Source organism: Panthera tigris, chromosome B3 (assembly GCF_018350195.1).
Source record: "Panthera tigris isolate Pti1 chromosome B3, P.tigris_Pti1_mat1.1, whole genome shotgun sequence".
NCBI lineage: Eukaryota > Metazoa > Chordata > Mammalia > Carnivora > Felidae > Panthera > Panthera tigris.
In genome coordinates, this window is record NC_056665.1 from 38,656,151 (window position 1) to 38,942,073 (window position 285,923).

Genomic DNA, 285,923 nt, shown 5'->3' on the forward strand with positions numbered 1-285,923 from the left:
CGTGGGTGCACTTTTACACAGCTTTTTTTTCAATTAAATATGTTGGCAAGTTTTTGGAGCTTTGTGGCAATTTGAGAAAAACCCAGATGAACCGGGTAGCCTAGAAATAACAAAAAAATTAAGAAAAAATTAGGTATGTCCTGAATGCACAAAGCAGATGTGGGTGCTAGTCCACGATAGAATGCACATGAATCTGTTATGAAGTTAAGATTTATTAAAACTTACACACAAACATAGATCATACATTATCTTTGCATTTTTTCTTAATTAAAAAAAATTTTTTAATGTGTATTTGTTTTTGAGAGAAAGAGACAGAGCATGAGCAGGAGAAAGGCAGAGAGAGAGGGAGACACAGAATCTGAAGCAGGCTCCAGGCTCTGAGCTGTCAGCACAGAGCCCGACGTGGGGTTTGAACTCACAAAAGTTGAGATTGTGACCTGAGCTAAAGTCGGACGCTTCACCAACTAAGCCACTCAGCCCCTATCTTTTCACTTTTAACGCCTAGTGTTATTAATACAGTGTTGATGTGGCTACTGATTCATCTTGTAAACAAATGACATTAATTTACAGTATCAGTAAGTACAGTACAGCACTGAAATGTATTTTCTCTTCCGTATGATTTTCCTAATAACTTTTTTCCCTCTAGCTTATTTTATTGTAAGCATGGAGTATATATAATACATGTAACATACAAGATACGGGTTGATTGACTATTTATGTCATTGGTAAGGCTTCCAGTCAACAGCAGGCTATTAAGTTTTGGTTGAGTCAAAAGTTATACATGGATATTCAACTGTTGGGGAGGGAGGGTCAGTGTCCCTAACCCTCACGCTGTTCATGGGTCAGCTGTATGCACCAAAAAAACAAATGGGGTCTGCTTGATAAAGTACCTTTAGAAGTTAGGCCTCTTATGAAGAACCTGGGTGGCTCAGTTGGTTGAGCGTCGGACTTTGGCTAAGGTCATGATCTCACAGATCGTGGGTTCGAGTCCCATATTGGGCTCTGTGCTGACAGCTCAGAGGCTGGAGCCTGCTTTGGATTCTGTCTCTCCCTCTATCTTTGCCCCTCCCCCACTCACGCTGTCTCTTTCTCACAAGTAAATAAACATTTAAAATTTTTTTTCAATGAACAAATTAGGTCTTTTGCTTGAGGCGCCTGGTGGCTCAGTCTATTAAGCATCCAACTCTTGGTTTTGGCTCAGGTCACGATCTCATAGTTTTGTGAGTTCGAGCCCCACATCAGGCTCTGCACTGACCCTACAGAGCCTGCTTAGGATTCCCTCTCTCTCTCTCTCTCATTCTCTGCCCCTCCTCTGCTTGAGCTCTCTCAGTCTCTCTCAAAATTAAGAAATAAACTTAGAAAAATTATTTAAAAAATAAATTGGGTTTTTTGCTTTTCTACACATGTGTTAATTTATGCACCTCCCCCCCCACCCCAATTATTTATTCTTCAAACTTAAGTAACAACATTTCTGGCACTGGGGGTGAAGGGGCTGGGTAGAAGGAGTCTTGTTTCTACCATCTGTCCTTGAGCCTGTCCCAGCAATAAGAATCTATAAATTCCCACACTGGGACAGCCTCAGGGCGGGGGGTATTTCAGGCAAATCCTGACCACCTCTAATCTCATGACATATTCCTGGGTTTACTGCGGCCTGAGGAGCTGGCTTGGGGGGTCATCCTAAGAGCAGATTATTTGGGGAGGATTTGGTGTGGAGGGGGTGGGGAGGAGTGGAGAGACACAGAAAGTGACCCAGAGAGAAAGGGGAGAGTAGCTGGACACAGTGGGAAAATATCTGCAAGTTGGAGTCTCAGGCCCTGAGCATGTTGGTCATTTGAGTGCGATTCTTTCAAGCCTCAGTTTCCTCATCCACAGAGTGGTATGAATATAGGTAATACTGCCCTTCCTCACTCCATAGGCTTACGAGAGGTTGATCACACACAGAAATACACTCTATAAACCGTAAAGCCCTGGAGCAGTGATGGTTTCTTCAGGGATGAGAGCAAATACACCTGTGTCTTGCCTCTGAGCTCCCCACAGGGGCCAAGCCCTTCCCCAGCCTCCAGCCTCAGGCCTTGTTGGCTCCCTCTTTCTTATCTCTCTCCAGTTGCAATGGTTAAATGTTGACACCGAATATGCTTTGGTTAAAAAGAATCAGGTTACCTCTCACGAAGGATGATTTGGTAACATCCATCAAAATCACAACGGACTCAGCAACTCCACTCTTAGGAACAGATGTGCACACACAGGGATGAAGTTACACGTACGGGCATCTTCGCTGCGGCGTTCTGCGTGAGAGCAAAGCACTGTGGGAAAAAACGCCCAACCACAGGGGACTGGTTAGATCAGTTATGGAACATCCATCCAATGGAACGCTGTGAAGGCATTAAAACAAATGAGGTGGCTTTGGGTGCATTGATCTCCAACATATGCTAGAAAAAGAAAAAGAGCAAGTTGCCTAACAATATTACCTATCTACCTCCACTGACATAAAAAATCAAAACTACCTATATGTACCTAATTTTTATGAAAACACAGAGGAAATGCAGGGAGGGATGTGGGTCGTTGTCCAAAGTGGTCACCTCAGGGAGGGAAGGTGGGAGAAGGGGACAAAGAGAAGGGAACTTACCCCTTTTTGTTTCATTTACTTCAGGGATGGTTACCGTTGCTTTATATACCGTTGTATATTATTATACATGGAATATATCCATGTATTTTCTGTGTAATTTTTTAAAGTTTATTTGTTTTGAGAAAGAGAGAGCATGAGCAGGGGCAGAGAGAGAGGGAGAGAGAGACTCCCAAGCAAGCTCCACACTGTCAGCACAGAGTTCAATGCGGGGCTTGAACCCAGGAACTGTGAGATCATGACATGAGCCGAGATCAAGAGTCGGACGCTAAACTGAGCCATTCAGGTGCCCCTGTGTAATTTTTTAAACTTAAAATTTACGTATATATATATTTTTTACATACAATTTTTATACTATATATACACCTATAAACACACATACATATGACTTAGAATCTTTCACTATCTTTAAAATTTTGGATCCCTGGCTATCGTTTCCGAGACTTTCTGAGATCATCATTGGGCCTCATGGCCCCTTAGGAGGGAGTCATCAGCATGGTTCCTTGAAATCCTCTCTGCAGAAGGACCCAGGCTCCCTCTTCCAAGGTGGCACCTCTTCCCAGTAATGAGGCACTCTATGCAGCCCTGAGGTCGGTCTGACGAGGACACCAGCCCCCACCCCGGGCCTAGCCCCAGCCCAGGGGTGATCCCTTGAGCTTGTTCTCACACCCTCTGTGCAGGGAGGAAGGCAAAAACCAAACGAAACCTTCTTGCATTTACTCCTTAAACAAACAGTATTCAGTCGTGAATAAAAACAGATGAGATTGGAGTCCAGTGAAGAGAGACTCTAATCAAATAGCCTCCTGAGTAAACATGAGATGGGACCTGTCACGGATGCTCTGGAAGACAGACCCAGACAACGTTCAGAAGAAAGAAAAGTTAGGGAGGCTTTTCTCCCATTTTCACTGAGAGCCTTCGCCTCTCCCCACCGAGGTCCTTGCCTTTTCCACCCTCCATGAACTGGAACCTCCTTGGCTGGGGTCTTCAGCGGCTGACCTGGGAGTGCTTCTCACCAGTGGAGATGAAGGAGAAAATGCAAGGCAGGACCCTGGAAGTGACCAGCAGATGAGCTCGGACCAAAGAGCTCCAGTGGGGAAGCGCTGGCCACCGGGGCAGGCTGATTCCAGGACAGTCGCCATCATCGGTGCTGGTCGTGGGCGCTGGCCACCAGCCATCCAAGGCCATCCCCTCCCCAACTTCTGTCCGGCAAGGGGCCTGGGCTGCAAGGTCACTGCTGAGTGGGCTCTTTGGGTTTAGCATTGATGGGTTCACAGCTCGTGCCAGTGTCTGGACCAAGAAAAGCATTCTTGTGTGTGTGTGTGTGTGTGTGTGTGTGTGTGTGTGTACAGATGCACACCATACACATAGGTCTGTGCTCTGTGGATAAGGTGTCAACTCATTCCAGATGTACTGGAACAGCCCCAATTTCACATATTTGGACACGACAAACCATTGAAATATCCTGAAGACTCCAACATGATTATTTATGCAGCACTCCTTTGGTCTTGTTCCAAAAAAAGGATTTGAGAACCAGCTTGTAGAGCTGTATATACTTCAGGATTGAAAAATAACAGGCAGGTCGGGACGCCTGGGTGACTCTGTTGGTTAAGCGTCCGACTCTTGATTTCAGCTCAGGTCACGATCTCACGGTTTGTGAGACTGATCCCCGTGTTGGGCTCTGCACTGACAGCTCGGAACCTGCTTGGGATTCTCTCTCTCCCTCTCCCTCTGCCCCTCCCTGTGCTCGCTCTCTCTCTCTCTCTCTCTCTCTCAAAAGTAAAAAAAAAAAAAAAAATGAAAAAGTAAAAGAAAACAAGAGGCAGGGCAATCAGGGGGCACGGAGAGTGAGAAGTCAAGTCCGGGGCACACGCTGGACAGGGGCCACAGATGGAGCCACCATTTCCAAGCGGTCAGAGCCCCCCCAGAAACGAGACATGGATTCCTGCTCTTCAGACCTGCAGGAATTTGCCCCCAAAGCTCTCAGAAGGATGCAGTGTGACCCAGAGTCAGGAAAGAACAAGCTCATATTCTATATCTATGTGCTGGTTTGCTTCTACGTGACTTCTTTTGTCAAATCTCGCAGAAGAGGGCACTTGAGATGTGTGCATTTCGCTGTCAGCCAATCTCACCTCGAAAAGAAAAGAACCGTCAACAGATCTAGTTACTGATACACCTGCGAAGTGTTTAGGGGTGCAGGGGACCGGCACTGGCGTGAAACGCATGGAAAAAGATGAACAGCTGGCTGGCGAGAGGAGGGTCATTGATGCGTGATAAAGCAGGTCCAGGAAAATACAGTCTCAGCGGACATACGGTGGACGCCTGGTCCGGACTATGCGACTCTTTCAACTTTCCTGTGTGTTTGACGATTCTTTTTATTTTCTTGTTTCATTTTTTGAAGTTTATTTGTTTATTTGGAGAGAGATACGAGAGTTTATTTGGAGAGAGTTTTATTGGAGAGTTTATTTGTTTATTTGGAGAGAGAGGGCGAGTGGGGGAGGGGCAGGGAGAGAGGGAGACAGAGAATCCCAGGCAGGCTCCGCACCGTTAGCACAGAGCCCGGTGCGGGGCTCAAAGTCACCAAACGCAAGATCATGACCTGAGCCCAAACCAGAAGCCAGACACTTAATCGACTGAGCCACCCAGGTGCCCTATTTTTATAAGAAGAGGTGGGGCACTCTGAGAAACCAAGCGGACTATGGAAGTTACCATCCACACCCAGAAGGCTAAGACCCTACGTTTGTGCACACAGCCAGAGCCAGCAGCAGCCCTCCAAATCCACTGAACCCCTGGGCGCCTTGCCCACAGGCAGTGACAGGGGTTCTAGGACGCAGAGCTCCGCTTCAGCAGGGACAGAGAGGCCTGGCTCCTGGGGGCAGAGCCCACAGTGTGGCGGGATTTGGGCATCCCCCAAACAAAGCTCTCAGATCATGGAAACCCCTCATCAGACCATGAGGGAGCACCTACCCTCGCAGGGCCTGTGCCTCACCCAGAGCACCCTGAGAAGTGGGTTTCAGCCGTGACAATATGATGGTATTGATGACAGGGATCATTTACTGGGGACTTTCTCTCTGCCGGGCACTGCAGTAAGCGTTTATACCTATCGTGTCATTTAATGTTTACATGACCCCAGGGAGTGGGTATATGATTGTCAGCCCCATTTATTAAAAAACCTTTAATGTTTATTTATTTTTGAGAGAGAGAGAGAGAGCACAAGCAGGAGAGGGGCAGAGAGAGAGGGAGACACAGAATCTGAAGCGGGCTTCAGGCTCTGAGCTGTCAGCACAGAGCCCGACATGGGGCTCGAACTCACGAACCGCGAGATCATGACCTGAGCCAAAGTCGGATGCTGAACCGACCGAGCCACCCAGGTGCCTCTTGTCAGCCCCATTTATGCATGAGAAACGGTTCAGAGAAGTTCAGGAACTTGGATGTAACACTCAGCTGGCAGATGCTGAGCTGGGATGCAAAGTTATACTTGACTCCAGACCCTTCGATCCTAACCACTGCCCCTTCCTGCTCCACCTGCCACCCACCCCATCCCTTCCACCCCACCCCCACCCCCTCTCCCAAAGGCCTGTCACAGACAACTTGTCTCTGCTCCATCGTCAGAAGAAAGTCTGACTCAGGGGGCACCTGGGTGGCTCAATCGGTTGAGCGCCCGACTCTTGATTTCGGCTCAGGTCATGATCTCATGGTTTGTGAGATCGAGCCCCACGTTGGGCTCTGTGATGACAGTGCAGAGCCTGCTTGGGATTCTCTCTCTCCCTCTCTCTCTGCCCCTCCCCCGCCCGCTTGCTTGCTCCCTCTCTTTCAAATTAAATAAATTAACTGAAAGGAAGGAAGGAAGGAAGGAAGGAAGGAAGGAAGGAAGTCTAACTTGGGCCCAGAGTGCTCCTTATAAACCAAGCACCCCACTCCTGTCCTTGTGTTCCTGCTCCCCAGGATGACTCTGCACCGCGGAATGGGCTCCTCTCCCCAACACTCCCTGGAGACACACACACACACACACACACACACACACACCACAACCTCCTGACCAGCTCCTGTGATGCAGCCCCACTGTCACCCCAGCAAACCCCCTACCTTCCCCCCAGCATCTTCAGTGCTGCTCAAAACCACAACAACCTGAAAACAGCCTATCGCCTCTTTCATGGAACCCCAGAGCTCAGGAAGACCAGAGAGCTGGTAGCCAGCCTCCTATTTTTTTACAGAGGAGGAAACAAAGGCCCAGAGGGGGGCAATGGGTAGCCCAATGTCACACAGCATGCCAAGATTAAACTTTGTCTCCTGGGACTTGTCCCCTTAGCTCAGGTCTGGACAAGGCCGAGTTGGGTTGCAGGGCTGGGGGTAGCGGTGGATGGAGCCTAGAGAACCCTCTGGAGCAAAAGAGACTAGCGCCTAGGGCTAGAGGATCACTGGGCCCCGGGACCCGGAGAGAGCCGCTCTCATTTTACAGATAGGGAGTCTCAGTCCCACAGAGAGAAAGCCACCATCACTGGATCCCACAGCTACTTGGCTACATGGAGGCAGGAATCTGTTTTCCTGAATCCTAAGCGGCTTTCCCACTCCAGCCCTTCAGGTGGCTCTGAAGGGTCCTGAGCCACAGAGCAGGCAGAGCTCAGCCCCTCCCATATCCATACCCAAATACCTGGCACCCACCAGCGCTCCCCGGACTTCTGCCTTTACCAAGTCACTTCCTAAAAGTCACAGGGCTTGGGTTATGTGCTGGGTCCAGCAGGGGCTACTGGAAGAGGGGTCCCCAACTCTGAAGCCCCTTGCAGGGAGGGGAGAGGAGGAGCTACAAGGGCCCAAAACTCCGGTCCCTCACAACACACCTGCTCTTCAGCCAGGCCTGGCCCCCCAGGGACTTCAGACCCACCCCCTCCTCAAAGGAAGGGTCTGCCCTCGTTGCTGCAGGCCTCAGGCTGGACCCAAGCAGCCCCTGGACTGAGGGGGAGAAGTAGTAGAAAGGTCAGTCACCCTGCCATGAGACCCAGGTCCTTCCAGCCAGAGCCAGGCTTGGAGCTCGTGGAAAGGAGAACAGGAATGGGACAGTGGAGACAGACGGCCCCAAGCAGCTCCGGCCATGCCAAGTTGACCATCCCCTCCAACACAAACACTGGGCCCCTGGCTCTGCAGGAAGGGGGCATTTTTCAGAGATGACATCAGCTCTTAACGTTTCACGTTTCTTACCTACCTCAGCCCAGAGAGCAGAGTCCCCAGAGCCCCCAGCTTGCTGAGGCAGGCACCAGCCCTGGTGCAAACAGCAGAGCACTGACCTCAGACACCACAGCAGTCCACGCCCAGCAGAGAGGGCCGCTCCGGTGGCTGTCCACGCGGCCTGCTCACCCCGAGGACATGGCCCTACCTGGGCACTGCACGACAGATGCAAGAGAAGATATCAAACTCCCAGTTCCCCAAACACACCTCGGGGCCTTCGCTCAGGCTGTTCTCTCTGTCCGTTCCCATGCCTTCCCTGTTCCATGCCACCTAGCCAACACCTCTGCAGCCTTCAAGTGTCATGTCCAATGTCTCCTCTCCTGTGAAGCCAGCCCCACCTCCGTGAGCCTCCACAGTGTCCTATCCTTCCATCAGAGCCCTGAGCCCTCAGTACAGTATTTAGAACCACCTCACTTTCCCTCTCCTTCTCGGCCTTTCTCCCCAGACATGGAGCCCGTGGAGGGCACAGGCCAAGTCCTGTGCCACTCAGCCAGAAAGAGGTTCATCAACCACAGAGGGCTACGAGGCAGCCAGCTGAGAGAGCCCCACAGAGGCTCAGTTAAAGTCGGGGGAGCTGGAAGTGAATGAGGTGAAGGGAATCACACTGGGGGACCTGGGCAGCCGGGATGGGAAGCCACAGGGGCTGGGCCTCCAGGGTTTTCCAGCAACAGTTCTGGTTGAGTGAGCGAGGGAGTGAAGGTTCCAGACAGAGGAGGCGAGGTAGAAAAACCAACTTCACCTTCTGCCATGAGTTCTCTCTGGCAGCAGGGAGAGGTGGACACAGATGCCTGCAAATGCTGATTCCCACCACGCCACCCCCACCGGGAGCTTCGCAGGCGAAAGGTGTGTGGAACTTGGTGCATCAGGCCCAGAAGGGGCCAGAGGGCACGGGTCTCTGCCCCTCTGCCTGAGAGGGGGCTGACTCGCTGCCCCAGGGCCAAGCTGCCCCTGCTGCTGACTCAGGCCCCACTGGCCAGCTCAGCATTCCTGCCCTCCCCACTGAATGGGGCTATTGAAGCTCTTTGTAGAGGGAGGTGAGGCCACTGACCACACCCCCAACCAGAGCCTTCGCTATGCTCTGGGCTCTGCTCTCAGGGGCAATACGGGCCCTGGGTTCAGTCCGAGAGCACTCTGGCTGCCGCTGCTACTCTGGGGGTGTCTGGCACCCACGACGATCCCAGGTAACCTGGCCGGGCTGCACCAGAGCGGAGATCCCAGTGGGAGGGCATCGTCCTGATCCTCAGGACTGGAGGCCCTGGGACGGCAACCCTGCTCGTGATCCCCAGCGTGGGGAGAGGTCTGTGCCTCTGCACACGCCACGGTATATAGGTGGGGGTGCTGCAGGGGCTCTGGGGGCTGTCTCGCCTCCCCCACTGAGTGGAGCTTCCCTAAGGCAGCAGTGGTCTTCCCATGCAATCAGGGCCTCTCACAGGGTATGGGCTGGGTATCCCCCCGTCAGACGGGGAGCAGGGGTGGTTTGGAGCCTTGCGCATCACACCCGGAGCCCCCCAAGCCCAGTGTCCATCTCCTCCTTTATCAGACCTGGTGTTCAGCCTCAGCCTCTGCTGGTGGCTCCCAGCAGGGCAAGGGCCCAGCTCTCAAGAGAGAGCCAACGCCTCTCTAGATAGAGCAGCCCCGCCTCGTCCCATCTTCCTCCCCTCCTGACCTTTGCCCCCCCAAGCTGGGACCTGCCCCCCCCAGCCCTGGCTGCTTTTTCAGGAATGGGGGAGGGCCGGGTGCCATGAAGCCAGTGCGGGCTGTCCCACTTTGGTGGGTGCTACTGCTGGTGTCCAGGCTGGGGGCCACCAGGAAGGGATCCCCAGAAGAGGCCTCCTTCTACTATGGAACCTTCCCACTTGGTATGTCCAATCCTCTGTTGGTCTGTCCGTCTGTCTGTCAGCCTGCCCACCTTGGGCTGGCTTGCCAGAGAGTTTGGTGTTTTCGTTTCCCAACAGGTAGGATGGGAAAAGTAACTCCGTATCGTTGTTCTAAAATAAATGAATCTCCGAACAGATTTCTTTAAGCTTACTATACAGGCAGTTAACGTTAATCACAGCTAAAACTGTGCAAATTAAGTGTTTTAAATGTATTATGTCTGCCCTCACCCGGACCCATAGGTTCCCACTCGTAGGGAGCCGGGGGCAGGCGGCTGGGGAGGGGGCCTGCCCCGTGGCTGAGGACAAACAGCCCAGAGTCCAGGTGCTGGGTGGGGAGTGGGAAGGGGCCCAGGGCCCAGTGTGAGGTCTCTACTTGCAGGCTTCTCGTGGGGCGCGGGCAGTTCTGCCTTCCAGACAGAGGGAGCCTGGGACCAGGATGGGAAAGGGCCCAGCATTTGGGATGCCTTCACTCACAGTGGGAAGGGAAAGGTGCTTGGGGATGAGACAGCAGATGTGGCTTGTGATGGTTACTACAAAGTGCAGGTGAGTGATGAGTGTGTGTGCAGGTGAGTACGCACCTGAGAGGTGGACAGTGACACACTGGGGAGCCCGGAGGACAATGTCAATCTAGTGTTCTGCTAAACACCCCCTAGTCCACTGCAGGAAAAAGAGGTGGGGCTGTTGGTGGCTGGGGATTGGGGGGCAGGGGATGTGCAAGAGGTGGGAGGGTAGACGTTGGAGGAAAGGATAGCAGGGCCCCACCTGAGCCAGGGCCTTAGTCCAAGTGATGGACAGCTGAAAGGCTGGTGCCATGACCCTGGGGTCTACAGGCCACAGTAGCCTGAGCCCTTGGTCTCTGCTTGTGAATTGGCCCCCTGGAGGGGGTCCCTCTGCTCAGGACCCACTTTTCCTCTCTGGGCCGACTTCATCACCCAAGTTTATTAGGAACACCCCAGTTGACATCTCACAGCATCCCCATATCCTGCATTTAGTTGACTCTTAGCATATCCCTAGGAGAAAGGGGGCAGGTGCTTTCACACCCATTGTATGAATGAGAAGGAGTGAGCATGGGGTGGGGGGCAGCGTGAGCCCCGCCCCAGAGTCCTAGGTGACCATTCCCCACCTGGCACCCCTGTCTGCACAGGAGGACGTCGTTCTGCTGAGGGAGCTGCATGTGAACCACTATCGATTCTCCCTGTCTTGGCCTCGGCTCCTGCCCACAGGCATCCGAGGTGAGACAGGGCAGCCCCTCCCAAGCCCAAGTGCGGGTCCTTTTGGCCATGTCGGCTTTGAGGGGACACTATAGAGTGCTGGGGAGGGAGAGCAGCCTGGAACATGGCTTCTCTGGCAGCAGCCATTACAGGTTCTGCAGGCAGCTGGGCTCCCGTGTCGTATCAGACCCGGAATCGGGCCGCCTGGGGGTGATTTCGGGCCCAAGAAAGGCCACAGGGCCCAGGAGCACTGTGCTTCAGAAGGCCAACGCCCCCTTATTTCACCTTCAGCTGACAAGGTGAACAAGAGGGGAATCAAGTTTTACAGCGACTTCATCGATGCCCTCCTCAAGAGCAACATCACCCCCGTCGTGACCTTGCACCACTGGGATCTCCCGCAGGTGAGGCTAATGCAGCCCAGACGGAGGCCCGGGGGGCTCCGCTCAGCACGGGGAGCCTGATTTGGGGACTGGGGTTGGCAAGGCAGGGGCAGAGGCTGGGGTCTGGACTGGGAGATGGGAAGGAGTGAAGAAGTCTGACCCACCCATGGAGGACGTCGGGCTGGTTTAACTGATGTTTGTAACAGGTGATGAGAGCAGATTTCGATGTTTTCCAAAAACATTTGGCCTAAAAACAACAAACCAAACTAAAAACAAACCTCTTTTGAGTAAGATTTGATGACGTGGCATAATTAATGTACTTGTCTGAGCTGGTATCATAGGAGTACAGCCCCCCAAGCCATTTCTGTTGAGTCTCAACCTCACTGCCAGACCTGACTCTTCAAGCAATTCTTTCCTTCATTCCACAAGGCCCCCTGGGAGAGGAGCCGTGTGTGTCACTCTCTGTGACACAGGTCATAGGAGGTCAGAGAACAGAGATGTGGTCTCAGGGTCACATCTTGAATGTTGGAAAGAGGCAGGGGTCCCATCACTGCTTCACAGTGCTGGGCGTGGGGTGGAAGGGGTGCTCTGGTTTGAGGGGGCTTGGCAAGTGATGGGATTAAGAGTTTGGGGAGCAAGCAGGAGGAGGAGGTTTGGAGGCGTAGCTTGGGACCAGGCCCCAGAGGCCTTGACTGCCGAGCTAAGGCGACTGGGATCATTCTGCAGGAAGGGGAGCCACCGGAGACCTCTATGCTGGGACTGGGGCCATGGAGCAGACTTCAGGGAGACAAACCGGAAGCCTCATGCCAGCTTCTTCCCCCGCTTTCACTAACCTAGCCCTTTAGCATCCCCTCAAACCCACCAGGCAATCTCAGTGGAATGATGCATCTTGGGAAAACCCCACCTTCACAAGCAGATGCCTTTGGTTGGAAGAGAGTCCTCCACTGAAGAAGGCAGAGCCCCCCCCCCCCCTCACAATAGAGCTTCTGAGGTTCCTGACGTCCGCACGGCCCTCAAAATCCTAATCAGAGGTTCCATGTCCTGCATCATCTCTTATTTCTTCTGAATGTGTATTCGAGGTTCTTTTCCCAGGATCAGACCTCTCCCCCTCGGCCAGTGTCCTTAAATACTCAATCTATCACGTTCCTTCCAAGCGGGAGAGTCTCACAGCTTCTCTGTCCCTTCCCTCTTGTTTGTATAAGGTGTGACATGTCCCCACACTGATGTTGCCTCATGGTTCATTGCTGGCCACCATCCTCAAGTTGTCACATCCAAGGCCCCCCATCTTTGCTCTCCGTTGCTCTAAACAGCCTCTGTGGTTGTCATCACCCTTGTTTCTCCCACGAGCGTGGCCTATCGACTCCAAAAGTCTTTTCCGGAGACAGATCCTTGGGGCACCTGCTTCTCTCTCCACCAGCTGCTCCAGGTCAAGTACGGCGGGTGGCAGAATGTGAGCATGGCCAACTACTTCCGTGATTATGCCGATCTGTGCTTTGAGGCCTTTGGGGACCGGGTGAAGCACTGGATCACTTTCAGTGACCCTCGGGTAAGCAGGGCCCTTCTCCAGGGGGGAAGCCCCCCTTCCCGGACCACGGCGCTCCTGCTCCTTCTCACAGGCCCTGTGGGCCCCGCTTGCCACCCCTGTAGACGATGGCAGAAAAAGGCTATGAGACGGGCCACCACGCTCCCGGCTTGCAACTCCATGGCACGGGCCTGTACAAGGCGGCACACCATATCATTAAGGTGAGGTGGGTCCTTGTGGGAGTGAAGGTGGGGTTCAAGGCAGAGGGAACAACCCTCAGTGTCGGCTCAGCCTGCCCAAGGGGTCTGAGCCTGAGCTTCGTCATCTGCGGTTCCAGCATATTCCACCACACCTTCGCACCACTGACTTGCATCCCACGAGGATTTATGGAGGGAGTGCCCGGTCATCCAGTGCTGGGCACTTGCCGAGACAATAGAGTGGCTGCTCCCTAGAGCTTACAATCCAGTCAAGGGGATGGAGCGCATGCATGTGAAAACTTGTCACCTGCATGTCTAAACAGCCTTGTGAGGACTGGTGACAGGAAGAAGGGGCGGGACGCCAGTGAACCAGGGGCTAAAGTCTTCAATGAATGAGCGGCAGTAACTGGAGGTTGAAGGACAACGGTAAGGAGTTAGGAGTGTTTGTCTCAGAGCATGGACTTCAAAGGACCTGGGATTTTGGAAGGAGAAATAGTTTGGAAGCAGCAGGAAGGAGCAAGGCAGACACTACCCTAAGGTATGCGAGGTGTGAGGGGAAAGCTGGCGTCTTCTTGGAAGAGCTGCGTTGGGGATGTTCTTTGGGGCAGCCAAGCTCAGTAAGGGCACGGGACTGAAGGAGACAGAGGAGACGCTGGGGTGACTCAGGTATTACAAGGCTGCTGGAGAGGCTTTAGAAGGGGGAGGGACTGGGTCACACTGCAGGACACATAGGAGGGTACAGGCGATGTCGCCTAGGAAACAGGGATGTGAGGCATGACAGGATGGTCCCAGTGGACTCTCAGTGGAAGGGGACAATCTGATCAAGCAGGAAGCCAAGGGGCCCCTCAGTGACATACTAGACTCTCAAATTCCTGTCAGGGAGAGAACTTTCTCATTCCTTCTACGCTTGGCATAGGAGTCCTTAAACTGTGGATACTCGAAGGGCAGAGCTCTGAAGGCATCAGTGGGTCACCGGCAAGAGAGTATGGAGAGAAGGCATGTCAGCACATTTTCAATTCTAGTCTTAAGACTGTTCCAGATGCTTGGTATTTTCCTAACTTCCTGAGCAACTCTGGGAAAGGTATTGCCTAGTTAACCACCTAGAGAACGAGTAGGAACAACACAAGGAGCCTTAGCAAAAATCTTAGAAACAAGAAATATCACAAAGAGGTGGTTTGTGTGTTTGTGCCAGAGTGAGACAAGTTTCTCTACAGAACAAATGAAACACGTGCGTCTGGAGGTCAGAAGAAGGGAGACAAGGGATTGGGATAATCAAGGCTGGACCCAGGGAAAACCTGGGACTCTCAGTCAAATCAGATCCCTGGTCAGGACAGAGGGAGACGTGCGCCAGCCAGGCACCTCTGATGCACCCCTCTGTTTTCAGGCCCACGCCCAAGCCTGGCATTCCTACAACAGCACGTGGCGTGGCAAGCAGCGAGGTGAGCCTCACCACCCACATGCTAGGAACATACCCCCGGCAGGCTGATACCCTTCACCCCTGCCACCACCTGCCCTTTTTTTTTTTTTGAGAGAGCGCGAGAGTGAGGGAGAGGGGCATAGGGAAAGAGAGAGAGAGAGAGAAAGAGAGAGAGAGAGTGTCTTAAACAGGCTCCATATTCCCAGTGCGGAGCCCAACGTGAGGCTCGATCCCACAACCCCGGGACAATGACCTGAGCCAAAATCGAAGGGTCGGAAGCTCAACAAACTGAGCCACCCAGGCGCCCCTCCCCTGTTTTTTCTTTTAAGGTCTGGTGGGGATCTCATTAAACTGTGATTGGGGGGAGCCCATGGACATCAGTAGCCCCAAGGACATAGAAGCTGCCGAGAGATACCTACAGTTCTGCCTGGGCTGGTTTGCCAACCCCATCTATGCCGGCGACTACCCCCAAGTCATGAAGGACCGGATCGGTGAGCCACGTCACACTTTAGTTCCAGGCACCACAGCAACAGTACTGAGCCCAGGTGAAGGGGTGGAGAGGCGGGAGACAGGGGTGGAGGAACACGCTGGGCTTGGGTGAGGCACTCAAGGGATAGCCCAGCCCCCAAGGAACTGAGAACTGGTTTTTTGAGTTGGGGCGAGGGGAGGAAGGACACATCCCCAGACGTGGAGATTGGGAGTTTCAGAACCCAGGGGGAAACACAGCAATTTTCTGGGCTGCTTTCTTTTGCGTTCTGCCGTCCTGCCTCTCTCTCCCCACTCCACTCCATCTCATTTTAAGTGAAGTAAGAGAGAGAGGTCAAAGACACGGTCATGGGCAGTGTCAGTTCTATTGTTGGTTCTATTACTTGAGGAATGCTTTCCAAGCTCTGGTTTCCACAGTGTCTGAGAAGAGAATAAAGACACATAGAGCTCCCAAGGCTGAATCAAGTTGGGTGCGTTTAAGTGCCATATAACAGAAAATGCCAACTAAAATGGCTTGAAAAGTAGGGGATTTATCATCCCAGGTACTGAGTCCAGAAGAGGTGATCCAGGGCCGGGTAATCCAGCCTTCAGGGATGTCTTTGTGGACCAAGGCTCATTCCATCTTTGACTCTGGCACCTTAGCCAGCCCATCAATGCTCCTATCAGCCACAAAATGGCTGCAGAAGCTTCAGGCATCATGTCTTCCCACATCACATCTTTCCAGAAAAACGGAAAGAGCTCCAGCATAACCATTTTTTAAGAACAAGGAAAATCTCCCCAGAAAACAACCTCCACTCACAACCAACTTCCCTACAAGGGATGTCCTCAAGGGATGGAACTGTCACATGCCCCAGAAAATGCCTTAGACCACCAGGACCTCAGAGGCTGGGGAAGCCAGGACTCTCATCAAGGATATGGCCCCTTGGAAGAGGATGTGGAAGAGGATAAGAAAGAAGACAGGCCTGGCGTTACTGACTTGGGGGGCAGCCAATCGTGTCTGGCCACACGAATCTAAAAGTATTATCTCTGTTTATTTAGAGGTATCGGTCTGCGTGCCCCTAAAAAAAGAGACAAGGTTAAGATTGTAAATAGGTTACAATCTCACACGGCAAGGCTATTTTGGATGTTTGACTAAGAACTGTCGACATTTCAAAATTGTCTCTTTCTAAGGCACCACTTATCAGACTTACCTGGAATCTTCTGACTCTGCCGCTAACCGGTGAGCGGTTCTGGGCACGGTGTCTCACCTCTTCGGCTGTCATTTTTATCATCTGAAAAGGAAGGATTACACAAATAATCTCTAAAAATCCCTTGGCAATAACTAGGTCCGTGACACATCTATCTATGCACATGTGTTCAAAATCCCGAGAAGGATTTCCTCAAGGTGCACAAGGAAAAGCCCTCAGGACGGGGCCGGCACCCCGCTCTGCAGGCACAGCCCGTCATTCACACGGCACATTCACTCTCGGGACCCTCGGAGGCCGTAGCGGGAGCCACAGCAGGATGGCACTAAAGGAGCCGAATTATTGCTCATAGGACAGTTCTTGGGCTTAAGGCCAGTAATTCCAGACTCCGTCCGCTCCAATTTTGTGGCAACTCTAATGGAAACCGGGCTGAGTTTTTCCTTATATGATGTGTACGGAAGGATTCTCTGAGCAGTTCATGTTTTCTTTAGTGAAAGCATTCTGCCAGAAATCTTGTACACAAATTACTTCCAGGCATCTTATAAGCGCAATAAATATGTGAACAAAAGTACTTCTAGGCCCGTGCTGTCCAACAGAACTTCCAGTGATGATGGAGAGAAGTTCTGTATCTGTGACTTCTGATATGAGAGTCTGGAGTCATTTGTGTCTATTTAAATTTAAGTTTTTTAAAAATTAAAAACGTGGTCCTTCAGTGTGACTGACCCAGAGATACAGTCACACTGGCCATAGTCCAATGGCCACATGTAGCCAGTGGCTACTGTATTAGACGGTCCAGAGACAATGCCTGGTGGTTTTTCTCAAGTTACTGAATGTAACTGAAAAAAACACACTAAGATCATAAAGGTATTTGATAATACAAGCTTTTCACCCATTTAAAAACCAATAGCCTCTTTGGAAACATTTTTATGGTTCTATTTTACAACTCATACCAATGTTAGTCTTCTTTATTCATTTAAAACCCCTTTCTTTCTTTTTTTTGCATACGTTCTACAAAGACACGCAGGTTTCAAATTTTTTAAAGTACAAGAGAGTACAGGCAGACAGCCTCTCCTCTGCTGTCCTGCCCACCACTCCCCTCCAGTGTATTCGATAAACTTCTATCACCTAAAAAAAAAAAAAAAAGAGAGAGAGAGACAGAGAGTAAAAAGTGAGAAGTCAAGCTTCCCTCCCTCCCTCTCCTCATTGCTTCCAGCCCCTGGGAGGAAGCATACTTCCAGAGATGGATTGTGCCCATGTGGGCAAAAACACTGCTGCTCCTTGTGTGTAGTTGTTAAACGCAATTCTTTGCATCTTCCACTTAAAACATGTGTCCTGGCATTCTTTCCATGTTGGCAATAGTGCTGGTATATAGTCATCATTCTGATGACTTCACAGAGCTGTACGGACATACAGATCTATTTAAACAGTCTCTCGAGAGACATTTGTTTGCAATCTTTTGCTACTCAATCTACAATGAAGATCCCTGTATACATCCTTTTACACGTGCAAGTAAAAGGTAGGATGAACAGATATGGAAATGATCAGGGAAAGGACCTACCTTCAATTTAAAAAAAAATTTTTTTTAACACTTATTCATTTTTTGAGAGGCAGAGAGACAGGGAGACAGAGAATCCGAAGCAGGCTCCAGGCTCTGAGCTGTCAGCACAAGGCCCGATGCAGGGCTCGAACTCATGAACTGCGAGATCATGACCTGAACCAAAGTCAGACGCTTAACCGACTGAGCCACCCAGGCGCCCCTCCTTTTACAGTTTTAAATGCTAGGACAAAATTTCCCGACACAGAGGTCGTACCAGCCTACACTACAACAGTACGTGAATGTGACCGTATGTCCCCACCCATGGCCCGCACCACCAATGACCTTCCACATCTCTTCCCAGAGGCAAGCAAAATTACCAATTTTGTATTTAAGCATATAGGCATCTAAGGCCACATTTTTCCATATAGCCACAATGTTGCCTGCATACCACTTACTGAGTAATCTATGGAACATATCACTTTAAATTTTTTTAAATTTATTTTGAGAGACAGAGAAAGAGAAACCATGAATGACGGAGGGGCAGAGGGAGAGAATTCCAAGCGAGCTCTGTGCTGACACAGTGCAGACGCAGGGCTCTAACCCACAAACTGAGATCATGAGCCAAAATCAAGAGTCAGACGCTTAACCAACTGAGCCACCCAGGCGTCCCTGAAAATATAGTTTTTGCGCAATATAAACTTTAAAAATTTTGAATAGTATTCAAATGTTAAAATTCCAGCTTAAAAGGCTAAGGTTATATTTTCCATACAAACGAATCCCAAAGGCCGGGATCTGGACGGCAGCTTTTATGTCAATGTGCCACTACGATCGTGGTAGGAACAGCAAAAGAATCGTGAGAAAGTAAAACTTGGTGAAATTCTGTTTTTCTCTCTCAATAGGGAAAAAGAGTGCAGAGCAAGGCCTGGACATGTCAAGGTTACCGGTGTTCTCGCTCCAGGAGAAGAGCTACATCAAAGGCACATCTGATTTCTTGGGATTAGGTCACTTTACCACTCGGTACATCACAGAAAGGAACTACCCCTCCCGCCAGGGGCCCAGCTACCACAATGACCGTGACTTAGTAGAGCTGGTTGACCCGAACTGGCCTGACCTGGGGTCGACGTGGCCACAGTCTGTGCCGTGGGGGTTTAGGAGGCTTCTCCACTTCGCTCAGGTGATTATCACATTCGGCTATTTCACGGGCACTTTTTACCCCAATTCATGATCTTACAGCTTAGGCCCAGGGGCCTACATTTTAGTTTAAGTTTTTATTTGAATTCCAATCAGTCAGAGTGCCTACATCTTCAAGTTAATAAAACAAGCTCGGTTAGTTGTTCTTCAGAGGCCACCAGATACGGGCTTTACAGGCCAACGCTGACTATGAGGAACCGCTTCAACGTATGTACCTGTGGCTACAAATTCTCATCCCACGTTTATTTCGCTCTTCTCACTTGAAATATGTGAGAAAGAACACAGCCTGAGGTATATTTTCTCTACAATGATGCTGATTGAGAAATGTAGTCTTTCATATGAACTTTGTCCTGTCTACACTCACCTCCAGGTAAATGTGTAAACTGGCATCCACTAAATGCTAAACACACTCGATTAGAATAGAGCAGGCTTGACTCAGTGCTCGCATGTGCCTCAGACTCGGAAACCCAATTGGAGGTCGGAATTTTTAAGATATTCCTTACTATGACTCACTTTCAGACTCAATACGGCAACCCTCCCATCTATGTGACAGAAAATGGAGCATCTCAAAAACTACACTGTACTCAATTATGTGACGAGTGGAGAATTCAGTACCTTAAAGGCTACATAAACGAAATGCTAAAAGGTGAGCTATAGACCAACACTGTCTTCACAAATTTTGTTTAACTTGGACAGAATTTGATAACACACGTGACCGGCTGAAGCTTGTTTCTGAATCTCATAAATGAATGCATTTAAAATTATCTTCACAGTATTATGTTTCCAAGTAAATGAAATATATTAAAAATGGAACAAAATGTCTTTGCAGCTATAAAAGATGGTGTTAATATCAAAGGGTATACTTCCTGGTCTTTGTTGGATAAGTTTGAATGGGAGAAAGGATATTCAGACAGATACGGATTCTACTATGTCGAATTTAACAACAGAAATAAGCCACGCTATCCAAAGGCGTCAGTTCAATATTACAAGAAGATTATCACCGCCAATGGGTTTCCCAATCGAAGAGAGGTAGGACAAATTATTGAGGTTGCTTGTTCTAGACTGCATTTTTAAATAATCTCTACAGCCAGGGTGGGGTTCAAACTCACAACCCCAAGATCATGAGTCGGAGGCTCTTCCGACTGAGCCAGCCAGGTGCCCCTCACTTGTTCTAGATTTTGAAAGAGCTAAGCAGCTTGGGTGAGGAGGGTGGTGAGACTCCCTCCTCCCTTCTCCATGGAGAACAGGGTTTTGTGGGCCTTTGTCTCTTCCCCTAACTTGTGCCACCTCTTTGCTCATTTGCTTAGAATGGAGTAAACCTGCCTTAAAATTAAATCCTAACTTTAAAATTTGTTTTTGTAACATTTATTCATTTTTGTGAGAGAGACAGAGCATGAGCGGGGAAGGGGCAGAGAGAGAGAGGGAGACACAGAATCCGAAGCAGGCTCCAGGTTCTGAGCCCCATGCGGGACTTGAACTCACAGAGTACGAGATCATGAACTGAGCTGAAGTCGGACACCCAACTGACTGAGCCACCCAGACACCCCAAATCCTAACTTTTAAAATTCAGTCCTAACTCACAGAGCGTGAAGGGCAAACTAGTTATGTACGAATCCTGAATGTTTTAGGTTATGACAGTCAGTAGAGACTTCTAGTTAAATGTTCTAAATGTTATATTTTAATGCAAATAAATACTGCCTATTTACTCTTCAACATATGTGAAAACAGTTACAGTAAATAACAGTAAAATAAATGTATAATGACCACACAACTTTCACTTCTTTTCCCACTAGTTCCAAAGTGAGATTAAAAATAATTCATCTTAATATTAATAATCCTTTAAAACCTACCAAACATTTTCAGTAACCTACAAATGTTTCTACCAGCTAAGTTGCTATCGATGACAGGCAATTAAAATTGTAATTTAGAATGTCTTCATAAAGAAAATTTCTAAAAAGAAATCTCACTTGTTTACCAACATTCTTTTAGGGTGAGCCCCCTGGCACCATAAAGAAGCAGTGACTGATAGGCATTCACTAGTCTGGCGTTTCTAGAAAAGCGCTAGATTGTAAGCTCCTCAAGAATAAAGACTTCTTTTTTTTTTTTTTTTTTTTTAAACTCCCTCACAAAGATGCACATAGGTATTCAATAAATATTAACTAAACTTCAGGCAGATTTAAATTTGTCTTAATCCTACATTATTTTAAAACTGATTTCAGGGGCATATGGGTGGCCCAGTCAGTTAAGTGTCTGACTCTTAATTTCAGCTCAGGTCAAGATCTCATGGTCTTGAGATGGAGCCCACGTTGGGATCTTCGGCTGGGCACGAAGCCTGCTTAAGATTCTCTCCCTCTCCCTCTGCTCCTCCCTCATTCATGGGCTCTCTCTCAAAAAAAAAAAACAAAAACAAAAACAAGATTTCAAACTGCAAAAAATTAGTCTAAGATGACATTACTTATCTAGTGGATTTTTATTAGGTGGAAAGTTGGTATCTCAAAGCCTTGGAAACTTGTGCAATCAACAATCAGATGCTTGCTGCAGGTGAGTGTATTTTAATTCTTCCCTTTGACAACTAAGGCACATAATTATACATATAATGATGTTACCAAAACCTCAAAATGTGGATCTACGTGAAGTCAATCTTTCCAAAACACACAATTAAAAATGAATTTTTTCCTTCACTTTGAAGCAATGTCAAATTTCTATTTTATAAGAATTTCAAATATTTTAAAAATCTACCAGAAAAGAGAAATATTGTATCCACTCTAGTTTTATTTTTCTGAATCATACTGTCAACTTATAAACTTATTTTTGTTATAGTGGGCTTTGTGGAAGGAGGGAAAAATGGAACCATATTCAAATAGAATAAACATCGAAAAGTCAAAGAACACTCCAGATTTTATATTCACTCATTCAGCAAGTAATTAGTAAGCACTCACTATTAGCTAGGGGGTGTTGTAACTAGAATACAGCAATAAATAAAACAAGGTCCCTGACTTCATGGAAGGCACGGTTCCCAAGGTTCAGAGATGTGGAATAACAAAGACGCATCTACACATCAACAAGGCCAGCACAGATCATTTGTTTCTTTGAATTCGGTCTTTCTCTATGAGGGCAATCAGAGAAATATACTTCCTGTTTTAACAAACCCATCTTTAATGTGGTATCGGAGGTGGAAAGTGCTAGACCAAACAAATCCTACCAATTCAGCTATTTTCATAGCTGTTTTATACCACTGTGCCCTGCTCCCATCTGAATAACCAGGTAATATTAAGGATGTATATTCCTTTAAACCAAAATAAACTTATTTAATCACCTAGACATATGATGTAGAATTTACTGCTGAGCCTATGAAATCTGTGGGAGCAGGGTCTGTGCCTTATTTATCTCTGTAGCCAGGGTGCCTGGCACAAAACCTGCAGTAGGAATTACATACATGTTCATTAATATAATCACGTATGTGAAATACACTTACTATTCAACTCTTCAAGATACTTACTTAACAGTGCAAGAATTCCCACAAAAATATGGCAACTCCTCCACCTCTTAAGATACATCTTTGAATAACATCTTTGAAAGGTTGGGAGACGTTGGCCAAGGATTTTCCTTTCATAAATCCCCCCAGTGAAAATTACAGAAACCAGGGAACATGGCTGTCAATATTCTCACATTAATTTATGGTAAGTGAAAGTATAACACGCATTTAGACTTTATTCCAGTACCTACGGAAGAACCAAATGTAGGCAATCTTTATTCCATATTTTCTGAAGGATATTACAAAGCCCTCACATAATTGTTTTTACATAACATTTTATAATGTTAAGAGAACCACGTTCTCTTTTATAGCAAGTGAGATTAATTACAAAGCTGGATGATGCCATTTTCCAAGTTTTCCCCAATGCAGGGGAATCTTTCCAGATGAAGCTATATTCACTAAAATGACGACACTCTCATTTGTGGTGTTCTCTCTCCCGTTTCAGAGCCGTTACTAAGTCACATGCAGATGGTGACAGAGATCGTGGTACCTACAGTCTGCACGCTTTGCATACTAATCTCCGCAGTTCTCCTGATGCTCCTCCTTCAGAGCCAGAGCTGAGACCGGGTTACCCATTTTATAGATCCATCTTTCGTAAAGAATCCTCTGGACATTCCTCCTTTTTCTGCCTTGAAGGTTTATATACATTTCTGGTTTCAGGCTCTGTGATAATGGGTTTTTTTTGGTGTTGTTTTGTTTGTTTTGGCTTGTGCTACGATTTAAAAATTAGAAAATAAAAATAAGCATGAATGAAGTAAAAATCACCTGTCAGAGTCAATGTTAATATTTTGCTATTATGCATCTACTTTCACTTTACAAAAAAGGAATCACAGTGCACAAATTATTTTGTTACTTTTTTTCCTTTTAAAAATCTGTCCAGTAATATTACTTTCATGTGGAAATAACTGCCATCTTAGCACTGTCCTACACAGGATGGACAGGATGGACAGTCAATCATCTGCACATAATAACAATCCCTTCAGGTTCTGAATTCTATCAAGCAACCAGGGAAACGCATTAGGTGGGTACCAAGTAAATGAGCACGTACACTTTTCTGAGATAAACTTTCTTCCACTAAACGTAATTAACTTCATTAAAGTACCTTAAAGAAATACGTCTAATATCTTCTCTGTGCCTAGATATTCTGTTTTGTTTTGTTTTTTTAATAAAGGTCCATTTTACTCTTAACTATGCTAAATTGATAGAATTAAACAATATCTATTTATTTGGAGACAAAACATGACTTAAGAAAGAATAAGAGACATTTTATTCATTACCTGATTCTATTGTTTCTAAAACACAAAAACAGTAAGACAGCAGAAACTGCTATTGCATTAATTTTCTTGGTTAATATTATCTTAAACATTTTAAAAGGGTGTTTACATCTGGGGCTTAGTCCTACAACTGGGCTGGGGTAGATTTGTTTTTAATAGAACTCTGCTTTCAACATCAATCGATAGGCTCCTTCGGGGTTTTTCTCTCACATCAATGTTTTTGAAATCAAACTCTCTACTATACATAGAGATTTAAAATGCAAAGACATTACCACTCAAAAATATGTTTTCGTTTCTCTGGCTTCAAGATTAATCTGGCTTACTGAGAAGGTAAAAAGGAAATTAAAGACGTGCATTGCTCAATAACATCTGATAAGCCTTTTACAGGATTACTGAAAAATTATCCATATTCCAAATGTATTAAATCAATACTTCTGTTGTAGAAAACACTAGAACATAAGATACTTAATACACTACAAAGTATCTGGAGAACAAAAAGCGGACATACTACCTTACAGAGGACTCCATCGGCACACTTCACTTGAAATGCACCTGGCTGCAGGTGACCATGTTAGTATAGAACGTCCTTTCTTCCAGGCTACCGTTTAACGTTAATTCAGAAACATCTGTAACCAGATAGAGATCAGAATTGCTTACCAGCCTGCTGGCTTTTCTACCACATACACTGCTGACTTTTATAATAGTCAAGAGGTAATATGAATGGCATGTGTCTTCTATTTTGAATTTAGGGGACAAAAACCAGCGTGGACAATTCTTTTAAATGGTAAACTTTGATGCATTGAAAACATGACTAAAGAAAATACAAAGCAGATTTGTTTTAATTCTATATTTTTCAATTAGCAATAATAGCGCCTCAGATAAATCTCACTGGCTACGATACTGCCACTTCACAAAGCTTAATTCTCTTTTTAATTGGGGAACATACTGCTCTATTTTTGTGCCTCATCCACTATAGTTCAACTCTTTTTTCCAATCTTAACATATATTTTGGAAAACAATTTCTACTTGAGATTTCTAGTCTTAGGGCTAGGCAAATATGCACTTTTTTTCTCTGCTGAAGACTGCTGTATTTCAAAAACAAATGCAATTAACATTTAGATGAGCTTATGTTCACTTTCTTGTGGGTCAACATTTTGGTTTCCATATTCCCACCATGATCAACAATCACCTGCAGAGTACCCACAGGGCGAGCAGCACTCTCCCAGACGCTGTTGTTCGCTCCCGTTCACCCCAAATCATTATTTTCTTCCCGACATTTCTTCTCTCTTAGGTCTTCCTGATTTTGATCTCAATGTTTTACAACAGTATCACAATATTAGATATCTTGAAAAGCTAGTATTGGACCTAAGTGCTCAGTTCAGTCCAATGAAGCAGAAAGCCTAACCTCTTAAATGCATATAATCTTTGGCAAAAAATAAATCATGACTGAGCTTTAACATTTACAACTGGGGCTTTGTAGGAATAGCCCATGACTTACAAATGAGGGCGTCCTTCACCAGTGGGTCTTGCTTTGGGCTGGAGGTGACAGAATAATTTCTAGACAAACACATCAGGAATATACAATGGGTAGAAGAGGTTATAAAATTCTAGCCAAAATGGAGTATGTGAGTGGTTTTCCAAGCACGCAAATATAGGATTTCATAAGAATTCTTTATTTTCATAGGAGTCACTGGACCAAGTATTTATTCATAAATTGTTTTAACTCAAACATTCAAAATAACTTTCACTCCTTTTTGAAGTAATCTGCATCAAAAAGACTCTAGAAGATACGTTCACTCTACTGCACTTATCCAGCATCATTGAAAAAAGGTGTTAATCTTGCATGAATTTCCTCATAAAACACGTTTAATCTTTATGTAATAAAATTTATTTAAAACAGCATTTTCCAAAACGTATCACATATGTTCACAGCTTTAAAACTTTCTTTTTAATCATAAAATATAGATCTTTTTAAACAACATTTGCAGTTAAAACAAAATGCTTCCATTGGTGGTTCTCAAACTAGTTGCACAATGGAATCACCCGGAGAATTTTTTAACAAGTCACTGCTGTCCAGGCGGTAGCTCCAAAGATTCTGACTTACTTGGTCTTGTTATTAAGACTTTAAAAGCTCCTTAAGTGATTTTAATGTTCACCTAAAGCTAGGAACCACCCCTGCCCTCACCATGCCACACCTCAGGGTTAAAATTTTATTGTATCCTTCCAGACCTTTTCTTATGCCTCTGTCTCCATATTTTTTCCAGGCTTTTAATACTGTAAACAATACCACACTTAATAAGCTTGTGCATAGGTCTTCTTGCACATGTCTGGTTTTATGTATGGAATAAATCCCTACTAAAAAAACTGCTGGGCCAAAAATTGTATTTTAAAATATCGGTGGATATCGCCCTCCACAGAAGCTATGCAAACTTATACTTCAATCGGTAACGTGTGAGGTTGACCGCCTGCCTGTTCACATCCTCGCCAGTACCGTGATAACAAATTTTTTGATCTTTGCTTATCTGACAGGCAAAAGATGGTATCTCTATAATATAAATATGCATTTCTCTTATCATAAGTGGGCCTGGGCAGCTTTCATTCTCAAGATGACATCTGAATTTCCTCTTTGGCAAACTGTTCATCTTACTTGCATTTTTCTATTGAGTTATTAACATATTTTTCTTACTGATTTGCAAGTTCTTTATGTAGTAGGCAATGTAGCCTCTTTTCCGAACATGAGCTGCAAATTACTCTTCCTTGTTTATCATTTGCTTTGCCTCTGGTATTTTTTTGTCATGCTGCAACTTTTCTAATTTTATATGGTTGATTTTTCAAGCTTTATACCCTCCAGGTTTCATATCACACTTAGAAAAGACAGGATGATTTTAACTGATGGTTCTCAGGAAAATTTTTCCATTTCTTTAGGGCTTTTACTATTCAGCCATATGAATAGAGAAGTTTCCATCATGCTTGAATCAAAAAATATTTGGGGGAGAATAAACCTTTCATGGAAACAATTTTGCAAGGTATCAATCTAGAACTATTTGTAGAGTTCTGTAGTTCAATAACCAGCACTGGTTGACTACAGGCTTCTGAAATCTTTTCAGATGGTCTTAAAACTATTAGATATGAGGAGCGCCTGGGTGGCTCAGTCAGTTAAGCGTCCGACTTCAGCTCAGGTCACGATCTCACAGTCTGTGAGTTCGAGCCCCGCGTCGGGCTCTGTGCTGACTGCTCAGAGCCTGGAGCCTATTTCAGATTCTGTGTCTCCCTCTCTCTCTGCCCCTCCCCTGCTCATTCTCTGCCTCTGTCTCAAAAATAAATAAACATTTAAAAAATTAAAAAAAAAAAAACAAAAAACGATTAGATATGATTTTAGATAATCACTGCAATATCTGAATGAAGCCTTTTAAATCTACACAAAGAGAGGACAGAATCTTGCAATCCACATACTTGAAAATAAAAGTTTTACAGGTGCTTACTAAAGGAGGAATACTTGGAGCTGGCTTATTACACCAAGGGCTCAAACGCATTCTCTGACTGATGTGGACCATCTGTGACAGAACATTAGAAAGCTCGGGGCACCTAGGAACCTTGGTGGCTCAGTCAGTTAAGTATCCGACTCTGGATTTCGGCACAGGTCATGATCTCACAGCTCGCGAGATGGAGCCCTGCATCTGGCACTGCGCTGACCTCACGGAGCCTGCTTGAGATTCATTCTCTCTCTCTCTCTCTCTCTCTCTCTCTGCCCCTCCCATGCTCACACGTGCTTGCCCCCCTCTCAAAAATAAATACACATTAAAAAAAAAATCTCAGGGCACCTGGGTAGCTCAGTCAGTTAAACGTTCAACTCTTGGTTTTGACTGAGATCTGATCTCATGGTTTCACGAGTTCGAGCCTCGCGCCGGGGCTCTGCACTGGCAGCACAGAGCCTGCTTGGGATTCTCTCTCTCTGCCCCTCCCCTGCTTGTGCTCTCTCTCAAAAATAAATAAATAAACAAAAAAATCTCAACCTTTTCCCAGCACTCCCGGAAAAGACATCAGGGTAGAAATATCATCACTGAAAGAGTGCACAGAAGTGTGAAGTATGAGCTAGCATTTCAACCTTCTAATCTATTTTTGCTCCTTGTATCCCTATTGCTTGACCTCTTTTAATAAAAGTTCCTCTATCCAGGATGAGAAACAGCACTCTCCCGTGATTTTTTCCCCCAGAAAAAATACGTTTTACACCTAGAGTTCAGGAAAATTATTTAAAACTGGGCACAAGAGCTACCATAATGTGCCAGTAAAGATTCAGTTTATTTTCTACTGGAATTTATCTGAATAGATTACAAACCATCTTTACCAGGTTTGTGGAAACTCAGATGGTCTACAGGTGCACTGTCACTCAGCTGCCAAACCGTTTTCACCTTCTTCTGACCACCACTGATTTCCACTTTCCATTTCTGTGGCTTCTCACTAAGGAAAGAAGAAACATCAAAGGGGAAAAAAAAGCCCCAGTTATTCCCTTCCTTCCTTTTATACTCATAATTAGCGAAGTCCTCACGTGAGAGGCACTGAGAAAGAAGAGATGAACAGGTCGCAACTCTAAATTTCGGGGTTTGAGTCTGAACTACCTACAGGACACTGAAGTTGGGGATTTACACCTAATTTAGAAACATGAATCTGAAGCTCAGGAGAAGCTAGCGATGGGAGTTATGAATTCTCATTAGCCCAGAGGAATTGAGGCTTTGAGTGTGAGTCCAATCACCCAGGGAAGACGGAAAGCAAGAAGAAAAGAAGGCAGAAGGTGGAGTTCTGGTGAAAAGCCACACAAGAAGCAGGCAGAGGAAGACCCTGAAGAGAGAACTCCTCTCGGCCTTGGAGGAGGACCAGAGAGGTGGAATTAACATTAACACAGAACGCTGTGTCACAGAAATGAAGAAAAGGGACGGAGATCCAAGAAAGGAATAGTGTTAAATACCAAAGAGCCTTCTAAGTGCCTACTCATCAGGAGAAAGAATTGGGGGGGCCAGCTGATTACACCAGGGGTTAAAGCACACTCTTTTACTGGCAAGTTGTCCACTGGATTTGGTAATTAGAAGGCCACCAGTGATCTCGGCCGGAGCAGTTTCAAGGAATGACAGGGTTTGGCTACGAGGGAACAAAATAGAGGGAGGGTAAAAACAGAGTGGCTTCGGTATGAGAGAAATTTCAAGCACATTACCTGTTGAGGGAAGAGCCGAGGAACCTATCATTTGACACAGCCTGAGTCCATGTGGATGGCCAATCTGTCACCTTAGCCTCATAGTCCCATACCTCCCCAATCCCAAACCCTCTCATTCCTCACAGGCATATCCTCGACTTGTCGTCATTACCCCGATCACTTTCTTCCCAATCTGTCATTTCCCTTCTGCCTACACTTTCTGCCCTATACTGTGAAGGAATTACAAGTGGAGAGAAAAATGAAAGACTAGAGGCCCAGTGGTAGAAAAAGAGAAGACAAAAGGTCTGGGAGAGGAGAGAGGGTGAACTCTACCAGATGGCAGTCAAAGAGCAGGACAGAGATGATTAAGGTTTCAGAGGTGGAGCACAGCTCTTGGTCACGAGACCCCCAGGGAAAGGACAGAGGAGTTGCCCAGGAATTATGGCCAGACTTAAAGTATAATTTAATTATTAAGTTGCTGACCTTTGATATAAGCTTTTTACAGCAGTTGGTCTGACTGGCAGCTGAAAAATGTGTTGCTCATCAAGAGGATTTTGTTTGTAGTATTTTATGCAGGATCTAAAACAAACAGAAAACAACAAAAAAAGAACTTCTTCTGGAAAAAAAAATGTCCCTTGGAGATAAAGGCTTTCTGGTAATCTAAAGCTCATAAGAGAAACATTTCACCCAGTACCACTAACCAAAACAACAGCAGAAGAATAATTTCAGGGGCACAACAGTAAACAAAAAAACAATGCCTCCTCCCCCCCCAACAAAAAAGTTAGGTTGTTTTTTATTTTGAAAGGATATCTCAATTTTTTTTTCAATTTGTAAAAATTAATAGAAGGTCTATTAAGTTAAGCCAAAGTAAAGGCCTAACTAAGTGGGGGAGGAAGTGATATCAGAAAAAGAAAACCAGTAAGAATCAAAAGAGAGACAAAGATACAGCCTCCATGGTTTTCAGATTCTGGGGAATTAAAGAGTTAACTCAATTACACTATTCATCTTTAATGAAAATAAATGTTACATTCTGTAAACAATAATAATTTCAAATATTTCCCTTTACAACTGAGGCAAATTCTAAATTCGGGAAAGGCAATGGTACATTTCCTTCCACAGGGAAAAAGAAACCCAGTCCTTCCACTGGATGGCTCACTCATTTCAACCGTGAGGCTTCAAATACACATAAGACACCGGCAACCCATGTAGGAGGCTCATTCCAAACTGTTTCTAGCCAAACTGATCGGCAGAATCTCTAAAATTACAGCAGTGCTATTGGCAGAAGTCGGATAATAATATTTGGTTTCGTTCAATTACCACTGGAGGTCTAGCAATGATTACTTTGGCCCAAATGTATAAGGCTATAAAGAAAAGAAGAAGGAAATATTCATGAAGCACCCATTAGGTGTCAGGTACTTTAGACACATTACATCATTTCATCCTGACGACAAACACGTCAAGTTATTAGTTCCTGTTTACAGATAAGAAAATAAGATGCAGCGAAAGGAAACTTCCTCAGAAAGTCCCAAAATGCTAGAGCCAAGTATCAAACCTGAGTCCTTCTGAATCCAAAGCCTTTCCTTCCTCTGACAGGGGCTCAGAACCATTCTGCTACTGTGAAGACAGGGTGTACAGATTCTACCCAAACTGATAATAAAAACTGCACACATTTTGGCCCCGCCTATTTCATAAGAGACTACATTTTTATGTGGAAGGAACAAGAGCAATACTTACTGTGTTAAAGCAAAGAGGAGTTCATGTTGGGGTTTAATGAAAAGCATGCAACTGACTAATATTTCTAGAATATGGTGGAGTTTTTGAACACGACACACCTGTTCTTGTATATCTACTGATGGAGTTATGAAATATTCCTGGAACAGAAAACAGCAAAATAAGGAGTTAAAGAGCACGAGCAATCTTGGGGCACTTGGGTGGCTCAGTCAGTTAAGTGTCCAACTCTTGGTTTCGGCTCAGGTCATTGTCTCACACTCCTGGGTTCTAGCCCTGCAGTGACGGTACGGAGCCTGCTTGGGATTCTGTCTCCCTCCCTCTCTGCCCCTCCCCTGCTCACACTCTCTGTCTTAAAAATAAATAAACATTAAAAAAAAAAAAAAAGAAGAAGAAGAAAAGCAATCTTTAGGAAGAATATGGCTATGCTTGCTAAGCCTAAACTATGCTTAATTAATAGGGGGGTAAAAAATGGAGGCAGCCAGACAGAATTTACCACCTTTCAATACTACTGCTCAAACTAAACTATAAGCAAAATTGTCACTGAGAACATGCTCAGCAAACTGTTACATTATCTGGTTAACACAAATTCGAGAACTGCCTCACCAAGGAGGCCCAAGTGGGTAACTAATACTACCCACCAAGCTCTCCAGATGGAATGACTGGCAAATCCACAAGATAATTCTTAACTTCAATACCCTTGCCAGGTTGATGGGAGTGTCCACCTCTAAAAACAGGTAACAAGTACCAAGAAATTAATCAAGTGTATTGATAAGCTTCCAGTCACATCTGAAACTGGTAAATAGGTACCACCCTTTGAAAAAAGAAATTTGGCAATGTATGTCAAGCATCATAGAATACTCAGACCTCATCCTATTTCTGACAAAACATCCAAAGGAAATAATCCACGGTAAATAACGGTAGGCAGAATTCTATGATGGCCCCCAAGATTCCCACCACCTGAAATACACATCTTGTAATAATCCCTTCTCCTTCATAGGCCAGAACTTGACAGATGGTGCTTCCATGATTAGGTTACTAAGTGACTGACTTTGAATTGATCAAAAGGGAGACTGTCACTATGACCTACCTAATCAGGTGAGCCTTTTAAAAGAAGGTGAAGCATTAGAGATGCTCTCCTCCTGACTCTGAAAAAACAAACTGCCCGCGCTGTGGAGAAGGCCACATGGCAAGGACCCAAAAACAATCCCTAAGATCTGAGACTGGCCCTGGACCAAAAAACTAGCAAGGAAATGGGAACTTTGGTCATAAGGCCACAAGGAAATGAATTCTGCCAACAACAAATGGGGGAACTTAGAAGTAGATCTTTCCCTAGTCAAGCAGATGGCAGACACCTTGATTTCAGCCTTGTGAAACTCTTAGCAGACTACCCAGCTAAAATGTGCCCAATTCCCAAACCCAGGAAACTGTGAGGCAGTAAGTCTGTGTTCATTTAGGCTTTTAAGTTTGTAGTACGGTGGTCCCCCCTTTATCCAAGGTTTCACCTTCCATGGTTTCAGACCTCTTGGAAGGTCGACAGTAGCCAAACGCTAGGTCACAACACTTACATCTTTCACCTCACTTGATCTCACTGGCATTTTATCATCTTGTAATATCACAAGGGTGAGTACAATACAGTAAGATTTTAAGACAGAGACCACATCCACATAACTTTTATTATAGTTTATTATAATTGTTCTATTTTTAGTTACTGCTGTTAATCTCTGTGCCTAACTTATAATCTCTGTGCATAACTTTATGATAGGTAAGTGTGTATAGGGAAAGACATAGTATACACAGGATTCAGTACTACCATACTTTCAAGCGTCTACTGGGGGTCTTGGAATATACCCCCCAGAGATGGGAACTACTATAATTTGTTATGTTGTAACAGGAAACTAACACTAAGGGAAAAGCATTTGAATTATTTGAAGTAGGAGATGACTTGTTTTAAAAGACATCTTCCTGTGCCTTAGGCCTACAGAGTCACTGGGGCCCAGGAATTAGCAATTCAACTAGCCTTCTAGGAGGTTCTCCAAATTTAAGGACTATTGTGTCAAAAGCCTGGAGTCAAACCATATTAAAAGAAAAAAACAGGCATATGAAATGACTGGGGTGGGGGGTGGGGGGGTGGGGAATGCATGAAAATAAAGAATACCTTTTCTCTGTTATATATTTGTCTATCTATGTTTCCTAGGTCCTAGGACAAGGGCTGGCACAGAACAGGTATTTAGTATCTGCAGGTAGGATGACTGAATTAAAAGAAAAGCCAACTTTACAATAAAAGAACAGGGGCATTCAACAGTCAGTCGGTCGAGTGTCCAACTTCGGCTCAGGTCATGATATAGTGGTTCGTGGGTTGGAGACTCACATCAGGTTCGCTGCTGTCAGCACAGAGCTGGCTTCGGATCCCTGTCCCCCTCTGTATGCCCCTCCCCTGCTTGCACACACTCTCTCTCTCTCAAAACTAAATAAGCATTTAAAAAAAAAAAAAAAACAACAAAACAAAACAGGGGCACCTGGGTGGATCAGTTGGTTGAGTTACCTCCACCTTACTCAGCTTCAACCTAAGACTTTGGCTCAGGTCATGATCTTGCCATTCCTGAGTTCGAGCCCCTCATCAGGCTCTGTGCTGACAGCTCAGAGCCTGGAGCCTGTTTTAGATTCTGTGTCTCCCTCTCTCTCTATGCCTCTTCCCCACTTGTGCTCGGTCTCTCTCTCTCTCTCAAAAATAAACATTAAAAAAAAAAAGAATAAAAGGACAAACTCACCAAGTGATTCAAAGATGCAAGTTCCTGACCTAGTAAGAAAACACACAGATAATACAAATAAGCTTTAGGTATCGCCTATTACTTGTTAAGGAACCTTAGTAAAATTTTGCAGAGCTCCTATATAAAAGAGATGCTCCAGCCAAATAGTTCCCCAGAAATAGCCAAATTTTCTGGCACATTACACCATGAATATATATTAATACTATTCTAAAAGTGATCACAGCTTGCCTCTAATAAAAACAACCAAGTGTTGGGTATTAAAACAGCATCTCACAGAAAGGTTTCTTTTTATTTAATACACTAACCTCACAGAATCTCAAAATGTTTGAACTAAAAACACAAACCAAAACTAGAGTTAAATTTAATCTCTTTATCAAGGAGGAAAGTAAGTCCCAGCGAAGAGAAGTGCTGGTCTCACAGAGAACCAGGGGTGAAGCCAGGGCTATAAATGACTAGGGCCAAGTAGAAAGATAAAATCTGAGAATACTTATGGCTGATGATTGTGACACGCTTTTTCATTTTTTGAGCAGGGAAAGGGACTCACCTATGAAAAAACTGATATAATCTTTTTTTAGTTTGTCCAGACCAATTTCCAAAAGCATCTTAACTGGAACAGTCCCACTGAGAGAAATTGTATCCATGGTTCCGTGATAAGACTGATGAATAAGCTTACTTAGTAAACTGTTACTCCCACTATGGAGCTAGAAATCAAAACAAATTTATAAAACCATAAATAAAAATATAAACATATCAATAAACAAAAGAAAAACAAACTGCATGAGCTACGAGCTAAGAATGTATAAGCTTGTATTTTTAGTCTCCTGATACTATAAATAGTGTGAATAAAAAACCCTGATTTACAAACGTGTCAGCTCCTGAAGGGTCATTCCTATACGATTCGCTTGAGTCCAAAGCAACTATGAAGAGTTTCAACTTATCACCCCCAGATACGGTTCCACCAAAGAGAAGACAGAGTTGGTTCTCTGAAGCTCTGCAACCAGCAATTCTTTTCTCCTAGCTGATTAAGTGCTCCTGGGTGTCTTTCCTAAACTGAACGTCTTCATCTGCACGGAAAACCTGCTGCGGTGGGAAAACTCCCTCCCTCGGTGGTCTATTCACTGGTCAGGAGGAACTCCCTGGCTACAGATTCTGACATCCTAACTAGATCATTTGCAAATTAAGATGTGTGAACTTACAGACCTAACAGATGTTCCAAATGTTAAGCACTTTGTTTTAGAGATACCTGAAATATTGGCCATTTTGTCACTAATATCTAGTATCTCTAATCTTCATCATCACCTTTTGCATTTCCCTTTGTTTAATAAAAACGATTTTCGTGTTGTTTGCACTCACTGCACAGGGCAGGGATATACTTGCAAACGCCTCACACAGAGACTCGGATGAGAGAAACTCTATGGCCATGGTTAAAACACCTACAGCCACCACTGCCCAGTTAGGGGCAGAGCTCACACGCCTTTGCTTTGCAGTTGATCTTTGTTCCCACCCATGGAAGTTTCTAAGTTTTAGAGTCGTGAACTGGCAGATACACTATTTCAAAGAATTCCTACAAAATGAGGAATGTTTCTAGTTTTTTACTTAGCTTTCTCTTGATTGTAAAAGCACGAGTTCATTGTGGAAAATCCATAAAGTATAGAAATGTATAATGCAGTTGGAAAACCTCATTTGTAACCCTAGCACCAGAGGTGACTGCTGTTAACGTTTTGATTTATTTGTATCCAGGTTTTTCCCTTCAAAATTTACTTTTTTAATGCAATAGTGTATAATCCTTTCTTTTGTCTGCAGATTGTAAGCGTTTCTCCACCGATCATCTGTCAGCACCATTTTTAGCAAAGATGTGGCTGTATCATTCTTTACTTATGGTCCATTAATGAGAAGTTTATGTCATTTATAATTTTTTGCTACCAGAAATGAGGTTGTGATAACTATTCTAATACATAAAATCTTGATACATATTCCTGTGTAGAGCTCAGGGTGGATCCGAAGAAAAAAATTAATGATTTAAAGGGCGTGCATGATACATTTGGAGAATATTTAACCCTAAAACAACACCACGAGGTAGATACTCTTCCTCCTCCTACTTTACAGATGAGGAAACCGGGGCGCAGAGACCTAAAGACACCTGCCCAAGTTTACACAGCTAAGAAAGCAGCAGGGCTGGAATTAAACTCAGGCAGTCTGTTCCCAAGCCTATGCCTTAACCTTCATGCTCAGCTGCTGAAAAAGGGTTCTAACGCACACTACTAAACCTACCCATGGTTGTATATCACCACGTTGTAGACTCTGGATGATCAGCGTGAAACATTTCACCAAGTCTTGATAAGAAATCACACCTTGGAAAACAAGTCAGTCCAACATTACTTTCATGGTATTTCTGCAGATCAAATATATCATTAATCTTAAGGATACACAAGTAAGTAGAGGACAAGTATCTGTACTTTATGGATGGGGGAAAGGGAAAGAAAATAAAGACGAACAGGAAGATTTAACACATTTCTAAAGTAAACTCAGTGTCACAAAATAACACAGTGAAACATTAAGGAACATCTTTTCCTTTTTCTAATAATTATAATTCCACTAAGGTGTATGTTTTGGTTCATATAAACATAACATTAAAACCACCTACGTCTTATGCTCAAGGCAGGAGAAAAATGGACTCTATAAATTACCTTGTCTTAGTACAATTCTTGAGTAGAATGTGCCAATACATTATTAGAAATGAATCTGATAAAATAGGAACCAGACTTCCACACAAGACTAATAGTACACATTGTATGATTTTCAAAGACTTAAAAAGTAAGCCTAACAAATAACAGGAAACATTTTATTTTACAATCATGGTAGACACGTACTACTGCTCATTTTGAACCACAGCTGCTCAGCAAAATCGAGATCGCCCCGCACTGTGAAAAGACACTCGATGGTACGGTCAACTGCAGCACTGTCATGCTTCACTGTCTGAGAAAGAAGCGTTAGAGAAGACTCAGTTTATTAAAAAAGAAAAGAGGGGCGCCTGGGTGGTTCAGTTGGTTAAGCGTCCAAGTCTTGATGTCAGCTCAGGTCATGATCTCATGGTCTGTGGGATCAAAGCCCGAGTCGGGACCTGTGCTGACAGCATGGAGCCTGCTTGAAATTCTCTCTATCCCCCAACTCAAAATAAATAAATACACTTAAAAAAAAAAAAAAAAAGAAACAAAAAGAAAAATAGTTTAAGGACAGCGACCTTTTAAATCATGCTCTGAGAAAATGTGGATCCACAGATGTGAGTGAATTTTCTAGAACTTCATTCACTAATGAGGAGATACAAATCAACTGACCGTGAAAAACTGGACCCTTAAATTGTTTTAAAAGTGTGATGCCTAAAGCAAGCATTCAACTTTCCTTCTATGCAAAAATACTTAATTAAATGAATTTGTCTCCATTTTCCTGTTCATCAAATGACAACCTATTTAACTTAACTTAATGATACCAAGAAAGGCATTACCATCTTATAGCATATTAACATAGAGTCATTTCTGCTTCTCTGCAGTTGATCAACTAATAATATGTACTTATTAGTTCTCATCAAAAGCTTTTATTAGTTCTTAAGGAAAACAATCACCAGTGCTGACTTTAAAGACCAAGAAAAAAACTACCCTCAAAACACTGCCTTTGCTGTACCAGATCCATTTGAAATGGTAGGACATGAAGGGTAACAGTACAACCAAATCGTAAAAGCTGTTTCAGTGTATGTTGCTAACTGATAAGGATTGCTTACCTCTGTGTCTTTTTTTGTAGAATCACCAAATCCATCCAGCTTATTTAAGTCTAGAAAAGTAGCAAAAGCTTATTAACTCTAGATTTTATCTTTCTGCTTTCCAAATTATTTCCATCCTAATCCTACTTTCAAATGGTAAATGAGGACAGCAGAAATACAACCAGGGATTTTAGCAAATTACTTAACTCTCTAATGGAGGTTACGATAGATACCCAACTGGTAGGGGTGTGGGGATGTTCTGAGACACAGTGAAAGCCCCTGACACACATTGCTGGGCATATGGTAGGTGCTCAAAGGTTTCTCTTCCATCCCTCTTTTCCTACAATCTCGAATACAGCTGCGATATATAAAATTTCAATTCAATATTACTTCTTAAAATTACTTAGACCTCTACTACTAGTAATTCAGAACAAATCTGTCCCTCTGACCATGACAGACCTCACAGCTTCATATATATCCCAACCAAAAGGAATACCACGCCTAAAAAGACAACTTATTTTTGAATTTAGAAAGTATAAATTCGCAACTAAGAAAAATAAACAGTATAAAGAGAGCATGAGTTAGGAAAACAAAGACCATTCAGAAATTCCTGCACAAGATCAACAGCAGACTTTACTTCCAGAGGCTCAGGCCATTCGCTTACACCCGTCCTCAAACCATCAGCCAAGACCTATGGGAGATTAAAAAAAAAAAAGAAACCCAAAATTTTTTAGCAAAAAACATAATTTAATCAGTGGGAATATATTTCATAATATTGGTCATCATAAAATTTTTTGAATGACTAACCACAAGCCAGGAATAGTTCTAAGTGTTTTATATGTAGTATGGTACGTAATCCTCACAAAAATCCCATCAGGCAGATATTACCATCATCCCTTTTCCTGAGACCAGAGGTGAAGTAACTTGCTCAAGGTCACACATTACTGACAGTGCAAGGACATACACCCAGTAATCCGATACCAAACACGGTGTTCTAACGATGATGCCACGTGCATAGGTGCTGAGGATTCCAGAGTAATGAGCCTACCCTGAAGATGCTTTTAACTTTGATTAAAAAGGACCAACAGGGCACCTGGGTGGCTCAGTCGGTTAAGTGTCCGACTTAGGTTCAGGTCGTGATTTCACGGTTCGTGAGTTTGAGCCCTGCGTCAGGCTCTGTGCTGACAGCTCAGGGGCTGGAGCCTGCCTCGGATTCTGGGTCTCCCTCTCTCTCTGCCCCTCCCTCGCTTGCTCTCTCTCTGTCTCAAAAATAAACATTAAAAAAAAAAAAAAAAAAAGGACCGATAATCCTGGTGCAATAATCAGGGAACAACAAATGTGAAACTGAATGGAAGTTTATATAAAAATAATATAAATGTCTATGCCTATACATACATTATCTAAACCAAAGGAAAGGGGGTCAACATAGGCTGGAATCACCACGGGAACAATATGAAACATCAGCTGAACTCAAATGTGGGAACTGTGAGCTGTAGAGAAGGGAAGGAGCACGGAAGAAGATGAAGAGGGTGGGGTGGAGTCCGGTTGTGGTGGAGAAAACATGCAGGGAACGGTGGGAAATGAGATCAGAAGGAACAGGGGCTATACAGAAATACAGATCTTAAAACCTGGAAAGATTTTTGGGGGCACCTGTCTGGCTCAGCCAGAAGAACATGTGACCCTTGATCTCAGGGTCTTGAGTTCAAGCCCCACATTGGTTACAGAGATTACTTAAAAATAAAATCTTTAAAAAAAGGAAACAAAAACATAAAAAGATTTATTTCATATGAAAGACAACAGCCATTGTTGATTGTTTGGTAGGAAAATGACATGACCAAGTAGTTAAGAATTCATGTCAGAAATACCCAAGATGGATTCTAAAGAAAAAAGGAAGTACAAGGTTTCTCAACCGAAGTGATATCATTTTCCACCCCCAGGGGATCTTTGGAAAAATTTGCAGATAATTTTTGGTGTCACAGTGACTGGAGGTACCGGGGCACTTTGAGCATTTAGTCTGGTAGGGGCCAAGGTTGTCAGCATCCTTGTGTTCCCAAACCACGAAGAATGATTCTGCCTAAAACACCACCAGTGTCCCTGTTGAGAAACAATGAATGACCTTTAGACTGGTCCAGGAAGGAGGTGATAAGGGCCTTAACTAAGATGGGCAGTGACAAAAAGCTTAAAGGCGAAAAAAGAACAGTTTATTAGAGAGGGAGGGAGGGAGAGAGGGAAGGAGATGAGGAAAAAATAAAAGAAAAAATCCTATCTATTTACAAAAATACAAGGCATCGAACTTGGAGAGACTGCGGTCATGTGCACATCTAAGATCCTGCGAAGTTATAAGGGAGGTTATAACAAAACATGGACTTGCAAGTCAGACAGACAGACAGACATGTCTTTGAATCAGGTCTTTCACAAACCAACTACTGATGTCTCAAGCAAAGTAACTGAACCATCTAGCACCACCTGGATGGCACACAGTGGCAGCTTCTAATTGTGGTAGTTAAGCGGTAGCAGTAAAAACAGCTCTCACTAAACTAAAATATAAGGTTTCTAGCCTGGAAAATTGAAGGAATGGTAGAACCACAGCCAGAAATGGGGGGTTCTCTGAGGGAGATCTAGTCTGGAGAAGATCTCAAGTTTCCTTTTGGAAATACTGAGTTTGAGAGCAACAGCAGCAGACCAGTATCAGCTTAAAGAAGAGAGTCTGGGGGCATCTGGGTGGCTCAGTCAGTTAAGCGTCCGACTTCAGCTCAGGTCATGATCTCACGGCTTATGGGTTCGAGCCCTGCGTCGGGCTCTGTGCTGACAGCCTGATTCGAATTCTTGGGCTCCCTCTCCCTCTACTCCTCCCCCGCTTGTGCTCTCTTTGCCTCTCAAAAATAAATAAACGTTAAAAAAAATAATTGAAAAACAAAAAGAGAGTCTGGAGTTCCCTCATAAAGGTATTATCAAACCAGTGAATGGACGAGCTCTCTGCCAGTGTGTGGGGAGAGGAGGGCAGAGACATGTGGAGAGAAATATGATGGAAGGTCACAGGAAGGATGCTGAGAAAGGATTCTTTCCAGAAAGAAAGGTACCAAGTTTTGTACAAAAAGGGAAATAATAATCAGAGGTAAAGGTATTAGAAATGCTTGGTACCACGCCAGATGTCGAGGACACAGAGTACCTGGCACTCAAGTGTAGGAGGGGAGACAGAGAAGTAAACAGACTACCGGGGTTGATAAACACCCGACAAGCGGTGTGTGTGAAGTGCTCTGGCAGCACAAAGCAGAGGCAACACACGCCATTCTGAGGGAGCAGTGCGATCATCCTGGTGACGATGTCACAGACAGCTCGCCCGGCACACGGGTGGGAGAAGGGCACACTACACAGGTCAAGACACGCTCACCTCAAAGTGACAGAGTGACAGGACCAAGGTACTGTAACGGGCCAGGGTTGGGGGTGGGGGGGGGGGGGTGGTCAGTGGGAAAAGTAGGGTGTGAGGTTAAACTAAAAAAGAGCCAAAAAGAACAGGAAAAGATTCTTCAAAGCCAGTAGCCATCAGGGAAATGCAAATCAAAACCATAATGAGATACCATTTCATCCCCACTAGGATGGCTCTGATAATGATAAGACCACACGAAGCATTGGCAAGGATACGGAAAAACTGGAACGGATGCTGCCGGTAGGAATGTAACACTGTACAGCCACTTTGGAAAACGGTTGTGGTTTGACAGCTCCTCCAAAGCTTAAACATAGTTACCACAATGACCTGGCAACTCCATTCAGAAGATATGAAAACATATGTCCCATAAAACTTGCTCTAGACTGCTCATGGCAGTATTCGTAATAGTCAAAAAGTAACAACAATCGAAATGCCTATCAGCTGATGAATAGATTAACAAAATGTGGTATATCTATATAATAGAATGCTATTTGGCAATGAAAAGAACAGAGTACTACAAAGGAGTTGATTACTGGCTGCTAGGGGCTGGTGAGGGTGGGAGGTGACTGCTAATCAGCAAAGGGTTTCTTTTTAGGGTAATAAAAATGCTCTAAAATTATATATGGCCACGGCTGTACAACTCTGTAAGTATACTAAAAACCACTGAATTGTATACTTAAAACAAGTGGATTTTATGGGATATAACTTATATCTCAATAAAGCTTAAAAAGAAAAGAAGTAGGCAGGACACCTTCTTGAGATTCAATTTGTAGAATGGAGTAAAACTCAACAAAACATCAAGTTCTTGAAACACATGCTCGTTAATCTTTAGCATGAATCAAAATCCCAGTTATTAACAAGCAGATTATACACGCATTTGGCATAAATTGGCAGCTGATCCACCTAAAAGAGGGGAATCCATTGTAAGAATAGAAACCAAATACTCTCGTAAAAAGGTTGAAGAAGAGCAGCTATAAACTAACAAAGGATACCGATAAAGGACAACTACCACACAGTAAAATCAGACAGCCCAAATTGCCGAGCATATCTAATGAATACATAACAACTGCAACAAATTTTGAACACAAACTAAATAATAATGATACTAGCAAACACTTTTATGAAAATGTAAAATTTAATGCAAGTTACGAATTCCAGTAGGATACTCACAAGGAGAAATTTCACTTCTCTCTGGAGATGATTCAAAGGACCTCTGGGCTCTCCCGATTCCACTTTAATATTCTAAAAAGTTCCCAAAGTCAGTTTTCACTGGAAATCCCATCTTTTCTGCATAAGGGTCACAGTTACTTGCGTTTCAAATTCCCCACACATTAAAACATGTATTTCTTAAAGCACTAATGAACGTAAGTAGGGTAATACTGCACTTAGAGTATCATACCCAGAGACACCATAGATCCTGTCCATCCCGATACAGTAACCTAAACTCATGCCACCACCCCTCTCGACTCCGCCATCCTACCTACGTGGAACATCTGCTCTCCTGCCCTTTCCCACTGAATTTCCAAAAGACACGTGGGAGAAATGTAAACAAATACATCTTAAGACCCAATGACAAACTTAGCATTCATTTCCACATACCAAAAGTAACGGCCCCCTAATAAATATGTTCAGTAGATTCCTAACTAAACCAACAGTGTGCTGTCTTAGCCAGAAGAGAAAAGCATTAAGAACGTAATTATCCATAATCCCGCCACCCTGGGGGAATAACAATTAACCCCGTCCAGGCTTCCGTGTACACAGTTTTTTAAAACATAGTCGAGATCCTACTGTATACACTGTTTTGTACATCTTCCTTTTTTCTGCTTAATAAGAATTTCCTGTTATTATTAAAGACATTTTACATCATGATTTTTAAAGAATATACAATATTTCATTAGGGAAATCTACTTTAATCATTTCCCTATTGAACATTCAGGTTTGTTTTTAATATTTTAGAAACACGGTTATTATCACGATATGAAACTATCTTTGTACATAAATTTTTTGCCAGCAATTCCGATTCACTTCTTAAGTCAGATGCCTGGAAATATAAATACAAAGCAAAAAGGCCTAACAGCCCAAATTGCTAAGCGTATCTAATGGATACATAACAACTGGAATAAATTTTGAACACAAACTAAATAATAATGATACTAGCAAACACTTTTATGAAAATACAAAATTTAATGCAAGTTACTGTATTGCCAGTATCTGCAATCTTTTAAGAACAGGAGAGATAAGTCATTTTGATCATTTCACTTGGGTCCCAACTCAAGAGACTTTATTAATCACTAGAAAATTCTTAAGTTACATAACTGCAGCACTGTGGGCAACTGACAGATCAGATCGCCCGGCAAAACCTCCACCCACTGCCCTGGTGAGACCTCAGGGGTGAGCTGGGCCTCAGAGATGTCCGGCGAGGGCTAGGGCTGGCGCTGGCAGCATGCAGCACCAGCAACAAGCAAGCAAAGAGTAAATCCACACTGAATAAACTCAACATAAAATAAAGTTTGCTCCTACCAGGGTTGCGGTTGAGGAAAGCGGAGGGGTTTGAAGAATCTCATCCACAGGACTCCAGGAAATATCCAAAGTGATCGTAGTCTGTGATGCGGCAAGTGTGTCGTCCAAGGCCGTGGACTTAAACAGCTCATACTGGGCAAAGCCCCTGGCTGTTACCTGAAAAAAGCATATCCAGCCAACCCAACCCACTGTTAGCCACGCTTTCACATGGCCAGAGGCCCATTATCAAAACTACCTTGGTTCTTTTCCCAGCAAAAGAAAAAGCACTACAATTTTATCCCAAATGGAAAAATAAAACCATTCTTTTTCATCACAGAGACTGGCTAAAAAGCAAGAAGGCATCTACTTTTAGTCACTAGCCAATATGAAAATAAACACAAACATTTTGATACTATAAAAAAAAACACATCTAGTCCTATTAGGAGTGAAAAAAGCATTAAACAAGGGAGGCACATCCATAACAGTTTGAAGAAAATAACGTGAGCAGAAGAGAAATACTTACAGTAGACAAGTGATGTCTTTTCTTATGTGAACTTTTTAGGTCTTCAAGATTTACAGAATAATTTTTATCAGCTATAAGACATAAAAGGAAACATCATTTTAAAGGTACAATTCAAAATTCTATGGTTAGAGCTAAAAAAAACTAGGATCCCTCAAATTCTAAGGGCACCACAACCTAACACTAGTAATTGTTAAAATTAAATAAATCCTCAGATGAAATGTTGACAGAAGGAGGAAAGTTGCCGGCGATGGGGGGGGGGGGGGGGGGGTGCCTGCGTGGCTCTGTCGGTTAAGCATCCAACTCGATTTTGGCTCAGGTCATGATCTCATGGTCCAGTTCGTGAAATGGAGCCCCGAGTCAAGTTGGGCTCTATGCTGACAGCAGGAAGCCTGCTTGGGATTCTCTCTCCCTCTCTCTCTGTCCACCTGTCCCCCACTTGTGCGCACGATCTTCTCTCTCTAAATAAATAAATAAATATTTAAAAAAAGGGAGGGGGAAGAAAAGTGGAGTAAAGGCCAATACTGAAACCATGCCCCATACAGTAAATGAAGTTGAAACAGCAGAAAATTTAAAGCTTGTTTTTCAGAGACCTGTTTCTCTCTAATCAGCTATTGTGTCTTTTCAGATCCCACTAATAAATCTACTAGATGTCTCTTTAGAAACCTGGACTCGGGGTCAACGGAAACGGCTCCAGCCAATGAAAAAGCAAGGCTCTGCACCCCTTACCCAAGGTAACGAGCCCCAGACGCCATTATCCAACTTGTACAGGCTCTTGAAGCATACCCATAGCTTCTTCTCCTTGTCCTAAGATAACCTCCTGGCATCAGTGACTGAATCATGCCTTGTTCTGGGGTTAATCTCCACTCCAAAGGGAACGTGGGATAGACATTACATACGTTTGCTCAATGTGCACGCTCCATCTTTCCCCAAGCATAGTCACAAGCTTCCCCCATCCTTTTCCTCAGTAAGTATGCGATCTCAACTCCTATGATTATAAAAAACTTGCTCTAATCTCAGTCAGGAAGGCAGTTTGGGGATTACTCCCCAGCCCTCTCAATGGGCTGCCCTTCTGAGAATAAAACTTTCTCAGCCTCAAACCCAGTGACTCAGGGATTAGGTTTACTGCAGAGTGAACACACAAATCTGATTTTAGGGTTCAGTAACAATGCTTCTACCAAAAGTATAATTAAACATCTACTATGAGATCGGAATTATATTGTCATTACATTCAATTTTTTATCTTCCAATGAAAATTCCCAAAAATACACACATATAAATCAAATGAAACCCAAATAAAACTAGTAAACAAAACCATAAACTTCTGTTCAGAGTTTTGGAGATCTGTTTCTGGAGTATCTCCTGTATGCCCCAAGTTACACACCAGAGTAGGTCCATGGTGGTTGACAAGTTCCATCGTGTGCACTTCCCCTCTTAACAATTTCAGTTTTCAGTACAAATCACAGCACAATAAGGACACAAATAAATACTCACACCCCCACAAAAGTAAGAAGAGTGAGCTCTCACCTTTACAACTGACCGTATATAAGACAATTCCTGTAATGTTGTCATTTGTGGTGACAAGCTCAGCTCCCAGCCAACAGGTCCCTTCAGGATCTGAACTGTCACACCTCACCCACAGGGCAGGAAGGGCAGTAACTGGATGATTAGTCTTCAAGTGGGTCATATTAGGATTGTGAGCCATAGTGTAAAGTCCAATTAACTGCCTTGAAAACAAGAGTACAAAGAATAAATTATAAATAGTGACTGCCAACCAGTCAACTTTTCTTTTTCAAAGATACTACGAAGGGTATCTACAATTGTGACACTGATCCTACTTCTGATCACCAGGATTCTGCAACAACTGTATTATGTGGGAGTTTTCCTCATACCAAGTAATTCTAACACCAGCCAGGTATCCTACAATTCAACTCAATTCTGACACTATCTACCCAGAGACAGCATCAGATCCCACAGATTAAGGCTCAGTTCTACAAGACTGGCTCCACCCCCTACTTTTAGATGCCAAATGCAAGTCCAGGTTGACACCTGTGCTTCTGAAGGGCCAGCTGTGAACCAGACGTTCTAACAACCTCCTCTTTGGGCTCGATTAATTTGCTAGAGCAGCTCACAGAACTCAGAAAAACATTTTACTTGCTAGATCACTGGTTTATTATAAAAGGATAGAGCTCAGGAGCAGACAGATGGGAGAGGCACAGGGCAAGGTATGCGGAAAGGTGTGGAGAGCCCATGCCCTCTCTCAGTGAGCCACTCTCCCCAAATCTCTACCTGTTCACCAACCCAGAGGCTCACCACACACTCTCCTTTTGGGTTTTTATGGAGCCTTCATCATACAGACATGAACTAATCAATCACCAGCCACTGGTGACTGAACTCAACCTCCAGCCTTTCTCCCTTCCCTGAAGGTAGGGGTGGGGCTAAATGTTCTAACCCTCAAAATCACTGGGTTGGTTCCCCTAGCAACCCCCAAACCAGTTACTTAGGGACTTTCCAAAAGCCATCTCATTAACATCACAGAAGACACCTCTCTTTCTCCCCACTTAAGAAATTACAAGGGCTTTAGGGACTCCTTGCCAGGAACCGTGGACAAAGACCAGATATGTTTCTGATTATAAATTCCAATACCCCAGTATCCCAGAAACAAAAACCCGGAAATTAAGTGGCAAAATACATAAACAATTCACCCAGTGAAAAAGTGGGAGAAGGGCACACCAGGCAGATCAAGATGCACACAGCAGGAAGTGACAAGAATGTGACAGGATCATAACTTCTACCAATGGGGAATCCAATTTGGTAAGGGTAGAGGTTCAGTAGGAGTGAAAGCAGGCTGTGAGATTAAACAAAAGAAATAGACGAAATAGGTAGGCTATGTTAATTACACCTCAATAAAGCTGGGGCTTTAGGAGTCAATCAGCACATGAAAAGATGCTTGAGGTCATTGGTCACTGAACACTTAAGGAAAATTGAATAGACTGTGAATTAGGTAACAGCACCCTAACAGTGTTAAACTTCCAGATTTTGATCATTGTTCTGTGGTTACATAAGAGAATATAATTGTTGTTAGCAAATACCTAGTGAAGTATTTATTTATTTAAAAGTTTATTTTGAGAGAGAGAGAAAGAGAAAGAAGAAACACATGCACAAGCAGGGGAGGGGCAGAGAGAGGGAGAGAGAATCCCACAGAACCTGACTCGGGACTCAATCTCACCAACTCATGAGATCACGATCTGAGCCAAAATCAAGAGAAAGACACTTAACTGACTGAGCCACCCAGGCGCCCCTACACACATTTTTTAATGAAATATCGACAGTATGTTGGAGACAGTGTTCCTTTACCTCTAAATACTTCACTATAGATAGGGGTGCCTGGGTGGCTCAGTCAGTCAAGCGTCTGACTTTTGATTCTGGCTCAGGTCATGAGCTCACAGTTTCGTGAGATCGAGTCCAAGTCTGGCTCTGTGCTGACAGTGCGGGATTCTCTCTCCCCTTCTCTCTGCTCCTCCCCCGCTGATGCAGGCACACGCTCTCTCTCTCTCAAAATAAATGTTTTTAAAAATGTGTGTGGGTGATATGAGTACCTTGTAAAGGTGGCAGAGTGGGGGAAGAATAGGAGGTGGAATAAGAGAGAGAAAGACAAAGCAGATGCAGCAAAGTGTAAATAACTGGTGAATCGGAGTTAAGGGTATAGAGAAGCTCCTGCGCTACTCTTTCAACATTTCTCTAAATTTGAAAGTGTATCAAAATTAAAAGGTACCAAAAAACATGGCTTAAAATTTTCAAAGAGATGAAAGCTTAATTTATTACCAACAGATGTTCAACAATGGAATTTCTAAGGGACTGTACTTCAAAAAGCAAATACAGTAATTCCAAAAGGAAGGTCTGTAATGCAAAGCAAAGCAATGATAAGCATATGGATAAATCCAAACAAACACCGGATAAACAAAAACAATACAAATAAATAATGTTTAAGTTGTAGGGGGGAGAAGAGAAAAAAGGCCAAATATGACTTAAAATCCAGAAGCCATAAAGGACTGATCGATTTAACCACATAAAAATGTTAAAAGCTTTAACATAGCAAAACAAAAAACCACCATGAAAAAGAGTCACTTTGTGAATATTGTTATAGTCCTTACTGTCTAATGTTATTATTTACATGACTCTATCCTCCAGAACTCCTTCCTGGCAAACACTTTGGTTCTGGAGGTGAGAGAGGCCAGCCAGGGAGAGCTGCACAGTGGGGAGGCAGAAAGTGAGGCTGGCAAGGCAGACAGGGGTAGCAGGGGTACTACTGGCATCTGGGTGGGAGGATTCCTCCTTATGCAGGAGAACCCCATGCACTGCAGGACGTTTACTGAACATTGCCCAGGCCAATTGCTCGCCTTAGTCACTGTAACAACCAAAAAGTGCCCCTGCATATTTCCAAATGCCCACTGAATATGGCAGCCGGGAAGAGGGCCACCGGACTAGACAATGAAGGCTTCTATTCATAAGAAATCTGGATCTCATCATGAGGCAAGGAGAACCACTGAAGGATTTTTAAGCTAGGAAACAACATGATCAGGCCTTCAGGGATTTATAGAGATCACTCTGGGGGCGCCTGGGTGGCTCAGTCGATTAAGCGTCCAGCTTCGGCTCAGGTCACGATCTCACGGTCCGTGGGTTCAGGACCCATGTCTGACAGCTCAGAGCCTGGAGCCTGTTTCAAATTCTGTGTCTCCCTCTCTTTCTCTGCCCACCCACCCCCCCCCCCCCGCCCCGCCCCGCTCACACTCTGCCTCTCTCAAAAAAAAATAAACATCAAAAAGAATTAAAAAAAAAATCACTCTGGCAGCAGCAAGGAAAAAAGACTGTAGGGGTACCAAATACAAAGAAATTGAGAAACAACAACAATAAACGGTATATGGGAGTGAAGAAGTGGATGACAACACAGTCTTCTTGGTCACGCTTGGGATACCTATGAGATACTCAACTAAAGCTATCCATGCAGAGTTGGGTACACACGTCTAGAAGGAGAGGGTGGGGGAGAGGGAGAGGGAGAGGGAGAGGGAGAGGGAGAGGGAGAGGGAGAGGGAGAGGGAGAGGGAGAGGGAGAGGGAGAGGGAGAGGGAGAGGGAGAGGGAGAGGGAGAGGGAGAGGGAGAGGGAGAGGGAGAGGGAGAGGGAGAGGGAGAGGGAGAGGGAGACGGAGAGGGAGACGGAGAGGGAGACGGAGAGGGAGGAGGAGAGGGAGACGGAGAGGGAGACGGAGAGGGAGGAGGAGAGGGAGACGGAGAGGGAGACGGAGAGGGAGGAGGAGAGGGAGGAGGAGGGATCTGGATTAGATATAGACTTTTTTTTCTGCAATGTTTGTAAGAACACTTTAAATCCCAGCCTCCAGCCCTCCTCCCAGCTGACACTAAGAAAAACTTACCTTGCTCTCCCAACTGGTAAAGCAAGTGGTCCAACATTCTCCCCAGTAGAGAAATCAGAAATAGCAGTTTCTTCAGACTGTAGTTCTTCAACATGACTTGTTTCTTCCTTCTCTAAAGGCTTTAGAAATATTTTTTTAATTATTTAGCCAGGTAAAAGAACACTCACCAGTCAGTTCTTTACTATGCTAGAACACAACGTACTGGTTTCTAAACCCTTAAGCACAAATGATTGGGTTATGCCAAGAAGCATAGCTACAAAGCAGTCTGGTAGCAATAAATTTTGCCATTACAAGCATTTCAACTGCTCTATAAAAAGATAATGATGTAAGTTGCTACTGACAGCAGAAGCATCTGATGCCATTAGAAAAGGAAGTGCTCGGACACATATAAAAAGATGAATGAAAGACAAAGCACCCCATGGGGAAACCCATGGGAGACTCTCAATTTCACACTCCCCAAACTCAAAGGTCCACAGCCCTTACTCCTCAAATCTGCTCCTCTTAGGATTAGCAGCTCTCATTTGTGTTACAGGGTTCTGAAATAAATCTATGTTTCTAATATCTACACATTTAAGTAAACAGCTCAGCCTTGCCAATAAAAACAATAAGCACAAGAGTTAACATTTCCTGAGCATTACAATATACCAACTACTGTTCTCAGTTTTCTTTTACTTTTCATAAAAACCCTGAAATAGATACTATTAACAACCCTGTTTTTAGATGGGAAAACTGAGGTAGCAAATGGCTAAATAACTCACCTAAAATAACAGCCAGTGAGTGGCAAAGGCAACCTTTGAATCTAGGCAGTCTGACTTCAAAACTCAGGTTCTTATCCCTGAAGCTCTTTGGGCAGTAAATCCTCTGCCCACTTAACAGGTATCAGATCTGAGTATTTCCTCGACTTTGAACTTCTTTTGCCAGACTGCAGACCTCTTTCCCTTCCAGGCCCAGCTCTCTAAATAGTTCCTAGAACTGGTGGTACCCAAAATATTATTTTTTTTTCTAATACTCATCTACTTAAAATTTGTGCCTTAAGCACTACCGATCTTTGCAGAGACAATAGTCTTTTTAATTGTTCCTCATCCAAAAATGCCAGGGTCCCAATGAATTCCAGGAACCTTCTCCCAACTGCAAGCTGCATCCCCACTAGTCTCCTAACCCAGATCTCCACATCCCCCTTGGCTCATCCTTATCTTTTCCTAGGTAACTCACCTTCATCTGACCGTCTTTGTTTATTCCACTTTTGCTCTATATACATTTTCCCTTCTCCCCAGAGCAAAAGTCTAAACTCAACCATTTAATCCACCTATAATTATTTTCCAAACATCTGTCTACCATAGATAAGCAGTAATGACACCATTTTATTAATATAACAGACAAATAAGTTACCCCCCTCTTCAAAAGGAGTTTTTGTATGCATTAAAATAAAAAGCTCCCTGTTCATTTGCCATAATGCCCATCCAGACAACATGAGGGTCCTAGAGCAGAGGTGTTCCTTCTAAAAGTACATCCACTTTTTGGGGCAGCTGGGTGGCTCAGTCAGTTAAGTGTCTGACTCATGGTTTCGGCTCAAGTCATGATCTCACGGTTTGTGGGTTTGAGCCCCACGTCAGGCTCTGCACTGACAATGTGGAGCCTGCTTGGGATTCCCTCTCTCCCTCTCTCTCTGCCCCTGCCCCGCTTGTGCGTACTCTTTCTCAAAAACTAAAAAAAAATTTTTAAAAAGAAAAAAAAAAGTACTTCCACCTTCCCCCATTAGAGTCTGTTCCAATCCGCTTCAGAAAACCATGTAGTCAAAGGAATGGGTTCTGGCCCCAAAGCAACTGTGTAGCATGACAACATTATCACCACTTAATAAAAATTACTATAACTGCTCTGCCAAAATAATTACCGTAACTAAAACACAAAGGTTTAAGGTTGGAATTATAAAGTGATGCAAAAGATAAGAAGTTTTCTCTGTTACATTTAATAAACAAAAATTAAAGTAGAACTTCGTGAGTAATACCTACATACACTGTGCTGTTCAGTACGACAGCCACTAGCCACATGTGGCTATTGAGTAATGGCAACACGGCCAGACCAAATGAAGATATAAGTGTAAAATACACACCAGGTTTTGAAGATGCAGTATGGAAAAAACAAACAAACAAACAAACAAACAACTCAGGAAGCCTGGGTGGCTCAGTCGGTTAAGCGTCCAACTTCAGCTCAGGTCATAATCTCACAGTTCATGGGTTCGAGCCCCAAGTCGGGCTCTGTGCTGACAGCTCAGAGCATGAAGCCTGCTTCAGATTCTGTGTCTCCGTCTCTCTCTACCCCTCCCCTGTTTGTGCTCTGTCTCTCTCTCTCTCTCTCTGCCCCTCCCCTGCTCATGCTCCGACTCTCTCAAAAATAAATAAACATTAAAAAAAAAACTCAAAATATCTCAAAGATTTTTATCTTAACTAGGCATTGAAATATTATTAAATATACAGGAGTAAATAAAAAGCATTATTAAACTTAATTTCAGACAATTCCACACTTCAGTATTTAGCATCAAGAAAAAACTTATGCTCACACAAAAAGCTGTACAAAAATGATTATAGCAGCTCTATCCATGATCACTGAGGACTGAAAACAGCCCAAACGTCCTTCAAAGGTGACTCGGTAAATAAACAGGGGTACAGCCACGGAATATACTCAGCAATTACAAGAAATGAACCACTGATATACTTACAACTTGGATTAATCTCAAAGGCATACAGAGTGAAAGAAGCCAAACTCAAAATGTTACAAACTGTATGATTCCATTCGTGACAGAAGACAAAACTACACCAAGGGAAAAGAGATCAGCAGTTGCCAGGGGGTAGAGGTTAGAAAAAAGTAGGATTTTAAAGGGTTAGTGTGAGAGTTGTTTAGGGTGATGGAACTATTTTGTGCCCCGATTGTGGTGGTAATTACCAGAATCTATCTGTACATGTGCTAAAACTTACAGAAGTGGACAAAAGAGAAAAAAGGTCAATTTTACAATATATGATAATTTCACTTTTTTTTAGTTTATTTATTTTGAGATAGAACCAGCAGGGAAGGAGCAGAGCGAGAGGGGGACAGAGGCTCTGAGGTCGTCTCTGTGCTAGCAGCACACTGATGCGGGGCTCCAACCACAAACTGTGGGATCATGACGTGAGCCAAAGTCAGACACTTAAGCAACTGAGCCCCTTAGGTGGCCCTATTTCACTGTTTAAAAATCAGGCTACTACAAAATTTTAAATTACCTATGCAATTCTCATTGTATTTCTAAAGGAGAAATTTAGAAATTCTATTCCTAAAAGAATTAGAATCTGCTTTCACTAATATGCTGATAAAAAAATGGGCACATCTGAGATTATTCCCAATAAACTGAATTTGGCTGTTAGTTATCAACTAGCACAGGGGCTCCTGGCTGGCTCAGTTGATGGAGCATGTGACTCTTGATCTCAGGGTTGTAAGTTTGAGCCCCACTCGAATTTTTAATCTTATTAAAAATAAAATTAATTTATTAAATAAATTTATTAAAAATAAAATAAAAAAAAGAATTAAACAAGCACAAAGCCCAAACACTACTTACCAATTTCTCTACAATGAATATCATATCATTTTCATTTAGAATATTTTTCAAAGGGTTTGGTTGGCCTTTCCCGATCAACTGCCCTTGAACGTCAGTCTGTTAAAAAAAGTTGTCAGGCAATGTTATATATACACACATATATTAGTACAAATAATTTAAACACGTAAAGACCAGTTGTAGACAAGTGACTGAAAAAGAAAATTTGAACAAAACATAATGTTCTAAAGATAAGATTTCATTTATTCTTTGCCAGGTTGTTTTTTCATGCTTAGATAAATCTAGCTCTTATGTTCACGTCTACAAATGCTTGAAGTCTCACCTAAAGTGCACCCTGCCTTGTCGAGCCTTCTTTTGATTAGGATCACATGGACATTCTTTCCCTCCACTCATAATATATTTACAATCACGTCCCATATAATTAGTACTTTACTAAATATGCTCTTTTCTTCTGATTGTACTATGGAGTTTAGAACTTTTTTTTTTTTTAACGTTTTATTTATTTTTGAGACAGGGAGAGACAGAGCATGAACAGGGGAGGGTCAGAGAAAGGGAGACACAGAATCCCAAGTAGGCTCCAGGCTCCGAGCTGTCAGTACAGAGCCCAACACGGGGCTCGAACTCACGGACCGCAAGATCATGACCTGAGCTGAAGTTGGCCGCTTAACCGACTGAGCCACCCAGGCGCCCCTGGAGTTTAGAACTTTTATCAATTTATAGGAACTGCTTATTTTTCCATTCCTATTGCTAACATGTTTATTGCAGAAAAATCTGAAAAAAGCTAACAGATTTTTTAAAACTCACATATAATTCTACTAGCTAAAACGATCATCACTGTAATTAGCCTGGTTGGCCTATATCTTGCCAGAACTTTTTGCAGACACATAAATTAATCTACTTAAGTAGAAATGTATTCAGTATTTAAATATCTACATAGGCTTTTGCTTAAAAAAATACAACAGACTAAATCATAAGCTTCTTGTCGTGCCACTAAACGTTCTTTGGCTCTACCATCATATAACTAATTCCATTTTCTTCAACATTTGGATAGTTTTAAGTTATGTGCTATAATAAACAGCTAATAATCAACATCCTTGAATTCCTCTCTTAGGATAAGTAACCAGAATCACACCGATATTTTCAAATTGCCTTGCAAATATGCCATGCCCACATACTCGCATTCCAATCGCTTACCACAACAGAGTATTTTCACTGTTTACTTTTATCATCTCACAGCAAAAACTTTCATATGCTTATTAATGACAAATATGTCTCATTATTTGAATCTGTTTAATTTCTCAGTTTGGATACTGAAAGCATTTAGATACCAAGTTCAAAGAGCAAAGGATGATGTGTTTATTCTAATCTACTAGGTTCTTGAGTTTCAAGTCCCATTGTGGATTGAATATACCCCAAATGACATGGGGAAGTCCTAACCCTTGGTTCCTCTGAATGTGACCTTCTTTTTTTTTTTTTTTTAATTTTTTTTTTTTTTTCAACGTTTGTTTTTTTTTTTTTAATTTATTTTTGGGACAGAGAGAGACAGAGCATGAACGGGGGAGGGGCAGAGAGAGAGGGAGACACAGAATTGGAAACAGGCTCCAGGCTCTGAGCCATCAGCCCAGAGCCCGACGCGGGGCTCGAACTCACGGACCGCGAGATCGTGACCTGGCTGAAGTCGGACGCTTAACCGACTACGCCACCCAGGCGCCCCTGAATGTGACCTTCTTTAGAAAGAGGGTCTTTAATGAGGCACCTGGGTAGCTCAGTTGGTTATGCATGCAACTTTGGCTCAGGTCATGATCTCGCAGTTCATGGGTTCCAGCCCCATGTAGAGCTCTGTGCTGACAGCTCAGAGCCTGCAGCCTGCTTCGGATTCTGTCTCCCTCTCTTCTGTCCCTCCCCAACTCACGCCGCACGTGCGTGTGTCTGTGTGTCTCAAAAATAAATAAACATTTTAAAAAAAGTTTCTGCAAATGTAATCAAGTTGAGGATTAATTTGGATTAGGGGGCCCTAAATCCAATGACTGATGTACTTGTAAGGCGTGAAAGATTTAGACACATAGACACACACAGGAATACTATGTATTAACAGAGGCAGAAATTAGAGTAATGTGTCTAGAAGCCAAGAAACTCCAAGGACTGTTGGAAACCACCAGAAACCAGAAGGAGCCAAGAAAGGATCCCTTCCTGGAGCCTTCAGTAGGAGCATGGCCCTTCTGACACCTCCACTTCAGAGTCGTAGTCTCCAGAACTGCGATAGAATAAATTTCTGTTTTAAGCAAACCAATTTGTAGTTACAGCAGCCCTAGGAAACTACCACACACATCAAGCAAGAACTCAGATAGGTGGGATTAATACATTTACCCGGATATACTTAGTTCCTGGGTTTGGTTAATGAAAATTCAAACAGTAAGAAACAACGCTATTTGTATTTTTCTTTCTGGAATTACTTATTTTTGTTCTTTGCCTATTCTTCTGTCATGATTGTCATTTTTCTTGTTGATTTTTATGAGTTTTTTATGTATTTCATACATATGAGTAAATAACCTTTATCTTATAGGACTATCTCCAGCTTATTTGTCTTTTAGCATACAATTAATTTTAGTTCGCTAATTATTTTATGGATCAAACTTTATGGGGACTTTACCTAAGGAACACTTGGCATATGTTAGATGCTTAATAAATCCATGAATATTTATAGCAGCTTTATTTATAACTATCAAAAACTGGAAACAATCCAAGTGTCTATCAACTGGTAAGTGGGTAACTGTCACACACTCAGTGAGGTGGTATTTAACAATAAAAAGGAATGAACTACTGATACACACAAAACAAAGATGAATCTCAAATGCATCCACTCACTGACAGAAACCAGACCCAGAAGACTACACAGTGTATAGGCCTTACAGAGGCTGCCACCCCGGGGCTGACCACACTGCCCACCCACGGTCAACTCCACCGTTTTCTTCGACATCACCATGGACAACGAGTCCTTGGACCGCATCTCCTTCCAGCTGTTTGCAAAGTTTCAAAAATGGCAGAAAACTTTCATGCTCTGAGCACTGGGGAGAAAGGATTTGGTTATAAAGGTTCCTGCTTTCACAGAATTATTCCAGGATTTACGTGCCAGGGTGGTGACTTCACATGCCATGACGGCACTAGTGGCAAGTCCATCTATGGGGAGAAATTGATGATGAGAATTTCATCCTGAAACTCACAGGTCCTGGCATCTTGTCCATGGCAAATGTTGGACCAACACAAATGGTTTCCAACTTTTCATCTGCACTGGCAAGATGGAGTAGCTGGATGGCAAGCACATGGTCTTTGGCAAAGCGAAGGAGGGAATGAATATTGTGGAAGCCACAGAGCGCTTTGGGTCCAGGAATGGCAAGACCAGCAAGAAGACCACCACTGCTGACCGTGGACGAATCTAATGAATCTCACCTGTGTTTTATGTTAACTACCAGACCATTGTTTTTGTAGCTTGGGAGAGGACCCCCTCACCTCCATCTGCTCGAAATCTCCTATAATCTTTGTGCTCTCCTTGCAGTTCTACGGGCTCCACGTTTTCCTTACTCCCCTCCAAGTCTAGCTGGATTGCAGAGTAAAGTTTATGATCATGAAATAAAAACTAAACAACGCTAAAAAAATAAATAAATAAAAAAGACTACATAGTGTATGATCTTATTTATATGACACTCTGGAAAAGGCCAGAGACAAAGGGATGACGACAAAGGGACATGAGATTTTTGGAGGTGACAGAAATATTCTAGATATTGATTATGTCAGTGGCCATATGACTGAATGCATTTGTAAAAGCTCATAGAACTGTACTCTAAGAGGGTGGAATTTACTCTAACCTCCCTTCAATGAACCCAACTTTTGAAAACAGAATGTTAGGATTAATGAGTTGTGTTTAAAGACGAAATAAATTGTTCATACCTCATAGATAAATGGGTCTTTATGGATTCCTTTCTTTTCTTCATCAAACTCCCTGAAATGCAGAACCACATGTAAAAAATAGAGCTACAGTATTCTGACATTTAAATTCAGAAGTTGTCATCACTTTATCTCTGCATGACACCAGTGAGAAAAGTAAACACAAACCAGCCTTAATGCATGATTGGGAAGAGGGAAAAAAGCAGAAAAAGAGTATAAGTTAGGAACAGAAAAAGGAAATGTGGTAGAGATTAATAGACTACTATTCACAACTCCTTCTCGGAGGCAGCAGGATCAGGTTACCCAGCTCTACTCTCCTATCTTCTGAAACACATACTCAGTTACTATTCAAATGTAATTTACAGCCTGACTTAAGAAGTAAAAAAAATCACTGGATTCTGATCTGCCACTGAATCAGTGGGTAACCACAGAAAAGTTACTTAAGGTTCCCAGCCCTAGATTTCTATGGCTAAAACAGAAACATCTATTCTCCCTCTCTTTATGAGCGGTCACTAAAAACTTAGTAAATTTCATGTTAAACAATTCCCTATAAAAATGTAAACACAGAACTCTCAGATATCATTTAATAATTATGGTTTCATTCAAGAAAGTTTTAAAATAGTCATCCCGAAGCATGTTAACTATAAACCATTAAATATACCAAAACGTCTATCAGTCTGATCTATACCCTGAAAGAGAATAAATCTTTGGAGTCCTAAAAGAACCCATCGGAATTGTTTCAGGATACCATTTATTATTTGATCTACTCTTACTGAAATAAAAACAGGAGAACCAGCCCTGTGAATGATTGGCTTTTGCCATTTTGGATGAGATTTTGATTTATTCTTAAAGATATTTTGTCTTTTATGTATCACTGAGAGATGTTATTTGATTATTCAACAATCATGTATATCTTGGCAAGAACTCTTCTTAGACGTCCAGGATATAAAAACAAAAAACATAGTCCCTGGTTCATACTCTTGACTGAAGTCTAAAGAGTAAACCAACAGTTACAACACAGGGTGCTGGGTGCTCCGACAGAGGTGAATGCAGGGTGCTGTGGTAGCACAATGGAAGACATTTTGCTAACACTAGAACTTTATCCTGAAAGCCAAGAGGAACTCACTACAAGATTTTAAATGGGAAACACCTTTCTGACCATGACATGGAGGGTATAAACTTGGAGGCCAGGAAAACAGCTGCGAATAAGAAGTGACGATGGCCTGAACAGAAGCAATAGAGACAGAGGGCAAAGTGCTCCAAGTGACTGACTAGACAGGATGGGGGTGGGGGGTGGTGGAAAAGAGAAGTGACGATCTTGGATCTGAGGAGCTCTTAATTCATAGGCTTAATTCAAGAATTAATTAATTCAAGAATTCAAGAATTCAGGAGCAAAAAAGTCAGGTTGTGGGGAAAAGATGAATTCAGTTTTGCAAATATGGAGTTTGAGGTTCTCATGGAAACTTCCAGTAGGCAACTGGATACAGAGGCATATTGTGCTTACAAGTAGAAAAAAAGACTAACATCCATGAAATAATTGGGAACTATAAAGGGTCTAAATAAAACAGTATCAATGGGGGACTGGTTAAATAAGCATTACACAGGCACAGAATGAAATATTATACAGCAGTGAAAAACAATGAGCTAGATCTATAGGGTGTCATACTAGAAACCATTCAAGACATTATTAGTTAAAAAAAAAAAAAAAGCCTAGAGCTCTTTCTATAATGTTCAAAAAATTGGCAAGCATTACTACTTTTGCAAGAAGAAGAAAAGCGATAAAGATAAATAATGAGGAGCGCCTGGGTGTCCAACTCTTGGTTTCAGCTCAAGTCATGTCAAGTTCGTATCTCAAGGTTTGTGAGATACAGTCCAGCATCAGGCTCTGTGCTGATGGTGCAGAGCCTGCTTGGGATTCTCTCTCCTCCTCTCTCTGCCCTTCACTCGTTCTCTCTCACTCTCAAAATAAATAAATACATAAATAAACTTGTTTTTAAAAAGCCAAATTTTTTTTTTTTACAGAATAATGAAAAAGTATGGCACTTAGAAAATAGGAGGTTAGATTACATCAGTGGTTCTCAAAGTTGTGGTGTCAGGCCAGCAGCATGTTTCACCCGGGATTTGATAGAAAGGAAAATTCTTTGGCGCCACCCAGACTTACTAAATCAGAAACCCTGGAGGTGGGGCCCAGCCATCTGTGTTTTGACAAATCTCCAGGTGATTCTGAAGCAAGTTCAAGTTTGAGAACTACGGATTCGACTTTAAAGTTGGATGCAGAACTAGATGGACTCTCCTTTTGTACTAGCAATTCACTATAATAAAGTCTCAGAGCACAGTGAAATAACGGTATGTAACAAAAACACACTATTACGTTATTGTAACTGTAGCTCGTGTAACGAACCGGAACAAATACATGTCACACCAGAAAGGCTTTAAACCGATGAAGGATGCCAACATCTAGTTTTCCGTATTCTGAGAAGTGCCTCTAACATATCCTAAGTTCTGTGCATTAGAACGAATAAAGGGCCTCTTGAAAAACTTGTCACCTTCCACCTCCATTGATAACGTACACTTGTTATACGAGACTATACGAGACTACAAGCAAGCCCCCACAGGGTCAACCCCACACTCGAGCAGATAACCAACCGGCCATTCCCCAACTCCAAGATCCCAGGAAAGCTGCCTTAGTCTGTAACGTAGGCGCCACTGAGAAGCGACAGAGCGCTTATCCTAAAGCAGGGGCAAGAGAATTGGGGAGGAGTCGAAAATGACGCCCAGGGACAAGTGCTGTCCTCGCACCCAAGGCAACAGCAAAGGCTACAACTCACTGCAGGAGACGAGAGTAAAACTCCTCAGATGCTCGGTTCATTCGGGACCACATCACGCCCCAATTCGACTGCTGATCCGAAACCGCCAAACTGAACTGCGCGCCGGACGCTGACGTCCTGGGTCATGACCCCATCGCCGGGACTACTTTTACACCCCACCCACTCCCGACAGGCCCCGTTTGTCCACCAAATTAATCTTTTGTTTTAGAGCACACCGCAGTTTTTCCTCTACCAACAATCTTCCATTCCTGTAAGAAAAAGTTAAAATAAGTTGCAGCGGCTGAGAGGGGGGGAAAAAAAAAAAAAAAAAAAAAAAAAAAAAAAAAGACACTTCGTCTCGCGAGAGTTGCCACGCCTCTTTATGGATTATTCCGCGGAAAGGAGTCCCTTATTTCTAAGCGATATTGTTGGCTTTGAAAGTGGGTAGATACCATAATTTGATGCATGTGAAAAAATAATACGCTATTTGTTATTTTTATAGAGTGGTAGAGAGATATTTTATGTTTCTGGATTGGTTCCGAGGCGGGGAAGGTTGGCGGACGAGTTGAATGCTACAAATAGAGCGGAAGTGCTAGGCACTTCCTTTTCCTATAGGAGCCACCGGGTTGAGAGGAGCGTGGCCCTCTCCTCTCCCCGCGATGGTGAGTGGAGGTCCTTTCTGGCGAACTCTTTCTTGCGCTCGGGTACCGGCAGAAATGTATTAGGGGTTTAGGACCCAAGAGCTGTAGGGGAGAAAGCGAGGGTAAAGGGGATGAGATCAGAGGCATTATCTGTTCGGGGGTTGGAGCTGGGTAGTGCGGCTAATTTACGGCAGCCATTTTAGAGGCAACGTGGGCGTCCCAGCAATGGGCGACACGGTCGCTCTCAGGTGCGGAGGAATCTCTGGGATTCTAGTTTCCTTGCATCGTAGAAGGCGTGAGTTCTACCGAAAATAGGGAAGCTCTTGGGGCCTAAGACTGAATCGGGGCCATACTCAGTTTCGGGCTTTGTATTTTCAGGTGTTGTTCAGGAAGGAACATTTTCATTTTTGCCGAGGCAGATTTTATTAAAGACCCGCATATCCACATTTTTCTGAATACTCCTAGGTGTTCATCTTAACACGTGCCTCTACAAAAACTTCGTCATCTCCTTAACTTAAAAGTTGCTCTATTTGGTGTTCTCTAAATCTGTGAATTTTTTAGCCAGGTGTAGTTAAGTGGAAAAAAAAAAGACCCTATACTTGTGATGCTTGGATGATAATTTGGACAAAATAGCACTAGAATGTTCGATGGTAGTGTTGTGGACATGGGGAATGGAAGACGAGGCAGTAGTTGGGCTTTAAAGTAATAAGAGAAATTTCAGAGAAGGTGATCTGAAGGAGGGTGAGGAAGCATGCAGATTGTTTTTAAGATGAAGACTTACCTCTGAGGGAGAAGGGGTATGTCCCTGGGTGTAGGTACAGACAGTAGCATCTGGAAAAGTGTGGGAGATGAAATCCAACAGATTCTGTAGGCTATCCTCAGAAATTTAGTTTTGCTGTCAGGTGTAAGCCTTTGGAGAAGGTTGAGCAAAAAGAAACATGGCTTGTACTGGTAAGTTGTATGATACGTGTTTGAGATGAAGGGGGCCAAGGGCAGAAATTGGAAGGAGAACTGTAGGAGACAAGATACGCTGACATTTGGGGTTGAAGAGTTTATCTAGATGGTAGTATTAAATAGCGTTTTCGAATCTCACAGTATGCCTTGAATCGTTTTTGCCGTGTAAGGCCTGGTTTGAAAAGTTAATGATCAATTTTGTGCTTGAACTTGAGATTCTAAATGTTACAGTTAAGAATGTTTTGAAATTAATAAACGTAATGTGTTGGTAATAGCCTCTGTTTCAGCTCTGAGTGTTGTCTACCTCCCCAAACTCCAGTCTCCTGTAATTGAAGTTTTAATGGTATTGTTGATGCGTGACCATAGTGCCTTTGGCTTTGTCAATATGAGTATCTTTTCCTTTTTCCCAGGCGTGTGCTCGTCCATTGATATCCGTGTACTCCGAAAAGGGGGAGTCATCTGGCAAAAATGTTACCCTGCCTGCTGTATTCAAGGCTCCCATTCGACCAGATATCGTGAACTTTGTTCACACCAACTTGCGCAAAAACAATAGACAGCCATATGCTGTCAGTGAATTAGCAGGTATGGATTTTTCGAGGATTGATGTTTTAAGACCTGCTTAACAGCAGTGATGAAATAACACTCCATTGGTCCGTGTTTCTGAAGCACATGATTTTCCTGGATGTTCTGATGCTGTTGTTACCATGCATAATAGTCCTATATTAGTATGATTGGGTAGCTAAAACTTGTATTTCTTCCTAATTTCAGGTCATCAAACCAGTGCTGAGTCTTGGGGTACTGGCAGAGCCGTGGCTCGAATTCCCAGAGTTCGAGGTGGTGGAACTCATCGTTCTGGCCAGGGTGCTTTTGGAAATGTATCCTTTGTTCCACTATGTAGATGGGTCAGCTCTTCGGGAATTTATCAAATTGAACCTGGCTTGTACATAGTTGAAAATATTTCAAACATACTGATAGTGTCCAGGTTAAATATTGTTCTAGGCAGACAGGGGCTTGGCATTAGGAAATTTTGCTTGCAATGATGTCGTAATTTGCGTCTTACTCTGTTCTCGGCGACAGTTGCCTGCTGTCAGTAAGCTGGTTCAGAAGGGTGACGAAAATTCTTACTGAGCAAGACATGATCTTTTTTTTTTAATTGCCAAAATTTTGAGAAATGAGATTCTTAACTGGGAAAATAGATGTGTCGTGGGGGCCGCATGTTCGCACCAACCAAAACCTGGCGCCGTTGGCACCGCAGAGTGAACACAACACAGAAGCGATATGCCATCTGCTCTGCCCTGGCTGCCTCAGCCTTACCAGCACTGGTCATGTCTAAAGGTTTGTAGATTTTGTTTTACAGGACTGGTACAAAGTACCCTCACCCCCCCCCCCCAACCATTTCAATCATGCTAATGATCTGTGTCAATTCTGTTCATCCCAGAGAGCCTGACTAGATTTCTCTCTTCTAAATAATAGTTCTGACCACTTAGGTCGATAGTAAGTCATCTGTGAAGACTATGTAACTGGGAAACTAATAGAAATACAGGGATTTCATATATTGGCAAACTTTTCCACTCAGTTCATCACGTTCCCTACTCTAACTGTCAAAATGATGAGATTCCACTTAATTGGTCCGTGTTTCTGAAACACATGATATTTGTGGATATTCTGACTTGGCACATTGTGTTCCATTTTGCTTTTGTGGATTATATGAAATGTTTCTCAATTTTTCAAAAGGTTCGGGGTAACTAGGCTTTTGTTTTTTTTTTGTTTTTTTTTTTGTTTTTTTTTTTTTTTTTTTATTTTTGGGACAGAGAGAGACAGAGCATGAACGGGGGAGGGGCAGAGAGAGAGGGAGACACAGAATCGGAAACAGGCTCCAGGCTCCGAGCCATCAGCCCAGAGCCTGACGCGGGGCTCGAACTCACGGACCGCGAGATCATGACCTGGCTGAAGTCGGACGCTTAACCGACTGCGCCACCCAGGCGCCCCAACTAGGCTTTTGTTAATTGGCTCTGTCAGGTCATCGTATTGAGGAAGTTCCGGAACTTCCTTTGGTGGTTGAAGATAAAGTTGAAGGCTACAAGAAGACCAAGGAGGCTGTTTTGCTTCTTAAGAAACTTAAAGCCTGGAATGATATCAAAAAGGTAGGTTTAATGAACAAATTTCCCGTTTGGTGGTCCTTAACTTCATCAGATTTTAAATTTCAAAAGATGACTGGAGGACAGTGTAACTTGAGGGGCTATGAGAACGAGGACTCTAAAACCTTATAAAACTTAGGTTTGAATCTTGCCTGGCATTTACGGTTGCATGTGAATGTTGGGCAATTCATCGTGGCTCCTTTCTTTACAGTGGAGACTAATTGCTTGAAATCACGTTTGAAGATGAATTACTAAGGTCATATTTTAATGAGAGTAATAAATGTTCTCGCTTTTTAGGTCTATGCCTCTCAACGAATGAGAGCTGGCAAGGGCAAAATGAGAAACCGTCGTCGTATCCAGCGCAGGGGACCCTGCATCATCTATAATGAGGACAATGGTATCATCAAGGCCTTCAGAAACATCCCCGGTAATTGTACTGCTTACGCATGTTTTGCTTGTCCATACGATGCAAGTTTACTCAGCTTTTACTATGATGAGATTCCACTGTATGGTCCGTGTTTCTGAAACACATGATTTGGTGGAACTTCTGATTCTCAGCTGAATGAGTACGCCAGTGAAAGTTGGAACTGCCTGATTAGTAACATAGATCTCAGGTACCTTACATAGCACAAAAGTAGTACAGGAGATTTGTGTTTTTGTGTTGAGATACAGGCTCCCTAATTTTCTTTTTCCTTTAAAAGGAATTACTTTGCTTAATGTAAGCAAACTGAACATTTTGAAACTTGCTCCTGGTGGGCATGTGGGACGTTTCTGCATCTGGACTGAAAGTGCTTTCCGCAAGTTGGATGATCTGTATGGCACTTGGCGTAAGGCTGCCTCCCTCAAGAGTAACTACAAGTGAGTATTGTTGGCCTTCATGTATCAAACACAGGTGTTGATGCTGCACATACTTAAATTTGCTATTGGTTTGCATGTTTTGCGAATAATGAATGTGGTTTTGCCATGCGCCCTCATGTACAGATAGGATATGCCAAAATGGTGAGATACTCTGAGAAGTTGATAGTGTAGTTGAAATTAACTCAGGAGAGCTTCGATTGTCAGTGAGAATTGGGAATTGAGCATCTTATTGTCAGCATTTTTTTTTTCTCAGCCTTCCCATGCATAAGATGCTTAATACAGACCTTAGCAGAATCTTGAAGAGCCCTGAGATCCAGAGAGCCCTCCGAGCACCACGGTAAACTTGTGATACTTCGTCTCATTCCAATCTCTTACTATTCGTTATTTGAGAAACATGAATAATGTGAATGAAGTTCTTAATATTGTAACATCTATTCTACAGCAAGAAGATTCATCGCAGAGTCCTCAAGAAGAATCCACTGAAAAACCTGAGAATCATGTTGAAGCTGAACCCGTATGCAAAGACAATGCGCCGGAACACCATTCTTCGCCAGGCCAAGAATGTAAGTGATAATTTGGTTTTTGCTGACATGTTAAGTTTTTAGAAAGGTTTGATTCTTAGGTTTTCTTCTTAATTTGTTGCAGCACAAACTCCGGATGGATAAGGCCGCAGCAGCCTTAGAAGCCAAATCCGAGGAGAAGGGTGTTCCAGGCAAGAAGCCTGTGGTAGGGAAGAAAGGAAAGAAGGCTGTCGGTGTTAAGAAGCAGAAAAAACCCTTGGCAGGAAAAAAGCCTGCAGCGACCAAGAAACCAGTAGCTGAGAAGAAGCCTGCAGAGAAGAAACCCACCACGGAAGAAAAGAAACCTGCATAAAACTTAGATTTGTTTATTCCATAAAAGTTAAATCATTTTGGACAGCTAATTATGAATAAAGGCCTAATCAAAGACCGTGAGAAACCTGACTTGTTGGATGTGTTTGTGAATCTTGGTTAGAATTTTATTTTGTTGCCCATAATTCCTGTCTTTTGCTTCCATTTTTTTTTTTTTTTTTTTTTTTTTGGGTCTGGTATAAAACTGGACTTTGCATTGTAAATCCATGCAGGTGAATGGAAACAATGCTGCATAAATCCAGTTTGTAGATAACAAGCAGATAGCTAAAAGACTGGTCTCAGATATGAAGCTATTAGGATTTAGCAATCCTTCCTCAAAAAAAAAAACTACACCTTCAAAAATAGGTAAAATTCCATAAAGGTTTGGCTTTTACAGTACCACAAGAGGGCAGAATATATATACATTTAGGGGTACTGCGTTAAGAAATTGATGGTTCTTCCAGAGGTTCCTGTTAGAACCTGCTGCGTTAGAGTATAGTTATTGCAGGAGATGCTACCCCCAATAAATTGACCTATGTTATGAAGGTGTCCAAAGCGTTTCTCAGAACTACTTGATACTTGCAGTTTTACTAAGGGATGAACAGAGGAGCACCTGGGTGGCTCAGTTGGTTAAGCGTCTGACTTGCACTCAGGTTATGGTTTTGCGGTTTGTGGGTTCGGACCCTACATCGGGCTCTGTGCTGACAGCTCGGAACCTGGAGCCTGCTTCGGATTCTGTGTCTCTGTGCCCCTCCGCACTTGTGCTCGGTCTCTATCAAAAATAAGTAAAAAAAAACACGCAGGTTCTGCACTGTCAATGCAGAACCTTGTGTGGTGCTCCCAACTCCTGAAGCATGAGTTCATGGCCAGAGCCAAAGTCCCATCCTTTTTTTTTTTTTTTTTTTTTTTTAAACGTTTATTTATTTTTGAGACAGAGACAGAGCATGAATGGGGGAGGGTCAGAGAGAGGGAGACAATCCGAAACAGGCTCCGGGCTCTGAGCTGTCAGCACAGGGGCCCGATGCGGGGCTGGAACTCACCGACCGCAAGATCGTGACCTGAGCCGAAGTCGGCGCTCAACCGACTGAGCCACCCAGGCGCCCCCAAAGTCCCATCCTTAAACCCAGAGCATCTGGCTTGTTTCAAGCTGCGGTCATGATCCCAGGGTCGCGGAATGAAGCCCTCTGTTGTGTTCCACGCCGAGCTTGCACCCTGCTTAGCGTTTTAACTCTGCCCCTTTCCTGCTCACATGCTCTGCTCTAAAAAAAAAAAAAACGCAGAGAAGTCTGCGCCAAAGAACGTTGGTTGTTTTCCTACCCTGTTCTGTCCCAGCATGACTTCCCACCTTAAGAGTTAAATTGTCCTATTTTTGTCTCCTGTCGGGATCTTGTTTGCAACAGGTTTGTTTCCATTGGCAACCTACTTAAAAATCCACATCAAGGTGATGGATCTTCCACTTGGCAGATTCAGGGCAATCTAGCCCTTAGCATACAAAGGCACCACGTCCCAACAGAATGATAGCCCTGCTCTATCTTCCTGTTCCAATTTGCACACCCTCCTAGGAACCACTTTCACATGAGGAGGAATCCTTGCCTGCAAAAATAACAGGGCTTGTGCACCTGTGTGCTAGATACTGTGGTTTTGGTCTCTGCCCTCAAATGCGTCTGCAGGTCTTGTGGCGCTAAAATAGCCACTTGCTGCAGCACATTGAAAGTGCGATGCAGGGGGACGCCTGGGTGGCTCAAGTCGGTTGAGCGTCTCTTGGTTTCAACTCCGGTCGTCAACTCAGTTTGTGGGTTCCAGCCCCACACGGAGCCTGCCTGGGGTTCTTTTCTCTCTCTGCCTCTACCTTGCTTGCTCGCTGTCGCTATCTCAGAATAAATAAATATTAATATATATATAATAAAAGGAAAGACAAAAGGGGTCTCTCCTAGGAAAAGCACGCTCCCGCCAAGGAGCCAGCGAGAGTTCAGAGACGGGCCGGAAGCGTCGCTGCCCGCGTGCTGCCAGCCCCGCCCAGCCTGCTGTTTGGTTTCCGGGAACGAGGTCGCTGACGTCATTACCGGGCGCCGGGCCTGTCGGCCGGCGGGAGGAGGCGCCATGCTGAGCCGGCTCCAGGAGCTGCGCAAGGAGGAGGAGACGCTGCTCAGGTTGAAGGCGGCCCTGCACGACCAGCTGAACCGGCTCAAGGTGACCCCGCGACGCCCCTCGAGCCGGGCCGCCCCGCGAACCCCAGGCGCGGGCGGCGCCCACTTTGGTTGACAAGTACCCGGGGGGCAGGACTGAGGTTGCAGGCCCACTCCTCTTAGAATCTAGGTCCTGCGGGTCTACGCTGAGGCCCAGAGATCTGTACGTGCGGCAAGACCACCGCCGCACCCGTAAACGCAGATGGACCGCACACGCGCTGAGGAAGTGAGACCTCCCTAAGGCTCGCCTAGGTTCTCCCTGCCCCCGGACCCCTTCCCCCCGACCCCCTACAGCTGTGCTAGCCACCATTTACTAGTTTCTGTTGACGCTCGAAACAGCGCTGGTATCGTTAAGCTAGAAGAGATGGGTGGATCCGTTGTGCAAAGAAAGAGAGCGAGGCCCGGAGAGAAGAGACTTGTCCCAGAGTTCCCAGTAGCTTTTCTTCTGGCAGCTCTTAGTGACTCCACAGCCTGGACGAGATTTAGGCGCACCAGGGCCATTTCCCACATTTCCCACCAATCCATCCTCGTTAGCCCCAGTGAGATTGATCCTGATAAGCGCTGCTTTGCACCCTTCTTCAGGATCTTTACGTCCAGACGAGATGCGGGTTATGAAAGCCTTTTGTGAACTGAAAAGCATTGTACACCTGTGACATTACAATAATACGCTTTTCCTCGGGACGGTTGCTGGCCAGTGCTCATTTATGTTCTCCTATCACTAGTACCTATACAAGTATCCAGTAGGTGGGTGTTGTGTATGAGGATGATGACCTCTAAGCCTAGGTTCCTTTATGCTCCAGGAAACACTTCCACTTCCCATCCTTCCTGCCTTCCCTTTCTCAATCCTGGGTAGAAAGCTACAGGCTAGCGAATCGGCCCCCTGTGGAATCAGAAGACATCTGGCTTTTTTTTTAAATAGCACACTTGTGTTTTCTACCCAGATCTGCTGTACCTAGGGGAATGAAAGTCTTGGCTCAACTGAAAACACCTGTACACCCCAGGGGGCAAGGGGCTGGAGGGTTTTGGGCTCCTTTGCTAAAATATGGGGAAATATTAAGGGCCCCATCTTTTGCTCTAGAGCTGCACAGAGCTGCATTGTTTTCACTTCTCAGTACGCCAGCCTTTGAGCCTTTGACAGCGTGATCCGTAAACTTTACCCAGGTCAGTAGCCCGGTGAAATAGTAAGCAGAGTGTCCTCGACTCCTCTTTTCTAGGTTGAAGAACTAGCCCTCCAATCAATGATTAGTTCTAGAAGAGGGGATGAAGTGCTCCCTTCTCAGCCTGCATCTGAACAGCCACATGATGTAAGTTTAATCAAGTGTGGGCCTGGGGAAAGAATGCAAAGTCCATCCTGCTCTCAGGCTGCTTGGAGGCCAAAAGTTTTTGTAAATTACATGATCAAGCCCAAAGAACTCAGGGAATTAAGTTATTCTGATTTAATACGCTGGCTACTACATAAGACTCTGTTAGGCAAGGAACAGCCTGCCTCTCTAGCAGCTAGGTACTCTTTATTATTCATGTGTCGTTATATTGCCTGCAGCATCCTAGTTATCCGTCCCCTCTAGTTACTCCAGTGAGCCGAGGGAGAATTGGAGATCTTTGCAGGCATATGTCAAAACTTCCGCTGCTTTATAAGTAAGCCTGGGATGTGAGAACAAGAGTGTAGCTTTGACTACAAAACATAGTGCTAGGGGCGCCTGGGTGGCTCAGTCGGTTGAGCGTCCGACTTCAGCCCAGGTCACGATCTCGCGGTCCGTGAGTTCGAGCCCCGCGTCAGGCTCTGGGCTGATGGCTCAGAGCCTGGAGCCTGCTTCCGATTTTGTCTCCCTCTCTCTCTGCCCCTCCCCCGTTCATGCTCTGTCTCTCTCTGTCTCAAAAATAAACGTTAAAAAAAAACAAAAACATAGTGCTAAAAAGTGGGTTCCAGTCCTCATCGTATCCTTCTCTTACCAATGCCCTTAGGTAAAACAGTGCAATGTTCTTCTTTCTAAATACACCATATTTGAGCATTTTTTTCTCCCAGATGCGTGTCAAACCATGTAAAACCATATGAGAGCAGCACATCTAGGCCAGCATAATTTTTAGGCATGAACCATGTTTGTAAATCAGGTAACATTCTATCAAATACTAGGGGGTTTACTCCCTCCCATTGTGGCAATAGAGGGTAGGAGGATCGGGATAGGAAGTGGCCTTACCTCCTGGTGATTAAATATTGGGGATGAATGTGCGGTTGCAATTTAAAAAAAATGTAATGTTTAAATTAAACATTAGAGAAAGAGCACAAGTGGGGGAGGGGCAGAGAGAGAGGGAGACACAGCATCCAAAGCAGGCTCCAGGCTCTGAGCTGTCAGCAGAGTCCAGCACAGGGCTCGACCTCACGAACCGCGAGCCCATGACCTGTACCAAAGTCGGACACTTACCAGACTGAGCCACCCAGGCGCCCCGGGATTTGATTTTAAAACACATTTCAGAATTTGCTGGTTTGGTGACCATGTCTTTCCTACTAATCCATAATGTCCTTGCCTAAAGCAGATGTTGGTACACGTAGACAATGAAGCATCAATCAACCAAACTGCACTGGAGTTGAGCACAAGGAGCCATGTGCCGGAGGAGGAGGAGGAGGAGGAGGAGGAATCAGATTCTTGAAGGCGGGAAAGAGCCAAGGTTTGTCCTATGAATTAAGTTCCTACATCTCAGGAACTTTGTCTCCTCAAACAAATATTCTTTCAAAGTGGGCCCTCTGGCCCGCTTTAAAAGGAAGCAAGAACTTTAGGATGATGTGTAGTTCTAAACACAGTTCCATCCATAACTGACGTTTCAGTGACCTGGAAAAGCACAGATGTGGTATCTTAGCCTTGAGCATTGTGGGCGGTGCTGCGTCTGTATTCTGGTCAGATTCAGTAATTATGCTCGAAACAGAACGCTTCCTCTCCAGTGCTATTGAGAAAGTCTGGCATTTGCCAAAAGGGCAGAGTTTAAATACAAGCCAGCCTTTCCAGTCAACAATGCCTCTTTTAAGAAAGCCAATTAAAGGCCATCTGCATGCCATTGAACCATTGTGAGCAGCAAGGCCACAGTCTAGGGGAGAAAGATGACAAGTGAGGAGTACAGAGAGCCACTTGGGAACACAGGCTGCTGCCACCTCTCGGGTGACATCACAGCACGCTGCCGACAACATGCTTGGGAGATTAGGCTTTTGTAATAATGACTGTTACAAAATAACAGTTGCTAAAATTTGTATACTGCCCCTTTTTCAGTGAAATACAGTTAAGTCCTGAATTTTATTAAAGTAACTTACCCTGCCCAAGCAATAGAAAAGCCAAACCAAACATACAGAACCTCCTCAAGCAGAACTTCTGCTGTAACTGCTCCAGCAAAGAACATGGATGGGTGTATGTATTAATCAACATTTCATTCCAGTGATTTTTCAGCTACTCTTACAGGAAATAGCCAAAAGTTTAAATGAGCGTATTTCTTGGAAAACACAGTGTGAAAATTGTTTTGCAACAAAAGCAACCAAACTTTACGTTTGGGGAATCTAATTTATGAGTGTGGGTTTTCGAGAGCTAGAAAAGTTGGCTCTGAATTCTAGCTCTACCACTAACTGGGCACTTGCCTTATTTAACTCTTGGCAGCTCTCAGTTTCCCGCGTGTAAAATGACAGGGTGCGCACCTGCTCCAGCACTCTGGCATGGGGTTATGGGGTGCTCGTGAGGCATCATGTAAAACTCTAGCTACTGTTGGTGTCTCAGCGAGAGGGAGTCTAAGGAAGGAATTGGACATGGGGAACTTAAAACAGCAAGACCGATGCAGGGAACACTGTTCTTGAAAACAAGATCATTCCTGGTAAAAACTACTAGGGAAAAACCCTTGGAGTCCCAAAAATGTAACACTTTTGTATAGAATAGAGAATTTAGGACACTCAGAACAGATGTTAGCCTTACAGCGAGAAAAAATGCTGGACCAGCCTAGGCAGTATACGTAACACGAAGCAGTTTTTTAAACCCTGGCTGTATTCTAAGCTCCTGTCCATCTAGAGTGGAACTACCTACTCGGGAGATTGAACCACGTTGTTTTTAGTTTGAAAACAAAATAGGCCTTGTGTTTTTAAATACGTATTTATTGGTTTTCTGTAACCTGCCCTCTGGAAGAAAACGGGGGAAGAGGTGCTGACCAGGCGTCACCACACGAACCTCAAGTTCTGAAAGTCACTGGTCAAAAAAAGGCATCGGTGGTCAGTTTGTTTTCTGTGACTTCACTGCTACCTCACAGGCAGGACGAAGGCAGCGCAGGCCCATTCCCCTCCAGGAAAGTGGAATGAAGAGAGGAAACCATTGCTCAGTGGAGCCAAACAGCACGGGGCTGGGTGTCCTGGGTAGAGGCTCCCACACCAGCTGGGCACAGCCAAGAGCAGCGTGCTCCCGTGAGCAGGCCGGTTACCCCCTGACCCCACCCTGCCTGCTTTTCCCTGGGTAGAAACGGCAGGAAGAGAGGGGATCTGTTGCTCCCAGGTGCACGGAAGGGTAGTTGGAAGGCTCACACCTAAGTGTTTGATGGCTGAGAAGACTTGGACAAAGTCCAACTTGGAATTACAGGAAGGCCCATTGGTCCAGAGCACTGGACTCGTCCCCAGTGTGGCATTTCTGCCTTGCAGCCTCCTCCTTGTCTTTACCCTTTGCCCTCACAGGAAGGCTTGACGACACCATTTGATTTCTCAAATCCTACCACAAAAGTAGACCTGTTTTTTCATCCTTTTAACTTGATAGTATATTTATTAGAATAAGAGATTAGATTTGTTAAACATCTGGGTTGAAATGGTTAAAAGGATTTTCATACAATTCTTAGGCACTATACACACTGTTGTTTACAATAGCATCGGTACTTGGATTTGGGGAAAGATAAATCTCATACATTTTAATGCCTTGATCCATTTGTAACATTCAAAGTAACCATCATTTTAGAAACACTAATTCAAACTTAAAGAGACACATACCACTAAATATCCCACATAATATATCTTAAAATAAATATAGAAATACAACCAGAAGTCTACAAATCATCACAGTAGACAGACTGGTGAAGCCCCAGCTATCGTGGCAGTGAAGGGCTCTGGCTAGATTTTGACAGAAATTGCTTCATTCTACACCAAAAGCAAAAATATAATAAAATAACAAGATCTATACTTTCTGATGTTCTTTTTCATAGCAGCAAAGCATGCTTCACATGCAGTGCCTGTGAAGGATCTTACAAGGCTCCTACCCCAACAGAAGGAAGGTGCGCCCGGCAAGAATGCAGTACCACCAAGTGTCAAAAGAATCCCAAAACTACAGGCAGCTAGCCAGTCACGGTGGGGGAAGAGCAGTGCAATTTTCAGTAAGAATGACTACCCACAGTCACCAAGGTTTCACTGTAACTGAACGCTGCGCATGTTTGGATCAACATACACAAAAATAGCCCCAAGCACAAAGCCAATCCACTTAGGGAAATAACAGAATAAATGACAGTAATATTAAAAAAGACACAAATAGAATTTTGGCACATGCTGTGTTCTTCATCCTTTGTCGTAGGCGAAATGCACGTCTGAACGGAGACAGGCATGGCAAAGAGGCCTGAAAGCGACAATGGCACACCACTGGGCAGGGGACTCGCTCTTTGCTGCTTCCCAGATACTTAGACGCCGGCCGCGTGGGTCGGTGTACTGGGCTGGTTAAGGCCGATGGTGGAGCAGAGCCAACCTGCAAAATCCACTTCCTCACCATCAGATCTCTTGATAAAGGCATGAACCTGTGTGCGAGGAAACAGAGTAAAAAGAAAGTTCAAGAGTCCCGAGTCTAGACTTGGGACCAGTCTTGCAATCCCGGAGCCTGCCTGCCATTGGGCGGCAGTAGGGGGCCAGGAAGGGGGCCGGCTGCCGCCCCGCCCCGAGAGCCCACTCTCTGCCAGGTCTCAGCTGCTCACTTCCCTGGGCCTGCGCTCTTCCACTGCGAACTGGGGGTAGTAGCTCTGCCCTCAGCGCCCCACAGGGTGAAGCAACAAAATAATGAACGGGTGGACTTCGGAGTGTGTGTGATACTGCATGCGCTCTGCAAGTTCAGATGTTCTCCGGTATTACTGCCCCACTCTTCCGAGGGGCTGCGGAGGATACTGAACACAAGGTGAGCCCGTCAGTGGTGGAAAAGGCCCCGTCCCCACGAAGGAGTGGGCTGGCCCGCTCCTTCCCTCAGCTCGTCCTTTACGCTCACGGGTGGACACAGGAGCCTTTTGTTTGGGATCCTGCAGCCCCGGGGTCAATGGGACCATACTGGTCAAGGCAGCGGGGAATGGGCTGTAGGAGGACTGGACGGATGACCGACCGAGAACAAATGAATAAGCGGGTCGTGTACAAATTGGAAATAAATGGACTTACCATGAGTTGTTTCAGATCTGCTCTCTCTGCTGGGTTTTTTATGAGGCTGAAAGAAAGAAAGATAATGTCAGAGAGATTTCCTGGCACTGGCTCCAACTCAAGTTACTTCACGTTTACATGCCCATCCTCCCCACACCCTGTATTCACCTTCCCGTTCTAGCACTGTGGCATGCCTGCAGGTTCATAAGTGCTGAATTAACCTGAGATCAGAAGGCAATGTGCCAATCCCTGTAGGGCAGGTGAGGGGCAGCTTTTACCCAGTGCTGTGGTCAGCCCAGTGACTGAAGTCCTAGCATTCTGGAGGCGTGGGGGAAAGGGCAAAGTTCCGTTCCCCAAGACCAGGTGGGGAGGCCGACAAAACCAGCATATCTCCAGAGAGCGAGGAGCTGACTTACCATTTATTCACAAAATCTTGAAATTCCAGACTGAATACTCCACTGGGCAGCTTTGGAGGAGGCTGTAAATACAGGTTAAGACCTAAGAAATGCCTGGCTTCCTTCTCCAGCCATATTCCCCACAAACCCCCTCTCTCCCAGGCCTCAGGACAGTGCTGCCCTTAACCAACCAAGGGAAGACCAGGGTTAGAAGCCAGTGGCTGCTTGCTGGGCCACCCAGGTGGAACCACTGTCTCAAGCCACAGCTGGAATTGGAGCCAGTGACAAATCAGTTTTTCTCTCTTAGTTTATCCTTCTGTGACGTGAGGAGGACCTCGTTCTCTCTGGGACCCCTTCTAGCTGATCCGACTGTAAACCCTGCAGTGTGTCCTGGAACTAGGAGCTGGGGGGGTGTGCTAACCACCAGGCATAACCCAGCCCAGACAGCACCCGTGGAAGACACAGAAGGCTGAATCGTAAAATGTATATACCTTTTCCGCTATACCCCGAAGAAGCAGCAGAGAAAGATTAATATAACATCAGCTGAGAGGGCTGGGTCTGGAAGAATGTTCCCTGCACACTTCAGGAAGGAGGCTGTTTGCAGGCATCGATGCTAGGATACTGGCAACAGCTCTCGTGTTCCCAGGGCACGCAGTGGAGGTCACGCAGGGCGACACAGGACAGGGCTCCTGGAGCACCTGGCTCGTGTGTTCCACGCAGACCCAGGAAATGGGACCCACCCTCCTGTGACCTGTGCAGGGGCGGAGTGTTAGCCTCCCTGTGAGTGGACTCCCACAGTGCCCAGATGTCACTGCCTTGATGTGTAGCCCCAACCAACAGGTGATCAGAGACTGACAATTAAACACACTACCAACAAAGCCTTGCCTCACCCTCTTGCCCTGAAGGACTTACCACGACACCAGGCAAATGAGACTGATCTGGGGGCCAGGGACTAAAAACCCAGCTCTCAGGCCCACCCTGCAGATGGTCGCTGCTGCTGAGGGGGGATGAAGGGAACATTCAAAGAAGGGACTGACTGCCTGGCCTCCAGAGTCCCAAGTAGGATGGGGGCCGGGCAAAAGAGGGGCTGTGAGGTGCCCACACCTGACCTAGCGGCCCAGCCTCCTGGGAGGGTAGGGAGGGGAGCTGGGAGGAGTGGGTGGTAAGGAAGTACACTAGGGGGGAAGGAACTTAGCTACTTTTCATCTCGGAGCCTGAGTTTCCTTACCTGTATGAAGAGGAGGATGAAACCAGCCGGGCCGCCAGAGGCTGGCAGCGGGCACACTAGGAGACCAGACCGGCGGCTGCTGATTTACTCAGGCTCTCTCTTCCCTGCGGTTCCCACCCAGCACCACCCAGCTCAGGTCCCAGCAACAGAGGAGGGCTCTCCGCACTACCACAAATGCAAGGCGCTGTGCCTTCCTTGAGTCCGTAAGCAGCCGAGATCACATGCTGCACTTCGTCCCATGTCTCATTGCTTAGCATAAAGCTGTGCAGACAGCAAGGACGGGCAAGTGAACCTCCCTAGGGATTTCATAACTAATGGGGTGAAGCAGGATTTTCCCTGTTCGGCTCGTAATGGACACGGGGACCATTTTGAGCCTTTTGGGGTCTGGTTTTAGAGAGCAGTAAGGAAGTATGAAAAGTTACCCCGCTAGTCTCTTGAAGAGAACAGAGCCATGCCTCTTACCGTGTTCCCCAGCTGAGTGGGGCCTCCAGCTGCCTCCCCAAGCTAACAGACCTCGCCCCTCCTCCACTCCCCACGCCACACCTGAGGCCGGGGGTGCTGGCCTTACCTCTGGAAATCCTGCCGCAGCAAAGCCCCGCTCCTCTGGGAGCCCTCCCCCAGCCCCTCTGTGCCACCGCTCCCCACCCCCTCAAGCCAGGATTTGATGAATGCTGGGCAGTCTCTCCCTTCCTTGATCCTTTTTTCATTTAGACATACTGGTATAGGTGCGTTACACAAATAATGTGTGTTCTCTGCATTAAAGCCAGCCAGCAGCAATAAGCCAAAAGAAATTTCCACCATCCAGAGAGAACCACCATTTCCTACTGCTTTTCAGATTTTGTATGTACGTATATGCATACAGATTTGTTAAAGAACTGATCACAGTACACATACTACTTTGTAATGTTTTCCACACAATTTACAGGGAATATTTTCCATACCTGTTTCTACATTGTCATTTTTTTACATCTATTGCTTTTAATGGCACTTACAATCGGAAACCCTAATTTGCAGGTATGTGTGGACTTGCCTTGCCTCCCATATTAATAACCTAATGGTCTTCACGACGAGGGACTTTTGTTTTCCCGTCTGTGGCCCCCCCACCTCGTGCGTAGCACCACCCCACAGTGCACACGTAGCCCACAGTAAGTGCACAAGAAATACGTGGTGAATGAAGGAGTGTAATGGCCACACCGGAGGCTCCTGAATCTGAGAAAGGACGAGAAACTCAGAGCTACCCAAATATGCTCCCTGGGGAAGGGGCACCCGCGGCCTCTAAACCAGCCGCTCAGTTCCAAGAGCGTGATGCCCTACAAGCAGCCCCACTGTGGGAACAACGCACAGGCTTCCCAAATCAACGGAGTCTTTTCTGAATAGAAGCAGATACGAGGTCAAGGAAGCTGCGCAGTACTTACCTCGTTGACTATGTAATCCAACAACTCAAAAATTGCCATGGGAGGTCGGCTGTCCATTCCATATGCTACAGATTTTATAACGAGAAAAAAGAAAACGCTTCTCAGAAAAACAGACAGGAGGTTATTTGCCAGTCTGAGGCTAGGGACCGGGGGCATGGGTCCTGGGGACCAGAACAGGGTGGTGGACAACAAGCAGAGACACGAGCCTCAGATAAGGCCGAGGACAGAGGGGACAGCAAAGGCCACAGAGTCGGCCAGCCGGGTAGGAGTCTGAGCTCTGCCACCTGCAAGGTTTGCGACCTCAGGCAAATCCATGGGCTGCTGAGCTTAGTTTGGAGTTTGGTGAAGGGGAGATGGGTCACTATGTTCGCCCTTCTTCCCTTCCTTGTACTGAGAGAGGAGCAAATGAGGCGATAACTCAGGAGCTTGAGGACTTAACTGTTCATTCTCCCTGAACTTGGGTTTCTTCCTTTTACTAAACTCCAGAGTCCCCAGCCAGCCTCAGGGGCCACAGCCACGAGCCCCTCCCGGGACCCACCATCAGCGACCCCTGCCCTCTGTTTCTCCCTTCACATACACCCTCTTCCATGAGGGCCTCAGGGATAGGCCTTCCTGGTCACAAAGCAATGTCCCGGCAGGAATTACATCAGAAGATGGTGGCTCGGCCAGCACCTTCCCAGCACCAGGTTTACTTCCCAGTATTCGTGATCAGAGAGGCAAGCGGTGCGGCACAGCACTCGGCACCTAGGACTCAGGCGTGGACAATGACATATGTAGTCTCGACAAGTCAGGCACTTGGTGCCTCGGTTTCCTCACATTTAAGAGAGTATAACAGTGCTCACACATGATTGCTATTAAAATTAGACAATACTGGACAAATCCATGGAGACAGAAAGTAGATGAGTGGTTGCCAGGGGGTGGGGGTGGGAGGAGTTGGGAGTGATTGCTCACGGAGGTGAGGTTTCTTTTTGGGGTGACAGAAATATTCTGCAATTACACAGTGGTGATGATTACACAACATGGGAGAATATACTAAAAACCACTGAACCGTCCACTTTAAAATGTGCATTTTATGTTATGTGAACTTTATCTCAAAGAAAATCTACCTAAAAACCAGTCAGGATTTTTAAAAATTAGGTAACGCATATAAAAGTACTAAATGCAGTGCCGGGAACACAGTAGGCACTCAACAAAGCGTGGCAAGCTGTCCACGGAAACAATTTAACACCCACCTGGAGACCCCTGCTCTGCTTCTCCCCCCTTCCCCCAGCCTGGCATCCAGAGACAGGCAATCAGTCTTGGGAGAGTGTTCGGAGAATCAGCCCCCCAGAAACCACAGCAGCAAGGGCAGTCCAAGCTGGGGCCACTCACAGCTGAGGGGCCTTCCAGGGGTCCTCGGCCTGGGTGGCGTCTCAGCCGCATCTCCCTCCACTTGGCACCCAAACATCAGCTCCAGCTCCTTGGCATCGGGAGGAGGGATGGGATACCTCCCGACTGCCATCTCAACCAGAGATAGCCCCATGCTCCAGATGTCCGACTGCACGGAGTAATGAGTCCCCTGGAGTCTTTCTGGCTGCAGGAGAAGTGGACACAGTTATGATCACCTGTGAGCTCATCCAGGCCCACACAGAAGAGGGACAGGCGAGTCTCCATGGAGGCTCCAGGGAGATCTCAGGACTCCCTGCCCCTCTGAGGCTTGCCTGCACCACAGGGAGTGGCCTGTCCTGCTCGGTCCGCGTCCCGGTCCTGGCCCCGGCCCTAAATCTGCTGATGCGTTTTGTCTTCTTTGGAACTTCCACTGACTGCTTTCACTTGGTTTCTGACCCGCCCCCAGCTACTGCGTTCAAACCCTCGGTGGTTCCTGTGGCTCTGACCCACGCCTCCTCACTGCCATCTCCCCGTAACCTGCCCTCAGCTAACAGCCCCTGGCCTGGCTGGACCCTGGCTGCCACTTCAGCTGGGGCTCCAGCTTTGTCCAGTCTGGTCACTGTCTTGCATGTGCAGCACAGCTTGTCCAAAGCCCAGCTGCGAGGTTCGTCTTGTCACCTTCATCTGAAACATGAGGCTTCTGGAACATGGGTCACGAATGAAGTGTGCACAGGGTAGAAAGAACACCGGCCTTGAGGAGCGCCTGGGTGGCTCAGTCAGTTAAGCATCCAGCTTCAGCTGAGGTCACGATCTCGCGGCTCATGGGTTCGAGCCCTGCATCAGGCCCTGTGCCAAGAGCTCAGAGCCTGGAGCCTGCTTGGGCTTCTGTGTCTCCCTCTAGCTCTCTGCCCCTCCCCCACTCACGTCCTGTCTTTCCCTCAAAATAATAAACATTAAAAAAACAAAACCAAAAACAAAACACCAGCCTTGAGAGTCAGGAGAGCTGAGCTCTAAGACCAGCTCCACCACTGACTCACTGACTGTTCCTGAACAACATGGAGCGGGAGAAAAGGCAAAGGATCTGGGGTCAGGAGACTCGAGTTCACGCTCCAACTCTGCAACTTGTGAACTGTGTGATCCTGAGCCTCAGTTCCCTCATCTATAAAGTGGAGCTGATGAACCCGGCGTTAACATCCATAACGACATAACAAAATACCTGCTCTCCTTACTAGGGTTACCAAGAAGGTCAAACCAAACGAAAATGTATGTTCGATGCTGCAAAATGCTACCCAAGTATGGGTTGAGTCGGAAGAGTCAGGAAAAAAATGTACGGTGCTATACAAAGCATTATTTTTATTCAGTGTTAATTGAAATAGCACATATATTTCAAGAACTCTACAAAAAATCTTTACTCTGACAATTATACTTTTTTTTAGACAGCATTAATGTCTCCCAAGGGATTTTTTCACTAACTCGAATACTGGACTATTTTGGAACTGACCATGTAACCACAAAGACCCAAACCACTAACCCTGGATCAATAGGTCCCGCAGTGTGTTGACTGATTTCGAACTTTGCGGTTGGCAGTTGAGTGGTCCAGAATGCTAGCTGCTCAGTTCTGAGACTGAGTGAGGACTAACTGGCGAGGAGACCTGGCTTTCAGTCCAGGCTCTGCATCTGGATTTCCTCATCTCTAAAATGGGAGCGGTATCTTCACTTTCACAGGGCCACCACACAGACGAGAACACAGAAAACACGATGTGCCAGGATGCCCCAGCCTCTGTGCCTGCCCCTCCGATTAACCCATGCCTACACTCACTGCCCCCTCCGTGCAGATCCCCACTCACCCTAACACTCCTCTATCTGCCCCACGCCAGCACTCACCCAGTGTCACACTCCCCCCTTTCTGAATCATTCTCTGGAGCACACTAGCCATTTACTCACCAAGCACTCCCTGGGCACCTACCACATGCCAGGCCCCGAGCCAGACCCTAGGGACAACTGAGACACCTATGGCCCTATTCTTGTCCTCCCGGAGCTCATGGCATCGGGGAGAGAAGAGAACATGGCTGCCACCTCCTTGGGGAGGGACCATGATGCCTCATCCTTCATTCTTTCTCCCCCACCTCTACCACCGAGGACAGGTTCTGGCTCTACAGGGGAAGCCACCCACTTGGCTCCTATCCCTAACCATGCAAGACGTGTGAGAAATGGAACCCACTGCTCATACCGACATGTAGGACCTTGTGCCCACGAAGGAGTTGGCCATGGAGTCGATGAGCTGCCCGCTGACCCCAAAGTCACAGAGCTTGATCTCCCCACGGGAGTTCACTAGGATGTTGGAAGGCTTGACATCTGCAGGGGAGGGAACAAAGAAAAGGAGGGAGTTGACACAGGTAGATCAGGGAGAGGGAGGAGGATCAGCACTCTATAGACAGACCAGCCCCAACCGTGAGTCCAACGACGGCTGCCATCACCAAACCAGCCCTTGGCTCACAAACACTGGACACCAAGGTCCCTCATTCCCCCTAGTTCAGGGTTCGAGAAAAGACTGTCAGGAGAGGAAATAACAACCTGTTGTACAAGTAGGACAGAAAGTCAGTGGATTTTCACTCTTTGAGAATCCAGACCTAAACACATGACCCACAGGAAAGACTCCATTATCAGGAATAATCAAGATTTCCAAGTTTGTTGTTTCAATCACCCTTCTTGGCAAGATACAGTATCTGTGGTTGGATCATAAGGCAGGAAGAAAAAAAACAAATAAGACCTATTTGCCTGCTGAGGCTCAGACCAAAGACTAGAGATGGGATGGGGACAGGAATTCCTATGTTTGACCTAGATACCAAGCACACAGCTGTGGCAGGGGTTGGAAGCTGACTTAATCATTTTCAGTGATGTCATTTCCCAAACAGCCTCCACAGCTGCAGCCAGCTGTCAGTCAAGGACAGTCCCTCGCTTCCCTGTGGGGTCCAGTCAGGGCAGTGCCACGGAACCAGCCCCAACCCCTTCCCCGCACTCGGGCCCTACCCACTTCCCACCCAGCTGCCACATCACTACTAGTCCACTGACCCTTCCCTTCGCAGAGGGAGGTGGACTTCCCAATGTTCTTCTTCCGCCACCTTCCCTGATTCAAACAACTGCCCTACAGAGTGGGCAGAGCGGGGTCAAGTGTTCTCACTTACAGGTGGGAAAATGACGCTGGAACTTGGTAAAAGTCCCCAGGCCAGGGTTTTGTGGGCACAACATCAGCAATGAGACCCATCGAGAGCAGTCCATACCCCGGGGCAAAAACATAAACCGGGACAGGCAATCGATCTCTGATGAAGTAACAGAGACACCATATAGAGCACCTGGAGAATTAGAGGAACAAACCAAGTCCCCATAATTCAAACCTATTAGAACTACTATTCCCACTTTATTATTTTTTCCCTCGGTACCCTCAGATGAATGCATTTACGTGCACACCTCGGAGATGTGGCAGCTTTGGCTCTCTGCCTCTGCAATAAAGTGAATATCGCAATGAAGAGAGTCGAATGAATGTTTTGCTTTCCAGGTACATACAAAAGTTATGTTTACGTTAGGCTATAGTCTGTTAAATATACAGCATCATGTCTAAAAAAATGATGTACACACCTGAATTTAAAAATACTTTATTGCTAAAAAATGCTAACTGTGGGCAGCCTGGGTGGCTCAGTCGGTTATTAAGTGTCCAACTCTTGATTGTGGCTCAGGTCACGATCTCGTGGCTTGTGAGTTCGAGCCCCACATCAGGCTCTGCAGTGCAGAACCTGCTTGGGAGTCCCTCTCTTTCTCTGTCTTTCCCCTACTCATGCCCTCTCTCTCAAAATAAAATAAACATCTTTTTTTTTTTTTTTAAACTGCTAACCATTTTAGCTGGTCATAATCACAGATCACCATAACAAATAATGAAAATTTGAGCAATTTAAGAACTACCAAACATGACCCAGAGATATAAAGTGCACAAATGCTGTTGGAAAATGGCATAGTCTTGCTTGACGCAGGACTGACACAAACTGTCAATATGTAAACAATGCAGCACCTGCAAAGCATAATAAGATGATATATGCCTGTATTTATCCTTAAACAGACTCGAACAGTCTATGTAAGTATCTTTCCAAGGGTAAAGTGAAAAAAAAACTCACCCTACTCGCATCCCAGTAAGTCCTTCCCTTGCCCCCCACCCCCCCGCATTTCCAAGGCTGGGTCAGGTCATAAACTGTGTTCAGCCAGCTCAAGCTTCTCTGTACCCATCACCAGCTCCACCAGGGGAGGGCTGCTGGCTGCCTGCCCCACCACCGTAACCCCCAAGCCAGGACAGTAACTGGCACACAGTAGGTGCTCCTAAATACTCGTGAATGACCGGCTCTGAACTCACCGGGTACATACGCAAACACTCCGAGCCACTGGTGTGTCTTCCCAAGACCTAGCCTTCATCATGGCACAGGACACGAGATCTTTCCAAACCCCTTGTCACGCTCCTTGTGTCTCCTACATACAGACCTCTAGAATGCAGGCATCAGAAGTAGCCTTAGAGGGAGTCTGGTTCCTCCCCTTCAGCTGAAGGCCCAAAACGGTCTAGGAACTTGTCCAAGGTCACACTGCAAAAACTGGGTGAAGCTGGACCCAGAACTCGGACCTTCTCTGACACCTAGCTTGTCCTCTTCCCACCCAGCCCACCGCCATATGACGCAACTCTGTTCCACCCACCCACTTATGTTCGCCGAGCCCTACGCTGTGCCAGGGCCCATGCAGACACCGGGAGACGACGGCGAGAGAACCGATCGAGCTCCTACTGTCATGAAGCTTATGCTGTAGTGTGAGCACAGACAAAACCCGACAAATGCACAACGTCAGGTGGTCTCAAGTGCCATGAAGAGAATAAAAATGATAAAACCAGGTAAGAACACACACCTTGGCGGGGAGGTGGGGGGGTGGGCACCTCTGTGCAGGAATGACCCTTGAGCAATGACCCGGGTGGAGTCACACATCCTCCTGGGGAACGACTTCAAACACAGGGACTAACTTTTCTTCTGTTTCTTGCCCACACCTAGTATTAGGGCAGGCTCCGACAAACACTGCCAGCCAAGGAGCCTCTGGTCCTCACTTACACAGGATTGTGGCCCTCCTCGAACAGAGAACAGATGCCTGACCCCAGAGGTTAGTGTGGGGGTACGGCAGGGACGCTGAGCGGCCAGCCAGAGCTGGGGAGGGCCGCGAGGAAATAGCGCTCCTGGGGGTGCCATGGGGAGAACGCGCAGGAGGCCCTCCAACACGAGCCTCTCCTCACACTTGCCACTAAATGCCCCAGCGCTTCACCCCGGTACCTGGGCCACCAAGCCAGGGCTCCCTCACCTCCCAAATGTGCCCAAGGCAGGTTAGGCCCCATTTTCAAGCAAAAGGGCGGCCATGACTCAAGAGACCTGTGTTCAAATCCCCGCCCTGCCGCCCACTCCAACAGGAGCCTTGAGCCAGTCCCCCTGCTTCTCTAGCACTGGCCACCTGTCAGCGATCAGTGATGACAATCAGAGCTCTTGTGACCCTGCCAGGTGGCGACCAGGACCAACCTAATGCAGTGTGGGCATTTACACAGCACGCCACACCACAGGGACAGAGGATTCTTCCACAGGCTGCCCTGCAAGATGAGCAGCCTACGGCACCAGAGCTCTGCTTCCGCCCTCCCCAACAGAGCGCCCCCGCCCCCCCCCCACCCCGGCCACCCGGGTTTTCCTTCCTCTGCTGGCTTCCTCCCTCGCTCTGCTTCTCTCCAGGCTGCTGAGGAGTGGCTGCACGGCCTCTGTAACCACTTGGATCTGATTTCCATTCACATGGCAAGCAAGCCTCTTTTCCTCCGAACTTACGTAACACCACTCTCCCTAATCCCTGGCTGTCAGCTCTGGCTTCCCCCACGCCAGGGAACAACACCGGCTGGGAGGCTGCAGAGACCATGGGGGATGGAGTCAGAGGAGCAGAGGGAAACCCTGAAGGGCCACACGCACCGCACACAGCCCCTCCCGGGGACCCGGGAGGTGGGACACGAAGCAGCTTGCAGACCTGCAAATCACTCTCCATCACTCAAGTCCAAAACACGTGGCTGAGCCACCACGCCGGGACGTGCCTCTCCTTGGCAGCCCCGGCCAAATGGGGCTCTCCTCTGGGGGCGAAAGAGGTACGCGTCAGACAAGGCCAGAGAGACGGTTTCCTCCAACTGGCAGCACCCCCTCTTTGGTCTCCACGATTGCTGCCCTCCCTCCTCTGCCCCTGCCCCCAGCATCTGCGTCCTCACTTGGTCCTGCAGAGCAAGCGGTGCTCCTCCGGTGGGACAGCCCCTGCACCAAGCCTCGCAGTCAGGTGCAGGTCTCTCAGCCTGGCTTTCCAAGCCCGCCACTGCTCCCACCTCACCTCTACCCAGCTTTGCGCTGTGACACAGCCCCATGTCCCCCTGCCCAGCCTCGGGCCTGCCACTCTGTGCTGGCCCCTGCACGTGAAACATGCTTCTTTCCCACTCACCCTCACGGCGATTTCGAGGCGCAAGTTCTTCTGGGTCCCCTCCGCCACTTGGGAAACTGCCCTGCTCCTGGGAGGGCTGAAACTGGGGAGATCTCATCGGGCTTCTTCTCACATCCTTCCTAGCAGCAACCTCGACTGCTGTTCAAATCAGGGGCCCAGGCCCTCTCTACTTACGGCCTTCTCTAGGCCTTGGGTTCCCTTTCTCACCCTCCAATATCAAGAAGGCAAGGCTGCAGGGAGACCCAGGACCTGGTGGGCCAGGCTGCCTTCTTGAGGAAGCATCCAGCACCCATGAGGCCCCCAGGCTGACAAGCTTCTTTAGGAAACAGATGAGAGGCTAAGGTTTGTTACCCCCATTCTGCTCAGCCGCCCGCAACAGTGAGGGTGGGTAAGCCCTCTTTCTTCAAAAACAAATAAGGGGATTTTATGCAAAAACTAAGTGGAAGAAATATTTTCTTCTCTCATATTTTCTGCCCCAGAAATAACCAGTGTTCAAAGGCTTTTGATTTTTTTCCCCCAAGAGCGCATGATTTCAACTTAATTTCTCAGTGTTTCCTACCACTCTAAAACAAGAGGTTTGGATTAAATAATTCAGTGGGTCATTTGTTTATTCTATGAACAGTTACAACTGAGCTATGAGTAAAAAGAACACAGTTCCTCTCCCTGTCCTGAAGGCCATCACCACTAGGGGAGACAGAATATAAAATACAAGAACATGTGTGCATGTGTATGATGCTAACGGCAAAGACAGAGAGATGGTCAGGGCACTGTGCACAGATATTCTGAATTCTTCCAATCGGCCAGGCTCCGTGCTAGGCTGACGAGTGGGGCAAGGTCCCTCTCAGGCAGAGGAAGCGAGGTGTCGGCCTCCCAAAGGGTACTATAACCTCATTTTGTTTGGCAGAACATCTTACAGGAAGTTGCATTCACTATGGGGTGGGGCGGGGGGGGGACAAGATGGAAGAAAATGGGCACGAAGGAACAGAAGGGCAGGGGAGCAGGGGAGGGAAGCAGAGGCACAAGAGAAACAAGAAGAAAAGAAATGAGGGCCCCAGAGCAGCAAGCAAACCAGACTCTGGCTCATCTGTGACAAAGGCTAAACCCAAAGTGGGATGACTTTGGATAGTGAGTTAAAGATTAAAGAGACAAAGACAAGTGAGATTTTTAAATGGTGACTTCAGGCCTCAAAGGACCTCTTCTTAGCAACCCCAGTAGATCCTTAATAACCCTTCTTAAAGGTGAAGAGTCAGAAGGGAAAGGTGGCTGACCCTGGTAGGTCAAATAACAGTCTCCACAGAGCCACCTCCGGGTTAACTCATCCATGACCTCAGGGAGCTAATTAAATAGCAAAGATATTAACATTCAGAGAAAATGCCAAACACTTCAATTAGCCATGAACCCTAAGCTCTTTTTCCCACCCAACCTTCCCCAGAAGCACAGCTTTCTCCCCTAGCTGCCTAGCCCCCACCTGTGGAGAACGGACACAGCTGAAAGACAAGGTTGGGGTGGGGGGGCAGGGGAGCCCAGCCGACCCGGGAAGACACCACACGAGCTCGGGGTCACCGAGGCCTTACTATGCCAGGCCTTTTAAATACCGAGTCTTCTCGAACACTCAGAGCACCAATGAGAAGCAAGCTATACGCTCCTGTGTACAGATGGGAGACACGGAGGCTGAGAGTCAGGGAGACGTCTGGCAAGACTGCATAGGGAGCTAATGGCTACTTGATGCTACAACAGATTACCCAGAGCCTAGATAATTGGGCTCTAGATGACACGGCAAATGCTGAGCTGTACTCCGAAGTTTCAGAAAAGCCGTTATTCAGTTGCGGGCAACGGCGGGTCAAAAGGTACAAACTTCCAGTTTTAAGATTCCCGGTATGTGACATACATTCCCGGTATGTGACATACAATGTGGTGACTACAGTTAACAATACTGAATCATACATTTGAAAGTTGCTAGAAGAGTGTGTGTGTGTGTGTGTGTGTGTGTATACACACACATATATACATACATATATATACGTATATATATGTATATATATGTATATACAGAGATTACTTTAAATATATATACATACATATATATATACATACATATATATATACATATATATATATATATATATATATATATTTCTTTTTTTTTTTTTTTTTAAAGTAATCTCTATACCCAACATGGTGCTTGAACTCACGACCCGGAGATCAAGAGCCGTATGCTCTACCAACCAAGCTAGCCAGGCGCCCCTAGGAGTACATCTTAAAAATTCTCATCCCAAGAAAAAAAATGTTGTGTGGTGATGGATGTTAACGAAACTTACTGTGGTGATCATTTCCCAATAGCTACGTCTGGCAAATCAGCACGTTGTACACCTGCAACTAACACAATGTGATGTGTCAATCTTATCTCAGTTTTTTTTTAAAGTTATGCTGGGGGGGGGGGTTCCTCATTTCGGCTCGGGTCATGATCCCAGGGTTGTGGGATTGAGCCCTGTGTTGGACTCTGTGCTGAGTGTGGAGCGTGCTTGGGAGTTTTCTCTCTCCCTCTCTCTCTGTGCCCCCACCCCCAGCACACGCTCTCTCTCAAACTAAATATTTTTTAAAATAATAAAAAATAAAAATATAAGTTGTGGTTAGGGAAGAGGGCCACCCACGTTACAGACATAACAAGCTTCATCTGGGAACAGGATCTGACTTGGGTCTGCTTGTGAGAGAAAAACTTTCTCTGCTGGGAGTGAATGCATGCTTCCCTCTCAACTGCAGCCAGCCCCCTGTCCCGCTTGCAGGACGAGCTGACAGAGGGAAGGACAGGCTGCTTCCCACTTCCTTCCTGACCCAAAAGGCACACAAAGGCTGACAATTAAGCTAGGTAATACTGGAGGCATTCAGAATCCATTTTTCTTTTCTTTTTCAGAATTTGGTTTTCATTAGTACACTCCATTCCAAGAAATGGTCAACATTTTTAAAACAGGATGTTAACAAAAGCCATGGCAAAAGGTATAGAGGTTATACCAAAAAGAGAGGGGAAAGGGAGAGGGAGGGAGCGAGGGAGGGAGGGAGGGAGAGAAAGAAAGAGCAAGGAAAAGGGGTATTCAAGGGAAACACGGGTCCCGGAGTCTTGGTCTCTCATTTTCAATGACCCCCTAATATTTGGCAGAGCAGCCCCATCTTACAGACGTGGATAATCAAGGCTTAAGGAGACAGATGCCCCTTGCCAAAGATCACAAAGTAGCTTTTCCATTAAAAGAAACTGCCTTAAAGCACACATTTCCCCCTGCAGGCTCCCAGCTAATTCAGAGGACAGCAGATCGGCCATCTATCTCAAAGCCAATCACCCACCCGCAGGCAGGAAGACAATGCTGGCTAACTTGGATACTTCTCAGCCACAATTCAAGAAAGGGCAATTAACTAAAAACAAAAACAAAAACAAAAACAAAAACTCTTTTGGCCCACTGAAGGCTAATTTTGCTCCGCAGGAGACTGGGGAAAAAAGACGATGGAAAAAAGACACGTAGTGATAGCCAGAGATCTGCTCATTTTTAAACATAAAGTGAGAATTTCTAATAACACCACTGAATTTATGGTGGTCCAAGCTCCACCAAAGCAAGTAAGGCATGACCACTTGTGCCTGGGTCCGCATCACGCAGCAGAGAAGTTTGGAAAAGGAGGTCAAGAGGCCACTCATCAGTCATTTCTAGCTTAGCTTGGGACAGGCCTCCAAACAAAAGCACTTAGCCGAGTGTGTTTACCGATCTAAGGACAAATGTGAGCCAGATGGACCGGACGGTCCTCACGGAGTGTAGTGAGCAGGGCCCTCCCCACACCACACACTCCTCTTTGGGAGAAGTGCTCCCCCCTCTGAGCTATCACCGCTCTGGGTGAACACCGCAGAGAACGATGACCCCGGGCCCTAACACGCCAGGCCACTCACTGCCCCCTATCCCCATTACGGTGATCCCAGCAGGTCTGGGCACATGATCCATATCAGTCCAATCAGTCCTTCCCCAGGATTTTATAACAGAAGGTGGGGGGCTCTTCCCTCCCTAATCAGACTAAAGCCAGAGACGATGCTTTCACAACGCAGAGTCGGCCAGCCAGACAGGATAAAGCCACGATCAAAGAGAAACAAATGAGGGGTGCGCCCGGGTGGCTCAGCTGGTTAAGCATCCGACTTCAGCTCAGGTCATGATTTCAGGGTGTGTGGGTTCGAGCCCCACGTTGGGATCTGTGCTGACAGCTCAGAGCCTGGAGCCTGCTTCAGATTCTGTGTCTCCCTCTCCTCTCTGCCCCTGCCCCGCTTGTGCTCTCTCTCTCAAAAATAAACATTAAAAAAAAAAAAAGAAAGAAAAAGAAAAATTTACAAAGAGCAACAAATGAGAGCACTCTAAGAGAATCTTTTTATACGTACATTTTAAGTGAAGTCTAACACCTAATGGCGGTTGAGGCCCTGGACACCGTTATGCTCAGGACGGCTGCATTCTTAGCTTCCTGGGGTTTGGTCCCTTTATTGTTTGAGCTAATTAGTGTGCACAAACAGCCAGGAATCCTAATATCCATTGGTTTTTATTAAGCGACATCGAAAATTACATTTTAAGTAGGCATATAGTGTTGTATGGAAATGGCGTCCCCAACTTTGCAGTCAGGCAGATCTGGGTTTGAATTCTAGCTCTACTACTCACTAGCTAGCTCTAAGCAGGCCTAGAAGCTTCTTAGGAGTTTCTAGTTTATTGAACATTATATGTTCAGTGGGCTTTTAAATGCCACAACATTGGGGCGCCTGGGTGGCGCAGTCGGTTAAGCATCCGACTTCAGCCAGGTCACGATCTTGCGGTCCGTGAGTTCGAGCCCCGCGTCAGGCTCTGGGCTGATGGCTCGGAGCCTGGAGCCTGTTTCCGATTCTGTGTCTCCCTCTCTCTCTGCCCCTCCCCCGTTCATGCTCTGTCTCTCTCTGTCCCAAAAATAAATTAAAAACGTTGAAAAAAAAAATTTTTTTAAAAAATAAATGCCACAACATTAGGGCACCTGGGTGGCTCAGTCAGTTAAGTGTCTGACTCTTGATTTCAGCTCAGGCCATGATCTCCCGGTTTGTGAAATTGAGACCCTCTCTCTCTCTCCTCCTCTCTCTGTCCCTCTCCAGTGCTTGTGCTCTCTCTCTCCCTCTTGCTCTGACTCTCTCAAAATAAACTTAAAAAAAAAACAAAAACTTTAAATGCCACGACCTTGAGGCTGTTATACACACATGCCCCTAGAGTTTCATCCGAACCTGTGGACAGTTCCAGAAGATGGAGAAGAGATTACCCCTAAAGGAAGGAGGAAGATGAGGCTCAGAGACGATGACTCTGATAGGATCGGTCAGGGAGCTGATCAATCAGGGAGCCAATGGCTGAGTTGGACAGAACTTTCTATAAGGTTCTGTGGGCAGCCAGGATGACATAGGGAGGCAGGGGGCTCTGAGGCTACCCGGTGGGTGGCAGCTTTCTGGGGACTGAGCGCCTGGCACTGCCACCCAATGACAGCACTGCACACACTTCACAGGCAGGAGACACTTACTTCTAACTATAAACTTTGAAATGTGTGGTTTCCACGTGGAAACAGAAAACCCCACCACGTCAGTTTCTCATGTATCTGGTGCTACCAAGCTGAACACTGTTTCCCATCCTCACACTGAGATGCACCCGCTAGATTACACTGTCACTCTGTGGCGATGCGCATCCAAAGCTGGGCTGTCTCAGGTGACGGTTAATGACATCTTCTCTTTGCTCGCTCACCAGACATGCTCTCCTGGGTCCATGGTCCTCCTCGGGAAGTTACCAGTAACTGAGGACAGTGGCAGTCCCAACCCCATGTTTCCCTTAGAAATGAAGCTGTCTCTATCCCAAAAATAAATAAACGTTAAAAAAAAAAATTAAAAAAAAAAAAAAAAAAAAGGGGGCGCCTGGGTGGCTCAGTCGGTTAAGCGTCCGACTTCGGCTCAGGTCATGATCTCGCAGTCCGTGAGTTCGAGCCCTGCGTCAGGCTCTGGGCTGATGTCTCAGAGCCTGGAGCCTGCTTCCGATTCTGTGTCTTCCTCTCTCTCTGCCCCTCCCCCGTTCATGCTCTGTCTCTCTCTGTCCCAAAAATAAATAAACGTTAAAAAAAAAATTTTTTTTTAATTAAAAAAAAAAAAGAAAAAAGAAATGAAGCTGTGCGGGCTCCTGGGAGGCTCAGTTGGTTAAGTGTCTGACTTCAGCTCAGGTCATGATCTCGTGGTTCGTGAGTATAAGCCCTGCATCAGGCTCTCTGCTGTCAGCAGCAGAGCCAGATATGGAAATTCTGTCCCCTCTCTCTCTGCCCCTCCCCTGCTCATGCTGTCTCTCTCTCTCTCAAAAATAAACTTAGAAAGAAAGAAAGAGAGACAGAGACAGAGAGAGAGAGAGAGAGAGAGAGAAAGCGAGAAAGCGAGAAAGAAAGAAAGAAAGAAAGAAAGAAAGAAAGAAAGAAAGAAAGAAAGAAAGAAAGAAGCAAGCAGGCTGTGTGATGTGAGAGGGAACAGGATACACATCTCCCAGGATCACCTCTCAGCCTGGGCTAACAGGCCTTTCCTAAAGGGAGCCGGTACGGCCTGGAGGCACAAGCTTGGGCCTCACACTCCCTTGTACCACTTGTACCACAGCCGCCTTGGGAAGGGTCACAGCGCAAGCCTTCCGACTCCCTTCCCCTCCCCATCTGGCCGGCACCTGCCCTTTGCTCTCCAGGGGCTGACCAGAAGAAACCCTGACCACCTCTCTCCCACCTGCCTCCCCTCCCCCAACTCAGCTACTATCCTGACTCAGACCCACGTCAGCTCTTACTGGACCAGGGCAACAGCCTCCTAACCGACCTCTCCCCCCTTCCAGCTCCTATTACCACAGCAGCCAGAGCCCTCGTCCTCAAAGGACAGCTCACCTTACTTCCATGTACAGGAGCGCTCCTTTGCTCCCCGCTGCCTGTGATAACATCCAGCCCCTGAGCAGGACAGTGAAGACCGCCCCCCCCCAGGGCCTCAAGCAGTCCTTACCGAACTCCACCACTCGCCATCGGGAACCCAGACCGCCCACCCAAACGACTTGTTCTTTCCTGGAAGGACGTACCTGTGTCTTCCGACTCTGTGCCACGATTCAGGTGTTCGCCTCTACCCGAGACGCCTTTCGTGGTGCTGCCACCTGTGTAACTTCTGCCTGTGCTGCACAGCTCGGCGCAAACACCACCTCCCCCACGATGCTTCCCTGATGGGATTGAGGAAGCACTCTCCCTCCTCCAGTGGCCCATCTGCCTCGCCTGAAGAGCTAAGAGGCACACTCATCTGGAACCATAATCCATCGCCGTGGGTCTAGCAGCTGAGGTAATTCTAGAGAGAACGTGACTCACAGTTCTCACCAAGAGATCAGCATACTGGATTCTAGCTACTAATTAGCCACTGTCTGTTTCTCTCCATCTGTAAGGTGGAACAGTCTGGACAGAGTTCAAAGGAATTGGTTTTTCCCTGTAAATTCACTGCCCCCTTGAGATGATCACCGTTGGTTGGCAGCTGAGACCGGTGGGCAAAGGAAGCAGGGGTGCAGCTGGGCTACCTCCTGGACACCGTGGGCAGCCCACAGATGGAAGCACAGGGGACACTCCCTTGCCACCCAGACAGGGACTGTAGTCAGGACAGAACCCTGCGTGCAGCCTCAGAGGCCACCCTGACTTTCTGCTCAAGGAAGCCTGGCAGGACACCAGAAAAGGCATGGCAGGTAGGCCAGTGCACAGAAGCAGCCACTCAGAAACTCATCAGTTGGGGTGCCTGGGTGGCTCAGTCTGTTAAGCGTCCAACTTCGGCTCAGGTCATGATCTCACAGTTCGTGGGTTCAAGCCCCACGTCGGGCTCTGTGCTGACAGCTCAGAGCCTGGAGCCTGGAGCCTGTTTCAGATTCTGTTTCCCTCTCTCTCTCCATCCCGGCTCACACTCTGTCTCTTTCAAAAATGAATAGACGTTTTAAAAAATAATAATTAAAAAAAACACTCATCACATCTGAGTCTGCCACAAACAGCTTATAAAACAACAACACAAAAACACACTTGGGCCACTTCCAATCTTGTCTATCGGTGCCAACAGTAAGTCAGACTGAAGAGAGGAAGCCCTCAGGAGCCTAGACCCTGACCGTGGTTGAGGACCCAGTTCCTGTGGTGGCTGTTGCCAGCACACCCCAGAGGTGCTATGGAGACCCCCAGATGTCCCCCAGGACCGAGATCCCAGAACACTTCCAGAATCTAGGCAGAAGCCTTAACTCTCATTCCAACCAACTGCTCCCTGGGCAATAAGGCCGCCCTGGAGCAGACTCCTAGCAGGATGGCCCGCGTACAAGCTACTCGAGCTCCGAAGAGAGCCATCGGCTGCGCGGCCCCTCAGAAATCTAGGCCAGCTTTCCGGTGCACTGCAGGCCTGGACTACCAGTCCAACACCACACATAAACATCAGGCAGGTTACACACCGCCCCAGCCGACGGAAGAGAAAAACGACCCGAGGCATAACTTAAAACTACTCTTGGCATTTATTGATTTCATCGGCCAGCAACTCCAAGGCAGAAATAATTGATGGGCCAAGTTGTACGAACTCCTGATCATTAACTTATATAATGTTTCTTCAGGGTCTGGATCAAAATCAGCCCTTGATAACTACAGTGGGTGAAGAAGGATGAGCTGGCAGAGTGCAAATCCCGGCTATAAGCATGTAGCACAGCCGCGTGCTAGGACCCCCCTCCCACCCCGTAACTCAGAGCCTAACCACTTGGTCAGCTCTGGACGCACCAGACCTAGGACCTCCTGCCACAGATCGCCTCAAAACCTTTGTGGTTAATTCCTTTCAGAGCTTCAGGATCAGGGAAAAAAAACCCTCCCCTACCTGTGCCACCCACCACGTTTTCATCAAGATCTGAAAGCTGAAAACGTCAGAGCTGGGCCTTGTGCTTAAATTCTAAAGTTCCCTCGGAGGACGGGCACCTGGCTGGCTCAGTCAGTTGAGCATCCGACTCTTGATTTCAGCTCAGGTCGTGATCCCAGGGTCGTGGGACTGAGCCCTGCCGGGGCTCCTCGCTTGGCACGGAACCTGCGTAAGGCTTTCTCTTTCTCTCTCTCCCTCTGCCCCTCTCCCCTGCTTGCACTCTCTAAACAAAAACAAAAACAAAAACAAACAAAACAAACAACAACAACAACAAAAACTCAGTAGTCAGGAAGCTTTTTCTGCAAAGGGACTACAGAACAAATATTTTAGGCTTTGAAAGCCATACGGTCTCTTTCACAAGCAACTACTCACCTTTGCCATTATAGCACAAAAGCAGTCACAGAAAACACTTAAATAAGCAAGCCGTGTTCCAACAAAACTTCATTATAGACAGTGAAATCTGAATTTCACACAATTATCACATGTCACAAAATTCTGAAAAACGATTCTTAGCTTGCAAGCCCTACAAAAATAGGCAGGAGACCATATGTAGCCTGTGGGCCACCAGTATGTCCACCCCTGCTTTAATGTTTAATTATGGTTTTGATCTGCTAGCAGTCTTTTGTCTTGCTGACCCAGGGCTTACTCCTGTTTGTAGTGACAAGTAATTTTTTTCCTAACTTGCAGCTTTCAGCATGTGTTCCGCCTCCCCCCCTTCTAGTAAGAAAACCCCTCTTTTCATCTGGGATATGCTCCTCCCAACAGCAAGTGTTTCTGAGACGGTGTCAACCAGAAAGCCCCATCTATCCTGCCCCGGGGGTGGGCTTATCACCAGAGAGGGTCGATCAGACCATCCTGGAACCGATGATTGGCCCACAAGTGGGCAGGCACTCCAATCAGTGATTCTAGCCTAGAGGAGAACGGGCCGAGTTCTTTCTCTGGAAGATAGCACTAAGGACTGGGGCTAGTGAGGTCCATGCTGCCCCCAGTGAGAAGACTCAGACTGGAAAGGAAGCCCACACCAGGACGAGAAAAACCGAGAGGGAGCAGGCTCCTGACACTGTCCTTTCAACCCCGTATTCATCCGAGCTTTCCAACAGGTAACCCACGGCAATACAGTCCCTCTTTGGATTAAGTAATCTCGCACTGGATTTCTGACACAACCAAAGAGTCTGGACGAATGAGATCACATCAAATTCTATTTGCAAGCTGGCAGGACAGCGATTTGTGCATAAAAAAAAAAAATGACACTGGCTGTGTCCTGCCATGTATTTAGTCACTTTTCCCCTGTTGGACTCTAAGCTCCCAGAGAACACAATTCATTTCCGAGCCATCTTTATGCCTGTAGTGATTTACTCAGTACCCTGCACTTGGTAGGTATTCTGTGAATATTAATACGGGTATTACTTTACTCGGATGGGGGGAGCTACTGCGAGAAGGGCAAATAAACATGGAGGAACATGTGCACATACCCACCCATGACCATCCACCAGAATGTTACCCAGAGATTCTAGAGAAGACTTCCACCCCCAGGGGGCTCACTGACCTAACACCCACTCCCTGGTCGTTCTTTTTTTTTCTTCTTCTCTCTTGTGACGGCACAGTGATTCAGTCTGGTCTCTCTAAGTTGCTTCTTTCCAGCGCATCTTCTAACTCAGGCAAAAGGCCTGGAGGGCAAAGCATCCTGTGATGGGAACCGAAACCACCCCCTCAAGCAATAGGGACTGCCCCGAAGCCAGCGTGACAGACCCCAGGACAATGACGGACCTGACCTGTACTGCCCACCTGCCCGTACCCAGCGGCCTTTGTCCCCCGGTTTCCTTATATAAACCTGCAAGTATTTTCAGCACCTTAGGGATGCTAGTCTGCGGTCTTTCTGGTGTTGGCCTCACTGAAATTCCTCTCGGCTGGCCACATGCACACACAAGGCAGGGTATCTCACTAGGACCAAAGGTCCTTCAACTCACCAGTCGACTTGAAATAAATGAAACACTTTCAAGGGACTACTAAGTGGCTGAAAAAACAGTACCTAAATGGCACCTGAAAACAGCCCGTCTCTCCCCAACTACCATTACTTCACTTCCTCGCACGGAAAAATGTCTAAGCACAGGTGTGCCTGGCTCTAGATCACCGACACATTCCCACACGTGAGGCTAAAAAGGCCTAACTGGCCCGGCAGACGCAACCCCGCGGCTGCTCGCTGTGGACTCCGGGCAGCTGCTTTTCTGCTTCCACCACCCAGGCTCCCAACCAGAGGAGCCCTGGTCTCTGCCCGACTCAAGTGTGTGGGTTCCACTTTTCAAAAAGTTCTCTGACCTTTCCCAGGATCCTTCTAATGAGGAAGTTTCGAGATGCTTAAACCAAAGCAGATTGGTTTTTCCGTTGCTGGCCATCATAAAAAACTTCTCATCCAGCTGGCTAAGCAGCGTGCACACATGGCCCACCATGTTGGTCAGCACGATTTTAAAGGCTTTGTAGGGGGCGCCTGGGTGGCTCAGTCGGTTGGGCGGCCGACTTCGGCTCAGGTCATGATCTCGCGGTCCTTGAGTTCGAGCCCCGAGTCGGGCTCTGGGCTGATGGCTCGGAGCCTGGAGCCTGCTTCCGATTCTGTGTCTCCCTCTCTCTCTGACCCTCCCCCATTCATGCTCTGTCTCTCCCTGTCTCAAAAATAAATAAAACGTTAAAAAAAAAAAAATGTTAAAGGCTTTGTAGGCATTATCTCAGTCCTCACAAGCTTGCAGGTAGACTATTTTCTCCATTTCCCTGAGGTTTGGAGAAGTTAAATGACGTGCCCAAGGTTACACATTTTAAGTAGCCCCATCAGAATGCAAACCCTGCGTTTTGTCACGGTGATCGAGTGGAAAAACTGGCCGTAATCCTTTGTAGCTCCTTCCAACGAGGTAAGAGTCCATCCCTCTACTTTCTTAGTCCTGACTTGATCACATGACTCGCTTTCACCAACAGGACATGAACACACCTGATGTACTCACAGGTTTCAATGGTGTTGAGCATTGTGGGTTGCCCCACTCTTATCACTGAAACCCCAAGACCATCATAGGAAGAAGCCAGGGCGTTAGCCTCTCGGAGGATGAGCGAAAACACGAGGAGAGGTCCAACCAACCAGCTCACAAACTCAGAGGAAGTAATAAACTGTTGTTTTTAAACTACTAAGTGTTGGGCTGGTTTATTACCCAGCGAAAGCTACCTGAAATAATCTCGAAGTTATCACCAGTAAATCACTATCAACAAGTAGGAACAAATAAAAATGCGAAGCAGAGAAAAAGCCTCTTCATTCTTCCCCGTTTTCCCTCAAGGACATAATGAGAAGTAACCGACTTTAAATTTCATCAGGAAAGAACATATTTAGACCAGAGGAAGAACTTCCTGGCAGCAAGGAAGCCTAAAGACAGAGGCAGGGAGATTCACTGTCTCAGTGTCACCCTCACTCAGGTTTCCAGGAATCCTCCACTCACTGTTCTCGCCCAGCAATCATGTTGTGTAAGAATACCATTCCACAGCCCAGGCCTTACAGGGAATTCTTACAGGACCTCTGGAGAAGACGCCAACAGCAGGAGTCTGAAGAGTAGAGCAGTCAGGCCAGGCTGCCTGCACACACTGCTCATTGGAGCAGAAGTCCTAGTGACTTCCCCTCCTTAGCTGGGCAAGTAATGAACTCTCCAGCACAGATATCTGTCCAGAGAGTCGTCTGGCTCACAAAGCCACTCTTCATGCCAAAGAACAGTAATTGGTGGAGCCGGAAAAGAAATTCCTGAGAAAGTGGGGGCAGTACTGGGCAGAAGGGGAAAAGCAAGTCGGTTATTCCAGGAATGGGCTGAAACTTTCCTGTCTTCGGACCAGACATCACGTTAGAACTCTCCATCAAGGACCCAGAGCATGGTACTTGGAAGGCGGTGGGAAGAGAGAAACACAGGACTAGATTAAGGACTGCGTTAAAAGTAGAAGACACGAGTTCTTGGCCCAGTTTCCCTGTTGATTCCTGTGTGTTCTGGCACAGGTTAATCACACATCCACCCATTTAACAACCCTTCAAGGGCAAGCTATCCTCTGCTGTTACATTAGAGACTGGGGATACGGAGATGAGGGAGACATGTCCCCTGACTTGAGGAAACGCAGACTAGACAGAGAAAAACAAACTCTGAGCTGCGGTTTCCACAACTGAAAAATGGGCAAGAGACAAGGCTGTTGTCAACAGTAAATGAGAAAAGTCACTAAGGCACATAATACAGCACCTGGTACATAACAGATCCTCAATAAACTCATTATTTATTATAGTGAGAAAGGGATGGACACTGCACCAAAGGAATACAGAGAAGGAGCACTTAATCCACTTTGGGAAGAGGCTGGTTCCCGGAACGCTTCTTGAAAGACATGTCTGAGCTAAACGGTAACATTATTACCATGGTAACAATATAACTAAGCTAAACAGTAACATTATTTATTAATAGCTTACTGACGAAGCCCTTTTAATTCTCACTAGCATATGAAATAAGTGTGTAATTTGCAATTACTGCTCTTTGGCATGAAGGATCCTCATTTTACAGATGAATAAATAACTCAAGAGTTTACATATGCTGTATGTAAAAGACTTAAGATTTGAACTTGAACTGGCAGATCCCCAAGTCTTGGTGCTATACTTAAAAAGTTGAGCAGACTTAGTCTAGAAAAGATAGGAGTGTGAGGGACGGGGCGGGCTAGGGAAGTAAGGTTCCCAGGAAAGGCAAGTAATAATATGAGCAACGGTGAGAACACACAAGGTACAGCTCGAAAAAGGAATGAAATGTCACTGGCTCTCAAGTTCTTCACAAACTACACGAAGGCATAAGGGAGGCAATTAGCCTTTGTCAGGCCCTTCTTTACGCAAACCCTGTTGCAAGTTGCTTTCCATATGTCATTTCCTCAATCCTCACGATAACCTAGGAGTGGGCAGGAGGATTCAATTTTATAGATGATACGATGGCTTTACGCCACCAAAGCTCTTTACAACACAAATGGCCCCTCCGAGTGAGATTGAGAGGTCATTCGCAGCCCTCGAACCCAGCCCCATGCTCAAAACATGTTCGTTTCTCCTCTCCTTTCAGTTACTCCTATTTCCTAGAAATTAATATACAAACAAAAATATTCTATCCTGGAACTCGGAGGTCTTAAAAAAAAAAAAAAAATGAATAAGGTCCACATACCGCCGGAAAAGCGTTCCCCACGCAAGTCATACCACACCTCCTTATTGATATGTTTCTTAATGGCCATTAGAAAAAGGACAACAAGGTAGCTAGTGCAGTTAGAAAGTAGAAGGCTTTCTACAGTTTTCCATTTGAAGATTAGAGTTTGACGCATATACACCTGTGAACCCACCACCAAAATCAAGATTTACTATTGTGATTACTCCAGAAAGTTCCCTCGTATTCCTTTGAAGGCAATCCCCACTCCAGCCCCCATAACCCTCAGGCAACCACTAACCTAATTACAACGTTACTGTGGACTAATTACGTCTGTTGTAGATACTCATATAAATGGAATCATACAGTATATATTCTATTGTGTAGAGCTTATTTTTACTCAGCATGGTGTTTTTGAGATTCATCCAAACTGTTATCAACCGTTTGTTCGTTTTTATTGTTGAGCTGCATTCCGTTGTTTGAATATATCAAAATTTGTTTATTTCAATCGTCTGGTGATGAGTATTTTGGCTGTTTCTAGTATGGGACTATTGTAAATGAAGATGGCATGAACATTTGTTCACAAGTCTTTGTGTGGACAAACGTATTCATTTCTCTTAATATGGAGAAGTAGGGTTGATGGATTGATTGTATGGTTTAATTTTAAAAGAAACCACCAAACTCTCTTTCAAAGTGGTTGTCCCTTTTCCTGGCTGCTTTTAAGAAACTTGCTTTATCACTAGTTTTCAGCAACATCACTGTTTTTGTTTGCTTTGGTTTTTTTTTTTTTTACAGCGTTATTGGTATATAATTTTCATATAATAAACCCCAACACTTAAAGTGAATCATTTGATGAATCTATATATGTGATCGTCACCACAATTAAGATTATAAATGTATCACCCCCACAAGTCTCCTTGTGCTCCTTTGTAATTCTTCCCTTCCTCCCCTTCCCTCACTCCCCAGGCAACCACAGATTTGCATTTCATCACTGCAGATCAGTTTGCAATTTCTAGAATTATATAAATGGAATCACACAGTATGTGCTCTTTTTTTGTCTGTTTTACTTTTTCACGTATCAATGGTTTCTTCTTTTTATTGCTGAGTAATATCCTAGCGTATGGATGTACCACAATTTGTTTATCCATTCAACTACTGATGGACGTTTGGGTTATTTCTAGTTTTGGGCTTATACAAATAAAACTGCTCTGAACATTCATGGGCTTGAACGGACATATGCCTTCATTTCTTCAGGGAAAATCCTAAGAGTGAAATGGCTGCATGCAGAGTAGGCACATGCTTAATATTTTAGGAAACGGATAAGCTGCTTTTCAACATGCTTTGCACCATTTCACATTTCGGCCTGCAATGTCTACGAGTTCCAGTTGCTGTGCATCCACAGTAACACATGGGCAGACTCTGCAGACGTTCCAGACATTCCAGTGGGTGTGGAAGCAGAGCTCACTGTGATCTGAATTTACATCTCCCTCATGACTAATGATATTCAATTATCTTTTCATGTGCTTATAAGCCACTCATCTATCTTCATTAGTAAAGTGTCTGTTCAAATGTTTACCCGTTTTTTCCAACCGGGTGATGTTTTTATTTTCACACTGTGAGAGGTCTTTATGTATTTTAGACAATGTCACTTGACAGACAAAGGTTTTGTCAATATCTTCTCTTCATGTGGCTTGACTTTTCATTTTTGTCAGTATCTTTTGAACAGCAAATGTTTTCATTTAGATGAACTTCAATTTCTTGACTTTTCCTTTACAGTTTGTGCCTTTTGTGACCTACTTAAAAACTCATGTTCAAAGAGGTCACTAAGATAGTTTGTTTTCTTTCGAAAGTCTTATAGTTTTAACTCGTACAGTTAGATCTAAGATCCACTGAGAGTTCATCTTTGTTTACGGTGTGAGGTAATAGAGGGGGTTCATTTTTGTGCAAACGGATATACAGCTGTTCCAGAGTCATTTGTCGACCAAGATTATCCTTCCACTACTGAACTACCTTGGAATCTTTGTCAAAACCCAACTGACTACATGTACGTGTCTATTTCTGAATTCTTCCTTCTGTTCTATTTGATCTGCTTAGCTTCACACCAATAGAACACTATTGATTATCACAGCTTTATAATAAATCTGGAAATCAGGTAGTCTAAGTGCCCCAACTTTGTTGTTGTTCTTCAGAGCTGTTTTGGCTATTCTAGGTCCTCTGCATTTCCACACACATTTCAGACACAATTGGTCAATTCTACAAATAGGTTACTGAGATTTTCAATGGGATGGCCTTCTATCTACACATCAATTAAAGCAAAACTGATGCCTTACCAATCCTGACAGTGGGGGTGGTTGCGTAACAATATGAACGTATTTACTGCCGGAAGTGTATGCTTAAAAATCATTAAGACAGTAAATTTTATGTTACGTATATTTTACAGTTTTTTTAAAAGCAATTCCAATCTCAGGATTTTTCACCTAATCTACCATTGCTCCTAAGCCGGCGGGCTGATTCCACCAGCCCACCCCGCTCCTCCTCAACCCTCCCCCTCCTTGAACTTGACACCCTTAACACACTGCAACGCGATCCACAGCACTGTGCCTTCCATTCTTCTGTCCTCTGGCTTCTTCATCTTTTTCTTTTTCCTAACAAGCTTTATTGAGGTATAATTTATATGTAATTTATATGCGAAGTGGTGCAAGTGGTCACAGCCACTGTAGCCGAAGGTTTGACGTTGGATAAATCCAGCCACCTACCACCTCAAGATAGAACGTTTCCAACCACCCCCCAAAAGTACCCTCATGCTTTTGATGTTCATTTCTCCCTGGACTTTCTGTCACTATAGATCCGTTGTTGTTTTCTCCATAATTTTATATAAACGGAAACAGTTTGTACTGTTGTGTATCAGGCTTCTTTCATGCAGCATAAATGTTATTTTGAGATTTAGCATCAGAAGCCTGTTCCTTTTCACCGGTGAATAGTATACTGTTACAGGAATATACTGTAATTTCTCTCTTTGCTGATTGAAGAACATTTTGGTTTTTTCTACCATGTATACAGCTGCTTTCAACATGTGTATAGGAATCTGTATGGACATACGTGTTTCATTTATCTTGGATACATATCTAAGAGTGTATTATCATACAGTAAGTGTGTATGTACCTTTCTTTAAAAAAAAAAATCAGTTTCTTTTATAGTCAAGCTCACATCCAGTCAGTCATGGCTTTGGGTCTATGCACTGTCTAGTCCAGTGGGAGGATGGTGACACTGGCGATTGGGTAACTAAGCTCCCATTGGGGCTCCGGCCTGGGCTTACTGGGTGACCATGGCTGTCACAGCCTCAGCTAACAGGTGTAACCTGTAACAGGCCAGGCCAAAACAAGAGGGGGAACTTGCTGCCCTAGCCATCAAACTCACTAGTCAAAGACCTGGTGCGCCTGACTGGCTCAGTTAGTACAGTATGGGACTCTTGATCTCAGGGTCACGAGTTCAAGCCCCACCTTAGATGTAAAGATTACTTCAAAAATATCTAATAGTCGGGGCGCCTGGGTGGCTCAGTCGGTTGGGCGACCGACTTGGGCTCAGGTCATGATCTCGCAGTCCGTGAGTTCGAGCCCCGCATTGGGCTCTGTGCTGACAGCTCAGAGCCTGGAGCCTGTTTCGGATTCTGTGTCTCCCTCTCTCTCTGCCCCTCCCCCGTTCATGCTCTGTCTCTCTCTGTCTCAAAAATAAATAAACGTTAAAAAAAAAAATTAAAAATAAATAAATAATAGTCAAAGACTTGTTAATAAAAATTAAAAATACTATTCAATGGCTTTTACACCAAAACAAAACACAAAAGAGGATGCAACAACTTTTGATTTCAGCTCAAATTCAAAGCATACTAACTAGCAAGTAATTTCTTACCTCTGTGCATAATCTTGTGCTTCTCCCTCAGGTATGTCAGACCTTTTATTACCTGGAGGAAAGACAATGTAACAAGATGGGAAACTGAAGTGGGGGTGGTTAAAATACAGTCGGCCTCTCTATTTTAAAATGATATAGAAAATATTTCAACTAACATCGCAAAATTGCCCTCTTCCCTTATTTTTTATTTGATTTCCAACCTGTCATGTCAAGAAAGCATCTTTTTACATGATATATAGTTATTTTTAAGCAATGTTGATTATTGCAAGTTTATACAACTTTACAAACCCCTGTGCTTGGGGCTCCTGGATGGTTCAGTCGGTTGAGCATCTGACTCTTGATTTTGGCTCAGGTCATGATCTCACGGTTCATGAGATTGAGCCCGTGTCAGACTCTGTGCTGACAGTGCACACAGACTGCTTGGGATTCTCTCTCTCTCTCTCTCTCTCTCTCTCTCTCTGCCCCTGTCCCTCTCGCTCATGTGCATGCTCTCAAAGTAAATAAACTTATATAGGAAGGAAGGAAGGAAGGAAGGAAGGAAGGAAGGAAGGAAGGAAGGAAGGAAGGGAAAGAAACAAAGAAAGAAGAAAAAGGAAAAGAAAAAGAGGAAAGAAAAAGAGAAAAGAAAAAAAAAAAGAAAACTTGTGCTTGGATTCGTTTTTTTTTCTAAAGCTACAAATATAAAAAGAGGCCTTCTCCTGCCACAAATGGGAATTCTTTTGGATATCCCATCTATTTCTCCAGATACAGATTTTAAGATAAAGGAAGTCGCTTTTCTAGTTCTGGAGACAGAGACAGACAGACAGAGAGAGTATGTTGTATCTAGGATTTAGACAGAGAAAATTCTAGTGAGAAAACCCCACTTTCCTTACAAACTTCCCTTAGCTAACTTACTATCTTCCTCCCTTGTCCATTTCCTGCCAACTCATTAACTTATCAATGAGGGAATTTGGAAGAAAAATTATACAATATACTCACAGCAATGCTAACTTTTCCTAAAATTTGTTCAGGAATTCTTCCAGCTTTCTTCAGGACTTGATCCAAGGAACCCCCATCCTAAGAACAAGAACACCAACCCATTTAGTGACAGTGTTTTTAACTATTCTTTCAAGTGTTAAACTTCAGCAGGAAAGTGAATGCCACATGTGGCAAATCCTCCTGGAAGGGTACCCTTTGGTTTGTTCCAGACCTCAAAGACAGAAATGTACAGCATTGTGGGAGCTATCAAATAACTAGAAACTCAAATCGTGAATAATCATCAAACAAAGGACTAATTCAGGGATTAAAAAAAAAAAAAAAAAGACTTGCACTGGGGCACTTGGCTGGCTCAGTCAGTGGAATATGTGATTCCTGATCTCAGGGTTGTGAGTTCAAGCCCCATACTGGGTGTAGAGATTACTTAAAAATAAAATCTTAAAAAGGTTTGCACTGAACTGACAGAACAATGTATGGTTGGGACCAGAGGCTCTAGAGGCAAACTGTCTAAATTCACCAACTCTGTTGCTTCCTATCAGGAGAACTCTGACCAGGTTACTCACAACTTGTAAAACGGGGATGATATCTTAAAGCTATTAAAATAATTATAGGGCTATTAGAAGTATTAAACAAGCTGGTACATATAAAGGTCTCAGAACAACATCTAGCCCACAGTAAGTGCTCAATAAATGTTAGCCATTTGATCATCAGCGTATGTCACGACTTGTATTGGAGATTATCCTAAAAACTCACAGCTAATCGAAAGAAAAACGTCATAGAAAGCAACAATTCCTTCCACAAATCCTACCAAGTGCCGTGAACAGTGTTAGGTTCTATGGAAGATAAAGATACAAACAAAGTACTTCTTGTCCTTGTTAAATGTACAAACTAGTAGGGTGAATATACAGACTCTGAATATAACGAAACAGGATACAGGTTTAAGAAAACGTTACACATGCAGAAGAGAGAAGAAATTCTGACTTCACTTAAAAGATGGCATTTGAGTTTATGTCTTACTCAAAGAAGGAGTATGACTTCTATACCTGGAAAGGGGGAGGTACACGGCAGAAAGGGAGAATGCAACACACGACACAGGTGGGATATGAAGCCAGCCTCTGTGGGGCTCACACACCACGGCCTTCTCATTCGTGGATTCTACACTGTAACCTGAGATCGTGAAGAAAAGCTTCACTCAAGGAACCCTGACGTAGGGAGGCACGGCTACATTCATAGGCCATGGCTTCCAGCTGCCAATTATCAGTCGCAATTTAAAATCATCCTCAGAAGTAGAGACAATTCATGCAAATTCGGACTGATTTTTAGAGTAACTCGTCTACACTGAGCAGTTACCAGTATCATCTATCATTTATTAACCACCTCTGTGAAAGGTTTAGGGATATGTGAGAAACTAGGGATAGAAAAAACTAGACACAGGAAGAAACACATACACACACACACACACACACACACACTCACACTCACACTCTGCCTGGGGAGACAAAACACTCAACAGGGCAAGGCACCTTAAATTCTCCTCTGAAACAAGGCAGGAACCGAACAGTTGAATGAGGAGAAGAGACATCACTACAGGTGCTCGGAGGAGGAAGCAATTCCTAGACAAAGTGGCAAAGGAGGGACATGGAAACCACCCCTCAGAAGCGGACGAGACATGGCCAAGCAGAAAGACATCCCTGTAAGCTTCCTGCCTCCAAAGTCACCCAGCCGCGATGACATATCCGGGAGCATAAGGTCACAAAACAAGGCACAACACGATTAAAAAGAAGGACAGAACATAATCCCACTCTTATAGACATAAAAAAATGTTTGTGTAACTCACACAAAACCAGAACATCCAAAGTGTCATCAATAGCTATTTCTAGTCTATGTAGGAAGACAATCAGGGATTTTGGTTGCATGATAGTTTCTTCTCCGGGCTTTTCTAGGGTTTATAAATTTTCTACAATGAACAAATGTTTTGCCCTTTTACATTACTGAATTCCTTTAAGAAAGTGGAGAATTAAATCTACAATCGATTCAGAGCACTTACTGAGCATCCATTTTGTGCAAAGGCACTGTAAGATAGATACAACACTGCTTTCTTTTGAGACAGTGAGAAACTAAGATTCATTCAGGGGTACAGACTCCTCAGGAAGTGTCTACTAAAATAATGCTAAAAAAAAACAGATTATCCACTGAAAGGTTCTAAGCTTACGCAAAGGAGCGTTGGACTAATCACTTTCTGTCACAGTCAACTGGGGATCACAGATGTTGAGGGAAAAGAAAGCAGGTCAGGTGTGAATTCTCAGGTGCACCTGAATACCCCCAAACATGTTTGTCTTCTATTAACGGTGGGCGGGTCAGTTGACCCAGAAGCACGATGGAAGATCCTAAATTTCAACCTAAAATTTCCTATGTGCCATACTTTCCACCCAGACAGGAGGAATCACTGACCTAGAACCCAACAGAACTCCCCCTGGGAACACATTTATTTTTCCAAGAGTCCTTGGAAGAGCCCTGCCCGAGCTGTGACCCAGGCTGAGGTGTGAGTCACCCTGTGAGCCTGGCTGCCTTCACGATGCTGCAGATCCCTGGTGGCCGAGTCAGGACATCAGAGCCCAGGTAACCACACCCAAGTCTCCCAGAAACATAATAGCACCTCTCAGTTTCCTTCGCCAATGGGAAGAGGAACTCCAGCGCACAAAGTTTCCAAGCCATTTCTCTTTTGCTTCCAGTTGAATGTGGTTTCAGATCCTTTGTTTGATCGGCTGCCTGATTATCAGGGAGGAGGACTATGCACTGAAAACTAGGTAACAAAGCAACTCTGTCAAAATCTGATTCAAATGAGGTAGAAATGCTAACCCCGTGGTTCTCAGGTTCCACAGCCTAGGACAGCGGGCAGCCCAGCTCACACTTTTCCCTGGGGTTGTGGTACATATTCCTGTTAAAAAGGAAAAAAAACTCGGCTCTCTTTCCTTTCACCTCCTTCAGAGCTATAAGCAGAGTTACAGTGTGAACAATGGGATTAGCAAGATTCAAGAAGCAGGAACCACAGTCAGAATTATCCAGGGCTGCCTCCAACTCACCTTACAACCTTTTAATTCCACTTCACTGTTGCCAAGAACTTGCCTTCCCTGACTAAAGCTGCTGAAACTGTGCTTATTTTTAGAAGGCAATTATTAACTAAGTCAATGGCGCTTTTGTGAAGGTTTTCTATAGAAGAGACAAATGCTTTGGGGGGGGGGGGGGGGGTCAAAAGCTTTTCCTCCTGCATGAGAACCACCAGCCCTGAGTCCTCAGTTCTCTGGGCGCTCAGCTACCACCTGAGCAGGAATCTACCTCCCCAAAGGCAAGAGCATTCCTGTTCTGACCGGGGGGCATCCATTTACTCCTTGAGTCTCAAAAATTCAGACTGGGCAGCACAAGCACAGTTTACTTCTACAAAGTCAGCCCCTGGCTGAGTGCTTTAGAAGATGGGGCCCAATGGATGCCAGTGACACAAATTCACTTTAAAATGCGTCTAAGAAATGATGTGAGCGATGGACAGACAGATGGGCAACATGTGGTAAAGCAAACATAGCAGAACAGTAATTGCAGAATCTAGGTGGAGGGTTTACAGTGTACATTATACAGTTCCTTCACCTTGCTTTGTGTTTGAAACTGTCATGATAAAAAGCTGGGGGAAATGTTAATGACCTAGAACACACAAGGACTGTGACATACACAGAAACAAAGAACCTCTGAAGTTGGGATGTGGTTAATGAACAGAGCTCTACGTGACACCTTTGAGAGGTGGAAGCTGAGACAAAGCAGAAATACCCAAAGAGAAGTAGCCACCAGCAGTCAGAATTTTCCTGTCAGAGGCGGCCAGGATGGGAGCTCTCCTGCAGAAAGGCCTACTCCGGGACCAAGAAGGGGTGAGAGGGTCCAGGGTTAGACCAGAGAGCTACTCTGGAGCATGGCTGCCTGGATTTCAGGCCACAACAGCTTCACTACAGGGTTCCACCTCTGGTAGCTCTGAGCCTCTCCACTAAAATTAACAGACTGTTCCAGCTGCTCTCTGGGCCTATGGATATCTAGGAACAGAAGACTCTATTGTGGACTCCAAGGCCTAACTCTCTCCCACTGGGTCCCAGGCCTGTCCATGCCCTCCACCATCTTGGCCTCCTTCATTCGACCGCTCAACACCTATCACCTAATAGATGCCAAACACCGTGCTTGGCCTTCAAAAGGTTTTGACCCTCCCACCTTCTGAAAGCCAGTTTTCTAGGCTCAGGCCCCTCCCTGGGTAACTCCAGAGATATCTTCTGCTTCAGAGACTTATGAGGGAGGATCCTACCCTACCCACAGAGCCAAATCCACTGGAGGAACGCTGACCTGCAGATACTGAAACTGGGCCAAGAGAACGGGAAGCCAACCCTTGTCATGTCCTGAGTCATCTTGTCCTCTTGGAGGGAAGGGTTGGGTGGCAAGGACAGACCAAGAGGTACAAAGGTTGTGATCAGTATCTATGAATCCAAAGTGGATGAAGGATTTCACAATGAGCAAGCCTCACCACAGATCAATTTAAGACAAATTAAAAAAAAAAAAAAAAAAACTGAACTGCACATAGCAAGAGGTGAAATAAGGCTAATAAAACAGGTTCCAGAAAGTTGTGAATAAATGAAAAGGCCACTGCCTATCCATGTTTGGGGCCTAATCCTAACATCTGAAGCAAGCACCATGGAGTTCAATCATGCTCATCCTACAGACAGCACCCTGGTTCCTCTAACAAAGGGAGAATTCCGAGTTGCACGAAACTTGGAGGTAACTCAGGAAAGAATCTGATTGTGCCAAAGACCGCAGGCATGAGACGACACACACTTGGGGCTCAGAAGCCCTTCCATCCACACTGACAACTCACTTACGAAGGCCCAAGAACACAGCCATCCAGCGTATAAACAGCTCTGGGGAACAGAGAGACTACTCTCAATGTCTCCATTCCCCCAGCCGCTCATGTGGCACCCTGCACATAACAGGCACAAAAGTAAGAGTTGGTGAAGCTGGACCCATGTTGATGAACTAATGTAAACCCTGACTGGCTACAAGTGCCAAAAACCACAGAAACACAGGATGTTAGGGTAGGGAGGGGTCCCCAGAGAAGATCTGGTCCAAACACTGTTCTGCAGAGAAAACCCTGAGAGAGTATCAAATTTAAAGACAACAGACCTAGTTAGAGACACTGGTTAGAATTTAGCTTTGTGGGAATGCAAGCTGGTGCAGCCACTCTGGAAAACAGTATGGAGGTTCCTCAAAAAACTAAAAATAGAACTACCCTACGACCCAGCAATGGCACTCCTAGGCATTTATCCACGGGATACAGGCGTGCTGTTTCAAAGGGACACATGCACCCCCATGTTTATAGCAGCACTATCAACAATAGCCAAAGTATGGAAAGAGCCCAAATGTCCATCGATGGATGAATAGATAAAGAAGATGTGGTATATATATACGATGGAGTATTACTCGGCAATCAAAAAGAATGAAATCTTGCCATTTGCAGCTACGTGGATGGAACTGGAGGGTATTATGCTAAGTGAAATTAGTCTGTCAGAGAAAGATAAAAATCATATGACTTCACTCCTATGAGGACTTTAAGAGACAAAACAGATGAACATAAGGGAAGGGAAACAAAAATAGTATAAAAACAGGGAGGGGGACAAAACGTAAGAGACTCGTTAATATGGAGAACAAACTGAGGGTTGCTGGAGGGGTTGTCGGCGGGGGGTGGGGGGGGGAGATGGTCAGAATTTAGCTCTGACACTTACTGGTTATATAACCTAAGCTAATTACTAAGCCTCTAGAGGCCTTGTTCCCTCGCCCACCTTGGGGAGGGTGGTCAACACTGCATCACATGACAGGGCTGATGTGATTAATAACTTACATAACATGGCAAGGACTCACCAAGCGGTAGAAAATGGGAAAGCTAGTTACTACCATGTCTACCCATGCTGCCACTCACCTCCCATTATTTTGGCAACACCTAAGAGAAAAAAGGCCTTTCCGGTCACTGGTTTATCACCATTGCCTCACCCTCTACCCTCTTCTGGTTTTCAAGGAACCTCCATTGCCAATTACACATCTTCATCCAAAACTCTGGGCTAGAGCTAGAAAACCAACCATCATCAGCACAAAAAGCCCAAGAAACCCAAAGCTTAAGGAACACCCTCCCCTCCCCTGCCCTGCACCTCACCAAAGGGAGGCTAAGACCCAAAGGGAAAATATCAGTACCCCAGGTCTGGGTGAGGACCAAACCAGAAATGTTCATGTGCTTCGCACAGAGGCTGCTTCCCTCCCATTCAAGCAAGAGGAACGAGAGCTTTCTTGGGAACCTTCAGGAGCGCAGGAGACGTTCCAGGTTCTATGTTCCATATGGCACCACAAAAGTTGGGCAGACACCGGCCACCATACGTATGGCACTTCCTGACGATTAACATGAACAGAAGTTCAACATAATGGGGCGCCAGCAACGGACAAACCTCCTGGGGAGGGTTCTCATGGAGTTCATGAAGACCATGCCTGGGGGCTCTCTCCAGAGGTCAGAGCAGAGCCAGGGTCTGGAAGGAAGTGGAGAAGCTGAGGGACACTCTGCCAGACCGAGGGCTCAAAGTTCAGCAGCCCTAAGCTCGCCGACTCAGTCATGTCAGCCCTCATCCCTGAGGTGTCAGCGACAGTGAGAATAAGGCAACCTCTACCATTCGCATGAGGTCGGTGTGCCGGAAGGCTTACTCTGCTATTTTCACCAATCCTCACCACAACGAGGTCCGAGGTCCGAGGTCCGTATGGTAATGGCCATTTTGCAAATGAAGAAAGGGAGAATGAGAAAGATAAAGAAACCTGCCCAAGGTCCTGACGAGAAGGTGACATCTGTAAACAAATCATTATTGAGCGCCTGCTGGGTGCCAGGGCTATTCTGGGCTTTGGAGACACAGTGGCAAACAAGACAGTGTCTACTCGGATTTTTGTGGAGAAGGGAGATATGAATAAACATCTCAGATTCCAAAGTCCCCTGGTGCCTAATGGGGACAGGAAAAAATAGCCATCACGAAGCCAGCCTGTCTCTCTGAAATTCTGGGCATCAAGAATGGAAACAGAGTCCCAATCACTATCCAGTGGATTCAACAAAGTACAGGCACTGGGGCCCAACACCTTGGTTTAAATTCTGCCAATTCCACTTACTAGCTGCATGACCTCGGTCAAGTTATTAACTTCTCTGAGCCTCAGTTTCCTCATTTGTAAAATGCAGATGATCTACCCATCCAATAAGGCTGTTGCAAAAATGCAATAAAATATTAATATGCGTAGGGTAGTCCAGGCTATAAAACCCGATAAATATTAGTTTACTAGTATGAGTATTGCTAGATTATTGTTGTAGATGCTGTTACTACTGTCAGTCACCAGAAAGAGAAGGGACTCCAGGCAGCTAATGGTACCAAGATTGGCAGCTCACATCCACACAATTAGCCCCTAAATTCCCTCTCACTTGCCTTCTCTGATGTGCATCAAGTGACATTACTTCTCTGCACACCCAAAGAACCCCTCCAGACTGTCCTTAAAGCAGATTATAGACTCTGAGGACAGGGATGTTTCAGCTTCAAAGCCCAGATGCCCAAGACGGTGATGTGGATCCAGGGAGGAAAAGGGAGGCAGCTGGTCCCAAACCAAAGACAAGACCAGAGCCATCCAGCCATCCAGCTCCTAGGCTGTTGCTGCAGAGGCTGATGGGTTACCACATACCATGTGCTCCATACAGATACTGATCTCGCCGTCGCTGTAGAACGCGCCATAGAAGCCCACGATGTATGGGGAGTTGCACTCATGTAGAACCTGCAGCTCCCTTATGATCTGGTTCCGGATTGCAGGTTTGATCTCCAGGTGAATTAGCTGGGGAAAGAAAAGTGGGAGGAAGAGATGTTTTAAAAACATACGGATGGATGAATGAAAGCCTTCTTAAATGCTTAAGCTCTTACAGGTGGGAGGAGAGGACACAGGCACGTTTTAACAAGTCTCTGCCCGACCAAAGCACTCAGTGCCAACCTGCCATGGCAGGTAATGGTACGGGAGGAGCCATAATGAGGGGAGGACGGCTGTGCCTCCGCTCCTAGGAGCCAAGAGTGAGGAAGGGGGGCTCACCCCTCCCAAGCACAAAGCTGAAAGGAGCATTTCCTCTAAAAGGAGCCGGGAAGCCGAGAGAGGAAGACAAAGCAGCCTGAGGAGCCGGCTGGCACTCGGAGGCTGTAGAAGTGGAGGGGTAGGAAGGACTGAGAGTGCGGACCCAAGCTGCCCGGGGAGCTTCCCTTGACTTCAGGAGCCTGATGTGGTTGAGATTTGGCCAGGGCCTCAGGTGCCACCCATGTCCCTCTCATGTTGCCCCTTGTTTCCTCCGGGCAGACAGGGGACAGACACAACAAACATAGGAAATGGTTGCTGAATGAGATGAAGCTTCCAGAAAGGGCCACCGACAAGGAGTGAGTGTCAGAGGACATGGAAACCAGGGGTTATCAGCATGGGCTGGCGTGACCGGTGAAAGCTAGACAAGAGGCGGGCCGTGAAGACGGGCGCTGTTTGAAAAGATGGAAGGAGCAGCCTGAGCAAAAATACGTGGACGGAAGTAAGCGTGGTGTGCCGGAGAACACAGAAGGGCCGAGCCTCGCTGGAGCAGGGGCTGTGTGCAGAAAGGGGAGTCCAGCTCGGACACTGCCTGCCACGGAGGGGAGCGGAGATGCTCCCTGCAGGACGGTGAGGGGGAAGCAGCGGCAGGGCCGGGGCCAGGCAAACAACTTGAAAGCAGGGTCTGGTGCATCGCCGGGGCTGCCTAAATGCAAGCAGCTTCTGCTGCACCAGATAATGGCAAACAGGCACCCTTGCATTCTTTCCAAAGCACGCAGAAAGCTCGCAAAGGTCACTTGCTGTTATTTTCCAGTCTGGGGATGGGGATAAATACCCTAACACACCATCAGTGCGTTTATCCTATAATCTGATAGATGACAGGAGCTCAAAATTCAAACAGCACAACAAGGTACTGAGTGAAAAATCCATCTTCCTTCCACCCTTGTCCCCAGACCCCCGATCTTCCAAGAGAGAATGCAATCACCTATTCACCAAGTGAATTCACCTAATCACCAACCTGATTCAGTACTTTTTTCTTTCTTTTTATTTTTTGAGTGGCCTCACCTTTCTGGCCATGACCAGGCCAGACGGCTTATGGGAGACCTTGAACACCACACCACCGTTGCCGGCGCCCAGCTCACTGATCTTCTCGAAGTCGTCATCCTTCAATTCCCCGACCTTCTGCTTCTGGGTAAGAAAGGCCTCCAGGCGCTTCCGTTGCTGCTCATCGAGCTCCAGCTCCTCCAACTTCTTCTGCAAGGCCTCCAGGTTGGTCCTGTCCCAAAGAGGGAACATGAGTCAGAACCGGCATCAGAGAGGCCCCCCAGAGGAGCACCTGTGCTATGGCGAGCACTAGCTCTGGGGCCGGACTGGAGAACGAATGGAGGGACTCCACGGGAGGGTTCCAGGTGCTGCGGCCCTGCTCCCTTCACTATGCCACCAGCCACCACTCCCTGTCACTACTCCTCACCGACACCTTTCACCTCTCAAGGCCTCTGTTTCCTCATTTGTAAAACGAGGCCTCGCTCACTATGCTGCAAGTCTACAGAAGGAACCGAAGAATCTGCTACTATCCAAAACGAGCCACCTTCATTTGCTTTAAAATCCCAGTTCCGGGGCGCCTGGGAGGCTCAGCTGATTGAGCGTCTGACTTTGGCTCAGGTCATGATCTCACATTTGGTGGGTTCGAGCCCTGCCTCGGGTTCTGTGCTGACAGCTGAGAGCCCAGAGCCTGCTTTGGATTCTGTCTCCCTCTCTCTCTGCCCATCCCCTGCTCGTGCTCGGTCTCTCAAAAATAAATAAATATTAAAAAAAAGAAAAAAAAAATGAAAACCCCAATTCCCAAAGCCCCACTAGGGTTGGATTATTAAGTTAGCACCACATACAAAATAAAATCTATTTCCTAAAAGCACTAAACTGAAATCAAACCAAACTATCACAACAGACTCTATATGGTAACAGCAAAAACCCTCCTCTCTAATGTGATCAGGTCCGGAACCAGGTTAATCAAAACAAAGCAAAGAATCATAAAAATACCTACCTAAAATTTTTATTTTTGCATATAATATACATATAAAGGTGCATTTATTCACCCATCTTCTAATGTAGGCGGGGCAAGGCCCTCTCTTTGAGTAAGAGTCCGCTAGTAAGAGCCCGGTGGCATCTTCCTCACATGAACCAGCAAACAATACATCGTCGATCACTTCCAATTCCTGAGTCCTCAGAGTAAAAATGTAGCCACTTACTGAGTAATATCAAAATAAAATTGTAAGAGTTTTATGATTTCCCTCAATTTTAATGCTCATCTAATTTGACAGTAATGTGTTTTAGTGAGTTGGACTTATTTAGTCTTTCCATGGCTTGTAATTAGTGTTCAAAGCCGGGGGGGGGGGGGGGTTCCACTTCATTTGCAGTCATATTTCACCAGTTTATCTGATACTGAAGTATGTTACTTAATTGCAATGCCAGCCACAACCAAACAAACGATGCTGGGAACAGATGCTGGGAACACTCTGGTTCTGGGTAAGCACATAATTCAGCCAGTGGGTGCCGAGGCGAGTGGGCAAGGCAGAGAGCAGCCTGCTTAGCTGTGCATTCAGCAGGCTGGTGGGCAGTATGGGTTGTTTTAGAGACAACGAAAAAACATTCATTATTCCTGGGGGGGTTTATAAAAACAGGGTGGTAAAGAGAGCGTCCACGGTGGTTCATTTGATTAGTCCCAGTCTAAACAAACAACATGGCGACAAGATAGGGCATCATTACACATCAGAAGGTTGGTGTCCAACCCCCAACATACACACCGTTTCTGAGCTTCAAGGGCAGGAGTAAGCATCATCTTCTACTCTTCGCTCACCCTCTGTTCCAACTCTCAAGAAGGCAGGGAGGTTGAGACCTACTGCCTCCCCAGTCTATGGAAAGATCCAATACTGCCTTACAAGTAACTGTACATGGGGCCACAGAGCACACAAGGCTGATTTCACCAAGTTTCCTCCCTGGGCAGCTCTCAGGGAAGAATGGATGGTGCCATGGACTGAACTGCATCTCCCTAAAATTCCTGCTGAAGCACTAACCCCCAATGTAATCCTGTTTAGAGACAGGACATTTAGGAGGTAATTAAGGTTAAGTAAGGTCATATGGGTGGAGTCCTAATCAGATAGGACTGGTGACCAGAAGAAGAGAGGTGACCTCCTTGCCTCCGTGCACACGCCAAGGAAAGGCCGTGTGAGGACACCAAGAGAAGATGGCTGTCCGCAAGTCCGGAAGAGGGACCTCGCCAGAGCCCGACCGTGCTGGCACCCTCACCTTGGTCTTCCAGCCTCCAGAACCATGAAAAAATAAATTTCTGTTGTTTAAGCCAACCAGTCTATGACATTTTGTTATGCAGCCCAAACAGACTAAAACAGCTGGCAATTTTCTCATCCTGCTTAAAGGCTCAACTAAGCTGCCCCGTCTGTCGGGGTAGGGACCCAGAACAAGCATGGCTGCAAGGGCACGGTGCCACCTTCAGGTTTCCTTTCTCTGAGGTCTGTCCACAGAGGAACCCATCAAAGACAACATTTGGAGACACATGTCAAACACAGACAGACCGTCACAGCTAAAACTTCGATGAGGTTACAGCTGCCTGTATGGCTCAGGAGTCAGGCTGGAAATGCAGCCTCCAAAGGCTTCTGTGAGGCAGGAACGCTGAGCAGGATGAGGAAGAGGGAAGGACCGAATGGAAGGAAACCACTCTCGTCACAACACTGCCCGTACTCTGTTTTGCACTTGCTAATACATTTCAGCCACAACCCTACAATTACAACAGATAGCAAACTCAAGCACAGGCAGGTGAAGTGATTTGTCCAAGGTCACACAGCTAGTGAGCAAGGACTGAAACCTGGGCAGAGAGAATCTCTAATCTTATGCTGCACTACCTCTTCAAAAAGTTCAACACCTGCAAGGGAGGGCACTTGCAGACGTGGGTAGGGTCCCAGTGTGGGACATGTGCCATACCAGCGCTCGCTCATACATGAAGACAGTATACCTATGCAAAGAGTCCTTCACGCCAGATGCAATCCTCCCCGCACATCAAGCTGAACACTGCCTTGCAAGTAACAGTGGCCACAAGAAACCCCATCCATCTGGCAAAGAAAAAGAGGAAATGCTGACTCTGCTCATTTTCCTGACTCTCTGTAGAATTAAGTAATTCTCCCACCTTCAGGAAGAAAAACTAAATCTTGGCTTCCTTCTTCTTCGACCTTCTATGCTCTCCTGCCTAACCACCTACCCTACCAGCTAAGGAACTGGCTCCTGATTCATGCTTTCAGAAGGCTATGCCACACCAAAGGCTGTGCGCTGTGGTGGCAAGACTTTCCTGATGACTTGGGGGGGTGGGGGGGGTAGGGAATGGTGTTGCCAAGCTACCAAGCCATTAGTAATCAGCAATCCCGGACTCTTATCCCCTAGTAGTCAACAACTAGCTGTGTGACCATGGACCCGTCATTTAACTTTGACACATCTCAAGTTTTCTCGTCTGTAAAATGGAGTAACAACTCCATGCTTCCTTAACCAGGGGAGAATCGAAACAGAAAACGAATGGGAAGGAACAATGGAATTTTCACACACTTGTAAACTAATGTTAGGCAAGTGCCGGTAGGCTGGAAGACGAGGAGCCACCGCCAAGGCAGCCACCGTGGAAACCAGAAATGACTGCCTTTCCTTTAACAACTCTTAAAGCCCTTGAAAAGTTTTTTTAAAGAACTGTTGCCGAGGGGCGCCTGGGTGGCTCAGTCGGTTAAGCGGCCGACTTCGGCTCAGGTCATGATCTCACGGTCCGTGAGTTTGAGCCCTGCGTCGGGCTCTGTGTTGACAGCTCAGAGCCTGGAGCCTGTTTCAGATTCTGTGTCTCCCTCTCTCTCTGCCCCTGCCCCATTCATGCTCTGTCTCTCTGTCTCAAAAATAAATAAATGTTAAAAGAAAAAAAAAAAATTATGGGGCGCCTGGGTGGCTCAATCGGTTGAGCCTCTGACTTCAGCTCAGGGCACGATCTCGCGGTCTGTGAGTTCGAGCCCCGCGTCGGGCTCTGGGCTGATGGCTCAGAGCCTGGAGCCTGCTTCCGATTCTGTGCCTCCCTCTCTCTCTGCCCCTGCCCCGTTCATGCTCTGTCTCTCTCTGTCTCAAAAATACATAAAACATTAAAAAAAATTAAAAAAAAAATTAAAAAAAAAAAAAAAAAAAAAAGAACTGTTGCCGAGGATGAAAGACCAAGGATTTTATCTGAAGGTGAAAGGAAAACCCTGGCATCAAAATGGCTTTCAGTACTCATTAAAAAGAAATCCATCAATAATGTAACATTCTTTAGTATTGCTTCCTCCTGCACAGGGACTCAATGGTGTTCAACAAGGCTCATTTCTGCCCCGCCCCACCCCAAGGCAAAATGCTTCAAGCAAAGGAAATAGGAAGAGAGGGGCCACAAATCTCCAAATCTCAGAGGGCAAGACCTGTCTCCTTCACAATCTTTGGTTTTAACTGAAATCAGCAAATTGAGAACTACAGATTGAGAAAGGAACCTGGAGCCCAGAACAAGAACTATCTGACACACACGGGACCAGCAGTGACATCTGACCCCCATCACCCTGTTGACCACAGCAGAGAGAAAATGACACACGGTCACGTGCATTCCACACCACGGCTGTCTTACAGTAAACACAAGTCTGTCGAGATACAAGATTATAGGTTTGAAATGGGAATGCAGAGAAGAGCAAGGAATGTGGAAAAAAACAAGGGCTGTCATTTGTGCTCTGAAAACTCCAGGGAGGCACAATGCAGTGGGTGGAGAGGGATGATCCTATGGGCCAGAACATCTCCTTCTCTCTCATCCCACCCATCTGCTGCGCCTAACTGCACCGCCACAACTGGAATCTTGCATTTGTGGCTCAGTGGTTTAAATCAGGAAGCAGGACAATGTAGCGCAAGGAGGGAAAGGTAAAGACCTCCTGATCCAACCCATTTCAAAGGTGAGTAAACGGAGGCCCAGGTCTCTCAGCTCCTAGAAAAGAGCTTCGTTCAAGGCCTCACACTGCCTTCCCCGACCCTGATGGTCACTGAAATGGGAAGGGGGAAGGAGGTGACGTCTAGACAAAGGAATGGGATCTTCAAATGGCCACACACCAAACAGATATGAGCCAAGTAGCACACAAATGCTGGCCTGTCACCAACCTGAGCCTTGCTCTAGCCCTGGGTGGCAGGCCCTGCCTTGGCCAGGAAGGAGCACGGAGAGAAGAGCAGAGGGTGACCATCAATCACTGAGCTGGAGGAAAGAAAGGGTCCCGGTACCAGCAGGCGGGTGTCCTCAGAGAGCCTAGGGCGTTGGGAAGTTCTCTGTCCCCTGTGGCATCTGGCAGATAGGAACACTACCGGGGCAGGGAAAGAATAGGGAAGACAGGAGACCTAAGCTGAGGGGGAACAGCACCAAGAGACAAACACTGCAATCCCTCAATTCTCACCCTATATCACTCCCATCTATGAGGTCTTGGGCAAGCTACCACCCTTCTGGTCCTCAGTTTCCACACCCATTAAAAAAAAGGGGGGGGGCAGTGTGGTTGTCTGGTTATCTCTGAGATCCAAGCCTGGGCACGTGACAGCCAGCTGAGGAAGTACAAAGACTGAGGGTGCGTTCAGGTTGAAAAGCTGAGGATCTTCAAAAGAAGGGAGATGGGAGGGAAAAAAGAGAACTGGTCTTAGGTTCTCTATACAGTCAAACCCTGGACAGCGGGGATGTGGGGGTTACAAAGAGCGGAAGAGAGGAAGAAAGAAGAATGGGCCTGACAGAGGAAGGCAGAGGGGCCAAAGGCACAGCTAACCACTTTCCAGACTCCAGCCTCGGCCAGCCCATCTGTGGTAGGGAATGCAGTTTAGGCCAGCCCCAAACAACAAGGTGGAGAAGAGGCTCTATACCCTTACACCTCAACCCTGCAGGCCATGCTGGGAAGGGCTGCTCAACTAACTAGGCAATAAAACTCTAGGTCATTAAAAAAAATGTGTTCTTCTGCATCTAGGTAAAACAAAAACAAAAACAGAAACAAAAAAACGGGGCAAAACTCATCTATGCAGTTATAAAGTAGAAAAGTGAACACCCTTTGGAGTGGGGAGCAGTAACTAAGAGACACGTGATGACTAATTTTAGGTGGCAGGGCCACAGTGCTAAGGTATGTGGTCAAACTTGATTTGGAATGTTTCTACTAAAGTGGGGTTTTGGGGGCGGGGGGAGTTGGAAATTGGTGAACTTTGAGTAAACTGGTGAACTTTGAGTAAAGCAGCAGATTACTCTCCATAATGTGAATGGGCCTCACTCAGTCAGTTTAAGGCCTTAAGAACAAAGACTGACCTCCCCAGAGAAGGAATTCTGTCAGCAGGCTGCCTCTGGACTCCCAACTTCAAGTCTTCCACGGACCTCCAGCCTAGGCTTCCACAATCACATAAGCCAATCCCTTTACAAGTTCCGGTCAGGTCAGTGTCTGTCTGGCTCCTCTCTCTCTCAATGCCCATCTCTTCCTCTGTCTATATACGTGTATCTTAGATACTGTGATCAGATTTCTTTTTATCCTTTTCCTCCTTGCATCTCAGTTTAAATTTCTTTCTTTCTTTTTTTTTCCAGTGTGGATAATTTCTTTCAACCTATCTTCAGGGTCACTGATTCTTTCCTCAGTTCCCTCTGGTCTGCTGATACACCTGTTGACCTTTGATACCGTGTTTTTAAATTTTTCTAGCATTTCCACTCGATTCCATTTTTAGTTTCCATCTCTTCTGAAACTCCTCATTTGTTCTTGCAGGTCGTCCATAAATGATGGTTATTTTAAAGCTCCGATTCACCGGAGTCTAGTTCTGTTATCGGCCTTATCTCTTGCAGGTTGTTTTTTCTCTCGTGATTCTTTGTGCATTTTAATATTGCATTGAGTGGTGCATCGTAATAGAAGACTAAGGACTGAGGGAAATTGTCTTTATGCTTAGAAATGGGTGCATTCTTCGCTCATGCTGTATTATTCAGGAATGGAGCTAGGTTTGGGTTTTCTTGTGAATGCTGGTAATTTCAGTGCACCACAGGCTGCAAGTTTCGCGAGCAATGGGTTTTGTCTTGTGCTGAGAGTGGAGCCTGAGCTGCAGAGGTTTTTTTTTCCCCTTCAGTGTTCCCACGCCTCCCTCAGCTTTGAACCGTCCCATGATGCCTGGCCACAGAGTGGGGTCCTTCTCCATGCCCTTGCTCCTCCCCCAGGGGTGGACTGCTATCACTCGTACATAATAGTCCCACGGGATCTCTATGACCACCTTTGATTTACCATCACATCACTGGCTGAAGGTACCCTTAACTGTGTATTCCTCCTGCTGCTTTCCTAAGGGCCTTCTAGGTGTCAAAATGCATGCATCCCCAGAGAAGGCCTGGGAAGATAAAACAGTCAGTATAGTCTTAAAGGAAAAAGCAGTCCACACGTACTGCTGGACACGAAGTAACGGCGCGAAGTAACGGCGCGAAGTAACGACCAGGGCCTCAAACTGTACGTGGCACAAGCCAGACACTGTGCCTGTGGTAGCCATAGGGAGGTTCTCTCTTGTCCTGGTCTTGAACAGGCCCTGTGAACTCGGACTTCCCCTCCTCTCCATGGCAACCAAAACTCTGCCTTGCATCTGTGGCAGTTCTTGGGCAGGGGAAAGTTTCCTATTCCTCCTCCGGCTTAGACCTCTGCTTCATGTTGGTGTTGAACCCAGCTTTGGGCTTAGATTCTTAGGCAGCTGTGGGAAGACACGCTTCAGTACAGCCATTCTCTCGCCCGGTTCGTAATGTGCTTCACTGAATTTAGCACAAGTATTTTTTTCCCTTTTCCTTGAGGCTGGCTGCTAATGTAAATCAATTCTTGGCCACCTACTCTTCTCTGCTTGCTGACAGATGTATAGGTGAGCAAAGCCTCACAGTCGTTGCTCTTGAAAGCAGCCCCCAGACCCAGGGCCAGTGACATAGGCAGGAAATCAGCGGCTTCTGGGTCAGCACAAGGCTGGTCTTTCATAAAGGGACATAAAACTACCAGAAAGAAAAACAAACAGACAAACAAACCACGCATGTGGCTGCCATATAATATACTCCATGCTTAATAAGCGCGAGGGCTTTGGGAGTCAGACATGGGTTCAACTCTGAAAGTTACTTGGTCTGTGAACTATTCACTCACTTCCCCTCAATTTTTCTCATAGGTAAAATAGGCAAGTTAAACTACGCGGTCTTTAAAGTCCTTTTCAATGCTAGAAGTCTCTAATCCTAACATCAGATTCGTCCTGTAGTATTCCAAGGACTGAACTCTGCAGCTAAGTCCCAGGGCCAGGCATCTCCACAAACACTGGCCATTTTCCCATTCTGCTTTTTAAAATTTTTTTTTAACGTTTCTTTATTTTTGAGAGAGAGAGAGAGAGAGAGAGAGAGAGAGAGAGAGAGTGAGTTGAGTCCGTGGGGAGGGGGGTTGCAGAGAGAGGGAGACAGATAATCTGAAGCAGGCCCCAGCCTGTGAGCTGTCAGCACAGAGCCTGATGTGGGACTCAAACTCATGAACCGTGAGATCATGACCTGAGCCGAAGTTGAAGGCTTAACCAACTGAGCCACCCAGGTGTCCCTCACTGCCTTTTTTTTACGTTTATTTATTTATTTTGAGAGAGAAAGAGAAAGAAAGAGAGCGCATGCCAGAGGGGGAGAGACAGAATCCCAAGCAGGCTCTGTGCCATAGGCGCTGAATCCACATGGGGCTCGATCTCACGAACCATGAGATCATGACCTGAGCTGAAATCAAGAGTCGGACACTTAACCAACTGAGCCACCCAGTCGTCCCATCACTGCTTTCTCCTTTGAGACTATACTGCTCTATCTTCCCAGGCCTTTTCTGAGAATACATGCATTTTGACACCAGAAGGCCCTAAGTGTGGCAGCAAGAGGCATACAGACAGCTAAGGGCTCTTTAAGCCAATTATGTGATGCTAAATAAAAGGCTGTTGTGGATGGGGTGCCTAACTGGTTCAGTCAACAGAGCAGGCAACTCCTGATCTCAGGGTTGTGAGTTCAAGCACCACAGTGAGTGTAGAGCTTACTTACAAAAAAATAAAAATAAAAAATGGGGTTTCTGGGTGGCTCAGCCGGTTAACCGTCCGACTTCAGCTCAGGTCACAATCTCATGATTCATGGGTTGGAGCCCCACGTCGGGCTCTGTGCTGACAGCTCAGAGCCTGAAGGCTGCTTCGGATTCTGTGTCTCCCTCTCTCTCTGCCCCACCCTCACTCCCCCCTACTTCCCTCTCTCTCAAAAATAAACATTAAAAAAATTATTAAAAAAAAAAAAAAAAGGTTGTAGTGGAGATTACATAAGCGTGTAATGCAAAAAAATGTTGGAATCATCTGAAGGACTTAACAAGTAGTTAATACTGTTATGCTGTCGGCAGCTAATTACTGGTTAGCAAGGGTAACATTTGATTTGATAGTGCTCACTACTGATTTACTAAGGACCCGTAGTACGACAGGCATTCTGAGCAATGTAGAGGAGCCCCTTTGGTCTCCTAACAACACCATGATGTGATCACCACTGCCAGCCCCATTCTGATGAAACTCCTGTATCCGTATGTTTTCATGCAATAAATCAATAGCCTGGCAAAAATGTACAATGTAGTTAAATACCGCCTTTGTGGCCTTTCACTGGTTTCGCGGCCACTCCCAACAAAGACTGTGGGGCAAAAACTGTCTTGCACTTCCCCTGATTTTCTCGAGGCCTCAGACACTGACAGCTCCGTAGTTCAGGAGATGCTGGCCTAACCACACTGAGTTTTGTAGGGGCGGGAGACCAGAGATGGGCTAGAATGATACGTAAGATTTAGATAGCAAAAAAAGGAGAAAGGGCATTCTAACATGGTCTACTCTGTAGAAAATGATATAGAATAGGGATTAAAAATATTATAAGCAAACAATGTTAGAGGAATAGAACTTAAAACGAGAGTCAGGACAAGTGTTTCTCTTCAACGTCACCTTAAATCAAGTGGCTTCCAGGCCAATCAACAAATGTTTCTCAAAGTCAAGAAAACAGGTTTAAATAATTTTTAAAAAAAGATAAATATGGGAGCCTGGCTGGCTCAGTCAATAGATCATGTGACTCTTGATCGTGGCATAAGTTCGGGCCCCAAAACGGATAGGAAGCCTACTTAAAAAAAAAAATCACATATTCCTATCCTTAAAAAACAAAAACATAAGCAAAATAATAATAACAACAACAACAGGCAATACCCCCCTGCCCCTGGAATCAAACAGGCTCCCGAAATTATACAAACTGCCTTCCCCTGGCATGTTTCTGTAGAGAGTCACGCTGAAAAACACACGCAGGCACACACCCACACAGAGGAACCTCTGGAGTGGCAGGACCACCCACTCAGGCGGACTCTTCTTAAATATTGAACAACATCCTGGATCGGAGAGGGGGTGTCATATTGTTGCTTGAAACAACTGACAGACTATGCTTTCTTCTGCTCCAGTGGACAAAATTTGTTTTCATATTAGCCATATATGAATTAATTCCTAAAGGATCAGTCTTCCAGAGAAGTACCAAAAAAATAAAAAAAAAGAGAGAGAGAGAAAGTGATGAAATCTGGAGGCAGATGGGAAAGAAAAAAGAGAAAATGAAGGACAGAAAGGAGTATCACCTTTACCTGAGGGGGAAAGAGGTACGTAAGAACTGTCTGATAAAGAATGAAATGTAAATGTAGTTGAGATGAGCTTCTTAAATGCTGGCCATGTTATACCCACTAACTTAGTCCTCACAACAACATTAAAAACTAGGTATTTTGTTCCCATGTTACAGAAATGGAGATGGAGGCCAGGAGCAATTAAGACTAGGGCTGGAACTCCAAAACTTACCTTCTCTCCATACCACAAGCCAAAGATCTCATGTCCTTCCAACAAATCGCCCACCCGATCAACCCTAACACAGGTGTGTACCCTTTAGTGACCGATTCCTTTGAAGCAAAGAACTGTGCTGTACTAAAAGGTCCCGGGAAAGACAACAAATCTACCCAACGAGGAATTCCTTTCAGAGGGAACATCCAAGGCCGATATATTTTGAATGGGACAGGAAGGGAAGAGAAAGGACACGGCCCAGGTGAAGCACACTGGTAGAAGCAGTAAAAATTTGGGTGGCCATAAGAGACCCAGGGGCCTACTGAGGGAGGCAGGGTGGAGAGGAGGTAGCAGAGAGTACTGAAAGCGAGAAAATACCATAGACAACCCAAGTGGAACATCCAATAAGTGTGTGGTCACCCTCAGAAAAATCAAAGGGAGCCCTGGGCCTGATGGTGGCCACACAATGGGTGTGTTCCTGAAAGGACAAGTTGGTTGATCGTGACCTTGTAAAGACGATGTATCTGACCCCAGATTTTGAGACGCTGATATAGAGAAAGACCTTTTAGAAACTGCCTGTGTAGTAATGGCCAATGCTGCTCTGGGAATCAGCAGTGCGAGTTGTTCTTGAACGAGAGAAAAGGTACAGGACCCGATGCGGCCATCATCCTAGACCTCATAACCCAGAGCCATGAGGAAACTCGAGTCCCCAAGGCAAAAAAGGAAGAGAGCCAATGCTCAGAAGCACAGCTAAGGCAGGAAGATAAATTCAGAAGAAACAGCATTCAAAATGCATCTCCAATTCTAGTCCACATGGAGAAATCATCAATTCTCCAAACCTGTTCTTTCCTTAAGCACATGAACAACATGTCTATTACAGCTTGGCCCCTCTCTTTGATCCAAGTACACACTACAGGGGTCAGCAAACCTCACCTCTTGGCATACATCATCTCCGAGAAAAATGATACTCCCCACATCACCATCTGGCAATGCTCAGGGAACCCTGCAGGACCATGACTAGAAGTCCATACAAGTGCTCACCTTGTAGAAAACTACTAGTTAGGTCCTCAAATTAATAGCAGTTGGCCTGGTAGGGTCAAAATGTACCTGGCAGAAGTAAAATCACAGACCAGAGGGAAAACTTAATTAAAACCAAAACCGACAGTGCTTGTTTCTGTCTTCTGAAAGGAGGGACGGGGGCGGGGGGTTGGTTAAGTGTTTGTGTTAACAAACCCCCTTCACAGCAAGGGCTACCAGAGGACCAGAAGGCTTGCCGACAGTTTAAAAGGGCCTGATCCTCAGCCATGGCATAGGCAGGAGCAGATCTGAACAGCACATAGGGGTGGAGCTGGAGAAATGATTTAGGCTGCAGAATAAGCTGGGAGAAGCCTGTTTGAAGAGTGTCTGTAAAGTAGCAAAGGAGGAAAGAAGGCACCGGGGCAAAGATCATTTAAAACCAAAGATATCTAACGCCATAAGATTTTAAGCTGTCTTTATTGCTATAATGTAACACACCCTCCCTACCCCAGACCTTCAGTCCAATCTGCATTGCACGAAAATAGCTTTTTGTAGGTTTCATTCTTGTTGTTTGGTGAAAATCAGGAAAAAAGGGGCCGAATTCCAAGCTGATTCAACACAGAGCAAGAAAAAGAGAAAAAAAAAACACAGAAAGGGAAACATGGGTCCTACAGAAGCACAAGTGACCATGAGAATGGAAACCTGCAGGACCACTTCAATCTAGAGGAGGGCAGGGGACGGGGAAGTTGGGTAGACATCTGGCTGATACCCATTTACACCCACAGCTGTGAAAATGCAATGCAGATTATTCATAGAGCACCCACTGTGTGACAGGCACAATCTGTGCTAAAGGCTAAGAAGGTGCAGATGAGGAAGACTGGGTCCCTGCCCTCACCAGGCTTCGTGTGTGTGTGTGTGTGTGTGTGTGTGTGTGTGTGTGTGTGTGTAAGAAAGAGACAAGGAGACAAAAATGTAGAGATGAAAGAAAGAAAGAGACAGGTATCACAGTACAAGCCAAACACAGGGAAGGATACTAACAAGCAGAGCAGTGAGTAAGGTAAGGGAGATGGTAACGCTGAGGTGGGCACAGGGGGCTATGAGAACAGAGATAAAACTTCCAATTCCAAGATTAGGAAAGGAAAGAAAACATAATGCCCAGGTTCAGTCCTGAAGGATAACTCAATTTGCAGCAGGGGAAAGAGCACCCCAGGCTTGGGCATCAGCATGAATAAAAAGGCACTGAAAGTTACAAGCAGTTCCAAGGGGCCAGAAGGTAGGTGCATCCAGGAGAGCGCACAGAGGCGGGAAGGTAAGCTGGAGCTAGACCATGAAGGACACAGCACACCATGCTAAAGAATTAGGTTTGAGGAAGGGGTATTAGGGAAATGTTGGTCACAGGGTACAAACTTGCAGTAGAAGATGAATAGCCTGGAGACCTAATGCACAGTACGGAGATTAGAGTCAACAATACTGTATCATATACGACAAAGCTGCTAAGAGATTAGATCTTAAATGTTCCCACCACAAAAAAGAAATGATAATTAGGTGACACCCTAGAGATGTTAGCTAAAGCTATGGTGGTAATCATAGTGCAATACATAAACGTATCAAATCAGCACACTTATACGTCAATTATACCTCAAGAGAAAAATTTTAAATCTTAAGTTAAAAAAAAAAAAAAAAAAAAAAAAAGATGGTCCCAGCACACCAGTCTGGAACGCCTCAGGACGTTTAGGGTTCAGCAAAGAGCCATCTGACATCTTAGTTTCCAAAAAATGTCACAAGATTTTAATTTTTTAATTTTTTTTTAAATTTTTTTTAACGTTTATTTATTTTTGAGACAGAGAGAGACAGAGCATGAACAGGGGAGGGGCAGAGAGAGAGGGAGACACAGAATCGGAAGCAGGCTCCAGGCTCTGAGCCATCAGCCCAGAGCCCGACGTGGGGCTCGAACTCACAGACCGCGAGATCATGACCCGAGCCGAAGTCGGACGCCCAACCGACTGCGCCACCCAGGCGCCCCTTAATTTTTTAATTTAAAAAATAAATTAAAAATGCCATAAGAATGCTTTCTTATATTTAAATATCTAAAATACATGCAAAATAATCACAATTTAAATATGTGGTTCTGGGATCAAATCACCCAAAATGTGCATATGCAAAATAGATATATGAATAAGTGCAAAAATTCTAGTTTGGAACCTTCACAGAAATGGAATCACGAGCTACACACCTCAGGAGATATACTAACTTCCTTGAGACAAAGAAGATATAAAAATCTGAAGTCTAAAAGCTGCTGAGCTCAGCTTTCCAAATCCTTGGAAGCCCACAGGGGACTTCTCTTCCAGATAATTAAACTCTCATTACCCTGGTCCAAAGACTGGCTCAAAAAAGGGCTTTGACAGTATTTCTCACACACCAACCCATAGTCCTGGATTCAATTCCCAAGCCCAACACTCATGTGCATTATTGCTATCTATTTACATACAGAAGTGATGGCTGCTTTTCCAGCGATGCTTGAGGCTCACCTATTTCAATTACCAAATCCCAGAGAGCTCTTTTTATTTGCAAAATTGCATCATCAATAATTTGCCTCCAATGTATAAACCATGCTTCTAACAGAAGGCACCAAGAGTATGGAAACAACCCTGAACTTGGAAGTCAGAAAATCTGGAGCCCTCTGTCAACCCTGCCGGTAACTGGCCATGTAACTTTGAACCTCGAAATGGAAGCACACTCTTGTCCTGTATCACAAGAAGCTGTTATGAGCACCTGGACAAACAATGGGTAAGAATGTGCTCTGAAACAGATAAATAAGTAAACACATCAAAGAGGCTTTTCTAAAACAAAAAACTTTTTTCTAAATTATTCTTGGTTAGGGGCACCTGGCTGTCTCAGATGGTGGAACATACGACTCTTGATCACAGGGTTGTAAGTTTGAGCCCCACAGTGAGTGTAGCTTATTTAAAAGTAAAAACAAAAACAAGGAATTAACTACTTAGTTAATTCTTGGTCAGAAGAGTGTGATTGTGGTTGACACTTTACACTAATTGTGAATCCTCAAAGAGCATTCAATAATACACCAAAGATCAATATTAGAAAATAAAACCTACTAGGACAACACTCCAGTGCATACTAAATTTGAGATCCTGTGGGGCAAAAAAAAAAAAAAAAACAAAAACAAAACAAGAAAACTGCAAAACCAGTATCATTAAGCATTCTTTGGACCCTGGTCACTTTGGGTTAAAAACTCTGCAGGCTCTGTCTGGCATTCAAAGAGAAGCATGTTCTTACAGCAGAAGATAAAAAGATATGTCCACCAAGCTCTTCCTCTTCACTTCTCCCCACCCACTTCCTTTTCTTCCAAAGGAGAACGCGCTCATTTACCCACCGGCTTGCCACATCCTGCCTCGGAAGCTACTTCCTAGGAGCTGCTCTGGCTATTCTGAGAGGAGCTTTAACTCCTTCAGGCCCCCAAACCACTAGTATATTTATGACCTCCCCACCCACCACAGTCATTTCCAGTCTAGTAACTAGAATCCATTTGATCGTATAATACACCGGCATCCTTCGTGCCATGCACTGCATTAAGTTAGCATTTGACCTATAATGGAGTCCAGTAAGAGCCACATCTCTTGGTCCCACGTGGGGGCTCCAACTAGTCCAGCTTTGCTTCATCACCCAAAAAGGACAAAAAGAAGAAATGATTCAAGACGAGCGATCAAGAAACTCCGTGCACATAATATTGCCCTTGATATCAGTGAAAACCCAATGAAGCAAATCTCCTGTCCCACACGGGCTCTGTAAGCTAACACCAACATTCATTCATTCCACATTTACAGACCGCTGAGTGCATGCCAGGCCTGGCTAGAAATGGAGCATGGAGACAGAACTATTAAATCTCCAGAAGCTCATAGTGTAGATCATGAAACCACAGAAAATATATGAAGATCACACGCACGCACACACACACACAAAGTGCTTTGCCTCCCAAACAGTTCATGGACAGCCTTGCCAAAACTTTCCTGAGGGAGACCAGGCAAAATTTCAAGGACAAGACAATATCGGACTTCAGCCTTAAAGGAGAGGGTGAACTCCCAAATGCTGGCAATAAACTTGACAGAGAAACCCCAAAGGAAACGTACAAAGCCATGCGTAACATTTTACTGACTGCCAACTGAGTTAGGTGTTATCCTACCACCTTACATTTAACTCTCACAACAACCCTACAAGTTAGGTAGTATTATCACCCCCATACTTAACTTACTAATGAGGAAGCCAGGGATAACAGACGTTACGAATCCCAACTGATGTTAAGTGTTTAGGGGTGAAGGACTCCAACCTCAGCTGTCTGCCTCTAGGGATCACTCCTCCAACACAGAGCAAGACTGCCCAGTAAGGGCCAGAACAGAATTCGTAACTGTGGGGAAGCTGGTCATAGAAGAAGAGAACAGGGCATAATGAGCTCCTCTTTTCCCCTTGCCCTTTACAGTCAAGAAAGAAGAGGAAGATACACAGTTTTTTAAGCCAAGAAATCAACGCTAATGACCTACTACATGAAGACCCTGTACAGAGAAAAATTATCTCCTGCTGTGCTACAACTGGCTTCCTGCTACATACATCACCCTAGTACAGGCTGAACGGACCCCGCTGGCTGGCCAGCCTATGTGTCTCTCCTAAAAGTGCCCCCATAGACAAGAGTATGCACACCCCAGACAGGGGGGGACCACAGAACAGTCCATGGCACACCAGTTGCTGAGCTCCCGAGACTCCCCAAGTCCATCAGCAGGAGAACGTAGAACACTGAAGCTTCCATGACAAATGACAAGTGTTTTTTCAAGCTCCAGGCTTGCATCTTTAATACATTTTAATAATCTTCAGCAGTTTTGGGATTCTATGTCTTATCTGCCATTTTGGAAACCAAAATATGGTGATTTTTGGAGCCAAAGGGCCAAAAGGTATACTGTTAAGAGAGAATTTAACAATATTGTTTTTCCTCTCTCTCTCTACATACTCTTATCACCCGTGCTTTTCATTTTCTTCCTAAAAGTTAAATCCTATCAGTCAAACCCACACAGGGTTACCCCTAGGCTGCAGTTAACTATACAGAAATCTGCCAAGACTTTAATGGCCCTTGCCAAAGATATGGCAAGAGAGGCTGTGAGGGTTAACAGGAAATGAATTCACTCTATGCTGAGGGCATTTAACAGTAAAGTGGTCACCTGTATTCAATTTAAACTGAACATATAGACTCTCCCCTGGCTATAAAACAGAATCAAAGGTTGTGCACTGGGGTGGGGCAGAAAACAAGAGCCCTGCACTAGAGACAAATCGAGGGTCCTGGATCTGGATTCAGGCTGTCACTCACTAGCCATAAGCCACCTGGCCTCTCTGGACCCCAATCCCTTCATCATCATCATCCGTGAGGCTGAACTATAAAGGTCTTTTCCATCTCTAACATTTAAGGATAGACAAGTGGGTGTCTATCCTCAGGGGACAAAGAATGCAAGGTGTTGGGGATGAAAAGGACGATTAATATAGAGTAAGGCTATCCGGGTTCAGAAATAGCCTGGCTTAGTGCTGCATTCACCTTATCAGCCTAGATTTATTAGGGGGGTGGGAGGGCCTGGTGGGCTGGAATCACAGCCACCTACAGTGAAATTAAACTCTGTTTCTGTTCCCAAATGAGTTCTGCTGAAGTGTGATTTATCCAGGGAGTGTTAAACAACTCACCGGCAGTATGAAACTGTGTTACCGAAATTGTATTACTGCACAAACTTAACTTTTCCCCAAATGTGATTTGCAGAGAGGATGCAGAGCTGAGAAGCCTGTGTCTACGACCATCTGTCCTATCCCAGTCCCTGGAGAGGCGTGGGGGGAGAGTGTGAAAAGCCACAGGTGCATGTATATTCAGCCACCAATGTCATGTGTCCATCAAGGAGCCCAACATTTGTTGGGGATAAGTGTTCAGCTCCGCCAGCAAGGGAGGCTCACGGATCCATCCAGCCCCAAACATTCCCTGAGCCCTTCTCTACACCAGGCATGGGGCTGAAGGAACATCACAGAACAGGGTAGACGTTGGGGTGTCTGGGTGGCTCAGTCAGTTAAGCCTCTGATTCTTGATTTTGGCTCAGGTCATAATCTCACGGTTTGAGTTCGAGCCCCACCATCAGGCTCTGTGCTGAAAGTGTGGAACCTACTTGGGATTCTCTGTCTTCCTCCCTCTCTCTCTCTCTCAAAAATAATAAACTTAAAAAAATAATAAAGCATTAGGAAAGATGTCACCAACAGCATATGCTTCCCAAATGTTTCTCCTCTGAGCAAGGAAGCGGACATTGGCTAAAAAGGCAGTACAGAGGACTATAAGCACTCTTAGGTGCTGGTGTGACATAGACAAGACCCTTAACCAAGATCAGTTTCCTATCTCTTGAGTAAAGATAACACACAACCCACATGCCTCATGTGGTTGAATAAGGAAACAAACAGATCTAAAAACAATGAGGAGTAGGGGCACCTGGCTGGCTCAGTAGAGCATACGACTCTTGATCCTGGGGTCGTGAATTAAGCCCCACGCTGGACACAGAGATTACTTTAAAAAAAAAAAAAAAAAACCAATGAAGAGTATACAAAGCCTCACAGAACAAATGCTATGATTACCACCAACACTGTGACCCTCTTGTGTCAAAATATTAAACTGAAAATAATCAAAATAAGTCAAAGTCGGACTCTGCAGGGATTAGCGGAGCCTTGACCTTTGGAGAGGTGTATCTTCTGCCCTCTTCCTTTACTGCCATGTCAGGGCTTAGTCATTCAGCAAAATTTCACCAAACCAGATGCTAAGAAATACGCTATACGCTGGAGATAAAGATGAAAAGACCCAGTCCCAGGTTTCCCCAATTTCAGTCCAACTGGACAGGAGTACACAAACAACCAAAGCATCATGGGCCAGGCAGAGGGCCCTGGAAGGTGGAAAGACGACCACTGCTTAGAGTGGGGTGGAGGCCAGGTCTGTGATAGATTTACACAAAAGGCAACCTGCAAATTGAGCTTTAACACAAGATTAGGATTCCAACATGGATTGAAAGGTAGAGAAGGGAATCCCCAGAAGACAGTCTGAGTGAGCAAAGGCCAGGACCCATTGGGGAAGACATCTGGATGAACCATGAAAAAGTGAAACCCAAACGTCACCTAGAGCAGAACCCCCCCTGCAAACATCTGGCTTGAAGAACAAAGTGTTACCTTCCCTTTAGGTCAGGGCCTACCCCTCCCTATTACTACACACACACACGCGCACACACACACACACACACACACACACACACACACACGAGCACATTCGGCCCAGGAAATCCTCTTTAAACTCTTGGGAGAAGAAAGCCAACTTCCAGGGTGGTACCTGTCATATAGATGGTGGTCCTTGGAGAAGCTGGGAGGAGTCTGCACTGGGATGTACTGAGTGGCAGTTGCTTCCTACGCACCTTTTGCAGCTTCCTGTTTCACTGAAAATACTTCCTGCACATCCCCCAAATTGCAAATATGCCAGCATTGTCTCTATTCTATCTGCCTAGATAAAGAATAGCTGAAGAGTCCCATTATAGGAAGTGTTTCGGGAGGTGAGAACTTTCTCTCCTTCTCACCTGATAGAGAATAAGGCACCCTGGCAGGGAATCTAGCCCTAGCCCTTATCAGGAGTCTTGTTAATCATAAAAAGCAGTTTACACACAAAGTGTCTATGAATCCTTTCTGCTGGGTGGGTGTTACTATGCCCATTTTACAGATGTGCAAACAGACTCAAGAATGTGAAAGAAGTTGCACAAGATCATTCAAAGGAGTAACAGGCGGGGTCAGGATTCAAATCCACATATGTCGGCTCCAACAAAACCTTTCCCCCGTATCACATGTTCTCCAGGCCATGCTTACTCAAAAGTCACATTTGGGGCTCATGGGTGACTCAGTCAATTAAGTGTCCAACTTCGGCCCAGGTCATGAACTCGCAGTTCGTGAGTTCGAGCCCTGTGTCGGGCTCGGTGCTGATAGCCGAGCCTGGAGCCTATTTGGGATTCTGTGTCTCCCTCTGTCTCTGCCCCTCCCCCACTCACACACTGTCTCTGTCTCTCTCTTTCTCTCTAAAATAAACATGAGGGGCGCCTGGGTGGCTCAGTCGGTTAAGCATCTGACTTCGGCTCAGGTCATGATCTCACGGTCCATGAGTTCGAGCCCCACGTCGGGCTCTGTGCTGACCGCTCAGAGCCTGGAGCCTGTTTCGGATTCTGTGTCTCCCTCTCTCTCTGACCCTCCCCCGTTCATGCTCTGTCTCTGTCTCAAAAATAAATAAACGTTAAAAAAAAAAATTATAAAATAAACATGAAAAAAAAATTTTTTTAAGTCACATTCACAGCAGAACCTACTGTGTGACAACCTTTTAACCCTTCTTTGCAGTCCTGGATTCTTTATCTGCCAAAAGGGAGATTGCAACAGATTCCTTTCAATAATAAAATGGCATCTACTTAATACCTACCGTGAGTTTGCAAGTGTGCCCAAGTGGTAACCTATACGATTATACGGAGCTCATTATATAAACCCTGAAAGGTAGGAAGGCAATACCATCACCCCGCTTTGCAGAGAAGCAGGCACAGGGTGGTCACATGGTGAGTTAACAGCTGTACCAGGGAAGGAGCTGAGATCTCACACTTTCCCTCTACACAAGGCAGTTATTCAAAAGCACTGCAGCCTGAGGATTCTGAAGCCTGCAGCCTTTCAGACCCCTCTGGAAGATGGGTTAATTTCTGGATTCAAATGAAACACTTGTAGAGGCAGAAACAATTACTTAAAACCTGATTGGGAAGCTGGGCTCTTCGCTGTGCTGTTAGAATCCAAAACTCCCAGGGTGAAACAGTAGGTCCTCCTCAGACCACCCTGCCTCTGGGCCTGTTGACTCCAAAACCCTCATATAAACCCATCCCCAACCTTTTGGAAATTAGACCCAACTCAATAAAACAATACAAGGAGTCGACTGGGTGCTCTGCCCACACCCTCCCCCAACACCACCACCACCACACCACCTCAGGCAGTTAAAGAAAGACCAGAGATCAGGGCTCCCGGGGACCCCTTCCAGCTGTCTCCACCATCTTCAATGTCCTGACTACCTTTGCCTTTGCCCTCTCAGAAAAGACAGGCACTTTTCTGGGTACGCTGCCATCATTTCAACTTCTGTTTTTAATCTCTGACCATACTCATGCATGTGACTTTTCCATTTCTTTAGGGGAAAAAAACCAAACTTATTTGTTTCCAAAAGATAACTTTCTAAACCAATGACTATGTCATACTGAAATCAAATATCGCATTTAGGCTTCCTAAAAATATTACCCCAGTACAATGCCTCCTTTTTGCTCCCACGTGCCCACCCTCCAAACACACACACATGCACTTTAGACTGTCATTTAGACACTGGAGTGTATAATTTAAATGTCTTTAATAACATCCACTAAAAGGACATTTGCACATGATTCTTCACTTTACTTCAAAGCAATGATCCAAACTGGAGCTTTTAGTGAACTGCAGGACCAAATAGGTTAATACATGGGCGGCAAGTGCCAATAATAAAATTCAGACAAGAATTTAAAATGTATTATATTCACCCATAACGTTGGCATCTTTGTCAATTTTTAGCACAAGTCCATTTCATCCATCCCTCAGCTCAGTGCTGCTATATATTAGGTATATAATATATATCAGTTAAATAAACGTTAATACATTTGAATCTTAACACCCAAGTTTGAAACCTATTGTAATTTGAGTCATAATCTAAACTATCTGACCCTAACACAAAAGCCATTCGAATCAACAGCAAATAACAAGCAGCTGCTTCTATTCAAAGTATACATACCTCTGTCATTTGAACTGTTTTGAAGTTGGCCTTGATTGGAAGACAAATGGCTAGCAGCTGCAAGTTCAATTACAAAGTGGTAGGAAGGCAGACAACCAACCAGGGGGAATCAAAGTGCTGTTTCATACATCAAGCATGGAATTCCTTTCCAACAAAGGTCTCTCGTTTTCTTACGGGCAACCAATCCGAACATGCCCTTTGAACTTGGGACGACACAGGCCTGCACTCTGGGAGAAGAATCTAGTTTACAAGGCCAGGCAAGGCTAGGAGAGTAGAACAGGCACCCATTTCCAGTCTGTTAATTGTTCGTTTTTTTTTTTTCATGTTCGTTTATTTTTGAGAAAGAGAACATGAGCAGGAGAGAGGAAGGGAGGGGGACAGAGGATCTGAAGCCAGCTCCACGCTGACAGCGGCGGGCCAGAGGCAGGGCTCGAACTCATGAACCCCGAGATTACGACCTGAGCCAAAGTCTGATGCTCAACCCACTGAGCCAGCCAGGCACCCCTGTTAACTGTTTTCAAAGAAGAGTGTGGACCAGGGGAAAGCCACCAGGCAACCAGTCCAAAGGACTGGATTAACCAGACCTAGGACACTGAACAGGTTACTTCCTTCCTTTGTCCCTCATTTTCTCCTTCACAAAGTAAGGGGCAAAAATAAATTAATAAAAGGGTAAAATTGGATGACCTCTAGGCACTAAGAGAATTTTCTGCAATGATGGAAATGTTTTCATCTGTGCTCTCCAATACAGCAGCCATTAGTCACATGCAGCCTCAGGCCCTTGAAGTGTGGCTTGTGCAGCTTAGGAGCTAATTTTTATTTTTAAACTTTACTGAATTTTGGTAAATTGAAATTTAAATAGTTATATGTGACTAGTGGCTACAGTTCTGCAGAGTGAAACTCTAAAAAGGCCCCTAGATGGGCGCCTGGCTGGCTCAGTCAGTAGAGCATGCAACTCGATCTCAGAGTTTTGAGTTCAAGCCCCACGTTGGGCAGAGAACTTACTTTAGAAAAATTTTTTTCATAGACCTCTAGCATTTTACATAATCTTTGAACAGCTGTGTGGGGAAAAACATGGATGTCAGAGGAGGCCAGACCTGGGTTCTACACTTAATCCCACCACTTGCTAGCTGTGCAACCTTCTGCAAATTACTTCATTTCCCTGAACTTCATTCTCCTTATTTGGACAACAGAATATTAGAACCTTTCTTGCAGAATTTTAGTGCAAATTCAAGATAATGCACGTAAATAGAACAGAGAGGCTCTCAACAAACGGTAGTTATTTTTCCAGTTATCGTGTCCTTCAGGGATACAATTTCACAGGTCTTCTGACTTCACCTGTCCCGTCCTGATCAAGGGCCGGGACTTAATTATTACCCCACGCATCAACAGCCGTGCTCCTACAGATGCAGCCCCTGTCTGTCGAGAATGCAACCTGTTCCGGAATTGATTCGGGTCCTCAGCTGTGGGCGAGCCAGGAAGCCAAGTCCTCTGTGCCTCCGGAACTGCTGACTTCCTCTTACCCTGTGTCCCCTCCACCTCACACGAGCATTCAGGAATTCACAAAACTCGTCCCCATGATCGCATACCAAGCTGACACTCTGTCCAGTGCCACCCGAACACCTGTTGGTGGTTTCTGGTACTTCCCTCCTGAACTCTCCCCTTGACTTCCCCTAATATTTTATGGCTTCTTTATTTGGAAATGCTTGCAGATAACCTTTCATTTTGTAATTGCTCAGTGATTCAGAATATGCAGAAATAGAAATGCAACAAGCTACACTTATGGCTAACCCAGCATTAGTTTAGTTACCAAAATAAAACAAGGCAAAAGAGACTATGTTTTAGAAGGAATGTTCCAATAAAACAATAAAAACTGTTGCAGTCCCTATCTAGATTTAAGATTTTAAGTAATTTCTACACCCAAAGTGGGACTCGAGCCTACAACCTCAAGATCGAGAGTCACATGCTCTACCGACTGAGCCAGCCAGGCACCCAGTCTCTAAAAATTAATACAATGTGTTAAAAGCCTGTTCCAAGTGTTCCACTGGTCCATCCTCTGGTAAATGGAACCTGTCCACAGCTCCAGTGACCAAGTCTTAAAGTGGACGTAAATGAATGGCTAAGAGAAGTAGGATAACTTTTCTTCTTCTTTTAACTTTATTTATTTTGAGAGAGAGTGAGCGAGCACAAGCGGAAGATGCACAGAGCGAGAGGGCGAGAGAGAATCCCAAGCAGGCTCCGCACTCAGCACAGAGCCCAACACAGGGTTAGAACTCTTAAATCGCGAGATCATGACCTGAGCCAAAATCGAGAATCAGGTGCTTAATCAACTGAGCCACCCAGGGGGCCCTAAATTTTCTATTAATAATAATTACTGGAATGTTAAGCTGCTGTCTTCTTCCTGTTGGGGGCTGGGGGGGGGGGGGGAAGAAGCTGAAATACAGACTGACATTCTGGTAGGATTTCACTCTGGATTTGAGTAAGCCATTAGACAAAAGGTTTCCAGTTAGCTTGGAATTCCTGCTAACTTCTGAGCGCCTCCCCCCAACCCCACCCCTGCCCCGACAGGCCCAACAGTCTTGAAGGACTGTTTACTCAAGGACAGTCTGAAATCAAATGGGGCAAATGACTTTGGACTCTCAAATGTGGTGAAGGTCTAGTTTTTTAAAACTAACCTGGAAATGGAAGTTAAAACTCAATGAAGGAATACAATTAACCTGGATCCAGACAAACCTATAAGTACATTATAACCAGCTAGTCCAGTCTTCTTCCACCTTCCCATACTTCTATACTTAACCTGAATCTGGAACCCATGTAGATCGTTCACTCAACTCACTGTTCGACTTTGTCTGAAAAGTAAATGCATTTAAGAGTATTCAAGACACTGAACCTTTCGTGGTAACAGTTAAACTCAAAATAGGTCAATTCCAGAAAGGCATTCATTTCAAGGGGACTTTTGTCTGTGGTTATTTTGAAAACCACTGCTTTTAAAACTGACATTATGAAGCTTAAAAATAGGCCCTCCTACTAAGGATCCTGGACTAAAATACCCTTTCCTCTCCTCATTTCCTTATTCCCTTTTCACTCAAACACCTAAGAGAGTGGTGATATAGAGGGCCGCCTGTTCAAGAACTTCAGATTACTTGAAAAAAATGCAGATTATTAGTTTAAAAAAATTTATTTAGGATACTGGATAAAGTTACCAAAATTTGGTGCTGGATAAACCTAGAAAATTTTCCAACCAAGTATCCCAAATGAAAACATGTAATATATACACCATAAGAAAATCTAAGCCTGAAAACCACCTCCTCCACTCCAGCTGTGTGAACTCCCAGCAAGTTCCTTCTCCCCTCTGGGTCTGGTTTCATCTCCCAAATGCAGGGAGGAGGCTAGAGGATATGCAAGGTCCCATCCACCCCGAACAGGCTCTGCTTCTATAAAGCTAGGCAGCTGCTTCCTATTTTCATGGCTCCTTGGAAAGAGCAGAAATGTTCCTTGCCCAGAAGGTCCTTGGGAAGCGTCATTATAGTTAATGGTATTCCCCTGGGACATAAGAACTGCTTTTGAGAGCGATGAAAGATGGATATAAAATACAGCGGTGTTCAGAGGAAAAAATAAGTTATGTTTTGAAGATGACACTAGTAAATCCAGAAATGCATTTATATTCAATCCAAAAGTCACTAGATATAGGGGGCACCTAAGTGGCTCAGTCGCTTAAGCAGCCGACTTCAGCTCAGGTCATGATTTCACAGTCTGTGAGTTCAAGTCCCGTATTGGGCTCTGTGCTGACAGCTCAGAGCCTGGAGCCTGTCTCAGATTCTGTGTCTCCCGCTCTCTATGCCCCTCCTCTGCTTGCTTGCACACACTCTCTCAAAAAAATGAATGAACAGTAAAAAAAAAAATTTTTAAGTTACTAGATACAATTGAATTTAACAAAGCCGCAGGATATAAACAATTCATACAACTCAAACCATGGTCAAGATGGCAAATACAAATTTAAAAATGTTCAACCATAACGGCAACAAAATGTTAACTCTTTGAAATATTAACTCAGGACACAACAGAATTATTCAGAAGGAACTAACACCACAATAGAAGAAAGAGGAGACATTAATAAATGGAGAGGTACACCATGAAAGTTTCTCAAGTTTTCATTAAGGATGCCTGGCTAGCTCAGTCAGTAGAGCATGTGCCTCTTGATCTCAAGGTTGTGAGTTCAAGCCACACACTGGGCATAGAGATTACTTAAAAATCTTTTAAAAAAATCTTAAGTTTCCATTAACCCTACCAAATTAAAAAAAAAAAAAAAAAAAGACTATCAAAACTACATAAGAGTTAACCAGGAAATTTTAGAAATACACCGAAATACCATAAAGACCAAATAAAAGTAAACCGGAAAATACAACAGATAGGTAGATAAACTTAACAAACTCTAGTAAGATACTGGAACTCAACAATTAGGCCCATTCCTCCAATCAAACACATTAATAAATCCCAGATGGGACGGAATTAGCCATATAAAAGAGAAAAAAGGCTGTAAGAAAAAGAAGCCACATGTTCCTGCGAAGTTGTGACGAGATATGTCCAAATACTAAAAGAAAGTAGGCTATCCCATACAAAAGACATGTTTCCAAAGACAAAAAAAAAACAAAAATGTTTTCTGAACGCAACATAAAAGGAAAACATCCCAGTGGGACAATGTAGTAGCCACATAACTGATAAAACTTTAAGATACAAAAAGCACACTGACCCCAACAAACCACAAGACAAGTAACTGTGCAGAGGTTAATGGAAGACATGAATGAACAAATAAAATACAAAGCAACATAATAACTATTTAGATGAATCTATCAAGAAATCACAAGAGAAGAAAAGTTTGCATGCAGCCTTTCAAAATGTCTAGCTGGTGCCACCAAAGCGGCCCCCCTACCTCTCCAGCTTCATCTCCCACGACCCGCGCCTATGCACCCAGCACGCTCAACTCCTTGCCGGCTCCTCCAGGCATCCCAGGCTTTCCCACTTATGTGGAGCGGCTCTTCCTGCCATGCCCTGCCCCCCCCCCATTCCCATGGAAATCCTAGCCATCCTTCAAGACCCAGCTCAAATGTCATCTCTTCCGTGAAGGCTCTCCTAATCTCCCCCACTGGATGTGCCATCTTCCTCTTCTCAGTGAGCTCTGACAGTACTTTCTTTGTACATCAGGGCACTTTTCTTACTCTGCAACCATTTGTGTCCTTCCTCTTGGGCCCCTGCTACCTCTCCCTCTCCTCCTAGGAGATTTTCGAATCCCTGGAGGCAAAGGCAATCTTACTCAACTACCTACAGCTTCGAGGACAGTGAGTTACATTAAGCATTCAATAAAGACAGCTTAAATGGAATTGATGAAATACAGAAAATAATCCCATTTCAAAAATACAGCCCCCCTAGCATCTAAGATAAAGCAGACTGACCTTCAAAGGAGCCCTTTAGTGCCTATTAAACTATCAAAAATCACTAAATTTTACAAAACAACAACAGCAACAAAAAAACCTTCCTGAGGTTTAAGAAAGTTGAAATATAATTGGTTGCATCTTTTTTTGGAACATATTCTCTAAACATGTAACAGCAGTAACATGGTTCGTCGCCTCTGATTTGGTGTGAAAATTAATCTAAAAGCAGAATAAATTGGTTCAAAACACAAGACCATCAGTACCTAATAAAAATCTGGAAGCCACCTAAATAATCAATGAAAGTATCATTTATAAAGCCAGACCCAATCAAATTCTACCCTTCGGCCAAAAAATGACAAGCAGGAGAATTATGTCTATGTGTAAAACCGAGGGGGGTGGAGAGGACACATCCACTGATCACAACCATGTAAATAATCGAATCACCAAAAAGCTACACTAGAAAACTTAATGTCTGTAGTTCCCTTTTTCAAAAGGTGTTTTTACATTCAAAAATTTTTTTAAAGTTCTACTAAAACAGGCAAATATTCAAAAAAAAGGAGGGTTGGGGGGGAAGAGGCCACACCACCCTTGTCCACTTTTTATTAACCCCTGTGTAACCTCTTCTTAACCTGACTCCCCTGCTGACATCAAAGCAGGATGCCCCTGGGACTACAATGAGAAATTCGAGGCAGGATCAACATTTTCCACAGTCTGCCCTGCACCAGGATCCAGAGAACGAACACCTGCTATTTCAAAACAAAACACCATTCATCCTCGGAGGAGTTAACTTAGCAAACAGGTACAGGAGCCTCCAAACGAATGGCTCGCATGGGATTTCAGGTAACAGAACCAGGGCACAGGACATGAAGTGAAGACACAAGAGGCAGTAAGACAATAACATGATGTTCCAAAACCAGCAGCTTCTGGAAGGAAACAACATAGACAAAATCGGGACCTTCAGCTTTCTTTTCAGGCTCAACCTTCCTTTCTGCCCAGCCTGTGGGTTCTCTGGGTTTGTTTTCTCAACATGTCAGAAACATTCACCACGGCTTAACCTGTGCTTCCTGGGGAGCCTGTGGAAATACTACCAACTCATACATACAAAGGAAAGCTAGCAAGATGGTTTTTTGTTGTTGTTGATTTCTTTGTTTAAACATTATTTTGGTTTTGTCCAATCTACCAATGATTTGCTGTATCAACAGTGTTACAGACCCAGGGGTCTAAAAAGGTATGGTCCCTAATCAAGTTGAAGGAAAAGAGACATAGAAAAAACAGTTAGTGAATAAGAAAACATTATGGTTTTAAAATGATATTGCATTTAACGCGATGTTTATTACACAATATAGACCAGAAGTACAAAAGAGGAAAGAGAAAATGTGAATTAACATTAAAAAGGGCATTAAGACTCAGGATGAATTTTGCTCTTTGGGTACTTTTAAATTATGTATTAGGAATTTTTCGAAACATACAGAAAGATGGAAAGAATAAAAGGGAAACTCATAAACTAACCAACTAACCAACTGAGAACATTTTGCCTCATTTGCCTCATCTACTATGTGTGCATGTGTATCTTTTTTCCTGAACCCTTTTTTTTTAATGTTTATTTATTTATTTTTGAGAGAGACAGAGAGCACAAGTGAGGGAGGGGCAGAAAAAGTGAGAGAGAGAGAAAGAGATACAGAATCCAAAGCAGGCTCCAGGCTCTGAGCTGTCAACCCAGAGCCCTAGGCAAGGCTCAAACCCACGAATCGTGAGATCATGACCTGAGCTGACATCAGACTCTTAACCGACTGATCCACTCAGGCACCCCTTTCCTGAATCATTTCAAGTAAGTTTCATGCATCACCTATGAATAACAACTTTCTCCTACATAATCATAATACATCTAAAAAATTAATAATTCTCTATTCAAATTTCCCAGATTGTCCCAAGAATACATTTTATAGCTATTTCATTTTTGAAGCAGTATCCACCCAAGGTTCATGCATTACATTTGGTTAGCATGTCCCCTTAAGTCCGCTATTCTAAAACCACACCACTCCCCCCCTCCCTGACTTTTGCCTGTGACACTGACTTTCTAAAGAAACTGGGTCAGTTGTCATAGAGAATGTTCCACATCCTGGATTTGTCTGATTGTTTCCTCCTGGTGTCATTTAACTTGTTCCTCTGTCCCTGCATTTACTGTAAACAGGAAGTTGGGTTTCAGGCTTGATTAGATACAGGTTTGGCTCAGATTTAAAAAAAAAATTTTTAATGTTTATTTTTGAGAGACAGAGACAGAGCACAAATGGGGGAGGGGCAGCAAGCGAGGGAGACACAGAATCCGGAGCAGGCTCTAGGCTCTGAGCCATCAGCACAGGGCTCGATGCAGGACTCGAACCCACAAACTGAGAGATCATGACCTGAGGCAAAGTTGGACGTTCAACCGACTGGGCCACCCAGGCGCCCTGTGGTTTGGCTTAGATTTTAAGACAGGCAGCATATAAAATGTCCAAATCAACATGATTTATCAACATTTGTAATCTGGTATTAAGAGCAAAAGAGAACAGCTTTTTGAGGAGGAAGAAATCAAAGTGGCATCATTAACAACACTTCCCCTTTGAACAGCATGCGAAGTGCTTTCACATGCGTAGTGCTTTCACATGCGTTATTTCAAATGATGCTCACCTGCTCTCCTTCCCTCACAGGTTTGTTATATTATCATCCTCGCTTTACTCATAAGGAAAACGGAAGCTCACGGAAGTTAAATGACATGGCCGAGATCAACAATTAAGAAGTGATATAACTAAGTCTCGAAGCCAAGTCCTAAAGTAGCATGGAGTTACTCAGAAAACACTATGTGGGAGATGAGATTTATGCCAGGTCTTGAAAGATGGGCAGGATTCATTCATTCCAGACAGTCTGCTATATGCCAGGGAAACAGCGGTACACAAGAAAGTCACGGTCCCTGCCCTCACAGAAGCTAAAGCGTGGTGACACAGAGAAAAAAAATAAATAAATAAAATCATGTAGGAAAGCAGAGGAAGGCATTCCAGACAAAGGAAACCATGCGAGGAAGAACAGACAGAGGTAGGAAGCAGTATGCTGGAGCAAAGGGAGGCCAGTAAAGGGGTCAGTGTGGATCACAACAGGTGCAACTGGGAAAGAGAAAAATCAAACCAGATGGGTAAGGCAAGGCCAACAGCTACTCTACTAAAGTATCCTCTGCCTTTCTTGCAAAGATGCAGAAGTGAAAGTAAGAATATTCTTTTTTTTAATAGATTTTTTTAATGTTTACTTATTTTTGAGAGAGAGACAGAGTACAAGCAGGGGAGGGATAGAGAGAGAGGGAGACATGAATCTGAAGCAGCAGGCTCCAAGCTCCGAGCTGTCAGCACAGAAACCGACGCGGAGCTCGAACCCGCAGACCATGAGATCACGACCTGAGCCGAAGTCAGACGTCTAACTGACTGAGCCACCCAGGTACCCCGAAAGGAGAATATTCTAAATGTTCATGACCAAACAAGGGCCCCGCATATCTCCTGGCCATGGGTGAAGTCATCTTTATGAACCTTTTTGCCCTTTCTGTATCTGCTGCAACAACAGCAGAGGGCGTTCTTCCCAAGAACACAGGCTTTGGCTGGCCTTACCCTTCACCTGAAGTTCTCAAACGACAGCACCAGTTATCAGTTATTGCGGCCTAAGAGCGGTAGACACATCCAAGTTCACAACTACAAAATGAGTCCCAGAAAAGGCCCTAAGAGACCCCCGAAAAGCACATCAGCCTGTCTTCGCCCCACCCTCAAGGGCCTTCACATTCTAACGGACGTGTGTCCCTTACAAACCTGGCAGAAGTGCTGATGCCATGAGTTATGCCCTGAATGCAACAATAAGTAATAATTAAGTACGTCTGAGTGTTTTAGAGTTACGGTGAAAGAGTTCAAGGGCCAAAATCTGTGGATGCCACCAAGGCCAAGCAATGCAGCCTCCTGTTTGCTCAGCACCTCATGGCCTTCAAAGCACTATTACACGTGCGACCTTGTGTAATCTTCACGACACTCCCTCAAGGGAGGTAGGCATGCTCTGTGTCATCACCAGGTCGCTACTGAACACCGGACGACGTTCTCCTCACTGGGCAAGGAACACAGCCAAGCCCCCACCTTCGTGAAGCTTACGTATTAGCGAGGCAGGGGAGCGCAAAAACACTTGACACACAGGGTGATGTTAGTCGGAAGTGCTCTGAAGAAAATCCGGGCAACATAACGGGGTAGAGAAGGACAGGGAGTGCTGTATTACAGACAGAGCGATCACGGATGACCTCTGTGAAGAGACATTTGTACAGAGATCTGAAGGAAATGAGAAGAAGCATCCAGTGCACATTTTGGGGAGAAGAGCATCCCAGGTTAGATGGAATGGCAAATGCAAAAGCTCTGACCTGAGACTATGCCCAACCCGCTGTGGGACAGCACAGAGAACAGTGGGCTGGAGCGCACGAGTAGAGGGGGCAGTGGAAGAAAACCAAGGACCTGACTGGGTGGGGCCTTTGTAGGCCATTAAGGTAAAGATTCTGTAAGCCATTATCATCTCCACTGGACAGGTAAGGAAACTAAAAGTCAGGGAGTACAGGAGCACCGGGGTGACTTGGTCAGTTAAGAGTCATCTCTTGATTTCGGCTCAGGTCATGATCCCACAGTTCGGTTCGTGAGTTTGAGTCCCTCATCTGGCTCTGTGCCAAGCCTGCTTGGGATTCTCTCCTCTCTCTGCCCCTCCCCTACACGTGCTCGCACGCGCTCTCTCTCTCTCAAAATAAATAAATAGACTTAAAAAAAAAAAAAGTCACTGGGAATGCAAGCTGGTGCAGCCACTCTGGAAAACACTATGGAGGTTCCTCAAAAAATTAAAATAGAACTACCCTATGACCCAAGAATTGCACTATTATTTATCCAAGGAATACAGGTGTGCTGTTTCGAAGGGACACATGCACCCCCATGTTTATAGCAGCACTATCCACAATAGCCAAAGTATGGAAAGAGCCCAAATGTCCATCGATGGATGAATGGATAAAGAAGATGTGGTATATATACACAACGGAGTATTACTCGGCAATCAAAAAGAATGAAATCTTGCCATTTGCAACTACGTGGATGGAACTGGAGGGTATTATGCTAAATGAAGTTAGTCAGAGAGGGACAAAAATCATATGACTTGACTCATATGAGGACTTTGAGAGACAAAACAGATGAACATAAGGGAAGGCAAACAATAATATAAAAACAGGGAGGGGGACAAAACAGAAGAGACTCATAAATATGGAGAATAAACCGAGGGTTACGGGAAGGGTTGTGGGAGGGGGGATGGGATAAATGAGGGGCACTAAGGAATCTACTCCTGAAATCACTGTTGCACTATATTCTAACTAATTTGGATGTAAATTTAAAAAAATTAAAAAATAAAAAATAAAAAAAAGTCGGGAAGTACAAAGGACTCGTGTGAAATCAAGGTTTGCGTGAAAATGTGAGGTTTGGGGGAAATGCCCTGTGCCGCGATTTCTTCTCGGGGCTCAGTGTTCTCGTCATGAATGAAAAGTGTTCTTTAAGAAACAAAGAAAGAGATTAAGGATGTGCCTCATCATGGAAGGAGACCCAACGTACCCCGAGCAATGCCATTTCTGAGTACATTCCACAGGAAACTCTCACGAGAGTCCAAAAGGAGACGTGCACAAGGATGGTCGTGACCGCGCTGTTTGATGCAGCCAGAGGTTGAAAACAAAGTTGTCTAAATCTAGAGGAATCAACAGAGGAGGGGAAGTAAAATGTGGTATGTGCACAGGAATGGTCAATAGTATCACGTAGCATCATGAATAGAGGTCAGAAACACGGTATCTGGTTAAAAAAAAGCAAAGACAAACCGGAACAAAAGTTGGGGGTGGTCACTCTGTTCAAATATTCCTGGTTCTCCTCCTTCCCAGAAGCCCCCCTTCCTTTGAAGGCCAGCGTGGCCATGTGACTTGCTTTGGCCAAGGAAATGGAAGAAGTGACATGTGTCACTTCTGGACAAAAACTTTAGGAGACAACGTGGTTTACAAAATGCCCTTCTCATGTGAACGTATTTCAGAGACGGTGCCTCCATAAGCCTGGATCCCTAATGGAAGCCAGTGAACAGAGATTCCCACTGACCTGCAAGTGTGTTAAACTGTAAGATTTTTTGGTTGTGTGTTAGCTCGGCGTAACCTAATCTATCCCAACTGAGGCACATTTACAGCACAATAGTAATTTTTATAAAATCTGAATATACTTAGAGTAAACAACATGATGATTTGATACACATAGACAAATGATGATTACAGTCAAGCTAATTAACAAATATATTCCTTATACAGTTACCATTTTTTGTGCGCAGGACAGCACTTGAAATCTACTATCCTAGCAAATTTCCGGTATTCAATACAGTATTATTAACTATAGTCACCATGCTGTACACTAGATCTTTAGACTTATTCATACTACGTTAACTGCAACTTTTTCCCCTTCTTTTTTTTTTTTTTTTTTTTTTTGAGAGAGAGAGAGAGAGAGAAAGAGTGTGAGTACACGAGCCAAGGAAAGACAGAGACAATCTCTAACATGAGGCTCCATCCCAAGACCCTGGGCTCATGACCCCAGCCCAAATCAAGCGTCAAGTCGGATGCTCAACTGACAGCCACCCAGGCGCCCCTTAACTGCAACGTCGTACCCTCTGACCAACACCCCCACCTCCCCATCCCTGATCTCTCTGCTCTGCTTCTATTTTTTTTTAGATCCCACACGTAAGTGAGATCATGCAGTAATTTTTTTTTCTGTGTCCGGCTTATTTCATTTAAATTTTTTTTTTTTTTTACATTTATTTATTTTTTGAGAGACACAGAGAGACAGAGCACAAGTTGGGGAGGGGCAGAGAGAGAGACACACAGAATCCGAAGCAGGCTCCAGGCTCCGAGCTGTCAGTACAGAGCCAGACGCGGGGCTCGAACTCACAAACCGTGAGATCATGACCTGAGCCGAAGTCGGATGCCCAGCCGACTGAGCCACCCAGGTGCCCCGGCTTACTTCATTTAATATAACATCTTCCAGGTACATCCACGTTGTCACAAATTGTAGGATCTCCTTTTTTTAAGGCTGAATAACAACACAGTCACATTCAGCACTCTACGCACAGAAACACACAAAACAACGCCATCTACCTCCCAAAGGTACACATACCCAACAAAACATGGAACTATAAGACCATGCATTCAATACCGTAGAGTGGGTGAGTGGGTGCCTGTGAAAGAAAAGGAAATGGAGACGGGGAAATGACTGCAAAGGGGAAGACAAAAGAAAAAAACGGAAAAGTATAAAAAGGTTTGCTAAATACATTGTACAAATATTAGAAATTTAAGTCACCCACTGATTTACTCAAACATTTTGGCACTTCATATGTGCCAGCTACCGTATTCCATGTACTACTTACAGAGCAATGAATCAGGAAAAGGCTGCCCTAACCTTATAGTTTATGGTGTACAGAAGAGAGGGATCTTTCAAACATCCTAGTAAAAAAAAGTTAGAGACAGTGAACAAATGTCATTTAAAGAAAAAAAAAAAATCAGGTGATGGGCACTAGCGGGCTCAGTCAGTGGAGTATGCAACTCTTATTCTCGAGGTCCGGCGTGAGTTCGAGGCCCACACTGGGCATGGAGGCTACTTAAAAAAAAAAAAGAAGAAGGAGGAGAAGGAGAAAGAGAAGAAGGAGGAGGAGGAGGAGGAGGAGGAGGAGGAGGAGAAAGAAAAGAAAAGAAAAGAAAAGAAAAGAAAAGAAAAGAAAAGAAAAGAAAAGAAAGGAAAAGAAAAAAAAGACAGGCACTCTTTTAAGTGCCCTGTCTTAAAAAAAAAATCTGGCGAACATGGGAAAGTGACCTCCTTTAGAGATTAGGTGGTCTGTGAACACCTCTGAGGAAATGACACTGAGGCAGAGATGATGATTGCTTCCTTCCTAGCATGGGCAGAGGAAGCGATGATTCATTCTAGGCAAAGGGAGCAGCATGTGCAAGGGCCTGGAGGAAACACAGACCATCCCAAGGAGGAAGTGAAAGAAGACTAGCAGAATGGAAGAAAGGAGCGGCAGGAAATGTGGTCGAAGAGATGGGGGTGGGGGGCCCCAGTGGGCAAATCACTTGGTCTCACAGCCCGATAGGAGTCTGGATTTCATTCTAACTGCAATGGAACCAGGAAACCATTTTAAACGGGAATAATATGATCTTATTTCCAATTCATTTCATGCTAACACTTAGCTCCCTTGCAATATGCTCAGACATTTCTGCAAAACTCGCAAAAGAGGTATTTGTGCCCTCTTTTTCTTCAAGGACCCCCACAACTTGCATAAACTTCAGGTCCCATGTAACCCAGCTCTGTCTGAATGCTTTAAGTGCTAAGTTAGAGGTAAAGCCCAAAGTGCCAAGCAACCACAGAGAAGAAGCAACCTTGCCAGTTACCAAGAGATCCTTAATGTCACTGGACAGGACCGCGTTCCGAACTGTGCCCCGGTCTAATCACAGAAATCACGAGAACAGCAGCCTTGCTTGAGAAATACTCTTAAAGGTGAAAGCTGAAGGTGCGTACAGCTTTCCTCCCATTCGTGCCAGGAAGTGTAGGGCAACAGTCCCTGTTTGTCTCAGGCAGCCTACACAGAGATGCCTCCTATTGTAACACAGCAATGAGTCATGGAGGTACATGCAGATGATACAAAAACCTAAGCGATCGCTGGGAGAGCCCTTTATCCAGAAGCAAAGGCACCTTAACATACATACCCACCACCACAAACGGAAATTACCTTCTAGTTTCCTTCAGCTTTCTCAACATTACCCAGTAAGGAAGACACCAGCAGCAGCTAACATTTATGGAAGGTTTACTATGTATTATTAGCTCCCTGGATCTTCACAAAGACCATAGGTGGGTTCTATCAATTAGCTCCATTTTCTGCAGGTGAGAAAACTAAAACTAAGCCTTCGGGAGACTGAGAGACCAGCCCCAGGTCACAAAACCACAGAATAACAGGGCCAAGGCTTCAACCTTAGCCTGACCCCAGAGTCCAACCTCTTAACCGCTGCTGAGAATCTCCCAGTCCCACCAAATTTTTCTGCCACCAACTCCAGGGTAGTTTATTCTTTTCCTCCTTGTATTTTCTTTTAATGAGATTCCTCCGCTTGGCAAAAATACAGTTGTGGTGTCACAATTAACAACAGAATGACAACAGGTACTTCCACTCAGTACCCACCTCCAAATCAAATAGGAGCAGGATGGTCAGGCCACAACATTCAACCAGCCACTGTGGTCAAAACTTGCCCTGCCCTGTGCTGGGGCACTTTTAGTTTGTTTTAAGGGGATAAAATCCTGTGCAGGAAGTCTGAATAAATGCCTACAAAGAATCTGACCTCTACAAGTCAATATTATGCAAAAGAGACACTTCAGGTTTTTTTGGTTTTTTTTTTTTTTTTTTTGAGAAAGCACCAGTGGAGGAGGGGCATACGTGGAGGCGAGGGGCGGGGGGGGCAGGGAGAGAGAGGGAGACAGAATATCTTAAGCAGGCTCCATGCTCAGTGCGGAGCCCAGGGCGGGGCTCCATCCCATGACCCTGGGATCATGACCTGAGCTAAAATCAAGAGTAGGATGCTTAACCGACTAAGCCACCCAGGCGCCCCAACATTACAGTAATGTACTGAAGGGAGTCTGCTGGGAGCAGGTCTGAGGAACCTGGCTCAGTTCACATGACAGGTCCACCACTGGCCTTGTGATCATGAAAGAGATGGACAGAGCCACGAACCCAGAAGGTCCCCAGGCTATTAAAATCTAAAGAGAGAAAGGAAGGTTATAGAAATCACCAAAGGGCAGAAGGCTCAGGCCTACTCCACCATTTCATCAGCTAGCTTCCATGCATCTCCAGTGTGCAAATAAAAGATTAAGAACCAAATATTTTCCGGTTAATTCTCCAGCTAGTCCGATCTCTCTCCCTCAGTCTTGTCCCTCACTCAGGACGCAACACGAGTTGTGGCAATTCAGAAACACCCAATGGCACAACCTCATCATTGTTTAATGAGATAAAGCGCTGGCTTGCGAACATACTGGAACCCGCAGGATGGAGCACCTTGTGTATGGTTTTCCTGGCTTTGAGTTCCTGTCTCAGGTCAGGAGTTTAGGGCTCATGGTAAAGTACGGAAAGCTAGAAGAGACACTAGTGGGGAGCATTTCTGAATGAATGAATGAATGAATGAATGAATGAATGAATGAAGCAAGCAGTTGAAGAAGAAGAAAGCAGCACCCTTGGAGACAAAATAGTTTCCAGGAAGAAGGCCAAGGACCCTCAGCCCCTGAAGTCGGCCAGGGGAAAGCCACGGGGATATTGGTGTACCCACGCCCCTGCTAGCCAGCGAGCAGCCGCAACGAGGCACTCCAGGCCCACAGGTGTCACGCACAAAGGTGAGGACACTGCTCACCAGTCCCAACTCCACACTTCATACCCTAAGCCGGCCTCAAAGACACAGAAGCGATCTTAATTCTTTCCAGGACATCTACTCCCTTCTCCCCTGTACAGACTAGGATCTGGGGAAAACAGCCGGGGAGGGGTGGGAGAGCAGGCAGTTTTCATCTTGGGGGGGGGGGGGGGGGGGGAGAAAGTGAATGGCCAGGGATCAAGGATGACTGCAAGGCTCGACAGAGGAGGAAAATCGGGACACCTTGGGTCCACCGACTGGTCTGAGTCAGGAGCACAATCTCTGCTTAGTCACCGATACCTCGGCAGCCAGGAGTTCCGCGCCCCTGCCAGCCCGAGACGTACGTGACGAACCCGAGCTGAGCCCCGCGCGCCGCGCACACCCGACTCGGCTCCTATACCCCAGCAGGGGCCTCCGCAGCCAGGCCCGGCGCTCGCCGCCCACCCCAGACTTACTCCGCCGAGCTGGTCCCGTTAACCGCGGAGCCGTCGGGGGCCGGGTTCAGCTGGATGGGCGTCGGCTTCTTCTTGGGCATTCTGGACCCGGGAAGGCGCTTCTAACTCCGAGGGGAGGGCGGCCCCTCTCTTGCTTCCTCCCTCTGAGCTGCCCCACGCCCGCCGCGCAGGGCCAAGTCGGGGCCACGGGCCCGGGGGCAGCCTTCGGGGGGCGCGCCCCGCGTGGTCCCTTCAGCGCCGAGGGGCCGCTGGCGGTCTCTGGGGACCCCCGCCCCACTCGCCCGGGGCTCGGCTTGGCGCGCAAGGAATCGAAGGACTTCCCAGGCGGCGCAGCTCGGCAGCGCGGGATTCCCTCCCTCTTTTCCTCAGTCAACCGGTCCCTAGGGTTCGATAGACACCGCCAAAGCCCTGCTCCAGCTTCAGCCTGGAAAGTACAGCCGCCGCCGGCGCCCTCCCCGCCGCTCCGCGCAGCCGTCCCAGGGAGGGAATGGAGGGCGGAGGAGGGGCGGGGAAGGGGGAAGCCTCGCCCCTCCACCCGGACTGCTGCGTTTCCCACACACCCACTCGGCTCCGCCCCTATTGCCGCGCCGACAGCCAATGGAAGCACGCCTCGGCGGCAGATGACGCGGAAATACGTCACGGGGGCGCGGCACGCTGCCCTGGGGGCGGAGTCCGGCTCTGGCTCCACAGCGCCCTCTGCTGCCCCGCGGCACTTAGGTAGAACCACCGGGAAAGGAGGTCGTGGGTCCCGGCTCCTGCAGCGAACAGCCAGGTGGGCTTCACCAGGCCCTGTTCGAGGCGGTCTCCTCGACTGGAGCGCCCCCCTGGGGCCGGGTCACATTGAAGGAGTTGAAATAATAACATGAATATGGAAAAAGATATCTTCTCATTTCTACAGGAGAGAAAGCGTGGGGGAATAGAAAACTTGCCAGGAGACTCCTTGCGTCAAACAAACTGACAGATACATAGATTTATATAAAATTGTAATACGCACTACTCAACTACTTATGAGGGTGCAGAGAGGTGGGTACTCAATACTGATGAGATTGTAATAGGGGCAACGGTTTTTGGAGCAGATTGGTAGTTTTTTGAAGTCTTGAACGCCCCTCCCTTTAAAAAAATCCTTGGGGCGCCTGGGTGGCTCGGTTGGTTAAGCGTCTGACTTCAGCTCAGGTCATGATCTCACAGACCGTGAGTTCGAGCCCTGCGTCAGGCTCTGGGCTGATGGCTCAGAGCCTGGAGCCTGCTTCCGATTCTGTGTCTCCCTCTCTCTCTGCCCCTCCCCCGTTCATGCTCTGTCTCTCTCTGTCTCAAAAATAAACGTAAAAAAAAAAAAAAATTTAAAAAAAATCCTTTAGGGGCACCTGGGTGGCTCAGTCGGTTAAGCATCTGACTTCAGCCCAGGTCATGATCTCCCCTTCTGTCAGTTCCAGTCCTGCCTAGGACTCTGTGCTGGCAGCTCAGAGCCTGGAGCCTGCTTCATACTCTGTGTCTCTCTCTCTCTCTCTCTCTCTCTCTCTCTCTCTCTCTCTCTCTCTGTCCCTCCATCGCTTGCACACTCTCCCTCTCTCTTTCTCTCTCTCTCTCAAAAATAAACATTAAAAAAAAATTTAATCCTTTAAATCAATTAAATCCTGTAAACCAGTTCTATGAAACTTAATAAAGGAGGCACAATACCTTTTTTTTTTTTTTTAGGAGGCAAAATACCTATTCTTACAAATGTGGATTCAGGGAGGCAGAGAGTGGGGAAAAAATAAAAATAAATAAATAATCAAAATGTAAATTCAGTCCTTCTCTTCCCCCTTCACCCTTCCTATTCCACCCTAAAGGAATGTGGTGTGCAGAACAAAGTAAACGTCCGCACCCAGTGCTCCAAGAGAAGCGTGTCAGCCACCCAGCTGTCTGCAGTAAGGTTTCCTTTCATTTTGTAGCCCTTGATAGTGTTTGAGTTTTTATTATGGCTATAACTTAATTAAGAATATTTAAATTTTTTTTTATTTTTTTAATGTTTTTATTTTTGAGAGAGAGACAGAGACAGTGAGCAGAGGAGAGAGAGAGACAGAGAGAGACAGAATCCGAAGCAGGCTCCAGGCTCTGAGCTGTCAGCACAGAGCCCGACGCGGGGCTCGAACCCATGAACTGTGAGACCATGACCTGAGCCAAAATCCAACGCTCAACTGACTGAGCCACCCAGGCGCCCCGAACATTTAAAATTTTTTAACATTAAAATGAGAACGTAAACTAGTGCAGACACTTTGGGAAATAGTCTGGCAGTTCCCTCAAACACTTAAATACAATTACCATATGACCCAGAAATTCCACCCCTAACTATATACTCAAGAGAAATGAAAAATGTATATCCATGCAAAAACATACACACAGATGCTTATGGAAGCATTATTCATAACAGCCGAAGAGCGGAAGCAACCCAGATGTCCATGAACTCATGAATGGATAAACAAAATGTGACATACCCATACAATGGAATAGTACTCAGCCATGAAGAAGAATGAAGTGCCGATCCATGCTACAGCATGAATGACTTCGAAAACGCTATGCTTAAATGAAAGAAGTCAGTCATGAAACACTACATATTGTATGATCCCATTTATATGAAATGTCCAGAATAGGTAAATCTATAGAGACAATAAGTAGATTAGTGTTTGTTTAGGGCTTGGTGGGGCAGGTGAACTGGGGACTGCAGAATGGTAAAGACGTAAGGCTTCTTTCTGAGGTGATGACAATGTCCTAAAACTGACAGTGGTGATGGTTACACATCTCTGTGAATTTATTTAAACCATTGAATTGTACACTTTTTTAATTTTAGAGTTGGGGGAGAGGGACAGAAGGAGAGAGAGAGAGACAGATAGAATTTTAAGCAGGCTCCACATTCAGCACAGAGCCCAACACAGGGCTCAATCTCATGATTCTGAGATCATGACGTGAGAGGAAATCAAGAGTCAGAAGCTCAACTGACTGAACCACCCTGGTGCCCCCCGAGTTGTACACTTTAATTTTGTTTTTGTTTGTTTGTTTCCTTGCTTTTAAGTAGCCTCCATGCTCATGGAGCCCAATGTGGGGCTTGAACTCATGACCCTGAGATCAAGAGTCACATATTCTACCAACTGAGCCAGCCAGGTGCTCCTAGGCAAAGATTTCTTAAATAAGGCACAAAAAAAACAATCATAAAGGGAAAATATGATAAATTGGACTCTGTTAGAGTTAATTACTTTTGGCCTTCAAGAAGGATTAAAAGAGAAAAGACAATTATACTGCCTATGTACAATGCAACACAAATTTGGGGCACCTGGGTGGCTCAGTCAGTTAAGGGTCTGACTCCTGATTTTGGCTCAGGTCATGATCTCACAGTTTGTGGAATTCACTTCCTCGTCGGACTCTGTGCTAACAGCATGGGGACTGCTTGGGATTCTCTCTCTCCCTCTCTCTTTGCCCCTCCCCTGTTCTCTCTCTCTCTCTCTCTCTCTCTCTCAAGACAAATAAATTAGCTTAAAAAAAAAAGAAAGTATTTACAGGAATGTTCATAACAACACTATTTGTAACAGTTATCACGGAACAACCCAAATGTTCATCAGCCATAAATAAATAAATTGTGGTAAATTCCTACAATGAAATGTTCTATAGTTTGGTGAAAATTGACTACAATTACTTGCAACAATATGAATGATCTCAAAAATACCCTGTTGAGTAGAAGAAGCTAGACATAAAATGTAATACTAATACATATATATATGGGCAAACCTAATCTATGGTGTTAGAAGCTGAGACAGTGATTATCCCTGAGGAGTGGAATAATATGCTGGTAAGTTAAAGGGGGCTTTTTAGGTGCTAGTAGTGTTTGCTTTCTTGATCCAGGTATAGGTTGTACAGGTGTATTCCATTTATGATTTATGTACTTTTCTGGATGTATGTTACCCTTCAATAAAACAATTACAAGAGAAAAGAAAAAGAAATTCACTCAACATGAGTGCCTGGGTGGCTCAGTCGGTTGAGCCTCCGACTTTGGCTCAGGTCACGATCTCAGTCTGTGAGTTTGAGCCCCGCGTCGGGCTCTGTGCTGACGGCTCAGAGCCTGGAGCCTGCTTCAGATTCTGTGTCTCCCTCTCTCTCTCTGACCCTCCCCTGTTCATGCTCTGTCTCTCTCTGTCTCAAAAATAAATAAACATTAAAAAAAAAATTTTTTTAAAGAAATTCCCTCAACATTATGAATCATCTGGGAAATGCAAATCAAAACTACAATGCGATATTGTTAGAAGGCTATCATCAAAAAGAAAAGTGATAACAAGTGTTGGCAGGGTGTGGAGAAAAGGGAACCCTTGTTCACTGTTGGTGGGAATGCAAATTGATATAGCCAGAATGGAAAACAGTATGAAGGTTCCTAAAAAATAGATATATACAGGGGCGCCTGGGTGGCGCAGTCGGTTGAGCGTCCGACTTCAGCCAGGTCACGATCTCGCGGTCCGTGAGTTCGAGCCCCGCGTCAGGCTCTGGGCTGATGGCTCGGAGCCTGGAGCCTGTTTCCGATTCTGTGTCTCCCTCTCTCTCTGCCCCTCCCCCGTTCATGCTCTGTCTCTCTCTGTCCCAAAAATAAATAAAAAACGTTGAAAAAAAAATAGATACATACATACATACGTACATACATAAAAATAACATTACCATACAGTCCAGCAATCTCACTTCTGGGTATTTATCCAAAGGAATTGAGATCAGGATCTCAAGGAGATATCTGCACTCCCATGTTCACTGCAGTATTATTCACAATAGCCAAGATATGGAAATAACCTAAGTGTTTGTCAGTGGATGAATGGATAAAGAAGATGTGGTATTTTTACACAGCGGAATATTATTCAGCTACAAGAAGAAAGAAATCCTGATATTTACAACAACATGGAAGGACTGTGAGGGCATTATGCTAAGTGAGAGATGATACCTCTTAAGTGGAATCTTAAAAAAGCCAAACTCAGGGAAAAAGAGAGTGAAAAGGTGGTTACTAGAGACTGGGGTGGGGGTGGGGGTGAAATGGGGACATACTGGTGAAAGGTATAAACTACCAGTTATAAGAATAACAAGTTCTGGGGGCGCCTGGGTGGCTTGGTCGGTTAAGCGTCCGACTTCGGCTCAGGTCATGATCTCACGGTCGGTGAGTTCGAGCCCCGCGTCGGGCTCTGTGTTGACAGCTCAGAGCCTGGAGCCCGTTTCAGATTCTGTGTCTCCCTCTCTCTCTGCCCCTCCCCTGTTCATGCTCTGTCTCTCTCTGTCTCAAAAATAAATAAACGTTAAAAAAAAAAAAAAGAATAACGAGTTCTGGGGATATAATGTAGAGCATGGTGAGTATAGCTAATAATACTGTATTATATACTTGAATGTTGCTAAGACAGTAAATCTTAAATATTCTCTAACAGAAAAGAAATGGTAATTATGTGACAGAATGAAGGTGTTATATAATGTTATGGTGGTAATCATTTTGCAATATATAAATGTATCAACTCGACAGTTGTACACCTTAAATTATACAATATTCCGTGTCAATTATATATCAATAAAGCTGGGATTAAAAGAAGAAATCATAAGAAAACATTTTTTCTTAGAAAATGGGTCAGACTGACCAAAATGTGTTTTTATTTGTTCTGTTTTGCTTTTTAGATTGAAAGAGTAATAAGGGCTTTCTCACACTAAAATACTATGTCCCCTGAGCATTTTGTTTTTTGTTTCAAATTGTGTGGGTTTTTATTTTTTCATTTTAATTTCTTTTAGTTTATTTTTATTTCTTTTGAAAGAGCGGTAGAGCAGGCGGGGGAGGGACGGGGAGCAAGGGAGACAGAGAATCCCAAGCAGGCTCTGCACCATCAGCATAGAGCCCAATGCGGGGCTTGAACTCACAAACGGTGAGATCATGACCTCAACTGAAGACAAGAGCCAGACACTTAACTGACTGAGCCACCCAGGCGCCCCTCAAATTGTGTGGGTTTAAAAAGGTACAACTAAAAACATTTTTTAAAGAAAAAACTATATAACTAATTACAGTTCAGTATGTGGGGAAAAAAGCTAAGAAAGTATAAAAAGGAAATTAAAAACCATTGATGATACACTACCCAATGATAGCTTCTGTTTACATTATGGGGGCTTGTATTTATCTTAGCCATACTCACATTAGGTTGATATTATAGGATCAATGAACTTTATCAATTTATGAGCTATATTTTAGAGGCAAGTCCATATTTGCTTCTCACAAATTAAGATTTTTTGTTCTGTTATTAGGAAAAAGTCAGTTGGGAGATTCAAAATAAAAAATGTCAAGGTATTGCACATAGAAGTTATTCTATATGAACAAACTCCAGGCTACACTTTTTTTCTTACTTATTTTACTTTATTTTATTTTATTTTCTCTTTTTAATGCTACAGTTTCCTACTCTCTAGTCAAGAGAACTCTGGTTCTTTATTAAATGCTTTCACTAGCATTAACTTTGTTGGCCTGTAATTCACTTGTCTAAGGTGGGGCTAATTTTTAAGTGGTTTAAATAAATAGCTAAGAAATATAATCCATTGTCTAGATTTTTAAGCTCCTGTGAGTTTGGCAGCTGTTCCCTCCTAGTAACTGAGGGAAGGGTCACAGTGTGAAGGGTAACACTACCCTCCCCACCCCCTTCAGAGGAGGTACATCCGCTTCCTCAATGCTGGTTGTCAAACATTCCAAATGCAATGAAACCACTGGGTTATTTTGGGAACCACTTTTAATGGTCACTTGCCCTTCATTTTAAAGGAAAAGAGGCCTCAACAAGGTGAGGAATGATGTAATGCAATTGCTCTCTAAGGATGTGGCTTCAGCCAGACAGGATGTCAGATCTGGCACCTTTTTTTTTGGAGGGGTGTGGGGGTAGGGACCTCACCCCAGCTTGGCATCTGAGAGAGACGGGGTACTTGGCTTTTCACCTTTGGGTAGCATAGTGAAAGAAGATATACTTGGGACACACCAGCTTCCTACAGTGCAGCTGTGGAAAAGGAAGTCTTGACTTCCTTTAGAATCACAATCCAGGATCCCGGATATTCTTGTTCTCAAATCTGGTCTGAGAGTAAACAAATCTCTCCCCTAGGACATTCATTTGAATGCTTGTCATCGTTACTGAGGGTTGATGGGGGGTGGGAGGGAGGGGAGGGTGGGTGATGGGTATTGAGGAGGGCACCTTTTGGGATGAGCACTGGGTGTTGTATGGAAACCAATTTGACAATAAATTTCATATATTAAAAAAAATAATAATAAAATAAAATAAAATTCTAAAAAAAAAAAAAATGAATGCTTGTCATCGTTGATCTTTTTTTTTCCTTTTTTTTCATGTTTTCTTCTACTCAGCCGAAAACCCCTGTATCACCCTGTTCCCTCCAAGTGCTTTGCAAAGATTAGAAGCAGGAAATTTAAAATGAGAGTAACCATTTGATCTACAGTGATCTGAGAGCTATGACAAGAGCATATAGGGCCTCCACAGGCCGACCCACCCTAACAGCTGACTGGCAATCTTTTTATAATTCACACTCTTTCTCGAAGGCCAGGTCAGCTTATAGAGACCTGAGAATTTGCCTGAAAAGAGTTTCATCTCCAACAACGAACTGTGCATGACACATAGTCCTGGGTTTATGTATATTTTATGATATTTTAAGCTATAATTATTGATACATCAACGTGTTCTGCAGTTTTGTGTATTCCCAAGGAGCAAGGAATCTCTGCAATGTGCCAGATTGTTTTAATTGTACAGTCTCATAAAATATAAAGTATTGTCGTTATAATGATAGCATTGTAGTGTCATCATAATTACCACTAAACCAAATGGCTGTTTATCCTTGCTCCTTTGTGGGCTTCCTCTGAACAGATAGACCTTTATCTATTGGTGCAGCATGGGATCCCAGATTGGCCTGTGATATGGGGATTCTGCATATAGAGAATGGGATATGGAGTTATTTTAGAATTTTAGGGCTGCACTATAATAGTCAAGGTGTTCAATCACCCCATACTATAAATGGGAACGCAGCCTCAAAATGTTCAGTGGCATCCTACAACACCGCATACCTCGTTAGTGGTAGAACAGGGACATACCTCCTGATTCCCAGGTCAATGATCTTTTAAAGAGTCGGTATCTTGAGTGCCTGGCTGTTCAGTCAGAGGAGCATGTGACCCTTGATCTCAAGATCCTGAGTTAGAGCCCCAGTTTGGGTATAGAGATTACATACATACATACATACATACATACACACAAATCGGTCAGTCAGTCAGACAGTCAATCAGTTGGTCAATCAGTCTGTCTTGATATCTTCCCAAATAGCAGACAAGTAAAATTAGTTTTTTGTTTTGTATTTCCTTTTAAGTAAGCTCTAAGCCCACTATGGGGCTTGAACTCAAGATCCTGAGATCCAGAATGTATGCTCTACCCACTGAGCCAACCAGACACCCCCAAATTAGTTTGGTTTAATCAGGATGGGGGAGCGCCTGGGTAGCTCGGTCAGTTGAACGTCAGACATCAGCTCAGGTCATGATCTCACAGTTTGTGAATTCGAGTCCTGTCCCTCTCTCTCTCTCTGCTCCTCTGTCAGTGCAGAGCCTGCTTCAGATCTTCTGTTCCCTTCTCTCTCTCCCTCCCACCCTCGCTCTCTCACTCTCAAAAGTAAATAAAAGGTTAAAAAAAAAAAACAGTGATGAGGATGGGGTGCTTGACTAGCTCAGTCAATGGAGTGTGTAACTCTTGATCTCGGGGTTGTGAGTTCGAGCCCCACGTTGGGTGTAGAGATCACTTATAAATAAAAGCCTTAAAAAAAGTCATCAGGTAAGTTTGTTTAGCTGTGGTATTTTCTTTTCTTTCTCCCTTTCTTTCTTTCTTTCTTTCTTTCTTTCTTTCTTTCTTTCTTCCTTTAATGTAGGCTCCACACCCAACATGAGGCTTGAAACCATGACCCCAAGATCAAGAGCGTCACATGCTCTGCAGACTGAGCCAGCCAGGTGCTCCTGGCTGTGATATTTGCAAGCATCTCCAGTGAAAATGACATTAAAGATCTTGGTGGTGCCATAAATAATAACTTGCGATTATTTTTCATTTCTCTACTTTTTTCTCTAATTTTGATATTTATCTTCAGTTTTAAGTGATGCCAAATCATATTTGGCATAAGTTCACTATATTTGGATAGAACTACACTTTTTCTAAGTTCTGTGAATTTGGGGCCAAACTTAGAAACTGACAAATCTGGATATCATTTAAACTTAGTTTATAACTGTTTTCTTTTTTTAATTTGAGAGAGAGAGAGAGAGCATGCAAGAGTGGGGGAGAGGAGCAGAGGGAGAGAAAGACAGAGAGAGAGAATCTCAAGCAGGCCCCACACTCAGCATGGCTCAATGTAGGGCTTGATCCCACAACCCTGGGACCATGACCTGAGCCAAAATCAAGAGTCGGATGCTTAACCAACTGAGCCACTTGGGCACCCCATTTTCAAACTTTTTTTTTTTTTTTTTTTTTTTTTTTTGTAGAGAGAAAGAACATGAGAGCAGGGGAGACAGGCAGAGCAGAAGAGAGGAGAATCTTAAGCAGACTGAGTTGCCCCACATGGGGCTCAACCCCCTGACCCTGGGACCATGACCTGAGCCAAAATCAAGAGTCAACAGGGGCACCTGGGTGGCTCAGTCGGTTAAGCGTCTGACTTCGGCTCAGGTCACGACCTCATGGTCCATGAGTTCGAGCCCCGCGTCGGGCTCTGGGCTGATGGCTCAGAGCCTGGAGCCTGCTCCCGATTCTGTGTCTCCCTCTCTCTCTGCCCCTCCCCCGTTCATGCTCTGTCTCTCTCTGTCTCAAAAATAAATAAACGTTAAAAAAAAAATTAAAAAAAAAAAAGAGTCGACAATCAACTGACTGAGTCACCCAGGCACTCCTATAACTGTTAAAAAAAAAAAAAAGAAGAAGAAGCAATTTCACATAAAGTCCATAATGCATACAGTGCAAATTTAGGAATTTATTTGATGGAAGTTAGCAGAGATGTGCACAAAGATTTATATTCAAAGGGATGTTTGTTTCACCATTACTTATAATAACAGAATGTAGACAGAAATTAATTATTCTTTTATACTCAACTCGTTTGCTCTCTTTTATTGAATTCAATTTTTTTTTCTTGGAAAAAACCATATTTATTTTTGAGAGAGAGAACGCAAGCAGGGGGATGAACAGAAGATCTGTAGTGGTCTCTGAGCTGACAGCAGCGAGCCCCATGCAGGGCTTGAACTCATGAAAAGTGAGATTATGACTTGAGCCAAAGTCAGATGCTCAACTCACGACCTGAGCCAAAGTCAGACACTCAACCAACTGAGCCACCCAGGCTGCCCAAAACTATAAAAAAAAATTTTAAGAGTAATTACCTTTATTATTTTTTTAAGATTTTATTTTTAAGTAATCTCTACCCTCAACATGGGGCTTAACCTCACAACCTTGAGATCAAGAGTCACAGGCTCTACCAACTGAGCCAGCCAGGTACCTCAATAGGAATTACCTTTTTTTTTTTTTTAACGTGTATTTATTTTTGAGACAGAGAGAGACACAGCATGAATGGGGGAGGGACAGAGAGAGAGGGAGACCAGAATCTGAAACAGGCTCCGGGCTCTGAGCCGTCAGCACAGAGCCCTACTCGGGGCTCGAACTCACGGAACGTGAGATCATGACCTGAGCCGAAGTCGGATGCTCAACCGACTGAGCCACCCAGGCGCCCCAAGGAATTACTTTTAAAAACAAAGACTTGCTGAATGGGAAGAAAAACTTTCCCTTTTATTTTGTACCTTTTTTGTATTGTTTGATTTTTCTGTCCATGTAAATATACTACTTTCTTTTCTTCAAAAACATCCACAGGTATTTCCCAGAGGGGAAGCTTATGGACAATTTTTGGTATTCTTCTTTGGATTTCCCTGTGTTAAAAAGTATTAAATTGTATTATCTTTAAAATTAACCTCCCAAACTAGAGAATTTTATGTGTCTGCATGATGAAATTCATTACATTAGTTTACGTATTTTTTTTTAAAGTGCTTATTCATGGGGCACCTAGGTGGCTTAGTAGGTTAAGTGTCTGACTTCAGCTCAGGTCCTGATCTCGCAGTTGTTAAGATTAAGTCTCACATCAGGCTCTGTACGATCAGTGCAGAGAGATTCTCTCTCTCTCTCTCTCTTTCTCTCTCGCTCTCTCTCTCAAAAAACATAAATAAACAAACAAATAAATAAATAAACAAATAAACTTAAAAATATAAGCTTAAAAAAACTTTAAAAACATAAGTAAGTAAATAAATAAGTAAGTAAAATTCGTTTTTGAGAGAGAGGGAGAGAGAGTGCAGGGGAGGGACAGAGAGAGGGGGACAGAGCATCTCAAGGGGACTCTACTCTGTCAGCACAGTGCGCAACGGAGGGCTCTAACTCGAGAACTTGTGAGATCATGACCGGAGCCAACGTCGGACCTGACAGACTGAGCCACTCGGGCGCCCTATCACCAGTTTATTATTAAAATACACTATCGGGGCGCCTGGATGGCTCAGTCAGTTAAGCATCCAACTGTTGATTTCAGCTCAGGTAATGATCTCATGGTTCCTGAGGTACAGCCCCAAGTCCCAAGCTTGGGATTCTTTCTCTCCTCTTCTCTCTGCCCCTCCCCTGCTCACGTGCACACACCGAGGCTCTCTTCCTCAAAAATCAATAAACTTAGAGATAAAATAAAACATAGTATGATCACGTATGACACAAAGAGAGATTGAGAGAGAAAAGACAAAGGAAGTATCTTAACATGTTCATGGTGTTTATTGTTAGGAGGTAAACGTATGGTTGTATTATTTTATTTGTTATTTTATCTTTTTCGGTATTTCCAGATCTTGTTGGTGAGCATCTATTAGTTGATAGCGCCCCAGATGCAGTCTCTTTTTTGTATGTAACCTCTACCATCTATATGTTGATGAGCCCCAATTTTCTTTTTTTTTTTTTTTTTAATTTTTTTTAACGTTTTTTTATTTATTTTTGAGACAGAGAGAGACAGAGCATGAACAGGGGAGGGTCAGCGAGAGGGAGACACAGAATCTGAAACAGGCTCCAGGCTTCGAGCTGTCAGCACAGAGCCCGACGCGGGGCTCAAACTCACGGGCCGCGAGATCATGACCTGAGCCGAAGTCGGCCGCCCAACCGACTGAGCCACCCAGGCGCCCCGATGAGCCCCAATTTTCTTACTGCTAGACCAGACTTCTCCTCCTGCCTTTCAGACAGAGCCAACTGCCTCCTTGGGATTTCTAGGTGGATGTATCAAGGTGCATCTCAAACTGAAAGCATCTAAACCGAAGCACTTGATGCCACTCCCTCCCTCCACTGTAACCATCTTGACTCCTCCCTTTCCAGCACCACCCACATCCAAAATGTCACAAGAACTAAGTCCTGCTCTGGCCCTGAGCTTCAGAGGCTCCACTCTGGCCCCTTGTCTGGCCACACCCTTTCTCTCATTGTGGGGAGACCACAGGGCCAAGGGGTCATGCCTGTGCATGGCACACGCCTGTGCCCCACCACCTTCTAGACCATTCTCTGGTCAGCCAAGACTCCCGAATTCCATATCCAAATAGTGCAGAGCTTGCTCCCAGATGCACCGCATCCAGGTGTAGACTCCCCTAGGCCTGAGGGGTGGCCAACAACCTATTTAGAGAAGGAGTAGACAGGGGCGCCTGGGTGGCTCGGTCGGTTAAGCGTCCGACTTCGGCTCAGGTCATGATCTCGCGGTCCGTGAGTTCGAGCCCCGCGTCGGGCTCTGTGCTGACAGCTCAGAGCCTGGAGCCTGTTTCAGATTCTGTGTCTCCCTCTCTCTCGGCCCCTCCCCTGTTCATGCTCTGCCTCTCTCTGTCTCAAAAATAAAATAAACCTTAAAAAAAAAAATTAAAAAAAAAAAAAGAAGGAGTAGACAGAGCTAGGTTGGTGGGATCGATGTTCATTCACGTACCTATGGGTGAAGGTCTTTGAAGTGTGGGGGTGCAACTGGAGGTGGGAAGAGAAGGGGGAGGAGACAGAGGAAGGAAGTCCAGCAGCCAGCTCTCCCCATAGTTCATCATGCCATTCCAAGGAATGTGAGATCGCTAAATTCCAACTTGGCCTTCTACCTTGTTATGAATATTTTTCAAGATAGGAGGATAGAACACATTTTATTTAATGGCCTGCCCTGCAATTTGTAACCTTTACCTATGTAAGCATTTGGTATCAGGCCTCCACTTAGTCCCTGGCCCTGGGCTTTGCAAACATCAGGAGTGGGGCTGCCTAGAAGTTCTAGCTCCCGTACATATGAGATTCCTAACTGGCCCTCCTCTGACCTCCTGATGGTCCATTCTTCGTAGAGCAGTTCGAGGAGCTTAAAAAACAAACAAAAATGTGTTTTCTGCTTAAGGGCCCCCAGTGGATCCATCTCCAAAATGTTTGTCAGAACGTTCCAGGCCTGCCACCTCCACGCCTCACCTCCTCCTACTTTCCCCTTAGTCACCAAACTCTGGCCACTGTGACCTTTCCTCCTTCTGAACACACCTGCTGGTTGCTACCTTGGGGCCTTTGGACTTCCTGTACTTCCTGCCATACGACTCTGGCAAATGTCACTTCCTAATTCTTACTACACCCTCTCTCCAGTCGCTCCCGACCACATTACCTTTCTGTTTTCTTCTTTATTATCTTCCTTGTTTTTTACTTATCTTCTAGTTTTGTGTTTTCTGGGGTTTTTTTGAGAGAGAGAGAGAGAGAGAGAGAGAGAGGGAGAGACAGCACAAGTGGGGAGGGGCAGAGACATGAAGAGAGAATCCCAAGCAGGCTCCACAATGCCAGCGCAGAGACCAATGTGGGGCTCAAACCCACGAAGCCATGAGATCGTGACCTGAGCAGAAGCCAAGAGTCGGACGCTTAACTGACTGAGCCACCCAGGCACTCCACTATTTTCTGGTTCCCTGTTGGAAGAGAGGGGCTCCTCTGTCTTGTTCACCATTTCATCACTGGCTCCGAGAACCATACCTGGCATACAGCCAATCAATAAATGTGTGTTGAATGAATAAATCTCTCCCTTCTCTTTCTGACCAGATCCTGTAAACGATACCTTGAAGCGCATAAATGAAGTATACGACCCAATGTGATCTCTGTTTTATAAAAGAGACTGGTAGCCAGGAAAGTTTGGGTTACACTGTAAATCAGTAGCAAAAATTAGTCAGGGTCCAGCTCTACCTTCTCAATAACCCCAGGCTCTTTCCATAGCAATGAGTTACCTACCCGAGAGCTCACTGAAACTGAAGAATCTATCCTCTCCATGTGTCTTTGTATAGTCTTTGTGAAAATAACTGAGTCGTACTATTCTAGTGAAGAAAAAATTCTTTTTTTTAAATGTTTATTTATTTTTGAGAGAGACAGAGACAGAGCATGAGTGGGGGAGGGGCAGAGAGAGAGGGAGACACAGAATCGGAAGCAGGCTCCAGGCTCCGAGCTGTCAGCACAGAGCCCGACGCAGGGCTCGAACCCACGACCTGTGAGATCACGACCTGAGCCGATGTCGGACGCTCAACCGACTGAGCCACCCAGGCGTTCCAAGTGAAGAAAAAATTCTTAGCAAGCTTCTAAAAATCCCAACTGTGATGTGCTGCAGTGCCCTTTTATTAAAAAAAAAAAAAAAAAGACATATTCATAGACTTTTACTCAAAACTTTTTGTCATAACTTTTCTGCCCTTATCAGCAATGAAAACTGTATGGTTTCTTTTCACATGGGAGTATTTTGTTTTATTTCAAGCCACTTAACCAGTTTGCAGTGTAAACATGAAAAGAAGCGTTCTCACGTTGAAGGGTTAAGACGACAGGAGAGAACAATTATAAAATGAAATAATCAGCTAAATCACGTGGCTTTTTTTCATTCCTCTCCTAACAATTGTGGTACCTCTTCTATTTGTTTTTGTTTTTTTTTAACGTTTATTTTTTTATTTTGAGGCGGGGAGGGGCAGAGAGAGGGAGAGAGGGAATCCCAAGCAGACTCTAAGCTGTCAGCACAGAGCCCAATACAGGGCTCGATCTCACCATGAGGCCATGACCTGAGCAGAGACCAAGAGTCAGATGCCTCGCCTACTGAGTCACTCACGTGTTCCTATTCTTTTTAATTTGTTTTTTGGGGGGAATTTCTTCAGATTTTTAAATTAAAAAAAATTTTTAATGTCTTTATTTATTTTTGAGAGAGAGAGAGAGAGAGAGAGAGTACCAGCAGAGGAGGGACAGAGAGACAGAGAGACGTATTTCACGAAGCCGGCTCCAGGCTCTGAGCTGTCAGCACAGAGTCCAACATGGTGTTGAACTCGTGAACCAGGAGATCATGACCTGAGCCGAAGTTGGATGCTTAACTGACTGAGCCACCCAGGCAGATTTTTAAATTTTTAAATTTTTAAGTAATCTCTCCACTCGATGTGGGGCTCAAAACTTCGACCCCGAGATAAAGAGTCATACGCTCTATGGACTAACCCAGCTAGGCACCCCTTGTTTGTTTTTCAATACAAACAAATTAAAAATAATAATGAGAAAAAAGCAATCACTCATTCAATTCCTGTAAGGTAGGATGAATTCAGTGCCATATACTCTTGAAAACTGGGAACTCAGTAAATAAAATCAAATTAGTTTAAATACTATTGAGGGTATTTTCTTCTGTGTTTTTTTTTTTATTTTTTTTTTTTGTTTAAAAAAAATTTTTTTTAACATTTATTTATTTTTGAGACAGAGAGAGAGAGAGCACAAACAGGGAAGGGTCAGAGAAAGAGGGAGACGCTGGATCTGAAACAGGCTCCAGGCTCTGAGCTGTCAGCACAGAGCCCGACGCGGGGCTTGAACCCACGGACCGCAAGATCATGACCTGAGCCGAAGTCGGATGCTCAACCGACTGACCCACCCAGGCGCCCCTCTTCTGTGTTTTAAAAATATCTCTTATACTTTAAATCTTTTTTCTTTTTTACAGACCCATGATCATGTAAGATAGATAGCACACATTGAAAGTATAAAATTTGAACAGTTTTGACATATGTGGAGAAACCATCAACACAATCAAGATAGTGAACACATCCATCGTCCCCCAATACTTGCTTTGTGCCCCTGTAGAATCCTTCCCTCATCTGCCCATTGCCATAGTATAGTTTGCATTTTCTATATATTTTTTTAATGTTTATTTATATTTTGAGAGAGAGAGAGAGAGAGAGAGAGAGAGACAGAGTATGAGTTGGAGGAGGGCAGAGAGAGAGAGGGAGACACAGAATCCAAAGCAGGCTCCAGGCTGCTGAGCTGTCAGCACAGAGCCCAGCCCGGGAATTCAAACTCACGAGCCATGAGATCGTGACCTGAGCCGAAGTCAGAGGCTCAAGTGACTGAGCCACCCAGGCACCCCTGCATTTTCTAGAATTTTATGTAAATAGAATTGTATGTCTGCCTTCTTTCATACAGCATGATTGCTGAGTTTCACTCATGTTCTTGTGTGTGTCAATAGTTCATTGACTGCTCAGCAGTGTGCCATTTTATGGGTACACCACAATTTGTTTTTCTTTCTTTAAAGTTAATTTTTTTTTTTAGAAATCTCTACCCACGTGGGCTCGAACTCACCACACTGAGACTTGCATACTCTTCCAAATGAGCCAACCAGGTGCCCCCACAATTTGTTTTTCTATTCACCTTTTTTTTTAAAGTAATCTTTGCACCCAATGTGGATGTAGCCAGAGATCAAGAGTCACATGCTCCAGAGACTGAGCCAGCCAGGAGCCCCTCTACTCACTTTTTGATGGACATTTGTGTTGTTTCAAGTTTTTTAGCTCTTACAAGCAAAGCTGCTAGGAACATCTGTGTGCAAGTCTTTACGAAGATATGTTATAATTTCTCTTGGGTAGACACCCAAGAGCAAAATGGCTAGGTCATACAGCAGGTGTATGTTTAACTTTTTAAAAAATGTCCAACTATTTTCCAAAGTATTTAAACTCTTTTCCCTTCTCATCAACAGTGGAGGAGAGTTCCATTTGTTGTACACCTTTGTATGTGTAGAACACATACATACTGTATGATCAGTCTTTTCAAGTTTGAGCCATTCTAGTGGATACATTGTCTCATCTCATTGTGGTTTAAAAAAATTTTTTTTTAACGTTTATTTATTTTTGAGACAGAGAGAGACAGAGCATGAACGGGGGAGGGTCAGAGAGAGAGGGAGACACAGAATTTGAAACAGGCTCCAGGCTCTGGGCTGTCAGCACACAGCCCAATGCAGGGCTCAAGCTCACGGACCGAGAGATCATGACCTGAGCGGAAGTTGGATGCTCAACCGACAGAGACCCCCAGGCGCCCCCCATTGTGGTTTTAATTGCGTTTCCGTACTGACTAGTGCTACCCAGCATCTTAATTACATGCTTATTTAATCTCCATGTATCTTCTTTGGAGAAGTGGATGTTTAAATCTTTTGCACGTTTTGATTGCATTGTGTGTCTTATTACTGACTCGTAAGAGTTCTTTATATACACTATACAGTATACAAGTCCTTTGTCAAATATATGATTTGCAGCTAATTTCCCCCTGCCTGTGGTTTGTGTTTTCATTTTCTTTAAAGAGCAAACGTTTTCAACTTTGATGAAGTCAGGTTTATTGATCTTTCTTTTTGTAGTTCGCATTGTGTTCTATCTAAGACACCTTTGCTATTTGAATGCACTCAGGGAAATTTTCTTCCATGTTTTGAATAACACCTCTTCAACCTGGAATCTTTAAAATATGCTCCTCGCTCATGAAAACACATAAGGAGCAGCTCCCCGGCTCCCTCACCTGGTGAAAGTGCTCCTATAGAGTGAACGTCAAACATTTTTAAATTATGAAGGGATCAAAAATAACCTAAGTGTTTTTCTTTTTTCAAATATTTTTCAGAATTGTAAAATACCTTACTATTGGCAACACAGAAGAAATAATTAGAAAACATGAGACATGAAAGTTCAAACAGGGCTGGTCTCAGTATGTCAGGTGGCTACGTGCTTGCTTCCACTCTACCCCGCCTTGGGAATACTTTCTCATCACTCTTCTTTTGGATGGAGGCGAAGAACATTTTACTGCCTTAATGGATAGTGCTAATGACCTCCTAGGGAGAGAAGTCTTCTTGCTGGGAAATCCTGTACTTTTTTCCTCGAAGTTCTAATTTGAATTCCAGTTATTTAACATCCAGTGTAATGATAGTTTCAGGTGTCAATTTAGTGATTCGACATTTATATACAACACCTGGTGCTCATCACAAGTGCACGCCTTAAGCCCCATCATCTAGTTAACCTACCCACCCCCACCTCTCCTCTGGTAACATCGGTTTGTTCACTATAGTTGAGCCCGTCTCTGGGGCACCGGGGTGGCTCAGTTGGCTAAGTGTCTGACCTTGGGGAATCTCACAGGTCATGAGTTCAAGCCCCGCATCGGGCTCTGGGCTGACAACTTAGAGCCTGGATCCTGCCTCAGATTCTGTGTCTCCTTCTCTCTCTGCCCCTCTCCAGGTCGCTCGAGCTCTCTCTCTCTCTCTCTCTCTCTCTCTCTCTCTCTCTCTCTCTCTCTCTCAAAAATAAAATAAACACTTCTTAAAAAAGAGTCTGTTTCTTGGTTTGCCTCTCTCTCTCTCTCTCTCTCTCTCCCTGTGTCCATTTGGTCTATTTCTTATATTCCACATATGAATGAATTCATATGGTATTTCTCTTTCTCTGACTTATTTCACTTATCATAATACTCTCTAGCTCCATCCATGTCATTGCAAACGGCAAGATTTCTTTCTTTTCAATGGCTGAGAAATATATATACACATCTTCTTTATCCATTTATCAGTAGATAGGCATTTAGGCTCTTTCCATAATTTGGTTATTGTTGATAATGCATATATCCCTTCGCATAAGTATTTTTGCATCCTTTGAGTAAATACCTAGTAGTGCCATTGCTGGATTTTAGGGTATTTTTAACTTTTTGAGGAACCTTTATACTGTTTTCCAGGGTGGCTGCACCAGTCTGCATTCCCACCAATGGTGTAAGAGGGTTCCCTTTTCTCTGCATCCTCACCGACACCTGTTGTTTCCCGTGATGTTATTTTTAGCCATTCTGACAGGTGTGAGGTGATAGCTCATTGTGGTTTTGATTTGCATTTGCCTGATGATGAGTGATGTTGAGCATCTTTTCTTTTTTTAACTTGAATTTTATTTTTTTAAGTCTATTTATTTATTTTGAGAGAGAGAGAGAGAGAGAGAGAGAGAGAGAGAACATGTGTGCACACAGGCACAAGCTAGGTACGGGCACAGAGAGAGGGAGAAAGAGAGTCCCAGGCAGGCCCCTGTGCTGTCAGCGCAGAGCCTGACATGGGGCTCGATCCCATGAACTGTGAGATCATGACCTGAGCTGAAATCAAGAGTCAGACCCTTAGGGGAGCCTGGGTGACTCAGTTGCTTGAGGTTCCAGCTTCAGCTCAGGTCATGATCTTGTGGTTTGTGGGTTCGAGCCCCATATCAGGTTCTGTGCTGACAGCTCAGGACCTAGAGCCTGCTTCAGATTCTGTGTCTGCCTCTCTCTCTCTCTCTGCCCCTCCTCTGCTCCTCCCCTGCTCGTGCTCTGTCTCTCTCTCCCAAAAATAAATAAACACTGAAAAAAAAAAAAGAAAAAGAAATAGACACTTAACTGACTGAGCCACCCAGGCACCCCCGTTGAACATCTTTTCATGTACCTGTTGGCCATCTGTATGTCTTCTTTGAAAAAATGTCTATTTGTGTCTTCTTCCCATTTTTTATTTTTATTTATTTTTAAATATATATATATCTTTAATTTTTATGTATTTATTTTGAAGGACAGAGAGCACAGGTGAGGGAGGAGCAGAGAGAGAAGGAGAGAGAGAATCCCAGGCAGGCTCCGCACCATCAGCACAGAGCCCAGTGTGGGGCTCGAACTCATGAACCTTGAGATCATGACCTGAGCCGAAATCAAGAGTCAAATGCTTAATCAACTAAGCCACCCAGATGCCCCACTTCTGCCCACTTTTTAACTGGACTATTTGTTTTTGAGGTATTGAGTTTTACAACTACTTTATATGTTTTGGATTACTAACCTTTCATTAGATATATCATTGCAAATATCTTCTCCCATTCAATATGTCGCCTCTTAGTTTTGGTGATTATTGTCTTTGCTGTGCAGAAGGTTTTATTTGGATGAAGTTCCAATCATTTCTATACTTCTGTTTCCCTTGTCTCAGGAGACATATCTAGTAAGAAGTTGCTACATCTGATGTCAAAGAGGTTACTGCCTGTGTTCTCTTCTAAGGTTTCAATGGTTTCCTGTTTCACACTTAGGTCTTTCATCCATTTTGAATTTATTTTTTTATATGGTGTAAGAAAGTGGTCCAGTTTCATTCTTTTGCATATTGCTGTCCAGTGGGAAATCCTGTATTTTAATAAGTGCTTGAACTTGTGAACACCCACATATACCGCCTCCCACACTTACCCTGAAGGTGTCAATTGGTCTCAAGCTGGAAAAGACAGAACACAGATGGCATCTACAACAGAGGAGACGGGAAGGAGAGAGAAAAGGGGGGAAGGTGGCATAGAGATGAGGGTTTTGCTAGGTTGACTGTCAACCTCTCTACATCTACTAAATGAGTGACTTTTATTGTTGAAACTGGAGAAAGGGCTAGGTTGAAGTGGTTTTGAATAGAAATAATATGTGAGATTCAGGAATGCAGAGGCCGAGATGATCCTGAGGACCTAAGTCTCAGTAGGTGTTCCCCCAAAAATCTTGGGAGGGCCTTCAACTTCCAAAGGCAGCAGAGGTAATAGGGAGTAGAGTCAGTTGTACTTAACCTTGGAGGAGTAGGGATACCCCAGTTGATATTCTGGGCGTCTGCATGATACAACCTTCAAGATCACAAATTTAGATCAATCAAGATCACATGCTATCTTGTGACCACAATAGGCTGACTTGCTCAAGAGCTCTCCTGGAAACAAACCTGAGGCACCAGCCAGAGCTCAACTTCCTTTGAGTCCCCATCCTCACTCAGCCCCCTCCTGTCATTATTCCATTCAGGGCAGATTCTAAGGTCCATCACTTCCTGCAAATACTTCAAGTCCCTTGTCCCTTTCTCTTTCCATTGCACTTACCTTACCTGGGAAAACTACAACCACAGAGTGATCCAGTCATCTTCTCTGATCCTTACTTCCTACCATAAACCCCATAACACACCTACATCGAAACTTTTCATCCTTCATCTTAGAACGGAGAGAAGTGCTGTGTCCCCCATCAAAGGCTATCTCTTCCCTCCGTAGTCTGGATCCAGTTCCTTCTGTCTTCTCAAGGCCTTTGCTCCTTTGACTTATATACGTATTAATCAGTATATGCATAACAATCAACACATGTGTAACAACACACATCTAAGAATGTATATGTAAAATACAATATAAGAATGTCAATAGCAGCACTGTTCGTAGTTGGAAAACTCTTAAACCATTCCAAATGTTTATCGACAAGAGAATGGTTAAAGTATGATGCATCCGATACTAGAATAATATATAGCAGTGAAAAATTTCTCAACTACAACTGTATGAAATAACATGGAAAAATCACAGAATAAAATATGGAGTGAGAAAAGCAAGCCTACGCAGACAACTTAAGTTTTGACACCATTTGCTTTTATTTTATTTTATACACTTTTAAATGTTTTATTTATTTTTGAGAGAGAGCACGCAAGTGGGGGAGGGACAGGGAGAGAGGGGGACAGGGAAACTGAAGAAGGCTCTGTGCTGACAGCGTGAGATCGTGACGTGAGCCCAAGGTGGATGCTCAACTGACTGAGCCACCCAGGCGTCCCAGCACCATTTGTATAAAGCTCAGACACAAGCAATATGAAACATATTGCTTATATTTTTAGACCTACAAATACACACTGAAACTACTTTTTAAAGGAATGATAAATAAAAAATCAGGATAGTGGTGATCTCAGTGGGATGGGAGAAGGATTACGCATAGCTAGGTGTAAGATATTGGCTAGTTCTTAGATTGGACCTTGTGTTCACAGGTGTGTGCATTCTGTTATGCTTTGTAACATACATAAATGTTATACATATATTTTATTTTGTAGGTATCAAAAATATATAAAATAATATTTAAAACTTTTAGGGGCTATGAAAAAAAAGAATCTATAATGAGACCCCTCTGTTCAAAACAGCTATCCTAACTTGTTTCTCATTCTTTCCAACAACACAATCTGAGTCAAGTAGATCAGTTTCTTTACTGAAACTTAATCATTTTTTTTTAAGTTGGCTTCACACCCAAATGGGGCTAGACTAGAACTCAAGACCCTGAGATCAAGAGTTGCATGGTCTACAGACTGAGCCATTTAACCAAAAATGGTTAAAAGAGGTTAACCATTTTTTATGCTTCTATTATTTCCCTTATCTCAAGGAAACTTCCCATACATCTATTCAAATCCTACTTAATTCCAAGATTTTCCTCAAGCTCTAAATCTTTCCAGAAGTCCTTCCTGACTACTCCAGCTCTTGTTCAACTTTCTTCTAGCACTTATCAACTTTCGGGTTCCAAGTAAATGAGCATTTAACTGTATATTGCCTTCATCCTTTCTTTTTATTAAAAAATTTTTAATGTTTATATATTTTTGAGGCGGGGGGCGGGGGGGGGAGAGGCAGAGAGAAAGAGACAGAGACAGAAGCAGGCTCCAGGCTCTGAGGTGTCAGCACAGAGCCTGATGTGGGGCTCGAACCTACGACCATGAGATCATGACCTGAGCCTAAGTTGGATGCTTAACCAACTGAGCCACCTAGGCACCCCATCTCATTACTAGTTTAAACAGAAAGAAATGTATGAAAGAATACACATGGCTCCCAGAATCTGAGTGGGCAGAAAGTAAGTCTTGGGAGCTATACAGTATGAATGCTAAAATTTTGTTGTTTTGCTCCTCCATTGGAGACCCTGAAAGTCTGGAAGTAGAAAATTCAAAGTTGGACACAAGTGCCTCTACCACTGGGCAAAAACGGACTTCCACCCTCACCACTGATGCTGGATGCTGAACACGACCACCAGCACCTTTGCCCTGCTTCCCTTGGAAGCTAGTTATTACCGTTATGGTGGGGGGACAGAATAGGTTGCAAGCAGTTCCTCTATTTTCACCCTCTTCTGACCCAAAATCTCACTCATTTGGAAAAATGGGGCAGCCAGTGTATACCTAGCGTACAGAGCCTTGCAGGTGAATTTTCAACTTTTATCTTAGGGATAAACTCATAAAACAATGGGAGTCCCCGATTTTCTTATATTAACTAGTTTGATTTATTACCTAAAACACAGAGCATTCAATAGGTACCTGTTGATTTATTACTATTCAGGATCCTCCGTTAAAATAGTACTTTGGGGATCATCTAATCCCTGCCTTTTGTATCACAAAAGGGCAACTGTGCAATGAAGCGATTTGATTATGTTAGGCTTTGGGTTCTTAGTAGAGCTGATAATGTGGTTTCAGAGTGTAGTCTAGGAAAGATTCCAAAAAGGCATAACACAATGTACAGTGATGTAATATTCTTCTTGTGCTAAAAGCTGCTTGCGTGCATTATTGTGAAAGTACAAGTTATTCACACTCTGAATATTTTGCGGAACACTCCATAATTGTAGATGTGAAAAATTAATTATTGGTTTCTTATTTCTCTTTGGTTATTTGAAGCAGTCTGCTATGTCCCCCGACATCTTTTCACCCCTTCTCCCACAGTAATAGAATCCCTGATGTTTTTACTGAGCCATGACCACCAAGAATAAAGACTTTATTCCCAGTCTTCTTTGCAGCTGTGTGTGGCCATGTCAGTGCACTCTGCCTAATGGAATGTAACCAGAATTGTATGCAACTTCTGGGAATTTTTCTAAAAATGGGCTGTTTTTCCCTCTTTCCTGCTGATCGAAATGCAGTTGGAGCTCTAAAAGCCATCTTGGACAATGAGGTGAACTTGAGAATGAGACGGTTCCATGGTAAAGCAAGAAGACAGGAGTCTGGATTCTTTTTTTTTTTTTTTTTTAATTTTTTTTTTAACGTTTTATTTAGTTTTGAGACAGAGAGAGACAGACCATGAACGGGGGAGGGGCAGAGAGAGAGGGAGACACAGAATCCGAGCAGGCTCCAGGCTCTGAGCCATCAGCCCAGAGCCCGATGCGGGGCTCGAACTCGCAGACCGCGAGATCGTGACCTGAGCCGAAGTCAGACGTTTAACCGACTGAGCCACCCAGGCGCCCCAGGAGTCTGTGGATTCTTAACACCAAGGTGCACCATACCAACTGTGGACTCATCACTTCAAGATTTCTTATACATGAGAAACAAACAAGCTTTCTATTTTGTTTATTGGTATTTTAGTGTATTTTAGGATTTTTTCCTGTTATTTGTAGCTGAATCAGATCTGAATGTATTATTCCTGGCCTGGCCACCTCGATTGCTAATGCTGTTATAGACCTGGTTGGGTGATAGGATCCCAACTCGGACATGTCATGTACAAGACAGAGTCAAATAGATGCCACAGTCTTGAGATGTAGTCCTCAAATACACAGCAGACCACAGCAGCCAGCCCACCACTCACCTAACTGATAAGCCCAAATAACACCAACCAATCAACAAGAATCAGAGACTTCATTTTTTTTTTTTTTTTTTTTTTTTTACTGTGAGAAAAAAATAGTTCATGGTCTTTTGGTTGTAAAAGATATACTCCATTTCTCTTTTTTCCAAACCTCATCTCTGGGCTGAGTGTGTTCTCTGCTTGCCAAAAAAACTTTTACACTCTATACTCAATCTTTGGCCTTTCACAGTCTATTTTTTCTTTAATACTATTCACTTCTAAAAACAATTAAATTGTTTTAAGAGAGGGTTATTGACATAGTGCATGGGAAAGCTATCTTTATATCCCTGGTGAAACTGCTATGGAAAAAATATTTTTAATGTTTATTTATTTTTAAGAGAGAGAGAGAGAGAGAGAGAGAGAGAGAGAGAGAGTGCAAGGAGGGGAGGGGCAGAGAGAGAGAGGGAGACACAGAATCTGAAGCAGGCTCCAGGCTCTGAGCTGTCAGCACAGAGCCTGACCTGGGGCTCAAACCCACGAACGGTGACATCGTGACCTGAGCTGACATCAGACGCTTAACCTACTGAGCCACCCAGGCGCCCCTGAAAAATATATTTCTACTATTCCTCACATATGAACAAAAGAGACGATTACCTTTGATAATAGTATGTCAGTGCTTTATAACTGTGGTAGTTATATTCACATGGGCCCACAATTACTTACCAAAGTCTTTACATTTTCTCAAAAGGTCAAACATTCTAAAAATTATATGGATAATAACAGGTAACATTAAGCACTATAATTTAATGCTCCCCATAACCCTATCCAGGAGGTACTGTTATTAATAATGAGAAAACTGAAGCACAAAAGGTCACCAAGTAGTAAATGATGGAACTGAGATTCAAACCCTCAGAGCCTCTGGGCTGGGTTTTTCTGTGTGGGTGTGGGTGAGGGGAGCAGTATGACTTTTCAATTTCTCAAAGTGCTTTTACATTTACTTTATTAGTGGAGAATATAGGCTGTTACCTGGATAATTGGAAGAACGCTCCTTGCCTCAGTTTTTCAGACTATTGAAGTCGACATATTTCCCATTCAAATTAATGTTAATTTTCTTTCTTTTCAAAAAGGTTTTATTTTATTTTTTAAAGTTTATTCATTTAGTTTGAGAGAGAGAAAGAGTGCACGCACTCACACAAGTCAGGGAAGACCAGAGAGAGAGCAAGAGCGAGAGCGAGAGTGAGAGAGAGAGAGAGAGAGAGAATCCCAAGCAGGCTCTCCACTGTCAGTGCAAGCTGGATGTGGGGCTTGAACTCATAAACCGTGAGATCATGACCTAAGTCGAACTCAGACATTTAACTGACTGAGCCATATAGGCACACCTAAAGGTTTTATTTTTAAGTAATTTCTACTCCCAACATGGGGCTCAAACTTACAACCCCTGAGATCAAGAGTCACATGCTCTACTCACTGAGCCAGCTAGGGGCCCTAACATTAATTTTCTCAATTGCTTAATATTAATAAATGTTATCTTGCATGTATAGCTATAGATAAATGTATTTTATACATATTTTTTATGTAAAATATTTATGTATAGAAATAAAATCATAAAATCAAGGAAAATGGTACATATACATATTTGCATACACAATTTTAGATAATACAGCTTGCTTGCAATTTAGTTTATCTTATTCTCACACACTTGATTTATTCTTGTATAATTTTTTTTTTAATTTTTTTTTTTAACGTTTATTTATTTTTGAGACAGAGAGAGACAGAGCATGAACGGGGGAGGGGCAGAGAGAGAGGGAGACACAGAACTGGAAGCAGGCTCCAGGCTCTGAGCCATCAGCCCAGAGCCTGACGCGGGGCTCGAACTCACGGTCCGTGAGATCGTGACCTGAGCTGAAGTCGGACGCTCAAACGACTGAGCCACCCAGGCGCCCCTCTTGTATAATTTTTTAAAAAGAGTTTATTTTTAAGTAATCTCTACACCCAACGTGGGGCTCAAACTTACAACTCGGAGATCAAGAGTTGTATGCTCCACCAACTGAGCCAGCCAGGCGTCTCTATTCTTTTATAATTTTAACAAAATATTTCAAGTTATAGCAAAGTAGAATAATGTTGCAAACGCTACCCATCTTTGTGGTTTGTCAAATCTTAATGCCATATTTGCCACAGATAACTTCTTTTAGGGTTTTTGTTTTTGTTTTTTTTTTGCGTAGTGAATGTATTTATATGTTTAAAAATGGTATGGGGCGGAGCGCGGTTGAGCACCGGACTTCGGCTCAGGTCATGATCTCAAAGGTTGGTTGGCTGGAGCCCCAGAAGGGGCTCTGTGCTTACAGCTCTGGCCTGGAGCCTGCTTCGGATTCTGTGTCTCCCTCTCTCTCTCTCTCTCTGTCCCTTCTCAGCTCACACAATGTCTCCCTCTTTCTCTCTCTCTCAAAAATAAATAAACTAAAAAAAAAAAAAAAAAAAAAAAGGTATAGGGTTACCCAGCAGGCTCAGTTGGTAGAGCAAGTGACTCTGATTCTGAGGGTCATGAGTTCAAACCCCGCCATGGGGTAAAACTTTCTTAAAAAAAAAAAAAGGTATAGAGGTGAGTCCCCATCCCACTTCCTCCTATATTCCCAGTTACCATCCCCACAAGTACTATAAGCAAATTTGAAGACATTTGGATTCACTTTTTTTTTTTTCTAAGTAATCTCTACACCCAAGTGTGGCTGGAACTCACAACCCTGAGATCAAGACGTCGCCAGTTCTATCTACTGAGCTAGCCAGACATCCCTGAACTGTCTTAAAAAAAAAAATTATATATATAAAGTGACATATTTTTGACATTTTTGTGCCTACATGACTCTAACACTCTATCACCTCTTTTCTCAGCTCATTATGCAATAAACAGTAAAACTCAGTGTTCAATTGTTACTAACTCTGAACAATCAGAAGTTTTTCATTAAATTCTTTTGCCTCTATTTTTTTCTACTCCATCCACAAGCCAGTTTTCTAGAAAACTGAGGCCTTTCTCCAAAGTCTAAAGGGCTTAGAGCATAACACAATGAGCTTTATGCAAATAAATTTCATTTCCCGTGAGGAATTAAGGAGGGGCGGAAGCGGTGGAAGGGCGGGACCCAGGAAAGGCGGGGACGGACATGGGTGGGCGGGGCCTGGAGGAGGTGGGTCCCTTAGGCTCCGCCCGAACCCTGCGCAGATTTGGCGCCAAACGCCAAGGCCTCTTCTCGCGGGGGGAAAAAAAAAAAAAAAAAATCTTCAGAGTCTCGCGATCAACGCGGTTTGGCAGCTGTGCTAAGCACCGCGCCGTAGCCACAGCCGTGCGTTTGAGGTGAGAGCGGGCTTAAAGGCGTGGGAAGGGTTTGGGGGAAGCGGCGGCCTAGCGAGGCAGGTGGAGGAGCTGGGGTGCTTGGGGGGTCGCGGGGAGGGAGTGTGGAGGCTGTGATACGGACCTGGGCTGAGCGGGACTGAGAGCCCACGACCTGGTGGTGAGGAGGGCGGGCGCATTTACTTGTTTCCGTTTCGGGTCGGCTTGTGGTTAAACCCCATTTTCTGGCGGGAGGGAACGTGCATCAGATCGATCTTTACGCCGCCAGCTACTTGCTGTCCGGGGGTTTCTAAACGTAGGATGCGTCCTGTGAAATGTGGAATGAATGCGCAATGAATGCATGAATGAAACTGAAGTGAGACTAGCGGAGCGGGGATGGGAAGGATGGAGAAGAGGGGTGGGATGGAAAGTTTAGTGTTTTTAGGGTGGTTAGCAAAGGAGGACATTGAGTCAGTCTGGTGGGACTCCCCTTTCGTCACGTTCTACTGTTTTGATAACTTGGATGAAGTTAGACATTGGAGCCCTAAGGGCCTGGGAACGAATTGTAGTTTGGATATTAATGAACAAGCAATTAACATTGCTTCTTGCTACACTTAATATAGTTTGTGCCCTGCCATCAAACTCAGACTTCCCTGTTGATCTCCAAGGTGTGAACCCCATTTCTTCCTAGAGAAAATTAACTAGAATTGAACTTAACTTGAATATATTTATTGTAGGTAGGAAGCTACTTTAGATTACATGACCTCTAACTGCCTTTCCAGTTTTGAAAATCTGTGGTTATTGAACCTTATACGTTGTTTTGTGTTTATGTGTTTGTGGTCATTGAAATTTAGAATTGGAGAGACTTTAGGGATCCTGTAGCTCCGCTGGTTTTACGGTTTGAGGGAAGCTTTGGAAACTTTATTCCTTCATTCAGTAAATATGGAGCACCTGCTGTATACCAGCTTTGGGGATACAATGGTGCAGCACGTGGCATGTGACATTTTGAATGCTTATTATAGGAGGATTTAATTCCGGGAAATTGGGGTAGATTTATCTGAGGAGGTGATAATTGAGATCTGAAAGAGATAAGGAGTCTGGGAAGAGCCTTCTGGATAGGAAGCAGCTTTAGGAAAGGACTTGTGACCTGAGGGATATGGCTCTTTCAAGGGACTGAAAGAAAAGAGCATGCAGAGCGGTATGAAGTGAGGCTGGAGAAGTAGGAAGGTGCCCACCCAGGGGCTTGGAGTTTTATCATTAGCTTCAGCGCAGCAGGAAGCTATTTAAATATTTAAGCCAAGCGATCATGTGACGGCTTTACGTTTTCGGAGCTTCAACCTAGGTGTAATAGGGAGAATGGTTTGAAAAAGGCCGAAGCGGTTATGAGTAATCGAATAACCCAAGCAAGAAATGTGGGAAGCAGTTGTGGAGATAGGGAGAAATGGGAAGACTGAACGGATGTTTAGGAAGAAAAATGGACAGGATATGTAGGATGGGGGAAGGAAGTATCAAAGGTGACTTACAAGTTTCTTATTTGCATACCTGAATAGATGTCATTCACTGAACTGGGAAAATTTAGAAGTTTGGTTTGTACATGGTAAGTTGTAGGTGCTTTTGAGAAATTTAAGAGCTGTAAAATGAGAAGTAGGGATCTGGAGCTCAGATTTGACGCCTAGGGTAGAGAGATAAGAAATTAGCCATCTAGGGCCCCTGGGTGGCTCAGTTGGTTAAGCGTCGGACTTCAGCTCAGGTCATGATCTCTCAGTCCTTGAGTTCAAGCCCCGCGTCGGGCTCTGTGCTGACAGCTCAGAGCCTGGAGCCTGCTTCAGATTCTGTGTCTCCCTCTACCCACCCCCCCCCCCCCCCAACTCGTGCTTGCTCATGCTCTCTCTCTCTCAAAAATAAATAAATGTTAAAAAAAAAAATTAAAGAAAAATTAGCCATCTACAAATGATTATTAAAGCAATGTGCATAAATGAGTGAAGAGGCTTGGATGGAGCCTTGAATGCTTACTGACCAGGTTAGGGGAAGATGAATCTGCACAGAAGATCCAGGAGGACTGTCCAGAGAGGGAGGAAAAACAGGTGAGTACTGTGTTTCAGAAGTCAATGAAAACACTTTTCCAGAAAAAGGAACTGATCAAAAGTGTGAGACGTTGCTGAGGGGTCAAGTTAGATGGTACTGAAAAACATTCTTTCAAGTTACCAACCTGAGGATTATTTATTTCTCTTCTTTCAAAGGAAACCTTACCTAGAAGACCAGTATGTAAACAGGTTTTTTAAAAAGCTGCTCTGGTTGAAGTGGGGGTGAGGTATCTGAACCCTGCCGATTTCATATCCATTTGGACCACAGTTTGAAACCCTCTGGAAAGTCAAAATCATCTTTTTATGATAAGGGAGACTCAACAGTTGAGGTAAAATGATTTGCTGGAAACCATGCAGTTATTAAGCGGCAGGGTCTACATTAGAACTCAGTTTTGGGGCTCCTGGGTGCCTCAGTTGGTTAAGCGTCCGACTTTGGCTCAGGTCATGATCTCGCAGTTCGTGAGTTTGAGCCCCGCATCAGGCTTGCACTCTGTCTCTTTCAAAAATGAACGTTAAAAAAAATTTTTTTTAAACCTTAGTTTTTATTTATTTATTTTTTAATGTTTATTCATTTTTGAGAGACAGAGCGAGATGGAGTGGGGGAGGGGCACAGAGAGAGGGAGACAGAATCTGAAGCAGGCTCTAGGCTCTGGGCCCTCAGCACAGAGCCCAACGTGGGGCTTGAACTCATGAACCATGAGATCATGACCTGAGTGGAAGTCAGACGTTTAACCGACTGAGCCACCCAGGTGCCCCGGTTTTGATTTCTAACCCAGTTCTATTTTTCCTATAACCACTTTCTACTCTTTTCATGATACGAGTTTGAAATGTGGTTTAACTGACTGAAACATGTGCATTTTGCTGCAGGTAGGACTTAACTGTATAATAGATTACTTGGATGAATAAACCTGTTTATTTTTTCTTGTAGAAGAAAAGATGCTGGAACCACAGAATGGCGTGATTGACCTACCAGATGATGAGCATGTGGACGATGAAACTTTTCCTCCTTTCCCACCTCCAGCGTCTCCACAGAGAGAAGATGGTGAGGGAGCTGAACCTGATGAAGGTCTGTATGGAGTTTCAAAAGAGTGCCCATGTTCTGTTATCCATCTATCAGCATTGAAATGAGACATTTTGTAAATGAGACTTAAATTATTTAAGTAATATTAAATCTTAATATATTTCACCAGAGTTAGAGAGAGGAGCGCCCGTTCCTGTACCTCCAAAGAGAACAGTTAAACGGAATATACCCAGGCTGGATGCTCAGAGGTACATTTACTATTTCCTTAAACATTTATACTTTTTCTTTACATTTTTTTTTTCCTTATATTAAAAACTTTTAGGGGGCACCTGGGTGGCTCAGTCAGTTGACCGTCTGACTTCGGCTCAGGTCGTGATCTCACAGTTTATGGGTTCAAGCCCTACATCAGGCTCGCTGCTGTCAGCCCAGAGCCTGCTTCTGATCCTCTGTCCCCCTCTCTCTCTGCCCCTCCCTGGCTCACGCTCTCTCTCAAAAACAAATAAACATTTGGAAAAAAGCACCAACTTTTAGTTGGGCTGATGGGGGGATCAGTTCTTTCTAAAGACATATTTTTTCAGTTCAGCAGATAATATTTTTTCTTCTTACGGTTTTGCTTTCTCCTTGATGGCTCTAGCAAACTGGAAATTCAAAACCTATTTCTCTCTACAGATTAATTTCAGAGAGAGGGCTTCCGGCATTACGGCATGTGTTTGATAAGGCAAAATTCAAAGGTAAAGGCTATGAGGTAAGAAATGTCTGATTTTTGTTTTAGACCTTTGTTTTTTCAAATATTGGTAAAACTGTGGGCCCGTTACCATGTTCTGAGGAGTCTTAGAATGTGCCACAGATACTATCATTCGTTGTATCTCTTGGGAAACTAAGATGTAGTGGAAAGGGCACTGCTTGAAGAATCAGAAACCTGTCTTACAGTCTAATTTGTGCCCTTGTATGGCTTTAGGAAAATCATCTCTAAGTCTGTAAGCTCTGATTTTATACTTTATAATTTCTAGGAATATAATTTACTTAGTCTACATTAAAGATAAATTTTAGGTTTCAGGAGAGCAAGGACTTTACCTGTATCAATCACTTACGTGTCCCTAAGATATGATACTTATCTTGTCATATGTGCCTGATTCATAGTAGGCATCAGTTAAGTTGTTGAAAAATGAAGACATTTAAGAACTGTCGATCACTGTCCAAATGTACGTTTAAAAAGTCTCCTGGGGCGCCTGGGTGGTTTGGTTGGTTAAGGGTCCGACTTTAGCTCAAGTCATGATCTCATGGTTTGTGGGTTCAAGCCCCACACTGGGCTCTGTACTGACAGATCAGAGCCTGGGGCCTGCTTCAGATTCTGTGTCTGCGCCCCCCCCCCCCCCGCCCCGTCCCTCTTACACTCGTGCGTGCTCTCTCTCTCTCTCTCAAAAATAAATATTAAAAAATTAGAAAAAAGTCTCTTATCTTTTTTTTTTTAAGTTTGTTTATTTTGAGAGAATCCCAAGCAGGCTCTGCACTGCCAGCACAGAGCCCAGTGTGGGGCTTGAATCCACAAACCATGAGATCATGACCTGAGCCAAAGTTGGATGCTTAACTGACTGAGCCACCCAGGTGCCCCAAAAGTCTCTTCTCTCTGAATCATGTACAGTATAGATACGATTTTTTGCAGATATCTTTGTAAAGCTTTGTAGTTTATGAAGTATTTTCAAATATATTCTTTAATTCTCAACCTGTTCGGTAGGTATTGGTTCTATTATCTAGTTATTAAGGAAATGGAGTTTTATTAGAGTTAGTGTCCATTGCCAATAGTTAAAGGCAGAGCTTAGACTTCCCCTTTCATAGCCCAGCTAGAGTAATGTTAATACAACAGTGAGCACCATCTTGGTGTGGTATGCAGGATAATCGGAAAGAGGAAGAGGCTGGAAGGAGGCAGCTGTTGCACTACCAGGTTGATGATGAATAAGGTAAAGATAGCCTGATAGGGCAGTAGTAGAGAGAGAAACAACATATGGTCCTTAGACAATTGGATAGAAGGAGATAAAAAAAAAAAAAAAAAAAGGAGTCAAAAATAGTCTCGGGGTGCCTAGGTGGCTCAGTTGGTTGAATAAGTGACTTCAGCTCAGGCCATGATCTCGTGGTCCATGAGTTCGAGGCCCTCGTCGGGCTCTGTGCTGACAGCTCAGAGCCTGAAGACTGCTTCGGATTCTGTGTCTCCCTCTCTCTCTGCTCCTCTCCCCCCCCCCCCCCAAAGTAAATAAACATTTAAAAAAACTTAAAAAAAATCCCAAGAAGGGTGTCTGACTGGTTCGGTCTGTAGAGAGTGTAACTTTTGATCTTGGGGTCATGAGTTCAAATTCCACCTTGAGCATAGAGCTTACTTTGAAAAATAAAATTAAATTCAGTTAAAAACAGGGCACCTGGGTGTCTCAGTCAAGTATCCGACTCTTGATTTCCGCTTGGGTCATGATCTCTCTGTTCATGAGATCAAGCCCCACTTCTGGCTCTGTGCTGACAGCATGGAACGTGCTTGGGAGTCTCTCTCCCCCTCTCCTGCTCTTGTACTCTCTTGCTCTCTCTTTCAAAATAAATAAACAATGAAAAATAAATTCAATTAAAAGTTAAAAATCCCAAGATTTCAAACCTGGGAGGCTGAAAAATTGTACCTTTGCTCAGCTTCAGTGGATAGGAAGAGAGAGTAGAAGTCTGTGTCCTATTTTGGCACAAAACTAAATGTAAATCAGGATATTTTATCTTTTTTAAATGTGTATTTCTGAGAGAGGGAGTGCCAGTGAGGGAGGGGCAGAGAGAGAGGGAGACAGGATCCAGAGCTGGCTCTGCACCGACAGTGGAGAATCCAGTGTGGGGCTCTAACTCACAAGATGCATGGTCGTGATGTGAGCCCAAGTCACACGCTTAACTGACTGAGCCACCCAGGCTCCCCTAAATCAGGATATTTTTTTTTTTAATTTTTTTTTTTAATGTTTATTTATTTTTGAGACAGAGAGAGACAGAGCATGAACGGGGGAGGGTCAGAGAGAGGGAGACACAGAATCCGAAACAGACTCCAGGCTCTGAGCGGTCAGTCAGCACAGAGCCCGACGCGGGGCTCGAACTCACGGACCGCGAGATCATGACCTGAGCCGAAGTCAGCCGCTTAACCGACTGAGCCACCCAGGCGCCCCTAAATCAGGATATTTTAAAACATACCCATCTCAAAAAAAGGATGGGGGTGCCTGGGTGTCTCAGTTGGTTAAGCTTCCAGTTCTTGATTTCGGCTCAGGTCATAATCTCATGGTTGGGGTATTGAGCCCTGCATAGGGCTCTGTGCTGGGCTTGGGGCCTGCTTAGGATTCTGTCTCTCTCTCACACCCTCTCCCTCCCTCCCTCCCTCCCTCTCCCACTCTGCCCCTCCCTCACCCTCATGAATGTGCGTGCAAACACTCTCAAAAAAATAATAATAATAAAACCATACCCATCTCAAAAAAAAAAAAGAGAAGGACACCTGGCTGGCTCAGTCAGTGAAGCATGGGACGCGATCTTGGGGTTGTGAGTTAAAGTCTCACGTTTACTTAAAAAAAAAGAGGGGCGCCTGGGTGGCAAAAAAAGAGGGGCGCCTGGGTGGCTCAGTTGGTTAAGCGTCTGACTTCAGCTCAGGTCACGATCTCACGGTCCGTGGGTTTGAGCCCCGCGTCGGGCTCTGGGCTGATGGCTCAGAGCCTGGAGCCTGCTTCCGATTCTGTGTCTCCCTCTCTCTCTGCTCCTCCCCTGTTCATGCTCTGTCTCTCTCTGTCTCAAAAATAAATAAAAAAACGTTAAAAAAATTAAAAAAAAAAGAAACCAAAAAAAATCCCACCAAAACCTTAAAACCATACCTATCATTGCCCTTGTTGAAATTTTTGGGTTGTAATGATGAATTGGTGCTTTGAATTTAATGAAGTCTTCATCATTTTCATAAGTACTTTTTTAGCATAAATGAGTATCTGAAGGATAAAAATTTTGTGTTTTTTCACTGAGTGAGGGTAGGCTCTGAGAGTTTATGCTATTTAGTCTTCTGTACTTTGCCATTGGAAATTCTTATTTTCTCACAAAGTTGAGTTCTTACTGCTTTTTTCTCCGTGTATGACTTAGGACATCCTACTGTATTTGGGTGTTTCTCTTCTTGTGACCCTTCCGTCTAACATGACATTGTGAGGTGACTGACCAGCTACACCCAACAGTTGGAAAATAATCTTAGGTGATTGGATTAAAAGAAACCTTTTATGTTTATTATCAGAATGAGAAGGATAACACATGCTCTTAGTATTACATGTTTAGTTATTGGTAGGCTTGACCACTGGCTTCTTAAACAAGATCAGATAACAACAATAATAGCCAGTATCTGAGTGCATACTTTGTCAGGCACTTTACTTGTATCACTTATTCCTCATAACCCTACAAAGTGTGTATAATATTATTCTTATTTTATACATGAAGAAGAAGGCATAGAGGTAAAGTGATTTGTTTAAAGTCACACAGGGTAGGGTGCAGAGGAGAGCATAGTTGATTTTACCTAGGGGTGGTAGAATTGAGATTTGAATCTATGCAGTCTGACCCGGAGCCTGTGGTTTTGACTACTCTTTTTTTTTTTTTATTTATTTTTTTATTTTTATTAAAAAAAATTTTTGTGGGGGGGCGCCTGGGTGGCTCAGTCAGTTAAGCGACCGACTTCAGCTTGGGTCATGATCTCACGGTTTGTGAGTTCAAGCCCCGCGTCGGGCTCTGTGCTGACAGCCCAGAGCCTGGAGCCTACTTCAGATCCTGTGTCTTCCCTCTCTCTCTGCTGCTTTCCCCGTTCACGCTCTGTCTCTCTCTCTCTCTCTCTCAAATATAAATATAAATAAATTATTTACAACAATAATTATTGATATAGTCATAAATAAACAAATTATAATAAATATTAATAATATTAATATATAAATAGTATATGTAAATATATAATACAATTATATGTAATAATAAATTAGACATAATGAACAATATAATAAAAATAAATAAACATTAAAAAACAAAAACAGAGCCCGATGCGGGGCTCGAACCCAGGAACTGTGAGATCATGACCTGAGCTGAAGTCAGACGCCTAACCGACTGAGCCACCTGGGCACCCCTGACTACTCTATTTTAAAATACTGTTGGATGGGGCACCTGGGTTTGTGAGTTCGAGCCCCGCATCGGGCTCTGTGCTGACAGCTCAGAGCCTGGAGCCTACTTCAGATGCTTTGTCTCTCCATCTCTCAGCCCCTTCCCTGCTCATGCTCTGTGTCTCTCTGTCTCTCAATAGTAAATAAATGTTAAAAAAAATTAAAAAAAAATATTATTGGGGCACCTGGGTGGCTCAGTCGGTTAAGCATCTGACTCCAGCTTGGGTCATGGTTTTGTGAGTTCGAGCCCTGCGTTGGGCTGTGTGCTGACAGCTCAGAGCCTGGAGCCTGCTTCGGATTCTGTCTGCCTGTCTCTCTCTGTCTCTCAAAAATAAATAAATGTTAAAAAAAAAAAAATACATTGAGAAGAAGTAAATATTTTATAGTAAAACCAGGAATTTAGAATTTTGTCATTCATTAGTTCAGTTTATTAAACTTTGTTTTTCATTTTCATTTAAAATTTTTAATGTTAAATTGAAATTTCATATACAGGTAGTGTGCTCTGAGAACATTTAAACTGTTGTTGCTAGTCTTTGTACTTTGCCCTTGGGATTTCTGAATATATTTTCACAGTGCTGAATTCTCAATACTTTGTTTTCTATATATGATTTAGGGACCTGTCATTTTGTTTAGTTATTCCTAAAAGATACCTTGACATATTTTATTAAAGCTTATTTTCATATGTTACTTTACAGTTCTGAAAAGACACATGATTATCTTTTAACTTTTATTAAGTTTTCGTACTGTTTTTTTTTAAAAATATGTATCTAGTGCTCTTTCAGACTGCAGTTCTCTAAGCTCAATAAATATTTCTCTTAAAGTTTCTTCAAAAGTTTCTTAACCATATAAATATAAAATGACACCAGTGACTTTGGCATTACTATTCAATTCTAAAATCTGCTGACAAGGTCAGTTGTGAGAATGGATCTTCTATTTAGCATTTTTATTTTTATGTGCCAGGCTGAAGACTTGAAAACGCTAATCAGACACATGGAGCATTGGGCACATAGGCTATTCCCTAAACTGCAATTTGAGGATTTTATTGACAGAGTTGAATACCTGGGAAGTAAAAAGGAAGTTCAGGTAGGTGTGGAGATGATTATGAATATCATTCACAATGCTAAATCCTGCCAAGTATGGATTCAGTTGAGGCTAAGTAGCTGTTTGCATTTTCATTTTCAAATCTCTCTCGGTAGAGAGAAAGGAAATTAATAGTACTTATTTGAAGAACAACCTTTTTGAAACTAAGAATTGAATAAATTATCATTTTCCCCCAAATGTTACTGGTGAAAGTATAAAAATATCTTTTATTTTCAGACTTGTTTAAAACGAATTCGACTTGACCTCCCTATTTTACATGAAGATTTTATTAATAATAATGGTAAGAATATAGGTTTATTAATATAATACTGCTTTAGAAATAGATTTAGTTGGGGTGTGGGTAGATTAAGCCCTGAGTTCTTCGTCTATATTGTGTATATAATTACAGTAAATAGGAATGAATTAAGATGCCTTGGTATGTGTTGTTTAATACTTGTTTCTTAAAGACATGACTGCAGTGCCATTAACAGATGTTGTAAAAATATATTTCGCCACAGAACTTGAGCTTTTGAGAAGTCAGGTGGTGACCCATCGATCCTTTGTGGTGCTTGTTAATGAGAATAAATGACAAAATAGAGTGTTCATATACATATACACAACTAAGAAGGGGCTTTAGGGAATTAGAATAATTTGATGGTGAAATAGTTTACTTTTCTCTTAAGAGTACAGATGCTGTACATAGATGGTCCTTAACAATGGTTTGATTGAAATGATTTTTCAGCTGTATGATGGTACAGAAGTGATAGGCATTCAGTAGAAGCCATACTTAGAATTTCAGATTTTGATTTTTTTCCTGGGCTAGGGGTGTGTGCTAGGACACTCTCTCGTGATGCTGAGCAACATGCTGAGCAACGGTGGCCGCACTGCCCGGTCAGTCACATGATCATGAGGGTAAACAACTGATAACACTGACAGGCATTCTGTTTTCTACTTTAGTACAGTATTCAATAAATTACATGATATATTCAGCACTTTATTATAGAATAGACTTTGTGTTACACGATTTTGCCTAACTAAGCTGGTGTGCATGTTCTGAGCATGTTTAAGGTAGGGTAGGTATATTAAATCCGTTTTGACTTAAAATATTATCAACTTACAGTGGGCTCATCAGGATGTAACCCCATTGTAAGCTAAGGACGATGTCTATAGGATTTTAGTAAGACCTATGTGACTGTTCCTGGTATCGATTGCATTTGTTAGTTGTCCAATGCAACCATAGGCAGTCACACACATCAAAACATATGGTTCCTGCCGACAGGGTCTGTATAGTTATCAGATTTTCTGTGCGATGGCTCCATACATGTTTGTTTATTTTTGTCTTTTAAACTTTTAATAGATGTAGAAAATACAGGCTGCATTTAGAATCCCGCAAAGTTATTTATAAACTGCTTTTAAAAATGTGAAGGATTGTGATTTAAATAATCCAAGATTTAAATATTTTGGTAAAACGGGGCGCCTGGGTGGCTCAGTCGGTTAAGCGTCCAATTTCGGCTCAGGTCATGATCTCACAGTTGGTGAGTTTGAGCTCCACACCGGGCTCCGTGCTGACAGCTTAGAGCCTGGAGCCTGCTTCAAATTCTATGTCTCCCTCTCTCTGCTCCTCCCCTGCTCATGCTCTGTCTCTCTCTCCTTCAAAAATAAATAAAAACTATTAAAAAAATTTTTTGTAAATATGTTGGTAACATATGGTATGTGTCAGTGGCATGGGATTTGGTAAATAAAAAGGAATTAGTAACGACAGTCTATTCCACAGCACATACCACTGGGTTAGATTGTTCAGCACTTTTTGAGTTGCGTAGTGTGTGCTAAAGTTTCAGGGATAAAGATGAATAAGTTCAGACCCCTTGGCTCATGGGCTGACAGACTAGTGAACGAGTGAGATATAACACTACCTCTGTTCTGATAGGTGCTAGAATTAGAAATATGAATAGGGCACAGGGTAGGGTGCAAAGGAGAGCATAGTTGATTTTACCTAGGGGAGGGGAAAGATTCACAGAGGACGTATCACAAGTCCTTTGAATGATACGGAGTAGAGTCCAGGCAAAGGTGATTTTGGAGAGAGGGACTCATGCAGAGGCATAAATTAACACAGGACTAGTCATGGAATTACAGGCGTGCTGAAATCCTGGGTACAGAGAAGAGGCCTATATCACACAGCCTTGTATCTGTTTTCTTTGTATCCTAAGAGGATAGATTCCAAATCTTTTGGATAAGGGACTGTAACAGTACATGTTTTGAGCATTTTATTTGTTTTTATAATACATGTTAAATGGATATGGTAAATAGTGCACATTTTTATTTTCACCAAAACATTATTATGAGGTTTTAAAGTGAGAACAATATGATTGAATATTCTACTGTTTTGTTTTTTTTTTTTCCAAAAATCTTGTGCTGATACTTGATCAATGATTTGAAGGTGGGGTGTAGATACAGTATTTTCCCACCCAATCTTGGTTTTACCTTATTAAGATGCATCCAAACGGAAATAGAGTATCACACACCGCACTTCACAACTCTTGGTATCCCTTTTCCAATCCCATTCACTAATGCAAGGATTTTTGGTCGAAGTTTACAAGTAAATTGTCATCTACCTTTTATCAATAATTTTTCTTAAAAATTAACCAGGGGTTGGGGCGCCTGTGTGGCTTAGTCGGTTGGGTGACCAACTTCGGCCCAGGTCATGATCTCACGTTTAGTGAGTTTGAGCCCCGCGTCGGGCTCTGTGCTGACAGCTCAGAGCCTGGAGCCTGCTTCGGATTCTGTGTCTCCACCTCTCTCTGCCCCTCCCATGCTCATGCTCTGTCTCTCTCTGTCTCTCAATAATAAATAAAAAGTTAAAAAAAATTTGTTTTAAATCAGGGGTTATATTTTTATATTTTTGGGAGACATATAGTCCTATCACTCCTCTGCTCAAAGCCCTATAGTGGCTCCTTATTTCATCCAAAGCAAAAGCCAAAATCCTTATAATGTCCTACTTGGCCCTACAGTATCTATTCCTTACCCTGCCTCTTTTGCCTCTCTGACTGTATCATTTACAGTTCCCCACTCACACTGCTTCCACAACACTTGCCTCCTAGCTGTTCCTCCAACCTGCTAGGCGCATTTTTGTCTTAAGGCTTTTGCACTCTTACACTCTGCCTTGAACACGTCCTCTGTCTTTCCCGCCCCCAAGTCTGCATGGCTCTCTTACCTCCTTCAGACTGTGCTCAGATGTCAACTCAGTGAAGTCTCTGTAGCCGCATTATTAAAATTGTACTCCCACCCCCAGTTCTGATTCCTCTATCCTTTTTTTCCCATGGCACTACTTCCCTTTAATAATTGTTGCATGTTTGCTTATCTGGTAGTTGATGTGTGCCGAAATGATGGCATCCTGTAGCACACTGAATATTTGTCTTTAGCTTCTTTGCCACAGCGGCTTGCCTGTGAATGTTGCAGTGAGTGAATTTCATGTGTGGTTCTAATTTTTTTACTCCCATTTTTATCAGTTGAAGCTCCATCAGTGATTATGTTCCCGTTGTTTTTCCACATAACATTGTATTAAAGAGGCCATTTACTGTTGAAGAGATCTTTCCTTTCATGACCCACAACACAGTAGTTCGATATGTATTTCATTATCATTAATTTGGAATCCTGTAAGCCATGGATGGTGAAGCATATTAGATATCCCAAAATTGCATAGTTGGTTCTAATACTTGTTTCTTAACTTCTCTAGCAATGTTTTCTGTCTGTCTTCCATCAATATTTCCTGACAAAGGAATGGATTTTGGTTTCTGGCCGCATTTTTTTTTCCATGTCTGGAAGGTCAAGTGTGTTGCTTTTTGTCTTTCACTGTCAAGGAAGAAACCTCAAAAGGGATTTGGATTGTAAAATTAAATATCATATGATTTTAAACCATTGGAATAGTTGTACAGGTTTATCTTTGTCCTAAAATGTTGTGCTAGTTGTGATGGTTTTTACTACATTAGCTAATACCTCAAGGCACAATGTATGTAAATTCATATTTCAAATGGTCTTCTTGATGGAAATTTTTTTTGTCTACTTGTCAGATCAGAGGACGTTATTTTTTTTAACCCTGTGATGTGAATGATGTAGGGAGAAGGTGAAATGTCAGCTTTGCCGTTCTCTTAGTTCTTGCTTGTATCTCTATTATCTTCTGTCTACCTTCTCTTCTACATATTATTTTGCAGAAATATTTTTAAGCTATCACTTACGCATTTTGTATTAAAACTAGACAGTTTACTTAACTGGGCAATCAGAATCAACTCTGTGTCACAATATGCTGAAATTCAAAACATGAGCAAGGGCCCAGCTCTCCTACCCTTCTACAGGTGGAACTCACTGCTTGTCATATGGATAAATGATAATTTGTCACTGCCTGTCTTGAATTCAGTACGACAATTTTTCTTAATTCTTAAATGAAATATAAATGGAAGATACAATATTTACTTTCCATCCCACTGTGGATCATTTCAGGGGCATCCTACTTTGAGGATTATTGGTGTACAGGGCTTTAAAGCTTTATTAAGACTAGGGGCACCTGGATGGCTCAGTTGGTTAAGTGCCTGACTCTTGATTTCAGCTCAGGTCATGATCTCATAGTTTGTGAGTTTGAGCCCCACATCAGACTTTGCACTGACAGCTTGGAGCCTGCTTGGGATTCTCTCTCTCCCTCTCCCTCTCTCTCTCTATCCCTCCCTCTCTTTCTTTCTCTGCCCCTCTCCCCTCCTCCTTCCCCCTTTCCAAATAAATAGGTAAACTTAAAAAAAAAAAAAAAATTTATTGAGACCAATATAGAGAGCACTGAATTATTAGTCGGGTGCTTAACAGACTGAGCCACCCAGGCACCCGAGTTATTTTTTAAATTCACGTGGAAATATGTTCATAGATCTCTAAATTTCTATTCCTTTTCTTTTTTTTTTTTAAAGATTTTATTTTTTTTTCAAAGTTTATTTATTTTGAGAGAGAGAAAGCAAACAAGTACAAGTAGGGGAGGGGCAGAGAGAGAGGGAGAAAGAATCCCAAGCAGATTCCACATTCCATGCTGAGCCCAGTGTGGGGCTCAGTCCCACAACCATGAGATCATGACCTGAGCTGAAATCAAGAGCCAGACACTTAACTGACTGAGTCACCTAGGTGCCCTTGGAAGATTTTATTTTATTAAAAAAAAATTTTTTTTTAATATTTATTTATTTTAGGGAGAGAGAGGGACAGAGCTCAAGCAGGGGAGAGGCAGAGAGAGCGGGGGAGACACAGAATCTGAAGCAGGCTCCAGGCTCTGAGCTGTCAGCACAGAGCCCGACATGGGGCTTGAACCCATGAGCTGTGAGATCATGACCTGAGCCGGAGTCAGATGCCCAACTGAGTGAGCCACCCAGGTGCCCCTGAAAGATTTTATTTTTAAGTAATCTCTACACCCGGTGTGGGTCTCAAACTCACAACCCTGAGATCAAGAGTTACACACTCCACTTACTAAGCCAGCCTGGCACCCCTCCCTTTTCACTTTGTGTCTGAGTTTTATTTACCCTATTAAAAATTAGCTTAGGGCAGGGCACCTGGGTGGCTCAGTTGGTTAAGTGCCCGGCTCTTGACTTCTATTCAGATCATGATCATGATTTCATGGTTTGTGGGATCCAGTCCCAGGTTGGGCTCTGCACGGACAGTGAGGAGCCTACTTGGGATTCTCTCTCTCTATCTGCCCCTCCCTCACACGCATGCTCTCTCTCTCTCACTCTCAAAATAAATAAATATTTTAAAAAAATTAGCCAACATAAAATTACTACTGTGTATCATACAGACATTATAGTAAGCTATTAAATTGTTTTTGTCGGATGTAAAACAAGAATATCCTTTGGATTCTTTTAAGTTCTTTTATTAGCCCAAGCAGAAAATATTTTCTCATCATAACTAAGAACTTTTGCTTTGTCTTCTTGCATATTTTTAAACTAGTATTACCATTTGATTTAAAAGGTCTCTTTTTTTAAAATTTATTGTTCTTTTGTTGTAAAGATTTATATTTCTTTTCTTTTTCTTTTTTTTTAAGTTTATTTATGTTGAGAGAGGGAGACTGAGCACTAGCAGGGGAGGGGCAGTGAGAGAGAAAATCCCAAGCAGGCTCCTCACTGTCAGTGCAGAGTCCAATGCGGGGCTCAAACCCATGAATCGTGAGATCAGGACCTGAGCCGAAACCAAGAGTCGGACATGTAACGACTGAGCCACCCGGGTGCTCCCTCCTCTTACAGATTTTTTGTGGTTCAGTACTGTACATGTATTTTCTCTTGTTTATGTTTTCCTTTAATAACATTGTCTTTTCTCTAGCTTACTTTAAAAATTGAGTAATACATATAACATAGACAAGATGTGTTAATTGTTATTGGTATTCAACAGTAGGCTATTAGCAGATAAGTTTTGGGGGAGGCAAAAGTTATATGTGGATTTTTGACTGTGCTGTCTATTGGCACCCCTAACTACTATGTTGTTCAAGGGTAATCTGTATTTGTAACATTCTTACACCTCAGAACAATTTGAAGAAACAAATTTGTTTCTTCAGATCTGGCATCTTGTTACTTTAAACTGGTTTTCAACTAATAGCTGCATAAGGTCTTTTTCTAACTATGGATGTACTAACTTTGATTTCTACTCTAGATGAAGTAAGAGAAAATAATGTACATGATGTAACTGCTACCGAATCAGATCCCTTTTTGACAAGCTCATTGGAAAGTGAGAAGTTTGCTTCTGAGTCGAGTAGAAGCCTAACAGAAGAAGAACAACAGAGAATTGAGAGAAATAAACAACTGGCCTTGGAAAGAAGGCAGGCAAAGCTACTGAGTAATAGTCAGTCCTTCGGAAATGGTAAATTTTATGCTGGGTTTTATGTGCTACCATTAATATATCAGGGACATGTTAGAAATTTTAACTTCTCTACTACCTCCAAAATAAAATACCTCTAGGAATAGAAAAATCTGATACAGTATATTAAGTTTATGTATATCTGAGAGAGAGGCAATGCGTGTGTGTATGTATGTGAGAGCTATTTGGAATCTTCAAAGAATAAATGGAGTCCAGGATGGTTTTCTGGATAGCTGAGTACCTCTTGAAAAATTATTTTAATCACTTAAACTTGATTCTGAATCTTTCAAAAATATATTCTTCCCTAACTCCTTAAGGCATGTGACACATATTTTATCTGTAGGGTCATAATTACGAACGTTAATTATTATGGTACCTTCCTAAACATACAAAATGCCTTCTGTACCCTTTGAGGATTCAGAGCCATTTGCTATGACGTAAATAGGTCCTTAATTGCTTTTTATTGCATTTTGTCACTTAGCTGCCGGTTTGCTTATCAGATGCATTCCCTTTTTTAAAACTGTCTTAAATTTTGCTGTTTTTATTTTTTATTTTTAATTTATTTTTTTAAGTTTATTCATTTTTCAGGGTGCCTGGGTGGCTCAATTGGTTAAGCGTCTGACTTTGGCTCAGGTCATGATCTTGCGGTTTGTGGGTTCAAGCCCCGCGTCCGGCTCTGCGCTGACAGCTCAGAGCCTGGAGCCTGCTTCAGATTCTGTGTCTCCCCCTCTCTCTGCCCATCCCATACTCTTGCTGTCTCTCTCTGCCTCTCAGTAATAAATAAGTGTTTAAAAAAAAAAAAGTTTATTTTGAGAGACAGAGTTAGTGGGGGAGGGGCAGAGAGGGAGAGAAAGAATCCCAAGCAGGCTCTGCACTGTCAGTGTGAACCCCGATGCGGGGCTTGAACTCACGAAATGTGAGATCGTGACCTGAGCCAAAACCAAGAGTTGGACACTTATTGACTGAGCCACCCAAGCGCCCCAAAATTTGCTGTTTTTAAAATATACTGTGGGTTTGGAAACTTAGACAACCAAGTTTGTCAAAACTATATTTAAAAATAATGAAAATTGGTTTTGAATGCACGAAGGAGGATCACATATATCTTTTTCAGTTTCCAATGTAGTTTTCCTTTTGAAATGGGAAAATAAGAATTACAGTTAAGTGTTGGCATGTTATAAAACAAGTTTCACCTAAGATAATAAAACTCTCAAGTGAAAATTTGTGTCACTACATTATCATTCTTTCCAATTAAAATGAATTTAATCTTCAGCTTTACAAATGGATATTTTATTACTACCAGGTGAAAAATTACATGAAGATACAACTATCACTGATGGCAGTTCCTTGCTGTCATTATCAAAGATACCTGGCAATAAGCATTTTAAGGTTTATCTTCTATTTATAATGTATGACTTTAAAATTTGGCCAAATAGATACAAGGATCCTAAATTTTCTTTGCTAGAGGTCACTTTGACATTTAGCTGTTTAGAGCATTTGGTTTTTATTTTTATTTATTTTTAATAGATTTTATTTTTAAGTAATGTCTACCCCCAGCCTGAGGCTTGAACTCAACCCCAAGGTCAAGAGTTGCAAGGAGCATTTGATTTTTAAAAACGATTGTCTAGTAGTTATGATTTTTGAATGAAAATAGTTGCATTTGGCTGTGATTCAAGGTTTGAGTTCAAGACTTGCATTTTTGAGTGGACTTTGTACATGTATAAAAATGGCTGTTTTTAGGAAAATGATCATAGATTTCATTTCCACTGGTGTAAGTTTGTGGAGAGATTTGTATTTATCAGGTAAGATTGGATCAGGTGCTTAGAAGGAGTAATTTCTCTTTCAGACTCATTAGCGAGCATACCCGGGGCAGAGACCATCGAAGAGGTTAATACAGGGGAAGATCAAGAGGAGGAGTCATCAAACAGATTTGACAAAGACATTCTCGACAGTCCACACAATGATGCTGCTGCCAATGCTGTAAATGAAGAGGAGGAATTAAAAATAGAGAAAACACAACTGGACCAATCCTTTTAAAATGTATAGTGGTAACTTTATGCTTTATCTGGGAATGTCACTGAGGTTGGACAGGCCTCAACTAAGAAAAGCTGTTAACTTGCTATCCTCTAAGTTTTAGATTACTATGTATTTTGTCTACTCGGTGTGAAAATCCTCATGTAGTAAGACTTTCACAGATTCCTGTTTAAAATCTGGTATTATAATTATACTCGTTTCTTATTTGAGTTGATTTATTCCCTTTAGTGTTTATATAGATATGACATGAAAACGACTAGGAGTTAATAAGCACCTTCTGCTGCTGGTGTGCCATTGAATGTTTCCTTTTCACACAATTGGGTGTTTTTAAGATGTAAATATATAATGAATATTAATGTCTTTAAAAAAGAAATAGAAATCTTACAAATTGTCTCTAAAGGCTTTATGAAAGTTTCTCATTGCTGTTTAGTTCTGCAATGTACACTTCTGGTAAAATGTTTAAAGTTTTATATGTGCTTATGTATATTTTGAGGAGTCACTTTAATACTTAAAGCATCACATGAAAGGCTGACATATTGTCTGGCCTGCGTGGGTGATAGGGAAGTTCCAGTGCTCCTTGGTACCTTAACAACTGGTGGGAGAGAAACTTGCAAAGTATCATGGGGAACACATAGCACCTAGGGAGGACTCACAGGACACCTTTGAGTTGGTGGATGAGAGTCCAGGGATTGAGAAGAACATGTCCAATAATGATACAGAAATGAAAATCTAGAAAATAAGGAAGACTGAGGCATGGCAAATATGAGGCTACAAGTGTTAGGACCAGATGGTAGGTAGACCCAATTGGAGTTTTTCCTGCCTGAGTTTATCAGCTTGATAGAGGGTAAGTTACAGATAAGGTACCATGTTGATAACCAAGTTTATGATTATTTTTTTTAGGTTTATTTATTTTGAGAGAGCATGAGCTGGGGAGGGGCACAGAGAGGTGTGGGAGAGAATCCCAAGCAGGCCCCATGCTGTAAGGGCAGAGCCCCATGCAGGGCTCCTCCGTATCACAAACTGAGATCATGACCTGAGCTGAAACCAAGAGTCGGCCACTTAACTAACTGAGCCACCCAGGTACCCCTAAAAAAATTTTTTTTAAATGTTTATTTTTTGAGGGAGAGAGTTCAAGTGGGGGAGGGGCAGAGAGAAAGGGAGACATAGAATTCAAAGCAGGCTCCAGGCTCTGAGCTGTCAGCACAGAGCCCGGTACGCGGCTCCTGAACTGAGATCATGACCCAAACAAGTCAGACGCTTAACCGACTGAGCCACCCAGGCGCCTTTATGTATTTATATTTTTAAATGTTTTTTTTTTGTTTTTTTTTTTTAACATTAATTTAAACTAGGTCTTATCTGAAGGCAACCGGAAAGTTAACCTGACAGGTGTCAGAGGGGTCTATGACCCAAATGGCCCAGTGTGGCAGTTACTAGGAAAATTAACTTATTTTGAAAGAATGGATTTGAGACAAGCTAATCAAAAATCAATGCTGGGTTTATTAAAAAGAGACTGGCAATCGGACTTACAGAGCCACCATTCACGATGTGTTCATTTCTGAAAAATCCGTTTCCACAGTGACCTAATTGCACTTTAACAAAGCTGTAATTAATAAGGATGAGAAAACGTTTTGTGCGTTTGTGATCTACCCATTTCCAGTCGACTAGTCCATTAGGTGACACAGAACATTGGATGTTAATGTTAAAAAGAAGGTAAAACATTCACAAAACAGCTCTTTTAATGAAGTAAGAAGAATATCTCACATTCCATAACTGTTCGAAACATCCAGAAGAGCTAGGTCCCTTATCTCTTCTAGAAGCATGTACAGGCTTCTTCCCTTTGTTTGGCAGTATTTTTGATAATCTTCCTGGATGATGTTTACTTTGACTTCTTGGGCAAGCTGAGCTTCCTCCACAGATCTGGTTACTTCTTTCACTAAATCACTCTTTAGCAAGAGGGAGCTCTGATGAAATAGTTCTGTATCTGGTGACATGTACGGTTTGTTGCTTATTATTTCGAGCCTGATTGTATCAGAATGGCAGCGGGAGGCCTGTACAGATATTCTCACCTATCACAGAGGAGAAAGATGCTTATTACCAGATCACATTCTTTATACTTTACATTCAAAGCGAGGCTTAATGTAGATACGGACTTACTGTTACGTGGTCAAACAAATGGAACGTAACAGATTCCCCTCCTGTTGTGGTAGAGGTGATTTTGTTTTGAAATCGCTGCAGGGATCCTGGTTTCCATTCAGAACGGCCATCTGGGCCGCAGGAGATCACCAAACCATCTTTATTTTTTAGATAAGCAGCCCCTTTAATCCCAAACCTGAATGAATCATGGCCAGAGTAAAAATCCAGAGATAATGTATTCTTAGTATACAAGTCTTATATACTTAATCTAGAATGTTAGTTTCTCTTGTAGATTAAAAACAACTTTTTCTCTCATTTACCCCCAAATATTTCGCTGAGCAGGTGGAGCAGTATTTTGCTCAATAAGAAAGTAAAATCCTATCTGATAGCCCACTAATAACAGATGTACTAGATTCTAATCTTTATACTTATGTAGTGCATTATTCTATAGCATGTACATCTATTATATCATGTACCTATAAATAGTTCATATAGCTATTTTAATCATAACTGATGGACTGTTTGCGTCCTACATGATTTCTTAACAACTATTGTGTTAGATGTAACATACCTTGGTATAAATAGAAGCACGCCATTTGTTCTAATTGAATATATGACCCCATCAGATATGCAACGCTCCTCATTTTCTGGATCTTTGTCTTTAAAATACATGCACTGGAAGAGCTCAGTGGACTGTTTCTGAGAATGCTGTGCTGCCTGGAAGAAGAAGCACAACCCAAAGCATGTTGACATTCCCGGGTGAAACATGGAATTTATACTCCCACAGCAAAGATGTCTCTAAAAAGGCTATATTCTAGAAAATTATTAATACAAATATTTTTCAGATATTTGGGGAAAATATCTAACCTATCATTAAATCTCCTAAACACACATCGTTACTTCAGGGCGTTCGTTTATAAATGTATTGAGAGCTATGTAAGAAACTTTACGATTTTTCATGTTATTTCATTGGTTAGAATAATGCTAGCATTTAACTTGCTAGAATATATGGTACTTCATTCCACTACAAAATAAAGCTGATATTCCCTTAGTGAAAGAGATGATGGATAAGAGAACTTAAAATCCTCTCTTACTCGGTTTCTGTTGTTGATATGTCTGCATAATTCCTCAAGATCTTTGTTGCTGAACAAATTGTCCTTCATTTCCATTGTCTTATCTTTTGAGATGGCCGCCATTAACAATCGGTGTACTACGATATCTGAGTATCTTCTTATTGGAGAAGTAAAGTGAGTATATTTATCCAATGCAAGGCCTTCAAAAGGAAACCAAAAGATGGAAATCAACAAAAAGACATACTTTTAAATGACTCGCTCAAGGTTATGGCCACACAAAAGAAAATGCTATCATTCACCATAATGATGGAACTCTTCCTCTGCACACGACCCAGTGGAGAAATACAGTGCATTAGACATCGCCTGCGTGGCCATCGATCGCAGCAACCTGTTTACAATGGGATCGTTGGGGTCATTCGCGTTATCCAGAGAATCAGCCAGTGTTTTATTGGACCTGACAAAAAAACGGGAAAACTTTTATTTAGTCTGAAGCGATAATTTACCAAGTCAATACTCTGTGGGACATCCTTGTCACTCAGAAGAAACTAAGTTTATTTTGGATACGTTTTAGAAGCAACTCTAGTTTCAATTATAGAAATTATAGAAATCTAGTTTGCTTTTAAGGTTTAAACACAGCAAGTATATCAATTTAAATACACTTTTTAAGAGTAATGTACTGATACCTATGTGGTTAAGTTAATGCCCAGCACATTGGAGGTGATCAAATACTTCTTGAAATGAATTCCTAAGACCCTTAACCTTAAACATCCCTTACAGATCAAAGGGTGGGCTTTTTGAAAATCAAGAATTATGGAGCCAGAGGGAGTTAGAAAACTAAACTAAACTAAACCTGAGGTGTACAAGTAAAAGAAACCTAAATTATTTTCCTTTTTTTACAAAGAGAAAAAGAGACAGGAAGTACTCTATTTACCCAAATAATTTTTAAAGCCCAGGAAATAGAGAATTATATTAAAAAATGAAATGCACAATGTAGCACATAATTTCACTTCTGTAGTGTAGCCCACCAAGAAACGGAGGGAAGAAAGGCGGAAAATGAGAAGCAGGAGCATCAAGAGAGTACAGGCTAGTGAGAGCCTTCAAGTATGACAGATGTGGATTTAAAGCCAGATTCTTCCTTAAGTAACTGGTGATCTACAGGTAAGTCACTTACCCTCAGCAGCTGTAATTCCCCATCAGTAAACTACAAATGACACAAGACGTCCGAAAGCACTTACACCAAGTATGCCTGGCCCCCACACACAGCTCACCCATCCACCAAACAAACCAACAGAAGATACTGTCACAGACATGGGTGCAAAAAAAAAAAAAAATCATTTTGATAAATAAATGCTATTTTAATTAGCACTAATCTATTACTTGAAACAAAATATTGAAAAAAAAATCCTCTATACATCTTACATCTTTTTTTTTTTTAATGTAGCCGTTAGCTATTTTTGTTTTGAAGTAAACCCAGCATCGGGCTTAAACTCGTGACCTTGAGATCGACAGTTGCATGCTCTACTGACTGGGCCCGGCAGGCGCCCCGATACATCATTTTCAAAAGGGAAAATCTTATCCTGGAGGGGGGCGGTAAAAATGTCTCATTCTATGAAGTGATGATATAAATTTACCATTGGTGTGGTGTTTTAGGATATTGCCTCAAAGATCTGGTGCATTTTTAAAGTACTGAAATACATGGGATTACTTCTTAGTATTTGCCTAAGGGGCAGGTGAAATTAAACCAGGCTCCTTACTTCTGCATCATGAATTGTAGTGGATCAACATTATGCCTAAATAAACTTGTTTTAATTTTAATCTCTATACCTACGTTGTATAGTAAATGAAAAAAAGCTAACAAGTTTTCTATCTTGGGGCAAAGAGCTGGCTGTCGCATTTTAAGAACGACAGTAAAACCGGTGCACGGTACTCCCTTCCCTCTGCCCCCTCAAAAGAGGAATTACCGTGTATCTATGAAGAAGCCTTTTGCTTTAGCACATTCTCGCAGTTCAGAAAAAAACTCCTGGTGTGGAGGAGGGTGTTGGCGTAACAAGGCCTGATGCGGGAAGCTCTCCCAGATCTTCTTGGCTACCCAGTGGTTGGCCAGGATCATGCATTCAGCCACCGTCTCATGGACCTCCAGGGGCTGCTTGGGGATGAGGTCATGAATGTTCTTTTTCTCATCCAGCTGAACACGAACCTCTACCCCTTCCAGTTCCAGGGCGCCACAACCGTCTCGTTTAGCTCGGACGTGGCGTGCAATGTCGGTCAACTTTCCAATGGCCCACGCTAGCTCCTCTAGCCTGGCTTGTCTGGTCTTCTCATCCAGGTCTCTGAATTCTGGAATATCATCGACAATGTTGAAGTTTCCGTCCAGCAGTTCCTGGGCTGCTTCATAGAACAGTTTGTATGCTGATCGGATAATGGTTCTGCCATACCACACTTTCTTAATTTCATAGGAGGTTTTATCCAATTCCCACATGACACTTACAGCATACCTACAAAACCAGTAATGCTGACATCATTATTCAATTCTTCCGTTTTTTTTTTTTAATAAAAAAATGTGTTTAATGTTTATTTTTTTGAGAGACAGAGCGTGGGTGGGGGAGGGGCAGAGAGAGGGAGACGCGTAATCCGAAGCAGGCTCCAGGCTCCGACCTGTCAGCACAGAGCCAGACGCGGGGCTCGAACCCATGAACTGTGAGATCATGATCTGAGTGGAAGTCAGAGGGTTAACCGACGGAGCCACCCAGGTACCCTCAATTCTTCCATTTTTGGGGTAAGTAGAACTAGACTCTAAATGTACCTGGACAGGTTTAGTAAAGAACCGCTTTGCCACCAAATCACTCTACTTAAAAACCTATGCAATAGGGGCACCTGGGTGGCTCAATCAGTTAAGTGTCCGACTCTTGGTTTCCACTTAGGTCGTAATCTCATGGTTTCTTGAGTTCAAGCCCCACTTGGGGGTCTGTGCTGACAGTGTGGAGCCTGCTTGGGATTCTTGGTCTTTCTCTCTTTGCCCCTCCCCCACTCCTGCTGTCTCTCTCAAAATAAACTTAAAAAAAAAACTCATGCAACATATAAAAAACAAAAGGCTAAATTTCCTAATATATAAAGAATTTTTTAATTTTTTTTGATGTTTATTTTTGAGAGAGAGAGACAGAGTGTGACGGGGGTAGGGGCAGAGAGAGAGGGAGACGCAGAATCTGAAGCAGGTTCTGAGCTGTCAGCAGAGAGCCCGACGTGGGGCTTGAACTCACGAACTGTGAGATCATGACCTGAGCTGAAGTCGGACACTTAACCGACTGAGCCACCCGGGGGCCCCTGTGAAGAATTCTTATAAATCAATTACTAATAGATAAAGAACTCAAAAAAATGGGAAAGGAACATTAAATAGTTCACAGAAAAAAATACATAAATGACTGTTAAACATACACAAATATGTTTAACTGTACTCATAATAGGAAAAATGCAAATTAAAACCACCTATCATTTTCTTTCTTTTTCTTAAAAGTTTATTTACCTATTTTGAGAGAAAGAAGCAGCAGTGGAGGGGCAGAGAGAAAGGGACAGAGGATCCAAAGTGGGCCCAGAGAGTCCAATGCGGGGCTCGAACTCACAAACCATGAGGTCATGACCTGAAGTCAGATGCTTAACCAACTGAGCCACCATGCGCCCCTAAGATACCATTTTCATCTATTAAGATTGGCAAAGATTTAAAAAGTACAACCTATTGTGTTGGCAAGGCTTTAGGGAAACAAGCATTCTCACACGGTCGCGGTGGGAATATAATTGGTTTAACCTTTATGGAGGGCAATTTGATTACATCTCTCTAAACACACATGCATATACCCTTTGACACAGAAATTCCACTTGTAGAAATTTATCTTCCAGATACTGTAATTTTAAAAATGTGAAATGACTTATGTTTCATGTAATTCAGTACAGTTTGTAATAGCAAGACTGAAAACAATCCAAATGTCCATAGATAAGCAACTGTTATTAATATGGAATGATCTCCAAGATACATTTTTAAGAGAAGAAAAAGCAAGGTGCTGAACAGTGTATATATATCACACATACACACACAATGTCACCCTTTGTGCATAGAAGAGAGACCACACGTCCACATTTGCATGTATGTGCATTATATCTAGAAAACCACAGAAGAAATTGGCAGCTGGGGGAAAATGGTAGAAGGGAGCCTTCATTAAATATCTTTTGGAACCTACGGATTTTGGTTTTATTACATATTCAAAGACATTATATTAACTATAAACATTAACTATAACAGATAAACAACTCCCTACAGTTCATGATCGTCATGCAAAATAGCCTCAACCAGGGAATAGGTATGCGCAAAGTCGTATGCGTTTCTTTTTTAACATTTATTTTTTGAGAGACAGAGCATGAGCGGGGAGGGGACAGAGAGAGGGAGTCACAGATTCCAAAGCAGGCTCCAGGCTCTGAGCTGTCAGCACAGAGCCCGACACGGGGCTCAAACTCACAAACTGCGAGATCATGACCTGAGCGGAAGTTGGACTCTTAACCGACTGAGCCACCCAGGTGCCCCAGTCGAATGCGTTTCTTCCCAGACTTTAGCTGAGTTGAAAAAGCCAACAACAGAGGTAGAAGCCGCCTCACAGCTAGATAAACGGAAAAGATGAGAGGAAGGGAAGGGAAGGCTAGAGAATAAATCTGCCTAAAACTAAGGGGGTGCGGGAGGGTACAGGGGGACAACAGGGGTGGGGAGCAGGGGGTGGAGCACAGTAGAAAGAAGAGAAAGGCCAGAAGCAAGAGCACCAGGCATCACAGAAGAGCCAGGACAAACTCTGGAGATTAAAAAACCACAACAAACTATGAACAAACTCACCTATCAACGCCTCCCAGAAGAGAGCACAAATCGGCGCTGAGCGTGGAGGGCAGCATGTCATAGCGCCGGTCTGCTAAATAATAAGTGGTGGCCCTGTGAACGACACACATGCGGGTGCGTGACCTTCAGCAGCGAGAGGCAGAAGTGCTGACTGCAGGGGCCGCGGGGAGGGAAATGGCCAAATCCTCAGTGCAAATCCCCCAAGGCTGTTGCTTTTTCATAAAGTGCAGCCGACTGGGTAATAAAGCTATTCCCATGCCCCCACTTTTCTAAGGGGTACTGCCTCGGGCTGAATGTTCTTCCGCTGATAGGAAAAGGAAAAAGTGGCATGAATCTTCCTTATCTAGGAAGAATTGGAGTGTAATGATCCAGTATTCGTATGAAAGGGTATTCCTACCTGAAACATTTAGCTCATTGCAATTTAGGAGGAAAGTGTGTGAAAGGTTCTGTTGAAAAAAAGGAAAGGTAAATGGATCAAGGTACTATTTCTCTAAAGGGAAAGGGGAGTGGACCTCAATTTTTCTCCCCCTAGGAGGGATCTGCAGAATTGCACAGAATTGTGCAATGTTCGTTTTGAAAATCTGGGAGTGGAGAGGTACGAATGTGTTACAGCCACACACACATAATCATAGTGTTCATTTCAAACAGCATTACCTTGTTCTGGCTTCGATGTCAATATACGAATTTGGTGCCACAAAGTGTGTCACATCTGCAATGTGGACCCCAAGTTCCAAGTGGCCGCTATCTAAGGTTCTGACGGAGAGTGCGTCATCCACATCTTCACAGCCTTTCGGGTCGATGCTGAATACAAGATGGGTTTCCCTCAAGTCTTGACGTTCTCGTTCCTCTTCAGGACTCACCTTCCAGGGATTTCCTGGTGTGTTTACTGGCATCTCACACATCTGTCCAACAAGAGTCAGATATTCGGCAGTTCACACACCCCGAGTTTCCTAGGAGATTCTGGGCTCTCGAAGAGTCTCACTGCCACCTCCTAGAAGTCCCATTCATTCCCCATTACCTTTTGCAATTAACCTGCATTCGCTTCTTTGGATCAAGAATTATTTATCAGGTGCCTCATGTGTGTCAGGAACTGTGCGAGGCTCTGGAAAGGGCAGGAGCCAAGAAGAAAGACACAGTCTCCTGCCCCTGCGGACCCTTACAGTCTGTCAGGAAATGTGCCTGTTTCCGGCAGCTTCTTTAGTTATGGAGGTCAGATCGAGGATAAACAGAGGCTTATCAAGAGCACAACCTCTACCCATTTTCAAATGATTCATTTGTTTAAATGCAGTTGAGCTTTTAATTCAATCCAAGCCCTGAAAAAAAAGAATCAACGTGTCCCAAATACTAAAAGCCTATTCCTTAAAGATAATTTAAGCAGGACCAATCTAGGGCATTGTCTCTCCATTATTACTTGTTCAGGCCATCAATTTGCAGTTAAGTAGGCTAAATGAGAAGAGAAAATTCTAGTCCCATGAAGTCTAACCCATGCTTTATTTTATTCTAACATTTTCACTAAGAGCTGTCAAAGCAAGTCAACAAATAATTTCAAGAAACTAATGTTAAACATAAAAATTTAATAATGTAAAATATTCCAAGATATTTTACTATTATAGCTACTGTTCTGTCAAAAACTGTAATGAAAATAAGAACACCCATCCACTCTTGATGGCAATGCAAACTGGTCCAATTTTTCTCGAGAACGATCTACTGATACATAAGAAAAGTCACTTAAATTTTTAATGCCCTTTGACTTGATAATCTTACTTTAAGGATTAGGTCTCAAGAAAAATGATGAAAAAGAAAAAAAAAAGAGCAATGTTTGTAAAATTGTTTGAAGTAGATTTTTTTTTTTATACTACTGAAAAATTAAACAGCCCAAGGCCCAGCAATTGAGGAAGACTTAAACAAACCAGAGTACATCAATACACAATCAAGTGCCGTAACCTTTACTAAGAAGTAGCTATGGCAATACACAGAAATAATTTTAAGCGGAAGACACAGAACAGAAAATAGCATGGACGCACTATGAATATAGTTATGCAAAAATAATAAACAAGATTTATGAGGATTTTATGAGATCATAAAGTGATGGAAATAGCTAATGTTTAATGTTTATTGAATTTGTGTTTTCTGCCAAGGTTACAGAAACGGTTTCAGGAGCATGCTTTTTTGACCCACGGGTCAGAAATGTATAGAACTCAAGAAGCCGCCTCCCGCAGCTCTGTGCAGGGCTCTGGTTGAATGATTAGGACAGGGAGTGGAGCCCAGTAGGATCTGTAACTGGGGACCCTCGTGACTGCTGGGGATAGATATGTACTGACAATATGATACCGACAGACCATTTTTAAGCACAGTTGGAAAATGTAAAACTTTGAGAGCTGTGAGGCCCTAGGAAATGAACTATGCGCCTGAAACTGACTTCAGTCTGGTCCAAACACAGAATACAGAAGAGTGAGATTATTATCTGTGGCTTTAGTGAGTGGTTACCCAGTACAGCGATTTTTCTTCTTAATGACCAAACAACGAACAAATGCAAAAAGAAACTGTACGGAATGTCTTTCACCAGACCAAAGGACTCGGGGAAACCTGACCTGAGCTTCGGAGAAAGGGACCACCGAAATACTGTTTTCCACCAAGATGGTTGCAATTTCCCCTTCCAGATCCCCGATTCTTCCTAACACACGCACAAAATGTCCATTTGGATACACGGATGTTGACTCCCAGGAGTCGATGCGCACAACTACCCTGAAGTCCTGCACGAAAGAGAGAGAAAAAAAATCCACTAGCCCAGCACCGGGAATTAAGTGGGTCAATGAGAAGCACCAAACAAACAAGAGATAAACAGCACCCAGCTCCAAAAAGAGTGGCCGATGTAACAGTGGGTTTTGTGTTTTGTTTTCGTTCTTGCTGTTTTACTAAATTGCCAGATGGTTATGTAAATGCCTGGCCCGATGCTTTGGAGGGAGGCAATACCTCTCTCCATCAAATAAGTAGGCTGGAAATTTTATTCTGTTAAAGAAAGCCAATTGTGGGGTGCCTGGGTGGCTCAGACACCAGTCTGACTCTTGGTTTTGGCTTAGGTCATGATCTCACAGTTCGTCGGATCGAGCCCCACGTTGGGCTCTGCACTGGCAGTGAGGAGCCTGCTTGGGATTCTCTCTCTCTGCCCCTCCCCTGCTCTCATGCAGGCTCTCTCAAAATATAATAAATAAACTTAAAAAAAAAAAAAAGAAAGAAAGCCAACTGTAACACGTTCTAGTCAACATTCACAACACAGAGGAAAACCTCAGTGTGCATAGTGCAAATTCAATTTCAAAACAAAATCTCAATTTTGGGAGCATGGGAGATACATCCTACTTTCTTTGAAGTTACTCTCTAATTTTTAAAGACATCTGTTGGTGGGGAAGGAGGTGTCAGCATGAGCTGAACCCCACAAGCTCTCAAATTTCAGCAAACCCACGGGTCTGGAAAGCAGTGGTTACGCTTGGCCTCAGAGAGCCCGCGGAAGGCTTCAAGAGATGCAAAAGGTACACGACGACCCAGTTACTGGCTGGGGACGTCCTGCTTCGGTGTCTCATTTTACAAACTGCACATATCAAATTGCAGATATCAAATTGGACGATGCCTACACGCTTCGCCACAGTACAGGTTAATTTCTAACTGTCTCGTGTATGTCTTCTCCCCAGTGCTATATTCCTTTATGGATAATCGATTCGGTGAAGTATCACTATATCATCCCTCCAGGGCAGAGTGATCGTATTTCTATATCCCTTGCTGGAAGAAAGCTTGTTAGTGTTGGCAAAGCGCATCTATTGAAAGTTTCTGTGTTGGACAGCTGGATAATGTATGCACTCTGTAGCTGTCCTACACAGCTCTTTCTAGGGCAGTTTCTCTCTGGCCTTCATTTATTAACCAAGGACTATTTAATAGATGGTTCTATATATTTAGAATTAAAAAAAAAAAACACCAGGATCTCGAAATGCCAGACGCCACCCATAATTTATCCCTTCTTATGCAAAGGAATTAACAGGGTTTCCTGGGCTAGCTCAAAAGCTGGCAAACACAAAAGCTGGGGAACAGGAGAAGTACAATGTCAGCTACCTGGAGGGTTTCTGCTTGCTGAGTGCTAATTCGGATCTTGGGGATTCTGTAATCCCAAGGCGTAACTAGGATTTTCTGAGCATTTTTGCCCTGAGATTGGACCTCTTCTTTTGATGGAAATGTCACCACGTAATCCCGCCAGTTCTTCTGAAGGATGCCCACCACTCTGCCTTTGGGAAAACAAAACAAAAGAAGGCCTTAACTGGTGAGATGTCACCTATCTAGGCGCTGACTAGCTCGGCAGTGAGGAAGAAAACAGAAAACACAACGACCCGTTCGTATCAAGCACACACCCACACAAGTCGAGAAATGCTTAAACGTTCGCCTTAAAGATGCCTGCTAATTTTTTTGAAAGATCACTTTTTTTTTTATAACATTGTGAGGATGCCCTCCCTACTGTGGGGTCCAATGTGACATTTAGAATCCATTGGTCCCACTTTCTCCTTTGCCCTTCCCTTATCAACCTCAGGTTTAGGTATGTTGGGAAAAGCCAGTAATTTTCACTTTTTTCAACTCACGCCCTCTCCTGTGCGTTTTCCCTTTCTTGCATTTTCCCACCAGCCAACATCATTTGGGCCAACCTTATATACAGAGAAGTATTCTAATCATAAGCCTGATTGATGTACAGCACTTTCAATCATCATGGACTACGGTCAAGAAAAAAACAAATTTTAATAGTCAAAAGTGCTATCTTTCCACAAATATTTATTGAGCCCCTACCAGGTATGAGGCCCTGTTCTAGGTGCAGGGAATGTAGCAGCATGAGAACAGACAAAGTCCTTGATTTTCTGCAGTGGACACTCTAGTCTGGGTGTCTGTGGGGGTGGGAAACAGACAAGAAGAAGTAAATACAGGGAAGGGAATGATGTTTGCTCAGAAAGATATCAAGTAGGGTAAGGTGACCAACAGTAATACAGGGTCAGCAGTGGCCGCTATTTTAAATAAAGTGACATCTGGGCAGAGACTTGAAGTGAGGGAGGTTGGCCTGAGGAGGTTTGGGGAAAGCTCATTTCCAGTGGTACGAAGCTGGTCAATGTGGCTGGAACAGAGTGATGACGGGGACAGTGACACAAGGCAGCCCAAGCTTGGCAGGACCCTGTAGGCCACGGTATGGCCTTTGGATTTCATTTTGAGTGAAACAGGAAACGGCCACTGGAGAGCTTTGAGCAGAGACACACAGGCCCCAAAGACTTTTAAAAGGATCTTTGTGGGGGTGCCTGGGTGGCTCAGTTGTTTAAGCATCCGACTTCAGCTCATGATCTCATGGTTCATGGGTTCAAACCCCGCGTCGGGCTCTGTGCTGACAGCTCAGAGCCTGGAGCCTGCTTCGGATTCTGTGTCTCCCTCTCTCTCTGCCCCTTCCCCTCTCGCACTCTCTCTCACTCGCTCTCTCAAAATTAAACGTTAAAAATAAATAAATAAATAAATAATTATTTATGTAAAAGGATCCCTGTGGCTGGCTCCCGTATGGAGAAAAGGCCATTTGAGCGCCAGGGTGGGGGCAGGGAGACCAGTGAGGAGGCGGCCGGGAAAATCGCGTCAAGCGGTTCCGGCAGCCCAGTTAGGGGAGAAGAGGTGGAGTCTGGGAGTAGAGCTGCCAGGACTTGCTGACGTGTGAAAGAAAAACTCGAGGGTAATCCCAGGACCTCTGGGTTGACCAAGTGTAAAATGAAACGTCCATTTGCGGAGACTGGAACACTCGGGGAGGAGCAGGTTTGGGGGCAGAAATCAGGAGTCTGTTACTAGGCGCGTTACATGTGAGATGCCCATCAGACACCAGGGGAAGATGCCGAACAGACAACACTGGAGGCTGAGAAGGGGGTCTGGTCTCTGGGCTGGAAAAATAAAGCCAGAGGAGCGAAGGAGATCCCCAGGGAGAGGGGGCGGATGGAGATTCAGCGAGGAGCCCAGAGGTCGTAAGACAGAAAAGCTCCAGCAAAAGGACCAAGGGGGAGTGGCCAGCAGGAGAGGAGAAGAACCTAGAAGCCAAGGATGAGGCAGTGATCTGTTGGCCAAATGCTGCTGACGGTTACGGGTGCCGAGGGCTGTTGGCAATGAGGTCACTGGTGTCCTTGACCAGAGGTCAAGGTTTTTTGGGGGGTGGGGGCCCCTGAACGTAGCAGCTTCGGGAGAGAACAGGTGAAGAGGAAGCAGAGAGAACGCAGGACTAAGGGTTTCACTGAGTCTTGCCATAAACTGAAGCAGAGGAAAGGGCGGTAGCTGGAGGGGATCCGGACTTGAGAGGATTTTTGGTTTTGTTCTGTTCTAAGAGACAGTACAGCATATTTGGATGCTGAAGAGAATAAAATAAATCTGCAGAGAGGGGAAACTGGTACTGGGGGGGGGGGGGGAACTATATTGTACCATAGTAACTGCACTATCTCTGGAACGATAAATGTTCCGCAGAAAGAATGGATAACTGGGAGACCAGCCAGTGGGCTCACCTGTGGGCATGGGCTCACTCGGGGGGTCTCCCGAGGCCTTGTCATCACTGTCATTCTCACACAGGGCCGTGGTTCTTCCTTTCCATTCATTTTTAGGGAGCAGTTCTACGACTACCACGTCTCCATGAATTGAGCGGTTTCGAGCCTTCATGCCGTGGATTAGGATGTCACTGGCCAAACCTGTGATTGGGCGGGGACACAGAAACCCCATGAAGCCACAGGGGAGGCCACACCCGTGACGCCTTCCAAACAAGGAAGCGTTCCTGCAAATCCAAGCTTTCTCCTCTCAAAGGTGCAGTCAAACCTTGTTCCACAAGTTAGGAATGAAGAAACACTGCCACTGTGCCATTTTATGTCACATGCTTTTCTAAGGTCTGACCATCTTTTCAGGTGGGTGACGGTGCCCTGCATGAGACTACGTAAGCCTGGCCTGGAACTCTGTCCAGAGCCACAGGGGCCACGCAGCCAGGGAGGGGTCAGGCGGCCGAGGAGCCACGGCTACTGTCAACCTCTCGAGCCTAAGCCAGAGAAAGGCACCGCTTCTCATTCTCCTTCAACCCAGCCCCGCTCCCTTGACTACCGGGGTGCTTTCTACCCTGTCCCTGAAGACCTAGGAACTATACTCTGTTACGATACAACTTATTTACACGCCTTCTTCATTTTCGTCACTTTTAAAAAATTACTCCAGGGGCGCCTGGGTGGCTCAGTCGGTTGAGCATCCGACTCTTAACTTCAGCTCAGGCCATGATGTCACAGTTCGTGAGTTCAAGCCCCACGTCGGGCTCTGCGCTGACCGTGCAGAGCCTGCTTGAGATTCCCTCTCCCTCTCTCTCTGCCCCTCCCCCGCTCATTCTGTTTCTCTCAAGATAAATAAATAATTTTAAAAACAAAATAAAACGATTCCAATAAGGCAGCACAGGACAGTGTCTTAACATCCCAGTCAAACTGCCTCAGCAGCAGATTCAGCCCCATCACTTCCCGGGTGTGTGATCTTGGGCAAGTTACTTTGCTTCTCTGTATTACAGTTTCCTCACTTGCAGCTTTGGGGATCCTCGCCAGTAACAGGTGTCTCCGGTAAGTGCTTAGAACAGTACCTGATGTAGACTGAGCACTCAGTAAAACTCAGCTATTCTCATTTTTTAAAACCGACTACAATAAAATCACAAACTATAGATAAAACACGAGAGGACAGGTAAAACACACCCCGAGCAGGAATATCTAACATGGCAGGTAGGGTACGACAGTTTCAACCTCGCTTTCTTCGTTGCGCAATATCAGAATAGAGGCAGAGTGGGGAAGTTTATGTAAGGCGTGTACCGAACCTGAATCTTTGCAGCTGGCTCCTTGAAGTCGAACGAAAGCTTCTATCTGGGCCCTGTGTTTGTTGACATTCAGGATTCCCTAAAATCACAATAAAAAATCAACTGAAAAATTTCTTTTCTGCTCGCTTTACCCCCTAAGGTACAGTTTTCAAAAAGTATATGAAAATATCCCCAAAATATGGGGTGGTTCAGTCGGTTAGTTAAGTGTCCGACTCTTGGCTTTGGCTCAGGTCATGGTCTCACGTTTTGTGAGTTCAAGCCCGCACACTGGGCTCCATGCTGACAGTGCGGAGCCTGCTTGGGATTCTCTCTCTCTCTCTCTCTCTCTCTCTCTCTCTCTCTCTCTCTCTCTCTCTCCTTTCTCTCTCTCCACAGCCCCCCCCCAACCCCTTCCCTGCTCAAGCACACACACTCTCTCAAAAGGAAAAAAAAAAGAAACCCACAACTTTAGGGCGGGACTTCAGCATGGCATTCTCAAACTTCGGCCTGCATAAAACCTGAGCTGCTTGTTAAAAATGTAAAATTCATGACGGAACAATTTTGTATCTTGATAGTGGTGGCAGATACACAAACTTACCAATGTCATAACACCACATACACACACACACACGTAAAACTGTTGAAATCTGAATAATAATTTTATCTGATTCCTTCTCAAGACAGCTTAACAGCTTCTGGGGTCTGGGTCCTGGGGGACCACAAAAGGGCCCTTGAAAGAGGCAGGAATACTGCAAAGGGGCGAAGAAGCCAAATTTCACCAATTTCACCATTTTTCCCAATTTCCAGACCTTGATTGCAAAATATATGCTCTTTCCCAGAGACTGGAGGCACTTATAAGGCTACTTGTGTGATGCTCAATACGTAACCCAATTAAGAAGATTACAGAGTAGCACCAAACCAGACAGCAAGGTGTCCCCAGGAAGAACGACTCCGAAACCATCTTCAACAATGACAGTCCTGGCTTACTCATGCCCATTTTATTTATAGCCTTTGAAATTAAAGGCCTGTGGCAGGCCAGTAAAGGTGAGAAGAAAACAGACTGGCCCGTCCTGACGCCGACGTCGCATGACCACCCTCACCTGGATGTAGCGTCCGGATTTAATGCCGGCTTCCAACACTTCCAGGGGAAGATGTTCTGCGTACTCCTTCCCGTGGCTCTCCTGACTCTCATTCTCTCTTTCCCGTCGAGACTGAAGGATGGAGTCACAAAGCTCGCGGGCGGCCTTTAAATCAGGCCAGAAATTGTCCAGGTAATTCTGCGTTCAATAAAGGCAAAAGAGAAATGTGGTCAGAAGGTAACGGTTCTCCCTTCCGGCAGTATTACAAGCAGTCCCGGGCGGGAACCGCTGGCGTGTGGTTTTGAAGAGGTGGTGAATGAACATTACCTTCCCGAGTCTCACCTTACGGGCTAGTTTTCTACCATCTCACTAATCCCTGAAGCCTCGCCAAACGAACCCTAGGGAGGCCCTTCCTACCACGGAATGCTTGCTTTGCACTTTCGAATCTCCTCCTCTCTCTGTGCGCGTGTACACACACACACACACACACACACACGCAAACACACACACGCGCGCGCGCGGCCTTCTGCCTATCTTTACGCGTATCTCATTGCCACAGACAATGGCCTGCAGTAAATGCAGAGAAAAAAACTCTCATGTGTGCATTCTTGTCTTCTTTTTTCTTTTTCCCATTCTGAAACATTTGAAACTTATAAGAAACTTAAATAAGCAGGTAAAAATGGCAAGGCGTAAAGCGCATACGGAAACGTCCCCTTTTCCCCCAACCCACTGGCTACACCAAGTGAGCAGAGGGGGCAAAGCCGAGACGTTTCTATTCTTCTGGGGCTTCCCCGTCATGAGCTCCCAGACGATGGAGTCTTCCTTGGTGACCATCCAGAGATGCTGTAACGCTTCACAGAGACATCGCTATTAGTGTGATGACTCGGTACGAGACTTCACTTTGACACAAGTGGTCAGGGTCCCTCCCCCCCATGTAGACTGAGTGTTACCACACCTCTTGGTGTAAGTCTATCAGAGAGGACACCACCCGCAAGAGGACGGTGTGTTGATGCTGGCTGTGCTACGTCTTCAGCACACTCCCTCTAATGGTTGGCTCTCACTAAATAAAACCAAATCTACATGTTTTTAACTCAACTTTAAGTCTAAGGTAGAGTCTAGCACATTCGCTTTTCTCGCATAAAAAAGAAAATGCAGGGGCGCCTGGGTGGCTCAGTCGGGTGAGTGTCTGACTTTGCCTCAGGTCATACCTCACGGTTCCTGAGTTCAAGCCCCACACTGGGCTCTGGGCTGACGGCTCAGAGCCTGGAGCCTGCTTCAGAGTCTGTCTGTCTCCCTCTCTCTCTTTCTCGCTCTCTGCCCCTCCCCCACTCGTGCTCTGTCTCTGTCTCTCTCAAAAATAAACATTTAAAAATCAAAAAAAAAAAAAAAGAAAATACATTATATTTATTGTCAAGGCTAATATTTCTCCCATGGACCTCAGGGTCCTGTTTGAATCACCTCCTTTCTTTCCCCAGTCCTTCGAGAAGTTCTGTCTGTGCTAACGTCAGTACCCCAATTCTATGGTCACTTATCGCTTCTCACCACCCAGTTCCTGCCACTATGAACCGCCCCTTCATGAGGATTTACTGTCTTCGCTCTTCCCAGCTAACTTCATGTCCCCACAGAAACTTCTGGCCTTCTCATCTGAACTCCGCAGTATCTCTTTTTTTTCCCGCTATCTATCATTCGCCTCTATGAAGCCCTCGGTCACACAGTTTGCTTAGGAGACACTATACACAATGAACGGTACCACAGTACCGGACTGTGAAGAAAAGTAATTTGAACAAAAAGCAGAAAAATGTAATTTTAGGCAACTGTCCTCTGCGAGAACAAGACATGATGTATTGCAACAGAAAAAACAAGTGACACCGCCATTAATATCCAGCGCCCCCGGAACTCTCTGGCACGCCGGCACACTTTTTTAGAGCAGGGCCAAGAAAATTCTATTGGCAAATCTTTAGCAATACGTGCACCTGGGAACTCTTATAGAATCTACGATTCGAAGTCCAACTTGACTTTCCGTCAACTGACAGGGGCAACGGAGGGCCTCATTTGAGGTTCTGAATCAAAACCCGGCATGAACCACTGGCACTTGATTGGCCAGCTGGGCAGACAGAAGAGCCCAGTAATCTGTTGAGAGATCAACAGCCATCCCACTTTCCCCAAGGGGTACCCCAGAAATAGGAGAACCGGGTTGCCAACACAGCCCCCCAAAACTGCCACCAGTAACGCTGCTCCCACCTGTGATCTGTACACTCAGCCGATGGGACGGCCTTCACATAAATGATACCGCATCTCGCCCCTTCCTGTATCCCTGCTAACCCCCGTGTACATTCACAAGTGGGGAAGAGTGAGGAACAGTGCCAAAACAAGACTGGCCCTTAAAACTGCGTGGTGTGCGTAGGGGTGTCTGGGTGGCTCAGTCGGTTAAGTGTCTGACTCTCGGTTTTGGCTCAGGTCACGATCTCGCGGTTCGTGGGTTCGAGCCCTGTAACGGGCTCTGTGCTGACAGCATGGAGCCTGCTCGGGATTCTCTCTCTTGCTGTCTCTCTCTGGCCCTCCCCGACTTGTACTCTCTCTCTCAAAATAAATAAGTAAACTTAAAAACGAAAAAAGATTAAAACCGTGTCGTGTGTGCACGCAGAAAAACAATGTGGGGGGCAGCCGAGCACGGTGGTTAAGAGCTTTGGAGTCAGAGTGCCGGCGGTTCCTCCACTTTCTACCTGTGTGACCTTGGGTGAGTTACTTAGTCTCTCTGGGCTTTAGTTTCCTCACCCGCAAAACATGGACAATGGCACCTACCTCATGGGGTAAGAATTCAATGAAACAATCCACTTAGAATACTGCCTGACATAGATAAATGATGGCTATTACTATTAGGTGGGACCATATAAAAGTGCCATTTTGGAGGTCAAAAATAATATGGGGCTCCTGGGTGGCTCAGTCGGTTGGGCGTCCGACTTCGGCTCAGGTCATGATCTCGCGGTCCGTGAGTTCGAGCCCCGCGTCAGGCTCTGTGCTGACAGCTCGAAGCCTGGAGCCTGCTTCCGATTCTGTGTCTCCCTCTCTCTGGCCCTCCCCCACTCACGCTTTGTCTCACTCTCTCTCTCAGAAATAAATAAACATTTAAAAAAAAATAATAGTATTGGCAATTTTATAACATCCAACCTATTCTTGTCATCATCATCACCACTATTGTTATTGCTGTAACTGTGCAATGGGTTTACTGTCAACAGGGGCTTCCTGGGCTGAACTCTCAGATGCTACGGGTCTTACAGTCACAGGGGGGTTGCCCAAATTTGCTAAAGCCAAGATTCCATGGTTGGGGTGAGACACAGACATGGAATTCGTTGGCTGGAGTCTTCCTTCACTCTTTGTTTTCCCTCTTCTGCCTCGAGAGCATTGAAGGCTCTCTCTTCTGGAGAGCTGGAGCTGGAGCATCCCTCTTCTGGATCGAGAGCATTGTGGGCGCCACTGAAGAAATGAACACACACAGACACACTTACGGACACACCAGATGCAGGTACCTTGAAAGAAATCACAAACACTCCTTCGGTTTCGCTTCCATACTGCTGAATAGCCTCTTCGTCTTCTGTCACCATAACGATTGGCATCCTATCCTGGCAGTGGTGATAATACCAAACGGCTGCATTGTATATGCTCCTAGAAAAGCAAGGGCACATGAGCCCTCCCAAGGCAGACAAACACAAGCTACGGTCCAAAGCTTCACACCGGCCTTTTGATCTGCTATCCTTCGGTTTATGAAGACGACCACCCATTCATTCAACAAGTTATTTCCCGAACACTGGTCATAAATATGCCCTGGGTTGGGCAGTCTGGGGGATAAAACACGAATCAGAGAGCACCCGACAAGCCTCTTCTTCCCTAAGACATCCAACCACCACGGCAACCTCTTTCATTTCTTGATATGGCCTAGAAACCACAAGGCTCTGCCGTCTTTTAACACCTTTTGGCTGGAAAGCCATTACCATAGCACCGCACGGCTGACAAGCGAGGCTACGTGAGGTTTCAAAGCTGGAGAGACAAGTCTGGCTAAGAGAAAAACTAGGCTGCGTCCAGCTCAAGGTCACAATCCAATAAGGTCTGCGATGGAGTCAACACAACATGTCTGGAAATCTTCCTGAAAAGAATCGGAATTGGAAAACACAGCCTGGGGCTGGAGACGTGTGTTCAGGGCTGGACTGTGTTTCCAATGAAGTGTGTAAACTTGGGACAGTTGGTTTCGTAGGCATCTGTTTCCCTTTCTGGAAATCACAATGCTACCTAAGGTTCCTTTAGTTTTAGATTAAAAAAAAAAAATTCAGCGGACATATACTGAGTCTCTCCTATGTGCAAGCCTGTGTGGTTAGTAAGATCCTTCTAACTGCTCACATGTGACCTGGTCTAGAGAAAGACTGGCTTTCCTTTCTGGTACTGAGCCCTGTGGGAACTTAGGACTATAATTAAGGACTCAGTATGTATCAGTGTTTGTTTTACTTTAGAGAATTTAAATATTTAGTGGCTACACAGATAAAGAATTACAAGGAAAAAGACGATTGAAATGTTTTGTATTGAAACGTTTTGTATGGATTGAAATGTTTTGTATGGACAAGGGCCTCGGCCCTCTGCAGAAGAGCAGAGCAGGGGCTGTGGGTGCCCAGCACCTGTGCAAAAGGCCCACCTCTGACTCAGCTGCAGGTGGGTGGCAGTTCCACCCCCCCCCACCCCCCAGGCCCACTGGGTGGAGTTAACACCCCTGCAGAATGACCCTCAGCTAAAGGCGGAAGTCTCCTTTATACAACACCCTGGCCTCCGCTCTTCCAGATGACTTCTGAGGCAAATACTACGCGGCTTCTCAGAGGCTCCCAGTAGGACTGAGCCTCAGTTTCCCACAGCAGTAACGCATCCTTAACTGCTCTCCCTCCTTCCTTTCTGTCTCACTCCCCGCACTTCCTCACTGCTGTTTCAGGGAAGTGCCTCCCGCATCAACCACCCACACCCAACCCCTTGCTTCAGGCTCTGCTTTTAGGTGGATCTAAACGGCTACAACAGCCTGACCAGAGTTAACCTACCAGTTCCAGTTTAATAAGACCGGTTGGGATAGGAGAGCAACTTCTACCAGGAAAATTGGATAATCTTAGCTTAAAAGTAGATCCCTCCCCCCTCCACACCCCCACATTCAAGTTATGACTTCTGGATCCCTGGAAGGTTCCTACCAGCTGCTGAGATCTGGGGCAAACACACTCTGAGTATCTACAGCTCCCTAATGACAATTTCTAAAATATGTATGTATTCGAACGACATATCTACAACAGTGGCACGTTAAACATTTCAGTATTAATCACAGTTCCAGAATAACTACTGGTTTATTCTAGCACGCTATTTAGGTCGACTCCCAGATAAAGAAATTAAAGACAGTCCTGACCATTCACAGCCATTGGGGGGTGCCATACCTGGTCTGCCACTTTTCCATGGATTCTCCTCTCTCCCGAGGGAGGTAGCAGAACTGTTGGAATTCGTTAGCAAAGAGAATGCAATCATGACGGGCATCCCTCAGGAGGTTTCGCAATTTGTTATACTGTCTGGGACACAGAAGAGAAAGAGAAATCTGACACAGCAGGTACTCATCGACTGCCAGCTCTTGCTAAGGATCAAAGAAGATGAGGCATTTCAGGACAAAAGATTGATTATTTCAAACCCAAGAGACGTTTATTTCTATTGGCCTCAGCGTGGGTAGTACTATGGGGCTGTTGTTTCTCAATTTTGCCTGCCGGAATGTGCTCGATCACATTAATTAGCCTGTGGATCAATCACTCTGCCCTTTCCCCTTCTAGACGTGTGGCCATTTATTCAGTGATTACAAGACCCTGCCCCGCACGGCCCCCTCTTCAGAGGCTCGCGGAGGAGAGCAGGCAAAGCAGAGTTTGGCACTTTACTCTGGTACCTCGCTTTGTTCTAGAAACGGCAGTAGGCACTGGTACATTTTACTTTGTGCTGGCAGCCCCAGAAAAGTTCAGGTAACAGGAAGAAGTCTGGGGATTTATCTGTGAATTTTATTTACGCAGCCACCTCATTTACACGAATGACGGCTAGCTGCCATCTGTCAGACAACTAACAAAGTTTTCAGGTTTCTTCCAAACGGAGATCCTTCCGATAGTGCTAGCCAAAGTCTCTCGTCAAATCTGCACCTCATATGGGTCAGGATCTAAGATGATGTTTTTCTCTTCTTTTTCAGAAGGTGCTTTTCAATAGTCGAGGTGATATGAAATACAGAAAATGTTCACAGTTATCTTAAAGGAAGCCAATTGTTTACTTAAAAATGGACTGATATTGGGGCACCTGGGTGGCGCAGTCGGTTAAGCGTCCGACTTCAGCCAGGTCACGATCTCGCGGTCCGTGAGTTCGAGCCCCGCGTCAGGCTCTGGGCTGATGGCTCGGAGCCTGGAGCCTGTTTCCGATTCTGTGTCTCCCTCTCTCTCTGCCCCTCCCCCATTCATGCTCTGTCTCTCTCTGTCCCAAAAATAAATAAAAAAAACGTTGGAAAAAAAATTAAAAAAAAAAAAAAGGACTGATATTAAACTAGATGTTAAATTAACATATAAATCACCCAAGGGAGATGATTGGCATTTAACATGTGTTCTTTGTTAAATGTTTGTTTATTTTCGGGAGGGACAGAGTGCAAGTGGGGGAGGTGCAGACAGAGAGGGAGACACAGAATCCATAGCAGGCTCCAGGTTCTGAGCTGTCAGCATGGGGCCCAACATGGGGCTCATATTCACGAGGTACGAGATCATAACCTGAAGACGAAGTCGGACGCTTAACCGACTGAGCCACCCAGGCGCCCCAAGATGTGTTTTAACATAATAAAATTTATGCTTTCCCATTCCTACCCGCAGCCCGCTGCCATGTTTTTTTAAAAAAAATGAGTCTTTGGGCGCCTGGGTGGCTCAGTCGGTTAAGCATCCGACTTCGGCTCAGGTCATGATTTCGTGGTTCGTGGGTTCGGGCCCGATGTCAGGTTCTGTGCTGACAGCTCAGAGCCTGGAGCCTGCTTCGGATTCTGTGTCTCCCTCTCTCTCTGCCCCTCCCCCCCACTCACACTCTGTCTCTCTCCTTCTCTCAAAAATAAATAATGAACATTAAAATTTTTTTTAAATGAGTCTTTATATTTAAGCAAAGGCAGAACTCTCCAACTTCTCTTCTTTAAGTAAATGCTAATCACCATTATCTGTATCGTCTTAACACTTAATTAGAAAACAAGACACAGTGATTTTATTTTCTTAGTAATTCTAATTTTGAGCTATTTTAAAAAGAATCATCAAGTAATAGCACTTACACAATTTCATAATCAACAAAAGGATTCGGTGTCGTTGCTGTGAATGGCAGCTGTCCTTGACAGGATCCCACTTGTGCAAAGAAAAGCTGCCCCCCACCCCATCTCAGAAATGCCTGGAATGTCACTACCTGGTAGTCTTCCCACCTTCACAAAGATATATTTGAAGTCATTTTTAAAACCTCTTAGGATATGCACAGAGGAGTCTACACCACCCTGTTCCCAGTGCCCGTCCCTGCACAGTAGGAAGGTGAAAACTTTTTACTTTCTGCTGGACCCATTTCTGTAATGCACGAATTCTTCTAAAGGAGCGCTTATTTCTTACGCAATTAAGGATTTTAGAGGAGACTTCATAAACAACTGTAATTTATTATTTCAGAGACGACACTGAAAAAATATTGCCCATTTTTCCTGATCTGATCGCCCACAGTATTGGCGCCCTTTATCTACCCCTAATAAAGCACCTGGACTTAGTGCACTTTTTCATTTACCAATTACCTTCTATATTGAAGGTCCTTCATTTAGCAAATATCGGCTGCATTCCTTCCCTTTTGCGCCACTGAGCGCCCTCAGGGGACACCATCTAAGCGTCTCCTTTCTGTCCTTTGCTTGCGGTGGCCATGGCAAAATTACCATTCCTCGAGAAAATTAAACCAAGAACTACCCTATGACCCAGCAACTGCACTGCTGGGTGTATGCCCCAAAAGACTGAAGACAGGGTGTCAAGGACACATTCCTGTATCAATGTTCGTGGCAGTATCATTCACGATAGCCAAAAGGAACCAAGGAAGCAACCCAAGGGTCCAACGACAGACGGATGCATAAACAAAATGTGGCATGTTACACGCACGGGAATATTTTTCAGTCTTAAGAAAGGAAGTTCTGACGCAGGCTACAACATGGATGAACCGTGAAGACGTGATGCTAAGCGAAATAAGCCGGTCGCAAAAGGACGGACACTGTAAGATTCCACTTATATGAGGTAAGGTACTTAGTCTCGTTTATAGATGCAGGACGTAGAATGGTTGTTGCCAGGGGGCTAGGGGGAGAGGGAGGTAGGGAGTTAGTATTTAATGGGTGTAGAGTTTCAGTTTAGGGAGATGGAAAAAAGTTCTGGAGAGGACGGTGGTGATAGCTGCACGAAATGTGAATGTATTCAAGGCCACTGACCTATACACTGAAAAGCGGTGGGAGACTGGATGGCTCAGTTGGCTAAACATCTGACTCCTGACTGTGGCTCAGGTCATGATCTCAAAGTTTGTGGGTTCAAGTCCCACATTGGGCTGCACGCTGACAATGCGGAGATGCTTGGAATTTTCTCTCTCTCAAAATAAATAAACTTTAAAAAAGTGTTTAAAATGGTAAATCTTATGCCAAATACATCTACCACAATTTTAAAAAAAACAGCTAGGCTAACGGGCAAAACAAAATAAAAACAAAAATCGGAACCACCCATTTCAGTGGGAGAAGTGCCATGATGGGGAGAGGTGCAGAGTGTGACAAGAACATGGGAGGGACGGGGGAGATGACATCTGAGATGAGAAAGGTGAGTGAGAGTTAGCCAGACAAAGGGCCAAGGGAGGAGAGAGGAGACAGAAAGTTCAGGATAGCAGACAGTAGTTCACATGCCCAAGAAATGTCTTCCAAATGCATAAATGAACTCACATCTCTTTGTGACAACAGTGGTCCAAATACAAGACAACAGTGTGTCAGAACAAACCCTGACATTTTCAGAACTCAGTTACAGTTTTGCTAGGCTCTGCACACATCCCCTGATTTGCTATCACACTTTATACATATATATATATATATATATATATATATATATATATTTTAAATGTTTATTTATTTTGAGAAAGAGAGTACGTGTGCAGGGGAGGGGCAGGGAGAGGGAGAGAGGGAAAGAGGGAGGGGGGATAGAGAGAGAGAGAAAGAGAGAGAGAGAGAATCCCAAGCAGACTCTGTGCTGACAGCACCCCCGACATGGGTCTTGGGTCTTGAACTCACGAACCGTGAGATCGTGACCCGGGCGGAGATCAAGAGTTGGACGCTTAACTGACTGAGCCACCCAGGCGCCCCTGACACGTGCACTTAGGCCCGGGGATTCTCCAACCCTGTCCTCCTCAAAAACTGGTGTTCCACAAGCCAGGCCCAGGTCGTTTACCAACAAATTAGAGGAATGACAATCCTTCCCCATGTTTAGCAGAATATGTAACTTCGCAAAAAAGAATTTTCTCAATTTAAAGTTTCACTCCCATATATTTTCCTTAGACTTGTAGGGCACGCTTCCATTTGTCAGCTACCTATCAGCAGGGTAAGACAAATGAACAAATGGCCCAAGAATATTAATGGGGAAAGCAGGAAATAGTGAATCACTCTGAGTGTGACAGTCAAGTTTTCTTATAGGCATGTGGGCTTATGGTTGTAATTTAATAGTGCATACACACAATATAGTCATATTTTTTTGCTAGTCAGGGCTGGTGGTGCATTCGATGGGATTAGATATATGAGGACCCTGCACGGAGCCAGCAGATCACAGTGCCTTGAACAAGTTTAGCCTGAATGACAGGAGAACAGCAGTTTCAGAGAGTCAAGTACAGTAAAATGATCTGAAGTTTTAAAAATTCCAGTCTCACAGAAGAACCCTAGTTTCCCTAGACTGGCTTAAACATTCCCCCAAATCTCTATTATTTAAACATCTCAAACAATTTCTTAGGGATATGGCTACACTTGCCTTCTTAAGATGGATTTTTGTACAGATGCAACATCCCCTCCCCCAGACTATATTCTCTGGGGGTTAGGAGTGGGCGTCCCACAACCAGTCCAGGGATGTACAATGTTGTGTTTCTTCAAGCAGTTTTTGCAGAATCCTGCTAGGGTCTCAGAGGCTTACTTTCAGAGGTCCTTGAGTTTTTTAAGTTTTATTTATTTAAGTAAACTCTACACCCAACGTGAGCTCAAACTCACAACCCCAAGATCGAGAGAGAGAGAGAGAGAGAGAGAGAGAGAGAGAGAGAGAGAGAGAGATCAATGCTCTTCTGATTGAGTCAGCCAGGCGCCCCAGAGTTTTTACAAGTAAGCTCTATGCCCAGTGTGGGGCTTGAACTCACAACCCCGAGATCAAGAGTCACATGTTCCACGGACTGAGCCAGTCAGATGCCCCTAGGTGGTAGTATTAAAACATTTTCAACGGAGTATATTTTGGACCATCTGATGTCCTCTAAACCGCACTGCCATTTGGAAGCCTCAAAGACAACCTCAAAGGAATGACCCCCAGTCACACCCCTTTGGACCTCCCCCAGCACTCCCTCTTTCTATCTAGTTATGTAAACCAGAAACTCGGTGTCGGCCTTAACACCATCTTCTCTCTGACCTCACATATCCAACTCCACTAATAAGTTTTGTAGGTTTTCTTCAGCTTTCCTGAGATACAATTCATATACCATAAAATTAACCCTTTTCTTTCTTTTTTTTTTTAATGTTTATTTATTTTTGAGAGAGACAGAGACAGAATGCAAGTGGGTTAGGGGCAGAGAGAGAGGGAGACACAGAATCCGAAGCAGGCTCCAGGCTCCGAGCTGCCAGCACAGAGCCTGATGCGGGGCTCGAACCCACGAGCTGTGAGATCACGACCTGAGCCGACGTCAGACGCTCAACCGACAGAGCCACCCAGGCGCCCCTAAAATTAACCCTTTTAAAACATACAATTCAATTTAGTACAGTCACAGAGTTAGGCAACCATCACCACGAGGTCCAGACATTTTATCGCCCCAAAAAGAAACTGAGAGCCATTAAGCAATCATTCCCCATCCCCCTGCCCCTGGCAACCACTAGTCTATTTTCTGTCTCTTGGATTTACCGATTCCAGGCATTTCACATAAATGGAATCACAGAAAAATGACCTTTCATGTGACTGGCTTCTTTTACTTAGTACAATATTTTCAAGGTTCATCGATGCTTGTAGCCTGTGTTGGTCCTTCATTCCTTTTATGGCTGAACAGTATTCCCTCGTATGGATAAACCATGCTTTGTGTAACCATTACCAGTTGATGGACATTTGAGCTGTTTCCACTTTTGGGGCTGTTATGAACACAGTTGCTATGAACATTTGTGCACAAATTTTGTGTGGATAGAGTTTCGGTTCTCTTGGTTACATACTTAGAGACTTCTACAGACTTTTACCTACTAAGATGCTGTTGGATATTTCTATTTCTGTCCATCTCTAAGCTACCAACACCTCTCATGTGAATTAAAGTAATAGCTTCTCCACTGGCCCAGTCATCGTTTCTTTCCCTTTTTTTTTTTTTAACGTTTATTTATTTTTGAGACAGAGAGAGACAGAGCATGAACAGGGAAGGGTCAGAGAGAGGGAGACACAGAATCTGAAACGGGCTCCAGGCTCTGAGCTGTCAGCACAGAGCCCGACGCGGGGCTCGAACTCACAGACTGCGAGATTGTGACCTGAGCCCAAGTCGGCCGCTTAACCGACTGAGCCACCCAGGCGCCCCTCTTTCCCTTTTTTTAAGTTTAAAAAAAAATTATCTTTGAGAGAGAGACACACACAGAGAGAGAGAGAGAGAGAGAGAGAGAGAGAGAGAGAGAGCACGCCCATGAGCAGGTCGGGGGCAGAGACAGAGGGTGAGAGGGAGGGAATCCCTGCTGTCAGAGCAGGCCCCCCACGTGGGGCCCAAATCCATGAAGCTAGTGACCTGAGCCAAAATCAAGAGTCGGATGCTGAGACACCCAGGCGCCCCCAGTCACTTTTTCAAAGTAGGAATCTGATCATATATATCGTCCCACCCTGCTTACAACCCTTCACCAACATCCCGAAGACTCATCCAAGCCGGGGCCTTTTTCGGTTCCTTGAGTGGGCCAAACCCCCCCTCCCCACACCCTGCACAGCAGCCCCCTCACCTGGAAACCTTTTCTCCTTTCTCTCTTTGGTTTACTCCTACCCATCCCCTAGAGCCCAGGGTAGGCATCTCCCTCAGGAGCCTTTCCTCTCCTCCCTAACTTAGGTGCTCCTGGAACCACGCACCTGTCTCTCAGGGCATCTGTCACAGCTGTAGTCCCCCATCTGCATGATTATCTGAGTAGCACCTGTCTCCCCCTCAAGGCTGTGTCTGCTTTTGTTCATCACTGCATCCTCAGCGCTAGCACAAGTTTCTGGCACACACAGTCTCTCAGTATTTGTTGAATAAACGGATGGATGAATGCTGTGGACAAGACAGCCTCACAGAGTCATCAAATGATCCCTCACTGGGGCGCCTGGGTGGTTCAGTCCGTTGAACAATCAACTCTTGATTTTGGCTCGGGTCATGATCTCATGGTTCATGGGTTCGAGCCCCACGGCGGGCTCCGGGCTCATGGTGCCTAGCCAGGTTGGGATTCTCTCTCCCCCTCCCTCTCTCTCTGCCCCTCCTGCGTGCACGCATGCATGCGCGCGCGCACACACACACACACACACACTCCCTCTCTCTCTCTCTCTCTCAAAATAAATAAATAAGCTTAAAAAAAAAAAAGAGAAATCCATCACTGAATAAGCATTTGAGGATTGCTGGATTGTAGAACATGTGATTATCCTCAACAATCAAAAACTCAACACTTTTTGATAATGCTTTATGTATTATGCTTCTGAGAATGGCCATTTTCTGCATTGATATTACTGAAATCAAAATACAAGATCACATTAAAGAACCAGGTAAGACGCTATGTCTTTTTATGGTTACACTCAACTCTGGTGATTTCATCTCAGTAAAACAATGTCATCTGTTGCATTAAATTAAAGTTCATTTGCAATCTTTTTATTTTGTAAATTTGTTTATTTAATATGAAGGTCTGGTTTGGGTTTAGGGCTGTAGCATGTACTTAAGCGTGAGGACTTTACATCTAGATTTATGTTTAAACACGTTTAAGTAATAATGCAATCGAATAAATTAACACTGGGTGTCCATGAGAAAAAAGCCTATAAAAAGCCTTTTAGAAACAAAGTCAGTAACATTACTCATGTTGAGTAATACTTATATTGAATGGTGAATTAGATCATTTGACCTCTTAGATCTTTTCCAATTATAATATTCTATAATTTCAGTATTTAAAAATTTTTTAAGTTTATTTTTTTTAATGTTTAATTATTTATTTATGTTGAGAGTGTGTGAGCAGGGGAGGAGTCGAGAGAGAGAGAGAATTACAAGCAGGTTCCACTCTGTAAGCACAGAGCCCGATGTGAGGCTTGATCTCACAAACTGTGAGATCATGACCTGAGCTGAAATCAAGAGTTGAACGTTTAACTGACTGAACCACCCAGGCGCCCCTAAGTTTATTTTTTGAGAGAGAGAGAGAGAGAGAGAGAGAGAGAGAGAGAGAAAGAGAGAGAGAGAAAGAGAGAGGCAGGGAGAGAATGCATGAGGGTACACAGGAGGTAGGGGCAGAGAGAGAAGGAGAGAGAGAGAATCCCAAGCAGGTTCAGGGCTGACAGCACAGAGCCCGATGTGGGGCTTGAACTCACAGAACTGTGAGATCACCACCTGAGCTGAAACCAACTGAGCCACCCAGGCACCCCTGTAATTCCAGTCTTATGCCATATACTGAGAAACTGTTGAGACTCTGAAGCTATAATGAAGGAATTCAGGAAGGGGCCCAAAGGAGAGAAAGCAAGGCATCCTTACACCAGACACTAGACCAACCAGGTATTTTTAATTGACAAAGCTTTTCTAAGCAATAATGTTCCTAAAAGTGTATCAAATAGAATGAATTATTTACTAGCATCTCAAAAATCTCCAAGGAAGAACTGAAAAACAGAACAAAATATTTTCCAACATTAAATGAAGCAAAACACCAGAGAGCCTCTGCTAGGCCACTTGCGATTAAATATAAAAAGTCCAAGGACAGGGCACCTGGCCGGCTCAGTCGTTTAAGCGTCCGACTTCGGCTCAGGTCATGAAATCGTGGTCTGTGAGTTCAAGCCCCATGTCGGGCTCTGTGCTGACAGCTCAGAGCCTGGACCCTGCTTTGGATTCCGTGTCTCCCTCTCTCTCTGCTCCTCCTCCCCCACTCAAGCTCTATCTCTGTCTCAAAAATGAATAAACGTTAAAAAAAACTTTTTTTAATATAAAAAATAAAAAGTCCAATTACTTCTACCTAACGCTTTTGAAGTCTAAATTAATAAAGCAAATTCCCTGGCTCTTCCATAGTCAACGGTTGGGATCAATTATAAAGTTAGCTTTCAATATATGACACTCTCTAGGGCTCAGGTAATTTTGGTCATTTAGCGGTTTCAACCTGTTGGTTGCTTACCAGGGACACAAAGCACCAAGACCCAAACCTGCTGATTCCTTGTCCTGCCTCCTCTTTCTCTTCATCAGTTACGTCCAGCACCCTTGCTTTAGGACCAAGCTCAAACCTATTTCCTTCGGAGAGCTTTTGGGCTGAACCCTCACACCCTGTATTTACCTCTGCACTTTGTACAGTCTACATTAAATAATACTGCCTGGGTCTAAGGTGTGCCACCATTACCTTCTTGCACCTAACCCAACAAGACAACAGGTCTGTTGAGAGAGGGACTAATACAGTTGACCTTTGAACAACCTGGGTTTGAACTGTGGGGGTCCACTTCTATGTGAGGTTTTATTTTTTCAGTAAATATGATACAGCACTGTAAAGGTATTTATTTTGAGAAAGAGAGCAAGCAGGAGCAGGGGAGGGGCAGGGGCGGGGGGGGGGGGGTGGAGAGAATCCCAAGCAGGCTCCATGCTGTCAGTGCAGAGCCCGATGCAGGGCTTGAACTCACGAACCATGAGATCATGACCTGAGCCGACATCAAGAGTTGGAGGCTTAACTGCCTGAGCCACCCAGGCACCTCGTCCTTACAGTTTTCTTAATGTTTTCTTTTCTCTAGCTTACTTCATTTGCAAGAATACCGTATACAGGGGCGCCTGGGTGGCTCAGTCGGTTAAGCGTCCGACTTCGGCTCAGGTCATGATCTCACGGTCCGTGGGTTCGAGCCCCGCGTCGGGCTCTGTGCTGACAGCTCAGAGCCTGGAGCCCGTTTCAGATTCTGTGTCTCCCTCTCTCTCTGCCCCTCCCCTGTTCATGCTCTGTCTCTGTCTCAAAAATAAACGTTAAAAAAAATTAAAAAAAAAAAAAAAGTATACCGCATACAATATAGAATATAACATACCAAACATATGTTAATCGGCTATTTATGTTACCAGTAAGGATTCTGGTCCACAGTAGGCTATTAAGTTTTGAGGGAATCAGAAATTATATATATATATATATATATATATATATATATATATATATATATATATATATGGATTTTTGCCTGTGTAGGGGTCCATGCTTCTAATCCCCATGTTGTTCAAGAGTCAACCGTACTTCTTTTTGTACTCTATAAGGCCTGGAACTATGAGCTCAAAATGTGCTTACCAAATGGGAAAACCAAGATGTTGTCCTATGGGCCTATTTCACAACTCCTCATCCTTTGTTTTCACATTTAGTATATTTAGAGACATGGTGGAAAAACAATAGTTTTTCATCAATTTAACGACTTTTGAAATGTCCAGGAGAAAAGACATTTAAATTCCAATTCTTTGCTTTTGCGTGTCCCAGGAATTGGTTTTTAAAACAACCCTTAACATTAAAAATATTTTTGAAAACAGAAGCTGAAAAGCCTCAGCAGAGTGCGCGCAATCTGAATGATAGCCACAAATTGATTTTAGTAGCAGAAATTGAAATACGACACCTGGAGCAGCGTTCAAACCTGGATGTGTATAAACGTCTCTATCTGTGTGTCTGAACAAAATCAAGTTCAGGCTCATTTAAAAATATTCAACCTGAAAAATCTGCAATCCAGTTAATGCGCTTTTTTTTTTGAACAGAGCATATAATGACAACTCATCATTTTCATATACAAATAAACACACTTTATCTTTTACCATCAACGTCTGAAGAAGCCACAACACTTAAAAAAGGATAAACACACAGTGTCTGCTTTCTAAATAACGAGGGGTGTTAAGAGGTTGGATGCATAATTCTAATGTGGTGGTTCTAAGCAGTCTTCACGTGGAAATCATAAATCCTTTCCCAATGTTAAATGAAGCAAAACCATTTTTCAGATAATTGTTTAAAAGGTGAACAAACAATTCTTCATTTAGGTACAAGGCAAGCCTTGTGGACGGATTTCAATCAGAGATCCTTTGTTTAGCAAATACAATTAGTATGGTTGGTAGTTTTACTAGTAATGTAAATATAAACCAAGTTACTTCTGGTTTCATTAAGTGCAATTTGTATCACAATAAACAGTTTAAAATTTAAAAATACAGCAGTACTCTTTCCCCTTCCCCTCAAAGTGTAGGCTTCTGAAAAACAATGTATTGAGCAACTAAATGCAAACCAAAAGCCAAGAATCTTAAATACCCATATGCTGGGGACACTGCAGTTTATTGATCTACAGTCAGAGCTCCTGGCCAGGTGTTGAAGCCGAAATATAAAATAACGTTACTGCCTTCCTCACCAGCAAAGAGAATACCAAATTAGTTCAAAAAGTCCCTTCAGACAAAATAATGAATTCCTCCAACAAAGGGACCTTTTCTAAAGGGGAAAAGAAAAATACGCCATATAAAAATAAATAAATAAATAATGTGAAATAGATACCTCCGGCCCCTTTGATGCTGCACAGTTTGACAAGCCGTTTGCATGAAAATAATTCCCTTCAACTCCGGAAACTCAAGGATCTCGAGGTAATCTTGAACAACTTTCCAATCTGGGATCATGTAATGAGTCACATCACTAGACAAGAGTTTCCCATCTGAAAACATAATTCAAAACGTAAGCGATTAGACGTTTGCAAGCCTGGCTTATTACTATTTCAAGGTCACGGTGCTCCAGTTTGCAAGATAACTTCCAGTCTTAACTACACCCTAAAGTTTTTGAAGGACATGACAAATCTACTTTGGTAGAGGCCCCAAGTTCAGGTAAATTCAGCATCTTCATTTTTCTGAAGCTGCGATGAGACTCAGCGTGCTGTGTGGCGTTGCCAGGGGTGCAGAAGATGACTAATTTTTTAAAAACCAGCAAATCCTCAGCACAACCTAAATATTTATTTATGTTAACTCACGGACATACTCGAATGGCATTCAAGTGGGGTCCTTCCAAATATACAAGTAAACCACTTGTTTATGCCTGGCAATTTCAAGCGGGTTCTGAATCAAGCTTGTGAACATGCTCGGAAGCCTCCAGGGGCCACAAAGCCGGAATCGACTGGAAAAGATGCTCAGTGCCAGCAAGGGCAGTGGTTAGGCTCTCCACCCGGCCCGCATCTCAGGGACCTGGTTCGCCAAGGTGTAAACGAAATGTTCACCTTAACCATAAACTGAGGATTCCAAATACTCGCTGGGAAGGACCCTCACGCCCCCCTCCCACCAGAGGGAAGAGAACCAGTAATCTCCCTCGTTAAATCGGCCACCCTTGCAGCTGAGAAAACAAGTGGGGGAAGGTGTAGCGCACGGCAGCTCCAAATCCAGCTTTCCCGTGACCTTCCTGTACAACGAGGGCCCAGACAATTCGCAAACCCTAGTGCAGAGGACTCTCCACTGGCCGAAAGTCTGAGGCATCTGGGCTGGCAGGTCAGAAAATTTGTGGGGAGTAAAAAGTGTCAAATGAGCGGCAGCAGGAGCTCTGGGCGCCCGCGCCGCGGGATGGCGCCCCACCTCGCGCCGTGGGCCCCGCAGCTCAGCACCCTCGCCCCATTTCACGATCTCGCGATCCTGGGGGCGCAGAAGAGGCCGGTTCCGGCGCCCACGGGCCCCTCGGAAAGCGCCGATCGCCGGGCCGCCGGGCTCTGGGCCCGGAAGTGGAGAGCCCCAGAAGCAGCGCGCCGCGGCCGTCGGGGCGGCTCCGGGGCCGCCGGGCCTCTCGCTCCGCACCCGCAGCCCCGCCGCCCGCCGGGCCCGAGTGCTGCTGCCTGGGCGGGCGGAGACCCGGCGGCCTCGCGCTCCGCCTCCTGCCGCGGCCCGGCGCCTCCCGGCGGACGGACGGCCCCGCCACCCTCGCTCCCGCCGCCCGGGGCTCTCCGCGCTGCGGCCCGGCCGGGACTCTGACCGTTGCGGCAGGTGGCGGGCTGCGGGCAGAGCGGGCTGTTGCAGGGCACGCTGGGCCGCAGGTAGTGCTCTCGCACGATCCGCAGCGTCCGGCCCTGGAAGGTCCTCAGGAGCAGCACCTTCTCCCGCTTCTGCAGCATGCCGGCGGTGCTCGGCGAGGGCACGGCTCCGGGCCCTGCGAGGCCGCCCCGAGCGAGCGGCCGGGAGGCGGCGGGCGAGGCGCGGCTCGGGCGGAAGCGAGGCCGCGGCTCGGGGCCCGCCCCCTCGGCCGGGCGGCCTGGTCTACGCGGGCTCCCGGGCACCCCTTGGTAGCCGCCGGAGCGCCCCGAGGGGCGCAGGAACCGCCCTAACGGCCACGTCCGGGGCTGAGAGCTGGAGGAGCCCCGCGGCAGGCGTGCTCCAGCCCCGGCAGGCTACAGCAGCCCCGCCTCAGTTTCTCCCCTGCCTACCGTTGCCTGGGGGCTGGGAAAGGTGGAAACCGCCCAAAACACTTAGATATAAGATCTGTGGAATATCTGGAAGCTAGTTTAAAGCCTGGTGAAGAAAGATTTGGTGCAACTCTGAAGGGTTATTAGATCCCCGGGGCCATACAGGAATGGGAGCTGCGGAGGGGGTAATTATTAGTGTTTTCTGTTGGTTGGTCTTGCTTTCCAAAAAGAGCTAAAAGATTGAGCGAATAAGCCAGCAACCCTGCCAGCCCAGCATTTTTTCCTCCTTAAAAAGTATTTATTTTTAATTTCATGTATTTTTAATCCCTATAAAAATTCAAATAATGCAGATAAAATGAAAACCAATCCATTTCCTTGAGGTAGACACTTATCTATTCAATCCCAGCTTTAGGGCATTTGCAGCCTCTGGCAAAGGAATTCTCCTTTAAACTTGGAGATTCACAGTTTGTTCTGGGATCGCACACTCTTCGTTGGGTAGAAGCCACTGTTCTTCCACGCACTCAGCGAAGACTTATGAACTGTACCAAAAGCATGACATACAAGCGTCCCATGTAATTTCCACAAGTCAATGGAGTCAGGCATTATTACTCCCATTTTACAGATGATGAGACAGGAGTAGGAAGGTTAAGTGGCCAAGGGTACCCAGTTATTAAGTGGTAGAATCAATACTCAAGCCAAGAACTGGCTGAATCCAAAGCAGGCTCTTAACTCATTACTGTGTTATTCACAGATGAATAAAATATAGCTCTTGTATCTAAGGACTTTACAGTCTCCTTCTTGAGCTCTAGTTAAGGCGGTTTAACCAGCCGGCTGGGAACATTAGCGCTTCCTATTGTTAAAAAAAAATTCAAGTAAATGTAAAGATCAAATTGGCTGTATTTAAGGATTTATGAATCACACAGCATCCCATCTAGCAAACAGAAAAGGAGCTCTGAGGAGCTGTACAAAATGGAAGGGTTTTTAGGACAAAGGGAAGTGGAAAAGGAAGTTCTGAACAAGAGTGGATTGTTTCTGGCAAGGTTACCTTCCCTTAGAGGAAGAGTTGGGGGATCAATCATGCGGAACACCTCGCTAGAGTGGATCAAATAATTCCAGAAAGACTGGCTAAGGGCACATTCCTGGGAGAGGCAGAGACCAATTAAGTCTTGGTTTGTTGTCCTGGGGGCAGTTTGGGGCCTATTGTTCCTTTCTTTTTTTCCCCCCTCTCCCCTCTCAAGTGAAACATGTGATCAAAATTGAAGCCATTAGCGCATGCTCTGTGCTTCTCACAGCTTTTGCTGATCCTCTGTGTGATTTTCACAGGTTGGGATGGTTTTTTTTGCTGGATCTCCGTGGTAGTCACAGGTCATGACTCCAGGTTCACAGTTTTCTAGATGGTCGTTTCCTTCACTCCTTTTCTGGCGTTCTGGTCTTAGGGAGATCATTTGCTTGGTGGTTAGTCGCTGTTACACCTGCGTTTAAAGCTTTGGAGGGAACATAGTGTACTAGGGAGACCACTGTGATTATTATGAGCAGAATAATTCCCAGTGTTTGGAGTGCACTTTGGAGCCATGGTCCCCAAGACCCAACCCAGTCAAAATCAAGTAAGTCAAAGAAAAACCGATTGCATTGAAGCAGGCACCTTTTAAAGCCAAAAGGCATGTATAGTGATCTTTAAAAAAAAATAATAATAATAATGTTTTATTTATTTTTGAAAGAGAGAGAGAGAGAAACAGAGTATGAGCAGGGGCGGGGGGTGGGCAGACAGAGAGGGAGACACAGAATTCGAAGCAGGCTCCAGGCTCTGAGCTGTCAACACAGAGCCCAGTGTGGGGCTTGAACTCAGGAACCCTGAGATCATGACCTGAGCTGCAAGTCAGAGGCTTAACTGAGCCTCCCAGGTGCCCCAATTTATGTAACTGTTACTTATGTAACTGTTTCAACTTCTCCTCAAGCCTTAATCCAGGACAGCAGGTGGTCCTGGTGGCCACAGCACAGATGACTTCTTGCTCAGCTGAAAGAGTACTGAGGTGTATCTTATTATCAAAAACAACCTTGGCCGCAGAGTCTAGGGATTTTTGTTGGGCAGCTTTTGTCTTAGCACATGCTGCAATATTTTCAAGAGTTAAGGAGAGGTCCCTGATCATACTCTTATTCCCATTTATTCCTAGTCAAGGAAGTAGGGCCCTGTGAAAGGAAGCAAATCCTGAATCTTGAAAGTTTCTTAGAAGGTCCTTTCTAGGGGCGCCTAGGTGGCTCAGTCGGTTAAGCGGCCGACTGCGGCTCAGGTCATGATTTCACGGTCCGTGTGTTCGAGCCCCACGTCGGGCTCTGTGCTGACAGCTCAGAGCCTGGAGCCTGTTTCAGATTCTGTGTCTCCCTCTCTCGGACCCTCCCCCGTTCATGCTCTGTCTCTCTCTGTCTCAAAAATAAATAAACATTAAAAAAAAAAAAAAAGGTCCTTTCTAAGTTGACAATGTAAATTCAGGGGAGTGGGGTGACTTAGTTTGAATGTAAATGGTTAGAGGCACAGTTAGGTACCCTAAGAGCTATTACCCAACTCTGTGTCAGCCATCTAGGAATTCAGAGCCCCAAGGAGGATAAGAACCACCACAGACACAGATAAACCATGTTGGGGCACAAAGCATTCTTGTTAAGGTGATACCATCAATGGATTCACCCACAGGGATTGTTGCATTTGCCTGTTCAAGCCAGAACTCGGTTGGGTTTTCAGTGTATTTGGGAAGTAAATCTCCTAGCACAAAGCAGTTGTTCTAAATACCTCGTAAAGATGGGTGCTGCCGGTGAGGTCTTTTTGTGACTAGGGACAGATCTGAGTTAGGTAATCATGGGAGTGTGGGTGTGCAAATGTATTGAGATTTACATAGGTACTTGTGTCTGCTTGGGTAAAACAGTTATCATTGGTGAAAAGTAAAAACAAGGCACTAGATTTCTGGCCATTTGAGTGGAACTTGATAAGAGACTTCTAAGGCAGGAAGTGGGGGGTGGCGTCTATCGTTGTAGTGACATTGGGAATAGAAGAGAAATTGGTCATAGGAATGACCATGGGGGTTTCTAGCATCATGGACAGATTGGAGTTTTTGATGAGAAATTCAACAGTTTGAAAGGTTACCCTCCTTAGGAATGGTCTGGGAGATACAGATGATGGCACAGGCAATGCCAGAGTAATGGAAATAAAAAGAAAGGATTTCATGTTTATTTAAAATATGAAGTCTTTGGGGTGCCTGGGTGGCTCAGTCGGTTAAGCGTCCGACTTCGGCTCAGGTCACGATCTCGCGGTATGTGAGTTCGAGCCCCGCGTCGGGCTCTGGGCTGACGGCTCAGAGCCTGGAGCCTGTTTCCGATTCTGTGTCTCCCTGTCTCTCTGCCCCTCCCCCGTTCATGCTCTGTCTCTCTCTGTCTCAAAAATAAATAAACGTTAAAAATAAAATAAAATAAAGTCTTTATCTGGCATCTTGGGTGAAAGCAGTCTACTCAATGGAAGCTACTTGTCTTTCTCACCAGTTTGATTTGGAAGTTTCCAGTATCTGCCTAGGATCAGATGTCACATGGAGGCTTCTTTACCTGTGAGATGTACACCCAACCCTCAATGCCTTCTGGTTTCACATCAGTGTCAAGAGCACTTGGTCAGGTCCCTTCTTCTTTTTTATTTTAAGTTTATTTATTTTTGAGAGAGAGAGTGCACACAGGGCAGAGAGGGGGAGAGAGAATCCCAAGCAGTTTCTGCACTGTCAGTGTGGAACCTGATGCAGGGCTTGATGTGGGGATCGATGTGGGGTTCAATGGGCTTGAACTCACCACCCGTGAGATCATGACCTGAGCCGAAACCAAGTGTTGGATGCTTGACTGACTGAGCCACCCAGGCACCCCGGTAAGGTCCCTTCTCAGAATTCAAGAACTGTCTTCTAATGACATTTCCAGAATACCTAGACAGCAAGTTCCAGACTGTGACGAGCAGGACCCTTTGAACTGGGATCTTGGAAAGCTTCTTTAACCTGTTGATGACAGGCTTTAGCCTAAGACTTGAAAGATTTACAGTAACTGGTCATACTAGCATGAGGTAAGGGATCAGCAGAAAGTTGTATACCAATAAACGTTGGTTGACCGGTGACTGTCTTATGTGGGGTGAGTTTATGTTTCCCAAAGGCTGTCTGGAAGTACTCAGCAAGACCAGAGGCAATACTGAGGCCAACAGAATCCAGGACTTTCAGCAAGTTTAGAGATTTTTAAGTTTGAAGATCCCATTCATTCTCTCGACCTTGCCTGATGACTGAGCGTGATAGGAACCGTGATAATTCCAAGAGGTTGCTAAGGTTTTTGTTAAAGCTTGTAGTTTTGCCCACTGAAATGGGTGCCTTGATCACTGGAGATTGTGGAAGTTATACCCCAAGTGGGAAACATGTTTTCTAATTTCTTTGCCACTGTGAGGGGATCTGCCTTGCGGCAGGGTAAGGCTTCAACCCATCCGGAAAACGCACAGACAATAACAATGACGCATTGATAACCTATACTAGGTGGCAGTTGAATGAAGTCCAGCTGTGGATGCTTTAAGGGTCTCAGCAAAGGAGTTTTGAGGCCTCTGGGAATGAAAATAGTTTTTCCAGGATCAGGCATTGGTGGTGAACCATTTTTGCAGTTTTGTAGAAGTCTCGCCACACATGTTTACTTGTAATATAAATCCCTTTAGTTGCTCCTTGGTGGGTGAAGGAGTGCAAAGTCAGAAAAACGGGATTTGCCAGGGAGCAAGGAAGAACCAAGTGGCTGTCTTGGGTGCCCCGTAGCCCCAACGGTGCATTTAATCTACAACCATTGTTTACCCATTCTGGTCTCTGATTCAGGAGGCAGACGGTAGCCACGTTGTACTTAAGAAATCAAGATGGCAGAAGTCTGGCAATGAGGGGTCGGGAGCAGAATGGATTTTACACACACATGCCACAACCTCTATAGAGTCTGTTGCTACTGCCCTCGCATGGAAATCAGCCAGGGCATTTCCGGATGCCCAGGTTCCGTCTTTTCATGCCTCAGTTTTGATGGCAGCGATTTCGGAGGATAAGAGAATAGCAGTCAGAAGTCATTTACTTGTTGTACACTTTTTAAAAAACAATATTTATTTATTTTGGGAGAAAGCGTGTGCGGGGGGAGGAGAAGAGAAAGGGAGAGAGAGAATCCCAAGCAGGCTGTGCGCTGTCAGTGCAGAACCTGACCTGAGACTTGATCCCGTGAACTGTGAGATCATGACCTGAGCCGAAACCAAGAGTCGGACACTTAACCTACTGAGCCACCCAGGCACCCCTCCTTCTTGTACATTTTTGACTGGGGCCCCCGGAAGATGTAGGAAAACCCCTTTGTTTCCATAACATCTCCAAATCGTGGATGACCCCCAAAGGCATACTGGCTATCAGTATAGATGTTAACAATTCGTCCTTTTGATAACTGGCTTGCTCCGGTAAGGGCCTGGAGCCCTGCTGGATGGATTTAGCTTGTGGCAAATTCTCTCTTTCAAGGAGCTCACATTGGATAGTAACAGCATATCCAGCTTGGAAAATCCCTTTCTCATTTTGATAGTATGACTCAGCAGCAAACGAAATGAGATCAGGATTAGTCAAAGTGGTGTCTTGCGAAGCGGGATGCGGTGTCACGAGATGGGATGTCCCTACCTCACAGTCACGGGGCTCACCTTCATCAGGCAGAGAGGTTGTAGATTAAGGACATTGCAACATTTAAGATGTAAATTAGGTCGTGAAAGCGGAAGGCTCTCGGAGGAGGAGTCCGCTTGCACAGCAATGTTCAGTCAATCCAGAGTTAAGAAGATTTAGGGCAGCCTGTCAAGTATGTAAATAAATGGCATGTCCTAAGGCTTCTGTGAACTTTGTAGCTGAGGCTATAGCCTTAAGGCAGTCGGGATGGGTGGAGAGCCATGGAGTCCAGCTGTCTGCTATCCCAGGAAGCGGGTCTGTTTATTGCCAAGTTCTCGCATAAGCATTTCCAGGGCTTGGTTTTCTCTTTCAGGCACAAAATAAGGTGAAGGGTTTTGAATAGACACAGAGATCTAAGGCACATGGTTCTCGTAGTGCTTGTTTTAGTCCTGTCAAGGCCTGCTCGTGTTTATCCTCCCAAGGCAGGGGTTCAGGGACTGACACTTCAGTAAGTTCCCGGTGTGGGGAAGCCAAGAGAGGGAAATTAGGCACCCATGCTCTACGATAGCCAGCCAGGCCTGAGATCCAAGAACTGTAAAGAGTAGGAGTAGGAGGCAATAGATATTGGCTCTTAGGGTCTGCAGGGCTGAACAAAAGTCTACAGCAGAGAACCACCCTGAGGCAGCTGGAACTCGCGACAAAAGGGTGTTTGGGTTTGGGAACGCTGGGAAACAGGGAATAACTGTCTTGTTTGTTTGTTTGTTTTAAAGATTCTATTTTTTGAGTGATCTCTACGCCCACCGCGGTACTCAAACTCACGACCTTGAGATCAAGAGTCGCATGCTCCACGGATTGAGCCAGCCAGGGGCCCTGAATAACTACCTTGTTAATACTTCTCAAGTCCCGGACAAATTGCCATCTTCCCTCTCAGGTTTCTGGACTGACAAGATTGGCACATTACAGGGGTTGGTCCAAGAAGTGAGTGTGAGGCCTTGGATGGCCTCAAATTTTAGTGGATATTGAGGCAATTGGGGCAGAGGTTTAGTTATATCTGAATTTTTATAGGCTCTGAACTTTTTATTCTCCTAATGTCAGTATTAGAAGCAGCCCGCAGATTTTGGGGCACCTTGATTACATCAGGGGACTTTGTTGAAATTCTTCCTCGTCAGTGTCAAGGACCTTGTAGGGAACATAAAAGATCAGGTTCAAGTTGGTCAGGAAATGCTAAGGTGAGGTCTCCAATGGAGGCAAAATGTCTTATCCCTTTTAATTTAGAAAGGAGATCTCTACCTCATAGATTAACTGGGCCTGAATCACATAGAAAAAAGGGATGTTTTCAGCGAAAGGTCACAGAGTCATTTGTACTGCTTGAGATAGAAACTCTCTCTGAATTTTATTAGATACCCTTACTATGGAAACCTTCTTTTCACTCGGAGGGATTTATTGTCCTAGGAGAGTGGGGTTTAAAATAGAAAGTGTAGCACCAGTAGCTACCAGAATTTGGCAAGACTTCCCATCAGTTTTCATTTTAGTTTCCCATAGGCTGCTTAAAGGGATTACTGGGAGCAGTTTATCGGAGGGGCCCTTGGAGTCCCATCAACTCTGGGAAGGGACCATATGGGGGCCTTCTTTGGGGGCAGATATGGGGGCATTTGAGCTGATGTGGAAGAATCTGTATCAGGCCTTGGAGTCCCAGTTGGTTACAATTGAGACATTGATTTCCGGCCCCGTGTTTTGGTAACGGACCCCTAGGAGGGTGTAATGCTGGAGGCCCGTGTTTTAGGTCTCTGCCCTTGGAGCTGTTGTGGCTGTAAGGCCCATGGTTTGGTGAACTTTTGTTTATGGTCTCACTTCAAAGTCCTTCCAAAGTGCTCGGCTGTGGTCATGACTGTCAGTCAAACTGGTGGCTTCCCATCCTATTTCCTGTGTTTTTTATCAATCTACCGATCTCAAGAGATAATCCATTTGTAAATAGGGCAGCTAGAGCGGGTTGTGTGACCTAGTTTATTGTCGGGAAGCTGGAAGCTGTAGGAAGAGAGCTGCCACATGGGCTTTAATGTCTGCCGTAGGTGGGGTGCCTGGGTGGCTCGGTCGGTTAAGCATCCGACTTCCGCTCAGGTCACGATCTCGCGGTCTGTGGGTTCGAGCCCCGCATCAGGCTCTGCGCGGACAGCTCAGAGCCTGGAGCCTGCTTCGGATTCCACGTCTCCCTCTCTCTCTGCCCCTCCCCCATTTGCACTCTGTCTCTCTCTCAAAAATAAATAAATAAAATTAAAAAGTCTGCCATAGGTTCATCTTTCTTTTGTTTGCCTGTTTGAATGACACACTAGTCAATGGCCCGAGATGACGCTAGGAATGGCTTTTTGGTTTTTCGTTCAGATTTTTTAATACGTTTAAGTAATCTCTGTATCCAACGTGGGTCTGAAACTTACAACTCTGAGATCAGGAGTCGCACGCTCCACCCACCGAACCAGCCGTGTGCCCCAAGGAATGGCTTGTAAAAGGTCAGTTGCTACATTGCAGAAGCACTGCAAGCTTTTACTGGTCCATGAGGGGAACATACTAAAGATTGGGGATCTCTGATGCCATCCTCAGGGGTTTTTGCCATTTTGCTTCTTGCATCTATTTTTGGGCCTTCACCAGGTCCTGCCAACATGTGTAGAAGCTCACAAAGATCTGGCAGCCCGGATCATAGGCCCCAGCGATGACTCCAGATTTTCCAAAAGCCTTTTGGGGATCCTCCCTGTGGTTAGGAAATGTCTTTAACTACAGCCCTTAGTTTGGCCTTTGACCAAGGAGTGAGAGATACCTAAGGAGGACTGCTGCCATCTTGAGTGGCTTTGTCTTAAAAGGGAACTGTGTGATTTTTTTTTTTTTTTATTATGTGGACTTATTTTGAGAGAGAGACAGACAGAGCGTGAGCGGGGGAGGGGCAGAGAGAGAGGGAGACCCAGAATCCGAAGGGGGCTCCAGGCTCCGACCTGTCAGCACAGAGCCCGATGTGGGGCTCAAACTCATGACCCGGGAGATCATGACCTGAGCGGAAGTGGGATGCCCAACCAACTGAGCCACCCAGGCGCCCTTTAAAGGGACCTGGTTAATAACTGTCTTCAGAGTGGACAGGCAATTCAGATAGAAAATCAGTAGAACATTAGTACTCAGGTAAAGGAGAACGGAAGGGGACAGTAGGAGGCATGTCAATCTTATTGTCTTTTGTTTAAGGTACCTCTGTGTCTTTAATTTTTCATTATCCTTTTGCGATGAATTTTTTAATGAAGCGGTTTTGAAATCTTGAAGCCTTTGGAGGCTTCAAGATTTTAATTAATTAATTAATTTTAATTTACATCCAAGTTAGTTAGCATATAGTGCAATAATGATTTCAGGAGTAGAATCCAGGGATTCATCCCCTGCATATAACACCCAGTGCTCATCCCAACAAGGGCCCTCCTTAATGCCCCTTGCCCATTTAGCCATCTCCTCACCCACCACCCCTCCAGCAACCATGTTTGTTCTCTGTATTTAAATAGAGCCTCTTATGGTTTGAACCCCTCCCTGTGTTTATATTATTTTTGCTTCCCTTCTGTTCATCTGTTGTGTATCTTAATTCCACATATGAGTGAAGTCATGTGATATTTGTGTTTCTCTGACTAATTTCACTGATCAGAATACCCTCTAGTTCCATCCACGTAGCTGCAAATGGCAAGATTTCATTCTTTTTGATTACTGAGTAATATTCCATTATATATATATGCCACATCTTTATCCATTCATCCATCGATGGGCATTTGGGCTTTTTCCACACGTTAGCTATTGCCGATAGTGCTGCTATAAACCCTTTATGCTATAAACATAAAGGGGTGCGTGTGCCCCTTCAAAACAGCACAACTGTATCCTTTGGATAAATACCTAGTAGTGCAGTTGCTGGGTTGTAGGGTAGTTCTATTTTTAATTTTTTGAGGAACCTCCATACCGTTTTCCAGAGTGGCTGCACCAGCTTGCATTCCCACCAGCAACGCAAAAGAGATCCTCTCTCTCCGCATCCTCACCAACATCTCTTGTTGCCTGAGTTGTTAATTGTGACAGGTTTGAGGTGGTATCTCATTGTGGTTTTGATTTGTATTTCCCTGATGATGAGTGATGTTGAGGATTTTTTCATGTGTCGGTTGGCCATCTGGATATTTTCTTTGGAAAAGTGGCTATTCATGTCTTTTGCCCATTTCTTCACTGGATGATTTGTTTTTTGGGTGTTGAGTTTGAGAAGTTCTTTATAGATTTTGGATATTAACCCTTTATCTGATATGTCATTTGCAAATATCTTCTCCCATTCTGTCGGTTGCCTTTTAATTTTGCTGATTGTTTCCTTTGCCGTGCAGAAGCTTTTTATCTTGATGAGGTCCCAATAGTTGATTTTTGCTTTTGTTTCCCTTGCCTCCGGAGACATGTTGAGTGAGAAGTTGCTGCGGCTGAGGTCAAAGAGAGGTTTTTGCCTACTTTCTGCTCTAGGATTTTGATGGATTCCTGTCTTACGTTTAGGTGTTTCATCCATTTTGAGTTTATTTTAAACTCAAAGTTTCATCCATTTTGAGTTTATATTAAAATTGGTATCCCATTCGTTATTTAATTCAGGGACCCTTGTTTTCAAGTGCACTTCTTAAATGAGCAGTCTTGTCTAATTGGAACATTCCTCATAATGGCTAGGTAATTCTAGTTTGGTTTTAGTAAGATTTTTTGCCATTTTTGTAGATATCCACAGCTTCTGGAACTGTAGTTCTCAGACATAAAATCAACAGGTGTGCCTGAAGGTGGTGTGTTCAACTTTTTAGAATTTAAAGTTCTCCTTCTCCTTTTCCTCCTCCTCCTCCCCCTCCCTTCCCCACCGTTGCCCCCTCCTCCTTCTTCTTGCTAAGTTTTTGGGTCTCTCAGAACCAAGCCAGTATCTAAGAGGGATATGCCACAGGTTTGGAGATTGTGTGGTGTTTTACAATGTATTTTCACTGCACAGAGATTTTCTTGAGGTTGGCTGGTAACCTAGTGTCAATCTAACTCATTCCATGACCAATTTATCTTTTTATTAATTAATTAATTATTATTATTATTATTATTAATGACCAACTTAGCATAGAGTCTTTGGGTTAGCCGGCAAGTGCTTTAATAGCTTTTCAGTGCTCAGCCCGCTGTCTAGTCCCTGCTTGGACATTCTACTGCTCACCTCTTTTTATATCCTTACTCTCTTCCCCAGTAGCTAATGAGCCAAGCACCCACCCCCACGTCTTCTTTAATCATGATCACAACCCCTCAAAGGAAATATGTGATTTAAAAATTTTTTTTAATGTTTATTTATTTTTTGAGACAGCGAGAGAGACAGAGTGTGAGTGGGGGAGGGGCAGAGAGGGAGACCAGAATTTGAAGTAGGCTCCAGACTTCACTCTGTCAGCACAGAGCCTGACACGGGACTCCAACTCACGAACTGCGAGATCATGACACGAGCCGAGGTCGGACCCTTAACCGACTGAACCTAAATATGTGATTTTTTTAACTTTTTTTTTTTTTAATGCTTATTTATTTTTGAGGGAGAGGGCGAGAGAGAGGCAGAGAGAATGGGGGGCAGAGGATCCAAAGTGGGCTCTGTGCTGAAAGCAGAGAGCCTGACGTGGGGCTCGAACTCACGACCCATGAGATCATGATCTGGGCAGAAGGCGGACCCTTAACCCACTGAGCCACCCACATGCCCCAAAATAAGTGATTTCTTAGAGACTGGCTCTCTGTTCACTGAATCCATATACTCTTTTCCTCTAGGCACACACATGAGCCACATTCCCAACCTCCTTTGCACATAGATAGCTGTGGCCACAGAATGTAATGACACCATTTTCCAGGCCTAGTCCGGGAAAACCTTCCATGAACACACCTCCTTCCTGTTCCATCAGCTGGATGCCGAAGCCCAGGGGATCTCGGAAGCCATCATTGAGGACAGGAGACCCTCCCCCATCAACTTGGGTCCTATAAGGGCTGTACAGAGCAGAGTCCTGCTTCTCCAATCCAGGAGCATCCACAGGGGACTCTTGTCAGGGAGCAACAAACTTTTGTTATAGCGGCTAGCGTTACCCCAACACCCTCCAGCTTTACAAAGGATATTAAGAAGTTTGCTGAAGAGCTGCCTATTTGTTCCAGCACCTCTCACTGGACATGGGACGTCCTGGTGAAGCTGCTCAAGAATTCCACAGCAGTTCTGAATTGCACACTCCTCTAGGAGGTGCATGAGCAGCAGTGGTCTTCGGGGCCGTGTTTGGGTGTGGGCTATGGTGATGCCAAGCAGTGCCACACCGGGAAGGATGCTTGGCGGCTTGCTTCTCTTTTCCGTTTTCCCTTTCCTCGTCAGGCCAAGTGCTGATGGACAGCCTGGTGCCCAGATAGCAGAACGCTGTGACAGCTTTCAGCACCGGGTCGCTGATGGAAATCCCGGCTTATGGCTCGGTTTCCCTGGCGCATGACTGCGGTCTTCGACGAGCTGAGCCCAGGGTGCTTGCACTGCAGAAGCTTTGCAGTATCGGCAAGCCTCTTTGCAGATGCAGTCCGGGAGTGCAGACATCAGCAACCACTGGATTATAATCAAAAGGTCTCATCAAAAGGTTAGCCTGGAGAGGATGGGGCATCTTTACAAAGGGCCAAGGGAATAGGGAGGTTAAATGTAAAAAAAAAAAAAAGTCTGGAAGGTGAACTCCAAGGGCTCAGTCGGTCTGTGAAGCAGGCTTTGAAATATTCTGTCTTGATTTATTTGAAATGACAATAGTACAACACGTTTGTTGCAACATCGTCAGTCCAACAATACTAAAGCACGCCAAGTCTACTCCTCCCAAGTAATTGCCATTGGTGGTAGCTGGTACGCATCTTAGAAGTCTGTCTGTCTGTCTGTCTATATTTATTGATTTAAAGATTTTATTTTTGGGATGCCTGGTGGCTCCGTCGGTTGGGCGTCCAACTCCGGCTTGGGTCGTGATCTCGCAGTTCGTGAGTTCGAGCCCTGCATAGGACTCTGCGCTGACAGCTCAGCGCCTGGAGCCCGCTTTGGGTTCTGTGTCTCCCCCTCTGTCTCTGCCCTTCCCCCACTCACACATGCGCTCTCTCTCACTCTTTCTGTCTTAAAAATAAACACTAAAAAAAAAAAAAAAGGATTTTATTTTTAATCTCTACACCCAAGGTGGGGCTCAAACTTAGAATCCTGAGATCAAGAATTGCATGCTCCACCGATGGAGCCAGCCAGGAAGCCCTTGAAGTCTTTAAATTTTACCCTAAGTTTGCAACTTCTTGAAGAGCTTGTCAATCTATGCAGTATCAGCTAATTACAGCTAATGTTTCTCAAGGTTTTACTAGGTGCCAGGCACCGCTCAAACCACTTTTCCTGTCTTCTCATTTAATCCCCCCCAAAAAATAAAAAAGAAAAGGCCTTGACTGTGATACTGTTACCCACTACATTTTATAAGCAAGGAAACTGAGGTACAGACGCGATGAGTAATTGCCCCAGGCTACACACTGGGTGAATGGTAAACCAGATTTGGAACCCACGCAGTAATGGCTCAGCCACGCCACCTTTCAGCTAGTAAGTGGGGAGAGTTACAGAATGGAGTACATTCTACATAATGGAGCATGGGTGAACCCAATTATTTTAGGTTTAGGAAATTGGAAACAAGGACATTCAAATATTGACCCTGCTGCTTTCCTGTCTTCCCTGGACCTTAGTGACTTCAGCTATAAAATGTGGCTAGCAGGACAGATGTTTCTGGGTATTGGTATTATTGAGTCGACGATTCTAAAGGGTCATGTAGGTGTCTAAAATTATCCCATTTATCTGAAGAATCAGCTTACTTTCATTTGTGTTCCATCTCAGTGGAAGAGTCATTGGAGGACAAACGGCTGGTGGGATAACTTTCCTGCTTGTATTCGGGATAATTTAATTCCCTGTATGTTAAAGGCTGTTAATCTTTGATTTTCACTTTTCCCAGCAGATACAATGGCTCCCTTTTGGCTTTCAAAACACCCTATGACTCCCCATAATCCACTTTGCAATGATTGCTCCCTGTTTAACTCTAATTTTTTTAACTCTAATTTTTTAAAGAGAAAATTATTTTGTACTTAGCAATTTATATTGCAGCAAGATTTTTACTGTACTGTTAACCTACTGACAATTTAGTCCTTCTACCACTAAGGGGCGCTGTTTCATTGATTTTTTTTTTTTTTTTTTTTTTGAGGGGGGCGGGGGTGGAGGGGGCATCAGCTGAAGTCCCTTCTGTGCTGGTACCTGAGTAATTGAAATTTGGCCTTTTACATACAACCACTAAAATGCATCCTATTATTTGCGACAGAAAAACACATAAACAAGAAACCTGAGTATTAATATCTTTATCCAAGGAGCTCAAAAGTCTGGATGCTACAAAATTAATTACAAACTAAGCTTCATTGATTAATACAGAAAAGAAAGAGAAAATCCATTATGTCTTGAAGCAGACTAGAAAAAAAATTCAGTTATTTGAATAGCCATTTATAATTCAAAAATAGAAACATTACTATTTGTCATTTATTTTTGTTTTGTATTGATGTTACTTGATGAAATTAAATTTTCCTCCATCTTGTAAGATTATTATTACTAGTGGAATACCAGTCATGGTATATAGTTATTTCACTGGGTGAATGTATTACAAGGACTTTTACTATTTATTTTACTATTTTGTTACTGCATATATTTGAGTTTGGCAAAGTGAACTCCATTTTCTGTCTTACAAGAATGGGCTATGAATTCTAGAGCCCTTTTTTTCCTTTTAATTTTTAAGTTTATTTATTTATTTTGAGAGAAGGAGGGAGGGAGAGAATCCCAAGCGGGCACCGCACTGTCACTATGGAGCCTGCTGCAGGGCTCGAACTCACCAACTGTGAGGTCATGGCCTGAGCCAAAAATCAAGAGTCAGTCGCTTAACTGAACCACCCAGGTACCCCTCTAAAGCCTTCTCATTTCAATAGAAACATTGTGAAAACATGGAGAAGAGAATAAGAAGTACTTAGCAATGACCCTAACCTCCAGGAAACCTTTCAGGTTGGGGATACATATAAATAAAGTTTTAAGTATTTCAATTTAACCGTTATTACTTAATAAAAAAGCTACATGCTCACAACTGGTTCTAGAGGAAGAAGAACGAGGGCTAAAATTTAAAGTTACATTTATTATGCTTAATTTCCTTTACGTTTTAGGAAAGGTTCAGAGCCAGCTCTCTCTGTCTGCTTGTAATCTATTTCTATTGCCACCTAACAAATTACCACAAACTCGGCAACTGAAAAAAACACTCATTTCTTGTCTCACAGTTTCTGCAGGTCAGAAGCCTGGGCACAGCTGAGTTAGGTTCTCCGCTCAGGGTCTCACCAGACTGACAAGAAGGTGCCAGCCGGGCTGATTCCTTTCTGGAGCCGGGGTCTTCTTTCCAGCTCACAGAGTTGTTGGCAGAATTCAGTTGCTTGCCATTGGAGGGCTGAGGCCCTGCTCTCTTGCTGGCTGTTAGGCGGAGACTGCTGTCAGCATCTAGAGGCCCACGCAGCTCCTTGCCACGTGGTCTCTCCACATGCCCTCTCACACTTTGAACCTTCTCACCAAAAGAACCCAGTTCCTTTTAGGGCTCACCTGATTCTGTCAGGTCCAACCTGAGGATAGGCTTTTATTTTCAGGTCAGTTGATTCAGGAACTTAATGGCCTCTGCAAAACCCCTTAATAGCAGCATCTAGATTAGTATTTGAATAACCTGGAGAAGGTGTGAGTACATCAGGGCACGGGAATCATGGGAGCCATCATGGAATCCTGCCTGCTCGTCTTAGTCCATTTAGGCTGTTATATAGCAAAATACTACAGACTGAATGGCTTATAAGCAATAGGAATTTATTTCTCCCGGTTCTGGAGGCTGGAAGTCCGAGATCAGGGAGCCAGCATGGTCCCGTGAGGCCCCTCTTCTGGATTGCAGACTTCTCCTTGTATCCTCATAGGGCAGAAGGGGCTAGGGAACTCTCTGGAGTCTCTTTTATAAGGCATTAATCCCATTCATGAAGGGTCCACCCTCATGGTTGAAGCATCTCCCAAAGGCCCCACCTACCAGTATCGTCACCCTTGGGGATCAGGATTTCAGCATATGCCTTTTGGAGGGACACGAACATTCAGACCCTAGCTTTATCATAACGATTTATAATAAACACTTGAGCTCAACAAATTATATTTAAAACTGTGGTATTAAGTATCTGAGAGCAGCATAGATGATGTTCTTAAAAAAGAAATATGAGAACCAAGATGGTAATCCAGAGGCTATACAGAAGTTAATGAATGATATGGATAATGCAATGCCGCCTTGGTTAATGCAGTCTGAGGAGGAGAAAACTCCACCAGTACAAACCCACATTCTATTAATCTTAAGTAGCACCTATTTAAATGGGCCCAGAATACCCTCAGGAATCACTGCATGGAGTCCAGCCCCTTCTGCTAACACAGGGCCAGTTTGCAGAGGGTGGTGTGTCTGGGGGGGGGGGGGGGTTCATGTGGGTAAGAACCATCTTCTTTTATTTCCCCCTTGGTTCCTAAGAGAAGTGATGCTGTCTCCCCCAGATTAGGATCCTCTCGTAAAACCCCACTGTGACAGGTGATAGGAGGCTCTGGCATTTTGTGAAGATTTGGATTTTAAATGTAATATGTCGTCATCATGGGTGCCCTCCGCTGCCATCATCAAACCTGGGAGACGGGCTGCCGGTATTTGCTGCCTTCGTCCTCACAGAATTGTGATGGGGTCAGAACCATGATTAAGGAAGCTTCTCTGATTGCAGTGTTTGGGTGGGGGAAAGCAAGAGGGTTTTCTTTTTTCTTTTCTGTTAAATCTGACGTTTTAAGAGATATCATTAAAAAATATTCTTCTGCCCAGGAGAGAAGAGGCTTGGATCTTCAATATCTTTCAGTGAAACTATAAGGCTCTTGTTATGTTTACCATTTCAGCCTTCAAGGCCTTATCTTTTCTGGCTTGGAGAACTGAAGGCGTTTTGATCCTCTTCCAGTTCTACAAACAATGTTCTTTAATCAGCTTGAGGCATCACTGTTGATCAGAGAAAAGCACTTCCTCCCTCCCTGAAGCCAGGCAGCACCTGCCAATCCCCCCTTCCAGAGGCAAGAGAGAAGGGCTGTTCTTTGAGCCCACAGAGCACTGTTATTTCAAATGTCCGTGAAACTGGGGCGCCTGGGTGGCGCAGTCGGTTAAGCGGCCGACTTCAGCCAGGTCACGATCTCGCGGTCCGTGAGTTCGAGCCCCGCGTCGGGCTCTGGGCTGATGGCTCGGAGCCTGGAGCCTATTTCCGATTCTCTGTCTCCCTCTCTCTCTGCCCCTCCCCCGTTCATGCTCTGTCTCTCTCTGTCCCAAAAATAAATAAAAAACGTTGAAAAAAAAATTAAAAAAAAAAAAAACAAAAACAAAAAACAAATGTCCGTGAAACCATAGAAAATAACCTGAAGCCCATTGCCTCCTAAGTGGACGCCGGGCATAGTGACATTTATAGACCTAAAAGCAAGGCCACGGACCCACATATCCACCAAACAGATTTGTTAATTTATGGCTGGTGCGATATTCATGATATTGAAAACACGATGTTTCACTTCCACTGGCATTAAATTCATCATCTTCGTGAAAATAGAAAAAGGATAAATAACTAAACGGGAAGTAGAAGCATATTGTTAGTCAATATTGTTGATTGCTACTGAGGAGGCTGTAATGAACCACACTCTCTTTCAAGCTACTGGTTTTAAGTTTTCTTCAATTTTAGCATAGGATATATATACAAATATGTAGGATAAATACATCCCACATACGATGTGTATATCACATCTATGTGTAATCAGTTATGATGGTCTGGGTTCTGCTGCAGTGACAAATAGCCCTCACATCTCAGCGGTTTGAATGACAGAGGTTTATTTTTTGTTCACACCAATATGACCCTCTGCTCTGTGTTGTCCTCACCAGGAGACCCAGGCTGAAGGAGGCTGCCTGTAGTGCTTCTGCAAGAGCTTGGCGCTTAAAGCTTCCAGTTGAAAACGATTCAAGTGACTTCTGCTAACACATCACTAGCCAAAGCAAGCCACTTGGTTGCTTGGTCAATTCCAATGGCAAGAGATATAGAGCCAGAATGGAGCTCATGACAGACAGACAGACAGACAGGCAGATGCATTTTTTTTTTAATTAAAAAAAAATTTTTTTTTTAACGTTTATTTATTTTTGAGACAGAGAGAGACAGAGCATGAACGGGAGAGGGGCAGAGAGAGAGGGAGACACAGAATCGGAAGCAGGCTCCAGGCTCCGAGCCATCAGCCCAGAGCCCAACGCGGGGCTCGAACTCACAGACTGCGAGATCGTGACCTGAGCTGAAGTCGGACGCTTAACTGACTGAGCCACCCAGGTGCCCCCAGGCAGATGCATTTTAAGGGAGGTCGTAAGTTGGGGAGAGGGGTGGCGGATAACTTCTATGGTAGCCAAGTGAAGAGAGTCAGCTTTGATTCATCATTGTAATATAGTTACCTCAATAAGTTTAGAATCAGTGAGAACAATGACATAGGCTATGATCAGAGAATATATTGCAGTCAATGAGAAGGATAAGTCAGATCTTTCTGTACAGACATGCAAATATCCTTAAGAAATACCGAATTTACAAAAGAGCGAGAGGCTGAATACTATGATCTCATTTATTTTAAAAGACACAAAACACATAAGTGTGTGTGTGTGTGTGTGTGTGTGTGTGTGTGTGTGCGTTAAGTGCATAGAAAAAAGCCTAGAAGGGTTGTTACTAAACAGTTACTATTCACAGGGAATACAGAGGGATTTGTGTGGCGCGTAGGGGGCCATCACCCTTTTCGCTTTACATAATCCTGCATTGTCTGCATTAATTACATCCATTTATTCATGTATTACTTGTTGTATTAGTTTCCTAGGGCTGTCTTAACAAATTACCACACACTTGGCAAAACAGAAACGTACTCTTGGAGGCCAACAGTCCGAAATCTGTCAAAACCATACTCCCTCTGAAGGCTGTCAGGAGAATCCGTCCAGCTGCTGATGGCTATTGGCATTCCTTGACCGGTGGTCACCGTCGCTCTAGTCTTTGCCTCCACGGTCTCATTGCTTCCTCCTCCTCTGTGTGTCTCCTCTGTGTGTCTCTCATAAGGATGTTTGTCATTAGATTGAGAAGCCACCTGCCCCGAATGATCTCATCTCAAGATCGTGTTTCCAAACAGGGTCACATTCACTGGTTCCAGAGATTAGGACGTAGACATATTATTTTGGAGGGGAGGGTAGAGAGCATCATTCAATCCACTATGCTTCTATAATGTGAAAAAAATTAAAGGGAAAAGATTGAAAAAAAAAAAGAAATCATTATTCGCAGTGATTACTTCTAGAAGGAAAAACTTCCAAGTTTTCTAGAGTGAACTTCTATAACGTGTATAGTCAGAAAAAAAGAAAAACAGTCAAAATGATAGAGCAATACTAGCAGCCACCATTGCAACAAAAGCAAAACATGGTCCTAACTTGCACAGACCCTGTTGACAAATGACCCTGGTAACATCAGAGAGGAATAGAAAGGTCATATCCTTCAACTCAGTGATGGAGCCCACTGGGGGGCTTAGATTGAGGGCCAGGGGTCCTACATCAGCCATGGGTACTTAGATCCCCAGAGACATTATTAGCCTTCTCTCATGCAGGGTAGAGACTTAACCTGGGAATGCTGTCCACGAGGAGCCACCACCCACCTCGCCAGAAGAGGGGAACTACTTTCCCGGTGTTGGCTTGTACAAATAAAAAAATATATATTTTTTCCCAAAGAAGCAAGGTTATTGAGTGGAGGTCATATGGGCCGGTTTCAGCTCACTGGTATGTCTTTTGTTTTTTTAAATATATCACTTCTATTTGAGAAAGAGAGAGAGAGAGAGAGAGAGCACGCGAGTGGGGGAGAGGGGCAGAGGGAGAGAGAGAGGGAATCTTAAGCAGACTCCACACCCCGCGCAGAGTACAATGCGGGGCTCGATCCCACGACCCTGGGATCGTGACCCGAGCAGGAATCGAGAGTCAGATGTATAACCGATTGAGCCACCCAGGCGCCCCCACACTAATGTCTTGTTTCATGTGCCCTGTGTATACAATTTTTTCAAGTTAGTGGCCAACTATGTTCACATAAACTTTTGGGTTTTGGCTTCTCCTTATCTGCTGTGTGGAGTAAGTATTCCTCCATGGCAGGCACCCCCGCTGGAGCCGGGGAGTGGCCGGTCCCTTTAGGTGGGACGTGCACAACCCAGTCTCTATCATTCTATATTTTCCTGACTCTCTTCGTCTCCGTGGTCCACTACAGGCATGTGAGTTTGCAAACCCCTGACGGATGGAATAAAAACTATTTTGTAGTGCAGTACATCATGGGTTAAGTGGGCTGGTACACCCTCTTGCTTCTAGGGAGAAACGTGTTCTAAGTTCCAAATAGCCAACAAATGAAGTTGAAGCACACAACCTGTTCATAAATTGGCGACTCCTCTACTGTGATGTTTTATAGTCTGCCTAAACAAGTAATGGAAAATGCATATCCATATATGCACTCAGATATCAGAAATTCAATTCCACGGGCTATTTGGGAACGAAGTTTCAAAATTCTGCAGAGAATGATTATGTCTTCTGGGTCCGCATACAGGGGTGTACGTGTGTGCATCCGTGGGAGCTTGGACGTGCTTTCCCTGCACTTGGCCAGAGCCTGTCCCAACCCCAACTGTGGGGGTTACTAAGTCACGAGCCCAAACTAGCCTCGTTATTTTTGGGGTAGAACCCGGGACCTCTACAGAATCTCCTTGCTGGGATCTGCGTTGACTTGTGGCAGGTGTTTCCAGTGAAGCTTCTGAATTTTTCTTTTATTTATGTGTTTAAAGTTTATTTATTTATTTTGAGAGTGAGAGCGGGGGAGGGGCAGAGAGAGTAGAAGAGAGAGAATCCCAAGCAGGCTCCACACTGTCAGTACACAGCCCAACCCAGGGCTTGAACTCACAAACCACGTGAGCTGAAACCAAGAGTCGGTCACTCAACTGACTGAGCCACCCAAGTGTCCCGAAGCTTCTGAATTAAAACAAAAAAATTAATCTTTATTTACTTTTGAGAGAGAGAGAGACAGAGTGAGGGTGGGGGAGGAACAGAGAGGGAGACATAGACTCAGAAGCAGGCTTTGGGCTCTGAGTTGTCAGCATCGAGCCCGACACAGGGCTCGAACTCATAAACTGTGAGGTCATGACCTGAGCTGAAGTTGCACTTAACCTACTGAGCCACCCAGGCACCCCTTCGAAGATTCTGAATTTTTAATTTGAATTGAGCCATTGAGGTGAGAGGAAGTGGGAGTGTTGCCTCATCTAGGGCTGGAGTCTTTTGGGGAAGTGGTCCTTTTTTTTTTTAATGTTTATTTATTTAGTTTATTTATTTATTTTGAGAGAGAGAGAGAGAGAGAGTGTGTGTGTGTGTGTGTGTGTGTGTGTGATCAGGGGAGGGGCAGAGAGAGAGAGAGAGAGAGAGAAAATCCCAAGTAGGCTCTGGGCTGTCAGCACAAAGCACGACTCGGGGCTCGATCTCATGAACAGTGAGATCATGACCTGAGCCGAAATCAAGAGACGTGTGCTTAACTGACTGAACCACCCAGGTGCCCGGGAAGCAGTCCTTTTCTGTATTTTCCAGAACAGATTGCTAACTTTCCAGACCTCCACGGAGACAATGTTCTTAACGCTTTCCCCCCTTAAATTGGTGAGTAATCGGTGAGCACCTCCTCTGTTCGGAACACTAGGTTAGGACAGCGAGAAAGTTGAGACCTGAACGGAGCATGCAGACCACAGAGCTTTCACCCTGATCAGGAAGTGGAGGCACAAAGAAGGGATGAAACATCAAATTAAAGCTCAGTGTCATGTGAAACAGATGAGATGCCACAGGTAACGAACCATAAATAGCCATGTGGATGGTGGAGACCCTGAGTGTATTGCATGTACCTTCAGAGAAGGGAAATATTGTTTTGGGCCAGGTGATGGCCAAGCAGTGGAGCTGGTGACTGAGCTGAGTCTAAGCAGGGCAGAAAGCGGAAACACCAAGCAGACGTGTGGCAGTGGGAACATGGAAGGTGGCTTGGGCCGTGGAGAGTTAGGTGAGAAAGGTTAAGACAGCGGGACTGTGGAGGGACTTGAATGACAGGATACTCAGTCTTGGGCTTTGTTGCCTGGACAGTGGGGACCCTGGAAAGTTTTTGAGCAGAGGAATGGTGTGATCCAACCAGTACATCAGAGGATGAATCTGGAGGTGATACCAGGATGGTCTGGAGGTAGAAGGAAATGAGAGCAGGAGGGAGGCCAGGGGGGAAGCTCCTACAGAGGAGAAATGGCTTAACCTTGGCTAGGCCAGAGGGGCTTGCAGAGAAGGGATAGATGGGGAGAGTCTTAGAGGGCTTGGTGGCAGCCAGATTGCAGTGAACGGGGAAGAGGAGAAGCAGCAACATCATGGTGGAGGGATGACCATAGGTTTGGAGCCAGAAACCAGGATGGGTGGGGTACCGTGGCCTAAAAGAGCCACATGGGGTGGGAAGTCCCCTGGGAAGTGGCAAGAGGAGCAGACTGATGGGAGTCCTGCTCTGAGGCCCTGATGGGGCCCCCGGATGCGATGACCCAGCTCCGGTGCCACATTCTCGACTGCTCGGTGGTGGTTTCCACTCGCCTGCATTTCATCTCTTTACTCACGCTGGACGGGCTCACCAGCAATGGTCACAGAGGACCTGTTGTGGACCCTGAAACCCTCGGCAGACCTCCAAGCCCCTCATGCCTTCTCCGGCGGGTGGCCGTCAGTCTCCGATCCAGCAGACCACCTATCCCGTAGCCCTGTCCGGTTGAGTAGGTGTTTTGTATCTGAACCATCTGAAAGACGTGGAGTGGTTGTTCCGGCCCATGTCTCCACCTCTGAAATTCGCCACGCTCTTTTGACTGCTTCCAGGGTTCACCACTCCCCACTATCAAAAAGTCTTATTTATTTATTTATTTATTTATTTATTTATTGGGCAGGGGAGGGGCAGAGAGAGGAGACACAGAATCCCAAAGCTGACAGTGCAGGGCCTGACACAGGGCTCGAACTCATGAACCGTGAGATCCTGACCTGAGCTGAGATCAAGACTCAGACGCTTAACCAACTGAGCCACCCAGGCACCCCCCAGAAAGTCATTTTTTTTTTCTTTAAAAAATTTTTTTAACATTTTTTCATTTTTGAGAGAGACAGATAGACAGACAGAGTGTGAGTGGGAAGGGGCAGAGAGAGAGGGAGACACAGAATCCGAAGCAGGCTCCAGGCTCTGAGCTGTCAGCACAGAGCCCGATGTGGGGCTCAAACTCACGAACCATGAGATCATGACCCAAGCTGGAGTCAGGCGCCCACTGGCTGAGCCACCCAGGCGCCCCCAGAAAGTCCTTTCTTATGCTTACTTTCCATTGCTCATATGAAGCTTTGACCTTCACCATGGAGTTCCAGTGTGCCCCTCCTTTCGACTAGGCCCCCTTGAAGTCTATGAGTTCATGTGTTTATGGGGGAGGAGCGGATAAGTCAATTAAAGGAAATACCAGCAGTGACATTATTATGTTTCTGCTGAATATTCCTTCGTCACTGCAATGCCTTCCCCAGAATGTCGGAAAGCAAAGAAATGGCACTCTGTGTGTTTGGGATTGTTGCTAAATGCAAAGACACCATCATCGAGCCACGCCTCTACTTTGGTACAATTGAGGATGTATTCAGAGTCGACCAGTCCCCTCATTCCTTTTTATTCTTCTATTCCTTTGTCGTCTTCGCTATTCCCCTGTCAGGCATCAAGTCCCTTTTCTCTGCCCTTCGTGTCCTCTCCACTTCGATCCACGTCTCCCCGCTTTGCCCCACAACCAGTCTGTACTGATATTCATTCCAGAAGAATTACCCAGCCCATTTTGTGGTGGAAGGACGAGACTGGTGACTGGTGCAGCTGTTGGAATATATAAACATGGCTCTTTCTCAGGTAGCCTCTGAGATGCCAGTCTTAGCAGCCTCATTTTAAAAACTATTTATATTCACAAAAGTCTATAATAGCATTTTTATTGTGTACGCCTGTGATTTGGGCGCATTTTTTTCCCCCATGCCAGTTTCTTATTATCGTTCAATACTGACTACAGCCTTAAATGATAATGAAAACAGAAACACTCTTTTTAAAAGGCGATGACTGCTTTCCATGTCCTTTAGTATGTATGTGCTCTCCTGCCTGAAGGGGCCGGTTTGGTGCTTAAACTGTCTGCACCTGACTCCCTCAGAGCCCGGGTTCGTATACTTGCAGCACAGACCCGTTCTTTTATGCTTCTGCAGAGAATAAATTGAATACCGGGCTATTTAGTGTGTGGGTGTCTTTCAGAGGAGACCTTAAAACCCAAAGGCGGCCTGTGGCCCCTGGGGATATTGGAATACGTGTCTTCCCGTCTTTGCCTTGGGTTCCAGAACCCGGCGTGGCCCCAGATGTCACACACTCGCCTTTGAAGAGAGATGTTTATTTGGGCCTTTCTTCCCTTGGTTCTCGTTTCTTTGCTTCCATGATGTGACCTGCTGCTTCCACCCTTTAGTTTTCCAGGGTATTACAAAAAAAAAAAAAAAAAAAAAAGTAACAAAACAGTTGCCCTGAGAGTTGAAGTGCGACAAATATAAGCTTATTATCTGTATTCCATTATTATGAATAACTCACCAACTCTCATGCCATGTGTATGATTGACTTGCAATTATGGGTTACATTTTACAGCATTTCTGAATGGTATTCTCCCCTGGCTGTTCCTTAAGCCAAGTCTGGAACGCCCCTGGGTCACATGAGAAAGGGTGGATTTTACCGACTCCACCCAGTCGTCATTGTTTTTTTTTTTTCCCCCCAAGCCTAGATATTGGATCTGTAATTATACCTTCCATTTGCCATTTTATGCCTTTTCAAAAAGGCTTTACATGTTTTTGTGCCGCTTCTCATAAAAATGCCTTTGGCACAGGCAATGCAGATACTATGGCCTGATTTTATAAGGAAGCAGGCAAAGCGAGGTTCCATGACCGGCCCAGGTTCCGACAGCCAGGCAAAGATGGACCTGGGGCTGGAACTAGACTTCCTGATTTCAGGCTGTGTGGTCTTCCCGTGGCCAGTGCATTTGTAACAAACCCAAGGCGGATTGGTCTCACATACAAGGGTGAGCAGGTTTTATGATCCTCATCTTTCGGATCAGAAAGTAGAAACTCAGAGCAGGGGGAGGGGGAACGGTGATAAATAAAAGAGGCAGGGGGCACCCGGGTGGTTTTATTTTTTTTTTAATGTATTTTTTTTTTAACGTTTATTTATTTTTGAGACAGAGAGAGACAGAGCATGAACGGGGGAGGGGCAGAGAGAGAGGGAGACACAGAATCGGAAGCAGGCTCCAGGCTCTGAGCCATCGGCCCAGAGCCCGACGCGGGGCTCGAACTCACGGAGTGTGAGATCGTGACCTGAGCTGAAGTCGGACGCTTAACCGACTGAGCTGGGTGGTTTTATTTTTGAGAGAGAGTGCAAGCAGGGGGAGGGGCAGGGGGGGGGGGGGGACAGGGGATCCGCAGCAGGCTCTGTGTTGACAGCAGTGAACTCGAGGTGGGGCTCAAACTCATGAAGTCAAGATCATGACTTGAACTGAAGTAGGACGCTTAACCGACGGAGCCACCCAGGCGCCACCCAACATATCTTTGAGCCCATATCTGAGCCATGAGCAAATCTTACTGATTCTACTTTCAAAATATATCCCAAATCAACCATTTCTCACCACCTCCGCTGCTGTCTTCCGGGGCTAAGCCTCTGTTTTCTCACACCTGAATTGCTGCAACCACTTAGTGAGGCTACACGATGGTCTCCAGGGAACCAGGCCTCCTGGGAGTCATGCCTGTCTGCATCTATAACATTGAATGCTGGCTGGCTCGTGACTCATTTTAATTAATGGAACATGGGACACGTGATTCGCTGCGTTTTTTTTGGCCTGGGCATCAAGAAGGCGTTTGTACTTCTGAGAGCCCGGAGCCGCCTGTCAGGAGTCCAGCTACTCTGCTGGACAGACTCAGTGATGAGGCCCCGTGGAGAGGTCATATGAAAGGGAGAGGCCTGAGACTGTACCGAGTAAGAGAAAGGTCCAGCAGTCAGCGTCCCAGCTGAGCCCAGCCTTTTCACTGCCCCCCCCCCCCAACGAAGGTGCCAGAAATATGAGTGAATATCATGGACATTTCAGCCAGTTGTGCCCTCATAGGACAGCAGCCTGATCCATTTCACCGGGAGCAGAAGACCCAGCCAGCTGAGCCTCAGTGACCCAGGGAACCAAGAGAGACGATAACTTGGTGATTGCTCTATGGCACCAAGTTTTGGCTTGGTTTGTTACAAGGCCGCAGTTAACTGAACATCTCAGGGGCCTCCCCACTTCCACTTTTTCTTGCCACCAGTCTATTTGCCACACAGAAGATTTAAAAAAAATTTTTTTAACGTTTATTCATTTATTTCTTTGAGAGAGAGAGACAGAGCATGAGCTGGAGAGGGACAGAGAGAGAGGGAGACACAGAATCCGAAGCAGGCTCCAGGCTCCGAGCTGTCAGCACAGAGCCCGACGTGGGGCTCGAACTCACGAACCGGGAGATCATGACCTGAGCCAAAGTCGGATGCTTCACCAACTGAGCCACCCAGGTGCCCCATAGAAGATTTTTTTTTTTTTTGTAATTTCAGTAAAATACACATATGTAAAATTCATCCTCGTAACCGCTTTTAAGTACACATAAAATTCATTGTTGTAACCATTTTTAAGTATACATTTCAGTAGTTAGGTACATTCACATTGTTGTGCAACCACCTCCAGAACTGTTTTCATCTTGCAAAACTGAAACTCTGTATCCCTTAAACAATAATTCTCTTCCCCCTTCCCTTGAGCCCTTGGTGCGTCCACCGTCCTACTTTCTGTTTCTACAAATCTGACTCTTCCAGATACCTCACGTACGTGGAATCACAGGATTTTTTTGGTTTTTTTGTGACTGGCTTGTTTCACTTAGTGTGACGTTTTCAATGTTGCAACGTGTTGTCTGCATTTCCTTCCTTTGGTTGCCTCCACCGTTTAGCTATTGTGAATAGTGCTGCTATGAACACGGGCATACAAATGTCTCTTCAAGACCCTGGATTCAATTCTTTTCAACACATACCCACAAGTGGAACTGACCGATCATATGGTATTTCTGGTTTGAATTTGTTTTCAAGTGTATTTATTTATTTTGAGAGAAACAGCACACAAGCAGGGGAGGGGCAGAGAGAGAGGGAGGGAGAGAATCCCAAGCAGGCTCCGCACTGTCAACACAGAGCCCCATGTGGGGCTTGAGCTCACGAACCGTGAGATCATGACCTGAGCCAAAGCCAAGAGCCGGCTGCTTAGCTGATTGAGCCACCCAGGGGCCCCAATTCTGTTTTGAATTTTTTGAGGCACCACCATACACAGAAGATTTTAAAATATAAATTTTGTCACGCCCTTGCTCAACACCCTCTGTTCACTTCTTGGTACTCTCAGAATAATATCAAAGACCCTACTATGGCCCACAGGGCCTGATAAAACCAGCCCGCGGCCGCCTCACCAGCCTCACATCCTGCCACTCGTCTCCCTCCCTCTGCTGTGGCCAATTCCAGTATCTCGCTGCTCCTTGTCACCCCAGCCATGGCCCCACGGCAGGGATTTAGCTCTTGTCATCCTCTGCCTCCGGTGCCCTTACCTGGTGACTGACGTGGCTCATGCCCTTGCCTCATTCAGGTCTCAGTTCAAATGTCCCCTCCTTCTGACCCCCCAATTTCAAATAGCACCCCCATCATCTCTATATCCTTATTTAAAAAAAAAATTTTTTTAACGTTTATTTATTTTTGAGACAGAGAGAGACAGAGCATGAACGGGGGAGGGCCAGAGAGAGAGGGAGACACAGAATCGGAAGCAGGCTCCAGGCTCTGAGCCATCAACCCAGAGCCCGACGCGGGGCTCGAACTCACGGACCACGAGATCGTGACCTGAGCTGAAGTCGGACGCTTAACCGACTGAGCCACCCAGGCGCCCCTATATCCTTATTTTTAATGTGCCATTTCATCTCTATCTGACAAGCAGGGAATTGATATTACTGGCACTCACGTATGACACTAACGACTCGCCTCATACTGTTCAAAACACTTTACGTAGATTGACACGACTGACCTTAACGGCAGCCTTACGAATTAGGTATTTTTCTTCTTCTTCTCATCATCATCATCATCAGTATCTGCATTTTACAGATGAGAAAACCGAGACACCACAGGTTAAATAACTTCCCTAAGGTTCTACAGCTAGTAATTGACAGAGATGGGCTCAAACCAAGGCAGCTGGGGTCCAGAGTCCACTCTACTCTACTGGGGAAACTATGTACATGTCGTGCATGTGTTTATTTATTGCCTGTCTTCTCCCATCAGGGTAACCTCCACAGGGATAGGCACCTTGTTTAGTTCACTGTTCTCCAAGGGCTTAGAACAACATCTGGCACGTTTTCAATAAAAATGCATTGAATGAAAGAGTGAGCGGGTTCTTTGTGTTAGGCAGACACCGACCCTTGTCGGTGCTTTCCTGATCCGAAGACTTGTGTGGGTGGAATTTTATGACGGTGTGTGTGGGTCTGATTTTTAAAGTATATACAAGGACGCAAGCCCTCCGTTGTTTCTTCCCACTGGTTTGGTTATGGCTGAAAAGTCCAGCTAGCCAAACAGAGCAGGTAGAGACACTAGACGCCCAGTAATCCTTTATTCAGTGAATGGGTTGTGGGCTTTTTGCGGATAGAGACTAGTGTCTGTTTGATCCCTCTGTCCCTCACAGCCCTTGGCCCGCTGCTGGGCTGCCCTACCTCTGTCGCTGTTCTGGAAGAGAAGACTGCCGAGTGGACCTAGACTACTCCGTGTGGCAGTGTTTGGCACACTTGTTTCCCCAGAAGTAGCTCCAAGGAGACCAGCGCGCAAGTTCCCGGCCAAAGACGATGCGGAGGAGATGTGAGTTGCAGCGTCTTTTTATTTCTTTGATCCTCCACATTAAACACATCCCACTTCGTAGGATTTAGTGTCAGCTTGTTTGGGACGCAGAAACGAGTTTCTAAAACAGGGCTTTAGAAAATTCCCATGATTTCCTTCGTCCTTCCCCTAAAGAGCTTCCATCGTGTAAAGCCTACCCCCTCTCCTTGGCTTTTGGAAGAGCCAGGACTTCAGAGGTCTGCCTGGTGTTTTGCACAGAGAAACTGCTCTGTAAACAAATGCTGAATGAATGAATGAATGAATGAATGAATTGTTCTCCTTAGAAGTAGCTACGAGGAACCCAGGTCCACAACTGGCTGGCTTTTGACGGGGATCCACACTTGTGCTTCGACGTATTAGTTTTTCTCTCTAGTTTCAGAGACACTTAGGAGAGTCCTTCCAGTACCTTTTTCCACCAGATTGTCATCGAAATGTAGGTCAGAAGTAAAGAACACGAGCGTCTATTGAAGAGTGGCATCAATGCATTAAAAGGTGCCCTGGTGGCCTTAAAGATTTAATGCAGCTTTTTAAAATGGCTAATTTATACACTGGGCTGGTCCGGCTCACCCTGGCACACTGGATCACATTATACAGAAAAGTAGATGGAACACACATATAATAGGCGGTAGCTGGGCTCAGTTATGACCTTATTTTCACTGATAAAGACAAATCTCATAATTCACTGGTAGCAGTCAGTCTTTTTTCTTTCCCTGGACTCATGAGGATACAAGTCACATCCACTGAGCCTGCTCTGTGTATGACAAGGAAACTCTGGCAGCCAATCATCGCAAAGGTGATTCATTCATTTGCATTCAGATATCCTGTTGGTTAAAAAGCAATAAAAATGTTTGGGGCTTTTTTTTCCCCCCCCACACTATAAAAAGTGGCTTACTGGTAAAATATACGCCTTCACTCATCTTGCAGAGCTGCTATAAAAAATAACATTTGGCAGTGGGAAGTGGGACTTTGCTTGAGGAACTAATGTGTACAGATAATATTTATACATTTCTTAGATGGCCATGGACACTTGTCAAGGCTTTCGTGTTCCAAAGACGCATACGGATAAAATTTGCTGTGGTGTGGGTCTTGATTGTTAAAGAGTACACATGGATTTCTAAAGTGCAAGATTGCAGAATGAAGTGGTAAGAGAAACGAGGGGCCTGGAGCAGCGGGGGTGGCGGGTGACGTTAGGCAAAGTACTGAATCTGACTCTCACGCCAGTCGTGAGAAACGCCATGCTTTCTTGGCTTCACGCTTCCCCTGCCTGCGTTCGTTCCCTCTCGGATCGGCTTGCCCACGCCAGCTTCCACTTTCAGCCCTGTTCTGGGAGCTCTGACTTTGGCCAGAGAGGCCAGTTGAGGGCCAAGCAACCCGGTCGGGGCCTCAGAACGCTAGGCTGTTTCCAGGAGACGCGAAATGGCTCAAGGAAAACCAAGAGGCAGCGTCAGGGGAGTGGAGGATGGAGTGATCCAGAATTGCTGAAGCCTGGGTGCCCTGCTGGGGCAGAAATCCAGTAGGGAGCCTGGATGTTTATTTCCAAAGCCGGGGCTGCATCCTGGGTTATGCTCTGCGCTGTGCTGAGTACAATGTTGGATAAATGTTAACAACAGCAGCCATAATGATGATGGCAATGGCAGCCGTGGTCACTCCACCTCCTGCATGCCAAGGGAATTTGAGAGATTTCACCATTTCTTGTGATGGGCGTCGGTGTACCCAGGATCCCGGCCCCCTGGTATTTTCCTGTTCTCCCGTCTGTTTGGAAAGACCCTGGGGAGGTAGGAAAGAGGGCCCAGAGACTAGCGCTTTCTGCACATCCATCTTCAGAACAGTCACTCCGAGAATGAGCAAACGCCCTTCATGTGTCTTGTCTGCCAATTAGACCCCTCTGTCCGCTGAGACCCTTTCAAAAAAACAATAATGAAACCTTCATTTTAATTATTCTCTTTCTTGGTCCCACTTCAGGACTATGCCTTTTAAATAAGTTACACCAGAGTTTCTTCCTTCTCATCTAGCTCCTAATTAAGGACGGTGGGGGGTATCCTTTGGTCTTATTTTCTTATAATTTTAATTACACCGATCTAGGCTTAAAACAGGACCCATTTAAGTGCTCAGAAGATATGTATTTTCTGGTTCAGTGAGTTTTTTCCTCCCACGCCTCTTCGAAGAGGACATAGTCGAGAAACGGAGCTTCTCCGAGCACCCAATCTCGCTAAGCCTGCCTTGCCCAGGATGAAGGACCGGGAGCCCTGGAGGGGACCCCAGCTGCTGCAGGAGGGCCTCGTATCTTCAGGAGGACTGACATCTTACCATAAGGAGCAGCCAACGTGATGAAAAGTCGGAGTGTGGATGACAGCCCCAGGAAATACCCCAAGGGAGCGTAGGGGTGTCTCTCGCTAAACAGCTGAATGGTCTGCGAGTTTCTCTTCCCTGCCCTCCACAGCACTTGGCCTGGTCATGCTTAGAAGGGCGGTCATCATGCCGTTTCTCTTCCTCCTCTTCCTTCCGGATCCTGGTCTCGAGCATGGCCTTGACTTCCATGAGGAGTACTGCCACTCTGCTTCCTAGAGTCCACATGATTCAGTGGTAAGAGACTATGAGATCTAGGAGATCAAGGCCAAGGTTTGAATCCCAGCCTGGCTGATACTTGTCATACAGTCTTTTTTTAAAATTTGTTTAATGTTTATATATTTTTGAGAGAGAAAGAGAAAGAGAGAGAGAGAGAGAGAGAGAGAGAGAGAGAGAGAGCGCACAGGTAGGGGAGGGGCAGAGAGAGAGGAAGACACAGAATCTGAAGCAGGCTCCAGGCTCCAAGCTGTCAGCACAGAGCCCGGCACAGGGCTCGAAGTCATGAACTGTGAGATCATGACCTGAGCCGAAGTTGGATGCTTAACCAACTGAACCACCCAGGCACCCCAGATACTTGTCAGATAGTCTTGGGCAAATGATTTCCCTGTTGAGCTTTGAGGTCCTCTTCCAAAAAAAAAGGGGGGCTCATGATATCTACTTGGCAGGGTGGTTGGGCAGGACGCATATGACAATGAATGTTAAGGGAAATATGCCTCCTGGCACGAGGTAGGTGCCCCCTAAACCTTGTTGCCCCTTTCCTTTGTCAGATAAGTATGGGCAAGTACCTGGGAGGGTGGGCAGATATCTAAAGGACTGAATTATAAAGATAGTAACACACATAAACAATAAAGATAATAAAGATATAATGAAATAAAATAAAGATAATAAAGATAACACACAATAAAGATAAACAAAGATAGTAACACACACACACACACACACACACACACACACACACACAATGTGTATCTTGTCCTCTGCTTGGCCCATCCTTTTCTTGCGTTCCTTTTTCCTTCCTCCTCCTTCATAAGGTTTACTCTGATGGCTTCCAGTCCACGTCAATCTTGCCCAACCCTTTTGTACCTATTGCCTCAATCACACGGCTTAACATTACATCAGGTTTCACTAGGGTTTGTATGTTAAAACCTTCTCTCTCTAACCCAGTGAGCTCGTTGGGAAGGGACTAAGCAGGATTCTTTTTCCCGAGTTTTTGCAGTGTTCAGCGCTGGACCAGGCATGCAGTAAGTGTTTAATAATTGATTATTAAGTGAAGTGCCATTATTAGTCCTGCCTGAGGGTGGAGACTGTGTTTCATTTTATTATTATTATCTTTTAAATGTTTATTTTTTGGAGGAGAGAGAGAGCACACAAGCAGGGGTGGGGCAGAGAGAGGGGGACAGAGGATCTGAAGCAGGCTCTGTGCTGACAGCAGAGAGCCCGATGTGGGGCTTGAACTCACGAACTACGAGGTCATGACCTGAGATGAAGTCGAACGCTCAGCCGGCTGAGCCACCCAGACGCCCCTAGAGACTTCATTTCATATGTTTTTTTGTATCTCCATAGCAGTTGAAGCGCGAAGCATCTAGACATTCAGGTACTCAGTTAAACACTTGTCAGGCTAAAATTACCTTTTGTTTGAGAGAAGACTTTGAAGGGTGGTTAGCCGTTGATGGGAAAAGTGCAGCAAGAGATGGAGGAAGAAAAGCCGAATCTATAAATGGCTCTGAAATGCCTGGGATTTGGGGCAGTTTGTAAATCATGCTCGGGCAGGGCAGAAAGCGCATCATAAAGGGAGTTTGTGGAGCCTTGGCTTCCGGTCTTAGCTGGGACAGACAATTGATCTGATATGACTCCTCATAGGCCAGATCTGGAACCAGGTGGCCCTCTGGCTTTTGGTCAAAAGGCAAGTTTCTTCTGGACACAGGAGCCCTTTGGAAACTTGTCGCCTCTCACCGACCCTATTGACGGCTCCTAGTTTCTTCTCATAGTTTGATCTTGGCCCATAATCCTTAAATAGACAAAACTTCCAAGGAAGCTGATTTGCATTGGATTGAAAGTCAATTGGGCTGCTGCAAGAATATGAGATTAGGCCTCAGGGGAAGGAAAGGCAGTTATTTTCCAACTTTCTGCAGGTCAGAGGCAGCAGTGGGGCTGCTTCTCTTGGAATGGTCCTGAGAAGGTGACCCTCTGTGTTCCCTAAGTGTGACCAGGAAACTCAGCTGGCCCCTTCTTCAGGCTGCTTTCCGTTTCTCCCCTGGCCTGTCACGAGGCTCACTGTCCTTCGACCTGTGTGCACCGCCCTGACTCCATCCTCTTCTGGGGCCCTGGCTGAAGGACCCCTGCAGCTGGTGGCCAATGTGTTCCCTGACCTTGGGAGCTCAGTTCTGTAAGCCTTTGTGCCTCCAGGTGTCCGCTCAACACGGTGGATGATACAGGAACTGTGGGATGTGGCCCCGTAGGCCACAAACTCCAGCAACAACAGAGCCCCGCAAAAAACCCAGGCCCCCAGTTTTGACCTTGAGCTGGTTGTCATGCTGTTCTGGCCACAACACGCCGGGGTGGCCTTAAATGCACAGAACCAGGGGGCAGGGTAAGTTTAGCTTTGTCACTGTCTCACACCGCCTTGTTTCTCTTTCACCCAGCCTGATTTCTTTCTCTCTTTTTGCACTACCCCAGATTATGAAGGGCAGGAATCTTTCCCAGCCGAGCTGGATGAGCGGTCCAGGGCGGCAACGGAGCCGTCCTGGAGGGGGGTCTCCAAGTGCACAGCCTGCTGGCTTCTATTAATTCACAAAGCGCTTTCCATGAGGGAGCCAGACAAGCAGCATTATTATTATCATCAATCACCCCGCGTTGAAGAAACTGAGGCAGCCGAGGGAGTGGAGGGCCGCTAAGCTGGCTCATTCAATGGGAGGAGGAGGAGGAGGAGGAGGAGGCGGTGAAGGTGCGAGCTGCCTTCTCCCGCCAGCTGCCAGCTCGGAGGTGAAGAGGCAGAGGGATGACCAGCCTGTGGGAGCCGCATTTCAGACCAGGCGCCCCGCCCCGGCCAGCCGTTTTCTTTTTCGGGTCCCTAAATCGAATACATTTTGATTCAATTTGGATGTTCTGGATTAGTGGAAGGGAACGGGGTTTAAAAGAGGTCAGCTCCATTACTCAGCATTATTAATGATGTTGTCGACTGTTAAAATCTCAAAAAACTAGGAAACTAATAAATTTTACATATTGAAAAATCACAGATGGATCAGGCAAATGGATAAATTCTGAAAAGTATTTAATATCTGTTAAGAGGACAGAATGATAAATTCAATATTGAAAACCAATATCAGATTCACAATTACAGGCCATTTATCATAACCAACTGCATGGACAGCATCTTTTTTGCAGGGAGCATGGTGTGATTCATAAGCAGAGACCCGGAACAAGTCCATATGAAACGAGAAATAAATCTGCTTTACATATTGGAAACTTATTTCCACTTCCTATCTTTATTGCCAACAATAATGTTAGCTTTCAAGAACAAATTGTTACACATTAAACCCATGCATAATGAGCCCAATTGAGTAAAAAACTTCCCTAAAAAGAGCTTTAAATTATTCCAAATTAGGTTATTAGCTTTAGCTCTAATTCCACGGAGAGGGCCCACCAATCTTATAGTAAAGTTTCAGCGCTTAACCCGACAGTTGGTTTCCCAGATTGGGCCCCAAAGTGCTGGCTTTGTTCTTTCTTCTCCAACCCCAGCCCCCGAAAATTGAACACGGTCACGGTCACGCTAAGGAACAAACAGGGAGTGTTCATGAAACAAATTGTAAGAACATTGCAATTTACATTTTTGATTTTAAGATGCATGATTTTGCATCCTTTGAATATTTGAGGACCTGTAAATAAATGGAATGATTTGAATTCAGACCCTTGCTTGTCCTGGCCAGGACACCAGCTCTGTCAATGTTTTGATGTAACGACATCCGAGGATCAAGTGGCAGGGAGGTGACTTGGCTGTAGACATCTGTCATTTCTCTGACTGCCCAGGCTGATCCAGCTGGCATGTCTTTAAAAAAGACAGAGGATGGTGTTAAAAATTTTTTTTCTTTATCTCAAGAATGAGGTGCTCAAGGGGTGCCTGGCTGGCTCAGTCAGTAGAGCCTTTGACTCTTGATCTCGGGGTTGTAAGTTCAAATTCCACATTGGGTATAGAGATTACATAAAAGTAAAACCTTAAAAAAAAAGAGAGAGAGAGAGAATGAGGTGCTCACATGTAGAAAATTTGGAATGTGTAGGACGAAAAAAGCCTCGTCCCCTCACGGAGGTCACCAATTACATTTGACATGTGTCTTTTGTGTCTTTGCTCTCTTTTTTTGCTGTGCATTTTCTTTACATAGTTGAGTTTATGTATTTACAATTTTCTATCCCATGCAATCATAATTTTGATGCTTATGTAATACTCCATCATTTCATAATGAACCCTTTCCCTACTGCTGAGCACTTAGAGTGCCTCACAGCTTCTCTCTGTTATAAATGACATTGCAATGACCACCTTTGTGCACTCATCTTTGGGCAAATTTCGGATTATTAAGATTTATTCCCAGAAATCTCATTGTTGGGTTAAAAAGTGTGAACATTTAGAAACCTGTGATATATACGAAGGCAGAAAAGAGAATTTTATGTAAACCCCTCATTCATGAGTTTCTTAATTGTTTGGACAAGCTGCTGCCATGGTCCAGAGGTGATTGGAGTCAGATCCACCTAAGTTCAAGTGCTACAGACTAGCTGGGAGACTAGCAGGGAGACTTAACCACTTGGAACCTCCATGGTTACATCTGTAAAATGGGCCTCACGATACCTTCATCTCAGGGTTGATGTGACGATAGCATGTGACAGTACCTATCAGGTGCTTCACGCAGTGCCTCCTGACACACAGTAAACACTCCATCAAAGGCCAATAGTATTGGTCTTCATGCATTTTTTTGTGGCAGAATATTTTAACTATGTCCTTATAATGTGCATAATATAGTATAATACATGCATATATAGTATAATATAAAATATAATAGAGTATACTATAATAAAAACTAATATACTAAAAACATATTATTAGTATATATTATGGTATATTAGTACATATTAGTATATTAATATATGTAGTGTATTAGCATATATAGTATAATAATATATAATATAATGCATATATAATACATACAACACATATACATAAAGGCATCGTATCATCTTAAAACCTTTAAGCTTTGATGATATTCTCCATTATCTCCAGGATAAAATTCTGACCTATCAGTCAGTACCCTTCACCATCAGAGCCCGTTCGCCTTTCCAACCTTCTGCTCTTCATTGCATTTGTTCCAGCTGCAAATGTACCATTCTTGAATGTGTCGTATATCTCCCATCGCTGTGCGCATGTCCCTTCTTTCTCCAGCGCTTCCTTTCCCTTCTTTTCACTGGTTGCCAAGTCAGACTTACGGATTCAGGTGTGGCTCAGCCATCACCATTTCCACCAGGCCTTCCCGATACCTCCCCAGGCAGGAGGAACATGCTTGTCCTCTGTGCTCCCATAGTGCCTGTGTATACCTGGGTTGAGGCTTTGCAAGGTCTCATGTGTTACAGCAGGTAAGGTGCCTTGCCGTCTCTCCCACTAAACCGGGGGCACTATAAAGGTTAAGATCATGTCCTATCAATCTTGGTTTTCCTTCATGCCTACTCCAGTGCCTGGCACAATAGAAGGACTCAATCAAAGCTTGTTAAATGTAACATAGGGAGCGGGTATGATCAAAGAAATCCATAAATGACACTTAAAGGCAAATTGAATTGCAACTGAATTGAAAGCTGATTGCACTTTAATTTTTTATTTATCATGGGATTTAAATTGTACTTTGGGCCATTGTGAAGTGTTTTCTAAGCCTTGGAATACTTAATGCTATTTGTAAAGTGTTTCTAGGCAAATTACTGAGATTTAAAAATGTGCAAGGAATTTCAGAGGACCCTGTGTAAACATATATCAACATATCTCATGGGAAATTATAACATGTATCGGTTATATAGATGCAGATACTGGAACCCAGGAAAGAGAGACTGTGGAGTTATTGGGACCCTGAATTTCTTGCCTTACTTATATCATACCACGGTGAAAGCTGAAGTTCAAAACAGTTTCCATATTGACTCCATATACCATTTAACTACCCTGCTAAAATATCTGGGTCATGTCTAATTGACAAGTATTGCCATTATCGTTATTTTTGTCTGTTTGGCTCAGTGCTGGATCTCCAATACCTAGAACAGTGCTTGGCACCTCAGAGGCACTCAATCAATATTTGCCAAATGACCAAATGAATCAGCCATCACATTTGGTAGGACCCAATCTGCATCCATTTGGGGTTGTTTAGTTCAACTTGACAAATCGTTATAGAGTGCTTTCTGTGTTCCAGATGCCTTGCCAAGGAGGTGAGGGTATGAAGATGAATGGTATGTGGTTCCTGTCTTCATGATCTCGACATCTGGTGTGGGAAGCAGACGTTGTAACAGATAAGTGGAGTGTGCTGTGGTTAGTGAAAGAGAGGCCTGGGTACAGGGTTCCAGGAAACCCAGAGGAAGGGGGTTCAGTCCAGCCCGGGGGCTCCAAGGAAGATTTCTGATAGGACAACATGCCCAAGCTGTCTTGCTGGATGAGTAAGAAGAAAGCTGGAAGGGCACTCCAAACAGAGGAGATATCGCTAGGAAAGACGGGTGTGACATCTCATTCGCTGATGCTTCTAAGAAACATTCTTGGTGGCCTACTGTGTACCAGATATGTGGCAGCAAACCGAATGGAAGCCCCTTCCCTCGCTTGTGTTCCCGTAGGACACAGGGCCTGCAAACCTGCAGCATCGCTGGGGAACCAAGAGCAGAGTGGGGAGCGGTGGCAGAAGAGACTGAACAGCAGGCTGGCGCTTCGTTTTACGTGAGAATTGAGTTGGTACCCTACCTACTTCCGCCGAGGACTTGAGGCATTTATAAAGAGCTGAGGGTTTGCCAAACAGAGCTGCCACCGGCCAGGAGTCCCAGACCCCCTCCTGAGGTGGGCGATTCTTCTGCTTCTTCCAAAGTCTCTCGGTCACTGCAGGGAACTGACTGCTAACAGGGCTGGAGAAGCGATGCTGCCCCCCCGGGACCCTGGGCACTCCTCGAAATCCCCTTGGGTTGACTCAGCAATTTGGGTTGTGACGCATGGCAGGGAGACCCTGGCACACACGGTGAGAACATTGTAAATGCCCGTTGGATGAAAACATGAGGGATTGGACGTTATCTGTAAAACGAAGGGGTGGCCAATCCCTTGGAGCTTTGACTTGAGTCTAAGAGTGAGTAACATTAGGAGCTTCCCGGAAAGTAGGGATGGCCTCCTCAACCAACACTTCACTCCACTCAAGTCAAAGGATAAAGAGCCAAGAAGGAAAGCTGTGTGCCATCCATCCATCCAACATTAGCCCCGGAGCTGTCTGAAACATTGGCGCCATTGAAATGCCTTTATGAAAGTCACTGTCCAATGGTGGCAGGTAGACCGGTGAAGAGATCATCAGATGACAGTGAGAAAAGTACTAACCAAGGCAGGTAGACAGGTAGGGTGAAGGGGCCAAGAAAGGCCTTGTCAATGAGCAGGGGTTTAAAGGACAAGACTAGAATTTACCAAGCTGGAAAGAGGAATGGGAAGGACGTTCAGGCTCTGAGAACAGCAGAAATAAAGTCGGGGGCGGGATGGGGCAGGCAGAATACTATGTCAAATTCAGGACGTGCAGATAGACTGGGGTGGCTCTCAGGTGTCAGGTAGGATGTAAAGGTTGGCACACGGATGCAGGTGAGGAGGAGGGAAGCACTTAGTGGTGTATTTTCCCCGATCATCTGTTGCAAATACAACGAGAATAGTTTCCAAGAGGCATGACCACACAGACTTGGTCAGAGGCTTACTATCCACCTAATGGTTTTTATTATCATTACTATTCCTTTTTTATAAATTTTTTATTTATTTTTGAGAGGGGGGAGGGGCAGAGAGAGAGGGAGACAGAATCTTAAGCAGGCTCCAGGCTCTGAGCCCTCAGCCCAGGGCCGGATGCGGGGCTCGAACCCACGAGCTGCGAGATCATGACCTGAGCCGAAGTCGGAGGCTTACCCGACTGAGCCACCCAGGTGCCCCTATCATTACTATTCTTTGGACAGCATTCATTTACATTTGCTGCGGACCCCAAATCAAAGCAGATCAGAATATGACAAATGTGTGTCAGTGAGATGAGGTATTTGATGGGGAAGGCATTATCTCTCTGTGGTGAGTAAGCAGTTGACCCTGCTGGGCTGCAGCCTGCTATGGCATAAGGACCATTGCCAGTGATTTAACTCTGGCCCCTGACAAACCACATTTTGTAATTACTTTTTACCCATACGCCATCATCATTATTATAACCGTAACTTACGTAAAAACCTGCATACGTGGATATGCTAAGTTCGCTCATTGACTTCCAGAATCCCACATCCTCCAAGGACTTTGAGGAATCTCCATGATGCCTCTGAAAGCTGCATTTTGCATCCGATTCTCTCCTTTCGGTAAAAAGAAGCTTCAGAAATTCATATCGCTCGCCCGCAGTCTGCAGAGTTCCCTCGCTTGGACAAATTGGTCTTGGAAAATGTATACCACATAAATCACTCCCAGATCATCTTGTGCCTGTGGGAGGACTAAGGGCTTAAGACGAGAGCATTTCACAGCATCATATTCGGTGCCTTTTCCTGGCAGACATGGAGGAGAGAGAACAAGAGACCCAATCCAAGTTTGCCTGGACGCAGGGAAATTCGGTGTCTAAATGCCACATTCCCTGGGACTGTGTAATAAATAATCTGTTATAATAGTGGAGCATCATAGCAAATAATAGTGTAATAATGTCATGATGATAACCTATAATTTAAGTAAATCTATGAAAAGTATAGAATGGAGAGATTTCCAGCGCTGGCTTCTGGGCATGAGTCACAAACTCAATTCCTAGTTCAAAGCAATTGGCACTTCTGACGTTTAAATGTAAATGGGTCTCTACCAAACTCATTAAATATTCAATCCATATTCAAAGTTATTAAATATTGAACACGATCTAATAAATACAACCAAGTTAATCAAGACTTCGATTGGTGGCTGCAGGTTCATAAATAGCTTGTGAAAAAAGTTTCGCCACTCGGATTTTACTCAGATATCCCCCACCTCCCTCCCCTGTTTTTTAGGTGAGTGCAGGAATTGTATTATATGCACGTGCAGACGTTTTGCGTTGTGCTGGTGTTTACTTGGGTGTGCTGGGTTATCTTCCCTTGGCCATTTGCGTGCTGGGCAGGACGGCTGAGTGTGGGTATGTTGGAGGATGTGTCTGTGTGTGTTATGTGAGCGGGGGTAACACTGGTGAGTTACCTTGGATGCTGGCTGCTCTGTGGTTTCTCCTCGGGACCACGTCAAGGGCTAGGACACAGGGAGCCCACAGTCCCCTCCAATGCTTTGGAGGGTATGCGAAGGTTGCTTTTTCTCGGGGTTGTGTAAGTAAGAGTTGGTGCCCGAGAGCGAGTGCCTCCTTGTATTTTGGCCCCAGGGCCCTTGCTTGTGCCAGCCCTACGGTGCAAGAGCGGGTGAGCAGGCTTGAGTTCAACTGTGGGTTCTGTCACTTTTTTCTGGGACCCTTGGTTTCCCCTTCTGTGAAAGGGGATGTTAATGCCTGCTGGAGAGCATTGCTGGGACAGTTAAATGAGACCACGTGTATACCTTAGTAATAAATTGTAGATATTTTGCTTATTCTCTTACCAAGGCAGAGCCCTATGCAAGGGTTTGTAATAGGCAAGGAGGTAAGGAAGCCCCCAGATGCCTTTGGGTGTGGTGGGAAAACAGACATTTTCCTAACCCTGCTAATAAGGCAGGTTTTTCACCAGAGGAGCTGTAAGATCCTATGAGTTCTGAAATTTTTCTGTCATTCAACAAATTCCAGTCATCCCTGATGCATTTTCTGTGGATGTTCCTCCCCGGGGCTTTGAGCCAGGGCTCTGCAGAAAGCGGGAGGGGAAAAGGTGACCCCTCAGCAAAGAGAAGAGGGAGAGGGAAGGAGAACAAAGGGAATCCCCCCCCCCCCCCCCCCCCCCCGTACATCTACGCAGAGGGGAGGTGGGGAGCATGCTGGTCTGAGTCCTGGACATTGTGTCTTGTGTCCTAACCTTGTGATAATTTCTTTCTCTTTTAAAAATTGTAATGGATTAAAAAAATTTTTTTTAATGTTTATTTATTTCTGAGACAGAGAGAGACAGAGCATGAGTGGGGGAGGGGCAGAGAGAGAGGGAGACGCAGAATCTGAAGCAGGCTCCAGGCTCCGAGCTGTTAGCACAGAGCCCGATGTGGGGCTCAAACACACAGACCGTGAGATCATGACCTGAGCTGAAGTCAGACGCTTAACCGACTGAGCCACCCAGGCGCCCGGATTTTTTTTTTTTTTTTTTTTTTTTTTTTTAGAGAGAGAGAGAGAGAGAGAGAGAGAGAGAGAGAGAGAGAGAGAGAGAGAATCCCAAGCAGGGTCCATGCTCAGCACGTAGCCCCATGTGGGGCTCAATCCCATGATCCTGGGATCATGACCTGAGCTGAAATCAAGAGTCAGATGCTCAATGGACTGAGCCCCCCCCGGGCTCCCCTGATAATTTATTTCTAAAAATGAGAATGCCCTCCCACCTTGGTCACCAGAGTTTTCACCTCATCTTCCACCCCCATCTAGGCTGAAGTGTTTAGAGGTGGAAATGAGTTGGGTGTCAGATGTTTCCTGGGAGAAGAGACCCTGGGAGCCCCATAAAAAGAAGGAGAGGAGAAGCCGAGGGGGGAGGTAGTGGGTGAGAGCAAGGGCGATGAATTTCATTCTGCTTGGGCTCTACTGACTGTGTGAACTCGAGCCAGGTAATTCTTCTCTCTGAGCCACGGTTTCCTGCCATGTAAGATGGGGATAATAGCAGTGTTTATCTTACTATCATCCCCATTTTGCAGATGAGAACACTGAAGCATGGAGAGATTAAGTAGCTCACTCTCCATCACATAGTTAACAAGTGATGGAGCCTGGACTTGAACTCAGGCATCTGCTTCTGAGGCCCCTGCTCTCAATCACCTCACTCCACCCCTGTGCTTTACAGTCTTCTTGCCCCAATTAGAGTGCAAGCTTTTTGTTTTTCTTTTTTTCTTTTTTTGATGTTGTTCTTTCTTTTATTTTCTTTTATTTAAAAAAAAAATTTTTTTTAACGTTTATTTATTTTTGAGACAGAGAGAGACAGTGCATGAACGGGGGAGGGGCAGAGAGAGAGGGAGACACAGAATCGGAAGCAGGCTCCAGGCTCTGAGCCATCAGCCCAGAGCCCGACGCGGGGCTCGAACTCACGGACCGCGAGATCGTGACCTGAGATGAAGTCGGACGCTTAACCGACTGAGCCACCCAGGAGCCCCCAAAATTTTTTAATGTTTATTCATTTTTGAGAGATGGAGAGAGACAGAGCATGAGTGTGGGGGGGGGAGGGGCAGAGAGAAAGGGAGACACAGAATCCCAAGCAGGCTCCAGGCTCCGAGCTGTCAGCACAGAGCCCAACTCGGGGCTCGAAACCACAGACCATGAGATCATGACCTGAGCCGAAGTCGGATGCTTAACTGACTGAGCCACCCAGGTGCCCCTGTTTTATTTTTTTAATTAACTAATTAATTTATTGTTTAATTTACATCCAAGTTAGTTAGCATATAGTGCAACAATGATTTCAGGAGTAGATTCCTTAATGCCCCTTACCCATTTAGCCCATCCCCCGTCCCACAACCCCTCCAGTAACCCTCTGTTTGTTCTCTATACAAAGAGCCTCTTCTGTTTTGTCCCCCTCCCTGTTTGTATATTATTTTGAGTGCAAGTTTTTTGACTTCCAGGGTTGATAATTCAGAATAGTGGACTTTTGTCTCAGATCGTGCATTTAGAGGAGTACCCGCTCTTAAATGTTATCACAATTTCCAAATAAACTTGTCGCGGGGTTGAACATCTACACAGCAGTGGGATGTGCAGGGCAGGGCTCCCGTGAGCAGGCTCTCAGGGACTGGCAAACGAATGATGGATCATGGGCGCCACCCTGACCCCGAGCCGACCCTCAGAGATGCTTGCTAAAAGTGTTCCTGGCTCTGTTGGGACCTGTGTCCTTGGAGGCCTGCCATCTGGGCGGAGAAGGTGCAGCTTTATAGATCTGTGTGGCTTTTTAGAGTATGGCAGAAAACCAGGCAATCCCCAGCCCAGCGCAGAGGGGGCCAGTAACCCTCAGCTGCGAGATTCACGTCTGGCAGTGTGGCAGCGTGGGGGAGAGAGAGAGAGAGGCGGGGGGGGCGGGGAGCCGGCTGCTTCCTGTGCATTTGCTTGTTGAGATGGGGTGAAGGGTTATCCAGGGAGACCTGCCCACCTCCCAAACCTGGTAGAACCGGGGTTTGGGAATTATAAATGGGTGCCCACCACGTAGGTGTGAGGGTGAGAGGCATGGCGGGAGGTGGAACATATAATCCAAAAGGGAAGAGGAAGGAAAACTGTGCACATACCTACCTTGTATACTATAACTGCTAACAGTTATCAAGGGCGACAATGTGCATCATTTGGTTTAATCCTCAGAGGGCTCACGGCATCGTAGTCCTTCCCACCTTTACTGACGGGACAACCGAGGTTAGAGAAGCGACCGGCTGCCCGGTGTCACAGTTAGCAAGTGGTGGCACAGGAGTGCAAACCCAGAAAGTTCGGCCCCCTTCTCTTAGCCTTTGGCAGCCCACAAAGTACAGCATCTCGGAGCTGGAGAAACCCTTGGAGAACCTGTCTTTCTGCTTCTTCATGGTCAGGTGGGGACACTGAAGGCCAGAGCGGCCTAGTGATGGACCAAGGCGACACTGCTCGTTAGGGACAGCCCTAAGATTTGACCAGGATTAGAGGGAAGCAGGAACTAGGCTGCAGAATTTTAGGAGGTGCTGCCTCTGCCCACGCACGGCCCTGAACGTGAGTGCCTCTTTAAATGCTGTGCCCTAGGGGCCTAACCTGCTTCACCCTAGTCCCAGCCCTGACCAGATGCTTCTGGTTTTGGGGTGGGGGGTGAACTGCAGAGGCCCGGCATGGGTTTATTTATTGGATTTGATGTCCCAAGGCAGGAAACTTGATGGGATATTTGTGTGGGGTTTTGGGGTTTTGCCAATATCCCAAGGCTGGTCTCTACCCAGGGCTGGGTGGAGGGTCTGCTTCCTGTTGGTACCATGTACTGAAGGGCTTAAACTCTGGCCCCAGCGACACTAGGAGAATCACGATCCCATCTTGACGAAGCAGGGCTGCACGATGGGATCCGTGGGAATCAGGACCCCGCGGCTCTCCTCTGGGTCCCACTGGGCTGAAATGTGGGAATGCCAGGTAAGGCCTCTGTCGGTGGGACTTGCCCCATCAGGCCCAGAATGACAAATATCAGCGGTTGAGCTGAGAAGGCAAGGCGACCAGACACAGTTACAGACACACATTCCTCAAAGCTTTAGACAACCTGTGTGCTTTATTTGTAACAAATTCCCCGGGAGAGCTGTGTATAGCACCTTTGCCCCAGTCTGGGCCTTCCTGCTCTTGTCCGAGTTTGAGGAGAACAGACAAATCGCACAAGCAAAGCACCCGCCACTACTCTATCCCTGAGAAGCAGAAGTGTGTTGTTAAGTCCGGCATTGCTTAGAGAGGAGTGGGGCTGGGGAGGAGGGTTCCCTTCTCCACACCTGGGCCAAGTGTTCCTAGGGGCTCACTTCTCCCCCAGGAGTGCTGTGTGGGGCAGCCAGGCGGCCCAAGGTGGAGAAGGCTTCCTCCTAGCGGCCCTGGGGGCCTGGGGCTTGGGATAGGCAGAGAGACTGGAAGGAGTGCATTGGCTTGGGGCACCCTCTCATTTCCCCGTCATCAAAGGAGCAATGGTGCTCTAGGCCCTGCCTCTGGAGTAGACCTCTGTGAAGAGGCAAGTCCTTGCTCTATTCTTCGTGGGCCTCAGTTTCCTCATCTTATAGGCTTGGCTCAACCCGGCCTGCTTAGGGGTTTGACATTATAGGAGCGCCCTCCGCCCAGAAATTTCTCAAGCCCGTGTCTGGAGTTCCAGTTTCCAGCTCTGGCCCATTCCTCTCTCTCCTCAGCCTGTTACTACCAAGCCTGGGGGCTCCCCGGCTTCCCTCCACATCCTAGGGGAGATCTCCCATCCCGAGGCAGCACGCAGGGCAGGCGTTACTGACCCACCCGGAGGGAGGGGGGAGTAGGGAGGGGAAAGGACAGTAGAGACGAAGTGGGGGGAGGGGGGAGGTTAAAAGGAAGAGAAAATACGAAGAGACACAGAAAAGGGTTAGAGAGAGAAAAGAGAGATGGGAGAGGAATGAGCAAAAGGGAGAAAAGGCGGGGTGGGGGCAGGGTGATGAGAAGGGATGTTGGAAAACCTAGAGCCAGAGAAAAAGGAACCCAGAGGAAAGCTGGAGAGGGACTGGAAGATCGGAAAAAGCGAGAGAGCGAGCAAGCGAGAGCAGGGTCTGAAAGGACCCAAGCGGGAGAAAGAAGGGGGGAGGGAGGAAGCCACGAGCAGGGAGGAGGGAGCTGAGAGGGGAGGGAGGGACCGAGGGACGCGGGGGGTGGGGGCTGGCTCGGCAGCAGCAGCCGCGGCTCCAGCCGCCCGCCGGCTCGCTCACTCGCTCGCTCGCTCGCTCGCTCGCCGAGCCCGCAGCTCCGGCTCCTGGCCCGGCGCTCCGGCGCGGCTCCGGCTCCGGAGGACAGGACCGCGCGACTGGCCGGCCGAGCCCGGGGCGGCCGCGGAAGCAGGTAGGTGGCGTAGCCGGGACTGCGAGGACGCGGAGCCTGGAAGCGTGGGGGGCACGGGGAGACGGGGGGGTGGGGGGTTGGGGTCTGTGGTCCGGGGAGGGGGCTCTGCAGCCCCGCCGCTAACTTTCCACCGGCTCCGCGGATCCCCGCTGCCCCGCTCGGCGCGGGCTGCGGGAGCCGAGTTTGGCGCGGGGAGGAGGAGAACGCCGGGATGTCCGGGCAGGACGTGGGGCGCCCGGCGCGGGCAGGCGCGGGCCCTCCGGCCGCAGTCCGGGCGCGGCGCCCGCGGCGGGGAAGCCCCGAGCGCAGCGGCGCGATGCGGTGGTCCGGGGAGGGCGCCAGCTCGTCCGCCGGCGTCTGGGGACTCCACCCCCGAGCCGCCCCGAGCCGCTCCGGGCGCGCCAACTGCGCGCAGGGCCTCGGGCGCCCTTCCCGCCGGGGGACGCGGCGCGGAGCCTGCGGGGCGCGGCCGGGCGCCTCTCTGCCGCCGAGCCCCAGCCGGAGCCTTGCGCGCCTTCGCGTTTTGGAGGTACGAAACGGACTGCATACTCCTTTCGTTTCTTTTTCATCCCGCCGCCCCGGTTCTCTTCGGGGAAGTCTGGGACACCGAACAGCCCCGCGGGTCGACTTCCCGGACGTCCCTCCAGCTCTCGGCGGCGACCCCCAACTCCCGAAGTTAAAAGAGAAGCGAGACACTCCCAGTGCGCGCCTGGAGCGCGGTCCCGAAGTTCCCAACTTCTCGCCCAGCCTTGGGGTGGTTGTGTTGGAGGTGGGGAAATGGTGGTGGTTTGTGGCCCCTTGGAGTCACAGAGCGCAGCCCCCTTCCTCCCAGACTTGGTTTATTTTTCCTAATTTGTTAGGGGAAAAAACCCACAACGATTTAAAAAGATGCAACATTGTTCCCCGCGGGCGTCAAGGTCCGTGAGTGGGATGGAGCCCTGACCCGTCGGGAACCTGGGAGCGCAGAACCTGGGCCGAACAATTTCCGGAGTCCCCGAACCCCGGGCTGCTTTCTCCCGGACCTGGGCTCCCGAGCTGCATCCTCGGGTAGTCGGTCTCGGGATCCTTTCCCCCTAGCCCGCGCTGCGAGGTTGGTCGGCCTCCTTCCCGCGTGGTCGTGTCCTCTAGAACAGTATTTCAAAGTGGCTCCGCTTCGGGATCTCCCACTTCGTCCGCCCGGGAGCGGATAAAGCCGGGCCTCTGGCAGGTTGGAGGAGGCCTTTGGGTGGTTTGGGATCCCGGCCGTCTCGATTCGCTCTGGCCAGGGTGTTCGTGCCCGGGGAATCAGTGCGCCCCACCATCCCCCGCGCTCTGTCAGGGAAGCAGGGGTTAATTCCCCGGCCAGGTGGCACCGGGCGGAGGTTGGCCGGGGCTATCGGAGCACGCGGGGGGCGTGGGTCCGCTGGCTTCCGGAGTCCGGGAGACCGGATTCGCCGCCTGTGCGGCTTCCTCGGAGCTAGCTGCCCCGGCTTCCCCCCTTTCTTTGTTGGAGTGCTGTTGGAGAGGTTGTCTTGAGAGGTTTCGAGCAGGTGAAGTGGGACCGAGAGCTGGGGGCTTTGCGGACAGGGTTCCTCCAGGCTGGCTGTCATTGCGTGTAGGTTGGGCGGAGTCCCCGGGGGTCGGTGAACCGACCACCCGGGAGTACTCAGTCCTCAGCTCCTTTGGCGGGTTTTCCCCGGTGCACACCGCCCACCACCTCAGTCGGTTGCGCACACGTTGTTTAAGCCTCTAGAAATTCAAGGACCTTGCAGTCTCCCCCTCTTCCTCCCATCTCACAGATCTGCAAACGGAGGCCCAGAGAAGTGAAAGGACTTGGTTAGAGCTGGTTAAGGGGTGCAAGGGAATGTAAGCCAGATCTTCTGACTCCTAGTTCAGGGTTTTTTTTTTTTGTTGTTGTTGTTGTTTTTTCTAGTACTCTGTGCTGTGGTCATCACTTTCTTAGCACCCGGCAGGTGTGTCCAGTCAGACCACAGCGTGCCCTTGGCTGGTGTTGAGAACTGGATGTGTGTGAGGTTAGAGGCAGAGGACTGGTCTCTGGATTCTCTCGTTGGCTTCTGTGCTGTAATCACCTCCCAGGATCAATCACTGAGGTGACAGTTTGTTGCACACCTATCCTGTGCCTGCACCGAAGTCTGCAGGTAAAGGGAGCCCTGAGACCTGGCCCAGCCCCATAAAGTACCACCCAAAGGGAGGGCAGTCGCTGTCTTTTATCCAAGGAATCCACTCTAGACGTTCTCAGGGGAAATCACTTTTGGAGGGGGGCAGAATTACGGATAGTCCCTGGAGAAGGGAGGATTTGGAATTGAGCCTTGGGTAGATTTCTGGTTGGGGGCGGCGGGGGGTGGGGGGGATGGGGGGGAGGAGTGTGGGGCACAAGGCTTGAGCATAAGGAGAGTGGTAGGAGAGCTCAGGGCTTGTTCAGAGGCTGATGGAAGGACAGCAGAGTCAGGGCGGATGAGAATTTGGCTTTTAAGAGAGAAGCAGTAGGACAGCTGGGTGAGCCAGCCGCTCAGAACACAAACTCAGAACGTGTCCCCAGAGTCTTCTAGCCCTAGATCTAGGGTGAGCAATTGGATGGGAAGTCAGCACCCCATGAGCCAAGGGTTATATTCAGCCTTTTGCTTTTCCCTTTACCCTTTTCTCCTTGTTCCCTGGGCTTTCATATACAGTAGTTTCTTTGCCCCTTCCCATCCATAACTTAGAATTTAGATACTTGAGGGTTTGGGACCTACTGTTGTACCTCCTATGGGGAGGGCATTTACTGGGCTAGGAATAGTCAACAGACAATTCTCAAGACCATACTTTTTGCCAAGCACTGGTCTAAGGCTTGGGGATATACCAACGAATCAGACAGGCAGAGCCCCATACCTCATGATGCTGACATGCTAGGCTCCTGTTCTCCGTGACGTAAAGTCTAGATGTAGAACGGAGGCAAATACACAAAAGATGTCTGAAGAAATGGGACAATATAGCAGAGATTCCTGAGCCTCCCCACTCGTGGTTCAAGGCTCTGAGGACAAAGGCTTGAAGCTGTTGGCTATGAGACTTGGAGATTCTGTGGTCTTCCATGACCCCAGCTTCTGGTTGCCAAGGGTAACCCAGAGGGAGCTGCATTGAAGACCTTAGATATGGCATTGGAGAACTGCTCCGTCAGAGTACGGGTGCGGGGAGAGAGCTGGTGAGTGTTGGCAACTATAATCTTGCTACGTATCCATAGAGACTGGTGCCAGGAAACCATATGCCTCTTAAATTCCAGCATCCACAGCTCCTTTGTGAACTCTGTAGCCCCATTGTACAGATGGGTAAATGGAGCCCTGATTCTGCAGACTGGGACGGCTTTGCAGAAAGGAGCCCAGCACTATAGAGTCCAGGTATTCCTGATCTCTGATTCAATTTAAAATGATGCTCGTGCCTTCTTGTTTTGTAGACCAGTGGTTCTCAGACTTCAATATGGAAGGCTCCTGTAAACACAGATTGCTAGGCTCCACCCCCAAGGTTTCTGATTCAGTGGGCCCAGAATGGGCCGGTGATTTCGGTCTGTAATGAGTTCCCAGGTGGTGCTGATGCTCGTGGTCCGGGACCACACTTTGAGAACCACTGTGGTAGAACAAGGGAAAGTGAGAGATTTTTCTTGAGCTTATGCAGTAGAGGAACCTGGGACAAAGGCTGTGATTTAGCTCTAGGAACTCCCAGAATTTGCCTCTGTGTAATCCCCTCCCTCCCCCCCACCCAGGAGGCCATAGAATTAAAAGAATATTTTATCTTCATCAGCACACACACAGAGGATATATTGCAATATAATTAGGGAATAAATAGGTATCATGTGTTGGATGTAGACTCCATGCCCCGTGGCTCTGTGGGGGTTTATTATAGCAGCGGTTATAATTGAAAAGGTGTCATCTGCTTTGAGAACCTTTCATGAAACTTTCATGGCCTGGGTGGTCAGTGTCCAAAAAGGCATGTATTCTTTATTTAAAAGAAAGAAAGTCCGAGAGATTGCTTCTTCTGCTAATGGGACTGTCTGTGTTTCCTATGACGGTAACTATGCAATGTGTTCTTAGAGGAGAGAGAAAAAACAATTGAATAGCCAGCGTGAGCAGGGAGGGGCTGGAGGAAGTCCACATCACAGGTTTACAGATCTGTTTGTTGAACATTTCAGAATGTTTTGAAACTGTCTGTTTCACCTATATTTCTGATGTGCAGCTATATCTCAGCGGGAGGAAAGGAGGGTTTATGTTTCAACTTAGCTTGGTCGGGTAAATGTAATAGCACATTTTATCCCCAATGTGTTAATTAGACTCCAAAGAAAAGAACCATAAAAGGGTTGTTTTCCTAAATGCTGGCATTTTTCATCTGGATCCTATTTATTGATTATTTTACAGTTGAGAAGGAGCAAAAAAAAAAAAAATCTATGTTTTTATAGCAAATAAAGCTGGCTGCAGTAATTATGCAGGCTCAACATGTCTGTTCTGGAGCAGGAAGTTGGAATTCAGCCTGACTCTCAAACATTTGGGTGAGATCTAATTGAGAAAGACATTTCAAAGAACAAATATTTAGGAATGCGGAGTTTCGCTGATGGTCTCTCTGGGCCAAGCGCAAGTACCTTGCTTTTAGCTTGATCATCAGAGGTGGGGGGACACTACAGGGAAGGACCTGGTCAGTGATGTTGAGACCGGAGTCAAATCATGAGGCTGAAACCTGCAGATAATCAGTGGGGTTTGATAAAGGGAAGAAAGATGCATTCAGGGAATATAGTCCCTGGAACTGGTGAGCAAAGGGAGAATTAATCAAATATAGATCGAACACTTCTTGATTGTCCAATCTTGGGACAAGCACAATGAGGAGAGGGACCAGGACTTTTACTTGTCATATATCTCCCATAACGCTTGGCTCGGGTATCTGTGGGGACAAGAGCCCTCGATTAGCCTGGGTGTCACTCTGGGTTGTGAATAGCAGAAAACTTGAGCCCAACTGGCTGGAACAGTAAGGAACTTAGTATCTCCCATTATAAGAGGTATGGGCTCTGTTTGCCTGGAGCTTGTTTCTTTCAGTGCTTCAGCAGCAGCATCAAGATCTAGATTCTTTTCATCTTTCCTTGTTTACCAGGTCACAAGATGGTTGCAACAGCTCCAGATATTACACCCTTACAATAAGGAGCAGAGGCAGAAAAGGCAGGAGGGGAACCTTTCCCAAAAGCCCCTCCGAGACTTTCCCTCTCGTCTCATGCATGTCTCATTGGCCGGAATTGCGAATCACATGACCATGTACACCAACCATAGGCAGGAGAAGAAGACCACCATAACTGGTCTAGAACAATCTTGATTTGTGTGTTGGGCCTCAGAGAGGGATGCTTTTGGAAAAAAGAAAGCAATCAACAGTGCCTGTTAGAGAGTTTAAGACCTGGGTTGAATTGTCTGTCTGCTTTTTAGCCTTGTGACCTTAGGCAAGGCCTTTGAGTTCTTTGTGCCTCAGTTTACTCCTCTGTGCAATGGGGATTTATTGGGAATATAAATCTGTATCAACTCCATATTACAGTTAATTGGTATACAAGAAGTAGATTATCTGAAGAGTTGATCTCTGCCATCAAAAGAATTGTAATTTAGTGCAGGAGACACGAGAGGACGAGGCTGTCAAATAATCAGAGAACAGACCAGAGAGTAGGTAAGTAACTATGACTTGCAGACCAACCATGGTAGGAGGAGCATGACATCAATGGGAGCCACAGTAGTTAGGGAAGGCTTCCTGGAGGCGGTGGTTCAGAATGCATACTGGAACTCTAACATTTAAGTATGGATGGGTTATAAGCTCTCTCTGCCTAACTTGCTTCCTCTTGCTTTTCTTTTTTTCAGTGGTAGAATGGGACCGTTTGGCCAAGATGAGATCTTATCCCTACAATCATAGTGTCTTTGATCATCCAAATATGGTCGTGGTTATAGAACAGTTGTGGTTCTAGGAGGCAGGGCAGAGTGGCTTCCTCGCCAATCTTGGATTCCTGGTTTCCGATCCAGGATGACCCATCAGTCTCCACATCTCCTACTACGTTTCAGGTGCTGATTAGACATTGTTATCATTATTATTATCGGGTATCTGGCTGCCATGGTAAAATTTATATGCCTAAAATGAAATCCGACGTCCTCTCACGGCTCAAGCCATCTGTGCTTCTGGATTCTTCATTTATGCTGTTGGCACCACCACCTTCCCAGATGATGCTTGGGCTCAAAACCTCAGCAGCACTTTGGATGCCCACTCCCTTCCTCTATTTCCGATATTCACGCACCAACTTTCTTTCTTACGGTTCTTGGGTAGAAGTCCTCCTTTCCGACGTGAGACATCCCCTCTGTTCAAGGTCTTTCCACCTCACGCTGGGCAGCGGCCCTGGTCTCCTGCTCCGGCCTGCCATCCTCCGGGCACAGCGCATGGGAGGGCACAGGGACGTAGGTCTCAAGGAGCAGTCTGTGGACCTCTGCAAATAGTAGAGCTTACAATTCTAAGGCAGAGGTGGCAATGAGTCTGGAATCCAGGGCTGCAGTGTTCCTTGGGGGTGCCATCTCTCAGCCTCCCGCCCTAAAACGTCCTGAAGTCATCCCGAAACACTGTTTACATTCCACACGTTACCTTCTATTTTTTTCTCTACTATTCACTGGATGCAGCCCAAAGTCCTCAAATAGACATTTGAAAGCTTCCACAAGCCGCTGCATCCTGTCTCTCCATCCTTACCTTCTAGGATTCACCAACTCCGGTGGACTCTGCTTCGAGTTCTGCCCATCTCTGTGTGTCAGCCGAGTCACCCTTTCCTTCAAGGGCGGTGTTAGAGCTGCGTCCTCATTAGGCCTCCCCTGACCACCCGGAGCCCACAGTGATCTCGAAGCATTGGTCTTTCGTTCTCCTGAGCCTGCGTGGCAATTATTGCCTACGGCGCAAATTCCGTCCTTAATAATATGCTGCTGGTGTCGTTGTTCTCCACTTGCTTGGAACGTTCCTCACCTTCCCAACTGGATGTAAGAGCATCGAGGTCTGAGACGGGGGGTGGGGGGTGGACCCTGCTTTGCACCCAGGATTCTGGCCAGCGAGCATAGCGCACTTCCGTGACTATTTATTGAATTAGTAAATCACAGGAATGGGGGAAATAAGATGATTTACCCCAAAAGTCAGTTCATCTTTACTCTTTTTTCCTTCATTTTAGGGAAGAGGCTAAAGTTGATGAATGTCTGCTCTATGTTGGGTCCTACTTTAGGTGATTTTTTTTAAAGGAACCGTTTTGAGTCAGCCTTGTAACCAACTCCCCCCCCCCCCCCCCCGACCCCGCCGGGGTGTTGGGATTATTGTTGT

General features: G+C 45.1%; 7 protein-coding genes, 5 non-coding genes and 2 pseudogenes across 24 annotated transcripts; 10 read left to right on the forward strand and 4 right to left on the reverse strand.

The window, feature by feature from the left end:
- The first annotated feature begins 9,584 nt into the window (after positions 1 to 9,584).
- Positions 9,585 to 22,941, forward strand: LCTL (lactase like). Of its 3 annotated transcripts, XM_007084533.3 has the most exons (13): positions 9,585 to 9,702; positions 10,100 to 10,263; positions 10,865 to 10,952; positions 11,223 to 11,332; positions 12,729 to 12,857; positions 12,959 to 13,054; positions 14,415 to 14,469; positions 14,777 to 14,938; positions 18,554 to 18,828; positions 19,365 to 19,491; positions 19,675 to 19,874; positions 21,323 to 21,386; positions 22,826 to 22,941. In XM_007084533.3, exons 1-13 carry the CDS (start codon positions 9,585 to 9,587, stop codon positions 22,939 to 22,941), a joined length of 1,704 nt encoding a protein of 567 aa, XP_007084595.1. The 3 variants fall into 3 exon arrangements, with proteins under 3 accessions (XP_007084595.1, XP_042844516.1, XP_042844517.1); XM_042988582.1 differs by lacking the exons at positions 9,585 to 9,702; positions 10,100 to 10,263; positions 10,865 to 10,952; ... (1 more) ...; positions 19,675 to 19,874; positions 21,323 to 21,386 and having other exon boundaries at positions 12,768 to 12,857; XM_042988583.1 differs by lacking the exons at positions 9,585 to 9,702; positions 10,100 to 10,263; positions 10,865 to 10,952; ... (2 more) ...; positions 19,675 to 19,874; positions 21,323 to 21,386 and having other exon boundaries at positions 12,768 to 12,857.
- Positions 22,942 to 23,066: 125 nt separating this feature from the next.
- Positions 23,067 to 59,435, reverse strand: ZWILCH (zwilch kinetochore protein). 2 transcript variants are annotated; one of them, XM_007084530.3, is made up of 19 exons: positions 59,322 to 59,432; positions 56,497 to 56,548; positions 52,555 to 52,650; positions 48,969 to 49,087; positions 45,066 to 45,265; positions 43,542 to 43,612; positions 43,040 to 43,195; positions 41,690 to 41,761; positions 37,690 to 37,783; positions 37,114 to 37,163; positions 36,209 to 36,314; positions 35,610 to 35,689; positions 33,883 to 34,039; positions 33,339 to 33,367; positions 30,574 to 30,710; positions 29,323 to 29,418; positions 28,000 to 28,112; positions 24,166 to 24,280; positions 23,067 to 23,092 (listed from the first exon to the last, which is right to left on the reverse strand). In XM_007084530.3, exons 1-18 carry the CDS (start codon positions 59,372 to 59,374, stop codon positions 24,192 to 24,194), a joined length of 1,770 nt encoding a protein of 589 aa, XP_007084592.1. In that variant the 5' UTR covers positions 59,375 to 59,432; the 3' UTR covers positions 23,067 to 23,092; positions 24,166 to 24,191. The 2 variants fall into 2 exon arrangements, with proteins under 2 accessions (XP_007084592.1, XP_042844515.1); XM_042988581.1 differs by lacking the exon at positions 23,067 to 23,092 and adding an exon at positions 25,153 to 25,211 and having other exon boundaries at positions 24,203 to 24,280; positions 59,322 to 59,435.
- Positions 24,452 to 24,572, reverse strand: LOC122239764 (annotated as a pseudogene).
- Positions 55,494 to 56,007, forward strand: LOC107179861 (annotated as a pseudogene).
- A 453-nt stretch (positions 59,436 to 59,888) lies between the features above and the next one.
- RPL4 (ribosomal protein L4) lies at positions 59,889 to 64,848 on the forward strand. The gene is made up of 10 exons (XM_007084529.3): positions 59,889 to 59,962; positions 61,306 to 61,477; positions 61,664 to 61,770; positions 62,092 to 62,230; positions 62,915 to 63,039; positions 63,331 to 63,460; positions 63,735 to 63,891; positions 64,145 to 64,228; positions 64,334 to 64,454; positions 64,537 to 64,848. Exons 1-10 carry the CDS (start codon positions 59,960 to 59,962, stop codon positions 64,762 to 64,764), a joined length of 1,266 nt encoding a protein of 421 aa, XP_007084591.1. The 5' UTR covers positions 59,889 to 59,959; the 3' UTR covers positions 64,765 to 64,848.
- LOC122239853 lies at positions 61,520 to 61,590 on the forward strand. The gene has a single exon (XR_006219231.1). It is a non-coding gene; the product is annotated as a small nucleolar RNA SNORD18 (small nucleolar RNA).
- Positions 61,928 to 62,026, forward strand: LOC122239899. The gene has a single exon (XR_006219285.1). It is a non-coding gene; the product is annotated as a small nucleolar RNA SNORD16 (small nucleolar RNA).
- Positions 62,497 to 62,568, forward strand: LOC122239851. Its single transcript, XR_006219229.1, has one exon. It is a non-coding gene; the product is annotated as a small nucleolar RNA SNORD18 (small nucleolar RNA).
- Positions 63,519 to 63,588, forward strand: LOC122239852. The gene has a single exon (XR_006219230.1). It is a non-coding gene; the product is annotated as a small nucleolar RNA SNORD18 (small nucleolar RNA).
- Positions 64,849 to 66,804: 1,956 nt separating the features above from the next.
- On the forward strand, positions 66,805 to 72,600 carry SNAPC5 (small nuclear RNA activating complex polypeptide 5). Of its 4 annotated transcripts, none has more exons than XM_042988588.1 (4): positions 66,805 to 66,950; positions 68,161 to 68,250; positions 69,476 to 69,610; positions 72,514 to 72,600. In XM_042988588.1, exons 1-3 carry the CDS (start codon positions 66,861 to 66,863, stop codon positions 69,590 to 69,592), a joined length of 297 nt encoding a protein of 98 aa, XP_042844522.1. In that variant the 5' UTR covers positions 66,805 to 66,860; the 3' UTR covers positions 69,593 to 69,610; positions 72,514 to 72,600. The 4 variants fall into 4 exon arrangements, with proteins under 4 accessions (XP_042844522.1, XP_042844520.1, XP_042844521.1 ...); XM_042988586.1 differs by lacking the exon at positions 72,514 to 72,600 and adding an exon at positions 72,152 to 72,476; XM_042988587.1 differs by lacking the exon at positions 72,514 to 72,600 and adding an exon at positions 72,155 to 72,476.
- MAP2K1 (mitogen-activated protein kinase kinase 1) lies at positions 71,882 to 151,078 on the reverse strand. Its single transcript, XM_042988584.1, has 11 exons — positions 150,551 to 151,078; positions 112,469 to 112,679; positions 111,032 to 111,178; positions 103,262 to 103,339; positions 102,284 to 102,335; positions 79,968 to 80,092; positions 77,741 to 77,942; positions 76,370 to 76,434; positions 73,748 to 73,809; positions 73,353 to 73,398; positions 71,882 to 72,730 (listed from the first exon to the last, which is right to left on the reverse strand). Exons 1-11 carry the CDS (start codon positions 150,628 to 150,630, stop codon positions 72,617 to 72,619), a joined length of 1,182 nt encoding a protein of 393 aa, XP_042844518.1. The 5' UTR covers positions 150,631 to 151,078; the 3' UTR covers positions 71,882 to 72,616.
- A 27,351-nt stretch (positions 151,079 to 178,429) lies between these two features.
- TIPIN (TIMELESS interacting protein) lies at positions 178,430 to 197,666 on the forward strand. Of its 3 annotated transcripts, none has more exons than XM_042988591.1 (8): positions 178,430 to 178,506; positions 181,495 to 181,632; positions 181,757 to 181,835; positions 182,257 to 182,332; positions 187,719 to 187,841; positions 188,076 to 188,139; positions 194,502 to 194,708; positions 196,549 to 197,666. In XM_042988591.1, exons 2-8 carry the CDS (start codon positions 181,503 to 181,505, stop codon positions 196,737 to 196,739), a joined length of 870 nt encoding a protein of 289 aa, XP_042844525.1. In that variant the 5' UTR covers positions 178,430 to 178,506; positions 181,495 to 181,502; the 3' UTR covers positions 196,740 to 197,666. The 3 variants fall into 3 exon arrangements, with proteins under 3 accessions (XP_042844525.1, XP_007084589.2, XP_015394120.2); XM_007084527.3 differs by lacking the exon at positions 178,430 to 178,506 and adding an exon at positions 180,433 to 180,566; XM_015538634.2 differs by lacking the exon at positions 178,430 to 178,506 and adding an exon at positions 180,686 to 180,895.
- LOC122239984 lies at positions 189,027 to 189,162 on the forward strand. The gene has a single exon (XR_006219369.1).
- Positions 197,667 to 198,213: 547 nt separating the features above from the next.
- Positions 198,214 to 232,391, reverse strand: DIS3L (DIS3 like exosome 3'-5' exoribonuclease). 5 transcript variants are annotated; one of them, XM_042988592.1, is made up of 17 exons: positions 232,174 to 232,391; positions 230,728 to 230,881; positions 219,191 to 219,319; positions 217,265 to 217,400; positions 213,759 to 213,935; positions 212,680 to 212,758; positions 211,358 to 211,537; positions 208,914 to 209,083; positions 207,404 to 207,565; positions 205,467 to 205,714; positions 204,813 to 204,905; positions 201,904 to 202,437; positions 200,242 to 200,396; positions 199,964 to 200,142; positions 199,441 to 199,586; positions 198,891 to 199,065; positions 198,214 to 198,802 (listed from the first exon to the last, which is right to left on the reverse strand). In XM_042988592.1, the coding sequence occupies exons 1-17, from the start codon at positions 232,310 to 232,312 to the stop codon at positions 198,494 to 198,496; spliced, it is 3,165 nt and encodes a 1,054-aa protein (XP_042844526.1). In that variant the 5' UTR covers positions 232,313 to 232,391; the 3' UTR covers positions 198,214 to 198,493. The 5 variants fall into 5 exon arrangements, with proteins under 5 accessions (XP_042844526.1, XP_007084588.2, XP_042844528.1 ...); XM_007084526.3 differs by lacking the exon at positions 232,174 to 232,391 and adding an exon at positions 231,783 to 231,861; XM_042988594.1 differs by lacking the exon at positions 232,174 to 232,391 and adding an exon at positions 231,645 to 231,681.
- Between the last annotated feature and the right edge of the window lie 53,532 nt (positions 232,392 to 285,923).

Excerpts from the sequence above, each read along its gene's own strand:
- LCTL (XM_007084533.3), top strand. The coding sequence starts at position 9,585 with ATGAAGCCAGTGCGGGCTGTCCCACTTTGGTGGGTGCTACTGCTGGTG. Across the intron at positions 14,939-18,553 it reads AGTCATGAAGGACCGGATCG|GGAAAAAGAGTGCAGAGCAA; the intron begins GTGAGCCACGTC and ends CTCTCTCAATAG. Across the intron at positions 19,875-21,322 it reads GGTTTCCCAATCGAAGAGAG|GTGGAAAGTTGGTATCTCAA; the intron begins GTAGGACAAATT and ends GATTTTTATTAG.
- ZWILCH (XM_007084530.3), bottom strand. The coding sequence starts at position 59,374 with ATGTGGTCCCGAATGAACCGAGCATCTGAGGAGTTTTACTCTCGTCTC. Across the intron at positions 45,266-48,968 it reads TTACCAGTTGGGAGAGCAAG|GCAGTTAATTGGACTTTACA; the intron begins GTAAGTTTTTCT and ends CTTGTTTTCAAG. Across the intron at positions 43,196-43,541 it reads AAAGACATCACTTGTCTACT|GTAACAGCCAGGGGCTTTGC; the intron begins GTAAGTATTTCT and ends TGCTTTTTTCAG.
- RPL4 (XM_007084529.3), top strand. Across the intron at positions 63,892-64,144 it reads TCCCTCAAGAGTAACTACAA|CCTTCCCATGCATAAGATGC; the intron begins GTGAGTATTGTT and ends TTTTTTTCTCAG. Across the intron at positions 64,455-64,536 it reads TTCTTCGCCAGGCCAAGAAT|CACAAACTCCGGATGGATAA; the intron begins GTAAGTGATAAT and ends AATTTGTTGCAG.
- SNAPC5 (XM_042988588.1), top strand. The coding sequence starts at position 66,861 with ATGCTGAGCCGGCTCCAGGAGCTGCGCAAGGAGGAGGAGACGCTGCTC. Across the intron at positions 66,951-68,160 it reads ACCAGCTGAACCGGCTCAAG|GTTGAAGAACTAGCCCTCCA; the intron begins GTGACCCCGCGA and ends CCTCTTTTCTAG. Across the intron at positions 68,251-69,475 it reads CATCTGAACAGCCACATGAT|CAGATGTTGGTACACGTAGA; the intron begins GTAAGTTTAATC and ends CCTTGCCTAAAG.
- MAP2K1 (XM_042988584.1), bottom strand. The coding sequence starts at position 150,630 with ATGCCCAAGAAGAAGCCGACGCCCATCCAGCTGAACCCGGCCCCCGAC. Across the intron at positions 76,435-77,740 it reads CCCTGGAAGGCCCCTCAGCT|CATATGGAATGGACAGCCGA; the intron begins GTGAGTGGCCCC and ends TAAAATCTGTAG. Across the intron at positions 73,810-76,369 it reads TGGATTACATAGTCAACGAG|CCTCCTCCAAAGCTGCCCAG; the intron begins GTAAGTACTGCG and ends CTGTATTTACAG.
- TIPIN (XM_042988591.1), top strand. The coding sequence starts at position 181,503 with ATGCTGGAACCACAGAATGGCGTGATTGACCTACCAGATGATGAGCAT. Across the intron at positions 181,633-181,756 it reads GGGAGCTGAACCTGATGAAG|AGTTAGAGAGAGGAGCGCCC; the intron begins GTCTGTATGGAG and ends ATATTTCACCAG. Across the intron at positions 187,842-188,075 it reads GAAGTAAAAAGGAAGTTCAG|ACTTGTTTAAAACGAATTCG; the intron begins GTAGGTGTGGAG and ends TTTTATTTTCAG.
- DIS3L (XM_042988592.1), bottom strand. The coding sequence starts at position 232,312 with ATGCTGCAGAAGCGGGAGAAGGTGCTGCTCCTGAGGACCTTCCAGGGC. Across the intron at positions 217,401-219,190 it reads ATGGAAAAGTGGCAGACCAG|GAGCATATACAATGCAGCCG; the intron begins GTATGGCACCCC and ends TTGCTTTTCTAG. Across the intron at positions 209,084-211,357 it reads GAGTGAGCCCATGCCCACAG|GCAGAGTGGTGGGCATCCTT; the intron begins GTGAGCCCACTG and ends GTTTTCCCAAAG.